The sequence below is a fragment of the Lissotriton helveticus genome, chromosome 3_1 (genome assembly GCF_964261635.1).
Source record: "Lissotriton helveticus chromosome 3_1, aLisHel1.1, whole genome shotgun sequence".
Lineage (NCBI taxonomy): Eukaryota > Metazoa > Chordata > Amphibia > Caudata > Salamandridae > Lissotriton > Lissotriton helveticus.
In genome coordinates, this window is record NC_136061.1 from 92,067,542 (window position 1) to 92,297,643 (window position 230,102).

Here is a 230,102-nt window from a genome sequence, read left to right on the forward strand (position 1 = left end):
TTTTCTTTTTTAGGATACAAGCAGTTACAAATACAGGGATTCAAGTTTTAACTTACTGCAAACTTTTCTTTTATGTTAGCAAAGTCTCTACAAATGCATAAACTCAAACAGAGCACTGAAATTGGGACAAGAGGTTCACAGGGGTTAACAGAAGCAGCTCCTCACAAACAGTAAGCCTGAAGGGTAAGGCGGTCCACAAACATTGAAAAGACAACTCTGCTATTGTTGCAGTTATCAATCTTTACTAAAATGGAGTATTAACAGCATGAAGAGTGCCAGCATGCACTGCACGAGCTGCACATCCCCTTAGTGGGGAACCAACCCATTATGAAGTGGTTTATCCCTAACATTAGTGTTGAAATCTACAGCTAGAGTTCTAGGGGCCTGCCATGATCTTCAGGACTTCAACTTATTTTCCCTAGGAGTCCCTCTGGTAAAATATTGATGCAAAGACAATGAAGGGGTAGAACATAGATATGTTTTTAGCAAATAACACAATCCCAGGCTTTCTTCTGGCCAGGGGCGGAAGAGATGAAATGTACGCAGTGTGTTACGTTCCAGGCATTCGGGGGGCGGGGGCAGCCTAATCTTACCGAAAGCACTTTAAAGGTTCCTTCTTTGATTTGGTGTCTACATTTGCTATTCCAAGACTCCACACTTCTGAAGCATGTACAGTGCCAGGCACATGAGGGGTGTACTAAGCGTGCGCAGCCTAGAAAAAGAAACCCATTAGACCCAACCATTGCACTCTGTGGGAGTGGATGCACGGGTTCTCATGTATCCCAGGAGGAAACCCCAAAAAGTGAAGGCCCCCCAGGCCACCCTCTATATAGGGAGGAGGTTTGTTTGCACAGGAAATGATATGGCAGTGGGCATGTAGCTCCATAGGGCAGCCTGCTTTTGGCCCTCGAAAGGTGGAAGGGGAGGGTCACGAGGAGCACGACAGTCTATAACTCAAGTATCAGAGCGTGGCACAATTAGAAAAATTAAGAATGGCAGTAGGAACACCAGTTACTTGTGTGAAGCTTGCATGTTCTTCTGTGCATGCACCGTTTCAGTTAGCACACAATTAGAACATACTATTTGCTCAAAAGAGAAGTGAACACTTTCTTTCTGCCACTGGCACACGCTGTTCTGATCCAAGGGCACTTCTGCCCTACAATTTGCTCCTTGTTATGTTACTCAAAGCCCATTGAATACTGGCTCAAACCAGTAATCGCCCTCCTCAAGCATACTTTGGCATTCAAAGCATTTACAAATCTGGTGTCTTACTGTGCCCCATTTGTCTCTTTCTCACATTGCCTGGTAAAACACGGGAGACATCTCTTATCTCTCTTTCACTATGAATGGTCCACTTAGACAACAGCGATAGCCAAGCACCCTAAAATGTAATTTCAAGTAACCATGATTGCATTCTGACCCTAATCGAGATGATGCACAGCAGGTGAATCTCAAATAGTTCTTTGCTGCCCAAATGTAGTCTCGAGTCTTCTAACCGTGGCTGGAGTGGGCTCTGGGCAGGTGCTCACTCCTTGCACTTGCATTCCTGTGTACACGACAAGCGTCAAGGACACAAGGGGCAGTGAACCAACACCCAAGGCAACAGACTAGTACTTAGAAGGCAGAAACTGCCCAGAAAGCGTTTAGCGGGCAGCTGAGGAAACTACAATGCAACCTACTTTGGCTGTTTTTCAGCTTTTGTAGTTTAATCAAGTAAATAAATGACATCAAACGTAGGTATTTCTGCTGGATAATGCCTTGGTAGGATTAGGCCCAAATACAAAGATGCTCAGTTGGGCATCACCAACTAATGTCCTGTACTATGCTCATTATTACAGCAGTAGAGAGTATACAACCGATGTGAATATTTTGCAATAGTAAACAATTTTGCACATTCTGGAAGACTGGTTTAAATATTAGTGTTATGCATTCGCAAAACTAGCCAAAGGAGCCCAGTCAAGTCTTTGCAGCTTCAGGGTCTATTCTCCAACAGGTTTTCACAAAATGTCTACTTATGAACGCTGCCTTCAGTTTGTTCGCTTGGAGCTCCCCATTTGAGAGAGGATTGTACGGTGTAGTCCCCTTTGCCCCAATCAATGTCAATAGCAGTCTCCCCTGTGGCGGATCAACATCGAGGTGAACATTGATAGTCGCTGCAAGATTGTTCGAAGGCATCAAAAGGCACCTGTGTTCATGATCTTAATCATTAAAAGCAGTCCCATCAGCAAGGACTTTGGCCAATGGACCAAGTTAATTAGATGGTTCCAGGCACAGGCAGCAGTTACTTTGCTGGCCTCAGAGGTACCACCCCAATGCAGGAGAGGATGCAACTGAATACCAGAAAGCACCAAAAAGACTCGGATTTGGCACAAAGTCTGAAAGCTACCAAAAATCAGCCTTAGTGTTCTAAAACAGATTGTGCATAGGTGATTTCACCTCCTCTAAAATAAAACAGCTCAAGGAAAAAAAAGCCAGTGCCGGTTAGTCTCTATGGGCAGACTGGTGACTGAGTTGTCTGTCATCGTATGTGCTGTATCTCTTCACGTGGATCCGGCGCACCCGGTCTCGCATTTCCAGCCCTTCGTCCTCCTCGCTATGCGATGCCTGGCTTCGACTGCGGCTGGTAGCCTCCAGTAGGGAGTTATCTGGTACTCGAGGACTCTCGTACAGCAGAACGTTCAGTGTTTCCTCATAGATTCGAGCTTCAGGAAACTCCACCTGGGGGTGACAAGACAGCATATTTCATGTTCTATTTATTTTAGATGTTTAATTAAACTCAAACCAAGCCTCAAGTTCATTGGAGCATGTTACAAAAAAAAAAAACAGGAGAAATAAATCCTTTCACCAACAATTTCACAAACAATAAAAAATAATTGATAGTTAAAAAGAATTTTGGAACATTTGTTTTAGAGCGTAGAGTGTAATACTGAGCAGAAACATTGTACACTTTAACTTTCGTTTTAAATATATTTATAAATATTCAATTATTTCAAAGATCTAAGAAAATATGGACCAACAGATACCAGAAATAGTAGGAGCCAATAGTGAAGGCTAAGGTAGAAGAGACACCATTATTCTTACCAGTAAAATGTAAAGCTTTCTAGCACAAACTCTGAAGGGCACAATCTATGTCTACATGGGTCAGGTCTAAAGGGGACATGGAAAATACAGGTAAAGGCAGGAGGCCATTTTGAAAGGTGAGAATAACCAGGGGGCCGGCCACACGCTTGATCCCGTCTTCTCATCCAGCAAGCACATCACCTTCAGCCACTCCACCGGACTCCATTGGACAGACCACAGCTGCGTCCACTTCAGCTTCAGCAGAACCACGACCCACCACCACCCGCAACAGGTTCCTCGCTGGAGCAAGATCACCACCGACCAGCTCACCACCTCCCTCAGCCAGAACCCACCCGCCAGCAAAACGGACCCCAACGAAGCAGCCCGCAACTTCACGCAGTGGCTGACCGCCTGCGCCGACGACCTCGCACCACTGAAGAATCCTCCCAGCAGACCCAGAAGCAAGAAGGCCTCCTGGTTCACCAACGAACTCAAGGACTCCAAGAAGAACTGCCGCACCCTCGAGAAAGCCTGGCTCCTCGACCAGACCACTGACAACATGACCGCCCTCAAACACGCCACCCGCAAGCACCACCAGCTTATCCGCACCACCAAGAAGAAATCACTGAAGGAACGACTGGACAACTACGCCCACGACAGCAAGGAACTCTTCAGCATCGTCAAGGAGTTCTCCAACCCCAGCACCGGCAACAACGACATCACTCCTTCACAAGATCTCTGCAACTCTCTCGCCTCGTTCTTCCACCGCAAGATCGCCGACATCCACAACAGCTTCGGCGCACCACCCACGCACCCAACCATAGAACCAACGGCCCCCACCGCCACCCTCCGAACCTGGACCACGGTGACCACCGAAGACACAGCCTGCACGATGGACACCATCCACTCCGGATCTCCAACCGACCCCTGCCCCCACCACGTCTTCAACAAGGCCGACTCCACCATCGCACCCCAACTCCGGAACATCATCAACACCTCCTTCAACACCGCCACCTTCCCGGACAGCTGGAAGCATGCCGAGCTCAGCGCCCTACTGAAGAAACCAACAGCGGACCCCACCGACCTCAAGAACTTCCGCCCCATCTCGCTCCTCCCTTTTCCTGCCAAAGTCATCGAGAAGATCGTCAACAGACAGCATGCCGCCTTCCTCGAGACGAACTGATCCCTCGACCCCTCACAGTCCGGTTTCAGAGCCAACCACAGCACCGAGACCGCCCTCATCGCAGCCACCGACGACATCCGAGCCCTGCTCGACAATGGGGAAACAGCGGCACTCATCCTCCTGGACCTCTCGGCAGCGTTCGACACTGTCTGCCACCGCACCCTAGTTCAACGCCTCAACAACATCGGCATCCAAGAGAAGGCACTGGAGTGGATCATCTCATTCCTCGCCGGAAGAACACAGAGAGTCCGCCTCCCCCCGTTTCGATCCGAGGCCACCGAAGTCATCTGCGGCGTTCCGCAAGGATCATCACTCAGCCCCACCCTCTTCAACGTCTACATGAGATCTCTTGCAACCATCGCACGCCAACACAACCTCAACTTCATCACCTACGCCGACGACACCCAGCTGATCCTCTCCCTCACTAGAGACCCCAACACCGCCAGAACCAGCCTACACGAAGGGATGAAAGACGTCGCCGAGTGGATGAAGAACAGCCGCCTGAAACTGAACTCGGACAAGACGGAAGTCCTCATCCTGGGACCATCGCCCTCCGCCTGGGACGACTCCTGGTGGCCCCCCGCCCTGGGCAGCGCACCCAAGCCAACAGACCACGCACGCAACCTGGGCTTCATCCTGGATTCCTCCCTCTCGATGACCAGACAAGTCAACGCCGTCTCATCATGCTTTCACACCCTTCGCATGCTCCGCAAGATCTTCCGATGGATCCCGACCGAAACCAGGAAGACGGTCACCCAGGCACTCGTCACCAGCCGACTGGACTACGGAAACACGCTCTACGCCGGAACCACAGCCAAGCTAGAGAAAAGACTCCAACGCATCCAGAACGCCTCCGCCCGACTCATCCTGGACATCCCCCGACGCAGCCACATCTCCGGCCACCTGAGGGACCGGCACTGGCTCCCCTTCAACAAGAGGATCACCTTCAGGCTCCTCACCCACGCACACAAGTCTCTCCACGACCTGGGCCCCAAGAACCTCAACGACCGCCTGACATTCTACACGCCCACCCGCCAGCTACGATTTACTAGCCTCGCCCTCGCCGCCGTGCCACGCATCCGAAGAGCCACCGCCGGAGGCAGATCCTTCTCCTACCTGGCGGCCAAGACATGGAACTCCCTCCCCATCCACCTTCGGCTGACCCAGGACCACCTCGCCTTCAGGAGACAACTCAAGACCTGGCTGTTCGAGCAGTAACGGACCCCCTCCCCCGAGCACCTTGAGACCCTTCCGGGTGAGTAGTGCGCTATACAAGTGTTATGATTGATGATTGATTGATTGGGATTAGGTAAAAAAAGATGTTAGATGCCAAACGATCAGGACAGTTTAAGACCTTATCTGAATCCAGATAGAAAGCATACAGACAGGGAATGTGCTTCAAAATATATCTTGTGCAGACTTTCCACATTTTGAAACTAGTACCCAATCAGGAAAATAAAAATAGGGACGCCCAAGATACAGTGACAGGCTGACATATGGGCTGATACAATCGTAGGCAGATAACTCAATGAAAATCAGGACAACGAACAAGAAGAGATTGTCCCCAGGAAAGGAGGCAATAGCATAAAATACCTACAAATATGCAATTCACAAACGAGGAGCCTCCCTCAGTGTGCCCCTTCGCTTCGGCAGATGTGATGCGACAGCCGTTTGAGAAGAATGAACACTGATTTGGTTTGCCAGCCTTGCGTTGAAAATAGCAATCACCACCCCCATATAAACATTCGTAATCATCATCCTCGTATTAAAAACGGCAACTGCTATCCTCATGTTAAAAATTGCAACCGCCATCTGCATATTAAATATGGCAGTCGCCATCCTCACATTAAATATGGAAATCACCATCCTCATTCAAAAAGAGCATTCCGAATCCAGATAAATGTAACTTAATGCCATGGTGGAATGTTACCATTATAGCAACTAGACACCTACGATCCACCGCCCTCTTCCTTGGAGACACCCTGGAATCCGCCGAGGCAGCAGCGGAGGACACATCTTCTCACACTTGGCAGCCAAAGATGGGAACAACCTTCCCCTGCACATCAAAAACACCTCATCACTCTGGGAATTCAGGAAAGGACTCAAGACCTGGCTGTTTGACTGAACAGAGCGCCACGAAGCACCTAGCAGCACCAGCGCCTTGAGACCATCACGGGTGATTTGCCACGCTTTATAAATGACCGATTGATTGATTAGAAAGTATAGAAAATAGAATTCCAAGATGCACTAATGCCTATTCAAGTACCTGTGCAGCAACAAGTAATGGCAAAGCCAATACCAGCAAGTGGTGGATGGCGGGACATCTTATTTGTTGTGCCCAGGTTCCATTTGGCCGGGTCAAGGGCAAACATTTAGACTTTAAACCCGACAATCCCCATCAGATCTTAAAATTTGCCAAGGCGTAAATCTCATCTCACTGAAAGAGAGCGCAACACAACGCATCTATTTTCTTTCAATAAAGAATGGAGTAGATCACAAATTAAACACACAGATGCAGTTTTCATTTCAGTAACACACAGAGGAGTGTGTCTACTACAGGAGCACTAATAAAGGGCCAATGTATAAATGTAAAGAGGATCTACTGTTTATATCTTTATGATTCAGCTGTAATCGTTTCACATCAAATCACGGCTTCACTCTCTACTATTCATACAAGGATTTTCATACAAAACATGTAGCAGGAACATGCTTTTGAAAAACTAACTGGATGCTTTGCCATTGACAAACTTGTACAAATTTCTTAAATTCAGAAGTTCAGGAGATTGTTTCAGGGGCAAAGATTTTCTCTGTTGGAGAAACATTTCTGGTGAAATTATAATCTTGAATACCTGCACCTTAAATACACACCTATGAAAAAAAGTCTTTTCAAAGATCTTTTGTTACTAGATAGGTTAATACGACGACTCCTGACTATGTTATGTCCTATTCCGTTCATGTACTTCAAATGTTAAATGTAAAATATTCTCCTCCTGATTAACTAGGCCGCATTTTGACAAATAAACTTTGTACTTGTGTGCTTGAAGGCTGCTTCGGTGTATAAAACCATTTGTCTATTTACTCATACAATCCATAACATGCATATGAAATGCAGGAAGCTGGTCAGGTCAGGTGGCTATTTTGAAAAAGAGGCATCCTGTTTTGTTTTTTGTAGAGTTTATAGTTTGCTGATAAGTATTGTGGCATATCGAGATAACACTTATCATCCTCACCTAAAATTACATGGCACAACAGACAGAAAGAGAGTATAAACATTGAAATTTCAATCTGCAAGGGCCAAAATGATCAACACCTGAAAAGGGGCCGGCTCACGTATGCCGGCACTTCTATCTAGACTTACATAAATTGGGTACCTCTGAAAAAGATGCATCCTCGGACCACAGCGTTGGTGTGAAAAGGAAGTGCTACACTGATGCCAAGCACACACATGCTGGCTCATCCCGCTGTCCTGCTGGTAGCCCTTACCTTAGTTTGCTTCTTTTCAGTGGCGTAGACGATGGACGTGCAGCAGACCTCGGCCAGTTTCCTCGCCTGTCCATAGAACGACCAGCAGCAGATCTCATCCCCAATCACATCCTTAATGAACAGAACTCGCCCATTGAAGCGCAAGGAAAGCTTGTCGAAGAGCTCAATGTTCTTTAGCAAATGATCATCAGAGTTGCTTTAACACAAGAAAGAAAAGGAACATCAGGGGTATCGAAGAGCTGCTAGAGTCAATGCAGGCTCACGTGTCAAGGAACCACTGAAAATGGTCAGCCCTTCTGAACGCACCCTTCATACCCACCCACCATGGTGCTGCTTTGTAAGAGGGAAATCAGTTTGGGGGAAAAGTAGAGGAATGCAGACATATCCACAGACTTACAGACTAAATGATCTATGACAAAATGTGGTAAATCGTTTTATTCAATGGTAACTGCACCATAGAAAGGGTCAACAGAGTTTAGGGTGAACAACAGGCCTGGAAAGGTGTTCAGTTGCATCAGGAAAAATACCTGCCCTGTGGTCAGAGATCCCAAAGACATCTGTTAATTCCAAACCTAGCCTCTCACCATCACTTTGCCAGAGTGGACCAAGATATCATTTGTGGATCAACATCTACAGTGTATAAATCTTAAATACCATAACAATGTTGTGACGTCAATGCTCCCATTTTGAGGTTGTGTTTATTTTAACAAAGTACTTTTAGTTGTTAATGGTCAATGCTCCCATTTTGAGGTTGTGTTTATTTTAACAAAGTACTTTTAGTTGTTAATGGTATGTGCAATCTACCTGGTGAGAGAGTGTCAGGCTCAGCGTACTAAAAGTAAAGTTGGACAATGCAAAAAATCAGATTGGCTGCACACTAGTTTAATGTAGAAAGTGCTGTCAGCAACATTAAAAAGACATACGGTTATTCACTGGAGAACAGTGTGGAGTTGGAAACAGGAGAAGACCAGAGAGAGCTGAAGTCAACAAAAGAAGAAAAAGAATGAAACGTTTAGAACTACAGACCACACTCACAATCTCAGTGGTAGGGAAGCAAAAACAACAAATATATATCACTAATGAGAGGAATATCTGAAGGCTATTGGATACAGGAATCCACAGAAGACTTGTTTCACTATGAAGATCAGGAAGAATGTTGGGACGGGGTGAAGGGGCCAGCAGACATCTTGTTGAGGTCCTTCATTACCACTAAAAGATAATGTGCTAAGGGAGAAAGGACATGAAAGGAAACACTGCAGCTGTAACGTAAGGAATGTCTTTATAGAGATAGTATTAAATACGTAGGACTGTCTTCCACCAGTGGTGGGTGCAAACTTAGTTGCAGAAATTAGGACGGGTTTGAACAAACGTGTTCTATCTTTAATTCTTCTCTGAAGAATAGGTTGGTGGCACTGCATTGGTCTGTGGAGTGTGGGATAGAAGAGGAAAGCAGGCTGTTGACGCAGTGCTCAATTGTATCGAAGAGTGGCTACATTTATAGTGTTAGTATAGCACTTTAATTTAGCTACTGTAAGATGCGTTCTGCGTGTTGCGCAGACGGACTTCCTACTGGGAGGTCATGAGGAGTCCTGTATTTATTCCATTTCAATTCCTGTCTGTGGATGGAGTGTTTATTGTCCAAGTGGTGTTCAACGTACCAGAGTGGAGAAGGATTTGGCTTGCACTCCTATGTTTTAGTTGGAGTGTGGATGTTCCTGTAGTGTTCAAATCTAAAGGGTGTTTGAAGTGGAGTTTGTAGGATGAGATATGTATTCATGCCTTATGTTTGGTTTGTCGATGGAGACATTTTTGAAGTGTCTGATGGTATGGTGTTCGCTTGAGTTAACTTCGGTTTGATGATAGAACACTGATCAGGGAGGCAGTGATGGCGAGATCGTCTATTCAGGCTAGGCATTTGAGTGGTTTGCATTTACTTGTGTGTAATGTTGAGAAGACTAGGTCGAGAAGATGGCCTGCTTTCTGTACTTATTGGGTATAGTGCTGTAACACAATGAGTGTTATTGATAAGGTTGAGACGGGTGTCTTTTTTAATCCTGACTCGTCATACAATGTATATCTCGGACAGTCTCTATACTATGCACCTAAGGTATTTCTCTGATGGCTTCTAGTTAGTAAACCATGTTAGTCTCCAGTGGTCGATGCTCAGCATAGAATGAATATCATTGATTGTCTCCTACTGGGAGCATAATACACTACTCTGATGGCCCATATTGTACATACAATTCACATTTCCAGTGGTCTGTACACCACATAAGATATAGTGCATCTCTGATGGCCTATACATGCAATAAAATATACACCATCCACAGACTGAAATATACAATGTACATGTCTAATGGTATACACTGGGCTTACCACTTATGTCACATATGATCTTGACAGGACATAAAATATACATCCTCTCTGATGATCTCGGATTGTGCCCAAGATGCCAATTTTTGATATTTTATGACAGGAATAGTGCACATCGCTGGTGTGTGATAGCATTCCATTTGGCATCAAATACACATTACAAACAATCAATACTAGGCAAACTGGTGATCTATGAAGAGCACTCTACAAAGTTCATGCCTTTACTGTGCACAGAAATAATAGTTCTGAAGTAGCGAGAACAACCCTGGGTTGCTGATTACATGCAACTTTAATATGGGATACATACCTAGTGTAGGAATATTTATTGTTGCTCCTATTATACAGTAACTTAACCACAGGCTGTGAGAGAAAAAAACGAGAAAGTAAGTGAGGACTTTTATAAGGAAAATTATTTGTAGTCAGTTTCAGACTGGTCAACATGTCAGCAGTTCCTGATTCACACAAATTCCTGGATAAATTCTGGCTGGTACTTTATCAGTCCCAGATTATTGTTAGGACCTGGATTTAGATAGGCTTACAACACAAAGGGTTCCAAATGCTAGCTAGAAGCAGAAACTTCAAGGTCTTTCTTTTACTTTATCAAAGACAAGTACTGGCTAATACTGGGCTTCAGTTTGCCTATACTATGCCTCCCACAGCTAACTACTGAGGATTCCTCCCTCCTTTCATGAGTCCAACACCATCCAAGGTAAAAGCTGTAAGGCCTAGAACCCGCCCCTATATGGAGCTGCAAGGCATTTGGATACCTTACATTTTATGCTATATTAAATTGATTTGCCTCTCAGGAAATCAGCTATTAGTACGTCCTTGCAGTGCTGTATGACTTTGGATGCCTGCCTGCCACAATTCCAATGACTAGGTCAGAGGAGTCTTATTTTACTTAAAGAAGTAAACCACCATAGCTAAACTCCCCTCCATTCCTTTGAAGGCTTCTGCTTGAAGAAGTATTGACTTAGGATCTGATGCACGCCAGTTAAGGTCACAATACACCCGATACAGTGGTCAGCTACCTCTTCCTACAGGTCTCAATGCTGAGCTATCAGAGCTTGTTAAACACCAATGCTCCAAAAAAAACACAAATTGTTGTGAAGTGTCATAGCCAAAACATAAAATAAAACAGAACATCATATATACAGGGCAGCCTACTTCACAGTAGGCTGTGGAAAGCCAATATAAGTTGAGACTGCAGGTCTACAAGATGCAAATAACACAGCTAAATAATCAACGTTTTCCAGGTCAGTGTGCATACAAAGAAGTTAACTAACGACAAATCATGTACTCTGGGCTTGCTGTTGCTCAAGTCACCACATGCTAGGAAATTCTGGTAGGTAATGCAGCTAATGCCACAAACCTGCACTAAGGAAGGTATACATCAAAAACAACAGATCCCCTTAAAAATGGTATCAATGTTGCAAGGGATGACAAGTACTCATTGGGCACTCGGTGCACGGCTCACCATCTGTGATCATATCTGTAGAGTACAGCACCCAATGTGCCAGCAGTGTTCACTGAGTATTTGGTCATCAGAGAAACCCAATAGTAACCTATGTGTCTGTTCATCAGGCAACAAAGAAAAAAGATTTCATTTTTACAGGACCTAATTCCATGCTTAGGCTGTGTAAGACACCTCCTTGACCTGAACGCTAAGGAAAATGCTACTTACCAGTATGCATCTGTTCTTGGCATGTAGAGCTGCAGAGTTACACACTGTGCATAGATTGCCACTTAGTGTTGGGCCCGGATGTTTGCAGTTGGTTGTTGTCCTGAAAAGTTCTTTGGAAGTCACGAGATAGAGGACTCCTCCTTTGGACCATATTGCGCATGGGCATCGGCTCCATCCTCAGATTGTTTTTCGCCATTAGGCAAATGATGGAGCTTTGCAAGAAAAGGAAGGATGTCCATGTAATCTATATCTTATTAAATAATACTGGAACAGACAAGGGTAGCCGGGGAGGCGGGTGGGTGTGTGTTACTCTGCAGCTCTACATGCCAAGTACAGATGCATACTGGTAAGTAGCATTTTCCGGACCGTTCAGGCATATGAGCTGCAGATTACACACTGTGCATAGATTGTATAGCAGTACCCACTCTTAGCGGCGACCACCCCTATCTGTTGCAGTAGTTTGAAATAATGTTTTGAGAACAGCCTGGCCCACATTAGCTTGTTGTTTGGTTTGCACATCTACACAATAGTGTTTTGTGAATGTGTGCAGATGTCATCTAGGGGAATGTTCCCTAAAAATGCCACTGAAGCCCCTATTTTTCATGTAGAGTGGGCTTTAGAAGGAACAGATAATGTACGTTTAGCTTTGTGGTAACAAATCTGTATGCTTTTGACAGTCCATCTAGCTATCCCAGATTCTCAAATGAGATTGCCTTTGTGTGGTGGCGAGAAAGACACAAAAAGTTGTTTTGTCTTACGAAAAGGTTGTGTTCTCTCGATAAAATATAGCAATACTCTTTTGATATCTAGGGTATGAAGAGCTCTTTCTGCTTCTGTCTGTGGCTGAAAGAAGAAAATAGGCAGTTCCACAGATTGGTTGAGGTGGAAGGGAGTAATGACTTTGGGCAGGAATTTCAGATTAGTGCGTAGAACAACCTTATTATGATGCATTTGCAAGAAGGGTTCTTGAATGGTTAATGCTTGTAGTTCACTAACTCTTCGCAGAGAAGTTATAGCTACTAGGAACGCAACCTTCCATGTTAAAAATTGTAGTTCACATTTATGTAATGGTTCGAAGGGAGGTCCCATTAGCCGCGTGAGAACAATGTTTAAATTCCACACAGGTGAAGGTGGTACTATGGGAGGAATTATTCTCTTAAGGCCTTCCATAAAGGCTTTAATAGCAGTCACTCTGAACAGAGATAGATGCTGTCTGTTTTGCAGATATGCTGCTATTGCAGCCAGATCCAGTCTAATAGACGTGTAGGCTAAGTTACATCTTTGGAGATGCAGTACGTATCCTATGGTGTGTTGAATAGACACGTCTAGGGGATTAATATTGTTGTGACAATATATTACAAAGCGTTTCCACTTAGCTGCATAACATGCTCTAGTGGTTGGATGTCTAGCTTCTTTTATGACATTCATGCAGTCTGTAGGAATGTTAAGATATCCAAATTCTAGGATTGCAGGAGCCAGTTCGCAAGGTTGAGTGAGCTGGGTCCGGGTGCCCGATCTCTCCACGGTTCTTTGTAAAAAGGTGTGGAGACAGGTATAATTTTTGGTGCGGTACTACAGACAGTTGTAGCAGTGTGGTGTACCACGGCTGTCTGGCCCAAGTTGGAGCAACTAGGATGGGGGTTAGAGAATGCTGCTGTAGATTGTGTACTACTAGTGGCATGAGTGGTAGAGGTGGAGGTGGAGGTGGAAAAGCGTACGCAAATTTGTTTGACCAGTTCATCCATATCGCTTTGCCTTAGGACAGTGGGTGTGGATATCTGGCGTCGAAGCTTGGGCATTTGGCGTTTTCGGGGTTGGTAAATCGGTCTATCCGAGGTTGTCCCCACATCTGAAAGAATGGTTGAAGATCTTGCATATGAAGTTCCCACTCGTAGGTCTGTTGTGTCTGACTACTTAACAGATCCGCTATGGTATTTTGTACTCCTGGAACATGCTGGGCTAAAAGGAACATGTTTTGAGGTATAGCCCACCGCCATATGTCTTATGCTAATTGAGAGAGTTGCAGGGAGTGTATTCCGCCTTGTTTCTGTATGTAATACATGGCTGTCATGTTGTCCGTGCGGTCTAACACAGCTTTGTTTGATATTTGCTTTTGGAAAGCTTTTAGTGCTAGGAATATAGCTAGTAACTCCAGATGATTTTTGTGGAGTAGCTTTTGTTGCGGTGTCCATCTGCCTTGCATGGTGTGTTGCAGTAGCTGCAGCCAGAGAGCGATGCGTCCGCTGTCAAGATTATCTGAGGAACTGGCTCTAGGAATGGTCGTCCCTTGGAAAGGTTTTTGGTGTTCCACCACTGCAGAGAGCGATGAATCCGACCGTCTACCAACACTAGGTCTGTTAATTGACCTTGAGCCTGGTTCAATTGACGTGATAGGCACTCTTGTAGAGGGCGCATTTGAAGTCTCGCATGGGGCACTATGAAAATGCAAGAGGCCATCATCCCTATGAGTTGCATGAACACTCGTGCTGGAAGGGAGTGTTGTGGCTGAAACTTTGAGAGAAGAGTTTGCATGCTGGCTATCCTTACTGGAGTGGGATAAGCTAGCGCTGTTGAGGTGTTTACTGTAGCACCGAGGTACTGTTGTACTTTGGATGGTTGCAGATGAGACTTGGTGTGGTTTATTGTGAACCCCAAGTTGTGGAGCAGTTGGATCATGGCATGAGTGTGTTCCACACACTGGTTGTATGAGCTGGCTTTTATGAGCCAGTCGTCGAGGTACGGGAAGACATGGATGTGCTGTCTTCGTAAATGTGCTGCCACTACTGCTAGGCACTTGGTGAATACTCTTGGTGCTGTTGTGATTCCAAATGGGAGTACTTTGAATTGATAGTGCTGCCCATCTATTACAAATCTGAGATACTTCCTGTGAGCCTTGTGAATGTGGAAGTATGCCTCCTTGAGATCTAGAGTAGCAAGGAAGTCGTTTTGTAACAGGAGAGGAAGGACTTGTTGGTGTCACCATGTGAAAATGGTCTGCCTGTATGTATAGGTTTAGCGGTCTTAGGTCCAGAATAGGCCTTAGTGAGCCGTCCTTCTTTGGGATGAGAAAATATAGGGAGTAAACCCCTTTGTTTTGTTGGTGCAGAGGAACTAGTTCTATTACACTTTTTTTTGCAGAGATATTACTTCTTGCTTTAACAGTGATAGATGTTTTTGTGACATTGGACGCTGTTTGGGTGGTATGTTTGGGGGGGTAGATGTTAGTTCTAGACAGTAACCTGACTGAATAATTTGTCGCACCCACCTGTCTGATGTGATGTTGGTCCAGTCAGGAAGGAATTGCTGCAGTCTTCCCCCCACAGGAGTGGAATGTTGTGGGGGGAAGGGGAGGAAAGTCATTGGGTAGGGGTGGAGGCAGAGCGGGAGTTGTTGGTTTTGCCTCTGCCTTTGTTGTTGTTACCCCTGTAACTCCCTCTCTGGTAGCCCTTAGTGTATGTGGATTGGCTAGGGGTTTTGTAGGAAGTGGAGGGGCTTTCGGAGGAGCAGCCTCTTGTGTTGCCTCTATATGATGAGCGATGAAAAGAACGTCTAGGAGCTTGCTGCTGCAAGGCTCCCATAGATTTTGCTGTGTTTGTGGCTTTTTTCATTTTCTCTAAAGACACATGGACATTAGGGCCAAATAAATGTGTCACCAAATGGCTGCCAGTCAGAATAACTTTATTCGGCTTATTCAAAAGCCATACAAAGAAAGAAAGATAAAATACATTTCACACAAGATAGAATTTTCCTATTTACACAAAAAAACATTTAATGAATGGCGATATAACCAGCAGTTAAAAAGCGTAACATTTGCACATAGGTTTAAATGGCAAAGGACATTTGATCTAAAACTAATCTTGACAGACAGCTTTCACCCTTGAAGCGGCTACCAGAAAGTTAGCAATGCAGAAAGTAACGTGGGGATTAGGTAATAAATGTAGATAGAGCAAAGCCGGTCTCACTTGGGTAAAGCCGGCCTTTTTAAGTATAGGCAACAAATATTTTTTCCTTGGCTCTGAGTACAACCCACAAAACATGACAAAATGCATCATGTCTTGCACTGAAAACTGGTCGCAGCTACAGGGCGGAGCTAATTCTGGCTTCTGCCAATTTTTAAAAGAGCCTAAACAAAAATGTAACAAATTAAATCTAAATTTTATTAAAAGAAACCTATGGAAGGGAATTGTTACAAAGCCAAGATAGGGTGCAAGTGATAACGAGTTAACCAGTAAACAGTGGTCCCTCACTGCCGGTTTTACCAATTCGCGTTCTTCGCGGCATGCTTCCTTCCTTTCCATAAAGGACTTTTTCACAAAATCAATGTCTTGGATCTTAATGTTCTCAGGGGAGGTAAAAAGCTCCGGACGGCCTAGATCTGAAAATGCCCTGGTCAAATAAGCCAACCAGGGGATCTTGTTGGATTTATCCAGGGACAGCACGTCAGACATGATCTTGTGGTTCAGTGGGAGTTCTTCATTAATCCACATTTTCAACCAAAGGATCAAGGGGGCCATACTCAGCTTATCAGAAAGAAACTGCAGGCCCACTTCTTTATGAATAGAATAAGTTGGGGTCGACTGGGGTACAGAAAGTAGAGTTCTGATAAATCTATTCTCCGCTCTCTGAATTGGTTCTACATTTACATATCCCCACAATGCAGAACCATATAGTGCAATAGCCACAGATTTACTGTTATAGATTTTTAGTATAGCTTCCATGGGCCTAGCCCCTAACCTGCCGGCAAAGCCCAGGAGCGCTGATGATGATCTAATAACAGCCAACCTCTTGGCTCTTACCTGCGGACCCCAGGACCCTTTCTGGTCAAACAATACGCCTAAATAGGGGAATGTAGATACCCTAGAGACCATGTCTCCCCTGCATGTAAATGTTTTGTTTCTCTTCTTGCGACACTCTCGACCCACCACCATTGTGTGTGACTTGGTTACGTTTATCTTAAGATCCAGTTGCTCCATAAACGAACCAAAGGCATTCAAAAGGCACTGGAGGCCAACACCCGTGCGGGCAATCAGCACGGCGTCATCCGCATATAGGAGCGCCGGAATCTTGGTTGCTCCTACACGCGGGACGTCGGCTTCCCGCCCCCCCAGATGTGCGCCCAGCTCATTGATATAGATGGTGAAGAGCAAGGGGGCTAAAATGCAGCCCTGGCGCACCCCCCTTAGTGATCTAAAGGAAGTGGTGCACCTACCCTCGTTAGTTACGCGTACACTTGAGAAGAGATGTTGATGCAGGGTAGCTATAAAGGTGACCAATGCCTCGTCAATACCCATTTCCAACAAGATGGACCACAACTTTGTCCGGTTGTCTAGGTCAAAAGCAGAGGAGAGGTCCATGAATGCAAGATACACAGCCCCCTCCTTGGCCACAGTATATTTGGAGATGAGCAGATGTAAATTAGCGCATTGTTCAATAGTCCCCTTTCTTTCCCTAAAGCCGTATTGAATTTCGGACAACCCACCACAGTTGTCAACATTCTCCCTCAACCTGGTTAAAAGAACTCTACCTAGAATTTTTACTGAGGAGTCCAAAAGGGATATAGGCCTATAGCAGCCTGGATCATCCCGCCGGCCTTTTTTTAAAATAGGGACAATGATAGAGGTGTCCCATGAGGCAGGTGCAGAATTACCATTAACAGCGTTGAACACATTTGCCAAAACTTCAGCCCACAATTTTGGTGAGTACATGAAAAAATCGGCGGGAACTCCGTCAGGGCCGGGTGCCTTATGCTTTGTAGTGGCCAAGATAGCTTTCTCCACCTCATTTCGGTTGAAAAAAATGGGGCGGGTAACTGAGGTTTTCAACGGGACGTCATTAGTCGCGTCAACAGTATCCCCGTAGACATTTTTAAAATGTATCAGCCATTTTTCGTCGGAGACAACACAGTCCATAGATTTGTTGCTGTCATCTGAAAAAAAAGGCTGTTTGATGATCTCCCAGAATTTTTTACTATCTTTCAGGACTGCCACTGAAAGAAGGCTATCCCATGCTTCTTGTTTGATAATATCCTTTCGTTTTTTAACAGCTAGCTTATAGATCTTCCTAAGTCTGGTGATCTCACTTTTTACCCTAGGGGTGTTTTTTAGGGCTGCCAGCAATGATCTATGGGCTTTTGAGCAAGCTGAATCAAACCAGCGCTTATTTCCTGGAGTTCCTTTTTTTGTCTTTGCTAGACGATCCTGTGAAACCTGCCCACATATTCCCTCAAATGCCTCAACGATTTCTCGGCCCTGGGCACAGGGATTCTTGCAAGTCTCAACCTGGTCCTTTATTTTTACAAAGTTTTCTGCATAGAATTTTTCCGGTACCACCTTTGCCCATTTCATGCGTCTACCTTGGTCAGAAGTCGTCAAGGGATGGGCAGGCCTTACTATCAGTGGCGATGGTCCCATATGGCCTCCCCACGATACTTCTAATTCTACCGGATTGTGATCGCTAAAGTGTGATTGTACTGTGCGATAAGAGATAACCCGGCTTAAGGTACCCAAGGATATGAATATGTGGCTGATTGTGGATGGAATTTTGTACCTCAGGTTTAAAACCTGATATACGTAGCCAGGCATGTCTCCGCAAAAGGGTACTGGTATTGATTGACCTTGAGGCAGTATCTGCAGCATCTAGGGAACAACGGATGGAAGTATCAGTAATATTTTTACCTTCTTGTATGAGTTCATTGGCCCCATTTTTATATTTGTCTGGTAGATGCTGCATTATGGACTCCAGTTCATCATAATGTGCCCGGTCATATCTTGCCAACAACGCTTGGGTATATGCAATGCGCCAAATGTTAGCTGCCTGCGACGCTGTTCGTTTACCGGAGGAGTCAAGGAGCTTAGATTCTTTATCTGGTGGTGTGGCCTCACCTGATGTTTGTGAATTAGCACGTTTACATGCATTAGACACTACTAAAGACTCTAGTAGTGCTGGACCTCTAATGTAAACTGGGTCTGTAGGGGCAGCTTTATATTTTTTCTCAATGCGAGGGTTGAGGACCCGAGCCCTGATAGGATCTTTAACAACCTCTGTTGCGTGCTTGATTACACCTTTAAGCATTGGCAAAATGACAGTAGACCTTTGTTATCAAAAGTGTCTAATAGGAAATCTTCCTCCACAGTATCGGTGTGCAAGTCAACCCCATGGCACTGGGCAGCTCTCTGGACTAGTAGGTTAAAACCTATAGTGTCCTCTGGTGGGGGGAAGGTCTGGGAGGATATACATTGTCTTGTGGGACAGGGGTGTTATAATCATCCCATGGATTAGGCGATTGAGGGGGACTATTGGTCCCTGCTGGGTCATGTGTACCCCCACCTGTGTCATCAGAGTCTGTATCCGCATCATCATCATCTGGATTAGTGGATGGAGTAGGTGAATGATGTGGTGGAGGAGGTGTAGGAGGAGGAACAGTATGGGGAGGTGGTGGGGAAGGGACCCTTAATGGAGAGGTTGCAATGTCGCTCGTTTGGAGGAGGAGGAGGTGCCAGAGCCTCTAGTGGTCTCTTCTTGAAGCTAAGAGCTAGCTGGCCAGTCTTAGGATCCTTTACAAGAGTTTTTTTATTAGGATCTAGTGTAAAAAGTTGTTCTGTACAGGGCAGATCCTTCGGCGTCGAAGTTTTCTGTTCCGGAGGTTTTTTCGCCACCGAGTCAGTAGCTGGTCTAGGGTCTTTTGGTTTAGAAGTGTGGCCTTTCGAAATGTCTTTTACCAGAACATGTTTTTTCGGTTCCGGGTGTTTCTTCGGCTCCAAAGCTAGTGAATCGGAGCCTTTGGGTGGTTTTGGTTTCAGCATCGATGAGCCGCTGCCAGTATTCGGCGCCGTGTGCTTAGGTGTCGGAGCAGCAGTCAGCGAGGTTGAGGAAGATGGCTTCTTCTTCGGTGTCGGTATAGGATCGGCACCGGGAATAAGCTGACTCGAGCCAGAGCTGCCTGAAGGCTTAGTAGGCTTCTTTGCCGGGCCCGAAGGCGGGGCGTGGGAAGCAGTCTCTCGGTGTGCACCCGGGCCCGAAGGGGAGGGTGTGACTGAAGCCTTTTTTGAGGGTGTCGAGGAAGGGTTGGGTCGACGGTCTTACTTACGACCCATTGAGCTGGAGTGATGTCCTCGACGTCGGAGTCTTCGGCATCAGAGGAGCTGGCACTTTCTTCAGCGTGCTGGTGTTCTGGCGCGTCAACACCCTCTTCAAAGATGTCATCCGGGATCGAAGCTGACGAGCGAGCCATTGTTCTTCGAGATAGTCGGTCCGAATCGTCTTTTTCGAGCGGAAAGAGGCACAAGCGGAACAGTCTTTGGCCTCGTGCTCGGGTGAGAGGCAAAGGTTGCACACCTCATGTAGATAGGTGTGGGGAAACTTCGACCCACACTGAGGACACTTCTTGAATGGCGTCCTTTCCATGAGCCTGAGAGTAAGGCCTGGGTAGGCCCGAAGGCCTTCGTCGACGACCGGAATCGAAGACTTCGAAGTGGTTAAGAAACGTGTCGATGTGGAGCGCGACCGAAACAATATCGTCGAACTGGGTGAGGATTGCGCGCCGAAGGAAATTCGGTTCCAAAGCGGAGCGCAGGAAACACATCCGAAACCCGATGATGGAAAAAACAATCTGAAGATGGAACCGATGCCCATGTGCAATATGGTCCAAACTAGGAATCACCCATCTCGTCCTGAAAAGTTCTATGGAAGTCACAACAACAAACTGCAAACAATCGGGCCCAACACTAGGTGGCGATCTATGCACAGTGTGTAATCTGCAGCTCATATGCCTCGAACTGATATTTTTGCGCACCTCCAGGATTTTTAAGAAAATGGATATGAAGAAACTCCAGATTCAGCTCTTCAGATTTGATTTTATTGCAGGACCCTCAAAGCATAATGGTCAGAAAGTATGTATGAGGAAGAATATAGAATAATCCTCGAAGTAGAAGAACAGTTATTTCACCCGCAGGGCGATGGAATCTGCTAGTGCATACCCTCATCTAAGGTTCAGTGGCAATGTCTTCGATAATAATCGGAAATGTACTAGGAAGTATGAAATTGGAACATCAGGATTATAGTGAGGCCTTTAAGACTCGGAAAGAGCAAAGGTTTAAGTATGGCTGGTGTAGTTGAGTCTTTAGGATAGTGGGAGGTGTTAGGAATACCAAGCAAGGATTCAAGGGAGAAGTAGGATGTTGGCCTGGGCACAGTTCAGTTCATGGTAACAGAGTATTGCCAGGGATGGAATAGGCAGCTCACACAACTCTTTACAGACATTCAGTGATTCTATCTTTGTTCCTACCATTTGCTGTTAATATTTTCCAGTGCTAGAAGTGCCCAGTAGAACATACTGACAGAGTCACAGTGGCACTAAACCTTTACCCAGCAACAACTTTAGAAAGAAGATGGATTATTCAAAGTGTCCCATAGTCGCCTTGGGCTGTCCTACCCAATGTGTGGCACACACGAGATATGCATAACCATGGTGCAGCTTAGTTTTGCTCCTTGGCATAAATAATTAAATGCCAGGAGGCGTTTTCTCAACATCATGGGACTTGGCAGAGAGATGACGGGTATGAAGTGTGCATCCAGCCACAGCCCAAGCAGACATGTCAATGCAGGCTCTCCGCTCACTACCAACCACAACGTAGGTGGTAAGAGTCAGTTCAAGGGACGATGGAGGGGCCTGAATCTTGCAGGCAGAATCCTGGCCCTTTGGCTGCTGGTTCTTGCCCTGTCCTTGGGTAATGCACTCTACAGCTGGCTGCTCCCTCACAGTTTTCTATGCTGGCACTTCTTTGGATAAGCCCCCGAATTCCCAAACAGTCAAGCAGTACAGCGATTGCAAACATAGATCTGAAGGGACAATACCTAGCCAATGTTCAGGAAACTCGGGAGAAGCAAAGGTCCAATAGAGGTCTTCTCCTTGTTCAGAGCTCACAGCCCACCACATCAGATGTTACTCCATACACATCTTGCAAGTGAGAAAACAAATTGAAGCGGACTGTATTTATTGGACATCACAAGTCACACAGTTGCAAAACAGCAGGGGAATCTCCCAGGGAAGCTACCATGGGTTGCAATATGAAAATAATCCCATCTACCGGGACGGACTCCTGAATGGGGAATCACCGTTTTGTGAATGCCACCTTAATATACATGAATACACATATTCCTACCCTAAATTCAGGGGTACAGGACGGTGAATTTGACAGAGAGTGCGTGTGCGTCCTTCTGCAAGTGATGCAAATAAAATGACAGCCATCATCCTTCAACCTCTCCAAAGTCTGGCAAGGAAGAAGTACCCACTGAACTAAGCACAATAGTGGAATAGCTCTGACCCAGTTAAGTCCAGCACTCTGCAGGAGAAGCTACAGAAATGTGAAGCATGTTTGCTAGTGGTTTTGATGGTGCAAGGGCACTGGGGACAGCAATGTAGAGAAATCTATCATTTGGCTAAATCTGAGCAAGGTGGTACAAGCTGCGAGACTTCAAGGCCTACATTAGTAGATTGGCATAATGAAGGATGCTGGTGATCTAAAAATCAATCACAAAGGATAGGTTGACTTAGTTGGAACTGCTGCTGAATCCACCAAAGTGCATGGGACAGTAGGAGAGGTAAAGAATGAACTGGATATTTTCTGAAGTACAGCAGAGAGAGGGTTTACATTTCTGGAAGAGAAAGCTGTGGCTAGGAATTATGCATAGGGTGAGATAGCAGGCTGTAAATTGACCAGCATTATCAGGGGTCTCGACCTCATAACAAGAATGTTAGTATCCGCATGGCAGATGAAACCGTGGTATTTGAAGACGAGGCTATACTTAATAATTTGCTCAATTTTATTCATATTTACAAATTTTAGGTTTACAAAATCACAGAAGCACATTAGTCAATATCTTGAAAGATATTCACTAGTGTGGTTTGATGCTGCTGCTCATTATCTTGACCTATTATTTTACAGCAGATATATAACAATTAAAGGGATTTGTAGGAGGGCAGGCTCCTGTTACTGATGGACTTAATATTGAGGTCCATAAAAAACTCAAGCATTTGACTCCTAACTGCAAGCCTTTATGAAGATTGAGTGTGTTTCTCTTAAATTTACTACTAGAGAAGTGGTTATGACAATCATACTAAACCCAAAAAAAGAGAGCATTTGCTGCTCCAGCTGTAGGCCATTATCACTCGACACAGACAAAGTATCTGCAGAAATCATGGACAACAGATGTACACCCCTCATAATCCTCATTGAACAATCTGGTTTAATACCAGGTAGATTATCTTTGAATAATTTGCTCTTTCTCTTTGCCGTGTGCCATTGAATAAACCCTGAGCATAATACAGAAGTGGTGTTCTTGGATGTCAAGAAGACAACTGATACACTCCAGTGGTCTATTTTGTAAGTGCTCTGGGGAATGGGAGTAGGGGCATAGTTCCTCAGATTCTTCAGCTTACTTTACGACTGTTTCTGCTAGCATGAGTGTTAATGGCAATATCTCAACTGATGTATCAATAACTAGAGGAGTCTGGCAGAGTGTCTTACTACCAAACCTATTGGCTGCTACCGCAATATGAATTAGTGTGCTACCTGCATCAGCATTTGTCTCATGAGGCTGAGGTTTGGTGGCAGGAACTTCCCAAAGTACCAGTTTTGGACAACATTTTATTGTTCGTCACCGGGTGCTAGTGCTTCTCTAGATGTTAGATATATCCTATGAGTGAAATCAGATTTTCCTAAAATATGGAGGGATGCCTCAGTGATATACTGTGGGTGCATTCTACTCGAGGAAATTCTTAAGCTAATTATGGTATGGCAATTCAGATGTCGGAGAATCAAGTTTGCAGAATAGCTTCCAGGTCAGTTGCTGGTTTTGATGCTGTGAATAAAACCTGTCATGCATGGTATAAGCTGGGTGCTACTGCGAATCTGTATAGACCCTAGTTTCTTTACTTGTGGAATAACCTGGTCACACAAATTAGCGCCAAAAGATACCAAGGACGTGCTCTCTCACAATGCAATTCCTGTTGTTTACAGACCTATTCTCTGTAGGCAATTTATTGCTGAGGTAGCTTTTAGGGAAAAGGGTGGCATATCGCCTCCTTGTGCTGCTTTTGTACTTCACACTTAAGAGCGCAATGAAAGCTCTAAGTAAAAATGCCCTCAAGGCCTAACAGACTACTCTCTCCTCAGTAAACTTCTACAGCTAACCGATAGAAAGCATTTTGTTTCCCACAAAGTCCTTCCTTCCAATATGAAGGTTTCATCAGGTGCAAGGGAGGGCTGGAGCCGTAATACATGTCACAAGAGATTGTACGACAATCTATATTTGCCAGTAAATACAATCTATTTTATTTATTATCAGACACAGGCTTGTCCATTTTAGATTCTTACATATGGCTTACTGCAACTGGTACGATTAGGGAAATTCTCGCCTTCCTTATATGGTTTGAGTCATTGCTCTTAAAAAAAAAAACTCAGATTCCTCCATGCGACACAGGTATGCTACGTGATCAATACGTTTCGGTAAGGGTCTTTTTCTAAGTTGTGTAGATGATAGGTCACCGCTTCAAGAGTAAAGCGGAGGTTTGCTGACCTATTTACCATGAATGCTGCCTTACATGCTACTATACAGGTATGAGGACCGACTGCTTATTCACGCAAAAATGTGTGGTTTTGTCATAAGTTTCCATTTTCTTTTATTCTTGCCTGCCTTTCAGTTAATCTACGCCTGTGATTTGTCATTTAATTATATTCTTCCCAAAATGTGGCTGGTTTGTATTATCCATTATCATTCTTTAAAAACGGATACAGTATGAAGGTGTGTCTCATAACTGATGATTTTCATGGCATGCCACTGCTGTATCTATTTAGTGGGCCTCCTAAGTATCCCGAAGTAGATTTGACAAGCAGATGGCTTACCAAATTAAAGTACGCAAAATAATTGAATGTATGTTTTCATTTTGAGCCAAACTTAAAATATTACTTCACTCTTATAATATGTATTGTCTAGTAGTCAGAATCCCCCAAAACTCCCATACTTCTGCCATCAGCCTTGAAAACAACAACAAGCATTGGGCAAGCTGGCAAAATGGTTATTTTTTTTTATTTTTATGTTTTATTACAAGCACATGTGGCTGCCATATGTTTCAAATAAAGAATTTTCAATTGAAAAATTATTCACTGATGTGTCCTATTTACTAGTGACGTTTTTAAAATAAGAAGCATTTCAGTTGTGCCTTGGATTACATTACTGTTTGTGAAGGAGACAAAAGAATGAAAACTTAAACATGCACTTAAATCACTGGCAGATATAATGTGCAATGTCACTCTCCTACTTTATGATAATAACAAAAGAGAGACATAAAATATGCCACCCGATATGCAGGAAAAAATATTAGAAGTTACTGAAAAATAAAAAAATAAAAAGCACATTGTGAACTAGCTTTGTACAGAAAATAAAATAAAATTGGTGGATGTGAACAATGCGCACGGACTTTGTGCAATCGCACAAACTGTGCTGAACCACTGCCCATTATTGCATGCTGTGGATGGTAAAAGCTCTTATATGCATGTACACTATGTATGATTTTCTAGAAAAAAAATTGTCTGGCAAAACATGTAAAGCGGTCTCAATGGCCAGACTTAGGAAAATAACTATTTCTAAAGATGCACATCTTTATTCCAAAGAATTAGACATTCTAGCACTAAAAAATGCACTAAACAAGGGCACAACTGACCCCATCCCCATGGTTTTAATATATGTTAAAGAATAGTCTATAAAACTTGACATATATACAAAACAAATATTAACCGAGGCAAGAGAAAACCAGGTGGCAATATTATAGAGCAATAATAAGCAATAACCTGATAAAAAGTACTAACCTTGGTAGACGATTCTATTAGTTTCTCTTCCTCCTTTGGAGATGTGATTATAGGGATGTTACATACTGGAGTATAAGTTTCTTTCGTGTCCTAAAAAAGTTTTAAACAGTGGGAAAAACATATACATTTAACTGGAGGGAATTAAAGCAAGGAAATTAACAGGAATGCCAGAAGTATAGACAGCAAGAGAAGGAAAGGTATGTGAGGGGTACAAAGAGGCACACATGGAACGAACAAAAACAGCAAGTGAGAAAAAGGAACACAAGAGGGAAAAACAATACTAGTAACATTAAATCAAAAGCGCAAGGAGCTGGGGGACTCAGAAGGGAAAGGTTCAGAAACCAAAAAGCACAAGTCCTGAGTTCCAAAAAGCACGAGGTCAGAACATGAACAGAGTGAGGGCTGGAAACCAAAGAAGGAATGGAAACCGCAAAAAGAGGTATGGAATCCAAAAGGGAAACAAAAAGCTGCTCTAAAATGTGGCCGACGTATGCACTCATAGCACCAGGTCCATAATTCCAATATGGTGTAGACAGCAGACACTGGGAGAAAGCAGGCCTGATTTGCAGTCCTCTAAAAAACATTGCAGCGGGGATTTTCAATTCTGAGACTTAATAAAAAGAACCTTGCTGTCTGGTAAAGGGGTCTCCAGCCCTTCTGTAATATGAGCTACTTATGTTCAATGAAAATCATCCTCAACTACTAATATTTTTAGTGCTGTAATAAGGATTGCATCAGGCTAGATCACATGAGTGGCACCCTATGCATGATTACCAGAAGTGGCGATGTCTGTGCAGGGTTGTCCACAGGGATCACTTCAGTGAGTCAGGCACAGTTGCATGAAGCAACGTATAGAACGTTTTGTCAATTTGGAATGTGTTTACATGGGTAAGTGATAGCAGCAATAGCTGCAATGCCTCAAGCAGCAAGGCAATAATAGTAATACCTGTCCCCCAAAGCCACATGATTCATCACTTAAATATCAGCTTTAAATATATTTTGGAAATTCAACTATTTTTCAAAAAACATCAGCTTAAGAGGTCTGAAAATACGCATATTTTTCCTCTCCAATACACACTTTTCCATTTTGGTTTACATATAATTATTGAGCCAAGCAAAAGTTTATAATTTAGTAGACTGGAATGCACACAGGAGAGCTATTTAAATGAAGCTGGAGAGCTATCAGTGGCTCAAGAGGTAGTCGTTGCAGAACATGGTCTGGTAATATCCGAGCACATTCAGGGAGATCAACCTTGGGTATGTGGCTGTGAACCCTCAAGGATGAGCCATGGGCACAGTGAGGGGCAGTGTGACCCAGTGCGACCCAGTGTGACCCAGGCACATGGTTCTGAATTGTGCACATTAATGAAGCAGCAAATGGACCAAGCATGTGGTTTTGAATTGTGCACTCTCTGTTTCACGGTAGCCTGGGTAACGCATTCAACGCAGACATGGTAGGATCCTGGCGTGCACAGCTAGACAGCATGAATCTTTGAACTCCAGAAACTCGGTTTAGATATGCAGTTAGTGAACTGCATTTCACAAATGAAATTACTTTTACATTTGAAACTGGGTTTGCCATTTTAACACTTGAAGGTTGTAAATTGGATACACTGCAGTGTTTGAAGCATGATTCTCAATGTGACGGTTTAGAACAGGGCTGGTAAAAACAAACGGCAAGAGGAGATTCTTCACTTTCTACCCTTTTGTCGCAACCTTAGCTCAAGCATGAAAGTGATCTGCCCACACAAAAGGGTAATGTTAATGCAGAAACAAAAACATCCCATTATACATAATAAAATAGAGGCTGGGACTATTTATGGACAGGGACACACGATCCCTACACTCTGACTCACCAAAGAAGCATGCTACCTTTTGGCAAAGCAGTCCATTTGACACTCTACTCAAAGTTTCACTTTTTGAGGTAACTACCTCATCCAGAATCAAGAGCCTGCAGTGTGTCTCCAGTGATCTGATCTGAGCATTTTCCGTGTTGCAATACCGGCTTGTAGCATTTGATCAAAGATGCAAATGAAAGACATTCCTACAAGCTAACCTTATTAAAGTCTGACCTCTAGTCTGCAGAAGCATGCAGTATTTTCCCCAGGAGTATTCACTGCTATCCTCTATTGTGCTGTTCACCCCTCCTCCCCTCTGTCCTAGCATCTTACCATCCATCCAGCCCATTCTTCCCTAAGCCTGTGAAATGTTCCTGTACACTGTACTATAAACAACCAATTCCCTTTGGTGCTGCAACAGCAGTTTGATAATGCTATAGAAAAGGATCAAAATATGCACTGATCACTTATATGGACCGAAGAAGATTTATCTAAATATTATTAAAAAAATTGAAAATTAGTAAAAATTACATCACATTTTACTAAATATGTGAAAAATACATTCAATTGTTATTGCTGTATGATTAAGAGCATTTTTTTAATACATTAATCTACATATTAACACAAATTCTCCACATTTAATACAAAATCCACACCCCTTTTTGTCTCATTAAAATCTCTTAATGAGACAATAAAGGGTGTGGATTTTGTATTAAATGTGGAGAATTTGTGTAAATATGTAGATCATTTTTTTTAAAGGATATGTACTAAATCTGACAGCATTAAATAAAAATGTAATGTATTTTTCACATATGTAGTTAAAAAAACTGTAATTTGTACAAATTGTAAATAGTTTGTGGATAAGACCTCTTTCATGGTCCATATAAGTTATTAGTGCATCTTCTGATCCTTTGCTATAGCATTCTCATACTCCAGGTAACTTGCAGCACAAAAGGGATTTGTTGTTAATAGCAGTATACTTACCCTGTCTCTTTTGGCATTTAAAGGTGTCTCTCCCGGTGTTGTGGGTTGTTTGTACCTCTTCACAGTGTACAGTGCACCAAGTTTCAAGGTTCAGCCCTCTGTTAATGTAAGGCCAGTGATCAGACAATGATATACACTTCTTTAGAATAGCTTCGACGGCACCATGCTGCAACAGAGAAACAGGCTCACCTACAGATCTCCTACCTGTAAGGCTGCCTTGCACATCTCCACGAGGCCCTGGATCAGGTAATATTTCGCTTCTGCCATTAGTTCTTTAATCTCCTGTCCAGTGTTTGGAAGTATAATAGTGTCATCTCGCAAGTAGTTCAAAATGGTTCCGAAATGTTTTCCACAGCGATCTATAAGAATCCAACCTACAATAGGAACAATGCGACTGGTTACTTGCACAACTGGGTTTGCATTCCATACTAAGCATCTAGGACATACGTTTATGTTTACATTGATGTATTCAAGCTATTGTTAAAAAAAAACGTAAAAAAGTGAAATGAAAAGTTTGTGTTGTTTCATACCTTGTGGTATTCATAAGTTATGCACTTCTCCCATGCTCCTCGCTAATGAGGACGCTGACATGATAGGTTCTTGGCGTTTCAGTTTACTGAGTTACCTAGAATTTGCAACCCCACAATGCACTCCTTATAAACTCATGTATTATCACTCATGACATGCTAAATTACATCATTGATGACAATACTGAATACATCTCAAAGGCATCACAGATGACATCACTGATAACCACCCCATATCATGTAGAGAATAGAGTTACTAAGCATACACGTTTCGGTCGAAAGCATGGAAATAGTGTAAGCCCTGGAGACGAGTATAAATGTTCATTTTAAAACTAATATTATGCACGGTCTAAAAAAAATTGGGGCGACAAAAGTACTACATTTTAAAGGCTGAGTGCACATAATTTGCATTCCAGAGGTATGTTTGAAAGTAGATTGTAGTTTTAAGCCAAAGTATGTTCTAAAAATTCTGTGAGAAAGGCGAAAGCTGCTATTGACAATACATGAACCACCATTGGATATCTAGGCACGTGCCCATGTTAAATAGTTGTAATACTGTGTTATAGACACATTTTATATTCTGTGCATGTTGATTTCTAAAACATTACTAAATATTTTTCAGCATTACAGTTTGATTAACTAGAAGGGAAGGGTGTCCCACTTAGAGGTGGTTTCTCTCATACTGGTATTGTAAACATGGCTCTAAGGTTGAATGCCAATATGCCCTTCTCAGGAATGTTTGTGGTGTATTTTATTAACAGAAAGTGGCTTTACAGTGGCAAATATACACCGCTCAACCTCTTGACCCCAGACACTGGGGCATGTGAAGTCTTAAAGAGGATCATTTTATTAAGGAGAATAGAAAAATGTCCATAGGTGTAGAGGTTTAATTACTTTAAGCACACAACTATAGGATGGAGTGACATTAACAGTATGATGTCATCAGCGATGTAATTTAACTTGTCGTGAATAATGTAACGTGAGGTTGTCAGCAGTACATGATGGGGCCACAAGTGATAGTTAGCTCAGTAAACTATAACTGATGTATTCCAGTGCTTTTTTGTTTTTTAAAACATTAACTGTTATATTATTACAGAATCTAACTAGAATGTCACTTTAACCTTGGGTTTATTTTCAGTGAATTTCTTTTTTTTTTTTTTTTACACCATGAGTTAATATCTTAAAACCTTACCGAACTAGACTAGAACATCGCTTTAACCTTTCAGTGATTGCTGCGTTTAAAAAAAAAGTACAATAGGATATTATCATGCATACGCAAGTATAACATCACTTAAACCTTGGTCGTCTTCAGTGAATTTTCATATTCACCCAACTCCACTACTGGGCATTCCATTTTACCCTGTGCAGCTTGGTGTTGGCTGCAGGGGCCTGTGCCCAACAACATGCCTTGGCTACCCAAAGACTGAGCACGGCTGCGGTGTGGTGTGGTGGTGGTGGTGGTGGTAGGGGTTGAGGGGAACTGCTGCCCACGGGGTGCATGGCGCACAGATTGGCCACAAGCGTGGCTGTGCACAGCAGGGGATGGCTGACTGCAGGGCTGTAGCTGAACTGCCAACAGCTGTAACACGAGATCACGCTAACTTAACTTATTGAAGCTTGCATTGTGTTGCTGTACTATAAAAACATCTAAAATAAACATCTGTTAATCAGCACCAAGGTACCCTCTTCTGGGTGAATGTGTGCTTTACAAATACATGTTATGTTATGTACTGCATGGGAGAGGCATGCTGGGTCCTGTGCCATGATTTTTATTTTTTTATTCAATCCAACAGGAAAGCGCCAGGAGTTCAGGGCACCCGTTCCATGCCACCTTCTATATTTTATAAACTTATCGTTCAGGGCACGATGACAGAGTCCCCGACTCCTGTAATGGTGGTGCAGGAAAGTGCCCCTTTTTGACATGGTTGCCCCCACTTTTTGCCTCGTACATGATGTGATTTCGACTGAAAGTGCACTGGGTTCCTGCTAATCAGGCTGCCAGTTCCAGAGCTCTTTCACAAAACTGTTTAATTGTTCCCCCAATTTGCAAAACCTTTAGCACCATCTGGTACTCAGGGCATAATGTACTAAAGAGGTCCCTACGGTGTGCAGCACGAATTGTGCCACCCTCAAGGGACCCCTCAAAAAACACATGCAAGGCGGCCATGCAGACTGCGTATCCTGGTGCAGACAAAAGTGAAAACACAACACGTCACACATCCCTGTGTGCAATGTCCCCTACCACTGCATATGATAATTGTAAGTACCCCTACAGCAGGTTTGACAGCCCTAAGGCAGGGTGTTTAATATTCTATCTGAGGACATATCTGCATGAGCAAATATGCCCCTGTGCTGGTCAGCCCTAAAGCTGCCAGTGCAAGTGAACAGGAAAGACATCTTAGACCATGTACTGGACACTGGTGAAAACGAGTTCCCCAGCTCCATGATGGGTTCACTGAAAATATGGGCTGTTTGGAGCCAAACATCTCGTCTTGACAAACACATCCTGAAGTCAATGTTACATTTATGAATACATGCACTCAGAGGGCACCTTAGAGGTGCCCCCTGAAAACCTACCAGCCTCTGGTGTGTTTGCGGATTGGATTCTGCCAGCCTTCAACCAGAGATACAGTTCTGGCCTCCTTAGGTGAGAGTCTTTGCTCTCAGGCCACCCAGAACAAAAGCATGTCTGGATGACCTGTTGATTAGCCTCCTTGGGCTGGCAAGCTTGAAAGGAGCCGCTGCCTTCTGAATGCGAATCTGGCTCCCCTCATAGGAGAGGAAGCCACCCCCGGTCCAAAGCCCACTTGGCCAGGTGGGAAAATTAGCTAGTTAGATAGCCTTGCCACTGCCAGGCTTGCAACACCCCTAAGGTGAGCTAACTGCATTATTATTATTTTATTATTATTATTATTATAGGCTTTTGTAGCGCGCTCGGTTACTAAAAAAATAGTATCCTGGCGCGAAAAAGGTAAGAAACAGGACATAGGAGGATCTTATGCAGTGATGTTAAAAAGGTGGGTCTTCAATCCCTTTTTGAACAGGGCGCTGGATGGAGCTGTTCTTAGCTGCTGCGGGAGGGTGTTCCATGCTCTCGCCGCTCTGACTGAGATAGATTTGCCGCCGAGCCTGCTATATTTGAATTTTGGGACCGTCATCTGGTGCAGATTAGCTGATCTAAGGGGACGGTTGGGAACATATAGGGAGAATCTTTTCCTCAGGTAGGTAGGACCAGTTTGGTGGACGGCTCGATAGGCGAGGACAAGGATTTTAAATAAAATCCTGTGGGCAACCGGGAGCCAATGTAGGGTGCGGAGAGATTGGCGGACACTTGAGCTTTTTGGAATATTGAACAAAAGCCGTGCAGCGGCATTTTGTATAACTTGGAGGCGATGGATCATATAGGCAGTAAGGCCGCAGAAGAGGCCATTTACATAATCCAGTCTGGATAATATAAGGGCACGGATGACGGTCTCTTTTGCCGCTCTCGGGAGGAGTGGAAAGAACCTGCGTAAAGTTTTAAGTGTGGAAAAGCAGATCCCGGTGAGTCTTTTTATATGATCTTCAAATCGGAGGTCATTATTAAACCAGACTCCAAGATTTTTGGCAGGGCCTCCGATGGATGTGGGGCAGGGTAGATCGGCTGGCCAGAGAGAGTTGCCAAAAATATCTGGGAAGGAGCCATAGAGTAGAATTTCAGATTTGCTTTCGTTGCACTTTAATTGGGCGAGGGCAAGCCAACGAAAGACAGATGACAAGCAGGTTTGGGCTCCAGATGTATCCAGATTGTTTTTAGGCCACGTGAACAAAAGTTGAGTGTCGTCAGCGTAGGCCATTATTTTTGCTCCCAGTTGTTCAGCGAGGTAAATGAGCGGGGTTAGATATATATTAAAAAGCAGGGGGCTGAGGGTAGAGCCCTGAGGCACACCCGTTGCAAGTTTCTTAGGGGAGGAGGCGAAAGGGGGCATCCAGACTTGTTGGAATCTATTGTCCAAAAAGGATGTTAGCCATTCAAGGGCAGAGCCTGTGATGCCAATGGCCGCTAGTCTGGTGAGCAGAAGGGAGTGAGGGACAGTATCGAAGGCGGCAGAGAGGTCTAAAAATCAGAGCCGCCCTGCCACCTTCGTCCAAACACTCTCTGATGGCCTCGGAGATTCCCACCAACGCCGTCTCCGTACCGCATAGTGGACACAAATTTTCAGAAGTAACCTTCTTCATGATGGCAAACCTAGGAATTATGAGTTATGCTCACTTCCCACAGGACATGATATAGGGGGCGTAATGATCACAAGGGTCAGTAGCCCATTGACTACTACCCTACACTCACCTAACCATAGTAAAGTCAGTATTTAGGAGAGTCCCTGGTACCAGAGAAGCAGATCCTGATGACCTAAGACGAAAGTGGATACCGAAGAGCCGCAAAACCAGAGAAGACTGAAAAGAGCGCCTGTTTGCAGCACTAGCCGAAAACTGCACCAAAGTCAACCCATCCTGCAGCTGTTGACTCAAAAACCATGGGAGGACTGCCTGTCTTCAATAAAGACCAAGAACTCTCATGAACAGTGGACCAGTTCACAAGAAACTCCAAAGAAGAGACTCCTAGTCCTCCGGAACTGCCAAACCCAGACACCTGAGGCAACCACTGCACCGGTCGCCTCCGGGCCCAGTTGAAGCGGATCAACGATGCCTACAAGGTTTCCCAGCCCACCAGAGCCAGAGGCCATCATGTGTTCACTTGTCCTGGACTTCCCAACATCGCCTGCAGTCTCTGCACGTTGACCCTCTTGACCACTCGGTAAGGAAAGCCAGACACCTCTGCACCCGTCGCCCCTGGGACTTGGAGAAGAGGACCAAAGGTATCCCCCCATACTCGAGCATCGTGAGGTCTGAGCCCCCTTGTTGGTTCAGCCCGACTGTCTTCCTGGCCAGAGCCTGCAGCCTTTTTCCTCAGTGACCGATCTCCATTGAAATACATTGGGCACCCAATACTGTTGCACCATGGACATGCCCACCGTTGTGCCACTGGTGTTGCCTTGGAACTTGCCCACCACTCACCTAAACTCCTGGAGATTGGCCTTGTTAGTCGCTGTACTATACCAGTTTGCAGAACTTGTTCTACCTTCCATAGAACTCAGAAATTGCACTGTGTCCACTTTAATAAAGTATTTACATGAACGATTTTTATCTAATGCCTAAACATATTTAAAGATACTTTCTATTTTTATAAATTGGTTTGGATCTCCTTCTTGAGTCATGTTCTCATTAACGAGGAGTAAGGCAAGGCTGCGTGCTCGCACCCCTGCTATTTATACTTTATATCAATAACCGCAGCTCATATTTAATTGGTCGTATGCAGGATGTACTGAAGGTCATTGGCGTTCTTCTTCCCACGCTACTTTATGCGGATGATGCCATTTTTATGGCTCGTACCCCAAAGGCCATGCGATGCCCGGTTAATTCATTTGTGGATTTTAAGGCCGATTTGGAACTGCGGACTAATTTTACAAAATCATAGATTATGTCTTGTAGCCCGAAAAAGTCATGCTTACCTGGCATTACTGTTGGTACTAAGAGACTTACAAATATTGAGAATTTCACATACTTGGGCATTGCTAATAGTGCTTCTGAATCCTGGGCTCCTCATGCATCCCAAAATAGGCTAAAACTCGTGTGAGCCGTAGGTTCCTTATTGAATTAACCTAGCACTGCGGTTGGAAGGTTCTTGAGCCCCTCTGCTGCAGATCAATAAGGCACAATGCTTACCAATTGCAATTTATGGAGCAGCGATCTGGTGAATCTCAGATTGCTCTGTTTTTCAAAGTGAGGAAAATAGAATTTACAGGAGAATGTTGCCAGTCCCCATTTCAACCCCTCACTATATTTGCCATAGAGGGCTAGAACTGACCTATTTGAGCAATGTTATCTGCACGAGGCCTGTAATGTTGTGGTTGTCTGTTTGACAGTCGGAGGCACTGTCGCTCACAAAAGATATAAACGTCGATTCTTTGGCATGTGATAAAGGCTTACTATAACCTTGGTTAACTTATGTCAAAAAAGCACTGGGAGGAATTGGAATTGGGAATGCCCTTTCAGATCCTACTTTTGGCAAGAAATGTCAGACATTGTGGTACAGCCTATAACTTCCTCAAACAACTTGAGGACAAGAAATCCCACATGTGCATGGGGCTTTTCCTTCATGCAGCCATTCATTCACAGGAATCAATGTTTTTTTTTAATGTTAAGAGATTTATAATGTGGTATGTGGATTTATCAGCTCTATTGCTTGTTCTGTATTTTAATTTGCTAGTTTAATGAAATTGTATGTATTTTTCTGATTGATTCTTGCTGCTTATGTGCTTTTATGGCTGCTCACAGTCGATTAAAGAATTTTAAATAAAGAAAGAAATGTACATTTCCCAAAAAAGTTCTGACTTTCTGCTAAAGTTTGTGTCATTATGTTTCACCTTTCTGTATCGGTTTCCAAATGTTCTTATTGGAACCAAACTCCACACAGCCAAAGAACGTGCACGACTGAGGGGTTGGGCAACTCCCTGCTACACATGGCTGCATGCGATGTGGGGTTTGGGCACAGTTCATGGCACAGGCCTCAAGTTATAGTTCTCAGTAAACTATAACAGGTGAATTTCTAAAACATAAATGTTTGAAATATTTTAATACCCAACAATAACATCACTAACATTTTTTTTGTTGGTGTGTATACACACACACACACACATAGAAATACATACATAGCTACATCGAAGTAATACTTTAGATGGAAGCATCTTACAAGAAAAATGTGTTTGTGGGTCAATTATTCTTTATCCTGCAACATTTAATAGGCATAGCATTTCATTGCTCACGTTGTGGGAAAAACAAAACTTTTAGTTAAGTTCATAGCTAACATTAGAGCAACTGTGTAATGGCAAGCAAAGCGGAGCATATATTTTCTGCTAAACCTCTACTGCGAGGAGCCATGCAGACCTCGAATAAGATTGAGGGCCCGATTCACAGAGTGTCTCCGCACTCTTGGTGGGGGCCCGCACTCCTGGCGGGACCTCCACACTGCGGTTACTCATTGCGGAGATCTCGCCACAAGTGCTGGAGCACCTGTGGTAAATAAATAATTAATTACCGGTACTATTTTTGACTGGATTAACAAGAACAGATAGCTCAATAAATAAGAGGCAGGATCCGATGTGTCCGAGTCAGAAGGATTTATTCAGGCAAAAGGGAAGGGACTGGAACGGGACAGCCTGAAATAAAATAGGAAGGAAGGAAGGCGGCTGCAATGCTTCATCGACAGTGCAGCATATATATAGTACAATACATTACATTGCATACAATAGGCGTAGCAGTAGGCGTAACTCGTAGCAGTCGCGAAAGATAAGAGTAAATGGGTGGAGAAAGAAGGCGTGTACAGGGCGTATACATAGACATGTGGTATGAAACGTCACAGTAGTGTCATGAATGGGGCGGAAACATGGAGGGGGCTACTCGAGCAGCTGGGACCTTTAACCTAGTGGTGCGCGCAAACGGGCAATGACGTGTTACTAGGGAGAACTGGGGCTATGACTTCTGCGCTAGAAGAGGAGACTAAAGTCTGCGGTGTCAGGACGACATGTACCTATATCATATCTGGTATCTGGTGTTTGGAGTACATGTTGATCGAATCCAAAAGTTATCAGGGCAAAGGCTACTTGACACTAAGACTGGTGCATGCATTTATTCTACATGTATTGCGTGTGCTAGGAATATTTTACATGGAGACAGAAAGGCTAGACCCTGGCTGAAACTAGTGATGCGATTCAGTAGCTTAGGAATGCAGAGAAGGAATGCTGGACTGATAACTAGAAGCATAACATACTCTTGGCAGACAGGCAGGCAGAGCCAGGCCGGGCCGGGCACTGTGCTGCGCGAAAGGAAGTGAAGGGTCAGGGATGCAGGTGGGGCTGTATCGCTCCTCGGAGAGGGTTCAGGAGACTGGAGCTTGAATCTGGTGTCCGGGCCCTTTTGAGGCCTAGAAACGGGGACATTTTACTGAATTAACGTGCACACTGTAAAACGTGGCAACATAGGCCGAATACTCGTTGCTTTCACGAGAACTGGAAACCGGCATACTAGAGTTGGACACAACTATAATTGGGTCTTTAATCGATCATGAGGGGGATACATGCATATCGGTCATGCACATATAGCATAGGATGGGGAACACGTAGGCACATTTAACATGGCAAAATGTACTTTTCCACATTCCCTCCTTGTGCCCTACGTTTCCATCAGGAAACATCAATATTCATGATACCATCTATCATTTCATATAGCATCATTTGCTCGTCTCGAATTGTCTTAGAACGGGACCTAGGACTAGGAATACAAGAGGTAGCACACATGCCGCAAATCGCAGGGCCACATTGTAAACAGAGGCAGCAACTGAATATAATCATTACTGCTATACCTAGGAATGACAATACTCTCCATCCCCAGGCAGATATTATACTCCAGAGCCAACCGGATCATGTCCAGGTGCCTGGATTCTGGTGTAACTGATGGGCAATTTTATGAAGTCTGGTTATAGCTGAATAAACAGACGGCGCGTTATTAGGAATGAAAATGCAGCAACTAGATCCGATGACTCTACAAGCTCCTCCTCTATCGGCCAGTATGACGTCAAGAACGAGACGATTTTGGAGCACAACAAATCTCATAGCAGATTGTTCTTCTGTTAAATTACCTAGAGCGGAAGTAGTCTCATTCACTACTGCTTCGAGGGTTCTGGTTAACCTACGTATTAGCTTACTATTCTGGACAGGGCCTATAAAGAAGAAGAAACCTTTATTGAAGTCTTGATATTGTTCTAGAGTAGTTTCAGTTTGATCGACAATTGGGGACTCGATCTCCCTTTTATGTCTAATGTGTACTAGATGTGTGTTTCTGTGATAATCAGACGGGGCTAGAAAAACTGGTGGCAGTAGGAAGGCAATGTAACATGTTCCATCCCAATCGAGGGGCAGACGAACATATGCGGTCTGACCACAAACAAAATAAGAATGACGTGAGGCTTTGAAAATAGATGTCCCACTGTCACTATACTGGACCACAGTAGTACAATCACTATGTCCTACATGTGCGGAACCATTCTTTCTGACACATAATTCGCCTTTGACTGGTAGAACTGAAATAGCAGGCAAATCTGGAGTAGTATCGGACTGGACATTCAAGACCATGAAATTCGAGGAATAATTACCTAAATCATACACTTCATTTTCTAGATCTAACCCTGTTCTATGGGAAAGACCTTGCTTGTCTGGAAAACATGTTCTATTCAGGAAGGACATATCAGTTGAGGATGACGTTAACGTGGACCATGCTCCACACGAACCATTATGTGAAAACGGATAAGGAAAGAGTGGCAGAACTCCCTTCGGTGTCTGGAAAGGGGGGAAGTCGACCACACACCCAACAATTAGTGGCATTGCTGGTCTGGTGTGAATAATGCAACATTCGGATAAAGGTGTTATTTCGCATAGCAAGACGATAGGATAACTCGTGAGGAGGCAGGTCACTAAATGTGTGCTCTACTGTAACATTAGAAAACATATGTACATGTGACATCGGAAAACATAAATGTAACGCATAACTTATGCATGTAACCATAAGACTCAAGAATAATAAAAAGAATAGAACGATAATACATCTCTTAGAGTTTTGACTAACTCTCTCACTGTGTGGGTCTGTCTCATACATGTCAGGAACCTGTCTAACCGTTTCACCCGAGAGGGACTTAGACAATTAAACTGGCTGACTTATTTTACTAGACCGGAGTTTTGCTTTATACTCCTGCTGCGGAGTTTTCTCTAACAGGGGAAGTTTGAATTCAGAGTCTGTGTTTGGGCAGTCCTTAAGAATAGGGCAGTCTTTGATAAATGTCTTTTGTCGTAATCCATGGAATTTCTTGATGTGGCTGGTATGCACCCAGCCCTTGCGTCCCTCAAGCTTGACGGCGGTCCTTGTTGTTAACAACACCAGCTGGGGTTCTTTCCAACGGGGCTCCAACGGACTTGAACGATCAAAGTTGCGCACCAGGACGACATCCCCCGGAACGACTTCATGCGGTTTCACCTCGGTGTTGTCTGGAAATGCAGCGGCAACCTGTGAACGACAAGATTGTAGTGCAGACATCAAGGAGGCAAGGTAATCTGTCAGCATATTACTGGAAACATCTGTAATCTTTCGGGGCATAGGTGTACCCCACATATTTGGAGGGCGGCCGAATACGACCTCGTACGGGGACAGACCTGAACGGGAATGAGCGACCATTCTCATGTAGAACAGGGCAACTGGCAGTGCTATTAACCAATCTACACCTTTTTCTGTACACACTTTAGCAATGCGGATTTTCAAAGTCTGGTTATGTCTCTCTACGAGACCGGCTGCTTCAGGATGGCGTACACAATGGAACTTCCACTGGTACCCTAACAGAAGGGATACTTGTTTCATGAGCTCGGATGAGAATGGCTGGCCGTTATCTGAATACACGACCCTAGGTAATCCATAGCAGGGAAAATACTCACGAACCAACTGCCTGGCAGTGGTCGCAGCTGTGTAATCTGGAACTGGATATGCTTCTGTCCACCTGGACAAAGCGCATACAACTACGAGGACATACTTGAAACCTCGACATCGCTCCATCTGAATGTAATCCATCTGGAGGACTTCAAAAGGGTGGTCAGGGGGATGAAATCCACCTTGTTCCACCGGGATACTTTTACCTGGATTGAACTGACAACATATCATACAGGTACGTACTTTCTGCTTGGCTGCTGCTCGTAAATGCTTGTTGAACCAGAGGTTCTGAATACTGTCTAACATGGCTTTTTCTCCTAAATGTGCAGGACTATGTGCGGTGTTAATAATGATTTGAACCATAGAGTCGGGGAGAAACCATGTGGCTTTTCCCTTCGTCACCCATCCTTGATCTGTCTGGACCCCTCCTTGTTCGGACCATTTCTTGATTTCATCGGGAGTAGCATGTGACTGTATATCTATGACATCTTGTGTAGGGTCCTTAACTGTCATACAAGTAGTCTGTTCTGGAATGTGTGTCAGGGTCGTGTTAACTGGAATGTCTGGAGTCTGAGCTGTAAGCTTGGCTGTTCGATCTGCTAGATCGTTACCTTGGGAAATGATGTCAGTGACTTTCGTATGTGCCTTGCACTTCATGATAGCGATAGCTGTCGGTAAATGTATTGCATCTAACAGAGCTTGAATAAGGAGACCATGCTGAATCTTGGTTCCATGAGAAGTCATGAAACCTCTCTCCTGCCAGAGCACTCCGAAGTCGTGTACGACTCCGAATGCATAACGTGAGTCTGTGTATATATTTACTTTCAGGTTCTTGGCACGTATGCAGGCTTGGGTCAGAGCTCTGCTGCTTGAGCAGACAGAGTGTCAATACGGTGTGTTTCTATAACTTCGGTGTCAGTAGTCACTGCATACGCGGCTACTAGTTCTCCTGTACTTGTTCTCATACATGAACCATCCACATAAAGTGTCAGGTCGGGATCAGGTAATGCAATATCTGTTAGATCTTGTCTTGGCTTTGTCATGGTGTTAACAACTTCCACACAGTCATGTGTGGCAGGATTTGAAGTAACTGACGGTAACAGTGTAGCTGGATTTAAAATGTTGCAGCGTCTGATTTCTATGTGTGGCTGGAACAGTGTCAGTTCATAACCTGTTAAACGTGCAATTGTCAAGTGCTGAGTCTGTGTTCGGTTTAAAAGAACTTCCACGGAGTGTGGAACTTGGACTGTCAGGGAGTGTCCTAACACTATGGAATCACCTTGTCTGATAGCTAGTGCTGTGGCTGCAACTGACTTGAGGCACGCAGGCAGAGCCTGGACCACCGGATCTAATGTGCTAGAAAAATAAGCACAGGGCTTGTATTGTCCTGCTTGATCTTGTGTGAGAACAGATAATGCAGTACCATCACGTTCTGTGACAAAAAGTGTAAAAGGCTTACTGTAGTTCGGTGTTGCTAGGACAGGTGCATTACATAAAGCTTTCTTTAACTCGTTAAAAACAAGTGTATGTTCCTGGGTCCAAGGGAGGACAGTCGATACGGCTGCCTCTTGTGTCGTTAACTGTATCAGTGGCTTGGCTAGAAATGCATACTGAGGAATCCATTGTCGGCAGTAAGAAGTGAGGCCGATAAAAGCTCGTACCTCCTTCTGAGTCTTGGGCTGTGGAAGACGTGCTATTAACTGGATACGGTCAGGTGTCAACTGCCTACCCCTCTTGGACAGTAAGTGTCCTAAGTAGACCACTCGCTGGACACAGAATTGTAATTTGGAAGGGGACACCTTGTGCCCCATCTCGGCCAGAAAATACAGGACTGTAAGTGACGCACGCTCGCAGTCACGTTCAGAACGGGCTGTGATCAGTAGATCATCGACATACTGGAGCAGGGCAGTGTCAGTTGGCATGTGAATATTGTCTAGTTGTCTTTTAAGTGCTTGACTGTAAATGCTAGGACTTTCCGTGAAACCTTGAGGAGCTCGTGTGAATTTATAGCTCCTTCCATTTAAACAGAATCCGAAAAGGAACTGGCTGTCTGGGTGAATGGGGACACTGAAAAATGCGTTCTTGAGATCAATAACTGTAAAGAATGTGGCTTCGAAATCAATGGCTGTCAAGAGGGAAGAAATATCGGGAACCACTGGGTACTGGGGTATGATACATTTATTAAGTTCTCGAAGGTCAATCACTAATCGATAAACTGGAGGTGCATTTGGATCAGTACGTTTCAGAATTGGGATGATAGGAGAATTACATACATTGGAGTCAGTTTCTACAACCACTCCTTGAACAATAAGCTCGTCAATAATTTTGGATAAGGCTGCTACAGCCTCAGGTGGCAATTTGTACTGTCGGATTCGTGGTAATACAACACCTTGTTTCAGAGTCACACGATGGGGTGTGATATGCATACAACCTACATCAGTTGGACCTTGCGCCCATAAATGCTGTGGTACATTCAATAATCTCGGATCAAAATCGCGTAATACATAATGACCTTTAAAATCTCGGAGGAACAGACGTACTCCTTCTGGGGAGCAGCATATGACTGCTCCTAATTCTTTTAACGTCTTAATGCCTAACAAATTTTCTGGACAAGATTTCGTGAGTAACAAATCTGTAGTTCGGGACAATGGACCAACCTCTAGAGTAACTGGTTTCGATATTTCATTAACAATAGGCTTTCCTGAAAAACCAAGGGAAACATTTCTAGAGCCTGAGAGCGGAGCCCCTGGAACCTCGTCATGACTGATGGTAGTCCTACTTGCCCCTGTATCAATCAGAAACTTTCTATCTTTCCCTAATACTTGACTGTGTACATAGGGACCCTCTTGATCTACAGGAATCTCGATGAGAGGCAAGCCTACCTCCCTCTCTAGGCTGTTTCATGAATACGGCTGATAATCTGGATACACTGACTGTGCATACTGGTACATCTGCTGTGTAACGTGTTGTGTGGCAGCGATAGGCTGCGGTACGGTAACTGTCTGTTGTGCATTCTGTGGTGGCTGGGAAGTCTGTGAAACTTGTTCTTGTCTAGGCGGACGTGGTCTTTCTTTAGTCTTACCAGTAGCTATGTTGTGTTTCAGAACTGCACACTCGTTTATAAAATGACCTAGCTGTTTACAGTAATTGCAGGTCCCTTTAACGGGAACTGCAGGATGACTGGCTTGATTCGTACCCCTCTTCTGACTGTCTTGCGGAACAGACTGTGCAACTAGTACTTTCATTTTCGTGTCTTTCATAAGTCTCCTTTCGTGTTCTTGTTCTTCCCCGATTCTGTTCTGGTGGTACTGGAGCATCTGGAGCATCTGTGACGGAGAATTAGCTTGCCAGGTGCTTTCGACTTTCAGTACTCGATTTTTAACTTGTGGACTTGAATTCTCGACTAGTTTGGTAACAAAAAGATGAGGGTACGATTCACTACTTGTTTTCAGACCACTATTAATAATAAAACATTTCTCAAATCTAGAATAAAAATCACTAGTATCTTCGTCTTGTTTCGGTTTACAGGCTGAGATGGCATCCCAATCTTCCTTTTTCGTGGCTAGTAATCTTGGCAAAACTTGTATCAATAACTCGGGCAATTCTTTAGCTTTATCCCCAAGACCGGTACCTGGTACTCGTGTATTATCTTCAGCTTCTAAAGCTGTCCAATCTATCTTTTTCTCTCCCACCTCCCATTCCTTTTCTTTGAGTTTTTCATATATGCCCGCGGGCAACAGGACCTTTAACATTTTAATGATATCTGGATACGTGTATTCTCCCATACGGAGCATGTCCTTTAATTCACGGTGGAACCCTGCTGGATCTTTGTCATGACAGGGAATTAACTTCTTCATTTCTAAGAGTTCCATCTTTGTAATAGGGGTGTAAACAAATACTCGTTCTAGACCACCACCCTCTTTCTTGACTGGATGCACTTCTCGTAACGGGTTCTGTCTGTCTATGTAGAATGATTTACTTTCTGGGGGTGAGACGTGAACAAAATGTGGATTCAGAAACGTTCGGTATTTGTGGCGCTGTTCTAGAATGACACTAATTAAATCGGTACCTAGACCTTTCCATCTGTATTGGAGTAACTCGTTTAATACATCATGTAGTGGACCTGGATCGGAATGCTGATCCTCATACAGTGTGATTAGTTGCTGGATCATATACATACCCACCAGTCGCTGCTCGGCTGGGGGCAGTTTCAGAAACGTTTGAGCCACTATTTCGTCAGGAAACGTGGCAGAATCAGTAGTCCACCGGACTGCTGATCGGGCTAGTTCTTGTTCATGCATGGTACTGAGCTCACTATAACCTATTCGTGATTTCAGGATTTTATCTGTAACCTGGAATACTTGCTCAAGAGAGTACTGTTCTGGTGCTGGAGAGGGAAAAACTTTCTTGTAGTCTAGGCGTGAATATCGGTCGGAAAGTCTAGTTCTACCTACATACGCTATTCTGTCGGGATTCTCGTTGTCTACCTCTTCAGTAGATGAGTCATACTCTTTCTCGGTTCCTTGCTTTGCTTCTCGTTTCTCGTGTATACTTATTATTTCCTTACGAATTTTCTTGTACATACTCTCTATACAACCTTGTGTCTTGTGTTTTCCATCGGCTATATTGTCACTCCACCTAGTCAGGACTTTCATTTCTTCTTGATCTTTTTCTGGAAAATCTTGCTCTCTTATTAAACAGTTAATCAGAAACTTTAAAATCATGAGCTGAGTCTCAACTTTTCTTTGAACCATGGCTTCGTGAATGCTTTCTAGATTCACTCCTGTACGGATAAAACGATATATTCTGTCTAGATGTTCTCCCATATCGGGGAGGGTGTCCAAATAGCTGGCAACCCGTCTTAAACGTAATGAATATATGACCATGTGATCATCACCTGGAACTGGATCATAACGACATTCAGTAAGTGCTCGCTTGATATCTACGTATGTAGTCACTTTTGGCGTACGCTGTAACGCTAGTTCATGTAGCGTCATACGTCTTGGTTGAGGCGGGGTACGAGGAGAACCTCCCCCCACCGCTCCTAAACTAGAATCGTCGGTGTGTACTGTACGTGCTGGTAGCGCGACTGGTAAAACGGGTACATGTACTGTGGACTGGGCCCAGTGTGCTGTAACAGGTGCTGTAACATTAACTGGACCCACAGGACCAGTGACTGGAGGAGCAGGAATTACATTATTAACGGGAGCAGGCGGGATAGGATTTGCATATGCTGGGACTGTGTCGTCCAAATAGGACGAAAGAAAAATATCGGCTGCGGTCGGGTTATGACGTAGCTTAATCGGGACCAATGGCGGTGGCAAATTACTGGATGCTTCCGGGGTTGCTTTTGGCAAGCCCTCAGCAAGAAGAGGATACATACCCTTAATAAGGGCATTTCTCTGTCTGTCTGACTGTTCTGCTCTAACTCGTTCACCTTCTTCGATTAATTCCCTTTCTTGGGCTTTCTCTGAGGATTCTCTACTTGATTCTGTCTTTCTGAATTCTTTTTCGGTTCTTTTATGAGATTCTTTGCGCCATAACTCGATGGCATCTTTCTGGGACTGTCTGGCTTTCTTTTTCCATAATGCTTCTTCTACTCGCATGATGCACTCGGCATCCCATGTACCCGATACAGGCCATCTATATTTCTCTTCGAGATCTTTAGTGTAATCTGACCATAAGTCTAGATATATTATGGCATCTAAGCCATGCTTGTGATACATAAAATGTCCTGGACTGTCCCTAGGAGGGACAGGGACTGCTTCTTCAAGCAACCCTTTTCTGGTCTTTAACTGACGTAGCTTGGAAAACAGAGGCATTGCGGGAATACACTTGAAACACAATATACAATAATCACAGTAATAACATAGCAGACAAAACTCTCATACCACGACATAAAAATACATGAATAACAGTTCAAACAGAAATACTACCTGATACACTGAAAACGGAACACATGAATTTCTTGAGAAAATGAAACTTACTAGAATTACTGGATGCACTGCTAAAACAGTACAGAACATACCGGTCCCATAAAGAGACACGTCAGGACCCGTACCCACCTAGGTGGATACTTCGTGCTGGGTCTGCGTACCCAAACCCACTGGACCAGAAACAAACTAATGCTCCTGTCTAGATACCCCCCCTGTGACGGTACTCACCGGGAAAGCAGAAACTGGAAGGCCTCGGACTGGACTGGACTGGACTGGACTGGACTGGACTGGACTGGACCACTACGACGTCGGACTACGAACTTCGGACTTCAGTTACAGGTGGGCCTCCAGATACTTCGGACCTTGCACTCTCGGCTTGGGCTCTGGTCGGGACTCGCCGCGTTCCTCACCGCCTCGTCTGGATGCTGGACCGCAACCTCCGTCTCCTCCGTGGGCCTGAGGGATACTTGAAGCAGAAATATCTGCACGTGCACGGTATGGTTCCGTCACGGCTGCAGAGGGTCAGGGGGCCTGCGTGGCTTCGCCGGCGCGTGGGGAAAGGGCAAGTCCCTATTCGGGCGCCATTATGTGGTAAATAAATAATTAATTACCGGTACTATTTTTGACTGGATTAACAAGAACAGATAGCTCAATAAATAAGAGGCAGGATCCGATGTGTCCGAGTCAGAAGGATTTATTCAGGCAAAAGGGAAGGGACTGGAACGGGACAGCCTGAAATAAAATAGGAAGGAAGGAAGGCAGCTGCAATGCTTCATCGACAGTGCAGCATATATATAGTACAATACATTACATTACATTGCATACAATAGGCGTAGCAGTAGGCGTAACTCGTAGCAGTCGCGAAAGATAAGAGTAAATGGGTGGAGAAAGAAGGCGTGTACAGGGCGTATACATAGACATGTGGTATGAAACGTCACAGTAGTGTCATGAATGGGGCGGAAACATGGAGGGGGCTACTCGAGCAGCTGGGACCTTTAACCTAGTGGTGCGCGCAAACGGGCAATGACGTGTTACTAGGGAGAACTGGGGCTATGAAGAGGAGACTAAAGTCTGCGGTGTCAGGACGACATGTACCTATATCATATCTGGTATCTGGTGTTTGGAGTACATGTTGATAGAATCCAAAAGTTATCAGGGCAAAGGCTACTTGACACTAAGACTGGTGCATGCATTTATTCTACATGTATTGCGTGTGCTAGGAATATTTTACATGGAGACAGAAAGGCTAGACCCTGGCTGAAACTAGTGATGCGATTCAGTAGCTTAGGAATGCAGAGAGGGAGGGCTGGACTGATCACTAGAAGCATAACATACTCTTGGCAGACAGGCAGGCAGAGCCAGGCCGGGCCGGGCACTGTGCTGCGCGAAAGGAAGTGAAGGGTCAGGGATGCAGGTGGGGGCTGTATCGCTCCTCGGAGAGGGTTCAGGAGACTGGAGCTTGAATCTGGTGTCCGGGCCCTTTTGAGGCCTAGAAACGGGGACATTTTACTGAATTAACGTGCACACTGTAAAACGTGGCAACATAGGCCTAATACTCGTTGCTTTCACGAGAACTGGAAACCGGCATACTAGAGTTGGACACAACTATAATTGCGTCTTTAATCGATCATGAGGGGGATACATGCATATCGGTCATGCACATATAGCATAGGATGGGGAACACGTAGGCACATATAACATGGCAAAATTTACTTTTCCACACACCGCCTGGCCCCCCAAAACGGCAGGACCTCCACCACGAGTGTGGAGGCCCTTCATGAATCAACCCTTCAGTGTCCATTAAGAATAACAAATGCTCCATTAAAACCATCTCTTGAAACTTGGCTCATGTTTGCGTTAGCGCACAAATGTTGAGCGAAGCCTAGTGTACATTTGTGTAATAAGTGCTTAGCACTTCCAAACCGTACTGCTTGCACTGCCAGCATTGTCTAAATGGTTAATGTGGCCCAGCGTATATTTAAAGCAATTAACGAAGAGGGCAAAATCCTACCAGATAGTGCCAGGGGTAATGTGCACATTGATAAGCTTGCCCCAACGATCTCACCTTCTTTGTCGGTCAGCACTTCCATTCTCCCACTGAACATAGCCTTCAGCATAGTGTCATGTCTTGTTAGCACCTGCACAGTGGTGTAGCACAAGTATCCACCGACGTTCAAGCGCACATACTTATTACCGAAGCTTCCAAGCCCTTTCATGCTGCAGGCTTTGGGCTTGGCACCGGTGCTCGGGCACAGGGCACTGAGACATGTGTCTCCGGACATGTCCTTCTGTAAATAGATGACAACTCTGCAAATAGAAGGCTTGATGTATGCCGCCGTGGTGGAGCTCCACAGTGAGCCAGATAACTCGGAGTGGGATCAAATGGGCTGAAGCTCACAGAACACCTTGGAAAAACAGATCATCAAAACAATCAGTTGAGGGCTCACTTCACTGCAAAGGTAAAACAACAATCACCAAATACTTTAATTCAAATTCCTGATACATAGTAAAGATAACATTTTGAAAGCTAGGATACTAACAGTACAAAAAAAATAGAAATGGAGTTACGATGTGCATGCTCTGATACTTGTGGTTCCTCAAATTAGGAACAGGTACAAATGTAGACCAGACAATTTAATGAGGTCCCAGAAAAATGAAACAGGATGGTTTCAATAAAATATGGTTAGCATAAATAGTGAATTTAGTAACTGGGCTCAGACTGAGAATATGCTAAGGAGCAAAAATAAAGCATGTGTCATTCTATACGAGAAAAGGAGTTTATTCCTATAAAAACTTAAAAACAGCACAGGCATTTTAAACAGTTACAATTATTTATAACATAAGAAAAAAAATTGCTTTGCTATTAAAAATTGGTCTTATTTCATCTTACTATTTTCATTATGCCTTCCGAATGTTAGTAACTGTAAGAAACTGGGCTCTTGTTGCAGTTGTCCCCCCACTTTCTGCCGGCCTTTTTAGCTACTAGATGCTGATTTTCTATTCGGACGGTGCACTACGGCCTGCTAACCACACTTCAGTGCCAGTGCCACTTCCCTAAAACAAGGTGAAGTCTAATTGTTCTACAATTGGCTGTGGACTTTATCCCCCTTGTAAGTCCCTAGTAAATGGTACCCCAGTTACCTAGGGCATAGGTACGAAGGAGTGTTCCTAAGGGCTGCAGCATATCTTAGAGACACTTATATACCCACATACAAAATCCACACCAATACCATTGTAGGCTGCATGGCATGGTGCAAACCATGAGGAAAAATATGACACTGCAGGTAATTACAACGTGGTTGTTAAACCGACCGTGTTGTAACCAGGCATACCATTACCCCACAAGTTGGAACTATGACTTGCGGAGGGGAGGCGCCGATGTTGGAATAGTATAATTTAAGATTTCAACTCCAGTCTGTGCGGACAGTAGGGAAGGTGTTCGATTTCAAATCCGCAGGTTGTTGTTCCGACTTGCGGAGTAATGGTATGCGTGCTTACAACACGGTTGTTGTAACGACCGTGTTGTAATTCCCTGCGGGGAAAAGCTTTCATGGTAAACGATATTTACCCTCCTGTATATCATGCCAAAGTCACAGCATCTAATAAATGTAAGACCCCAACCTACAGCAGGCCTTTCAGCCCTTAGGCAGGGTGCATTATATTTTGCGTGAGAACATAGCTGCATGACCAGGTATGCCCCTGTGAGGTCTAGTCTGATTACTAGATAGTATCAAACACCTCGTATTAAGAAACCCACACGGATTCCAGTGATGGATTTGTTAATACATGCACCCAGAGGGCACCAAGGGTTCCCCCTGAAAACCTACCAAATACTGACTTTGCCAGCTTGGCGCCAAAGACGAGTTTCTGCCCACAGGGGTGACACTTTGCTCTCAGGAGGTCAGGAACAAAGCCTGTTAGGGCAGAGGGTGTTTAAACTCCCTCACACAGGATGACCTGAGAATTAGCATTCCAAAGCAGGGAGCTTCAACGAGTCAACTGCCTTTGTTATACGAATCTGTCTTTCCTCAGAGGTGAGGGGGTATTTACCACCCTGTCCAGGGCCCCTGTGGCACCATGTCAGGTGTGAAAATTAGCTATTTAGGAGGCGTGCTGCACTGCCCAGCGTGGCATACCTCTAGGGTATCCAAGCTTGACGTGAATACAATTTTAGAAGTAAACCTTCAACAGTAATGATATAGCATTGTACTGGCCTTTCACCAATACTAGACATTCTAAAATTCATTCAGACAATTCAATTGATTTGCATATGGCTGGGTCCAAACAGTTGTGGTGTGGTGTGCTAAAGAATGATGAATTTGACTCCGAACCTTGTGACTGGGGGTGAATGTTTGCATTGTCCAGCATTCTGTCCATCAATTGTTTCTTTTGCACATGTCGCCCTAAGTGGGAAGGGTATGCCAAGACATGTGTCCCGTGCTCACTACACCACTGGATTCAAGCTAGCCTGGCTGATAAAGGGTGATACCCTGAAACCGGTCCCAGGATGCGCGTTTGCGGTCCAGTGAGGGCCTAGCTAGGCAGTTCGGGCTGGACTTTTCCCACAAGGAACAGGGTCAAGACTGATTTGCATATGGCTGGGTCCAAACTGGGGTGGTGTGGTGAGCAAAAGAATGATGGATGTGACCCAGATCCTTGTTACTGGGGATGAATGGTTGCATTGTCCAGCATTCCGTCCATCATTTGTTTCTTTTGCATATGTCGCCCTAAGTGGGAAGGGTATGCCCAGACGTGGGTCCTGTGCTCACTACACCACTTGATTCAAGCTAACCTGGCTGATGAAGGGTAAAGCCCTGAAACCGGCCCCAGGATGCTAGTTACCGGTCCTCGGCAGACCTGGTTTAGCAGTTCTGGCTGGACTGTTCCCACAAGGAACAGGGTCAAGACTGATTTGCATATGGCTGGGTCCAAACTGGAGTGGTGTGGTGAGCAAAAGAATGAAGAATTTGACACAGATCCTTGCGACTGGGGGTGAATGTTTGCATTGTCCAGCATTCCGTCCATCAATTGATTGTCTTCAAAATATTTCCAGGCATACACCAAACAATGTATGACCTTACCAAATGTATGCACTTGAGGAAAAGACGTGTGGCCAGTTGAATGCTACAGAGCTCTCCAATTGCTCAAATCTTATGAGTTGGTCATCCAGTCCTATTTTTTATGACCATTCTTGTACTTCCAATTCTGAATTTGCAACTAAATATTTACTGTATGCGACACTTGCCCATTAAATAGGGATACTTGGACCTCTGCTGCTATGCAGCAGTCTAAGCAGGAGCTGATTACGGTGCAGCCTCTCTGGTCAGCAAGTCTCCTCTGCCAGCACAGCAGCCAACTGCAGCACTTGCTGTCTCCATAATGCTGCGCCAGTCTCTCCTGCGACCTGCTCCTAAAAGGCGTCTCCCCAGGCACACGCGGAACCCTATCATCCTCTAGCTGTAATCACCTTATTCCAGATTCATAACCACCTTTGAAATTGTGAATCAGGTTTCCATTCCATTTGCCATTTCGCTTTCGTGTATTATCTGATGTATGCCCATAAAGGACACAGTCACAAATCCTGTCCCAAAAGAGCTGAATGCATGTTACCATGTTTTGCATAATAGGTTGTTTCCATTGTTAAAGGCTACATTTGACAGACTAAGTCTTGTCTTATGTCTTTATTATTGTATTTTCTCACTCCACAGCGTCCCAAATGGCAACAAAGCATCGGTATGTGAACATGATCACTCCTGCTTATTATTTGCACCAAGTGAAAATTAATTAATCAAGCAATTACATATTTTCGCCTATGATTCTCATGACCTCTGCTGTACCTAAAAACGTGTATGTGTCTTTATTTACTCTCCTGTTCTTTCCATCTAGTCTTCATTATCATATCAGGAAAACACACATCGTGAAGTTAAAAGAAATGTACACAACTTCTCTACTCTAATGTACACTTGCATACTATTGCTAGATGTTTGCACCCAATTCTAGTTGTGTTTTGTTCGGTACTAACTTTGATACAAAGTAAATGTCCCAAAGTGTAAATACCAAATGCTCATACGTACACCACCTGGACATAGCATCCACCTGGGTATAATCAATAATGCCTCCATAAATTCCTTTGGATACTCTAGGAGACCAGCCACCTTTAAAAAGCAACCACAGAGCTGTTTGCAAAGATAGCAAAGGGATACACTTTTTCCGACAGTAGTTAATAGGTAGGCCTAGAAGTGGCTATTCTGGATTGGATGGCAACAAAACAGGTCGACTTGTGGTCACGGTGTTTTATTATAGTATTTATATAAGATCGAAGGCACTTTAAATCAAAGGTAATCAAGTTTTGACAGTTCCAACAGGTTCAACACTGGTTGGCATACCTTCTGCCTTCCGGCTGGATAGCCAGACATGAGGAGCAAGCACTGGTAAAACCAATAGGCCTCGTCTCCCCTTGGTAATGTGTTTACTGGAGAAAAAACAAATATTATGGTATCTCAAAACTGTACATTAAATTCAACATTTTTAATCTTTATAAATGTCACTGTTTATTTATTAGACATCTATCACGCAGGATACTGAACAGAGTTTAAAACGAATAAGGAAGCGTCAGCTTGCCAGGGCATAATTTACTTTCCAAAGGATCAAGCCATGTGGTACCCTGCAGTAGGCAGGGAGCAGATTAATGGGCCTCCAGTATTGTCATGCCAAGTACACCTTCTGTGTCGGGTGCCAGCTGAGTGAGTACAGCATATGGCCCTAAGCCCAGCGCCATAAAACCAATTGTGTGCCAAAGATTTTGCTTTCAGGCAATATGTGGGATTCAGGAAATAAAACAAAAATATCCCTTAAACTCTGCTCTTCAGCCAGACCCCTGCAAAAATATCTCTATTGCTATGCTTTTACAGAGAAGCTGAGAACAGGGAGGAGCTACTCGGTGTGTGTGGGAGGGGAGAAGCACAAGAGGGAGAGATACTAAAAATGCATACACTCTCACAGAGTGTTAAATGAAAATGTTAAAATACTTCTCTATAGGTGATACAGGTCAGCCAATAAAAGAGGGTGTAAAAGGTGTCTAGGGGAGAGACAAACACAAGCCATTAAATGGTGAGCATGCATAGGTGAGTGACAATAAAGCCAACTAATGGTAGGTAATGGGTGGGCTCCAAACTGCTGTACATTCACAATAGGTCCTTCATATCCAGACAGTGTCAACAAGACCTAAACAATGGGTTTGTCTTAATTCATGACAAAGATGACATTTCTCTGTCACCTTTACAAATGAAAAGATCAGTAAAGAAGATGAGCCCTACTCATTATCTGCTATGGATGCAGTAAGGTTGGCCAATATGTCAGTGTGCCTTCATACTGGAGGTGGGCACTCAAAGTTGCCTTACCACAATTCATAAATGGAAGTGTGGTGGGGTGCAGGGAAAGAAAGATCTGGTACTAATCCATGAAGGGGATCATAATTATATAGAGCAACTGTACATGGAGGGTGAACTTTATGAAACAATGACGACTACCAACTTGCTTCATTTGACAACTAAATTACTTTTCAGGATGACATCCGCCTGTTTTCTTTGTATTTTTTATTTTTTAACTTTTATCATTCTCTTCTTTATTGTGGCACAGTTTTAAAGACACTTTAACCATGATACGAAGTGCTTTCTATCAAGGATTATAGAAAAAACATCAAAGCAGTGTTAGTCAACATAGTGGATCACTATGTTCTCTAACCTGATGGAAATCAAGAATCATTCCCACACCACAAAAATTGTACAATTTGCCTGTCCTGGCACTCTCTTAGAACTTACTGACACATTACTATGCTGGCTTTTGGCATCCCGACTGAGGTAAACTCCCAACTAACTTTCTGACACAAGAAATAGGCCCTAAATTGACAAGTCCTGTATAAGACGTGAATGTCAAACCAAAGACTTTTGACGTGCCTATACTGCACGGTCTGCGTGTGTGTCAATCTGCTAAAGTATATATTATACTCCGTGCTTAATTTGAGCCGATGGTTTTCAGTGCTTAGCCCCAGCACTTTGTTATCAACACCGGCACTTAAGACAGCTTGGCACATGGGGGTGCTGTTTGTCTAATTTTGTGATGAGCCCAACTACGGTTGTTTAATACTTCAATATATATTAAAATGACTAATACCTGCTATACAAATTGCTTTGGATTGCAGATATTGGTCATTTTCGATGTAAATAGATGTATGAAGTGATACACTTGTAGGATCTTGATGGTTAGTTGTGTTGGTAATATCACTGGCAGTGCTGGGAGGGGTTATGGGAGGTGCAAGCTGCAATAGCTTCCAGACAGGGCTCTGGCATTTTTTTTTTTTTTTACAAATTAAGCCCCGATTATACTGGATTCTTCCTAACCCTCACTTTTATTCCCATCTGCTGTACTCAATCTTGCTAGTAGGGAGTACAAAAAAAAACGTTTGTGATTCAATAAAAGTGATGCGCATATTATTAGCATCTGTGTTTGTTTACCTGTTACTACCTAAACCTTATTTTAGGCATTGTTCAGAAGGAACCTTGCACTTCATACTGAAAATAAGTATGGGGAAACAGTTTTTGTTTACCCATATTTGCAAAGCTTAGTTTAACGGCTTCTGAGCAATATGGCCATTGTAAAATAGAAAGGCATAAACTTAGTAGTTCTAACACAAATGGTCCGATATTCGCTCTGCTGTGTTTAGACTCCCACCCCCCACCCCTACCAACACCAACTGAGCACCATGAGATTAGCATGAAAACCAAACCACCCAACAGGAATACTATAGACACCTGAATGAAGCCAGGTTCAATTATTTTAAAATAGTAAGACATTTATCGCACATCTGCCTAGGAAGTAACAATACTGGTTTTCAGTCATTACTATCTTTAACAAAGAAGCCAATCAAGAGGACTTCATTTCCTATCATTGGGCGGACACAAGCAAGTGCATTGCCTGTTCGGGCATGTGATAAAATATAAGCATGTGCTTCACTCAGTGCCCAATGCTACCAATCCCCACAATCACACCCAGATCTAGACCACCTAGACTATTACATAGTATTCATACAACACATATAGCCAACCTCATACACATCTGACTACCTACCACACAACCTCCAACTACAGAACTCACATTCTAACTCATGTTCATCAATGCCTGCTCCACAGTATTCCTTGCATCAAACATCGCAGATTTCATCACTCATCACAAGCTTGACACCCTCTTCATCACAGAAACATAGTGGAACGAAGATATGAGGGTGAACTATCTAAGATGTCTTTCTTCTCAGATGCCAGAGCATCCATTGAGTGAACCACCCACATAATAAGGGTGGTAGCCTCACTGTCAACCATAAATCTTCCTGGTCTCTGCCCAAGGCAAGCCAGTAACACTCCACTCCATGGAGCTGATGACAACCAGTTTCCACTCCTGTTATCTGAAAATTAGACTGACAGCTTCCATCTAACCTACAGACCTCCTAGGCAGAGCAAGGACTTAATTCATTAATTGTCCAATCTTCTCACCATCTCATCCATCCAGCATACCCACAGCACGTTCTTGGGTGACTTTAACCTCCCAGACAACACAACCACGCACAAAATAAAAATACCACCCTAGAGGCACCCTATTCAACTTCGGTGATAGTGACACTGGCACTGTCAACGTAGTACATCATGTCAGACAACCAAGACCCTCCAAGGGTCACATCCTCCACATGGTCTTCTTAACATCACCAACAATTCAAAGCAAACCACTCAAACCACTGGACTGGACCGAATACTTGGTCATCCCCATGTCATAGCTCAGCATCCTCCCAACAAGCCAACCTCAACAAACGATAAAACAAAACTTCAGACCCTTCGTGATATTTCCATAGACAACCAAATGCTTCAACTTACCCTTCACCCTATGACCTCCACATTTAAAACCAACATCCTACTTCAACACTTTTTAGGAACACTTGATAAACATCCACAGCCCAACTACAACATGCACGGGCAAGCCAAAGCCTTTAGCCCCCTGGTACTCTTTAAGACTTGGCTGTCAAATGATCCATCCATAGATAGGAAAGAAAACCGTAAAAAATAGAGCTCCTGATGTTCCTATGAAACTGAAGTCCCTCCGTGCAGCACGCAGACAGCTCGTCACATCAGCCAAAGCAAAGTACTACACTAACACCATCAATGAAAAGCTTTTCAAGACACTCAACCACTGCATCAGCCCTCTGCTGGATTTACCTATTCTTCACTCCACAGAGGTGGTCATCTACATCTTCATCAGTGACAAAATGCAAAAGATCCAACAGCACATCAACACCACCAAGCCTGCGTCATCTCTTACTTCCGACCACCCCTACAATGGTCAGCCTTCAAAGCCCTAACTCTCACAGATTTAATTGACACACAACTCCCTCAAACACACTTGTTATGAAAAGGATGTCTTGCCTCAGTCCATAATCAAAGATCTCTCTTAGAGGATATTCTCTCACCCATATCACCACTGTCAATGCCTTCCTCCCTCAATGCATTTCCCTAGAACATCCAAAGACAGGCCAGATACTGCTTTACTGAAACATTCTAAGTGACACGATTTCACCCGATGGCCGTGTAAATAGGCCAGCGATTGAGTGCGTAATACCCCATACACTCTGATCCCTGAATGGGACAGTGATCACGGATCATTGCACATTGAATAAAAACGTCTTTCAGACTCCGAGATAAAAACATTTAAGAAAGTGCCTATCAATTTGGGCTTACATCATTTTGAATTCCCTTTTTGGATTGTGTGAACTATTTATTTGCCCTGAAGAAGCCCGCAAGGGTGAAACGCGTTGGCTGTTGCATATTTAATAAAGAATAAAAGGATCTACAAAACCATCTAGTGAAAGACTCACCATTTCGACCATCGCTGTCGTTCATCATCTGTAGGATATAAACCCTATGAATTATTGCTCTTGTAACAATGCCTCTCTCAGTTTGTGTTTTCATTTTGTATTTGAAACCATAGTAGGTGGCTGGTTTCGGGAGGTAGGCATCGATTGTTAGACATTACACAGAATATTTTTTGAATTATTTATAACTAACACTGGTAGTTGGTGCAGCAAGATATACCCTGCCGCCGTTCTTGTATGTAGTAGGCCAGATACTTCCACTTGTAAAGAAATTATAACAAGATCTTGATGACCTCTCCAACTACCGTCTCATGCCTCACCTACCATTCATTTGCAAGCATATTGAAAAAACAGTCTACATTCAACTGCAAGATTACTGCCATCTCCTGCATGACTACCAGTCCAGCTTCAGGACACGCTGCAGCAAGAAGACCTTTAACAGAGTATACCATGTCCTTTTGAACACAGATGAAGAAGACCTCTGCCTCCTGATAATGCTAGACCTTATTGACTGTCTTGGACAAAGTCAGCTATCCCACCCTCATACGTAACCCAGAGTGCTGAAAGCGATTCACTGGTAACGTCATTCACTAGCTCTCCTCCTATCTTTCCAACCAACACCAGTTTCTTCACATGGCAACTCCCAGTCCCAAAAATTCCTGATCCGCTTCAGAGTCTCAGATGGTTCCATACTGTCTACAGTCACCTTCAACCTCTACGTGGAGATGCTTGGAGTTCTAGTAACAAATGATTTCATCAACATTTACCAATTTTTACTATGCAGATAATATGCAACTCTACTTGAAAGTCTCCTTTGCTTCAGACAGCCAACACCTCAAACACTGCCTGTGCATGATCCAGACCTGGATGACCAGCACCAACCTGAAGCTCAACCCAACCAAGGCAGAATTCCTTTTATTTGCCAAGAACAAAAACGAGAAACAGTACAAATCTGCCTCAATCACATGAACAATGATGGCTTCCAACTCCAACTTTCACCGAATGCCAAGTCACTTGGATTCACCCTGAACAGCAACCTCACCCTCACGAAACATTAACAAAAAAACTAAGACTGCCTGAGACCAACTTTCTCTTCAAAGGAAAGAGAAACGATTACTTTGAGAAAGGGACTTCAGAACTGCTGTTCAAGCCCTCGTACTCTTACATTTGAACGGTGGTAATACCATGCTCCACAGCATCCCAGACTGCACACCAGCACCCCTTACTGGCATGCTACATACTGAAACATCTCATCCTGGGCCTTAAGAAATATGATCTCATCACCCTCATCCTGATGGAACTCCATTGGAAACTTCATTTACAAAGCCATCATGACTAGCACTCCCGCTCATCTTGCAGACACCCTCACCATCTCTGGTGGTTCACAACACATCTGCACAAAGATCAAGAAGGCTAAGACTGCAGACTAAGAATTTAGGAAAAAGTTGAAGATGGACTTATTTAAAGAGGGCTACATCACAAAGCAATACCATTCCACAACGCAGCCGCCTCTGCTCTCACTCATTGACTTTAGGATTGGCTAGGTTTGCGCTACACGAATACAATATACATACACACAAAGACAATTTCTGCTTATTGCAAATGTATAGATAGAGATCAAGTGTTCTGCCCCTCTTGCCAATACATAATGACTTAATATAATTCACAGGAGTTGTACATCACAAATTAAAATATCGTGTAATGTTATATGCATTTGGAAAGCATGCTACTATATGCAAGGGTATCCTGGTACTGAGCAGATGTGCGTACCTAGCCCTCCCTAAAGAACGCAGGTTAATTAAAAAGCCAAGTCTTCAGCTTCTTGCAGAATACAAAAAGAGAAGAGGAGTGTGTGATGTGGAGTAAGAGGCTGTTCCACGCTTTAGGAGCTGCTGTTCAAGACCTCATACTCTTGCATTTAGAGGGTGGCAACAGCTTTAGTTCTCTGAAGAACGGGCTCTATTTAAACTTATAAAGGTGTTCTGTGAATAAACTGCAAATCATGCAGATGTCTGTTGCCTGAATGCTACTGAACATCCCCAAATTTCTCTCAACAACCTAAGCCTTAAATGCGCTTGACTTGCTTCCCATCAAAATAAGCATCATTTTTAAAGCACTATGTACAATATTCAAAGGCCTAAATGGCACAGCTCCAGACCTTCTAAAGAAAAAACACAAATGGTATACTCCAGCCAGATCTCTATGGTGATCCAGGTATCGGATAAGCTTCCCCCATAAGCGAGGCGCCTGTGGAGGCAAAAGCTTTATAAAATGTACCGCTCAACATTGAAATTGTCTCTCTCATTCTGTAAAGTCTGATACAACATTCTGGGCTTTAGAAAGTCCTTAAAAATATGGCGTTACTGCAACTAACTAGGCCTCTATTTTTGTATTACAGGCAGCACCAAGACTCCTCCGAGCATATGAGCACTCTTCAAAACCTTTCATCATCATGTAAGAGGATGGCTGTCCTCCCGATCTGGTTCTGTTTATGGGTGGGATGTGTGCAAGTAGGGGTCCTGCAGAGCAGAGGTGTCTGGGTGGTTGGTGGAAGAAGATGGGACTGTTGAGGTAGGTGGGGCCAAAGTCATGAAGTGCCCTGAATGTGTGTGTAAGTAGTTTGGAATGAGCAAGTATCAAGAGCCAGCGGAGATCTTTGAGGTGTGGTGTGTTGTAAGGTCTGTGCGGGAGGTAATGTTGAGTCTGGCTAAATTCTGGTGAGCCACTTGGTGATCCTAGCATAGAGGTTGTTCCTGCAATCCAACTTGCTGGTGACTAGGGCATGAGTGACAGTTTTTTTAGTGTTGCTGTGGGGAAATTTGAAGATCTTCCTCTGCATCTTCAGTGTGTGCAAGCCGGATGCAGTGACAGCTTTGACTATTGCAGTCATGTCCAGCTTGTGGTTGATGGTTATTCTGAGGTTCAAGGTGCGAGTGCTGGGTGTGGGTCCAGGTTCAGATGGCCACCAGTTGAAGTCCGATGGTGAGGTATTCTTGCCGAATATCACTACTTCTGTCTTGTCAGTGTTAAGCTTGAGAAAGTTGGCATTCATGCTATTAGCGACGTCTATTATGCATGTTATCCATGAGGGAAGGAATCAATTGGGTGTCCTCTGCATATGAGAGGATGAATTGTGAGAGGACGACGCTGGCTAGTGGGATCATGTATGCATTGAAGAGGGTGGGGCTAGGCCTTAAGGCACTGTGCTGATGAGCATGTCCGCTTCCGAGGAGTAAAGTGCCAGGCTGATAGCTTGTGTTCTATCGGTTAAGAAAGAATGAGCAGATCCAGCAAGGAGTGGGTCCTTGGACGCCAATCTTGTGCAGGTGCCAGATGAGGATGGAGCGTGAGACCGTGTCAAATGCTGGCAAGATGTCCAGGAGAACGAGGACTACCATATCTCCTCTGTCAAAGATCATGCAGATGTCATCCGTGGCAGTAATGAGTGTGGTGTCTATGCTGTCGTTTGGCCTTAACCGAGACTGGGTGGCATCAAGGAGCTGGGGGCTGCTGAGGTGGTCAGTCAGGCGTTGGTTGATTAGTTTCGGTAAGGTCTTTTCTGGATAGAGTAGGAAGGAAAGCAGTCTGTAAATGAAAAGTGTGGCTGTGTCAGCAGATGATTTCTTGAGCAGGAGTGTGATCGTAGTATATTTCCAGATGTCCAGGAATATGGCCAAGTTGATGGAGCATTGAAGATGGGTGTAAGTGCTACACTGATAGGTAGAAGTCCTTTGGTGAAGGCATGGTGGGGTCAAGGTTCAGCTGTGGACCCCGAATGGATGGTCTTCAGGGTAGCAGTGACTTTGACAGTGGTGATGGCAGACCACTAGGTTGGGGTTCATTCTTTGGCCATGATGGTAAGTGTAATGGCGACAGGGTCCAGTTGAGGGACAAAGTAGACATATATGGAAGTGATTTTGTTGCAAAAGAATTCTGAGAACTTCTTGCAAAGGTCTTGTCAGAGGGTGATGTTGCTGGAGACAGTATGAGGCATTGTAAAATATTTGATGATGGTGAAAATGTCCATGCTGCTGCTAGTAAATGTAAGATGTGTGCCCCTCAATGGGGAACGTCCCCTTAGGCACAACAATGCCCCACTGCTGCTAGTGACAGTGTTGATGCGATCTGCTAGAGCAGTGTGTTTGATGTTCCGTATCTGCTGGTGGTAGGTGCTTAGGGTGTATTTGAAGATGTCTTTATCTGCGGTGTCTTGGCCTGTTCTCCATTTCTGCTCAACTGTGGTTGGGCTCTTGCTGTTGGGTTGTGCCTTAGGGTAAGTCAGTGTATCGATGCATGTGGAGATCAGGCGGTTGAGGTTCTTGTTGGCTTTTGGCAAGTTGCTAGTGTGCTTGGTTCGGTGCGTAGAGAGGGTGGAAGCCCACTCCTCTACTGTGTGGCTATTTCTGATGCAGATAAGACTGTTCTGGTGTAGAATAATCAGAGAAACTAGCCACAATATACAAAACCCATACTTGCAACTGTTCAAGAATGTGTTTTTATCTACCTGTGTCAGCTTGCCAAACTGCAATTCCAGCTGTTTGGTCACCTCAGCAGGCAGGCTCTGGAAGTATGGAATTGAACAGAAGAGGCCAGAAAACGGGTTATGGAACTGATCATCATATTTATCGAATAAAACTTCAACCCAGAAACCAGGATACACCAAAAAGTAGGACTGAAAAGCCAAGGAAAAGAAAACTGTTACTTCCCAGAGGACATAAGCTTCACATCCAAAAAGAAAAAGGTCAGTTGCCTCTCAGTCAGGAAACATGGAATGGGATCGTTACACATGTAGATGTTCCAAACATCTCAAGAATGATCACAGGCGTAAAAAAAGTAATTAATATGCTGATAGAAGAGACTATTATGCTGCTCTGGAAAAACCGTAATGTTGTTGGCAGTGGAGGGAGTTCATCCAAGGATACATGAAAATCAGTCCCAGCATTGTCAAAGGCAGGAAAGCACAAGCACTTGCAGGCAACTACCATTTTGAATGGGATGGTAGCTCACCTGCAGGGTTAGTGGATGACAAACTATTTATTGCAATTTCCAATGATAGCCAGGTCAAACTCCTTCTGACTGACTGAAGGAGTGTTTGTGGACAATGCATCCTACTCTATGAACAGCTCAACATCACATACAAAAGCATAATACCTGGGCTGAAACTCACCTGCAGAGAAACAAACCCCATCTAAATGCCAGCTAATTCTTAAAATTACCTGAATAATGAGACCTACCTTTAATGGGAGAGTTTTACTTTTAGTGAGCAGTTACCACCCTCCATTTCTTCGGGTATCAGGTGTCTATTCACTACAAATATAAAACCTATAGAAGCAGAAAAGAATAAAAGGTTTCTGCACTGAAGGGCTTTTCTTTCGATTGTGTGATTCTCTGGTGATGATCACATTCCCTCACTCATCAATGTGTTATGGTGGGCTTCTACCGTGCCGTGAATCGTCCCTAAAAACTCTTTTATATTAAAAAGTTACCAAAATATTAGGAGGTCAAGGATCACTGGCATTTTGGATTCTGGTTGTCAATGGCTTTTAGAGGTTGTATGTGGAAAATAATTAACCCTTTGTGTGCGTCGGACGGCCTCTGGCCGTCCGATGTCACGCTGGGTGTGTGCGACGCCCAGTCATAAATCACCCGCACCGCGGCGGAATTTGCGCCGTGGTCAACGGGTTAAAGGAAGCCAAAATTAAAAGAGAGTGAAGGTGTAATGGAATCGTGGAATCATACTATAGCAAACACTGGTATATCAGGCTACTAGCTAGACCATACAACAAGCACTGGCAAAGCCAATAGGTCTCACATCTGTGAGCGCTGCTGGCTTTTTCAATGTGTTTTAGCCATGTTGTATAGTAGCACAGAAGCTGTGAAGTATGGGTGAATGTAAACAAAAAAAACGCTGTGATGCAGTTAGCAATGGACACATCCTAGCACTTTTAAAAAATAAATTCTTTTTAGCCATGTTACACAGCAACTGTGCTGCTATACAACATGGCTAAAACACATTGACAAAGCCAACGGCCTTGCATAGGCAAGACCCGATGGCTTTCATAATATATATATGTTTTTGCAGACTGATTCCCCTGATCAAGAAATAAAAATAAAGAAGTGATAATTGTGACTGGTATGAACTCGGAAACAGCAGTCAGCGATTCAAGCAAAAAAGTAAAGTTAAGTAGAATTATCTACATATATTTAGTAATATGCCAAATGAATGCCTAAATAAACCACGATCTGGACATGACTAGATGTGTATTGAATACAAACACGACCCTCTCCTACCAACAAATATAACGGGCCCTGGCACATGAAAATAATATTAGAGAGATCCTCCCTAACAAAGCAGGCCCTCTGCACTGCTAAAGCATTAAGTTAAATGTACGGCAGGCCACTGTAATGCTATACAAAATGTGCACGTCTAATCCACCTCTCACACCGACAGAACGTGCATTTCCTTGCCACCCTGTTTAAGGGTTGAAGTCGAGCCAAAGCAGCGCACCTGAAGGAACAAACAAAACCTTTCAAGCTACGAGGAAGCATGCTTGATGAATTTTAATCTTTATAATGGTTTAAAAACAAAAAGAAGAAGGACTGGAGGTTGGAGGGATCGCAAAAAATAAAACAGGAGGTAGGCAGGCGACGACTAGGAGTATGCAAGGACAGGGTAGCAACCAGAAGCAACACAGGAAGAATAAAGAAAATAATGCCCGAGTTACAGCACAAGCAGTGGATGGCAGGCAGGCGGACACTAATCAAACTAAACTAAACTAATCAGTGCTTGGTCCATTCGCCAAAGAAAACAGTACACAACGTCGGTAAGCACTGACTAATTTAGAGACGGCAACCAAGGGTGACAGTGAAGCCAACGTACAGAAAGCAATGGCCCATTTACAAGTCCTTATTGTAAAGAATTTACCACATGAGCTGGCGGCAGGTGAGACCTAATCATAAGTTACTGCTATCTGACGCAAGTCTTGAGGTCACTGCTGTAGGCAAGCTGGACGATAGTGGCAAACCATATTCACCACAACATTGATGTAATTCAGGGTGTACTTTGAAAGTAACCCAAACAGTCCAAATATCCCTGAAATAGATTTAAACGTGGAGAAACAGATATGCGTTCTGTTTAGGTAAAATATTTTTCTGGTGTGTTTGCCGTTTTAAAAGGCGTGCACTCGGCCGGGGTAGTGGAGTGTTTTAAGAACCAGTTACATTACACCATGTCAGATTTTTTTTGATTTTTTAACAGGTCATGGAGTTAATTGCCGGCTGCAGAAATTTATATTGAATTTGCCCGTCACAAGTATTGCAGTCAATTATGCATGACACCGTACTATACTGATAGGGAAAAAAAACAGCGCACCTGTTCCCCCACTAAGTAAACGGCCCTCCATTACGGGTACGTGTGAGTCCATATTTAAGGTGAGAACCGAAAACTACAAATCTCCCAATTCAAAGTGCTCCTCACCTATTGTGTCACACATAACATGGGGTCTCTTGAAAGCAATAACCACACGTTCAACCCCTGCTTGAATTGATTTAGGCATTTATCTTTACTGTTCTACCGAATTATGTAATAATATAACGATGATGAAAAAGCTTTATTCGAGTTGTACACTCATAAAAGCACACACATGTAAATTTACACATTTTAAAAACTCTAGACATACATTGGCAATAAATTACAGATAAAATACACAGTACACACACATAAAATATTTGCCATTAATAATTAATATAAGCTTTCTCATAAAGTGCTGGAGCTAAATGCAAGTTAAAGTACAAAATCACCCGCTTTGTAGACCATAGCCAAATTGATACAGTCAAAAGCTCTTAACGTACATATTAGCAGCAGTTTACAGTTAAAATTCATAAATCTCTCCCGCTAGCAATACTAATTCATACCAGGAAAAAAGTGAGATTCAAAACATGTTAGGAGATAGAGCCCTCCGCCTTATGGACCAAGCCCACCCCAGGTATTTTGCCGTTCCTACTACAATGGGCAATTCAGTGGAGGAACAAATAATTCTCAGCCCCTCAACCCCACTTGAGACACCAAGGTTTCTACAAACAGGTACCAACCAGGATTTTCTCGGTTTTACATAGGCCACACACAATAATATAACCTAAACATCACCAACATGCATTTCTGTGCACTGCAAAGATGGAGTATCATACCTTCCGGGAGAGGTATACATCAGACAAAGCAACTTAGAGAACAAGCATTTGCAATGCAATAGGTCTCGCCTTACTGAAAGTTTCAGCTATTCGTGTAGCAAATGAGGTTTGTTAGATTTTACTTTGTTAAAAAATATCCGAGCAGTAGCAGAAGTAATAAAAGAAAAACCACGCAGCAAGAAAATTGTGCAGTATCACAGGCTGTTACTAGGTGTTTTTGTGGAGTTGTAAAGGGACCTCCATTAGCCATATAAGATAATGCGCTCTTACTTATGCTACTTCGGACATATTTTTTACCATAAAATGCAATCGGTCTCGTATTAGTTTGAGATAGAGCTATTGGCATTTTAAATTACAATGTTTTAACTATGTGTTATGGAGTGTATGTATGGGGTGTAGTGGAATGATGAGGATTGTACTGGATTGGTTAGTTGTGGAATTGTGTGGCGTGGAATTGTGTGGCGTGGATTGGATTTATGTAGTGGAATTATGCATGCAGCATGGCATACTGTGGAATTATGTGGATAGTAATGATCTTGTATTTAGTGTACTGGAATCATGTGGAGAAGGATTCTGTGTTATGGAGTGTAATTATGTAGAATAGTATTTTGTGGAGTGGTATGTAGTGGAGTTTAATTATGTGGTGCGTTGTTGAATTCTGTGGCATGCCGTGAAATTGTGTGGTGTGGATTGGATTTGTGTGATGTGGATTGTATATACTTGGTGTGTTGTGTATCTGTGTTGTTGAGTTATAGTGGAATAGTGGCGTGGAATAATGTGGTGTGGTGTTGAATTATGTGGTGTGGATTGGAAATTTGTAAAGTTGAATTGTGTGGCATGGAACTGTGTGGATAGCGTTGTGTTTTTGGTGACGAAAAATAACAAATAGGTAGGAGCTAAGCTTCAGATGCACGTGTTGGGGTGTTAAAAAAAAAAAAAAAAAAGAGAGAGCTTGAGTTATTGGTGTTGTAAATGTAAATATTTTACCTATGTGTTATGAGTTGGAGTGGATATATGGATGTGTAGTGGGATTTATGTGGGTTGGATTGTAATGGTTAGTTGAGGCACTGTGTGGCGTGGATTTGTGCAGAGGAATTATGTAGCATGGTGTGCAGTTGTATTATGTGAATAGTAATTTGGTGTTTTTTACTGTATTGGAATTGTGTGGAATGGCATTTTATTTTGTGGATTGTTATGTAATGGAGTTTAAATATGTGGTGTGCTGTTGAATTTTGTTATAGGACGTTGAAATCTGTGTTATAAATGTAATATATGTGGTGTGTAGTGGAATTGTGCTGTGGAGTGGAATAATGTGGTTTGGTGTTGAATTATATGGTGTGGAAAGGATTTGTGTGGAGTTGAATGGTGTGGCATGGAACAATGTGGTGTTGAGGGAATATATGTTGAATGGAATTATGTGGCATGAGTGGAGTGTATTTAGGTGGATTGTTATGTGGCATAGAGTGGATTTTTGTGGAGTGCATTTATGTAGTATTAATTAGCATGCAATTATGTGGAGTTGAATTATGTGATGCTGAGTGGAATTATGTAGATTGTAATTATGTTGTGTGGAATCGTGTGGCATTGTGTTGATTTATGTGGCGCCGAATGCTTGTTGTCTACCTACAGCAGTGCTGACTGAGTACATAAAAAAAGCCTTCGCTTTAAAAATGGTGTAAACATCACCCAAAAGCTTTAGAGAAACAGTGATAAGATTCCTACAATTTCTAGAAAGAAAGCTGCCCGGTCTAAAGTTCCTGAGTGAGCAGACTTTTTTTATGCACGTAAAGGAGGTGTTCTTTTGTAGAAACCTGAGGGTTATGGTTGTTTGCTTATTACAAATAGCCCAGATGTATTGGTTACATCTAATATACTCTGTTTACAGTCCTTGAGTTCCCTTGGATTTTGAATTATATTGTAGACGCTTTAGAAAATAAAGAGATTAGAAAAGGAACAGATTTACAAAAGCAGCACGCTATCTCATATTAAAGAAAGAAAAAAGGCCTTTGAAGATATCAAAAATATTTTTTATGATAGGCTGGTAGTGTTGTGATTATTGTGTAAATGTGTGTTTAAAACAATTTATGATTTTGACATAAATTCCACGCTGTATCATATTATAGTAACAGAAAAGCAGCACATTTCACAAAAACAGACATAGCCTTTGATTGCTGATCCATATCTTATTAGGGCTGTCTCCTTCCTGGAGCACCCATAAAAAAAGCTTGCAGTAGCAGTGTGAAAACTTAGCAATAAACACTACTTAAGAATAACAAAAGACTGGCTCCCACAGAGCAGTGACATTTGCATTTTCTAAAGCTTTGTGTTCTAGCAACTAAAATGTGCCCTAAAGAAAAACACTGCGTTTTGCATTAAAGCCAGATAACTGCATTAAGCGACAGTAAATAATGAAAGATTCAAGTGGCTGTTACTGCACATATAAGCATAACAAGATTGTTTATAAAGTGCCCGCCCTCCTCCTATGTCCGCAGGCACAGCACGTTTTGGACACTATGCATCTTTAATGCATTGCTAAACTCTCTCTGCAAGAATGGGGGAGGTCACTTCATACATAATCTGTCAACTAACAGGTAAGATTGTTTCACTGTTTAAGAAAAAATTGAAAATGCTTTGTAAAAATGCATTTCATGTCGGTACATGGAATGCATTTTTACAAAGTTTTTCATTTGTACTTAGAAAGTGAAACAGCAATCCTTCCTGTTAATTTATGTTTAGGAAAAATAAATCCTGTGGGGTGAACATGTATTCTGAAAGCACGCTGAATGTTGCTTTAACAGGATTACATATAAAGTGCCCTCCTTCCTCCTATGTCCGCAGAGACAGCGCACTTTGGACACAATGTGACTTTAATGTACTGCTAAACTGTCTCTGCGGACATAGGAAGATGGAGGGCAATTCATAAATAATCTTGTTCTTTGAAAAAAGTGCCACATTGCACCTTTTGTGGAAGTTGTTTTTAACATCTGAATGGATGCAAAACTCCTTTTTGAGAAAGAAAATGTGACTGTGGGGAAAAGTACATTTAATGTGGTTTTGGCAAAAAAAAGTGCTTTTCCACATTTAATCCTTCTCTGCCCTCATGCATTACTAAACACTCAGTTTACAACTCGCATTTCTACAGGGCAATTTAAACAAGTAGCAAGACGGTGGGATGTTGGTTCTAATTAAAGCTGGGTGGGGGGGGTGTCAATGTAAAACTAGCAGCAGACAGCATCGATTAATGAAGCAGGAGGGAGCCGAAGAGAAGGAGGGAGCCGAAGAGAAGGAGGGAGCCTCTGTCAGTAGTAAATTGTAAACAACCCGTTTCAGATTAAAAGGAAAGCATGTTGTGCGTGTGATAGGAGAAAGCCATTTTTGAAAACAGTGTCCACAGACCGTAAATAAAACATACTGAGTAACACCACAGTAAGAGCGCTAGTCCTCATGGGAGGTTACAAAGAGAGACAAGTAGGTACTAAGGATGGACTAGTAGGCCCAATGACGAATCAAAAGCCATAATTTCTAAAGGAATGGAAGAGGAGCTAATTGTAAAGATGGGTGGAACACAGGCGGAGCTTAATGCACATATACTGAATACTGCATGTCTCGAAGAGACAGCGCAAGCACTGCTCTAACCGACACCCAAACATAGAACAGTCTATTTACGTGGTTAGAGCATGCCTTGCAGCACAGTCCCATTGCACAGAATGGGAAACAGACTCAACTTGGAGACAGTTGTACATGGATCCCACTGGGGACAAGCCACTAACATGGAGGAGACAGAGATCTTAAGGCCCTGTGTGACGCCGTCTCATGGCTCACACAAAACCGGAAGCCATATTTGAAAGGAAGAAATTTGAAGCCGCTCAGCGAGCGTACTACATAGAACCAATGCATTTGTGATTGTACAGACAAATTATTAGGATAGTTTTTCATTTCCATACTAAAATTATGCAAAAGATAACATACATATAAAACGTATGTCTACGTGTTATTTTAGGTTATTAAAAAACTCAGTTTTGGATAAAAATTTGAAATATCGTGTCAATATACATGATATCTTTTAACAGTGTACTCTATTTTCATTATAGTTTTAACTCACTTCTGCTAGCAGTAAACGTAAACAATGTAATTCTATCATTGTTTTCAAAACATGTTCACGGAGTCAAATCACAGATGTTTTAGTGTCTGCGGGAATGATGGATGGTGAGACGAAGGGAAAAAACAAGATGGGAGGTGGGTGGGCGTAAGCAATGAGGAGGAGCAAGCGGGGACAGAATAGCAAACAGAAGCAACAGAGAAAGAGTAAAGAAAGCAGAAGAATTAAAAAATTACCAGATTCACAACACAAGCAGTGGATGAATAGCGGAAGGAAACTAATCGATCAAAATCAATCAGCACTTGGTTCAAGCTCTAAAGGAAAGAACAGGAAGTGACATCAACAAGCACTGGCTAATTAGAAACCAACAAATAAGACAGGCAATGAAGCCAACGAATAGTAAGCAATGGGTGGGCTCCAAGCCCCTATTTGTAAACAATACCCCTTGCAGCAATAGTGCATGTGCTGTCAGCAGGCGTTTCCTATAGAAGCCTCAATCACATTGGGCGGGTGGGGGCAGATTTGTCCGTTTTCTAGTAGAGAGCAAGAGTTCCCCCACTGCAGTTTGGGAAAGGTCGTTTCAAGGTGAGATACATTGTGTAAACTAAACAGGCTACCCTAGTACTAGTCTGCAGATGATTAACTCAGCAACTACAGGAACTCCAATAAAAGTCTGCTGGTGGTCCACCAAGCTGGTTTGGAACCACACAACAAAAGACGAGATACAGAATTAATAATTTCCGCTTAGATTGTTTTGCTAGAGAAATCGTTGTAAAACTAAGTTTCCAGCTCACCATTACTTCGGTGTTGGATTGCCAAAAGCTTCTCTGCAGAAAACTATGCACAATGTCTTCTGTAACGCATGACAGTGAACTGGCAGGAAACGGGTCAAGTCACACAATTCAATCAATTGCAAGAGTTTTCCCAACCAACCCAAAGTCACACAACCGGGATTCTCTGTGCCAAAATGTAAAAGAGCTTTCTTATAGAGCTTATATTCAAGATAGCACATGACTCGCCCGCTTATAACTGTTTTAAATGTATGTTGTTAATACAGGTCTAGAACAAATCTTTAAAAGCATTTGGCAAACAATATTGTAGTATTAGCCTAACAGTTTCTGCTGTTTACACAAAAAGGGAATAGGCGTGTGCATCACCTTTTCTGGAAAAGTGTTCTAATTTCCTTAAGTTTAAAAGACTGCCATGAAAGGAAACGGTTTCATGACAACTATAGGAATGAAAGAAGTAAACCGGCCAAAAACGAGGAGACAAAACCAAACTGCGAACAGGAGTAGCCATGTTCCATGTTTGCAGATATAAGTATAGAGCTTCGCCAAAAGCAATAGAGCAAGTCCAATAATTGTGAAAATCAGTGATGCGGGTCTAGACACGGCCAAAATCAGGAGAAAAGGATTCAGACACTAGTAAAGCCAGGATACAGGACTCGAGTTAGCACTGCCAAACCAAAGCAACTAACATAGGGACTGCCTACCTACACCAAGACAGGCACGCGCCCACACCAAAGACTAGGGGGCATATTATCAAGGGTAGGCGATAAACTTATCGCCGCTTTAGCGGCCGTTTATGGGCAAAAAGTTTATCGTGATATCAGCAAGGCCACGCTAGCGCGTGTTTTGCTGATTTTGCTCCAGTTTCCAGCACGCCTAACTTCACATCGCTAATGAGATGCAAAGTAGGCGTGTCTGTGGAAATAACATGGGTAAATATCGCAAAGGCAGCTTCGCGATATTTACAACACGGGGAAGCGATTATTTTAATCACGCTAAGCATGTCTTAAGCCATACCTAACATGGGAGGTGGATTCATGTGATACGACCACAGGGTCGTATCATCAAGCATATCGCCGTTTTACATGGGACATCGCTGGAAAACCAGCCATGTTCCATGGAAAAGGGTGATATCGCTGTACTATACATCGCCATGGCGCTAAGCGTTGTTAATACATCTCTAGCATGGCGAAATATTCCAGCGATAGAAAAAAATGCGGTACAAAGGTCAGCGATAATTATTGCTGCCTGTTCCCAATATATGCACCTAAGAACTCTAAACAAGAGGGAAAGAGAGACACCGTGATGCTTGCGTTTCTACTTAGGATCAAGGTCAGTGCCACAAATGGGGAGACTGCACATTGTACACCACTTGTGTGTGAAATGCGCAGTACACGGGCAGGAGGGGAGTATCCATCCCTGCTCTAGGAAGAGACACATTAGTGCAGGAAGCGGATTTTCAGAGGACAATCCCGCACAATACACGAGAGGGGGCCACTATTAATCTCTGTACCCTTTCAGCTTCGATGAGCCCCACCTGAGGGCCACCTCCTGGCATCCCATGCTACGGCTCGGACCAGAGTGCCTGCGTAGCCCCTGGACCACACACACACAGATACAGCAGAGAGAATGTTTTCACCTATGTTGAGCCCACTGCTTTTATTTATTTTATTTAATGCGATTTTCTATAGCGCGAACATTACCCGAAGGTGTCAGAGCGCTTTACATAAAAACCAGTTGCGATACATAAGGACATAGGATGACATGAGTTACATAAAACATACAAACGGAAAAAATTGCAAATGTACAAGTTGTAAAGTCACAAAAGGAAGAGATAGAAACAGATTTTTTTTTGCAAATGTATAAATCGTAGAGTCACACAAGGAAGAGATACACGCTTAGAGCCTGGACAAGCGATTACACTCAAAAGAGACTGTACCCGCTGTGCGGGGCCCCCAGAGACTGGCAACATCCACCTCTGGTGAACCCTAAACATATGGGCGGGGAGCACCGGACAACTCGGATGAGTGGCCAGATCCACTTATAGAGCTCAGGTTTCCCCCTCTGCTCTTCACACAGCCCCCCGCGCCTGACTCGATCCGGTGAGGTGGGGGCCCAGGGGAGGGGGGGGGGGTCCTATCTAACTTCGCAGGGGGGCGTAGTACCTGTCGGTCCTTCTCTAGACTCTCATCCCGATCGCATGAGCTCATTTCCTGCTTCTCGCTTCAGCATCAGCTTCAGGCGCCATGGACGTGGAGGGCGGACTACGGGGAAATAGTTATAGAGAGCGGACTATGAATCGTGGAAATAGAGGGCGGACGCGTGCTTCTGACACGGCACCTAAAAACCTGACCATTTTCCGCAATGCCGCCTCCTTAGAGTCCTTTCTCTCTGTTTTTTTTTTGCTTCCGTGTACGTCAGTCAGTTCTTGTGCCTTCGGAAGTGACGTCAGTAAACAAGCTGTCTCCGTGGCAGCGGCCTGAGCCGGACCGAAGTGGGAGCCGAGGAGCCGGCTCGGGAGCAGGTGAGATGAGGGGCAGGGGGGGCAGAGCTAGAGCTGCGGGAAGCGGGGGCACAGCCTTCTTATTAACGTGTACAATCGGACCATGCAAATACCCCACCCTAATGCTGCATTCGAAAGTGTCCGTTAAATCAGACATAGCGGCCACAAATGAGCTGTCATTCGGCGGGTTCCAGCATACCTGTCAGAATGGTGCTCTAAGAAATATAAGAGGGAGAGTGGAGGAAGAATAGTTCACTGGAGAGCCATATTGGTTTTAAAAAATCGTGACCTCATTCAAATGTATGGATGATGAATGTAAAGGAAAACATGTCGACAGCCCCATATGGGAATGAGCTGGCAAGCATGCTGTACAATATCAGGCAGTATGTTACGCTGGTCTCATTATACTCACATTTTTAACAGCTCAAAAAAGTGTATCTAATTTGAGGGCTGTGGAGGCACTCGTTCTAAACGGGTTAAACATGTTAACATTTTATATCTTATCCCTCGGGTACCTTCGCGATAAATAAGGATGAATGGATTAGGGAAAAGATAAGAGTGCAAAGACGGGATCAAGCGAGTGTGCCACTAAACGGGTTAGGCTAACAGTTCGGGTGGCAAGAAGCAGGTAAGCGAAGCATTTTAGGATGGCAACTAACTGAGCAGGGGAAGAGACCAAGCAAAGGTACTATGACAGAGAAGAAGCATCAGGGTTGCAGTGCTTGGGGGGCAAGTACAAGGCTTTCGAAAGGAGGGGTGTGGTACCATGAATGAAGTATTGCAAGGACAAGGAACAGATGAGTGCGGCTAAAAGCAGGATTAGGGAAAGGGGTCAGGGAAGGCATCAGGAAGGCAGCGGTGACGTAAGTAAGGACATCAAGAAGCACACTAGAGTGGCGTGACCTCGGGTAAGGCGAAGACACTAGTGATCGCATAATTTCGGAGGCCTTAACAGTATGATTGTATGGGCAGGGAAGAGCAGAATGAAGCAAGGGACCGTAACAGCTAAATCAGACAATTAGTAGTTTGGGGGCATGGAGTGAATCAAGAGACATAAATCAGATATAGGTTTGTGGAAAGAGGACAAAGAATGACTGTGCAGTGGTGGGGAGGACAAGATCTGGTAAATGAGGTGGCCATTAACTTAGCAAGACAGTTGGGAGCAAATGAGTTACTGGTGGAAAAGTGCTTGTGAGAGGACAATTGGGTTGAGAGTGTTCAGTTCCTACTGCCAATTACTTATTTCAGAGGGCCTAGAGCCTGCTAAGCGCCCATCTCTGATGGACTGTGTGGTCCCCAATTGTGGCTACTTTTGCGAGTGTGTACTGGAAAAGGGCTCTGATTTGTGTGCTCCACAGCGATAGAGAGGTTTTCAGGTGAAAAATGAAATGTTGATACTTTCGCTACCACATCATTTTAAACTGAAATATTGTTAAGAGTCCACTCACACTGTGAAATTGCATCCACCACAGATGGCACAGCCTTCTCTGGACAAGCCACCAACAATTGATCACTGGTCGTCCTGGGCACCCCACAATTCCATCTTATGCCCCCAAGACTCCACACGTTACATCAGAGTTAAAGAGGCAGAGGCAGGTTACAACACATCTCCCCCTCAATCATACACTAACTAGCCAACTGTAATAATGAAAGAAAAGTTTAAGTTACAAAAATATAACAGAAAATATGACCAACAAAACTCATTGGGGTTAGAAGTCAAAGGCTATAATGTTTATGGGAGATAAACGACACATAAAAAGTTAAGAGTTTACTTACAATACTTCATTGGGTTTCATTATTGGAAAATAGAATACACCTAGAGCATAAAAGGTGCATACATGGGGATACAACTTTAAAGCATAATCCTTGAGGTAAGCTGGTAGCTTCTTGAGTTATAGGGTTTCCCATGGACAACTTGAACGCCTATCTTTGTGATGGCTTGGTTCATGACTCCCTTTTACATTGATCATGCCAGTGTTGTGATTGCATTTAGATAATATTGACATCCTCCACACCTCTCCCCCACTTTGCTTGAGTACCATGCACTTTGTTTCTCCCTTTAGAGTCCAAACTGGTCTCTTCACATAAACCATTAAGCTTACCTCACATTTATTTTGCCTCACACTATGTTTTTCATCAAAACTCCTCCTATGTGTCTCTTGATATTTCTTAATCTTATGTGATGACTGCTCTCCAACCCTTGTTACCATTTAACCATGCCACGTTTACTTTGCATCCGGCAATTCTACCTTTAAGTTTCTGGAAAGAAAAAATTCCTGTAATACTATTAGGTATATATCGCGATGTGCCCACAACGTCTCATGCTGGATTCCTCTTAATGGTACCCCGCTTTCTACTGCAGTTTGCTCACAAGCGCTCACCAAACAGTTCGGTGCATATAGTACAGTGCGATGATTCATGATTGACAAATCCTCAAATGGATTTAGAGTTACCGTCGCATGCAAAGACATGCCTCAGGAATTCTAATACATTTTGTGTCACAATAGAACTCTCACAACACGCTGAGACCTATTTAGAAGTGTAGTCCATAAGCACTAATACAAACCTCTCGCATGGTGACAATACCTTAAATGGGCCCACTATGTCTAGTGTCAGCTTGCACCATGGTTCATCAGGAACTTCCACAGTAGATAAAGAAGTTGTTCTGCCCGACCTGGATTTATCATTACCAGCACAAAGTATGCAATCTTTGACCAACTCCTCCACTTGTTTATCCACTGCCAGCCACCAGTAGAATTCTCTTGCTTTGGCTTTGGTTAGGTTCCAGCCTAGATTACCTTCATGGGAAAGATTGATGATTTTGTCTCGTAGCCCCACCGGGGAAACCAACCTCTTTCCTTTATAAAGTTCTTTACGTACAATACTCAATTCATCAAGTACATTCCAAAATACCCCTGCCCTTCAGGTACTTTACTGACGATCGGCCAACCTTTCACAAAAAATTCCAATACTTGCTTATTTGTACCATAGACTGACACCTCAGTTTCGCAATCTGGTTTGTTCAGGGCTGGTTGTTTGATCCACATCACAGAAGGCACAACAATGGAAACCACCTCTTTGTCCAAGGGCATCGTAGACAGATAGTCAGCAGGTATATTTCTTGCACCAGGCTAGTACCCCACCTTAAAATTGAACTCCATGAGTCCCTACACCCACCTTTTAATTCTGGGGGTGGTGTTTCCTACATGCCTGCATGCAAATATCTGGACTAGAGGCCTGTGATCTGTTTTTCCCGTAAATGGTTAACCATATCAAAATAATGTAAACTGGTTTATGACCTAGATGCAGGTTAATGCCTCACGCTCGATCGCTGAGTAGCATTCTTCAGCCTCCTTCAGTGAACGTAAGGCCAACGCTACAACCTTCTCCTCACCTTCAACCATTTGAGACAGTACTACACCTAATCCCTTCATGCTGGTATCTGTGGTCAAGGCCGTTTTCCTAGTCACGTCTAGGGTAGGCATCCAAGCTATTACATTCTTTACTTTGTTAGCTGCCTCCTCACAATTCTGGGGACCATGAAAACTCCACTCCTTTCTTGAGTAACAATCTCCAAGCTTGCACCACACTGGCAAAGTTACAAATACACTTTGTGTAATAGTCTGAGAGACTCAAAAATTATCTAACTTGGTCTTTGTCACCTGGTGCGGGCATCTGTGATATAACATGATATAACATTTGCCAACTCGAACCAGGGGCTAATACCATCACCTGAGATGGTGTGTCTTAGGTATGAGAGTGTTTCTACCCTAAATTTGCACATGTCCCTCTTGAGAGGGAGCCGCTGTTCCTTTAAGCTGGACAGTACCTCCTACAGTATTGCATCGTGACTAGATCTGTCTTTACCATATACCAAGATGTCGTCCTGGAAGTAGATGACCGAGCTGATCCCATTTAAAACTTCCTTCATCAACCTCTGGAAGCAACCCTAATGGCATCCTGAAAAATCTAAATGCTCTCAGAGGTGTAACAAAGGAACTTAATTCCCTGGATTCCTAATACAGCTACACTTGATGATAGGCAGCTGACGGGTCCATTACACTGAAAATGGTTGCCCCAACCAGGATTGTCAATGCCTCATTAATGTTTGATAAGGGTTGGCGGTCAGCCCAAATACATTGGGTGAGGTCTCTTAAGTCTACACACATCCTTATTTTGTTTACGTTGTCTTTAGGGCCTAAAACTAAGGGGACCAACCACCACTCTGAGGACTCTGTTTCCTCTATTACACCTAAGCGTTGTAACACTGTCTAACTCTTCTTGTAGCGGTTTCAGCATACAGGTTAGGTACTCTTCTCAAGCAAAAACAGTTAATTAGGACCAAAGGGAATTTATAAGACCAAGCTCCGATAGGTTCCCTACAAACATTTAACAACAGATGTATCAGAGGGTCTAATAGAAGAACTAAAAAGTGCGCAAAATGTCGCCTAACATGGAGACCTAGATGTCCTGAAGCATGTGTGTATCTATCTAGGGTCATCCCCGTAGTGATCAAACAAGGATGCCCATAAGTCACCACACGGAACCACCCTTCATCATTTGGGATTCCATCAAGACCACCACCAGGAGTGCCACTTGACTTTCACGGTAGGAGGGTCCAGATGTTTGGAAAGGAACCCTCCGCCGGTCAGATAGGTCTTACTGTGGTTTTGCTACTCAATTGAGAGGATCTTGGCACACTTGACAGATGGGGGACTGATGTTGCAGTGCACAAAAAAGTGTGAAGAAAATAAGATAAGAAAGGTGTTATTAAAATTGGATGGGGGTACTAACAATTTTTTTCGGGTGTTACCCACTCTTCCAATATTAAAAAGTAGTCAGTGACAGTCACTATAGTGTGGACTGTCCAGGTGTTTTATAGGGTCGACATGTTTCAGCAATTGGTGACACTATTGTCATTGCTTTCTTCAGGACCGTATCTACTAGTGGCTACTGCAAAAATGGTGATAAATGAAACCTCACCCCACCTGGCCACGGCTCCGGAAAAGGGGAAGCACCGCTCTGTCTGTCGGTACTCCTAAACTCGGCGACCAAGCCTCCCCAATCGGCTTGGACGCCGAGTTTAGGAGTACTGACGGACAGAGCGGTGCTTCCCCTTTTCCTGAGCCGTGACCAGGTGGGGTGAGGTCTTCACCTCTTACAAGTATGTATTCTCACACGACTTAGAAGAGTGAAAGAAATGATGCGAACACCTAGTGATTTCAGGTGATCTCTGTATCTGTTTTGAATTTGAGCACATTTTTGGTTTCATTTATCACCATTTTTGCAGTAGCCACTAGTAGATACGGTCCTGAAGAAAGCAATTTCCAAACATCTGGACCCTCCTACCGTGAAAGTCAAGTGGCACTCCTGGTGGTGGTCTTGATGGAATCCCAAATGATGAAGGGCAGTTCCGTGTGGTGACTGATGGGCATCCTTGTTTGATCACTACGGGGATGACCCTAGATAGATACACACATGCTTAAGGACATCTAGGTCTCCATGTTAGGCGACATTTTGCGCACTTTTTAGTCCTTCTATTAGACCCTCTGATATATCTGTTGTTAAAAAATAGGTACTCTTCTCACCTTGTGTACTACTGGTTTGGCTTTTGCTTTCAAGATGGTCTCATGCTTGAACCCTATAGCGAGTCCAAATCCTCTTTAAAAACGTCATTCCTCCACTATGTCTGAATCATTACGGATGTATGACACTAACAGAACCTGACTAGGTGATTTGGGATTTAAAGTATCCCTAGAGCTCTCTGGTGGTGCCAACCCAGGAGGTTGTCCCCCCTTTTGGCCACATACACCTTACCTATGGTCTCTCGTCCCTTCAAATTTATAGTCAAAATTGTGTAACGAACCAGCTCAATTCCTTGCCCCCTATAACCTATTGGATTGATGTCAGGTGGACATAAGGTAATAGCTTCCTTACCGAAAATGTGATCCCAATTCTTGTCACCTATCAAGGTGAATGAAGACCCTGAGTCAGCTAAGACAGGCACCATCCTATCATCAATGACAATATCGCATGTGGGCATGACTATGCTATCACCATCTATATCCCCCACTTGTTTAGCCATATAATTAGGGTTTGTCACATGTTGATTAATAAACCCGTGCAAAATGCCCTCTTTTTCCACAGTTTCTGCAATTGCCATTTTGGGCATATAAATTTGGGTATCTCGACATGTGGTTGGGCTGCCACATTTGCAACATTTGAGCTTGGCATCTTTTGTCGCTCCCAAATTTGATTTGGACTTCTGTCACTTGTACTGCCATTGGATAAGCTTCAAACTCTTTACATTCCGGTAATATTGTAGTTACTTTCGAAACACGGGGAGTGGAAACAAAAGTAGAGGTATCACACATATCTTTGACCCAGCTTGGTGTGGTCTCCATGCTCTCTACTATGTTGATGGCCTCCTTTAAGGAAAGATTTGTAGCCAGTAGCCTCCCTTGTATCTTAGTATCGTTCGTACATCACATTAGTTGGTCCCTGATGATTTAATCTGTGAGGTCAACAGAATCACATGTTTGGGCAAGGGACTTTAATGCTGCTACGTAATTCCCTACCCTTTGTCCCTTCGCCGGAACCCTCATGAAAAATGTATCTCTTTCCATAACCACATTGATGCGTTGCGCAAAGTGTGCTTACAGCATGAGCACTGACATCTCTTAAAGGTCTCTAAGCTCTCTTTTACCATTTCCGACCATCACATGATCAAAGCTTTTATGGATATTACAACCCTCTATGCCCAGATTATGGAGAAGGATTCCTTGTTTTCTGGCTGGGGAAAACATTTCCCCTCTGATCGCTATTGGGTAAGAGTCAAAAAAGGCGCTTTCAATTTTTCCATGTCAATAAAGGTTCAGCTCATTTTGACAAGAATTAAGGAGTTTGACATATGCTGCCTGCCATTCATGAAGCTCAAATTAAATTAATAAACTAATACAACAATTCAAAATAACAAATCTACAGAACAAGGCAAAATAAGAAATTAAAATTATGAATTCTCCAGTATTAAATCTTCAACTCCTGATCCTCTGTACTCTCATTATATAGGGTGTGGTGGTTGGCTGTGCTATTCTGTACAATGTTTCAACATCCAATATATTGAATGAGGCAACAAAGTCTGCCCCTTACCCCCAAATATTCCTTTATTTCAAAGTTTGCTGGTGCGCCAGGAGAAATCATCAGTTAATCAGAGCTTTAAGAGGGTGTCTCACCCGCGGCTTAGTTTGAGGAGTAAATTCGCTAGCTGCTTCACCCACATCTCAAATGCAGCTCCTTCTGACATCACAGAATGCACTGCTTTGACACGCTTTTTGCTGCGTGAGCACTTCCTGATTTACATGCTTGTGCATATCTTGCCGCCAGTGTCCACTTCAAACAATGCTGGTCACATTTCAGCCTTTCTCCAGTTGTGACGTAACCCCGTAGGTTGCACATGCATACTGCACACACGCTTGGGGCTTGTGTTCTTCACTAGAATATACGCCGCATGCCTGGAATTCCTCGTACGAGTGTCCACCTGTCTAGCGGGTCGCTTCAAATACAGTGCATCTGAATGCTTGCACTCCTAACAGCCTCTGCATGGGGTAAGGACCAAGAAAAATAATGTTACGGCTAATTGCTATAACACCAGGAACACATTATGACACCAGAACAAATTACATTGAAACTAGGCCTGTTGAGTGCCCACAACAATTCACTCCCTGCTTGTTATTCCTTTAAAATATAGACGAAGGCCAGATCCATATATGTCCTCAGTTCCTTTGCTTAAATCTGGATCCTGTTATACTGTGAGCAGGGTTCCTTGGTGGATGCACCAGCTACTCGCCAGTATGAAGGGAGCTCACACACACTGTGAATTTGTACGAGATCTCTTTATTCCATCCAGCATAGATAGCACAACCTCCTCCGGACAAGCAACCAACCAACTGATCACTGGTTGTCTGTTGTAATCAAAGGAAGATCCGACTTCAGGGTAGCTTAAGGTAGTATTTATTAAGATGGTAAGTTCAAGATAAAAGGTACAGAGAGCTTCACCAGGAGCAGCCTTCCTGCTGCTCAGCCCATACTCCAACTTCCAGACTCACTCATCCAACATTCCACAGCATCATCCCGCACCAACATTCAACACCACACTCACACTGGCTGAGCAGCAGGTACAACACTTCTGCCTTCCTCAGAGTGAACAAAAACACAATGCAATGGTCCAAGGATAAAGCACACATTTGTAAAAATAACAAGCGCAGAAATAATAGGAGGATCCATTGCAAAGACCTGAAGATGGTTAGGGGCAAACCAATAAGGATAAAAAGCAAGGAAAACACAGTACAATGGGCTTGCAAGTTAACATCAAAATGCAGCAAAGCACAGGAGAAAGTGACTAAATGCATGAATGTTAACATAAAGCAATACAATAATGAAAAATGACAATGCCCACCCATGTACTAACCATGAAGAAAACAACAAACTGGACAAGGAAAATAAGCATTTATGCAAAAAGACAATACAAACCCACATCCACTCCCTTTCCACACAAAACAAATACCTTCCACCCTTCCACTCAACACCCAACAAACCAGAAAACTACTACACCACGCACAATTAACAAACTCCAAATGCCCCAAACATACCAACTGGCCAGGCTGGAAATGAACGTGAACACACAGGGAACCAAACTGTTGTATTCTGCTTTCCTATTACCTTGTCCTTCCTTTCTTTCAGTCTTTACTTGTCTATGTCATGCCTCTGTGATGTCATACACTGTTCTGCATGTTGATGTTGATGTTGAATGATTTTTGTCAGTTATCTGGAGGCTGAGCAGGAGGATAGCTGCTCCCGGCGGGGTTTCTTACCAAATTACATTTCTACTTGAGTGCTGTGCCTGACCATCTAATCCCAAGAATAAATATACTACTTGAACATTACAACGAGGAGTCATTCATCTTTATTTTACTGAATGCAACACAAACCCCAACCGTGCAGAAGAAAACTCGCCACAGAACAACACAAACACCAGATGAGACCATCCCCCAAGCTGTAAAAGAGAAAGGAAAGGGAGGACAAGCACACAGACAATCCTCGACCACAACGCCAAAGTTGGAGGTGAAACCTAATTTACCTACCAACCACACAAATGTGGTATACACGAGTGACAAAACCAGTCAACTCAAAAACCATGACAACAGGGTGACTTTAACACACCCAATACCAGGGCTGAAACCTCAATCAACCACCAACCCCCACCCAGTCAACTCGAACACAGCGCCCACCAGGGTGACCAACCTATGTCAATGCACAACCACATAAAAGTGGTAGACACGAGTGACCCCAACACAGTCAACTCGAACATAACGCCCACAAGGGTGACAAACCTATTTTTACCCAAAGCCACAAAAATAGTGGTAGGCCAGAGAGTCTCAACACCTAAGAGCCTTCTCGTACACATACCCCCACAGTGAGAGGTACAGAAACTCCCACAACAATGACAAGGGGATAACCTAGAGCAACTTCACGTATAAAAGTCAACTCACAAACACACACTCAGTAGGAGACTCAACTAAGTCTCCCACAACCAGGTGGTAACCCAGAGTGACCCTCACAAACCACAGTCATTCGAATGAACATTTTGCAAGTAAAATTTCAAAACCAACATAAACAGTGGTATAAGGAAAAACATAAACAGTGAAGCACACCATCCAAGACATTTATATCTTTTCTGCTTGGAATACAGAACATGAAATTGGCAAACATAAACAAATTAAGGGAGGTGCCACAGTTCCGAGAGTGAGTTCCTACTCTGCACCTGCACTGAAGCGGTTACCAAACAAAAGGAAGACCTTGCATGTTGTCGCACAAAACGAGGATGGTGATAAGCTGCTGCTGAAAAAGCTTTAAAATTCCACATGTTTAATGCCCAGAATTCTTGGCTGTACAAAATTTCACTTCCAAAACTCTTAGCAGGGGCACATCGACGCCAAGCCTTGAAGGATCACCACAAACGCTGAGGAACAATATCCGACACTCTCCGGCTTCAGCCTTACCGCAATCAAAATGGTGGCATGCTGACAACATGTACACCGAGAGCGTACCGGGTGGCTCCAGGCACGCGCATGCAACAGAGTGTGGAAGCTGCAGAACACTCCACGAGCTGAAGACTGGGCTTGTGCGAAGTCAGGGCTAGGGATCGTGCTAGAGACAACAGACCGGGAGAGTCCGTTGCGGGTAGGTTACAGTTGCCAGTTAAACGTTTGAAAACATCAGGCACAGCAATTTAGGATTTTGCTAGAGAAGAAGTTACAAGTGAAGGGGTAAAAATATTTACTGGAGTTGCACCAACCACTGCACCACTAAGTCGGTCATGGAAAACAAGAAGGCAGGTTCACCTCGCAGCACCTCCCAAGTTGCCCTTCCCACAGAGAGTGAGGGAACTCCTCCACCATAACGCAGTTAGTAACACAGAAGCCGGGGACTCCTTACTAATGTTGCTCATTGACTCAGACACTGGGGACACAAGCCCCTGACACACCTCCTCTTGCTGGGGACAAGGGAAGCTCCGCAGCCCACAAACAAGGACTGCAGGGTTGCTCATACACGTCGGTCTCAGGGGCTTGTAACTCTTCTTGACAAGGACTCTCGGGACACTTGCCAGTGACACTTCCACTTGGAGCTCTGAGGACTTGTTGCTCTACCCCACACTGAGTGAGGGAACTGTTGCTCTTCACGACAGGGACACCTTCTATGTTGAAGCTCTCCAGACGCTCTTCACCACACAGGTTGAGAGAACTGCTCTATGTGAAGACACTTTCCCAAATATGTAGATGGAAAGCTTAACAAGAGTTGGCACGCCCGGGTTGGGGCTGACCGGTCTTGTGGTCACTGGTGGGGCTCAGGGCTGCCAGCTTGCTGTACATGCCAAACTTAGATACAAGAGGAGCTTCTTCAAGTTCTTCTTCTTCAGTTTCCATTTATTTTAGGCTTCATAGTTCTAGTCCATTCAGGTAGCACACGCAGGTTCTTCTTGGTAAAATTGTCGCCAAAATGTTGTAATCAAAGGAAGATCCGACTTTAGGGTAGCTTAAGGTAGTATTTATTAAGATGGTAAGTTCAAGGTAAAAGGTGCAGAGAGCACCACCAGGAGCAGCCTTCCTGTTGCTCAGCCCATACTCCAACTTCCAGACTCACTCATTCCACAGCATCATCACGCACCAACATTCCACACCACATTCACACTGGCTGAGCAGCAGGTACAACATTGTCCAGGACACCCCACAGTTCCATATGATGCCCCCAAGACTACACTTTACATCTGAATTGAAGGGACAGAGACAGGTTACAACAAATATCAAAGAGGCATATTTAACATGTCCATGATTCTTGGGTTTTAAGATGCACCTTGTGACAGCAGCAATTTTGCTCCTCACAACCGCCCGAACTGCTCTGCATTGTTTGCTCAATGTGGGATCCAAGGTGCCATGTGTGGCTCTTAAAAGGGAGCAACATACAGCATGTGCTCTTAACAGGGTGGTCATCAAAGTTTTGGTGGGCAGGCCCCTGGAATGTTTTGTACTAATAATATGATCGTAAGATAACCTGAAGCCAATCACAATATTTCATGTTACCTTGAATACAATAGGTCATGTTAGCCACATGTCCAATAGCAACGTAGAGTCTGCAAAACTACAACTAAGATAACACGTGAGCACGTTCCTCCTGATTGACTCATTTAGTAACAAGCAGCTGGACCAAAGGGTGTGTCTTTTTATCCGTAACCCTGAATTCTACAGTCAGAATACCCCTTGTGCTGGGATATATTACCTCTGTGAAGTTGGGGTGAATGGTACAAGCGCTTCATCAGGATGAGTGGTAGCCAAAGACAGTAGGTGTTAGGCTGCAGAGGGGACATTATTCCACAGGACAGGAATCTCGAGTGTCCATTAGCACACTGACAGTAGTTTCTCTATTCAAACAGAGCAGACTGGTTATTTTGTACATTTTGGCTATGCTTTAAAAACACATGGAATCCTATTTACTGATCGAGTAAGGCCGTTCAGTCCTGCGACTGTTTGCACTGCTCATAGCATTCATAAATCAATCGGGGAGGGCACTCTTGGAAGTCTGGGTTGCTATAGTAGTAAAAGCTTTAGCTCTCCTCCTCCCATGGTGCTCTGCAAATATCTCAAACCTCGTGATAACAAATCAGAAAAGGTGTTTTACTAAGCACAGTAACGATTATTGGCGTTAATTTGCAGTACGAGAGCGGCTTCCCTGTAGGAAGTGAAAGCAGATGAGAAGCCATTGAAGATTAATTTGCTATTTAGTTTCGTAGACTATAAAGCCAGGGATAGTTTTTATTTCTTCGTTGTTTAGCTATTCATCTCTTTATGCACTCCCCGGAGACATGCAGGGCATCCTGTTTACCCTTTTCTTTGGAATGGTTCAGAGTGGGACATGGATTGTGTTTGTGGGCATGTGACTGCACCAGGCCTTCTCTCTTTTAACAATGACACTTTTTCTTTTACTGCTTTTCTCTCTGCGGTGGCAAAGCTATGGCCAAAGACACCCTCGGCGATGCGGGCCTGCACTTCGATGAGTTAAATAAGCTACGAATTTTGGACCCAGAAGTCGCACAGCAAACCACGGAACTGAAGGAGGAGTGCCGAGATTTTGTGGACAGTGAGTGTTTACCTTGTATAGCTTCAGTTTATCAGAGACTCGTGTTTATTTGATTTGACTGTGTGTTGTTTGATATAGTGCCACCATATCTGCTTCTGGCCGCTTCGCAGCACTGAGTTCAGTCTTTGTTGCTGCGCAGTAAGAACGCTGCCATTCACGGGGTTGTGGAGATCTGGTTGGTTTATGACACAGTTGATTCCTAGCAGCTTGTTCAGAATGATGGTGAAGTCTCTGGTAAAGGAAGAATTGTCCTCCCTTAGTGGTGTTTGATAGAATCACCAAAAGTCTGCCTGCTGAAATGCTATGGAAATGAATTGCCCGCGATTCTCCGTGGAGTGCTCCAGTTAACAGCACCCGACTGCCTGAGAAAATAAAGGCAGGAGATTAATCCACCCAGCAGTTTTGAGGATCTAAAGCACTTCTGCGACAATAAGATATGCTAACGTAGTACCAGCCCAGGAAAGACATGCAGTGCACAGCAGAGGCTAACACTGTCCCTAACACTGAGCATTTGTGTATGTGCTTTTTATATAGGTGTTTTCTTCAGCACCAAGCAGCTTTCTATAGAGGGGGGAAACTAACCGAGCTGCGCTGTCACTAAAGACAGGCTGCACAAGAGCCAGGGGTGCCAAGTGAGCATAGATCAGTCTCACATTGTTGAAGCCGTGTATCCTTGAATGATCTGTTCCTCTCCTTTGTGTTTTTAACTTTCTGGCAACTTTTTCTTTAGTACCCAAAAGGTATTGGGGGTGGGTGCCGAACTTCCCTTTCACTGTTTTGGCTAGGTGCCACCATCTGATCCTCCCCAGCTGGCCTACCTCGTTCAAAGTCAAAGTATCCAATGTGGCAGGGCCTGTGACGAACATGCAGTCCTTCTACAGTTGTTTTCTTAATACGAGGGAGGCCAGGTTATGCTCCTTGTTAATGATAACATACCGAGTTAATTATTCACTGACCGAGGAAAAAACGTTGGGGTAATATTAGCCTATGTTAATGGTTCAGGGCAAAAAACACAATTCAGATATGTAACCCACGCTAGTGTTCATGCAATCAGAAATGGAAAGGGATATGCATTCATCTGGATCAAAGCCCAATCTGTAAAAAAAAAAGTTAGTTAGCAAATGACCCCTCTCCTTAGGCAGAGAATTACTTTGAGTTACTCCTATTAGAAAAGACAAAATTTGTGAGAAATGACCTAAGCATATTATGAGTGTCTGAAGACATAAATGTAAAGTCTGAACTGACCTGAACCAAAGTTTTTCAACACCCCAGAAAAATGTGAGTGAGGCAGGGCCGGCCTTAGGCATGTGCAAGGTGTGCACCTGCACAGGGCCGCCAAACCCCAGGGGCCGCCACGACAAGGATCGGATACATGAATCATACATATTTGTGGCGGCCCCTGGCAGGATTTGGCGGCCTCCGACCCCGGCTTCCACTTTTACTAACAGTTCCAAAGCCCTGACAGTGAGTCCTGCCAGAGCTCACTCAGACCCAGCAGTCAATAAATAATAACTTTATTATTGTCTTAAACTAAGTTTACGGAACCACCGATCGTCTTCACAAGAATGACTGTAAAACTCTTCAAAACGTGTCAGCGGCGCCAGAATTCATATCACGTTTTATTTGATATTGTACTCCATGAGAGCCTTTGTTTTTCCTACATGGTGTGTTTCTGTAGCTGTGTCCGTGCCACATATGACTCTTGTAGGATGCACTCTGAACTGAGTCTCCGCTAGGTCCCTGGGGGAGCTCTGGTTCTGGGTGGGTGTGGGATGAGTGGGTTTATAAAGGGCCACGACTGAGAGCTCTGGGCTGGCTGAAGGCAGAGCGAGTGTCTCACCGTGCCTGCCAGTGGGACACAGGTGTACAGTCTCAGACGACTTGCTCATGCAATCCTTGGCCTCTCGGCAGAGCGTGCTGAGCGATGGTTGCGTATATACATTTAAATGTAATTCTAAAGGAACGTTTGAGAAGGAGGTACAGCAAACGAAAATAAAATGCTTTATTTACAGGTGAGGAGGGAGAAGGCATGAAGAGGTCGGTCGTGGCGCACGCGTGACGTGCACAAGAGAGCAGAGCGATGAAGGGGACGGTGTCACACACAGCGAGAGTGCACAAGGCAGTGTTGTGAAGTGGGGAGTGATTGTGTGATGTCTGGACGCACTGGCACAAAACTCTGCTGCTCTGCAGGGGGCCTGCATGCGTCGAGGAACAGGACTTCAGGTCATATATTGTATGTAAGCCATGGCATGAAATGCACAGATCCAGCCTCTTGGGAAGACTTTCTAGTAACGCTTTTTTGGCCTCGGCCGTCTCACGGACACCCTCCCCCCTTTTCAGCCATCTTTAGGCACCGAGTGAGATTGCACCCAGTGGGTGAGCGGGCAGAGGCAGTGAGGGGGGAGACCTCATTTACCACGCAGTCTTTAAAACCACCAGCCTTTACAACAAGGTTACAAATGCAAAGAGAACAATTGATGGACAGCCACACTCTCTGTCCCTTCACACACGTGTACAGCACACACTATGCCCCCTCAAGCTGTCCAGGCTGATGAGGGATGGCCAAGTCTAAACCGGGGTGGCATGGTGAGCAAAAGAATGATGGGCGCCTGCTGAGAGACTGCACAAGATGCTGGACAGCGGCAGCGCAAAAGCAAAGGCAGCGCTCCTTGCAAGTCGCTCATACAGGCCATGATTGTGCCAGTCGAGGGTAAGAGTGACCTACAGCTTTGCCCCGTGAGGTATGGTGTTTCGGCAAAGGGGGGGAGGAAAAGCGTGGCACTGGCAGACATCAAGCACCTGTAGAAATCCCTACAATCACCCGCTAGTAGCAGCACCCATCATGTCCTTTACCGTCCGTCATCTGCATGAGCCTTGCCAGTTGCTGCAGTGCTGAGCCCCGGCCCGACAGTCACTTGTGAGACAACAGGAAAAGTGTATCAGCACGAGCAATTATTAAAACACCTTCCTGAGCCCCGGACCCCCTCTTCCGGGGCCCCCACCTACCCTCCCTGCACAGGGCCACCATGAGCCTAGAGCCGCCCCTGAGTGAGGGTTAACCCACACCAGCTTCTCCCCATTGTAATAATAGTTCAGTAACTACGTTTCTGCTCCCAGATTCCACATCGTCCAATTAGATGATTGTATGTTTGCCTATAACACTGCACAGCTCTCTGCTGCCATTTGTCTAGATTTGCGCTACACAACTAGTGCAAAAACAGAGGCACAAGTAGATCCAACTAGTCTGCTCTCCATCCACATATCCTTTGCTCACATGGTACTTGTGTCTCTCCGCTATTAATTCCTCTAGATGTGCTATGTTTTTTTAATATTTGCTGTTTTTGTCCACAGTATCAATACTTCTATTGTGTAGCTCACCCATGCATTTACTCCTGAATATATGAAATATAAAGAATTAGAATGTTATTTGTCATCCAGCGCCCTCATGTCCACTCTAAGGTTTCATATTGTGATGTCCAGATGTATGATTCCTCTTAGCTGGAAACAGTTTTTTTTTAATTTATTTATTTATTTATTTTGTGTGTGTGTGTGTGTGTGTGTGTGTGTGTGTGTGTGTGTGTGTGTGTGTGTGTGTGTGTGTGTGTGTGTGTGTGTGTGTGTGTGTGTGTGTGTGTGTGTGTGTGTGTGTGTGTGTGTGTGTGTGTGTGTGTGTGTGTGTGTGTGTGTGTGTGTGTGTGTGTGTGTGTGTGTGTGTGTGTGTGTGTGTGTGTGTGTGTGTGTGTGTGTGTGTGTGTGTGTGTGTGTGTGTGTGTGTGTGTGTGTGTGTGTGTGTGTGTGTGTGTGTGTGTGTGTGTGTGTGTGTGTGTGTGTGTGTGTGTGTGTGTGTGTGTGTGTGTGTGTGTGTGTGTGTGTGTGTGTGTGTGTGTGTGTGTGTGTGTGTGTGTGTGTGTGTGTGTGTGTGTGTGTGTGTGTGTGTGTGTGTGTGTGTGTGTGTGTGTGTGTGTGTGTTCGTGTGTGTGTGTGTGTGTGTGTTCGTGTGTTCGTGTTAGATATGTAAATGCCCCTGCCGTATATCAACTCATACATTCTCTCAAGCTGCATGTTTTATTCTTAAAACTATTTTTATTGTTTAGAACCCAGATAAACCAGTACATTTCGACAAGGTGTCCCCTCTCCCACCAACACATGTATTTCTGCTACAACGTGTTTCCAAAATTCTGTTATGATTGGACATGTCCCTGTCGTACGTATGAAATGTTCTCCTCCACTTTGACGTTCATCTGTCTGGAGAGGGATGGATTCTAAGAATGTTCTAAGGGGTGAGATATCCTGATACTGTGTTTACAAGAAGCCAGAATTCCTAGTCACATCATTAGAGGCAAATATTTTATGACTGTCCACGTCAGGAATCCATTCCCCAATATCTTCCGCTCATTTTGCTGTAACCTGAACTGGCATCTGAGAACGATCAGCATAGACTGCTCTGTAAAATTTTGGAATTGCTCTGTCCTCTCAAACAACACGTGAAGTTCATTTAGGGTAGTAGAGTTGGATGGCCTCCCAGGGATTCCTTCCAATGTAGGGTGTGCTCTTAGTTCAGCCTAGCATGCACCTGAAATTCGTCCTTTGCCCTCCAAGTTTAGCTTTAGCCTCCGCAAATGTTGCAAAAGCATCTCTGTTATACGGTTCACCCATTGCTCATCAACCCCCTCTATCCACCTTAAGACTCTCATCTTATAAAAGTGAGGTAATTTGCAGAAAGTGGTCTCAGATGGAAAAGGCACCCGCCTGACTGTTCTGACATGTATACATGCCAACCCTTTCAATTCCTCACCGGAGACTGTCTATTTCAAGGCCAGTCTCCCATCTCTTGTTGCTGCGGGTTTCAGCCGACGGCGACTGGTCTAGTGAGGCTCCTACTATGCCCTGCAGGCCAGTGCACCACGTTATTGGCACGCTCTCTCTGTCTGCCCTAGTGCTTTCTCCATCCTCCTGATAGGTTATAAAAAAACACGTATATCTGTATTTCTGATATCTGATCCTGCAACAGCTCACTTGCAAGCTCCATTCATGCCAATAGCTCCGACGCAGGCTGCAATAGAACTCAACGGGAGAAATATATATATATTTTTTTTAAATATCTCCCACTTTCCTCTTCTACAATGTTGGCTTGTGCGCTCTTTACTGCCATATCCCATACCATGAACATCAAGGATGGTAAATACGGGACCCCCAGCTTACCTATTAGGAAACAAACAGTGACTCCACAGGCTCAGCTTCGTGACATCCAGCTAACAGGGATCTCTTCCAGTGCTCTTCAAAACACATCAGGTGTTGCATCTGTGAGGACAAAAAAGCCCCCAAAGTCTGGCAGAACTAGTCCACCATGTAAGGTTAAGGATGGAGATCTTTATCGCCAGGTGTGTTCTAGTCCACATTAAGGAATTCATCAGTAAATATTGATCTTGCCAGCAAACACTGCTCCCTCCCCTCCCCCATCTCACGCTCTCCTGAAGTACATAGGCATTGTGGCAACATCAATACCTACACTAACAATACTCTTCACATTAAGGGCAAGGGCAGAGCGGAGGGAAAAGTGCACACTCTCCAATATCTTGCCAGCATTTAATCTTCATGTGATACTATCCCACTGATCGTGTGTAATGTATATCTAGGTACTTCAGAGATATGGGTTGCCATTTCATACCCAGCTGCTACAGTTCATCAACTGCACTTTGGTCAAAGCTCCAACAGGAAATAATAGTAATTTAGACCAGTTAGTGCACAGGCTCAGTGTCGTTTTAGTATCTGCAGAGTCCACGGGGATGTTCCCTCAGGGTTTTCTAAGCATACTAATGCTTCATATGCATAGAATGACATTCTACACACCATTTTCAGATAATCTAATAATGTAATTCAAAATGTTTCTGTTAATTAAATACATCTTTATTCTGAAACCTATAGACCCCTCGAGCCACCATTAAGGAGACTTGATTGCACAGCTATTTGTTTGACTACCTTTCATGGGTTTCTTAATACTAAATGCATAATTTCTTCTGTGATAACTTTATGAATGGCATCTGATCACGTTTATGCTGTGTTTTTTTCTTCTAGTAGGTTATGACCGAATTTTGTTGGACTGTAGGCAATCCATTCCCTTATTTATTGTAGTATGGATTTGTGGTCGGTAAGTCAGGTTTGCATAAACAGAGTGTACAACGATAAAAGAGCCGATGATTTTCAAAATAAAGAAGAAATATCGAACTGATTCAGACAGAGAAAGGATGCCTTCAGATCAAAGTGGTTCATGTAAAATAGGACAGCAATTACACAAGATAGTTTTCTGCTTCCCTATGTTTGAATAACTTTTAACAGACCAGAAGATATGATTAAGAATTAAATAAAACGAGACTGTTCTTAAGAGAGCACAAGCAGGATTGCTGAAACAAAGTTTAAAATGTGGACAATAGCATGTTACAGTAAATTGGTTCTTGTGGGTGAGAAGCACAAGATATTCTCTCAGTAATAACATAATATGTGGATAGAACATCCAGGGTCAGCGTCTCACGTGTGAAAAAGTTTATTTTTCAAGTGCCTACATATGCAGTATATTATGCATGGGCATGAATGAGGTTATTGGCTTATCGAAAGGAGGTAGATGAGGGGTATAAATGGAAGCAAAGCATTTATTTTCTTAGTGTAAAATTTTAAATTTTAATTCAAAGGACTTTTTGTGGAAATTAATTGAAAATATGCAATATTCACCAACATAAACACTTCTTTAGTGAACCCAACTGAATTATATTAATTATCTAAAATATCCTGTGATGATAGAAATAAAGACAATGGGTGAAGAATGATTAAACATGGCAACAAAATGTGACATAAGTTACTGCTATTTTTCTTCAGTGATTTGTGTGTGTACCAGATGTAAATCGGGTTTCCCTTGCTAAAATTAATCTTCCCACTTGGAGAAGTGTCTGTGGATCATATCACATTGCACGCGGACTTCTAGTCACACATCTTCATCTTAACAATTTTTATCTGTCAGGACATATTCCATAGCTCTGGCTCAGTATGGAACTGAACTGCTATATAACCTACAGTGTGGTAGTACCTCTGGCTCTTTGAAGGCCTTCTTTGTCCTAAGTCGACATTGTTTTGTGAAGGAGGACGACTACTTCAAGATTTTGTTTCTTGGGCTTTTATGTTTTCTCTAGTTATCGACTGACTTTGATAAATAATTTTTGAGGTGGCTGGGACACATCGCTCCTTGACACCCACTGGATCCAGTAGTACTGAGTAAGAAATTGGGACATGAAATGTAGTTGTCACTTCTTTAAAATGTAATGTCTTTGGATCTGTAAGGGCCAACTAGTGTCTGCCTTCCAGATACCAACCTAAAGATTACGATGAAAGGAGTATATCTCTAGCTCAATTGCGTATGGGTGAGACAGTGGCTAAAATAATGAGAGGGAATGGTACCAGCAAGACTGTGTTTCAGGCTCACCACAATTGCAGTCCTGATATATCTCCAGCAGGTCACCAGTTCTTTTTCAAATCTGATGTCTTCAGTTGGGCTCTGGTTATCACAATAAATTGCAAGGGCCTTAGGCTGCTGAGCAGCTCACTTCTATGAGACACTCTCTAGACTGGTTAATTCAGCTGGTTCGTGCTCTTTATCCTTCTGATCAGAGGGCTGCTCTGCTCCATGCATCAGGCAGTACATATTCCTTTTATTACAAGGCAGATCACAACGGAAGGGATTTACCCAGTATCCTAGCCTTGTTGTATCCCTGGGGGACAAAAAGAGTAACTTCTATTGCCCCGGTTTTAATCAGACAAGACTGTGTGCCGGTGCAGCAGAATGTCTCCAAAGGTCTATAGAAATACCATGTTGGTGGCCAACTTTTATATAAACCTTTGGACGTTGGGCCCAAACAAGTTGGGTTGGTAGGTTTAAAAATTGTAACTCAATCCATGCAAAGTAGAGAAAGTGTAACCCATCCGCTAATGTAGGTGAAGAAAAGGCCCTAAAACTAATGAGGAAAATACAGATTCTCAGGGGGTAGAGATATTCTCTGGCAGGAGGCCATTCATGTCCATAGGATGTTGATTTGACTCCCATGCAAGTCCGATGCCCGAGCGTGGGTTAGCATATGTTTGGATCTGTTTACTGCAGAAATGGTTTGGATCCGTCTTTTGTGTTCAGAAAGAGCTCTGGGTTTGTTGCATATTGTAGGGAGTGTGGCCATGTGAGGCTGGGGATGGTAACTTTTTCCTGAGCTATATGTCACTTAGGCAGAGTAGGAAATCAAACCTCTATCGGTAAGATCGGCAATGAAGCATCACGCCTGACCCTCGCTTAAATGTGCACATTATATCCATGAATGTCTTCCGCAGTGCTGAAGCCATTCTGCAGAGGAGCTAAGTGCTGACTGAACGCAGGGATGCATGGAGCTTGGATAAGCGATGTGGGGAAATGGCGAGTCTAGCACCAAACATTTATTTATTTTAGTTATTTACATTTTTATATAGCATAGCAAGACCAAATGCTGTCTGCAGGCTTTACTCATAACGAATGGTGAGATGTTCTCGCATGCAAAGAATGAGATGCTGTAGTACAGACCGATGCAAAATCATTGTTGGCTTAAGGACAAATAACTAAATGTTGAATTTTTTATAAATATAATTGGTGAATGAGTGCGTTGTAATACAGGCTAGAGCAAGGTAAGGTTGAATAGAGGGATTAGTAGAAAGAGTGCCTAGAAATCCGATAGGTTTTAAAAGTGTGTGGACGTGTTAGTTAGTGAGAAGATTTAGTAGAGAGCAAGGAAGTGGAACTGATTACATGTAATCTAGCGGAGTGCCACGTGTAGGATGACAATAGGATGAAAAAAAAGAGAGCTGTTCAGCTAGAATTTTCTAAGGCATTACACGTTTCTTTGATCATGCAAGTATGTAGTTAAGTTCAGCTGGCAAAGTCATGAAGGTTTAAAGTGTGTACGAAAACTATAAGTAAGGTATGTATCAAAGGTTGGTCCATCACGGGACTATTGAGAAGAAAATGACGTTACAAGTGAATTATAAAGAAAGCAGATGTAATTTAGATAGCGATCGAACAGATGAGTTTTCAGCTTCTTTTGTAAATAAAATCAACAGATTTCTTCTGGTAGTGAGTACCTAAGTGTGTGAGCGACAGTTGAGAAATATTGCTTAGCAGCAGAATGGTGCAAAAATTATTTTGATTCCAGCCAGAAAGTATCTTTGCTCCTCAGAGCTTCCTGACCACCGGATAATTGAGTGTGTTGGTTAGATATTCTGGTTGTTTTTCATGAAGTATCCTGAAAATAATGCAGCACATTTGAATTTAATCTTCACTTCCAATGGGAGCCAGAGCAGTTCTCTTAATATTCGGGTGATTCGACCAAACATTTTTGTACCCGAGACAAACCTGACCGCTGAGTGAACAACTGCTTTTAATGGCTTCAGGTTGCCCTTAGATGCTTCAGCCAGAGTTGAGTTTCCATAATCAGTGTGACACCACAAGGAATTGAACAACTAATGTAAAATCCAAAGGTTGGAGGAAAGACTTTAGCTTTTTAAGAGAGTATAGTGTTGCTCTGGCCGCATGACCTGTGTGTATAATGTGGAAAGGCATTGTGTTATGAATTGTACCGTATCAAGTACAATAGAGTATCATATGTATATGATCAATTATGATGTCACCCCTTTCAAAATAACGTTATAGGTGGCTCCATGTAAATATTAAAAAGGGAAGGGGTTAAGATGAACCTTTGAGGGACACTACGTGATAAAGAACAATGTGAGAGTTTGAGCTGACAATTCGCCCTTTAATGTTTGAATTTAAAAGCTACGATTTTCAGGATGAAACGGTCTAAATTGGGAAAATGTAAGAAGGATCCATACTAGAAATTGACTTGTACTTGGATTGCACCACCGGGAAGTGTTGATTTGTTGCCCTCAAGCTTACTTCAGGCCTAGAGTGCCAATGGAGGAGCGGCGGGCACAACCCACAGAGTTCATGTGAGTCCAGAATGAGCGCTGTACAAAACCTCTCGTGTGTTTGATTTGATAGCCTATAGTGTCGCCTCGTGTGTAATAAGAATCTTGGTCCCATAGAGGGTACACAGGACAACTGACTTTGCTCTTAGTTCACTAATAGCATTGTCATCATGGCGGCAGCAGGAATGCTTCTTAGTTCATGGTTAAAAGCTCGAGTTTAAGAAATACTCTGTATGCAGTGTTAGAATCTGATATACTAAGGTGAAATGCTTCCGCATGTTAAAGAAATACACTTTCTGGAAATTTGAAGACACATTATCGTTCTCTAGGTGAGGCCATATTCGGACATGTTTGTTGCAGGATTTACCTGCCAAATATGTTCAGGATTTGGCTCCTGCACTGGCTTTAAGAGCCAGAGCCAACCCTTGGCTCAGCTCTGACGCACATCTTCTTGTTAATTGGCTGGCTCGCCCACCACTAATAAATAGTCAGTTTTAGCTGGAAGATAAATTGGAAGTATAACATTGATTTATGGATCATGCTCTCTATAGTAAGGATGGTAGAACACAAATGCAAATGATGATAGTATAGGGTGACTGCAGTTCATTAAACATTAATCCGGATACATAATTTAGCTGGCCATATTTTGACACCACAATATGAGAACATGTTGTACAGCTACACGTCATTGTAGGGACACACCTTAGCATATGGCATGTGAATCAGAACTTGGCTGGGGTGATAGCCATCTGTCAAAGCTTGCAGGTCAGTCAATGCCTGACACCTAGAGCTAGCACGTGCTGCTTGTCACCTAGGCCGAGTTAGTCTCATTAGCAGAATGAAAAGTTTTGCATGAATCTATTGATATTGTTTTGCAGAACCCCACGTGTCACAACCAGTACAGAGTAGACTTCTACCTTCTGTTTCATTTTGCTCTCTCCCGAATCATATCTCGTTCCCCTACAAATCGTCTTGTGCTCCTAATCCAAATCATTCTTTGAACATACATATTCCTCTGTATTTGAGAAAGTCATTCTGCTCTTCTTTGCCATTCTATTTGTGTCTAGGCTACCTCATTCGGAACATGTTTACCTCTTTGAATGTCCCTTCCACAGTGCACTTTCTTCTCTGCACAATTTTACGAAACCTTCCGTGACATCTGCATTTGTTGCCAATTATCACTCTTTTTTTAGTTATTGTTTGTATTTACTCTAGAAAACATAAGGCCCCAGCTCTCATTTCACACGAAGAAACATCACCTCCAGGTCGCACAGGAAACCTCCACTGTGTTGCCAAGCCGCACTCCAACCTTGCCAGTGCCATGCACGGCACTGGGACTCCTTTGGTTCAAAGTTAATCTTCAGCGACTGTCCACATCTGAGCCATTCTAAAGATCTGTTGTTCAGATGGTTACACATCCTTACTCTTTGTTAGAGAGACACAATGTTTAACTAGGGACCGCGTTGTGAATGTCATTATGGAGACCCATTTTGATTTTGCTGGTGACACATTGTGACCCAACGTTTTGGACACACCTTGTACAGGTGGTGATATATGGGTGGAATAAGTAGTGTAATAGCTGAATAGAGAACCACTTAGTAATGTGCAACTGTAAATCTGCAGCTGCGCCTGTTGATGTTTTTGTGGACAAGGCTACTAAGTGGCCCCATGTCATTTCAGTCAGATCTGGCTCTTACACCAGAAGCCGTGGCATAGTGGTATTTTTTTGGCCCCTACCTATAACTGTAAAAGTGAAACTTAAGGCCCAGAATGCAAAGTCCATTGTCTTTAAAAACTAAGAGTAGATGTGGTTTCACAGATGGCAAGGGTCGACTTGGCAAACATTGGTGGAGTAAGCCGGGAGAGCTTTGCCTGTGCTACATGATTGGGCTCCCGCCATGCATTGAGGGGGTTTTGTGATGACTCAGACATGGAAGATCGTCCTGTCTTAGACAGCTGGGTTAGAGAGGTTTAAAATGCGCAAGTTCAGCTGGCAGTCGCAAGACGGCCGTCCCCAAAAAATGCACACTCGCTGCTGCCACTCAGCGGCAATGGCCCTGTCCTGACACTAGGTTCGGGATGGCTTGGTGAAAAATAAAATAGTAATAAATAAACTTTATTATCATTTTTATTTTTCAGCTCTGTGGCTTTTCAGGGGGGGGGGGGGCATTTTTAGTGGGGCAACGCGCCTCCGCTCTAATGTATGAGCCTCTCCTGTTTAAACACTGGGCAGCAAGGCCAGCTTGTGAGGGGCGATACCTTTTCATTGCAGTAAAAATTTGAACTGAGACTGCACACACATATTTGATGTGACTAAAATCACCTGAGCTATATGTGCGCCACTGCTGCATTTCCCACAAAAAGTAAGGAACACTCAAACCGGGAGTGTGTGTGTATTGGAGTGAGAACAGGGAGGAAACGCAGCACCGACCTAAGTAGCACCCAGACACACTTGTTTTAGGTTGACAGTTGTGTGGAATGTTGCATTTTAGCTTGTAGTAAAGTACATATAGTAGAAAATATAAGCCCTGGGCTGGACGTTCCTTCATTGAATTTTTGAGCTCTGAGCTAGAACACCTTTACACGGTCTCCCTGAGAAGCCTGTGACTGCTTGCCATCGCTACCACTGTGAATGAAAACTATCTCTCCGAGACTACTTGAAGTCTAAAACATGTTTATTTTGGAAAAATAAGCAACAATACTGTATTGCTACCCAGCAAGACAGACTTTCACCTCACCAACAAATGAGCATCTAATGCAAATCCCACCCCTAATTTCCCCCAACTTCGATACATTTTCAAATAAGCGATTAAAGCAACATGCACTAATCAGAAACTTTAGATAATAATACGAATGGGTGCCTGAGTTCCTAGTGAGAACAATGAAAAAGGACTTTGAAAAGAGATATAGCAATGGATATCTCGGATGCTGGCCTAGCATAATTGGGAATTCTTACTTCATAGTGCCAGGCATTGAAACGAGGCAGAGTTTTCAGAGGCAAGAGAACTCGAGCACATTAGTATAACATAGGTACAGAGAATGGCTGCAGATTATTCAACATGATGGTTGGTCTGTCATTAGAAAACTGCAAAAATACGTTCACATCACTGAGAGTCAAGTGCATAATGTGTTGTATTTGCCAAATTTTGCAGCGTTTAAGTTGTATCCATGGCAGTACTTAATTTGAGCTGGTTGTTTCCGGTGCTCGGCACCGGCACTTAATTTTCAACACTGCACTTATGACAGTCTGCCACATGGTGGTGCCACTCATCTAATTTAGAGATGAGCAGAACAACTGTTGTTTCTGAATACAATAAAAAGAATACTAATACCTGCCTCCCCAGCTATTCCTTTAGCTTTGGGGACATGGAATAATCTCATGTCACCCTAGCAGGAGAGATAGATGGTTAGTAGTTGTTTTGGCAGCGATGACTGGGGTAATGGGTGGTGCAAGCTGCAGTGGCCTCCGGATCCGGGCCCTGGCGCTTTTTATTTTACAATTTAAGCACTGATCCCACAACAGCAGAGGCAAATGACCTCAACCTCCATGATTTAGGCGGAGTTGCCCCTGCTTGACCCATGTTCCAAAATACGCACCCTGTCCCCCTTGATGGGGTTTGACATATGTTTTTGTTAGTTTATTGGTTGTGGGTATGCTTTCAGGGTTTCACACTAAGTAAGTGTTTTCACACTAAGTAATTGTTCATTGCACATTAATAGCTGATTTAACTGGAGTTTCGGTCCTGGGTTTTAAGAGCAAAAAAACGGGTTTGCTTTGATCACACAGTTGTAGTCAGTGTTGCCAATTGTCTGTGCTAAAACAGTTGATGCCATTTTTCTCCAACTACGAGAGTGACGTAAACTTTCTCTTATATCTGGAATTTGATATTGTGCAGCATGTACCACATTGCAGCTGACCAAAATATCAAATATGCCGATTTAATTACAAATTAATTTTTCGGAAATAACATGTACAGCTGTGAGCTAATGTGCAGGATCTCTAAGTGCCCATATGATAAAACACAAATTATCCACAGTCCCCAAAATCAAAACATATTTGAGGACACCATGCAAAAATATTAATTTTCTACACAAATGAAATGCTGCAGGAATCCGTAGTCCTTCAATGGTCATAGATAGATAAGCATTGTAATTACTGATATGTGAAAATGTGATATGAAAATGTGCTTTTTTCTGTTCATTTAATTTAAAAAGGCTTTATTGATTTGCACTAACAAAATATATTTTTCCTTCAGAAATAGGACAGTTTCAAAAAATTGTTGGAGGTTTAATAGAACTTGTGGATCAACTAGCAAAAGAAGCAGAAAATGAAAAGATAAAGGTAACGTGCAGTTCTTGAAAAGTGTGGGTGATTTGTGTCGTATGTAGTAGCACTCTGCTTGGGGTCAGTCTTGTGCTTGCAAAAGATATGTCTGGGACACACTCGATATCTCTAACTCCAGACCTTCTTCGAGGCTTGCCAAAGACATCCCTGTGAAGCGCTGTGGATCCATGCCATACAGTCCATTATTATCCTGAAGATGTCCTGGGAATCCATCTTATACTTTAAAGTGCTGCCCCCCAGGTGCGCAGTGTACACGTCCCCTGTGTGCCCACACTATCCTAGAGGCGTGCTGGGTATTTATGTTGCGTGTACCAACAACATCCTTGAGGTGTATTGCGCACCAACAGTTCATCCCTTGAATAGAGGCTGTATCCTTGCCACATGTAGGGGAGCCGCCTCATCTGCAGGGACATTATCCTTGAATTCTGCTCGTGATCCAGTTCATGCATTCCAATAAAATTACTAAAATCTGCAGCGGCTGCATCTCATGTATACCAGTGATATCCATAGCATATATTTGATATCTGTGTTATGTGTATATGCGATGCCCTTTAAGAGTATCTGGAAGTTCCATGTATTCCAGGGACACTCGTGTATTTATTTTGTGGCCCTGCTTATACATATTAATGATATCTTTGGATTAGGTTTGCATTCACCTGACCCAACCGTGCTCCCAGTGTGATCTGCTGCTCTTACTGACGCCTCCACAACATTGAGCACTGGATGGAGATGAATGGATTGGTCCTTAGCAGAGTAGAAAATTAGCGGTAATATCTGAAATAGTCAGAGGACAGCAGCCAACAGTTTACTGTTACTCATTGGCCAAGCAGTTCTCACCAGAGGACATCACTTTTCTCTTCTAACACATCAAATGTGTGCAACACTGTGACATAAGGGAATCTCATTTGATCTTTTCCCTGGAGCTTTCCAGAAGCATATCAAGGGATTCCAGATACCTATGCAAGCCTTGCAGTTAAACACCAAGGCCCTGATTGCGAGCCAGAGGGAACAAAATTACTATGTTTTTAATGCATTAATTTTGCTCTGTCTGATTCCAAATTTCCTGTGTAGTTTTTCTGCGTGCTGTTTTACCTTGTGGTAAAACCGCGTGAGGAAAAAGCGCCTGTAATTTTAACATGCTGTAAAATTGCATGAGGAAACACAATTCTACTATCACAAGTTATAAGGCAATTAGGTAATCTTTTCCTCATGCGGAAATAGCATCTAAATTAGCCTTTTTCCCAGAGCAGGTGCTTTAATAGTTTCTTACATAAGGTTAGAACTATAACCACATGTTGTAATATTATTATATAAAATATTAATGTTTTGAAAAGAGTTTAAGTTTAAATTCATTATATATTCAATACTACATTGTTACATAAGTTAAATTTTTAATATGCTGTACATGTATTATAATTTAAAATACAATAAATATACAGCTGCAAGAAATAAGTCAAACCTATTTGTAAATGCTTGTAAATTAACCGCATCGCTGCGACGGCTATTCCGCCGCAGCGCTAAGTGGGCGGGCCGGCCGCACGGCGGCCGCATGCTGGTGACGGAACCGCTCCGTCACCAGCCGCGGTTGAGCTGTGCTCGTGACGGAGCGGTTCCGTCATGGCCCCGCCCGCTCAATAGAACGGGCCGCGCAGGCATGAAATCAGCACCGCGCAGGCCCGGCGGCGAGGTCATGACGGAACCGCACCGTCATCGGCACAGCCCAACCGCAGCTGATGACGGAGCGGTTCCGTCATCAGCACGGAAAGGGTTAATAAGCACTTGAAAACATTGATTGATTTGTGTGAAAAATGTATGTACATTTCTAAATAAGGAAATATCACACAAAACGTATATTAAACAATAGGAATGCGCATATCTGTTACTTACATACATAAAAAACGCTTCTAATTAACATTCTATAATTTACTAACTTTTTTTTTTTTTGCAGTAGTATCATGTACTTGTACACTTGCCATGCAGGCAGACCTTCTTCGAGGCCTGTCGGGGAACACCTGTTCTGAAGGTGTTGGGGAGAGGTGGATAGTGGGGATGAATGGCTGGTAAAGATAGTTGTCGGTAGATGAATTTATCTGCTTACCAAAGCTTTAGAGGCTCCCTCCTGAAATTCAAGTAATATAGCACTGTTTTGCACATCCTCCTGCCGCCATGAGTAGCACCCAGAGACTTTATAAAGTACACTCTGTTTTGTTGTTGCAGCAGCTCCGCCATATGTTGTGACATATAGTCTCCATTTTATGGCATAGTTTAATCTCTTCAGTTCTCCTTCCTGAGGTATGCTGCATCTTTTGCTCGAACTGGTATTAAAGAACATTTTCCTTTTAATCCTAAACCTGAAAGATAACTTTTCAAGAATGATTTCCTCTGAAATCCTCTGTCGAAGACAAAGGGCAAACAGCAGTGTCGTAGAGTCACTGCTTTCTTTGCCTTTCACCATAGGCCACTTCTTTCTTTTTACCACCGAACATTCAACCACCTTTGCCAATATTGTATATGTGTGTGCAGTATTTGTATGGAGTAAACTTAGCCAAAATGCAGGGCAGCACTGTGTAGGGTTAAAGGAAAACTAAAGTCAGTGAACAACTGGAAGAGTAGCGAGGAGGTGGACTGTTTCTGCATTGTGATGTAGTTTTCTTTGAGTAGATGTGTCTCTAGCTATTTCCTAAATTGAGTTCAGCTGGCCCTGATGGATACCAGGATGTCTTTCCAGATCCAAGGTGCATGGATGGAGGCCTGTTACCTAGTTCTTTCTTTTTGTGCTTCTTTGCCCCACTCTAATGGCATGAAGCCAACAGGTGTGCAAATAGGCGCCAGAGATGGTGTGTTTATCAGCCATGTAGGCGGGGTTGCCAGTCATGATAGCTTGGTAGGTGATGCAGCTGCTTTTGATGATGGGTTGCTGACTGGTAAAATGCATAGCACAATCTATTGACTGTTGTGATCAGGGTGGTGACCTGATAAAGTATCTAAAAGCATAGTACAATTCTGTTTACATGCACCAAGTTATCCTCACCTCTCTATGTGCTAGTATACAGTCAGTAATCCACCTATCTTTTACAAGCAGTTGAACAATGGTATATTTTGAAGAACCACAGTACAGATGGGTTGATGTGGCGACACATCTAGTAAAAAGCACCATAACTATTATCCATATATTTTACACTGCTTCCTTGATACCAGTGGTGTAGAAGGCTTACTTAGTACATGGTACTCACCTATGTAAGTGTAGCACACTGCACTAATCCAGACAACCCTTATGGTGATTAAGAGGTCTTAGACAACCTTAGAACGCTCTCTAAGTGGTAGCTGTGGAGAGCAGCCTTCAGGCTTAGTCCAGAAGGAGTGTAAAGCAGTTTGTGGTCTTATGGTATGAGTTAAGTGAAAACGAACCACACTGTTTTAGGTATTTATTATCAACACTCACTAACATAATGTATTTCCTAACCAGAGATATAAACACAACACACACAAAACGTTGTCAGTAGAATACGTAAGTAGCACAGAATACATAGTGCTCTTCCGGAGGAGAACAAACCATATGCTAAAACAGTGGAATGCGAACCACGACCTGAGTCGAGAATGGACCTAGAAGACATAGAAACCACCCAAGGTGAGTATCGAGAAACCCCACAGAGGTTGTGTGCTCAATGTTCGTCAATATGTAAATTATGGTTGCAGTTTTGAAAAAAAAAGGACTCTTCCCAGTAGACCCTGAAGTACCCCGTGGACGATGGAAGGTAGGAACCAAGATACCTACACCAGAGAAGCCGGTGCATAGGTTCGAAAAGACGTCAGAAATCACCAAAGACCACAATGTAGGGCTTCCTAAAAGAGGCCGCTGGTGAAAAAGGTGAAAGTGTCCGGTGGAACCAAAAGGTGGATTCAAGATGAGCGGTACCTCAATGCAGAGGGGACAGAGTCTTGCCACTCAGGAGTGACCAGGAGGCACAGGAAACAAATGCCCACTGATTTTGGAGATGCAAGAGTGTTGACACTGCCCTTGAAATTGCAGCTGTGCGGACCAGGCAATGCTGTGGAAGACCAGGATCCATTCACGAGCTGTCCCACATCGGATGTCAAGAGCCAAGGGGTCAGTGTCTGGCAGGGGCACCAACAAGCCTTGGCAACGGCAATTAACAGAGTTGTAAAAAAGGTGCAGTGTCGAGACCAGCAAGGGCCAAGTGACTCACCACGAGCAGGTAAGTCAGAGCAGGCCCTGAGCAAGCAGGGGAGCCCACTGGAGCCAAAGAAGACCCTCAAGAGGACCCACAGGCCGAAAGCACAGGAGTCGCAGAGGACCTAGAGCAGCTCACCAAAAGATGAAGGCCCACGCGGCAAAGGATTCGGAGCAGGCGAAGATCTTGGCTGTAGGAGATGCTTGAGGCTGGAGCTTCTTGGAGCTCAAAGATCTCTGGAGGAGAGAGTCAACAAGCCTTGGCAACGGCAAGTCGACGCAGTGCAAAAGGGTTCTGTTTCAGCGGATCCAACAAGGGATACTGATCTCAAACTCTATGAGAAGATAGTGCAGGCCTCGAGGGAGTTGCAGAACCACCACCTGCATTACTAAGCCTTTTGGAGTCTGCAGGAGCCCAGGATCAGCAGACCGGACAGCTTAGTTCCGGTGCCTGCATATGCAGAGGAGTGGCTCATTCACTACAAGGGAGATTCCTTCAGGTTTCTTGGATGTCCACAGGTCCCGTGCAGAACCTGTATGGAGCACAGGCGTTGCAGCAGATGTGCAGGACAACGAGACCAGGAGCAGCAGGAGTCTTCCCTCTTGCAGTCTTGGTTCCCAAAGAGAAGTCTAGAGTGCCCAGACGGTTGAAGAAGTGGTATTGGATCTGAAGTGCTGCGAAACGGCAAAAAAAACTCTGCGAGCACGCGTAATTCCACAAGCTCACCGAATGCATTTTTTTGACAGGAGCATCGTGCCAGAATGAATCCTGCCCAGCATATATTTATCCAAGAAGATGCCACCGTTTTGTGCAATACCTCTACTGAACTGGAGTACTCCTGGCTAATCAGTAAGTGCTACCTCGTTGGGTAAATGTATAGTGCCTTTCCTACACTACAGCTGCGGGCCAGAAGAGTTGTCTCCATTGACCATGTATGTCTGTAACTTTGCCATTGTGCTGAAAGGCACCGTCCCTTGAGTGAGCTGTCCATTATAGTGGGAAAAGGCCGGGAAGACGTTGTGTACCGCTAGTGTGTTTGGGGCGGAGCTTCTATGCAAGTTCACATGCCTCCTGTTTATAAAGGGTCAGAGACCGATCAGAGCAACAGATGAGGAAAAAAATACTCCTGGTCACAGGAACTACACCGGGATTGCGCTCGAGAAACTCGCATTGGATGCAAAGACCTCATCAAGGATTACAGCTAATTGCTGACGGTAGTTATGGGGAGAAAGCACACCTGCCTAGCCTCGATCAAGCTCACCAGTTTTTTGTGCTGACTAATGTGTTACTGAATTTGAGCTTCAACTCTGCCCGAGCACCTGCTTTATTTATATCTGTATGTGCTTCCTGTTGAGGTTCTATTTTTGTGACAGGGGCATCGTGCCAGAATGAATCCTGCCCTCCAAATTTATCCAAGAAGATGCCAACGTTTTGTGCAATACCTCTACTCAACTGGAGTACTACTGGCTAATCAGTAAGTGCTACCTCGTTGGGTAACTGTATAGTGCCTTACCTACACTACAGCTGCGGGCCAGAAGAGTTGTCTCCAGTGACCATCTATGTCTGTAACTTTGCCATTGCGCAGAAAGACGCCGGAGTCCCTTGAGTGAGCTGTTCATTATAGTGGGGAAGGGCGGGAAGACGTTGCATAGCACTATTGTTTGTGGGATGGGGCTTCTATGCGAATTCACATGCCTCCTGTTTATAAAGGGTCAGAGACCAATCAGAGAAGCAGATGAGGAGTAAGAACCTACTGGTCACAGGAACTACACAGGGATTGCGCTCGAGAAACTCATGGATGCAAAGACCTCCATCAAGGATTACAGCAAATTGTTGACGGTAGATATGGGGAGAAAGCACACCTGCCTAGCCTCAACCGGGCGCACCAATTTTTTGGGCTGATTAATGAGTTACTGAATTTGAGCTTCAACTCGGCCCGGGCACCTGCTTTATTTATATCTGTAAGTGCTTCCTGTGGAGTGTTAATTTTTGTGACCGGAGCATCGTGCCAGAATGAATCCTGCCCTGCATATTTATTCAAGAAGATGCCACCGTTTTGTGCAATACCTCTACTCTCACCATGCTCACAAATTCCGCTGTGCTGCGGATCGTGGAATTTTTGGCAGTTCCGCTCGGAACGCAGAATTGCCGAAATTTTGCAAACTCCGCGAGCGGAGCGGAATTTTCTGCCCTCCCTGAGAATCGAGTGACTCACCCACTTGTAAGCCCTTAAGTACCCTAAGGAAAGGGTAGAAACGATTCAGGGGTCCGACAGTGGGGAGGATACTCCCATGTCCTTTGTCCAGTTTCACGTCAGAGCGGAGGCCAACGGCTCCCCAAACTGGTTTCAACTGGAGTATACAAGGAGGGCACCAAATGTGCTCTTCAAGCAGTCTCGGTGGCGCTGGCAAGCACCCCCATCCTGTCACAATACACCAAGTCCTGTCTGGGAGGTGGTCACACCTCCTGTGACAGTAAACCTATTGTTATGTAAATGTGGGATTCTTGTAAAGCGCACTGTTACTCTACCCAAGTGTCCTGGCGCTGTAGACCGCTGGGGAACCCGTCCTGGTTTTCCCTGTGAGATGGTCCCTTTCTGGGTATCTCCAGGATGAAACCAGGCATCCCCGGCGTCTGTGGGGGGCCGTTGTAGAGATGAGGCAAGCTTAATGCCCAGCGTTGCCGAGTGTGTTCCCTGGTTAGAGTAGGCACTGAGGCGAGAATTATCGAGTCTGTTGACCCTGGCCCAAGACCCTGCCGCGTCGGGACTTGAACCCTGGTACCGGGACGTTCTCTGCTTACAGGTCTTCCGCCTCTAACCAGTGAGCCACACCACTCCACTGTGCCTTCCCCTGCTCGAGCTTGGCTCAGCAGCAGGAGGGCACAATTGTGTCTATGATCGGCAGCAGCTATAGTTTGCTTCCTGGGTCTAAAAGTCTAGTACCGGGAGTACTGAGAGCTTCTTGGAGAAGCTTTACAGTGCATGGAATCATACCTCTCACACCGTTTAAGGTGTGAGGGTATGATTCCAACATGTTTGATACCAAACACAATAGGGTTAGTTACAGCCAGTTTGGAGATAACCATCGCGTAATGACAGATGGCCACTCTATGTATCTTAATGGCTGATGCACTTACAACCTGGGAGAATGGACTCCGAAGGTTGCAGGGGTGTCCTGCTCGTGCAGGGGCACCCTCACATGTAGAACGGAGCACTCCGCCATCAGAATTGAAAGGCCTGCCTTAGGGGTGACTTATAGGTTTTAAGTGCAGTGACCTCAGATATAAAGAAACTTATATCTGTTGTAGGTGGTGCTAGCACCAGCCCACACAGACTGCAATGGCAGGCCTGTAGTCAGAATTTGGGTGGTCTCTCATGGGTGGCATAATACATGCCCATGGGAGACCCCTGGTGTACCTATGCGCTGAGTACCTTACTACCGTATACTAGGGACTTTCAAGAGTACACCAGTAGCCAATCTGAGGGGTACCCAAGAACTCACCATAACCAATTCAGGGTAGAAGCACAGAGACTGTGGTCCTGATTAGTAGGATCCCAGACAGACTAGTCAGAAAAACATAGCAACACCAGACAAAATGTGGGGGTAACCAAGCAGAAGGATCCTACCTTCCTACAAGTGGGCTGTGTGAAATATTCTCATGAATATTATCCATTTATGAGATGGCAAGCTTTTTGTGTAGTTATACCTATAAATAACTGCTTTATCAAGAATATTATTTATTATATAAAATTTAACTGACATGTTCTTCGTCAGTATACGGATGGTATTCAACTATACCTCAATATGTCTTCGTCTAATGAAAGAGCTGGCGCAACAGCATGTATCTGGATAGCTTCTCACTTTGCACTGTGCTTTGCAAAAATCCCCTACTTTTATAATGATTCAAACATTTCTTTCAACAATCATGTGAGACGAGTAGTTAAGTAGCTTTGTTCCAAAGTAGTCCTTTGTACAAAATCAAGCTATTGCACCCTCTTAAACAGCTTATTCTCCACAGTCCGACCCTTGTCCTATTTTACATTGGAAGATCTGTTAATAAGGTATTGTACTCAAACATCACACTAATTCCACTGTTGGGATTTTCTCGGCTTGGCATAGGATCCCAAACATCAGCATTGTAGCACTAAGGCCCTATTGTATCAACACATATCCCCACAAACGTTTGGATAAAGCCTTTTCGTACATCAGGCTCTTACTGCTAGACTTTTGGATAGCATTCATCCCATGGCCAGTGTTATCCTAGGAGGTTGGTGAAGGTTGACCCTGGGGTCTTCTGGAGTTGTTGTGGCCTTAGTTATTAGATAGAGCGTTTCCTTTGCAGAAGTGTCTAAAAGGGTGGCATAGGATGCAGATGAAGGCACTCTGGAACCACCTCTGGTCTGGACCTACCTCAACATGAGACAGGGTAGGGGCGCTCATGCCCATCCTTTGGATATCAGAAGACAGTGGGCAGTTCGCAACCCAAATGATGCTCTTGGTCATTCTTTTTATTTCTGCCAGCTTGGCTGTGTCAACCTTTCTTATAAACAATCTTGGTCTATTGAGAAGTTATTTGGATTGCCTTCTCGTGGATCAGGATGGGATTTCTGGCAGGTGCAGTCTAGCGCCTTTCAGGCAGCTAAGTTAACCTTCTCTCCACCAGTCGCAGCAGTAATGCAACGCTGCAAGCTTCCTAGTCTTAGGCCAAGCCTGGAAGGAGAATTGCAGCCATTCGTAGGTTCCACTTCCCATCTGGTGTCCGTTCTCCTGCACTGGTGTACAGGTGTCCCAGTACCAAGATAACAAAGACAAACACAATACTACTGATGCTCTAATGGTATCCATAGCGGCTGTCCTAGCCCTCTGGAAGTTCTGCAACATTTAAAACATGTAAACGTTGCTATTCTAGTCTGGCATTGACATTCTGTCATCATTGGCTAGATTCTGAGCCCATAGTCCCAAGTCAGACCATCACTGGGTCTGGAACTGAAGTGTTCTGGGCTCAGGCTTAACTGTGCATCTGATCCAGTTACTGTCACATAAGGCCACAACACTGGAAATTGTGCATGGGTGAGACTCATTCAAGGCAAGAGACACCAACCCTGGACATAGGAGTCTCCCACCTACCACATCTCCAAGGTGGGGAACATTCAGTTCATACAGGCCAGTATTTGAGGGATGAACATGGCTAGCTTGCACAAAGTGGAACCCCACATGTACCAGGCCTCAAAATGGGCCCACTATACATTTGTCCACCCGGGAACTTCACATCCCACATAACAACATACATACTTTAACAATGTTATCAGACACGGTTATGTGGGACTTGGCACGCCTTTTATGGGGAACAACTGGTTGGCCTTCTCCCCTCAGGGGTACATGTAAAGAGGCATCTACCTCTCCATTAAAATCAAGCTGCAACCACTGACTACTGGGTACTGCCCCTCAAGTCATAGCCTGAGTTGAGGGGGCAGTAGCCACTTTCACTTAGAAACGTGGTGCACTTTGGGCTTTCATGATTATTCAGAAATATGTTTAGGTGTCTGGTGGAACACTGCTTGGCACCAACTCCCTGGAGTGGTTTACATTATTCCTATCCATTCACAGGGATACACATTCTTTACTCTCACCTGTATCTTAGACTCTTTAGGAGTCCTCAGAACTTAAATGCCTCCTGTCTCTAGGCTGCTGCTAGATCTCTTGGCGGGTCTTCCAGGCCTACACTGATGACATTCAACTGTGTCCCAGTCGCCCAGTAGACTGCTTTGCACAGCTATCGGAATAGCAGCAAGGGTTCCTAGATAGGAGGCTGGTTTTCTAAATACTAATGTGACAGACACACAGGAGGCATTGGTTGTAAAGGGCAAGCAGTGTTTGTGCTTCTGGCCCCTGGAGATAAATCAGGTTGCACATGGACCAAGCTTGGTATGGTTATTTCTGGCTTCTCGATGCATCTATAGCAGAGTAGGTAATGAAACCCTGTCGGAGTATAAAACAGAACACTCTCGAATAAATTACTTTTAATGAGGCCATATGTAGATAAACAAGGATTCTATGGCATGTCTTGGACCAGAATACACATTATCCGTTTTATTTGTTTGCATTGCATGTAATCCAAAACATTTCTAGGCTTCTCATTGATTAAAATGTAAAACTTCTGCAAGTAATTAACATGAATTCTATAACATATTGTACCAGTAGCACGTCACAGCTGTAAATTATACGTTTTGAAATAACAATTATTTGTGTAGCATCAATTACCAAAACATGATATATGCTCTGAAATGATGTTTGGTTAAGGAAGTTATGGTTCTGTATTAATACTAAAGGAGTAATAAAAAAACTAAATGATGCAGGACATGCCTTATCGCGCTGTACACTCCTGTATGAAGCACAAGTCATTTCATGTGTGGACAACATCATTTCCGGTGGTAAGACTCCTCGACATCGATACGCCTTGTCTTTAAACACTGCCCTACGACCTCGTGTGGTCACTGTGATACACTTATCCGTCTCTTCCTTTTCTGTTGGGTACTAGACACTGCACTGCTGGCAACCACCTGTTCTTGACGCACGAGCACTGCGTTGTTTGTATGCTTAAAATGTACAAAATGTTAATAAAAATATTTAAACAAATGTGTGGACAACATCATTTTATGAAAGCTTTAACAAGCAGAAAAAAAAGTCAAGCCAAACTTCCAAGAAAACAAATAAAGCTAGCCCACAGACAGTTGCGGGGAAATCTACTGAGTTAGTACAATGTCTGCAGCAGAAATGTTAGGAGTGGAAATGTTAGGACTTAGGCCGGATGCGAAAGATCCTAAATTGACTTCACATGTATTAGATCAGGGTTCTTCAAAGTCACTCCTGGAGATCGAGATCCATGCCAGATTTTTAAGATAACTACATTTATCTAAATGAGGATATGCAAAAAAAATCTGCCTTTGGAGGACATTGTACTAGATAATGTAAGGATGATCTATCAGATGTGCAACTCTAGCACAGTTAATGCTGAAGTTAGATGTGTTCCGGGAGTGAGTCTTACAGATAACATAACACAGGCTGGTCAATCTGCTGAATCTCCTCCCTTCAGGACTAGGAGGAGAAAATAAGTGGCAGAATTCAGAAGAGCATGGAACCTGCTAAATGGAGTCATCAAGGTTAGAGGGGATACTGAGCTGGGGTGTCTAGTAGAATCTATCATGTCACAAGTGCAAGGAAATTGCCAAAATGTATGGACCAGGTGGTCCTAGTCAGCCATCACGGTCTCTGAAACTGCATCTTATAATGTCCCGTTGGACAGAATCCAGGAAATGTAACTCGTCTCTGATCGCATAAAATTGTTCCATATGTTGTTTCTTTATCCCTTTTATTCTTATTTATGTATTCACCTAGAGTCCTTTCAAAATCCTTCAGAAAAAATATGAAGAAATCCTTTGTGAATGAGGAAACAGTGTTACTTGGAAAGCCACAATCTGGTTCCATTTTGTAATTACTGTTTACTTACCCTTTGGACCGACTATGCGAGTTGTGATTAGTTTTTAGATAAAGGGAAAGCACCTGTGGTTCCAGAAGTACTCAGTCCTATGATATTACTTATCACTGTTTATTTGCCATGTTGATAACCAGAGGCTCCATTTGACTGATACATTTTCTGGTTTTCAATTGTTGTACAAAATACTGAGGTAAGGAAATATGTATATGTTGCAAGAGACCTATCGAAACTGTAACTGTACACCACTGCAAAGGCATGTTATGAAAATGTATTTCTGAACTTGTGTCTAGCTTCTGACTCATTTATGTTTTTGCAGGCAATCGGTGCTAGAAATCTTCTGAAGTCTATAGCAAAACAAAGAGAAGCCCAGCAACAGCAGCTCCAAGCTTTAATAGCAGAAAAGAAAGTGCAGCTAGAAAGGTAGGTTGAGTCCAGAATGTGCAGAGGAACAGAGGTGCTTTGGTAGGATGTTGAACCTGAGTATCTGCTGGTGTCAGAAGGCATCTCTCCCCTGGTCTCCACCAGGGGTAGAGAGTGCAATAAGGGTAGTCTGGATCCTATTTGTACTCCTATAACTGAGGGTCCCCTCCTCCGTACATCTTCTTTGTGAGCGGGTAGAATTTACAATACACAAATAATCCCAGACTCATGGACCGTTGCACCGTGTGGTTTATCAGCCTTTCTTGTCCCAGAGATGAGGGGTGAATAACTGCATCCCACTGTTGCATGTGTTGATGGGATTGTCATATTTTCTCCTTGCATGCTAGGACTGTCAGGAGGCAGACTCTACAGATCTGCAGGGATTGTATACCCTTTTAAATTGCAAAATTTGTATCCAAAAATGTATGAACACAAATATAGCCCTTGAGCTAGTCATTGTTCATTTCTTGGACAACTATCCTCAGAGCTGCACGATGCAATATCCTGAACTCTGTATGTGGCTTACGAACAAGAATCAAAATGAGCTCACCACAGTAAGTCCACAGCTGTGGTGGAGGCACCACCCCCTACATCTCTGCTATATACTTTTGAAATACATGCACCAATCCTCTTTAATCTTGTGACTGAAATATGTGAAAAAGCAAGCACTGCAATTTGTAGTAGAGGAGAAATGTACACACAGCCCGTGAAACTGAGGTTTGAACATAAGCTTTTGTTTTGTTCTCTAGAAAGCAACTTTTAGCATTTGTTTGTCTTAGGAAAAGTTCTAAGTAATGTACAGCAAGGTTTTCCACGTTTGGTCAACACGGGATGGAGCAAGGTAAAATTTTAGGATCAAGACTAGCTGCTAGATTCATCAAAGACCCGTTTTGCGAGTCTTTAATAGCGATTCATAGGGAATCGCTATTAAGGACTTGCAAAACGGGATTCATGTAGGAATTGCAAAAAATATTGCGATTCCTACATGTTCCTTATTTGCGATTAGCAAATTGCTAATCGCAAATAAGGAATAACTCCCCATGCATTTCTATGGGCCTACAGGCCCATAGGAATGAATGGGGAGTTATTCCTTATTTGCGATTAGCAATTTGCTAATCGCAAATAAGGATGCGATTTCAAGGGTGCAGGGGTGTCCAAAGGACACCCTGTAGCACCCCTGAAATGTGAATTTACACTGATGTTGTGCACACACATGTCCAAAGGACATGTGTGTGTGTAACATGCAACTTAGAAAAATGCATTTAAATGCATTTTTATACGTTTTCGCTATTTACCACGAGGTTTGACTTCGTGGTAAATAGCGGTCCTAAATTGTGAATTCGCAATTTTTAAATGTTTCATGAATAGCATTTAAGGAATCTCTAATAGAGATTCCTTAAATGCTAATCCTCGCAAATTTGCGAATTCTTTATTAGGGATTTTTGCATTTGGGATGATGAATCCCAATTGCAAAAATTGCACTTGCAAAGGGCCAGATTCTCAGAATCTGGCCCTTTTGCAAGCGCATTTCGCTTGATGAATCTGGCTGTTAGGGCCTTATTTACGAGGCCCCTAGCGGCACTTCTGCGCCGCCGGAGCATTACACTTTTTGACGTTTCAGTAGCACAAAGTGCTGGCGCATATTTACAAGGCCACACAAAGTGATTTAGCGTGGCTTTTCATGGCGTTGTAAATACGTGCCCCTTTCACGCCGCACACTGCATGAAAGGGGCGTTCCATGGGTGTTGCTGAGGGTGTTCCAACGCAAAACCCATGGAATCGTAAACCTGGGAATGCGTCCGATTCGTTTATTCCAATTTCTATGTGTGCTGCATTGTGCTGTATCTCAGATACGGTGCATTCCTGCCCTTTTCTTTTGATGCAGGGCTGCGCTGCAAAATTCCTTGCGGCACGACTGCCCTGCACCAAAATCTCAAAAATGAGGCCCTTAGTATATAAGTGATTCCCGTTCAGATCCACTGTATGTAAATGCATATTATTTTGGCATCCTCATAGTGAGCTACCCTTGAATCAGGATTATGCCTTCAGACACAGATATCGCTTGCAACGGTCCCCTTTGAGCATGTGTAAAGGTAGACATTCTGCTTCTGCTTTGCCTCTGCAGTGACCACGTACGGTAAAGAGTCGCAGTGTGATGTATGGCGTGTAGTTGTCTTCTGTACTGAAATATGAGTCCCAAATGGGAATCATAGAAACAGCTGTGCCAATACCTCTGGATGGTCTATGTAATGCTATTCTTTCTGGAGATTCAGAGGCATTGACGTTTCTTGAAATTGTGATCTTCCCAAGAAATTCCGTGTGACTGTTAGTTTTGTAAAATGGCTGGCTTTTGTCTCTGGGTGTTGTCCTGATGGGCAACAGGCATCTGTTTTCTTCTCTTACGGATCCTTCTCTCTGTTTTTCAGGTATCGCATCGAGTATGAAGCATTGTGTAAAGTAGAAGCCGAACAGAATGAGTTTATCGACCAGTTCATTCTTCAGAAATAGTAGAATGACATGGACATAGAGGACCGAGAACATTTCCATACAAGACTTCACAGGGATGTGTGGCAGGCCAACTCCCTCTGGATCCTGTGCCCGCACGAGTGGCTCTTTTTACCTGGAGTGCATCCGCTGGACCTGGAATGTCAATTCTGGATCACCAAGCATAGACCTTGAGAAGTGAACATGTCAGTCAGTGGGCTCCATGGCTAGGCACCCATCTTCTAATTTTTGCTAACTAAAATGGCCTTACTGGAAAAAAAGGGAAAATAAAACCATTCCTCTAGGACCAAAAATGAACACAAGTCTAGTAGTTATCTCCATTTAGTAGAACTGGTGCAGCCAGTTTGAATTCCAGTCCGGTACTTGAACGTTACGCCAAGAACCTTAGTGTATTTGGAGTTGCTCTAATTAAACTTCACTCTATCTTGCTAGGTTCTTTATATTCCAGGTGTTCGCAGCTTGAGTGTGCTTTTTATTAAATAACTTTAGAGTACTTTATACTTCGTTTGCATTTTAGATTGTAGCTGCTATTCTGTTGCAGGCGTGATTGTGGATTGCAAGTGTGCTTCGCAGCCTCAAAATGGATGTGTGACAAAACTCATTAAGTTGCCTTTGCTTCCTTTGCTATTCGAATTCTGGCTGGGTTGTGTTGCCAACGCAGGGGGTACATAACATGGTGGCTTTAACTCGGGTGTTGTGCGCAAAGTCAACCACAAATATGTTGGCAACATTTTAAATACAGTTTTATATACAGCTGGGTTCACCTTCAAATGCAGAAAGGCTACAGTAACATTTCAGTCCGGGGTCTGGAGACTGACATCCTGGTGAGGCACAATGCCCACTGCCATCTCCCAGGCTGGAAATACTTCACTCTCTCATTCTTTTCAAAGTCTTTTTCTAAAGTACATTTTTGGGACCAAAGTATGCGGGGCTTCTGGCCTGTACGTTGCTCATAGGCCCCTTCCATCTGTTTGAAGTGTACAGTACTTTTTTGATGCAGTCAGAGAATAAATTATTCTTGTTACTCTAGGTGTGTTGTTTGTGTTCATTTTTTGTAAAGCTTTTTGTGTAAAACCGGTTTAATATTAACTACTGCTGGCTGGCGTTGAGTGGTCACTGGGCATTTATTGAATGTTAAAAAGTCTGTATCATTTGTATGGTGCATCCCGCTGAGTTGACAATTGACAATCCGTTAATTACGTATAATTGCCTTCTGCTTAGGGCATTATGTTATGTTATGTTAAAAGAACTTGTACAGCGCACGGTCACCAGGCGGTTTCATGGCGCTCAAAACGGAAGGGCGAGAAACAGGTGCATGAGTTACTCATAAGCTTGTTGGAAGAGATGAGTCTTGGGCTTAGGGCATTAACAGTGAGGAATGCTCTCTGTTTACGTTTTTAACTCCTCCTGTTAATTGCCTGACCATCAATTAAAACCCATTGTGAGGGTGAATAATGAAGGTTGGGACAATTAACTGCAGCTAACTCCCCACAGCAAGTGGGTGATAACACTTAACACCTGGTGCTCTAAACCCACTAAACTCATGCACATAAACACGCGTACTGGCTGTGTGTGCATTTCATATCACAACCACGCACTCCGAAGGAAGGCGAGCTGTAGTAGTTATTGCCCGCATTCGGACAGAATGATTCAACCTCTGTATTCCATGGACGCTTACAGTAGGTAGGAATGCGTCCTGCAAAGTGCATGTTTCCCACTGATTGTGCACGCATAAGGAAGGGACTAAGGCAAGATGCTGAACAGAAGCTAGGACTGCTTTCCGTACCTCTGCAGGTGCAAGGAGATATTTCTCCACCACAGTTACCTGCATTCTTCACAGCAAAGTGGCTCAGAAAACACTTCTCTCAAAACCCATGCAATGGCCCATCGCCCGCTTCCATGCCTTTAAGGCTGGAGGTGTAGTATCTTTCCACATCTGAGTAATGTCTCTCTTTGCCAATGTAAATCCTAGGAATAGTAGGTGTCTTTCATAGCAGCCCCCTCCGTGCTATGGATAAGAACCATTTTGGGGTGCAGTGGGACCTCCCAAGCCAGCACCTCTGTCAGACACCACGTCACATCACCCTCCTCCCCTTTCCCCCGAAATAGCAGATTTTTCTGACTTTTATTCAGGATCTGACATTGGTACCTCCAATGAATTAGGAATAGAGGTCCTAATCTCTCTCAAAGGCTCTTTTAGAACAAGCAGAAGGGGGGGGAGATAAGGAAACAAGGGAGCCAGGTCAGAACCAGCCCTGCCCTCACTTATAACACTTAACATACCAGAGAAAAATCTGCTGAACAGTGCCAGGTTCTTGGGCCCCTCAGCGGCACTCATTCACTACCACCATTCTTGCCAAGCACACCTACCATTGAATTTGAGCATGTTGGACAGAAAGGCCTATAAACCAAAGAGGACAACTATGTATTGGAAAATTTGGACTGTGTTTTTCTTTCTTCTATTTCTATTCTCTACCACTGCTTCTCTCCATTCTCAAATCTGCGTACTTTTCAATTCTCGCAAAGACCTGGGCTTTGACTTGAGGACTCCGCTTACATGAGAAAGGCTTCCTTTAATTTCTTTTCATTCCAAAATCAGTCTAGGCCCTGACTCTCAGAATTTGTAACAGCACTGTACACCACATACTCAACACCTCAAACAATATAAAAAGTGACCCGGAACTAAATACTTGTAGGAAGCAGGTGTTAGCCCTATAGTTTAATCGTCAAGGAATGGAATTATACCTGCTGAGGAGGGCGACCACTCAAAGCACTGTCTGCCATCTTTGTTTCAACACTGGAGCCGACTTCCAGCCCGGCACCACAATCCAAACAGGTCCCTTTGGCATCAACATCGGCTCCATTGCCACCGCCAGAGGAAGACCCTGCCCCTATCGTCTAATCTGACTTAGCCAAATTCATCTTGGCCACTAACCGAGGTCATGCCACAAACTTGAATCGAAGCACCCAGTCTTTCACACAGAATCATGCCTTTGCCTTGGAGCCACACCCAGACATCCAAGAACTTTATGGATTTGACTCTTATCAGAGTCAACTAGCCTTTGAAGATGCCAATGGAGATGAGAGGGATTATTTTCCCCTCACACCATGATGATGACAGTTTGAAGTTGCACTTGCAGGAGGCCAATTGGATAGACCCTTCCCCAGGAACTAGCTTGTGTTCTCTCCCTGGACCTTCAATGGAAGAGAGCACCTCCTTTGTCACAGCAATGAGATGTGCAGCGAGGTATTTGATTTACAATTACCAACTATGGAAGTCAAAACTAAGGTTTGACAGCTATTTTGTAACGTGGACAGACTTTCTCTGAGCTCTTACTTCCACTCGAAGCACTGACTGGCACACTTATGAGCACCTGGTCTAAGCGCTGTTCCTGTCCACCAGTGAACAGGCATGCCAGGCACCAGCTGGCGCCAGACAACCCAGATTTCTTGGCATGACCCTCTACACCAAAATGTTTGTTGGTTCAGGCTCCCACCAGTAGAGTCCAACCCAATTCTTTCAGTACAACTCCCCTAGACAGAGAGTCAAAAGTAATCAAGGCATTTGTTTTCCTTGGGCAGCCTAGCCCTCCTGTCAGCCATTTCAGCTGTTTGCTGGGGAGATACTTCCATGCTTTATGAGATATGGTTGGCGATATCTTGTGAGTAAGGGATTTGTAAAGTGCTGGAATCACCCCCGTAGGGGTATCTCAGCGATATCGTAGGGAGAGTACAGGAGATGCAAAGATCAGACCCTGAATAATTCTGTGTTCAGGAGTTTCCTGAAGCGCTGAAAACTGGGGCATTTGCGCAAATCCTCTGGCAAGGTTTTCCAGCATTTCGGGGCACGGTAGGTGACAGTTTTGCCGCCTGTTCGTATTTTCCTGAAGCGGGGGACCACTAGCAGCCCTTTACCTTCAGATCTAAGTAGACGGTTCGGGCGGTAGCCTTTAAACTTGTCCACCAGGTAGCTAGGGCTCGTACCATAAAGCGCTTTATGGGCGAGACAGCAGAGCTTGAATTTAATTCTCTGGCGGATAGGCAGCCAGTGGAGTAATTTTAACAGTGGGCCCGAGGAGGTGTGAGGCAGCTTTTTGAGAGCTAAGAGTGCAGCAACATTCTGTACAATCTGTAACCCGCTCAGAAGGGATTCATTAGCAGATTCTAGTAGAGCATTACAGTAGTCCAGGCGCCCAATGATCAAAGCCTGAATCAAAGTTCTACGAACAGAGGCAACCACTGGAACACTCTGCGTAATAGCCTCAGAGTATGGTAGCAAGTCCCTGCAGTAGTCATGATTTGATCCCTCATTGATAGCATGACATCCAAACGGACCCCTAGATTTTTCGCCACAGTAGAAGGAGAAGGTACGGGGCCTAACATAGCAGGCCACTACTTGGGGGACCACGATGCTTGAGCCGCGCCAAACAGCAGGATTTCGGTCTTGGCCGCGTTCAGCTGGAGAAAATGTTCTGTCATCCTCGCCGAAATGGCTAGCATACCCTTTGCAAAGCGCTGATCGATTAACTCTGTGTCCTTATCAAAAGACAGAAGTAGTTGTGTATCATCAGCGTAGGAAAATGGAGTTAAGTCGTACTCACTTATGATCTAGGCCAGGGGCAAGCAAGAGCCCTGGGGTATCCCTTTGGCCAGCTTCAAGATTTGGGAACGGTAGGGACCCAGATTCATAGTCTGGGTTGCTGGTCTAAAAAGCTGACGAGCCAATTAAGTGCCTGTCCCTGCAGACCGGCCTCTCTCAGTTGGAAAAACAATTTCTGAGGAGAGACCCTGTCGAAGGCTGCCGTCAGATCTCATAAGACCAGCAGCACTGCTTTGTTATTATCCAGAGCCATTTTAACCCCTTCAACGCTCTTGACGAGCTCCGCTCGTCATGAGGTACACCTCTCGTATGCTCATGACGAGCTGAGCTCGGATGGGGTTAATATGACCCATAACCCCAATGAGGGTAGTCTCTGTAGAATGATTGGGTCTAAACTCAGACTGGGAGGGGTCAAGGATGCCTTGAGATTCGAGAAAACCCATTAAATGAGTATTGACATAACTCTCCGCCATTTTACTCATAAGAGGCAGAAGTGAGATGGGGCGATAATTAGAGAGCACTTCTGCAGGTAACTGAGCTTTCTTCTTAATTGGTAGCGCTTGAGCGGCTTTCCAATCAAGTGGCATGTCTCCTTCATGTAAAGAAGAGTTGAGAATCTCACAAATGGAGGGGGCCAGGAGAGGTGCAAGTAGAGCGAATATGTGTGCCGCCATCACATCTAGAGGTGATCCAGATTTTGCTACTGGAAGCATAGGCTTCCACCTGAGAGACCTGGATGGCAATGAAATGTATAAGGCCTTCACTCAAATGTCTTAGAGTTGAGGGTCCAAAATTAGAAGGCTCGGAGTGACACAAATTTTTAGGGAATTGATTGTAGATTAAATTAATTTCATAATCAAAATACACAGCTATACTGTCACATATTCCCTGAGAAGGGGGAATCTGCTGAGAGCAAGCTGTGGGATTGGTGAAGGAGTTAAGAATGTTATAAAGGTTTTTAGTTGAGTTTCCTGCCTGGTTGAGTTTAATTATCACATGATCTTTCCGTTCCTTTTTAAGTTCTTATGATAAGCGGTGAGGTCCGCTTTATAGTTAAGCTTCTCAGTTTCCGAATGGGATTTGCACCAGATTTTTTCCAGGTGTTTACATCTGGATTTCTCACCGCGTAACTCGGCAGTATACCAATCTGCACTTTCTTTTAGAGTATTACTCTGTTTATGTTTCATCGAAGCCAAAATGTCTATCATTGAAGTGATGGCATCATTAAAAACCCTAAGCTTCTTTGTACTGTTCATTAAAAACAGGAGGAACAAATATTTTGCTAAAAGAGTCATAGGTGACCTTATGCCATCGCCTACGGAGACTATTCAGAGGACATACGTCAGTTTGGTTTCTAAGGCAACTATTGATCCGAAATGGAATCAGAAAATGATCCGACCATATCAGAGGGCAAGGGGGATCAGAAAGTATGAAGTATCAATTTGTGAGTATGATGTCCAGGGTATGACCTGCCGAGTGTGTAGGACCAGAATTGACCTTCACCAAGCCCAGGGAGGCCATATCGGCCTGGAAGTTAACAGCATCGGTGTTCTCACTATCTTCCCTATGAATATTAAAATCCCTTAGTAGTAAACTATGTTTGGAGGTAATAATTGAAACTTTCAGCAAATCTTTGTATATTATAGCAACACCACCGCCCACTTTCCCTTCTTGGTCAAGTCTGAGCCAGCTAGGAGTTCCAGTGGGTACAGTTAAAGCCTATTTGTTAGTCTTTTTATGTTGCTGACTTTGTTCAAATTACCTGTTGTGTTAAGGTTTCTAAAAGGGTTGACTCGTTTGTTTCCTCGCAAACACTTTGTAATGCCACAATGGGATCTCAATTTGGTGCTTACTTACTACATGGGCATTCCATTTAGAACCAATGCACAGCTGTCCACAAGGTCTCCTGAATCAGAAGACTGTGTTCTTGGTCACATGAACTACATCTCTTCATTTAAGTGACCTCCAAGCTCTCTCGGTGCAGCCTCCATAGACCACTTGTTTTCCAGATAATGTGGTGTTGAGTATCAAGGTAACTTTTATGCCAAAACTTGTGACTATTTTTCACGTTGGCCCATCCATCTCCCAAAGTTCTTTGCTCTGCCTCATTCTTCGAAAGAGGATAAACTCCATCATCTGGACCCTAAAAGAGCTTTAAGCTTTTACACTGGTCACACCAAAGACCATCGGGTGGACAATCAGCTTTGTGTGGGGTTTTTTGGGGGTGAAAAAAGGCAAGACTGTCCAGGTGGATAGTCCTCGGTATTACGAACTGCTACGCAGTTGCCAAGAAGCTGCCTCCAGGAGGACGTATGACTCATTCTGCCAGGGGCAAGGCTGCTACCAGTGCCCTGGCACACAGAGTGCCTGTCCTCGACATCTGTCTGCCTGCGACATGGGTGTCAGTCCACCCATCCACAAAGCACTACTACCTTGACAACCAGGACCAGTGGGAAAGGCATTTCGCCTGTTCGGTCCTGCAGGACGTTTTGGTCTGAGCCGTTCCACAGACCCATCATATTGGGTCCAATTTAAAGTTGAGAAATCTGCAGTTAGAAGTATCCATCGGAAAAACAAGTTACTTACCTTCTGTAAAGCTCTTTCTGGTGAATACTCTATCTAACCGCAGATTCCTCACCGCCCTCCCTCATGCCGATTCTGTGGAATATTCTTTTCTTCCATCCAAAAAGGTCCCAGGCACACTGGCACCTCTGATTATTGTTGGGCTTCGTGTCTGGGGGGCACGGACAGAGTTAAGAAAGAAATTGCAAAGCTGGCTCTCAAATGTGGCTACAGCACAACTTCTGTGGCAGAAGAAAGTCAACACGAAGGTGCACAGCACAATGTTGTTTAAATCTTTCAGGTCCAGTCATTGGGAATAGTCTAAAAGTGATTCATCTGCAGTTAGATTATGCACCAGTAAGAGCGCTACTGAAGGTAAGTAACTTGTTTGCTGTGTATCTGGAACCTCTGAACCAGAACTCCGGAAGGGCCAGGGCAATATCAGGCATTGAGGTGGGTGTAAGCAATGTTTCCGTTAGGAAACCTAAATCTGGAAAATCAAAGCTCACCAGATCACAGAGTTCCATGGCATGTTTAGGTAGCGAGCGTATATTTGCTAAGATCCCCTTCCAAGAACACAACCGGTTAGAAGTATGGGGTCCAACTTGACGGTAGGACACCCTACTCACCCCTGCCAATCTCTCACTACTGTTATTATCATCCTGTGAGACAGGTGAGATACGAGTAGCATCACAACTATGGAAGTGGCAGGAAGGGACCTTCAAGATAAGCAAATGTAGAGGCATATGGGCAAGATGTTACACAGTTTCTCACCTGCAGAAGTTGAGAGGATGTATAAAAGTGCCTAGAGGCACTCTCTGAGGACAAACGGGCAGGGTTCCTGGCTCCTGGCGACGTCCCAGCGCAGACAGGCGCAGATTGGTTTGCCTTAGGTGCGCCTTCGGCGCGCATCCGCTGCGCGTCAGCGCCATCACCAGTTTAAATGCGGAAAGAAGGACAACCCAAGAAAACAACCAGAGCGTCACCTCTCCGTAATGACCGCCGTGAAATTGCCACGAACGTAAGTGCGCTAATGCTTAGCCTAGCCCTCCACACAAACAGCCAGAAATGCTGCGGTGGAACAGGGAGGAGAGGTCCCAGAAAGCAGGTGAGCCAAGCCAGGCTAACTGTTCAAGTTAAAAGCATTTATGAAATTTAAAACAGAAAGTGAACCGCAGCTAAATAAAAATAAAAAATAACAGCTTGGGCAAAAGCCAGTGTGCAAATTGATTAATAAACGATTCCTCACAGCAGAGGTCTGCTCCCAACTACCATGCGGTACCTTCTCTATCTTGCCGGTAGATTCCATGAAATTTAGGCCCAACCTGGCTTTCATACCATCCCCATCGGTCAGGATGCCACAAAATACAGGATCCGCTCTGGGCAGAAACTACTGACTGCTTAGGCACAGGTGCTTCAACAGCACACTTGGAAGAGATTCATAGCTTCTCTGGTGATGTGCAGGCCTCTTTGATGGATATGCCATTAGATGGTACTCGCCGTTTTGATGAGAAAGTAGATTCAGTGTTGGAACGCTTCAAAGAAAGTCACAGCACATTACTTAGGCCTTCCTACCCCCTGAAAGACAGTACCCTCTGCAGTTTTGTGCCTCTTGAGATTACTACAGGGGGTTGGCATACCGGCAACATCAAGGCCCACCTACCCCACAACAGGCACCCAAGTTTGTCAGGAGCAGGGATGAACGAGGCAGCATCCAGGCCTCCTTGAGCAGCACACTTTCCAGTCCCCTACTCCTGTGGTATTAGCTTCCAAGCCACTTTTGTTTTCCCTACATGGCACACAACCACTCGGTGGAAGGCAGGGTGAGTCATTTCTTTCATGGATGGCAAAATATAACATCCAAGAGTTGGGTCCTTCAGTTCGTTCAATTAGGCTACACCCTGGGATTCTTTTTAGACCCACCACCTTCTTCTGCCTACAACATAGCATCTTTCAGAGAGCACCTATCCATCATGCTCCAAGAAGTGCAAGCTCTTTTAGACAAAGGAGCCTTAGAGAGGGTCTCAGACGAAAATTGGAATTGGCTGTTACTCTCGATAATTCCCTATGCCAAACATCGCCACCCTCTGTCTTTCCGCTAGAAGGTGTTCAAACTCAAGATGCTCACATCGGCCGAGGTTCTATCTGACCTTTATCTAGTCAACTGGATGGTGGTTTTGGACCTGCAGGATGCTTTCATGCGCCCGTCCTGCAATCCCACAGACGGTACTTGCAGTTTAAGGTGGGTCAAGGGCACTTTCAGTTTGCCATGCTCAGCCTTCTGCCTCACTGATGTCCCTTTGTGTTTAATAAAAATGTGATTGCAGTGGTCGCAGCACACATTCAGAGGCAGATATACCAGTTTTCCCCTACCTCGACGACAGTCTGTTGAAGGTTGGCTCACCACGGTCAGTCATGGACCACCTCTAGACAACAGCAAACCTCCTGACATCATTTGTGTTCACTATCAATGTGCAGAAGTCACACCTTACACCTCAGAGACCCCCTTTCATTGGACACATCCTGGATATAGTGTAGTTTAAGGCCTTCCCTTCATCACAACAAGTCCAGAACATTTGGGCTATGATTCTGATGTTTCAATCTCAGACGTGGGTTTTGATGAGAGTGGCTTTGAGGCTTCTGGAATTCTTAGCCTCCTTCATCCTGCTCATCGACTATGCTATGTTACAAATGCAGGCTCTCGAGTAGAACCCGGTATCAGTGGGCTCAGCACCAGGGAAACCTGTCGGCATCCATCCACATTTCGGAGGAGACTGTACAAGACCTTAAGTGGTGGCTGCTCAATCGCAATTGGACCAGCATTATACACCTCACCCAACTCCACCTATAGCTGACATTGGTGATGAAGCATCACTGCTGGGCTGATGAGGTCACCTGGGAGAGTTGGAGATCCGAGGTTTACACATCAGCCTGTTCGAGGTGTAGACCATTTGGCGCTTAAAACCTTCCTACTAACCATCCAAGGGAGACTGGTTGAGGTTCTCACAGATAACACCACTGCCATGTGGTATTGCAGCAAGCAGGGCTGAGTGTGCTCCTGGGTTCTGTGCCATTTCTGGAGTTGGCTGGAGCGTCAGGGCATTACCCTGGTCTTAAACCACCAGGCACAATCTTTGAACACTAATGTGGATACAATTAGCTGACAGCACCTGGCAGATCTCAAATGGCCACTACAGGTGTCACAGGGCATCTTCCAACAATTGGAAAAACCCTGGTTAAATCTTTTCACCACTGCAGAGAATGTGCAGTGTCAAAATGTTTGTGCGCTGGAGTTTCAAAGAAGCGGTACGGCTGAAGATGGCTGAAATGCCAGAAACCGGTCCTAGGAAGCTTGCGGCTGAAGACGGCTGAAATGCCAGAAACCGGTCCTAGGAAGCTTGTTTCCGGTCCAGGGAAGGCATGGCTTAGCAGTTCGGGCTGGACTGTTCCCATGAGGCACAGGGTCAGACTGATTTGCATATGGCCATGTCTGAACTGGGGTGGTAGAGTGGGCTAAAGAAAGGTGATGGATTAAACCCAGATCTTTTGACTGGGTGTGAGTGTTTGATTGGTTCAGATGCTCCGTCCATCACCACCCCCTTTTGTACCGCAGAGTTTCAAAGAAGGCACTTCTTTTCAGATAGAGTGGAGCACGGGGCTCCAGTGCCCCTTTCCGCCTCTGACTTCCTTGCCATGAGTTCTGAAGAAGATCAGGCAGAAATGCACTTAAGCCATCCTAGTAGCTCCGGTTTGGGCTAGGGGAGTCTGGTACCTGGAACTTTTGGCCATGAGCATCTCCTACAATAAGGCTTCGAGAGGATCTCCAGTCACAGCAGCAGGACAGACTCCTACACCCAGACGTGCGCAATCTGCACCTCCATGTATGGAGATTGTCTCGCAGCCTGCGTTCAATCTTCCTCCTAAAGTTGTGGATGTCAACCTTGCTGCCAGGCATCTACCTACAAAGTCTGCCTATGCTGGGTACTGGAGTAAGTTTGTAGCCTGGTGAGACACTCACAATACAGACATGTTGCAGGCAAAACTGCTGTATGTTTTATCTCTGAACCAGCTAGGAGTTCCAGTGGGTACAGTTAAAGCTTATTTGTTAGTCTTTTTATGTTGCTTCCTTTGTTCAAATTACCTGTTGTGTTAAGGTTTCTAAAAGGGTTGACTCGTTTGTTTCCTCGCAAACACTTTGTAATGCCACAATGGGATCTCAATTTGGTGCTTGCTTACTTCATGGGCATTCTATTTAGAACCAATGCACAGCTGTCCACAAGGTCTCCTGACACACAGATAGTCTCCATCCTGTTGCTCCCTGCTTTTATGGCATAGTTTAATCTATTCAGTTCTCCTTCCTGAGGTATGCTGCATATTTTGCTCGAACTGGTATTAAAGAACATTTTCCCTTTAATCCTAAACCTGAAAGATAACTTTTCAAGAATTCTTTCCTCTGAAATCCTCTGTCGAAGACAAAGGGCAAACAGAAGTGTCGTAGAGTCACTGCTTTCTTTGCCTTTCACCATAGGCCACTTCTTTCTTTTTGCCACCGAACATTCAACCACCTTTGCCAATATTGTATATGTGTGTGCAGTATTTGTATGGAATAAACTTAGCCAAAATGCAGGGCAGCACTGTGTAGGGTTAAAGGAAAACTAAAGTCAGTGAACAACTGGAAGAGTAGCGAGGAGGTGGACTGTTTCTGCATTGTGATGGAGTTTTCTTTGAGTAGATGTGTCTCTAGCTATTTCCTAAATTGAGTTGAGCTGGCCCTGATGGATACCAGGATGTCTTTCCAGATCCAAGGTGCATGGATGGAGGCCTGCTACCGTGTCGAAAGCTGCCGAGAGATCTAGTAGGATCAGGACAGCATGTTTGCCCTGATCCAAGGCAGCACGAATGGTTTCAGTGGAGGACAGGAGTGCAGATTCAGTGGAGTGATAGGTCCTGAAACCTGCTTGACAAGGATGTAATATGTCATTTTCTTCAAGAAATGCCATTAATTGTTTATTTGCAAAGGATTCTGCAATTTTACAGATGGCAGGAAGAAGAGAGATGGGACGTAGATTAGAGAGTATAGTAGGGTCTTGTGAAACCTTTTTCTGTAATGGTTTCACTATTGCTACCTTCCATTGAGGAGGAATCTCCCCAGATTTGAAGGAAGAGTTTATGATAGCATTGATATAGGGGTTGGCCTCCTGTGATATGGATTTAAGAAATGAGGGGGGACAGGGATCAGAAGGGTATCCTGATTTAAGGGTAGAAATTCGCTGTAGAGTGTCGTCAAGAGTAATGTGATTACATTTTTCCCATCTGGGTTGATGGGGCTTGAGAACAGTTTCACTCTCAGGTTCTATTGTTAGGAATTGGGGAAAGTCGATGGTGAGCCTTTCTATTTTTTGGGTGAAGTAAGAGGCTATGTCGTTACATAAGGTCTGGGACGGGATGATAGCTTGGTAGGTGATGCAGCTGCTTTTGATGATGGGTTGCTGACTGGTAAAATGCATAGCACAATCTATTGACTGCTGTGATCAGGGTGGTGATCTATTTACATGCACCAAAGGTTCCTCACCACTCTATGTGCTAGTATACAGTCAGTAATCCACCTACCTTTTACAAGCATGGAGTTGAACAATGGCATATTTGAAGAACCACAGTCCAGATGGGTTGATGTGGCGACACATCTAGTAAAAAGCACCATAACTATTATCCATATATTTTCCACTGCTTCCTTGATACCAGTGGTATAGAAGGCTTACTTAGTGTATGGTGCTTACCTATGTAAGTGTAGCACACTGCACTAATCCAGACAACCCTTATGGTGATTTAGAGGTCTTAGACAGCCTTAGAAAGCTCTCTAAGTGGTAGCTGTGGAGAGCAGCCTTCAGGCTTAGTCCAGAAGGAGTGTAAAGCAGCTTGTTTTACCAGTACTTAATCTTATGGTATGGGTTAAGTGAAAACGAACCACACCGTTTTAGGTATTTATTATTAACTCTCACTAACACAATGTATCATTTCCTAACCAGAGATATAAACACAACATACACAAAACTTTGTCAATAGAATACGTAAGTAGCACAGAATACATAGTGGTCTTCCGGAGGAGAACAAACCATATGCTAAAACAGTGGAATGCGAACCACGACCTGAGTCGAGAATGGACCTAGAAGACATAGAAACCACCCAAGGTGAGTACCTAGAAACCCCACGGAGGTTGTGTGCTCAATGTTCGTCAATATGTAAATTATGGTTGCAGTTTTGGAAAAAAGGACCCTTCCCAGTAGACCCTGAAGTACCCCGTGGACGATGGAAGGTAGGTTGGAGGGTCACCCCACCCATGGATACCCCAGGAACCAAGATACCTACACCAGAGAAACCGGTGCATAGGTTCGAAAAGACGTCAGAAATCACCAAAGACCACAATGTAAGGCTTCCTAAAACAGGCCGCTGGCGAAGAAGGTGAAAGTGTCCGGTGGAACCAAAAGGTGGAATCAAGATGAGAGGTACCTGAATGCAGAGGGGACAGAGTCTTGCCACTCAGGAGTGACCAGGAGGCACAGGAAACCTATGCCCACTGATGTTGGAGATGCAGGAGAGTTGACAGTGCCCTTGAAATTGCAGCTGTGCAGACCCGGCGATGCTGTGGAAGACCAGGATCCATTCACGAGCTGTCCCACATCGGATGTCAAGAGCCAAGGGGTCAGTGTCTGGTAGGTGCACCAACAAGCTTTGTCAACGGCAATTAACGGAGTTGTAAAAAAGGTGCAGTGTCGGGACCAGCAAGGGCCAAGTGACTCACCACGAGCAGGTAAGTCAGAGCAGGCCCTGAGCAAGCAGGGGAGCCCACTGGAGCCAAAGAATACCCTCAAGAGGACCCACAGGCCGAAAGCACAGGAGTCGCAAGAGGACCTAGAGCAGCTCACCAAAAGATGAAGGCCCACGCGGCAAAGGATTCGGTGCAGGTGAAGATCTTGGCTGTAGGAGATGCTTGAGGCTGGAGCTTCTTGGAGCTCGAAGATCTCTGGAGGAGAGAGTCAACAAGCCTTGGCAACGGCAAGTCGACGCAGTGGAAAGGGGTTCTGTTACAGCGTATCCGTCAAGGGATACTGACCTCAAACTCGATGAGAAGACAGTGCAGGCCTGGAGGGAGTTGCAGAACCACCACCTGCATTACTAAACCTTTTGGAGTCTGCAGGAGCCCAGGATCAGCAGACCGGACAGCTTAGTTCTGGTGCCTGCAGATGAAGAGGAGTGCCTCATTCAGTCCAAGGGAGATTCCTTCAGGTTTCTTGGATGTCCACAGGTCCCCTGAAGAACCTGTATGAAGCACAGGCATTGCAGCAGACTTGCAGGACAACGAGACCAGGGAGCAGCAGGAGTCTTCCCTCTTGCAGTCTTGGTTCCCAAAGAGATGTGTAGAGTGCCCAGACGGTTGAAGAAGTGGTATTGGATCTGAAGTTCTGCGAAACGGCAACAAAAACTCTGTGAGCACGCGTAATTCCACAAGCTCGCCGAATACATTTTTGTGACAGGAGCATCGTGCCAGAATGAATCCTACCCAGCATATATTTATCCAAGTGATGCCACCGTTTTGTGCAATACCTCTACTGAACTGGAGTACTCCTGGCTAATCAGTAAGTGCTACCTCGTTGGTTAAATGTATAGTGCCTTTCCTACACTACAGCTGTGGGTCAGAAGAGTTGTCTCCAGTGACCCTGTGTGTCTGTAACTTTGCCACCGCGCTGAAAGGCACCGTGGTCCTTTGAGTGAGCTGTCCATCATAGTGGGGAAAGGGCAGGAAGACGTTGTATACCACTGGTGTGTTTGGGGCGGGGCTTCTATGCGAGTTCACATGCCTCCTGTTTATAAAGGGTCAGAGACCGATCAGAGCAACAGATGAGGAAAAAGCACCTCCTGGTCACAGGAACTACACAGGGATTGCGCTCAAGAAACTCGCATTGGATGCAAAGACCTCATCAAGGATTACAGCAAATTGTTGACGGTAGTTATGGGGAGAAAGCACACCTGCCTAGCCTCGATCATGCTCACCAGTTTTTTGTGCTGAATTTGAGCTTCAACTCTGCCCGGGCACCTGCTTTATTTATATCTGTAAGTGCTTCCTGTTGAGGTTCGATTTTTGTGACAGGAGCATCGTGCCAAAATGAATCCTGCCCTGAATATTTATCCAAGAAGATGCCAACGTTTTGTGCAATACCTCTACTCAACTGGAGTAATACTGGCTAATCAGTAAGTGCTACCTCGTTGGGTAAATGTATAGTGCCTTACCTACACTACCACTGCGGGCCAGAAGAGTTGTCTCCAGTGACCATGTATGTCTGTAACTTTGCCATTTCGCCGAAAGACGCCGGAGTCCCTTGAGTGAGCTGTCCATTATAGTGGGGAAAGGGCGGGAAGACGTTGCATAGCGCTATTGTTTGTGGGATGGGGCTTCTATGCGAATTCACATGCCTCCTGTTTATAAAGGGTCAGAGACCAATCAGCAGCAGATGAGGAGAAAGAACCTCCTGGTCACAGGAACTACACAGGGATTGCGCTCGAGAAACTCATGGATGCAAATACCTCCATCAAGGATTACAGCAAATTGTTAACTGTAGATATTGGGAGAAAGCACACCTGCCTAGCCTCAACCGTGCGCACCAATTTTTGGGCTGATTAAGGAGCTACTGAATTTGAGCTTCAACTCGGCCCGGGCACCTGCTTTATTTATATCTGTAAGTGCTTCCTGTTGAATGTTAATTTTTGTGACCGGAGCATCATGCCAGAATGAATCCTGCCCTGCATATTTATTCAAGAAGATGCTACCGTTTTGTGCAATACCTCTACTCTCACCATGCTCACAAATTCCGATATGCCGCGGATTGTGGAATTTTTGGCAGTTCCGCTCGGAACGCGGAATTGCTGAAATTTTGCAAATTCCGTGAGCGGAGCGGAATTTTCTGCCCTCCCTTAGAATCGAGTGACTCACCTATTTGTAAGCCCTTAAGTACCCTAAGGAAAGGGTAGGAACGATTCAGGGGCCCCTCCCACAGGAGGGGTCAGACAGTGGGGAGGATACTCCCATGTCCTTTGTCCAGTTTCACGCCAGAGCGGAGGCCAACGGCTCCCCAAACTGGTTTCAACTGGCGTATACAAGGAGGGCACCAAATGTGCTCTTCAAGCAGTCTTGGTGGCGCTGGCAAGCACCCCCATCCTGTCACAATACACTAAGTCCTGTCTGGGAGGTGGTCACACCTCCTTGTGACAGTAAACCTATTGTTATGCCTTCCCCTGCTCGAGCTTGGCTCAGCAGCAGGAGGGCAGACTTGTGTCTCTGATCGGCAGCAGCTATAGTTTGCTTCCCGGGTCTAGAAGTCTAGTACCGGGAGTACTGAGAGCTTCCTGGAGAAGCTTTACAGTGCGTGGAATCATACCTCTCACACCGTTTAAGGTGTGAGGGTATGATTCCAACATGTTTGATACCAAACACAATAGGGTTAGTTACAGCCAGTTTGGAGATAACCATCACGTAATGACAGATGGCCACTCTATGTATCTTAATGACTAATGCACTTACAACCTGGGAGAATGGATTCCGAAGGTTGCAGGGGTGTCCTGCTCATGCAGGGGCACCATCACACATAGAACGGAGCACTCCGCCATCAGGATTGAAAGGCCTGCCATAGGGGTGACTTATAGGTTTTAAGTGCAGTGACCTCAGATATAAGGAAACTTATATCTGTCGTAGGTGGTGCTAGCACCAGCTCACACAGACTGCAATGGCAGGCCTGTAGTCAGAATTTGGGTGGTTTCTCATGGGTGGCATAACACATGCCCATGGGAGACCCCTGGTGTACCTATGCGCTGAGTACCTTCCTACCATATACTAGGGACTTTCAAGAGTACACCAGTAGCCAATCTGAGGGGTACCCAAGTACTCATCATGTCCAATTCAGGGAAGAAGCACAGAGACTGGGTAGTAGGATCCCAGACAGACTAGTCAGAAAAACATAGCAACACCAGACAAAATGTGGGGATAACCATGCAGAAGGATCCTACCTTCCTACAAGTGGGCTGTGTGAAATATTCTCATGAATATTATCCATTTATGAGATGGCAAGCTTTTTGTGTACCTATACCTATAAATAACTGCTTTATCAAGAATATTATTTATTATACAAAATATAACTGACGTGTTCTTCGTCAGTATACGGATGGTATTCAACTATACCTCAACATGTCTTCGTCTAATGAAAGAGCTGGCGCAACAGCATGTATCTGGATAGCTTCTCACTCTGTGCTTTGCAAAAATCCTCTACTTTTATAATGATTCAAACATTTCTTTCAACAATCATGTGAGACAAGAAGTTAAGTAGCTTTGTTCCAAAGTAGTCCTTTGCACAAAATCAAGCTATTGCACCCTCTTAAACAGCTTATTCTCCACAGTCCGACCCTTGTCCTATTTGACATTGGAAGATGTGTTAATAAGGTATCGTACTCAAACATCACACTAATTCCACTGTTGGGATTTTCTCGGCTTGGCATAGGATCCCAAACATCAGCATTGTAGCACTAAGGCCCTATTGTATCAACACATATCCCCACAAATGTTTGGATAAAGCCTTTTCGTACATCAGGCTCTTACTGCTAGACTTTTGGATAGCATTCATCCCATGGCCATTGTTATCCTAGTAGGTTGGTGCAGGTTGACCCTGGGGTCTTCTGAAGCTGTTGTGGCCTTAGTTATTAGATAGAGCTTTTCCTTTGCAGAAGTGTCTAAAAGGGTGGCATAGGATGCAGATGAAGGCACTCTGGAACCACCTCTGGTCTGGACTTACCTCGACATGGGACAGGGTAGGGGCGCTCATGCCCATCCTTTGGATAATAGAAGACAGTTCTCAACCCAAATGCTGCTCTTGGTCATTCTTTTTATTCCTGCCAGCTTGGCTGTGTCAACCTTACTAATAAACAATCTTGGTCTATTGAGAAGTTATTTGGATGGCCTTCTCGTGGATCAGGATGGGATTTTCTGGCAGTTGCAGGATAGCTCCTTTCAGACAGCTAAGTTAACCTTCTCTCCACCAGTCGCAGCAGTAATGCAACGCTGCTAGCTTCCTAGTCGTAGGCCAAGCCTGGAAGGAGAATTGCAGCCATTCATAGGTTCCACTTCCCATCTGGTGTCCGCTCTCCTGCACAGGTGTACAGGTGTCCCAGTACCAAGATAACAAAGACAAACACAATACTACTGATGCTCTAATGGTATCCATAGCGGCTGTCCTAGCCCTCTGGAAGTTCTGCAACATTGTAAACGTTGCTATTCTAGCCTGGCATTGACATTATGTCTTCATTGGCTAGATTCTGAGCCCATAGTCCCAAGTCAGACCATCACTGGGTCTGGAACTGAAGTGTCTGGGCTCAGGCTTAACTGTGCATCTGCTCTAGTTACCGTGACATAAGGCCACAACACTGGAAATTGTGCATGGGTGAGACTCATTCAAGGCAGGAGACATCAACCCGGGACATAGGAGTCTCCCACCTACCACATCTCCAGGGTGGGGAACAGGACGGGAGTTCATACAGGCCAGTATTTGAGGGATGAACATGGCTAGCTTGCACAAAGTGGACCCCCACATGTACCAGGCCTCAAAATGGGCCCACTATACATTTGTCCACCCGTGAACTTCACATAACAACATACATACTTTAAAAATGTTATCAGGCATGACTATGTGGGACTGGGCACACCTTTTATGGGGAACAACTGGTTGGCCTTCTCACCTCAGGGGTACATGTAAAGAGGCATCTCCCTCTCCATTAAAATCAAGATGCAACCACTGACTACTGGGTACTGCCCCTCAAGTCATAGCCTGAGTTGAGTGGGCAGTAGCCACTTTCACTTAGAAACGTGGTGCACTTTGGGCTTTCATTATTATTCAGAAATATGTTTAGGTGTCTGGTGGAACACTGCTTGGCACCAACTCCCTGGAGGGGTTCACATTATTCCTATCCATTCGCGTGTAGTGACAGGGATACACATTCTTTACTCTCACCTGTATCTTAGGCTCTTTAGGAGTCCTCAGAACTTCCCATTGCTGAGGCTGACCTGGCAAGGCTAACTCAGAGTTTTAGCCTTTTATGGATGCAAAATTAAGTACCAATACATTGGGGGCCAGCAAAACGTGTTTATATTCTGCTGAGATATTACAACAAGCATTTGCAATGCAATAGGTCTCGCATTATTAAAGTTTGAGCTATTGGTGTTGCATTATTTAGCAATGCCAATAGCTCAAACTTTAATAATGCAAGACCTATTGCATTGCAAATGCTTGTTGATTGTTATGATGGTTTTTCTTTTGCGCATAATTTCTTTCTCTGGAAATTGTCTTGTATGTCACACATGACGATCTATGCCAAGCAATGACCTTTGTGAGAGGAGCATATGGGTGAACATTTAGACTGCTGCACTGCTTACCTGTTGTGTAACTTGTGGTTCTTTTTTTCATTGTTTGCGGCCTGATGGGCCAACATGTAATGTGATATTGAATATGCAAATATTGAATAAAAACAAAACTCGTGCAAAAACTCAAATTCAGGTTCTAACAGCCCTGTGTAATGAAATTGATGCAGGAAGTCTTTTAAAAGCGTGTTTGTGCTGCAGTGCTTGTTATAAGGGGAGACTACATCTCCTCCCAAGCAACTAGACCACTACCTTCCAAGATGGCATTGTTTATGTGACCAAATGGCTGCTCAAAGTAGAAAGACTTCCCCACAAACACCCAGTTAAAAGCATACTAAAGACGTGCAGATCAAATTCATACCATTAGTAGGTTAAAATCAATTTTAAAAAAATAATCAAAAAACGTGTAAAAATAACTCAAATTCAGGGTCTAACAGCCCAGTGAATGTAAATGGATACATGCAGTCTCGTGCTTTTCCTGCTTGGGTGAGCAAAGAAAAATGTACCCTCTTCTACTTCGAAAAAGAAGGCAATCAATAAAACACTGATTTTCCATCCACATGCTTAAGAGGCACCAGGCAACAGCTGCCTCTGCTTTAAGTTAAATCTGCCAATACTGTTTGGTCAATCCCTTCTCTCCGTTGAGGCTGTATGTACTTCTTTTGAGGTTTAGCTCTGCTGAGGACCGACCTTGAGATTCTCTGTAATTCAATGAAGGAACACAGATGAAAGACCCTGACCCAGAATGAACGTTAAGCTTCTCAAGTGCTTGGGGAAAGCAAGCTTTCCGAGTAACCAGGATCCCTTTTCCTTGCTACGATTTACAAAAATCCATCATCTTTGTTCCTGGTCAGATAGATAGTAGCACATGTCCATAGTGGTCTCATTCCTGGTCCGCCACGAGAAATTCCCCTCCACACGTGAACTCTGAAATGAAATGAAATGAAAAGTAGTTTTATTAAGCGCTAACAGCTGCCCTGAGGCGTCCAGGCGCTAAAACTACCACCGTGCGTTCAGAAAAAAGAGCATGGAAAAAGAGTCCCACTAATTGAACAAAAAAGTCTTGAGCTGTTTGCGGAAGCTCAACAGACTGGGGTCAGCTCTAAGATGTAGAGGTAGAGTGTTCCATAATTTAGGGGCTTTATAAGCAAAGGATCGACCTCCAGCCCTCGCTCTACGGATCCTGGGAACTTGGGCTAGAAAAGCATGTGAGGAGCGAAGGGCTTTAGTGGGTTGGTAGGGTAGTATTAGAGGGTGGTTAATTTCTGGTCCAGATTTCCAGTAAGCCTGATGGGCAATACACATAGCCTTGAACTTGACTCTCTCTCTAATGGGCAACCAGTGCAATACTCTTAAGCCAGATTTTATTGAGGTTCTGCGGGGAATTCCCAGCAAAGTGCGAGCTGCACAATTTTGAGTACGCTGCAGTTTTTGTAAAGTGTACTCCGGTGCCCCCAGGTACAGAGCATTGTTGAAATCAAGGCGAGATTGAATTAAGCCCTGTATTACAATCTGTCTGGCCTCGAAGGGAAGAAGTGGAAGGATTCTTTTAATCATCCTCAAGAGGCCAAAACAGGTAGCTGAAACTTTAGTTGCCTGCATGTCGAAGGTCAACGATTTTTCCATCCACACCCCCAGGCTTTTGATATTGTCTCTGGGGATGGGGGCTGTGCCCATACTCAGAGGCCATAACAGCTCCAAGGTAGAAGGGGCTGAAGGGCCTAGGAGCATGAGCTCTGTTTTGTCATCATTGAGCTTCAAGCAGGACTTCGTCATCCAACTCTTGACCTGTTCCAGGCAAGTTGTTAAATTGGACTGTGGGGGTGGGCTGCTTTCCTGCACAAGGGAGACCACTAGCTGGGTGTTGTCCGCATAGGTAATGATGTTAATGCCATGCGGACCCACAATCCCAGCCAGCGGGCTCATATATGCATTAAAAAGCGTAGGGCTCAATGAAGAGCCCTGCGGCACCCCACAACCCAGTGGCTTGCTAGAGGAGACCGAAGTGCCTTCAAAGACCTGGAACGTACGATCACTTAAAAAGGACCTGAACCAGGACAGGGCTTCTCCCGATATCCCCAAGTCGAGGAGACGGTGTAAAAGAATCTTATGGTTTACCGTATCAAAGGCGGCGCTCAGATCAAGGAGGATCACTGCCACTGACCCTCCCTGATCCAAGATCCGCCTTGTCTCCTCTGTCACAGCCAACAGAGCAGGCTCTGTCCCATGTTTAGGACGATAGCCTGTCTGGGAAACATCGAGCAGATGGTTATGCTCGAGGTACTGAGTTACAATGATGTTAATATGTTTCTCTAGGACCTTAGTTACCCAGGGAAGAAGTGATATTGGACGATAGTTGTTGAAAATCGTCGGATCAAGAGTGGGTTTTTTCAACAGTGCTCGGACCATGGCATGCTTCCACGCCTGTGGCACCATCCCGCTTACTATGGAAGAATTCAACAACTCCATAAGTATGGGGAGAATGACTTTATTGGCTAGGATCAGCGCGCCAGGGGGAGCAGGATCACATGGAGAGCCAGATTTTATTTGGTTTATTAAGGGCTCAAGAGTGTCAAGGTGCAGCAAAGGAAAATGGGTTAGGTAATTTTTCCGAAGGGGGGCCTCTAGCTCTATAGGAAGATCCAACTTTTGGGTGGACATTTCTAAGTCTGGAACTGAAAAGGAAGTATAGATTGTATTTACTTTAAAAAAGAAAGAATTGGCCAGTTCATCACATCGAGAGGATGAATTATCATTACCTGTCGATGGAGACGGCAGCCTAGTCAGCGTCTTTACTATCTGATAGATCTCTTTAGGCTCTGTCACAACCAACACCTTCCCATTCCCAGTCAGCTGAGATGGCTTTCAATATACCTATAAACCCTGCTCCTTGTCTGCCAACAGTGGTTCCTAGATACCCAATATCCTCTCTGCATATATTATCATTTGACTAGGATTCCCCTTTCTGGTCTGATAAAAGATAGCATCCCATTTGCTCTCAACCCTAGTTCAAGATATGTTGAAAGAAAGTTTGATAGACCCCTAATCAAGTAAAATAAATAACCATATTAGACTCTAGTACGCTATAAGATAATCACATGCACCCAGGGCCCTCCTTCATGATCTGCAGATAGATTATTCTCTTCACAGCCAAGAGAGAGGGCTACCCATGCACTGATAACCACTGTTTCTGTCTGCTGAGAGCCGTACTTGGCACTCATGGCCGTCTTCACTCCTCTGTTGAGAACCTGCTATGGGATTGGGGGCCTCATTTAGAGTTTGGTGGAGCAGAAGCCCCGCCATATATCTGTGGAGCTCCAGGCAAAGTTCATCACGCACCAAATAACAACTGCCTTATTCAAAGGTGGGAAAGTAACAAATGTTACTTACAATTCATCTAATGGCAGTGTTTATGTTGATATACTCTGACCTGACGCACGTCGGGGTGGGGGTGCGGAACAATCCACACTGAGCTGTACAGTGGGAGGTGTTTAACCATTTATCCTTGATGCTGTGTCTACTGGAATATAAATTCAGATGGTCGAGGTTATGTCTCTGTGAATAACGTATGGTGCCGGGGGTTGGTGCAGGCCTCTGCAGAGCAATGCTGTAAATGCGTCATTGGTCAGTATTCTAGTGATATTGAGTTTTTCTGGGCCCTATGCAGACTAATGGTGCAGATTTTTTTTGACGTCTGACAGTAATGTTGCAGATTTGTTATTGCATTCAGACAGACGCATTTGTTCTATTAGTGGTCCCTAAAGCAGACTAATGTGATGGATGTGTGCTTCTGCAGACTAAGCCTGATGATTATGTACGCATCTGTATGACCACATCTCACCATCACTCAGAACCCTCAACTGGCTCCCAATCAAAGCTCGGATCCAACTGAAGGTGGCTTGCAGAACACACAAAGCCCTCCATAACTCTAGTCCTCAATACATGGCAAATAGGATCAAGCTCTCAGGAGGCGGAATGGATTCGAGAAGTGCTAAATCTCTAATACTAGAACTACCCAGATTCAAAAATGTCTCCACATTCTGAAGGCCATATCACTGAGCTAACAGTAACGTCCTCGGGCTATTTGGGGAATATTTAAGGCATGGCCTAGGGGAACTTTGTGACGCAAACAAAAAGTAAACAAAAGTATATATGAAGTGTTCATTACCGTAGGATGAGGTCATTCGCTGTTTAACGAACTAGGCGTACATCTTGAGGATGCTACATTTAAAGACAAGACAGCAAATGACCTTTCCGATTTCGGGAACCACAATATCACCCCACCCCCCCCCCATCCACCCCTCCTCATCCCCCAAATATGCCAGCGTTAATTTGTCTGCGCTCGGAATCAGGCGTTGCTGCAGCAAGGTGGTAAAAAACACATACATTGATTAAGTGGTGCTTTCCAAAGATGCTTGAACATAAAATTGATTCTGCCAAAGGATGCCGTGAATGTGAAGGGAAATGGCGCCAAAGTCACCTTACTGGCTGCGTCAGTGGAGAAGTGAGAAAGTCCTCCAGCACCACACAGTAGCATCACAGTGGGCGAGGCTGGATGTGGCAGTGCTCTGCGACGCCTGCAAAAAACCTATCGTGCATCTAAAACCTGTACCAAACACCACCCGGGTGTGTCCGGCACAAAAGAAGACATCATTACTGTCCCGAGAAGGAAGGCAGTTAGAATGAAACAACCAACTGTGCACCTTGGATTTAACATAAGCATGTTTTTTGTTTATAGGAACACTGGGTAAGTGTTGCACTGTTAAACTCGCAGGGCAGAAATATATGTCCAGTGTTTTAACCAGCTACTAAATAAGCCAAACGAGAGGTTTCATTTTTTATTCACAACTATTTTAGGTGTTTTTTGTTTTTAAAGTCCAACAGGCTTACCCATCCGGTGCTTCAGGAACCCATTGAGCTAATTCTCGAAAACTAACAACGCTTAAAAAAACAAGGAACCCCGCTTTCCCCCGCTGGTGGGCGGGGGGGAGGCGGGGTTCGTTGAACCCCTGGCTCTTGCAGACTTTGTTAGGCGATTTAATGCCATGCACTGCTTTGCTAAAAGGTCAGTTTCAAGTGAGCCCGTTTTATTCGCACCACGTCACAGACAGACAGACTTCCCTTGCCCTCAGGGTGCTGCACAACACTGGGGCTGAGCTGCGTGCTGAAGCAGCCCAGAGCTCCTGTACAGCCTGCGCCGAATACTTAAAAAAAAGCAGCGTGGTTCTACGATGGACTACATAACTCCATGGTTAATGCGCCTGCTGCTGTGTGACATTACATGTCGATTACAGCGTTCCGCCTCGGGGAGATGCGCGAGGGATAGGGATACGTGGAGCCTTTCTTGCGTCTGGGCGCCTTATGACCTAAAACAAACGAGTCACGCTTTATGCTGATAAACAAGCTGCGGTTATCTTTCTGAGACACCTCGCTTAGTTCTCGAACTGCCAGCTTTATGTCGTCAGACACCTCCCCTGCCAGGCTGCACAGCAGACTCGTTTCCCACATCACTGTAAACAGTGAAAAGTGGCACCTGCCTCGCGTTACTGCAGGTGTCGCACTCGCATACAAAATAGCTTAAAAAGCCCCCACCAGAAAAACACGGGGCGGCGGGTGATGGACGTGAACTACACAAGCAGAACCGCGCCAAACTGCAGACACGCAGGACAACCATTCAGCATAACAAAATGCATGTGGCTTTGTGGATGGGGGCAGCTTCACCGTGGCGCGCACGTCACGCCTGTGTGCGCACAATCATAGCTCCACCCACGGCCTATTGGTGTCTATTACGCACTTGGTGCGCGTAATAGACACCAATAGGCCATGGGAGGAGCTATGCGCGTGTTTCGGGCCAATTGCGTGCAGTCTTTTACAATAAGACGCACGCAAAGGCAAATGGGGAGAGCTGAAAAGGAAACACACATGCACGAGCTCGTGTGATTCCTAGGGCAGCTCACAATCCCCGTTTTTTGATTACAATAGCTCACGCAACTTGCGTGAGCACTGCTACGCAGTGCACCGCAGGTCGCGAGACCTAAGAACTGTGTTATAAAGCGCCACTTAGAAACATGTGATTATTGTTAAATGTCTCCTGTCTCTAGGCTGCTGCTAGATCTCTTGGCTTGTCTTCCAGACCTACACTGATGACATTCGACTGTGTCCCAGTAGACTGCTTCGCACAGCTATCGGAATAGCAGAAAGGGTTCCTAGATAGGAGGCTGGTATTCTAAATACTAAGGTGACAGACACAGAGGAGGCACTGGCTGTAAAAGGGCAAGCAGTGTTTGTGCTTCTGGCCCCTGGAGATAAATCAGGTTGCAAATGGATTAAGCTTGGCATGGTTATTTCTGGCATCTCGATGCATCTATAGCAGAGTAGGTAATGAAACCCTGTTGGAATATAAAACAGAACACTCTCAAATAAATTACTTTTTAATGAGGCCATATGTAGATGAACAAGGATTCTATGGCCTGTCTTGGACCAGAATACACATTATCCGTTTTATTTGTTTGCATTGCATGTAATCCAAAACATTTCTAGGCTTCTCATTGATTGAAATTTAAAACTTCTGCAAGTAATTAACATGAATTCTATGACATGTTGTACCAGTAGCACGTCATGAAACAATCGCAATGGACCGCACACCGCTAGCCCCTCCTACGGATCGCCCCGAGGGACTCTGGTACATGGAGTTTTTGAGTGGTTCACCCCAGTGGGTGCAAGTAGGTACTTGTTGGACTGATGATCTCTAGACCCGATACATGTCCCGGGTTTTTGGGTATCGCCTGAGACATGGCTCGAGTTTCGGGATAACTTCCCTCATCAGTAGAGAAAATAGTTTGGGGTGGAAGAGAAGGCCGCCAAGCAACCGTCAAAGGCCTCGGTGCCCGAACCGGCACGCAGGTGCGTCGTCCAGGAGCTCGTCAGCTCAAAGCTCACGGGAGCCAATGTGTAGAAACAATCGCAATGGACCGCACACCGCTAGCCCCTCCTCCGGATCGCCCCGAGGGACTCTGGTACATGGAGTTTTTGAGTGGTTTACCCCAGTGGGTGCAAGTAGGTACTTGTTGGACTGATGATCTCTAGACCCGATACATGTCCCGGGTTTTTGGGTATCGCCCGAGACAAGGCTCGAGTTTCGGGATAACTTCCCTCATCAGTAGAGAAAATAGTTTGGGGTGGAAGAGAAGGCCGCCAAGCAACCGTCAAAGGCCTCGATGCCCGAACCGGCACGCAGGTGCGTCGTCCAGGAGCTCGTCAGCTCAAAGCTCACGGGAGCCAATGTGTAGAAACAATCGCAATGGTCCGCACACCGCTAGCCCCTCCTCTGGATCGCCCCGAGGGACTCTGGTACATGGAGTTTTTGAGTGGTTCACCCCAGTGGGTGAAAGTAGGTACTTGTTGGACTGATGATCTCTAGACCCAATACATGTCCCGGGTTTTTGGGTATCGCCCGAGACATGGCCCGAGTTTCGGGATAACTTCCCTCATCAGTAGAGAAAATAGTTTGGGGTGGAAGAGAAGGCCGCCAAGCAACCGTCAAAGGCCTCGATGCCCGAACCGGCACGCAGGTGCGTCGTCCAGGAGCTCGTCAGCTCAAAGCTCACGGGAGCCAATGTGTAGAAACAATCGCAATGGACCGCACACCGCTAGCCCCTCCTCCGGATCGCCCCGAGGGACTCTGGTACATGGAGTTTTTGAGTGGTTCACCCCAGTGGGTGCAAGTAGGTACTTGTTGGACTGATGATCTCTAGACCCGATACATGTCCCGGGTTTTGGGTATCGCACGAGACATGGCTCGAGTTTCGGGATAACTTCCCTCATCAGTAGAGAAAATAGTTTGGGGTGGAAGAGAAGGCCGCCAAGCAACCGTCAAAGGCCTCGATGCCCGAACCGGCACGCAGGTGCGTCGTCCAGGAGCTCGTCAGCTCAAAGCTCACGGGAGCCAATGTGTAGAAACAATCGCAATGGACCGCACACCGCTAGCCCCTCCTCCGGATCGCCCCGAGGGACTCTGGTACATGGAGTTTTTGAGTGTCTCGGGCGATATCCAAAAACCCGGGACATGTATCGGGTCTAGAGATCATCAGTTCTACAAGTACCTACTTGCACCCACTGGGGTGAACCACTCAAGAACTCCATGTACCAGATTCCCGAGGGGCGATCCGGAGGAGGTACTAGCGGTGTGCGCTCCATTGCGATATCTTATACCAGTAGCACGTCATAGCTGTAAATTATACGTTTGGAAATAACTATTATTTGTGTAGCATCAATTACCAAAACATGATATATGCTCTGAAAGGATGTTTGGTTAAGGAAGTTATGGTTCTATATTAGTACTAAAGGATTAAAAAAACCGAAATGAAGCAGGACATGCCTTATCGCGCTGTACGCTCCTGTATGAAGCACAAGTCATTTCATGTGTGGACAACATCATTTCCGGTGGTAAGACTCATCGACATCGATACGCCTTGTCTTTAGACACTGCCCTACAACATCTTGTGGTCACTGTGATACACTCATCCGTCTCATCCTTTGCTGTTTGGTACTAGACACTGTACTGCTGGCAACCACCTTTTCTTGACCTTCGAGCACTGCTTTGTGTGTATGCTGCGTGAAATGTGCAAAATCTTAATAAAAAGATTTAAACAAATGTGTGGACAACATCATTTTATGCAAGCTTTAACAAGCAGAAAAGAAACAGTCAAGCCAAATTTTCAAGAAAACAAATAAATAAATTCTAGCTAGACCACAGACAGTTGCGGGGAAATCTACTGAGTTAGTACAATGTCTGCAGCAGAAATGTTATGAGTGGAAATGCGAAAGATCCTAAATTGGTTGCACATATATTAGATCAGGGTTCTCCAAAGTCACTCCTGGAGATCGAGAACCATGCCAGATTTTTAAGATAACTACATTTATCTAAATGGGGATATGCAAAAAAGTCTGTCATGGATCCTGCCCTCCAAGACTGGCTTTGGAGAACATTGTACTAGATAATGTAAGGATGCTCTATCAGATGTGCAGCTCTAGCACAGTTAATGCTGAAGTCAGATGTGCTGCGGGAGTGAGTCTTACAGATAACATAACACAGGGTGGTCAATGTACTGAATCTCCTCCTTTCAGGACTAGGAGGAGATAGTAAGTGGCAGAATTCAGAAGAGCGTGGAACCTGCTAAATGGAGTTATAGTGTTAGAGGGGATACTGAGCTGGAGTGTCTAGTAGAATCTATAATGTCACAAGTGCAAGGAGATGGCCAAAATGTATCTACCAGGTGGTCCTAGTCAGCCATCACGGTCTCTGAAACTGCATCTTGTAATGTCCCATTGGACAGAATCCAGGAAATGGAACTCGTCTCTGATCGCATAACATTGTTCCATATGTTGTTTCTTTATCCCTTTAAGCCTTTTTATGTATTCGCCTAGAGGCCTTTCGATATCCTTCAGATAAAATATGAAGAAATCATTTGTGAATGAGGAAATAGTGTTACTTGGAAAGCCACACTCTGGTTGCATTTTGTAATTACTGTTTACTTACACTTTGGACTGACTATCCGAGTTGTGATTAGTTTTTAGATAAAGGGAAAGCACCTGTGGTTCCAGAAGTACTCAGTTCTATGATATTACTTATCACTGTTTATTTGCCATGTTGATAACCAGAGGCTCCATTTGACTGATACATTTTCTGGTTTTCAATTTTGTTTACAAAATACTGAGTTAAGGAAATATGCATATGTTGCAAGAGACCTATCGAAACTGTAACTGTACACCACTGCAAAGGCATGTTATGAAAATGTATTTCTGAACTTGTGTCTAGCTTCTGACTCATTTATGTTTTTGCAGGCAATCGGTGCTAGAAATCTTCTGAAGTCTATAGCCAAGCAAAGAGAAGCACAACAACAGCAGCTCCAAGCTTTAATAGCAGAAAAGAAAGTGCAGCTAGAAAGGTAGGTTGAGTCCAGAATGTGCAGAGGAACAGAGGTGCTTTGGTAGGATGTTTAACCCGAGTATCTGCTGGTGTCAGAAGGCATCTCTCCCCTGGTCTCCACCAGGGGTAGAGAGTGCAATTAGGGTTGTCTGGATCCTATTTGTACTCCTATATCTGAGGTTCCCCTCCTCCGTATACCTTCTTTGTGAGCGGGCAGAATTTACAATACACAAATAATCCTAGACTCATGGACCGTTGCACCGTGTGGTTTATCAGCCTTTCTTGTCCCAGAGCCCAGAGATAAGGGGTTAACTGCATCCCACTGTTCCATGTGTTGATGGGATTGTCATATTTTCTCCTTGCATGCTAGGACTGTCAGGTGGCAAGCTCTACAGATCTACAGGGGTTTGATATCTTTTTAAATTGCAAAATTTGTATCCACAAATGTTTGAACACAAATATAGCCCTTGAGCTTATCATTGTTCATTTCTTGGACAACTATCCTCAGAGCTGCACGATGCAATATCCTGAACTCTCTATGTGGCTTATGAACAAGAATCAAAATGGGCCCACCTCTGTAAGTCCACAGCTGTGGTGCAGGCACCACCCCTACATCTCTGCTATATACTTTTGAAATACATGCACCAATCCATTTTAATATTGTGACTGAAATATGTGAAAAAGCAAGCACTGCAATTTGTAGTAGAGGAGAAATGTACACACAGCCCGTGAAACTGAGGTTTGAACATAAGCTTTTGTTTTGTTCTCTAGAAAACAACTTTTAGCATGTGTTTGTCTTAGGAAAAGTTCAGAGTAATGTACAGCAAGGTTTTCCACGTTTGGTCAACACAGGATGGAGCAAGGTACGGAGCGCCGTATTTACGAGGCCCCTACCGGCACTTCTGCGCCGCCGGAGCATCACACTTTTTGACGCTCCAGTAGCACAAAGTGCTGCCACATATTTACAAGGCCACACAAAGCGATTTAGCGTGGCTTTTCATGGCGTAATAAATATGTGCCCCTTTCACGCCGCACACTGCATGAAAGGGGCGTTCCATGGGTGTTGCTGAGGGTGTTCCAACGCAAAACCCATGGAATCGTAAACCTGGGAATGCGTCCAATTCGTTTATTCCAATTTCTATGTGTGCTGCATTGTGCTGTATCTCAGATACGCTGCATTCCTGCCCTTTTCTTTTGATGCAGGGCTGCGCTGCAAGATTCCTTGCGGCACGACTGCCCTGCACCAAAATCTCATAAATGAGGCCTTTGGTATACAAGTGATTCCCATTCAGATCCACTGTATGTAAATGTATATTATGTTGGCATCCTGATAGTGAGCTACCCTTGAATCAGGATTTTGCCTTCAGACACAGATATCTCTTGCAACGGTCCCCTTTGAGCATGTGTAAAGGTGGACATTCTGCTGCTGATTTGCTTCTGCAGTGACCACCCATGGTAAAGAGTCGCAGTGTGATGTATGGCGTGTACGTGTCTTCTGTACTGAAATATGAGTCCCAAATGGGAATCATAGAAACAGCTGTGTCAATCTCTCTGGATGGTCTATGTAATGCTATTCTTTCTGGTGTTTCAGAGGCATTGACGTTTCTTGAAATTGTGATCTTCCCAAGAAATTCTGTGTGACTGTTAGTGTTGTAAAATGGCTGGCTTTTGTCTCTGGGTGTTGTCCTGATGGGCAACAGGCATCTGTTTTCTTCTCTTACGGATCCTTCTCTCTGTTTTTCAGGTATCGCATCGAGTATGAAGCATTGTGTAAAGTAGAAGCCGAGCAGAATGAGTTTATCGACCAGTTCATTCTTCAGAAATAGTAGAATGACATGGACATAGAGGACCGAGAACATTTCCATACAAGACTTCACAGGGATGTGTGGCAGGCCAACTCCCTCTGGATCCTGTGCCCGCACGAGTGGCTCTTTTTACCTTCCGTGCATCCGCTGGGCCTGGAATGTCATTTCTGGATCACCAAGCACAGGCCTTGAGAAGTGAACATGTCAGTCAGTGGGCTCCATGGCTAGGCACCTATCTTCCAATTTTTGCTAAATAATATGGCCTTACTGGAAAAAAAGGGAAAATAAAACCATTCCTCTAGGACCAAAAATGAACACAAGTCTAGTAGTGATCTCCATTTAGTAGAACTGGTGCAGCCAGTTTGAACTCCAGTCCGGTACTTGAACATTACGCAAAGAACATTAGTGTATTTGGAGTTGCTCTAATTAAACTTCACTCTATCTTGCTAGGTTCTTTATATTCCAGGTGTTGTTTGCAGCTTGAGTGTGCTTTTTATTAAATAACTTTAGAGTACTTTATACTTTGTTTGCATTTTAGGTTGTAGCTGCTAATCTGTTGCAGGCGTGATTGTGGATTGCAAGTGTGCTTCGCAGCCTCAAAATGGGGGTGTGACAAAACTCATTAAGTTGCCTTTGCTTCCTTTGCTATTCAGATTCTGGCTGGGTTGTGTTGCCAACGCAGGAGGTACATAACATGGAGGCTTTAACTCGGGTGTTGTGCCCAAAGTCAACCACAAATATGTTGGCAACATTTTAAATACAGTTTTATATACAGCTGGGTTCACCTTCAAATGCAGAAAGGCTACAGTAACATTTCAGTCCGGGGTCTGAAGACTGACATCCTGGTGAGGCACAAGGCCCACTGCCATCTCCCAGGCTGGAAATACTTCACTCTCTCATTCTTTTCAAAGTCTTTTTCAAAAGTACATTTTTGGGACCAAAGTATGCGGGGCTTCTGGCCTGTACGTTGCTCATAGGCCCCTTCCATCTGTTTGAAGTGTACAGTACTTTTTTGATGCAGTCAGAGAATAAATTATTCTTGTTACTCTAGGTGAGTTGTTTGTGTTAATTATTTTGTAAAGCTTTTTGTGTAAAACCGGTTTAATAATAACTACTGCTGGTGGGCGTTGAGTGGTCACTGGGCATTTATTGAATGTTAAAAAGTCTATCATTTGTATGGTGCATCCCGCTGAGTTGACAATCGACAATCCATTAATTACGCATAATTGCCTTCTGCTTAGGGCATTAACAGTGAGGAATGCTCTCTGTTTACGTTTTTAACTCCTGTTAATTGCCTGACCATCAATTATAACCCATTGTGAGGGTGAATAATGAAGGTTGGGACAATTAACTGCAGCTAACTCCCCACAGCAAGTGGGTGATAACACTGTTAACACCTGGTGCTTTAAACCCACTAAACTCATACACATAAGCAGGCGTACTGGCTGTGTGTGCATTTCATATCACAACCACGCACTCCGAAGGAAGGCAAGCTGTAGTAGGTATTACCCGCATTCGGACAGACTGAGTCAACCTCTGCATTCCATGGACGCTTACAGTAGTTAGGAATGCGTCCTGCAAAGTGCATGTTTCCCACTGATTGCGCATGCATAAGGAAGGGACTAAGGCAAGATGCTGACCAGAAGCTAGAACTGCTTTCCGTACCTTTTCAGGTGCAAGTAGATATTTCTCCACCACAGTTACCTGCATTCTTCACAGCAAAGTGGCTTAGAAAACACTTCTCTCAAAACCCATGCAATGGCCCATCGCCCGCTTCCATGCCTTTAAGGTTGGAGGTGTAGTATCTTTCCACATCCGAGTAATGTCTCTCTTTGCCAATGTAAATCCTAGGAATAGTAGGTGTCTTTCATAGCAGTCCCCTCCGTGCTATGGATAAGAACCATTTTGGGGTGCAGTGGGACCTCCCAAGCCAGCACCTCTGTCAGACACCACGTCACATCACCCTCCTCCCCTCCCCCCCCCCCCCCCGAAATAGCAGGTTTTTCTGACTTGTATTCAGGCCCTGACATTGGTACTCCAATGAATTAGGAATAGAGGTCCTAATCTCTCTCAAAGGCTCTTTTAGAACAAGCAGAGGGGGTAGGAGATAAGGAAACAAGGGAGCCAGGTCAGAACCAGCCCTGCCCTCACTTATAACACTTAACATACCAGAGAAAAATCTGCTGAACAGTGCCAGGTTCTTGGGCCCCTCAGCTGCACTCATTCACTACCACCATTCTTGCCAAGCACACCTACCATTGAATTTGAGCATGTTGGACAGAAAGGCCTATAAACCAAAGAGGACAACTATATATTGGAAAATTTGGACTTTGTTGTTTTTTATTTTCTATTTCTATTCTCTACCACTGCTTCTCTCCATTCTCAAATCTGCGTACTTTTCAATTCTCGCAAAGACATGGGCTTTGACTTGAGGACTCCGCTTACATGAGAAAGGCTTCCTTTAATTTCTTTTCATTCCAAAATCTGTCTAGGCCCTGACTCTCAGAATTTGTAACAGCACTGTACACCACATACTCAACACCTCAAACAATATAAAAAGTGACCCGGAACTAAATACTTGTAGGAAGCAGGTATTAGCCCTATAGTTTAATCGTCAAGGAATGGAATTACCCCTGCTGAGGAGGGCGACCACTCAAAGCACTGTATGCCATCTTTGCTTCAACACTGGAGCCGACTTCCAGCCCGGCACCACAATCCAAACAGGTCCTTTAGGCATCAACATCAGCTCCATTGCCACCGCCAGAGGAAGACCCTGCACCTATCGTCTTATCTGACTTAGCCAAATTCATCTTGGCCACTAACCGAGGCCATGCCACAAACTTGGATCGAACCACCGATACCTTCACACAGAATCATGCCTTTGCCTTGGAGCCGCACCCAGACATCCAAGAACTTTTTGGATATGACTCTTATCAGAGTCAACTAGCCTTTGAAGATGCCAATGGAGATGAGAGGGATTATTTTCCCTCACACCATGATGATGACAGTTTGAAGTTGCACTTGCAGGAGGCCAATTGGATGGACACTTCCCCAGGAACTAGCTTGTGTTCTCTCCCTGGACCTTCAATGGAAGAGAGCACCTCCTTTGTCACAGCAATGAGATGTGCAGCAAGGTATTGGATTTACAACTACCAACTATGGAAGTCAAAACTAAGGTTTGACAGCTATTTTGTAACATGGACAGACTTTCTCTGAGCTCTTACTTCCACTCGAAGCACTGACTGGCACACTTATGAGCACCTGGTCTAAGCGCTGTTCCTGTCCACCAGTGAACAGGCAGGTTACCAGGCATGCCAGGCACCAGGTGGCGCCAGACAACCCAGATTTCTTGGCATAGCCCTCTACACCAAAATGTTTGGTGGTTCAGGCTCCCACCAGTAGAGTCAAACCCAATTCTTTCAGTACAACTCCCCTAAACAGAGTCAAAAGTAATCAAGGCATTTGTTTTCCTTGGGCAGCCTAGCCCTCCTGTCAGCCATTTCAGCTGTTTGCTGGGGAGATACTTCCATGCTTTATGAGATATGGTTGGCGATATCTTGTGAGTAAGGGATTTGTAAAGTGCTGGAATCACCCCCGTAGGGGTATCTCAGCGATATCGTAGGGAGGTTACAGGAGGTGCAAAGATCAGACCCTGAATAATTCTGTGTTCAGGAGTTTCCTGAAGCGCTGAAAACTGGGGCATTTGCGCAAATCCTCTGGCAAGGTTTTCCAGCATTTCGGGGCAAGGTAGGTGACAGTTTTGCCGCCTGTTCGTATTTTCCTGAAGCGGGGGACCACTAGCAGCCCTTTACCTTCAGATCTAAGTAGACGGTTCGGGCGGTAGGCTTTAAACTTGTCCACCAGGTAGCTAGGGCTCGTACCATAAATCGCTTTATGGGCGAGACAGCAGAGCTTGAATTTAATTCTCTGGCGGATAGGGAGCCAGTGGAGTAATTTTAACAGTGGGCCCGAGGAGGTGTGAGGCAGCTTTTTGAGAGCTAAGAGTGCAGCAACATTCTGTACAATCTGTAACCTGCTCAGAAGGGATTCATTAGCAGATTCTAGTAGAGCATTACAGTAGTCCAGGTGCCCAATGATCAAAGCCTGAATCAAAGTTCTACGAACAGACAGAGGCAACCACTGGAACACTAGCTTCAGAGTATGGTAGCAAGTCCCTGCAGTAGTCATGATTTGATCCCTCATTGATGGCATAACATCCAAACGGACCCCTAGATTTTTCGCCACAGTAGAAGGAGAAGGTACGGGGCCTAACATAGCAGGCCACCACTTGGGGGACCACGATGCTTGAGCCGCGCCAAACAGCAGGATTTCGGTCTTGGCCGTGTTCAGCTGGAGAAAATGTTTAGTCATCCACGCCGAAATGGCTAGCATACCCTTTGCAAAGCGCTGATCGATTAACTCTGTGTCCCTATCAAAAGAAAGAAGTAGTTGTGTATCATCAGCGTAGGAAAATGGAGTAAAGTTGTACTCCCTTATGATCTAGGCCGGGGGCAAGCAAGAGTCCTGGGGTATCCCTTTGGCCAGCTTCAAGATTTGGGAACGGTAGGGACCCAGATTCATAGTCTGGGTTGCTGGTCTAAAAGGCTGACGAGCCAATTAAGTGCCTGTCCCTACAGACCGGCCTCTCTCAGTTGGAAAAACAATTTCTGAGGAGAGACTGTGTCGAAGGCTGCCATCAGATCTAATAAGACCAGCAGCACTGCTTTGTTACTATCCAGAGCCATTTTAATATGGCCCATATCACCAATGAGGGTAGTCTCTGTAGAATGATTGGGTCTAAACTCAGGCTGGGAGGGGTCAAGGATGGCTTGAGATTCGAGAAAACCCATTAACTGAGTATTGACATAACCCTCCGCCATTTTAATCATAAGAGGCAGAAGTGAGATGGGGCGATAATTAGAGAGCACGTCTGCAGGTAACTGAGATTTCTTCTTAATTGGTAGCGCTTGAGCGGCTTTCCAATCAAGTGGCATGTCTCCTTCATGTAAAGAAGAGTTGAGAATCTCACAAATGGAGGGGGCTAGGAGAGGTGCAAGAAGAGTGAATATGTGTGCCACCATCACATCTAGTGGTGATCCAGATTTTGCTACCGAAGGCATGGCTTCCACCTGAGAGACCTGGATGGCAATGAAATGTATAAGGCCTTCACTCAAATTTCTTAGAGTTGAGGGTTCAAAATTAGAAGGCTCGGAGTGACACAATTTGTTTGGGAATTGATTGTAGATTAAATTAATTTCATAATCAAAATGCACAGCTATACTGTCACATATTCCCTGAGAAGGGGGAATCTGCTGAGAGCAAGCTGTGGGATTGGATTAGTGAAGGAGTTAAGAATTTTATAAAGTTTTTTTAGTTGAGTTTCCTGCCTGGTTGAGTTTAATTATGACATGATCTTTCCGTGCCTTTTTAAAGTTCTTATGATAAGCAGTGAGGGCCTTATAGCTTCTCAGTTTTCGAATGGGATTTGCACCAGATTTTTTCCAGGTGTTTACATCTGGATTTTTCACCACGTAACTGAGCAGTATACCAATCTGCACTTTCTTTTAGAGTGTTACTCTGTTGATGTTTCATCGAAGCCAAAATGTCTATCATTGAAGTGATGGCATCATTAAAAACCCTAAGCTTCTTTGTACTGTCCTTTGTTCATTAAAAACAGGAGGAACAAATATTTTGCTAAAAGAGTCATAGGTGACCTTATGCCATCGCCTACGGAGACTATTCAGAGGACATACGTCAGTTTGGTTTCTAAGGCAACTATTGATCCGAAATGGAATCAGAAAATGATCCGACCATATCAGACGGCAAGGGGGATCAGAAAGTATGAAGGATCAATTTGTGAGTATGATGTCCAGGGTATGACCTGCCGAGTGTGTTGGATCAGAATTGACCTTCACCAAGCCCAGGGAGGCTCTATTGACCAGGAAGTTAACAGCATCTGTGTTCTCACTATCTTCCCTATGAATATTAAAATCCCTTAGTAGTAAACAATGTTTGGAGGTAATAATTAAAACTTTCAGCGAATCTTTGTATATTATAGCAACACCACCGCCCACTTTCCCTTCTTGGTCAAGTCTGAGAATCCGATAATTCTCCGGAAGGGCCAGGGCAATATCGGGCATTGAGGTGGGTTTAAGCAATGTTTCCGTTAGGAAACCTAAATCTGGTAAATCAAAGCTCACCAGATCAGAGTTCCATGGCATATTTAGGTAGCGAGCGTATATTTGCTAAGATCCCCTTCCAAGAACACAACCGGTTAGAAGTATGGGGTCTAAATTGACTGTAGGACACCCTACTCACCCCTGCCAATCTCTCACTACTGTTTTTATCGTCCTGTGAGACAGGTGGGATACGAGTAGCATCACAACTATGGAAGTGGGAGTGTAAGCAGGCAAAGGGACCTTCAAGATTAGCAAATGTAGAGGCATATGGGCAAGATGTTACACAGTTTCTCACCTGCAAAAGTTGAGAGGATGTATAAAAGTGCCTAGAGGCACTCTCTGAGGACAAATGGGCAGGGTTCCTGGCTCCTGGCGACGACCCAGCGCGGACGGGCACTGACGGGCTTGCCTTAGGTGCGCCTTCGGCGCGCGTCCGCTGCGCCACGGCGCCATTACCAGTTTAAATGCGGAAAGAAGGACAACCCAAGAAAACAACCAGAGCGTCACCTCTCCGTAATGGCTGCCGTGAAATGGCCACAAACTGAAGTGCGCTAATGCTTAGCCTAGCCCTCCACACAAGCAGCCAGAAAAGCTGGGTGGAACAGGGAGGAGAGGTCCCAGAAAGCAGGTGAGCCAAGCCAGGCTAACTGTTCAAGTTAAAAGCATTTATGAAATTTAAAACAGAAAGTGAACCGTGGCTAAATAAAAATACAAAATAACAGCTTGTGCAAAAGGCAATGTGCAAATTGATTAATAAACTATTCCCCACAGCAGAGGTCTGCTCCCAACTACCATCCGGTACCTTCTCTATCACGGGCACGTCGGCGCCATCACCAGTTTAACACCTTCGACGCTCATGATGAGCTGAGCTCGTCATGAACCACGGCGCTCCAGTGCTCATGACGAGCTCAGCTCGTCATGGACCGCGGAACGCTCAGGTGCGGGTAGAATTCCCCTGCTGTGCTGAGCGTTCCACGGGAGTCAATACACCTGTGACGAGCTCAGCTCGTCATGAGCACCGGAGCGCCGTAGCTCATGACGAGCTGAGCTCGTCATTAGCATGGGGGCACTGTGCGCTCCCCCTTTCCCCCCAGCGAAGGGGTTAAGTGCGGGAAGAAAGACAGACCAAGAAAACAATTAGAGCGTCCCCTCTCCGTAATGGCCGCAGTGAAAGGGCCACAAATGAAAGTGCACTAATGCTTAGCCTAGCGGGTCTTCCCTCCACACAAACAGCCAGAAAAGCTGCGGTGGAACGGGGCGAAGCGGTTCCAGAAAGCAGGTGAGCAAAGCCGGGCTAACTGTTCAACTTAAAAGCATTTATGAAATTTAAAACAGACAGTGGAACCGTGGCTAAATAAAAATACAAAATAACAGCTTGTGCAAAAGGCAATGTGCAAATTGATTAATAAACTATTTCCCACAGCAGAGGTCTTCTCCCAACTACCATCCGGTACCTTCTCTATCTTGCCGGTAGATCCCATGAAATTTCGGGCCAACCTGGCTTTCATACCATCCCTAATGGTCAGGATGCCACAAAATACAGGATCCGCTCTGGGCAGAAACTACTGACTGCTTAGGCAGAGGTGCTTCAACAGCACACTTGGAAGAGATTCATAGCTTCTCTGGTGATGTGCAGGCCTCTTTGATGGATATGCCATTAGATGATACTCGCCGTTTTGATGAGAAAGTAGATTCAGTGTTGGAACGCTTCAAAGAAAGTCACAGCACATTACTTAGGCCTTCCTACCCCCTGAAAGACAGTACCCTCTGCAGTTGTGTGCCTCTTGAGATTACTACAGGGGGTTGGCATACCGTCAACATCAAGGCCCACCTACCCCGCAACAGGCACCCCAGTTTTTCCGGAGCACGGATGAACGAGGCAGCATCCAGGCCTCCTTGAACAGCACACTTTTCAGTCCCCTACTCCTGTGGCACTAGCTTCCAAGCCACTTTTGTTTGCCCTACATGGCACACAACCACTCGGTGGGAGGCAGGGTGAGTCATTTCCTTCAAGGATGGCAAAATATAACACCTAAGAGTTGGGTCCTTCAGTTCGTTCAATTAGGCTACACCCTGGGATTCTTTTTAGACCCACCACCTTCTTCTGCCTACAACATCGCATCTTTCAGAGAGCACCTATCCATCATGCTCCAAGAAGTGCAAGCTCTTTTAGACAAAGGAGCCTTAGAGAGGGTCTCAGACGAAAATTGGAATTGGCTGTTACTCTCGCTAATTCCCTTTGCCAAACATCTCCACCCTCTGTCTTTCCTCTGGTAGGTGTTCAAACTCAAGATGCTCACATTGGCCGAGGTTCTATCTGACCTTTATCTAGTCAACTGGATGGTGGTTTTGGACCTGCAGGGTGCTTACTTTCATGTGCCCGTCCTGCAATCCCACAGACGGTACTTGCAGTTTATGGTGGGTCAAGGGTACTTTCAGTTTGCCATGCTCACCCTTCTGCCTCACCAATGTCCCTTTGGGTTTAATAAAAATGTGATTGCAGTGGTCGCAGCACACATTCAGAGGCAGATATACCAGTTTTCCCCTACCTCGACGACAGTCTGTTGAAGGCTGGCTCACCACAGTCAGTCATGGGACGCCTCTAGACAACCGCAAACCTCCTGACATCATTTGTGTTCACTATCGATGTGCAGAAGTCACACCTTACACCTCAGAGACCCCCTTTCCTTGGACACATCCTGGATATAGTGCAGTTTAAGGCCTTCCCTTCATCACAACAAGTCCAGAACATTTGGGCTATGATTCTGATGTTTCAAGCTCAGACGTGGGTTTTGGTGAGAGTGGCATTGAGGCTTCTGGATTTCTTAGCCTCCCTTATCCTGCTCATCGACTATGCTATGTTACAAATGCAGGCGCTCTAGTAGAACCTGGTATCAGTGGGCTCAGCACCAGGGGAACCTGTCGGCATCCATCCACATTTCGGAAGAGACTGCACAAGACCTTAAGTGGTGGCTGCTCAACCGCAATTGGACCAGCATTATACACCTAACCCAACTCCACCTATAGCTGACATTGGTGATGAAGCATCACTGCTGGGCTGATGAGGTCATCTGGGAGAGTTGGAGATCCGAGGTTTACACATCAGCCTGTTCGAGGTGTAGACCATTTGGCGCTGAAAGCCTTCCTACTAACCATCCAAGGGAGACTGGTTGAGGTTCTCACAGATAACACCACTGCCATGTGGTATTGCAGCAAGCAGGGCTGAGTGTGCTCCTGGGTTCTGTGCCATTTCTGGAGTTGGCTGGAGCGTCAGGGCATTTCCCTGGTCTTGAACCACCAGGCACAATCTTTGAACACTAATGTGGATTAAATTAGCTGACAGCAGCTAGCAGGTCTCAAATGGCCATTACAGGTGTCACAGGGCATCTTCCAACAATTGGGAAAACCCTGGTTAAATCTTTTCACCACTGCCGAGAATGTGCAGTGTCAAAATGTTTGTGCGCTGGAGTTTCAAAGAAACTGTATGGCTGAAGACGGCTGAAATGCCAGAAACCGGTCCTAGGAAGCTTGCGGCTGAAGACGGCTGAAATGCCAGAAACCGGTCCTAGGAAGCTTGTTTCCGGTCCAGGGAAGGCATGGCTTGGCAGTCCGGGCTGGACTGTTCCCATGGGGCACAGAGTCAGACTGATTTGCATATGGCCATGTCTGAACTGGGGTGGCAGAGTGGACTAAAGAGAGGTGATGGATTAAACCCAGATATTTTGACTGGGTGTGAGTGTTTGATTGGTTCAGATGCTCCGTCCATCACCACCCCCTTTTGTACCGCTTTGTATGCCATAAGTTGGCAGGGTATGCTCAGACGTGGGTCCCTTGCTCACTTTGCCACTGGATTCAGGCAAGCCTGGCTGAAGACAGCTGAAATGCCAGAAACCGGTCTTAGGAAGCTTGTTTCCGGTCCAGGGAAGGCATGGCTTGGCCGTTCGGGCTGGACTTTTCCTTTGAGGCACAGGGTCAGACTGATTTGCATATGGCCATGTCTGAACTGGGGTGGCAGAGTGGGCTAAAGAACGGTGATGGATTAAACCCAGATCTGTTGACTGGGTGCGAGTCTTTGATTGGTTCAGATGCTCCGTCCATCACCACCCCCTTTTGTACTGCGGAATTCCAAAGAAGGCTCTTCTTTTCAGATAGAGTGGAGCACGGGGCTCCAGTGCCCCTTTCCGCCTCTGACTTCCTTGCCCTGAGTTCTGAAGAAGATCAGTCAGAAATGGACTTAAGCCATCCTAGTAGCTCCGGTTTGGGCAAGGGGAGTCTGGTACCTGGAACTTTTGGCCATGAGCATCTCCTCCAATAAGGCTTTGAGAGGATCTCCAGTCACAGCAGCAGGACAGACTCCTACACCCAGACGTGCGCAATCTGCACCTCCGTGTATGGAGATTGTCCTGCAGCCTGCATTCAATCTTCCTCCAAAAGTTGTGGATGTCAACCTTGCTGCCAGGCATCTACCTACAAAGTCTGTCTATGCTGGGTACTGGAGTAAGTTTGTAGCCTGGTGAGACACTCGCAATACAGACATGTTGCAGGCAAAACTGCTGTATGTTTTATCTCTGAGCCAGCTAGGTGTTCCAGTGGGTACAGTTAAAGCGTATTTGTTAGTCTTTTTATGTTGCTGCCTTTGTTCAAATTACCTATTGTGTTAAGGTTTCTAAAAGGGTTGACTCATTTGTTTCCTCGCAAACACTTTGTAATGCCACAATGGGATCTCAATTTGGTGCTTACTTACTTCATGGGCATTCCATTTAGAACCACTGCACAGCTGTCCACAAGGTCTCCTGACTCAGAAGACTGTGTTCTTGGTCACGTGAACTACATCTCTTCATTTAAGTGACCTCCAAGCTCTCTCGGTGCAGCCTCCATAGACCACTTGTTTTCCAGATAACGTGGTGTTGAGTATCAAGGTAACTTTTATGCCAAAACTTGTGACTGTTTTTCACGTTGGCCCATCCATCTCCCAAAGTTCTTTGCTCTGCCTCATTCTTTGAAAGAGGAAAAACTCCATCATTTGGACCCTAAAAGAGCGTTAAGCTTTTACACTGGTCACACCAAAGACCATTGGGTGGACAATCAGCTTTGTGTGGGGTTTTTAGGGGGTGAAAAAAGGCAAGACAGTCCAGGTGGATAGTCCTCGGTATTACGATCTGCTACGCAGTTGCCAAGAAGCTGCCTCCAGGAAGACGTATGGCTCATTCTGCCAGGGGCAAGGCTGCTACCAGTGCCCTGGGACACAGAGTGCCTGTCCTCGACATCTGTCTGCCTTCGACATGGGTGTCAGTCCACCCATCCACAAAGCACTGCTACCTTGACAACCAGGACCAGTGGGAAAGGCTTTTCACCTGTTCGGTCCTGCAGGATGTTTTGGTCTGAGCCGTTCCATAGACCCACCACCTTGGGTCCATTTTAAAGGTGAGAATCTGCAATTAGAAGTATCCATCAGAAAAACAAGTTACTTACCTTCTTGAAAGCTCTTTCTGGTGAATACTCTATCGAAAAGCAGATTCCTCACCGTCCTCCCTCCTGCCCGTTCTGTGGAATAGTCTCTTCTGTTAATGTTAACTAGACTTATATAGCGCACAGCTGCCTCAGCGAAGAGGCGTCCCAGCGCTAGGAGCAGAGAAACAAAGTGGCTAAGAAACAGGCGAATCAGCGCCGCGAGAAGTGCACACTAAGAAGAGGGATTAGGCCAGGGGGAAAAGGAATGTCTTAATGGCTTTATGGAAGGACAACAAGTTATCCAGACTGCGAATCTGAAAGGACAGGGAATTCCATAACTTGGCTTCCAAACAACGAAAGCACCGTCCCCCGGCACGGAGACGGTTCACTCGAGGGACCACAGCCAAGTGTTGTCCCAAAGAGCGCAGCTGGCGTCTAGGAAAGTAAGGCACCAGCAAGTTGACCAGAAGCCCGGAAGACGAAAGCTTTAGAATTTTAAAGGACAAACAGAGAACCTTGAATTTGATCCGCTTAGCCATGGCCAACCAATGTAGCCGCCGGATAGCACCAGCTGTCGAGCAACCACGCGGGAGCCCCAACAGAGCTCTGGCGGCAGCATTTTGAACTCGCTGCAGGCGCACTACCTCAGCCTGATTGGCCCCAAGGAGGAGCGAACTGGCATAATCAAGTCTAGATAAGATGGCCGCTTGAACAATGAGCTGACGGGTAGGTGGATCAAAATACCCCAGCTAGAGTCTGAGTCCACAAAGAAGGCCGAAGCAAGTGCCGGCCACCTTCTTGGTATGATCCTGGAAGCTAAGGGTAGAATCCATCCACAGCCCCAAGTTTTTTACCACTATCTTGGGGATAGGTGCACTTGACCAGAGTGGTGGGCCACATTGCTCGCTCCAATCTCTCCCCACCAGCAACACCTCGGTTTTATTGGCGTTAAACTGGAGGCAGTTGGAGGTCATCCACTCCGCGACTGTAGCCAGACCACTCCTAAACTTGGAAGCGTCCTGCATAGAGTCGTCGGAGAGGGCCACCACCAGCTGTGTATCGTCAGCATAAGAGACCATAGTAAGGCCTTTGTCTCTATCCACCGTAGCAAGGGGTTGCACGTACAAATTGAAAAGAACCGGACTCAGAGCAGAACCCTGCGGCACCCCCTGCCCGATGGACTGGACACGGGAGAGAAACGGGGGGGCAGTCACTTGGAATGTTCTCCCTGACAAGAAGGATCTAAACCATTTCAAAGCTAAGCCTATGACACCCGCTTCCTCCAGACGACGTAAAAGAATCTTATGGGAGACCGTGTCAAATGCGGCACTGAGATCTAGCAGTATCAGTGCCGCAGTGTGCCCTGTGTCGAGAATGGTCCTCAGAGGTTCTGTCACCGCCAAGAGCGCAGTCTCCGTACTGTGACCAGGACGGAAACCGTTCTGGGAGGGGTCCAAGGTGCCGTTAATTTTCAAGAACCCCGTTAAGATGTTATTCACTTGGGCCTCAGTGATCTTAGCTACCCATGGTAGAAGGGATATAGAACGAAAGTTTTCCAGCTTAGTCGGGTCCAGTGAAGGTTTTTTAAGTATTAACAACGTGGCACAGAGTAGCCAGGAGCACTTATAGGGAGTCCCTGAACTGGGCAGGTTTCAAGGGATCGACCGGAGAGCCAGATTTGTCCTTACCACTCAGTAGTGAGAACTCTTCCTGCGAGATGGGAGAGATAACCTCCAAAAGCAGAGGAGGTCTGAGAGAAGCAATGGGAGATGGAGGCACCAGAGGGAAAGACCTTTAGATAGTTTCCACTTTATTCACAAAGAAGGTTGCCAGGTCTTCGCAATGTTGCTCGGACATGATCTTCTTCCATCTAAAAAGGTCCCAGGGGTACCAGGTACACTGGTACCTCTGATTATTGTTGGGCTTAGTGTCTGAGGGCGCGGACAGAGTTAAGAAAGAAATTGACATTGGCATGCAAAGCTGGCTCTTAAATGTGGCTACAGCACCACTTCTGTCGCAGAAGAAAGTCAACACGGAGGTGCACAGCACGATGTTGTTTAAATCTTTCAGATCCAGTCATGGGGAATAGTTGAAAAGTGATTCATCTGCAGTTAGATATATTATGCACCAGTAAGAGCATTACTGAAGGTAAGTAACTTGTTCGTTTGCCGTGTGTCTGGAACCAGAATTAAGATAGATGCAGCAGCTGGGTTCAAGGAAACCGCACAACCAGATTTAGTCACAATCTTATCAACTATATTGCCCACCTCAAATGATCTGCTGCTTGTAGATCATAAAATAGAAACAACAATTTGTGGATGCGAGGCAACATACAAAAGACAGATCAACTGTACAAATTTAGGTCAACGAGATAGTTCTTGTGTTGACAGTTTTCTTTTATTTGCCAGATGTGTTCAGTATGCACAGATTCAACAACAGCCAACGCGTTTCGCCCACAGAACGGGCTTCTTCAGGACAGTAAAGGTTGTACAGAAGATCTATATACCAAAATGTCAGGGACGCACGTTGAAATGGGAATCTGGCCCCGTGTTGAGAGTGTCCCAGGTAAGGGTAAAATCTTGTTGAGGAAAATACAGGGACCTTCACGTTGCTCTGTCCGAGTCAAGAAAATGGAGCCGTGTCCGGTGTACGTAGCGATGCCAATGTTGCTGGTTCGAGGTACCTCGGGACCAGATTGCCACTGAACACATTTGGCAAATAAAAGAAAACTGTCAAAACTGTCAAAACAGGAACTATCTCATCAACCTAAATTTGTACAGTTGATCTGTCTTTTGTATGTTGCCTCTCATCCACAAATTGTTACCTCTGAACCAGAGAATTACATTAAATCTAGAGGTTATTCCGTTCAGTGTTACTAGCAAACCATTCAGAACTATGGCATTAGAGATCACGTATCTATCAACGCCTTACCCAATTAAAACACTGTTGGCTATAGACCAAATCACTGAAGGCGTTGCGGCATCCTCAGGGTGCAGGCTCAACATTTCCAAAATACAAACTACTGCCATGAATTGCCCTTCTTGTACATATATTGGAATTCTTTCGTCAATATTTATTAGCTACAGAGGAAACTCATGAAAAGCAAATAGTAACTTTCAAGATAAACATTAATTAAAAAATCAAATATTTTTTTCCAATAGTTCAACATTTATTAATTAAAAAATACATAAATACATCTAAAATCGTGATATCTTGTACACAAAGAAAGTTGACAAAACACAGGTCCTAGACAATAATCTGGAAGACAATATTCGCAAAGAATACCTATTATATATGTATAAACACACAGCTAAAAATATAACAATTATACTTCATAAATCATAATAAATTAAAAAACTTGAATTAGGACATTAATAATTCAAACATTTGAGTGTTACAAAACATATCAAAGAAAGTGGCATGACATCATATAGTCTCTCGACGCGCGTTTCGGCGTTCCAACAAACGCCTTCCTCAGGAGCCACACAAGTACACTAAAACATACATAGAAAAGAGAAAACACCCAGCACATATTTTGACAAATCTCTCACAGTCCTCCACAGTTAATTATAGCCTGTCTACAATTTTCACCAACTTATTGTTATTGCGTACTTCTACCCTTCTTTCTCGGAATCCAAGAAACAAGAATCATTAACAGTCTATCATATTCATAAATTTAAACATTTAAGCAATTTTATCCTTCTACACAAAGTTTCATGTCCTCTTTAGTGTGTAGCTATCTCTATACGACAACTCATAAAACAGATAAAAACAGGCACAAATTCATGGTTACTAAATAACTTTTGAGCAGTTGCTAGTCGGATTACTATAGGAGGGGTTTATTTGGAAATTAAGATATGGCCAAAACAGAAAGTGTGTAATTTACTACTGTAGTAGAAAGTGTTAAGCAGGTTAATCTTCAGAGATGGAGGATTGATACCTAACCATCAACACTTCTAGGTGATTTCCTATATTAACATCTCTTCTTGATACGGTGATCTAAAGTTGCGTTTGTTAGTTTCCTAGTAGTTAGCGTTTCTCGGAACCAGTCTACTTACTAGGATCATAAATCGTTGGTGTCGATGATGGTAACACCTCGGGTCCCCTTGTCGGATAATCTGCTAATCCTCAAAAGGGACACGTCTAGGCTATTCTCTACGGATTCAAAATATAAGAAAAGCATTCTAATGTTCAATCACGTAAATCGACAATTTCTTTTTAGCAACCAGAAGGGAGAAAAGAAGGGGGGACATAGGTAACCACTCCCTCGAACAAATCTCTAAATACTCTCCACCGTAAAAACGGTAGTTTCCCTATTTTTTATATATATATATCAACTTTTGCATAAAATCGTATTATCGTGTTGTTCACTCTAGACGCATAAACTACGCTGATACGGATTTAAATGTGGCCAGCGCTAGAGGAAATACGTTCAAAAAGCCAAGAAACTAATAAATTAACGTGATTCATAGGTCAAACTACAAATAGGATGAATCACAGGGTAGAAGGCTCTCCTTCCCCTTTGTCAATACTCGATAAAACCTAAACCACATTTCTGGATTAAAGTGCATACCTAATTTATAAATTCCAAGTTAGTTAGAGAGACTTCTTTGGATATATTATTCGTCTCTCGTGTAATGTAGAACAACCAGAGATTTCTTTCGGTATCTTAACTGTTGATAAAATAAATACCATTTTGATTATTTCATAATACCTATATATTTAGACAATCAGCTTGACCTTTGCCAGGGTATTAATTGTACTTACTTTCGTTTAATTAACTGAAACATTGTCTCGCTGCCGGTAGAAGTTAGCCGGTTTTCAGGGACGTTTATGATACAATGTACTCTCCACTATTGATAAAACGAAAGACACCATTTTCACTATTTCGTAATACCTGTCTCATTCAGATCTCGTTTTATACTTTCTGAGGATGTTAATTATACTTACATTTTCTTATTTTACTGGACCGTATTCTGGTTGACGATGGAAGTTAAACGGTTATCAGGGACACTCGTAATACGATGTGTAAACGTGCAGTCACGGATTCTTGCACTTAGCTTTCCTGTTGGGTAAATCCTCGAATATGGATATAAACCACTATTCCCTACAAAGACATACACAACAATCTTATTTAGTATTATTGTCGTTTTAGCCATTCCGGACTACCTACATCTACTCTACACGGTGCTAGAGATTTATTTCGATCCTCTTACCCGAAAAGAGATGAACAAAGGCTCGGCGGGGCTGCCAAATATTCTGAACGGCGTCTCCCGGCCGTTGCGTCTGATACTGTCTGCGCACCAAAGAGCAGTCTCTCTTAAAAAGGTTTCCCGCGCCCAAAAATCAAACAACCCATGTGACGCGATCAACCAATGGGCCATTAGCGGTCATGGTCAGTGTAATTTAAAGCAACAGTACCCTCTGTGTGGTCGCTCCACTGTGGAACCCGTATGTAAGAAATTCAAACAATGAGCCACCAGTGGTCTTCAATAATATTTATCGTGTAGAGCCACATTTCCCTACGTCTAATCTCCTCATCGTTAGAACTGAATATATAGATCTATCGATCTCTTTATTTCTCTATCGTCGTTTAGAAAACAATATTGTATCCAAACCATAACCCTTAATGTGTCATCTACAAATAGGTCAGGTCATAGCGATATACTGCGGAGTTTATGCAAAAATGTAAATGGACCAAAAAAAGATTTCACAATATATATTAACAATAATCATCGTAATAAAAATGGAAAGTATAGATAAACCACCTTTCCAGCCTGGATTTAGCAATATTTTTCATATTTAAAAACTTAGCAATATTTTTCATATTAAGAACTAGCAGATACAGATTCTAGGTTTTACTGTGTCCCTATGTGATGGCATTTTCCCAAGGGATATCACAGTTCAACCCTATCTTGAAAGTGTTAAAAACAAAAATCCAGAAGACTTCCCTTTTCTTCCTAATGGCGCATCCTCCTTCTTATCTTTTCAAGGATGCGCCATTGGAAGTCTTCAGGTTTGTGATTGCTTTCTAAGAAGTGTTTGACTAGAGGAGCTGTGAGTTTCTGAGTTCTCACGGCAGATCTATGTTCTGTCAGACGTGTTTGGATGGACCTACTAGTCTCTCCTACATAGCCTAAGCCACACGTGCATTTAAAAAAATAAACTACATTTGTAGTTTTGCAGTTCCAGATATCATTTGCTCTCGTTGTATACTCATTGTGTGTGAAAGACTCCCCACTGATAATATTGGTACAGGACTTACAAGAGGAGCATTTTCACAGTTCCTCGTACTAAAATGTTAGTCAGCAGAGATCTTTGATTCAGAGTTCTATTTGAAGATTTAGAATTGAATCTGGAGTGAACAATCTTGTCTTTCAGATTTCTGTTTCTTTTATATGCAAACATTGGTTTAGGTAGCTTGCTATGGGAAGTAGGGTTACAGTTTAAGACATGCCAGTTTGCATTAATTATCTGGCGTACACGCTCATTCAATGTTGAGTGTGTAGTTATACAGACCAGTTGATCCTTTGACTTTTTATCTCTAGGGATTAGTAAGGTGTCTCGATCAAAAAACCGAGCTCTCTTGTAGGAGCTTCTGACCAATCTGTGTGGGTAGCCCCGTTCTAAGAATTTCTTACGCATCACTGCTGCCTGTTTGTCGAAATCCGCGAGGTTCGTGCAATTTCTACGCACTCTCAAAAATTGAGAAAATGGAATGCTCTCGCGCTGATTTTTTGGGTGAAAACTATCAAAGTAACTTCTTGTACATATTCCACTATATTCTAAGGAACTATTTTTCTGTGTTTTTGATATCAGCTTTGAAACTCTGTTAAGAGACACTATTCAGCACCTTCCAAATTAGAAAACTTAGCACTGTGTACTAGGCCATGTGAACTTCAATAAAATTAGTACTCATTGCTTTTCTTCACTTCTTCCAATCAATCAATCTTCTTCTATGTTCCTCTCTCACGTTTTTCCTAAAAGTAGCAATCTGTCATTACTGGTAAACTCATATTTTCGCAGCAATCAAAATTTAGCCTTGGATTTTTAATCAGACTCTATGAAATTGGGGACAAGGAAAATGTGGAGAAGAAAACAATCAGACAGTAGAAAACAGGAAGGGAAATGGTGGCACCAAACTATAACAACACTACATCGAGACAAGACTCTTAAACATTAGGAACAGGGGAGACAAAGACCGATCAGAGTTGCATACAATGAGACAAGAAGTAGTCATGGCACAGAACTAGTTCATGAATTAAACATCCAAAAAATCACATCACGTCTTGGACAAGGGGAAAGTCAAATTGCTCTGTACATGATTGTACAAATAAGTGCAGTACTATAAAAGCTTACACCTTTTATTCTTAAGTAACACAGCCTGCATTCCTTCATAACGGCAACAGTCAATATACCGACTATTATAGTTCAGTTATACACCACCTGTTTTTGTTGAAAGGTTTTCAAGAGCGGAAATGTAGAATCGGACCATTAATATGAATAAAGGGCTCCAGTATGCCTAGAAGACCTCTTGATATGGATTCATCTCCTGCAGCACAGAAGAGAAAACACTCATCAGAGGGGGAATCTGGACCAGATCTATCCACTTTGTGCAATCGTGAACTGTCACCAAAGTGGTATTCTGTGCAGGCATCTGGTGTACCCTTGGTGTTGTGTAGCGGTGGATGATGTTGAATAGATACATGTTGGTGTGGTATGATGATAGGTGGTGTGGAGAAGTAGACAATATCTTTTAATGTGTTGTGGATTTGAATTGAGTTATGTAGCATGAGGTGTATAGTAAAAGACAACAGACACTTGGGATACTGCATAGAAGTCTGATACATTTCTGCCCACTTAAGCCACTCTATTATCCTGTTGTTTCCTACTCGGACAACACCATAAGTGTACTTTAGCATATTGCAAACAATTGAAAGCAATACATTCAAATCAAGCAAGCACAATACGGTAAACACGGTTAGACTTCCTCTAAATTTAGTCCAACGTGTTTACATTGTCCGGTTTGATCACCAGCTCCTGCACTGGGCTGTGTTCAATCCCAGTCCCCTTGGAGAAATTACTCCCTTATGTTTGGCACCTGGGGTCGTCGTGTGGGTCCAGTCTAGAGCCTGCCCTGATCACTGAGTGACAACATTGCCCAGCCTACAACGTACCAGTTTCTGTAAAAGGAAACAGGCGCTCAGCTGTAGATCGAAGACATAGAGGGAGCCAATATGGAATCGGGTCTAAAGCAGAGTAGTAGAAAGCCACATGCTATTTCTGGTCCCCCGGTCTTGTATCAACGCCCAAGGGTAAAACCATTGCTTTCATGACAATCCAGAGTAAAGGGCGTGGCATAGTCTGGGCGCCCCAAAGCGGGCGCAAAGACAAGCGCTTGTTTCTTTTGAATACAATCATGTTTGGCTTCCCTAGACCACGACAATCGTTTGGGGGTGCCTTTTCTTACATAATCTTGCAGGAGCTTTAACAACATGGTGGACCCCAGTATCCACCAACTACATTGCCCAGCCACACCCAAGAAAGTGTGGACCTGGGAGAATGCCACTAGACGAGGTGGCTTACTAAAGGTTTCCATCTGTTCTGCCTAGCGGCAGATGAATAGGACACTTTACCCCGCACGCTTTTATAACGCATGGGCTTTATAACGCAATCCATACAACGCATTCCCCATTACTATTCTAACTCCACCTGGCGTTACTTTGTGGAATTTGTTGTAATGGTTTGCCGTGTAAAGCCCGGGGCTGTAAACGATTTTGCGGAGTAAAAAATGTGGGGTAGTGGCATGCGTTGTAACACATGCGTTGTAAAGGAGGTTTACCGCTGCAGATATTTCATAACTAAAATGACGCATTGAGGGAGACAAAACTGCAGTTTCTCTTCGGCAGCCTTATGCCCTTTCTTTGCTATTTCAGTAACGAGATGGTCATGGTCAACTTTTCAGTGATCTAAATTAACATAGGTTAACAATAAATCATCAGTAAACTGCACCGAAGTACAGCCATCCTTTGAAGCTTGGGAAAAGATTGAGATTCCGTAAATGCGAGAGGGAGTCTTCACCTCAAAAGTTGCGATCCGCTGGATAAAAATGCAAAAAGGAATTCGTCTCTTCGTGTATCGGTGTGGGAAAAAAATCAGAGCATAAATCAACTACAGTAAACCTTTGAGCATTTGCAGCTGCAAGAAAAGATAGTGGCTTTATCGGGAACCACAGGGAAACTAGGGATAAATTGATTATCAATGGCGTGCAAATCCTGAACAAAACTGTATGCATTGCTTTTTCCAGCCTCTTTATAGGAGGAATGGGCGTAGGACCTAAACCAGTGCTTGAAATGGAAAAAGAAAAGTGCAGGTACTCTGTACTAGAGTACCTGCCTGTTTCTTAGAAGTGCCGGTACTTCCCCATTAAAAGTATTGCATGTCTCTTGAGAAGTGCCAGTACTCTCCCTATCAAAATAAAAAAGTGCCGGTACTCCGTACCGGACAGTACCGGCCCATTTAAAACACTGACCTAAACCCTCTGCTGAATTAAGACAGCAATGACACGTTGAATCTCTGCCTCAGTTTCGGGCTTTAGAGGGTTCTGAGGGATTCGAGGCAGGTGCTGCAGCGGGCCAATATGTATTTTGACTGGGTGCATAGAAGGGACGTACCCCACATTTTAGGCCCCTGTGGACCATGCCTTGGAGGGCACCAGAAAAAGTAGATCGGTAATACTTCGGTTAGTTACATAGTATATGCACCATGTTGACAGTCGTTTCTCACAGTGTAGCCGGCGTCTTGTTCTCGCTGCGTTGGGGTAGACTCCATTGGGTGTACAGAACACAGTCAAGTTGAGTTTGCACAAAATGCCCCGACCCGGTAGATTGGCTGGTGAGGTAGGGTGTTAGCAAGTATGTTTAGCTGTAATGGGGCCAAAGAATCTGGTGGGAAATCGTTGGTTTGTAATAGCTATCAATCAGGGATTTATAAAGCGCGCTACTCACCCGTGAGGGTCTCAAGGAGCTATGGAGTCTGAGAGAGGTAATGAATGGAATTCAAAGGCAGAGCGGCTGGTGCCGGTGTCACAAGGCAAGTGATGAATTTACCATTGATCATGCATTGGGCATTCAGACCAATCTGATCTACAGGAATCAAAATATTCTGGGCACAGGCGGCACCTCTCGTGCTGTCCTAAAATTAAAGGATAAAGGTTTTGCGTGATCTATTTAAACACGGGCAGATCAGCGAGACCCTGCACTCTAAAAGCAGAGTTAGGGCAATCTCTTGTCGAATGCCCCAACTGCAGGTAAAACATGACCCTTCTGCGCCCGGGGCTTCTCCTCTGTCCCTACCATTGCCCCTCTTTGCTGTCCTCCCCCTTGTCTCCTCTTTTGTTCCTTCATTAGGAGGCTTCCCGCCTTCACAGTCTGTGGAATGTTCTGTAATTTCAAAGGTATCCCTTTAGATTCGATTTCTCTTTCCTGTGAAGCTATGCAATGATTCACAACAGAAACACACGGTTAAAACCTAAATGGCTGATACCTTCCCGGAAGGATTTCAATCATATCTACCTTGGGTGACAAGTCGTCGCTATGTCCTGACCAGATTAAGATTGGGTATTGTACATCAGCTTGTTTCTTTCACCAAATTAATTCAGTGGGATTTAACCACTACCCCGTGCGTGAGTGACTGAAATTCCAAATAACGCGCTTTGCATTTCATGCTTTTCTGTCAGTTTTATGGTGATTTAAGAAATAACTTTTGCTCAGTTTTGCCTCCTTTATCTGCAAAGCAATCCATATCAGGAAAAGGCTGTGCCAGACTGAACAGTATTCATGAAAATGTGGTATATTTTTAAACTTTCTTTTATTGTACTTTTCTCTCCATTACATGGATATAAAGTCGTGATGGCAGGAATGTTTTTAAAGGGTATTCACTTGTTATTTTTAATTGTATGATATTTTATCTGTTTTATGTACTTTTATGGCCTATTGTAATAGTGCAAAAATAAAGTTTCTTTGACTAACGATAGTCACAAACTCAGCCAGTGTCTTCATTTGAATTCCAATATAAATTGACATTAATTTATGACGGGGGAATAGGTCTTCCAGACATCAGAAAATAATTTTGGGCTGCCCACCTAGCCGCGATCAACCATTGCACCTATTGCCTTGGGGACGACCCTGGGTACAGAATGGATAAATGGTTACTGCCGGGTGGCAGATTCAACAGGGCTCTATACTCTAGACCCCGACGGTTTCCCTTAACAGGACCAACTAAGCACTCAGTACAGGTCTGGCACGCATCAAACAGAAGCGTGGGGTAGGACCAGAAACTCACGCTAGCTACTCCCTTGTGGGATACAGAGCAGTTGGGCACCCTGGGATTTGATAAGTGGGACTTAATAGCGATCTCAAAGATTGGGGACCTATGGGTGAAGGGCGAGGTGGTGACATTCACTTAGCTCCAGCAGGAATACGAGCTAGCTGACACCGAGTATTTCAGATATCTGCAAGTCCGGCATGCGCTCACGTCAAATTTACCAAAAGGTACCTCTCCCCCGGAATCCTTACCGTTGGAGGATAGATTGCTTGACGGATACTTGCCAACAAAAATGATATACCTGACCTATAAAAAGTTGATTAATAACACCTCTGATCCACTTAAGTCGACAAGAGAGCGCTGGGAGGGAGATGGGCTGGAGTTCGATGACGAGGAGTGGCAGGAGGCAGTGGCCTCCCTCCGAGAGGTGGCGATCTCTTCCAGATTGCGCCGCGTTCAACTTAAAATCTTACACAGAGTTTACGTCTCCAGGCCCAGCCTAGTTCAAATGGGAAGAGCAGATGAAGGAAAGTGCAGAAGTCTCACAATTCTGCTGTATGTAACCTGCAATGTCGATCTTCTTATGGTTAATAAAAATAATTATTTAAAACAATTGACATTAATTGACTTGATCCAAGGTCCAATGTACCATGTACACAAATGTTTGTCTTCCCATCCTTGTTAGTCAGTCCCAGTCAGTGTTTCAGACATTTCAAAGTTGCCTTTGTGCACTGGTGGAGCAAAGTGTGTGCAGGAGTCCCTTTGAGTGGGAGTTTACTCTGTTTAGATTTCATTGCTCCCTCATTCATGAATAGAAAACAGGGAAGCGCATTTCACTCAAAGCTCATCCCATGGAGGGGAGGGGGAAAGAAATAGGTAATCTTTCTTATATTTCTTTCTGATTCCGTGAAGGGCGGAGGGGTGGAGGCAAAGGTATAGTACACTCACACACAAAGATCCGCTTACATTCGGCTAACCTTCGGTTGGGCTCCCGGGTGGCTGGATCTGAGAGCCTCTTTCTAGCACACACATACCCTGTAAGGATCTGTTACTCTCTTCCCTGGTTCCATGCTATTTCTAGAGCCTGCTCGCTCTAAACTATGAACTGCACACAAACACTGTTTTTGTTATAGGACTCTTCTAATTTCTACCTACCCAACCAGTCTATTATCTCATCAAAAAACATAATACGATAACAATGTTAGACTTCTCCTAAATCTAGTTCAGCATGGGGACACTGTGCAGTCATTAGGGCCAGAATTGGCGACGAGCTCTACCCCAAATTACTTGTTGAAGTCTCTTCCTTACCTCTAGCATTTGGGATCAAGGTGTGGATGCCAGTCTAGCATCTTCCCTGCTAAACGAGTGAAGACGTTTCCCCACACTTAATGCACTAGGTTTTGTAAAAGAAAACAGACACCTGTGATAGCATACAGACTTCTAACTCCTATTTAATGCAAAACTAGCCAGCAAGTATCAAAATAAGCAAAGGTCACAAGCCAAATCAATGGATCAGAGCCTCGCCCGCTAGTCAGTTGTAGCATGTGGAGCACATAATGCTAAAATCCATACATGTTGGTGCTAAATGTATGTACTGTTTGCACGACAAAGCCAATGATTAGGTCCCAAGCTCTTCTTGTGGGAAAATTGCAAGAAGACCATTAGATTTAGCTACAACTTTCTCTGTCCTCGGTTCATTGTGTCAACTTCAAAACGAGGCTACGCTTGCTAGTATAGTTGAGCTAAAATGTGCAATTTACAGCAAGGGACAACAAAAAAGCCACTGCATTTAAAATACATGTAAATGTGCAATAAAATGCTAAGACTTAAATGGGCTTTGAGCAGGTATAAAAATAAAATTGCAATTGTTAACACAACAGTGGGATATATACCGGATGTCCAGTTATCGGTTTGAACCGAATTTAAATGGTAAAAACATTCTGGCTTGAAATCTTCCTTACTCATATTCAACTGTAAACCAATGATTTCCCACTGGAGGGCAGCATTGCCATATTTATCTTACAAGTACTCTCTGAGTTTTTTTAACCACAACTGTAGTTAGGACTTTTTTTATGGTCTCTGGCTATTTGTCTTTGGGGGACGAGGGGTTTGGGGAGGGCAAATAGGATTAGAAGGAGGAAACAATGACATTCATTATATGCAATAAATTACACCATCAACAAGAAGGTGTATACTTGATCTATCACAAGGGTCACAATGAGAAACCAACAGCCTAAATTATTTTCACCCACAGTCGTTTTCCAAAGAATGAATTAGTAGGAGATGTCCCTTCTGCCATTTTCAATTGAGCATTTTCATTTGAGCACCTCCGCAATATTATCCATTATGCACAGAAATGCATATTTCTGATGAATACTTCTAAGTGCAAATTCCTCAACTTCTGAATACCCTCAGGTGCCAGGCTGAATCCAGTGATTTTTCATATCATTACTCCCACACACGGGTATGTGACGTTGTGTAGCTCCGCATCAGCTTTATCCTGCTCCTAAAGCAACATCAGAGCTGCACATAAGCACCACCTCTGCATGCTGATAATAGTTTTTTTCTTTCCATACCTTTGGACATAGATCCGGAGTTTGCTGATCCTCTGACCAATTTCTTCTGCAAAATCTTTTTCACAGTATGTAAGGTAAATGTCCCCACAAAAATCAATAGGTTTAAAACCTTGGCGGTGCTATAAACAGCAGATGTTTGACAGTTTGTAGATGCTGCTCACATTGGCCCTAGTTCCAGCTCTAGATGCAGGAGACTTGATGGTAGCGCTGGAGCTGCAGGATGTCTATTTTCATATTCCTGTCCTGCAGGCCCATAGGCGTTATCAGTGGTCCAATGAAGGCAAAGGACATTTTCAGTTTGCTGTGCTCCTCTTCAGCATCACTGTGCCCCTCGGGTGTTCACAAAACTGATGGAGGTGGTCGCAGCTCACCTTTGGAGGTGAAGTATACTAGCCTTCCCCTATCTTGAGCAGTGGCTGCTAAAGGCGGGCCTCTTAACATCTGTGAAGTTTTTGACAAACGTGCCGAAGTCACACCTGACTCCATCGTAGCGGCTCCCATTCATGGGAGCCATTTTGGATACAGTGCAGTTGCAATCCTTCCCTCAGGTTCAGTGAGTCAAGGGCATCCTGGCTATGATCACATTGTTACAGCATCAACCCTTGATCTCAGTAAGAGAGGCTGTAAGGCTTCTTGAAGTTGGAGGGGCACCAGATTTTATATACTGAGCAGAAAAGATCAAAAAAAGATATAGTCTGGGGAGAAAGCTCCATTTCAGCCCAGATGCCAGACTCAAAAGCAGATAGAGCAGCAGAGAAAGACGTTTGTGAAAGGTTTACTGCAAGTGGACATAAGCAAGCAGTATTGGCCGATAGGAAACCATGGTTAATGAGCAATGGCAAAGCAAATAAAGCTTGGCTTGTATTTGATTCCCGACTAAATCATCAAACTTCCTCCTGCACTGAAAAAAACAAATCAAAACTAAAAATATTTGCATTTTGTATAGATTGCAGCAATGGAATACATAGTTAAATCTGTGATGATTAATAGTACTTTTCAGATCTAAAATAGTGCCTCACACATAGCCATGCAGCACTCTATAGGAGGCGGAATGATACACCTAACAACCACTAGCAAGAGGTGAGAGAAATACTCCTCTAGGTGGAGCTAATGCACAATCTTTGTAGCAGTCAGTGGAAGGTGGAGCTCGAAACCGCCAAGGTATATGGCTTGGAGCCAGGTTTGTACTGCATCTTGTATGTTTTTCTTGGCAAACAAAAGGGATTCTGTCTTGGTTGGGTTGAGCTTCACGTAGGCAGCGTACATCCAGGTGTGGCTGATGTGTAAGCAATGCTTGAGGAGTTGGATGTCTCAAGAGGAGGGAGAAGTTTATATAGACTGAAATACTTGTGGATGAAAATTATTCCTTTTGCCTGTGCACCCCCATCTGTGTGTTAGGAGTGAGTTTTTGTCAAGGGCGGTCTCTTGTGCGGTGGCTGGAGTCTTCTTGGAGTGAATAAAAATTATCGATACCTGGCACTACACTCTGGTTCCAGATTGCAAAAGGTTTTTAAGAGGTGCATTAACAAGTAGAAAAGATATTGAAGGGGAAAAATCTGTAGCAGTGAAACAACCTTCCATCAAGTCAGGCCACTCAGCAGGGGGAGAGATGAAGAAATAGAAGCTAGGATAACCAACGAGTGAGCAACAGGCAAGCAAGAATAATTGCGACACAAGTTGGAACAATTCTGGTCTCCCTTTATAGCTCCCCAAGGAGCAAGTGAACCTGTGGAGTAAGAGGAATTAGTAGCCTGCCATCTTACTTTCGGAGTTTCAATTGACAATGGAAAACCAAACCTTTCCCTAAAAACAACTACTATTGGAATAACCAATATCCTAATTACATGTTACAATATTGCCTGTAGTGTTACTGAGACTGCAGGCATTTTACTACCTGGTGTGCGACATTGCTGAGATGCTGACGCGGAACTAGTCTCCATAATGTCAATTGGTAATCGCATGGCCTCCGAGGAAGATTCCATGCACTCAGCGGAGGAGACTATGCCTGTAAGTCACCCTGGCTTCCAAGATCAGTGGGCAGTGACAGTTTCTCAAACCTAGATGGTCGTACACAGATTTTCTATAGAGAGAATGGCCTTCTCCTGTTGTAGGAAGCACACATGCCTGAGCGTATCCATAATTAGCAGTATCCATCATCTTTCTTAGTCAATGAGGAAAGTCTAACAGGACTACCTGAATGAAGTATGTCTATAGATAGAAAGGAATGTTTATCCCTTTTTCAGAAGTATCTTGATGTGGTTATCATCATAGCAAAGTGAAAGGGGAAATGTCTTCCTCCTTGTCCTCTTAAAGTTTCAGATCTTTCAGCCCTTCTGCCAGTGAAAATTCCTTTAGTAAAAACATAGTAAAACTTTCTGTAGCCTGCATGGTTTCTATCATCAACAAGAAATACGTTTACAGTGGGTACTTTGACAGTAGGTTGGTGGAAGGGGATTTGATTGTCACTGCTAAAAAGATAGTCACAAGATAAGAATTAATTCATGTCGAAACCATAGTTTTAATTAGCAATAGTTGACTCAATGAGAATTTGGTTAAACAAGCTTACAAGCAAGATTCTGATTGACAATGCCAGTTTTGAAGTTCTAGCCCACATCAACAGGGATCTAGTGGACTATCCACTAGGCGCGGGCGGAGAGCTCCGCTCCGCCCGCGGAGTGTCCAGAGATTTGCCTACTCAGCGTTCCGCGGAGAACGTGTAGTAGGCAAATCTCTGCACACTCCGCAGCGCTGCGGAGTTGACCAGTCCCCGCCTCCACCCCCCCTATTAAGAATGAATTAAAAATACATTTAAAGGTAAAAGAAAAAAGACTTACCTTGACTGCGGCGTCCCCGGGCTGCCGTCCTCCTCTTCCTCGCGTCTCAGAGTGATCTGCGCATGCGCCTGCCTTTTTCAACATTTTCCCTACCCTGCGAAAAAACACAATCTACACAGGAAAGAAGATATATATATATATATATATATATATATATATATATATATATATATATATATATATATATATATATATTACAACAATGACCAATACAATCTACTAATTAAGAAACTTCAAGATAATCATGAAATCATTATCAAAAGTTCAGATAAAGGTGGAAATACCGTTTTATGGTCCAAAAAGGATTATTTAAACGAAGCGAATAAACATCTTTCTGATTCTACGTGCTACATGAAGAGCACCAAGATAATTATGTTGAGCAGCGAGGAAACAACACGTAAAAAGATTTACAATTGGCAGAGAAAAGCTTTGTTAACTAAGGACGAATTAAAATTCTTGAGTGTGGAACATCCTATCACACCAATCCTATATTTCCTGCCAAAGGTACATAAATTGGTCTCCCCTGTACCTGGTCACCCGATCATATCAGCTATTGGCAGTATGAATGAGAACTTATCCAAGTACATTGATTATTTTCTCCAACCACATACGAAAGGCTTGCAATCTTATTTAAAAGACACCACAGACTTTTTAACTAAAGTGAGAACTGTTCATTGGAGTTCGGATTTTCTTTTTGTTGTAATGGATATTGAGTCGCTGTATACCAGCATACACCATAAACAAGGGATATCAGCTACTGAATTTTTTCTAGGTAAAAGGGATGTGAGCTTGAGAGATCATACCAAAAGGATTTTAGAAATGATTGACATCTGTCTATGTAACAATTTTTTTCAATTCCAGAATGAAATTTACCAACATCTACGCGGGGAGGCGAAGGGTTCGTGCTTCTCCCCCAGCTACTCATGTTTACATGTGGGCTAGTGGGAGGAGCACGTGCTCGGAGTCACCCACTGCCAGTACTCACCGTCACACCATCAGTACCCACCGTCCACTACTGGCGGTATATTGATGACGTTTGCATTATCTGGAAGGGAACTTGTGAGGAGGCAACTGCCTTTGTTAATGCCATTAATATTAATAATTTGAATCTTAAGTTTACTGCATCTATCACTAGTAACTCGGCAGAGTTTCTTGATGTACAACTATATATAGAAGCAGGCATTTTACACACGAAGTTACATAGAAAGTCCACAGCGGGCAACTCTATCTTACATGCCCGAAGTGCACATCCCAGGCATACCATTAAAAATATCCCTTATGGAGAATTCATTCAAATTCGTAGCGATGAAACAATATCTGATCTACACTTGGCTGAATCCATACAAAGATTTCTACAAAGAGGATACAACATGAAAGTCTTAAATGTAGCTCTGTCCAAAGCTAAGTCCAGAGACAGAGAGGACCTTTTTAAACCAAAGCTGAGGTACCTATTGATCCATCAGGGATCTATTCGGTCCGTCTTATTACCACCTTTTGTGCTCAGGCTAAAACTATGCGCCGGATTATTTATTCGGAATGGCCTATTGTACTGACGGACAATGTTTTAGGTCCTATCTTGCCCAACCAGCCAGCTATCACTTTTCGTCGGGCACCCTCAATGGGGGACGCCCTAGACAGATCTATACCAGAGGCTCAGCCTAAAAAAACTTGGTTATCCAAAATGGGTTTCTTTAAATGTACGTCCTGTCGCGCTTGTACGTTTGCTAAGAACAGTACACACTACAAATCTGCCTTTAGTGAGAAAGAAATTCCAATTCGGGAATATCTCACATGCAAATCCGAATATGTGGTATACAAGCTTAAGTGTACCTGTAATCTATCTTATATTGGCAGTACTAAGCTTCCAGTTAGCAAGCACATCTTACAACATATAAGAGCAATTGTCAATTCTGACAGTAATTACCCAGTTGCCAGACATTTTAAATCTATCCATGATAATAAACTCAAGGATTTTGAATATACGGTACTAGGTTCAGTCCCCAACCCCGGACAGGGTGGGAACCGAGACAAGTTGATGCGACAAAAAGAAACCCATTTCATCCTTTCATTAGATACTAGGGTACCAAATGGACTGAACATAAATGAGGATTTCCATAATTTTCTGTGATGTATTGGTGTTATTGTTCTTTGCCTTTCTTTCCAAACATAGATCATGACAGTTTTCAATAGTAGTCCTTTTCTGTCGTTTTTGAGCTTTTTTTTAGCATATAAAATAGTTTTCATGAGATAAATTTATGTTTTCAAGCATTTGACCTCTATGTCACTGTCTAAATTACTTTGCACGCTTTTTTTCCTAAACGTTACACATTTTTTGCACTGCATTTTCTTTTTGAATACTGTTTAGACTGCAAAATGATAAGATATTATGTCTATAAATTCATTTATGGTAACTATCAGATGTATATATGCACTTGCATTGTATTCTGATATTGGCTATGGATCAGATGTACACAGTTGAAGACCCTGCCGCGTCGGAAATTGAACCCTGGGCCCGGTCCGATCTCTGCTTCAGGGTCTGCCGCTTCTAACCAGTGAGCCACACTTCCCCACTGGGGAACAGGCCAACCAATGAATGGAGCAGTTAGAACGTTGTACGATGTACACCATGACCAGTCAATAGGACCAGGATCCTCCCTTGGTTGAGTTTGCCTACAACAACAGAATGCACTCTGCCACAGGCTACTCCCCTTTCTTTTGTCTTACAGGAATACATCCCAGTGCACTACCTCTAATAAATCGTAGCGGTTTGTCCTTAGTACCATGTGCGTCAGAACATACAGAAAACATACAAAAATTCTCTGTTATAGGACATAACGGTGGACTACAATGGTTGAATGCTGACCTCCTCCGTGGCTAAAAAGAGACAACCAGCTGCAAGAAGTCTTTTCCATGGAGTGCCCAGCTGACCAGTAGCAACTGGATCTGGACTGGACATTACTGTTGGCCTCTATTGGAGTGAGTTCTGGTCCCTAAGTGCTGCCTCTTAAGTCCTGGGATCTTTAGTAGTGACCCAGAGTGGCTGCAGCAGAATCCTGAAAATTTGGGCTTTAAACGACTCCGTCAGAACATAAAATCTTTGACTGGAACCTGGTTGGTGTATCCGAACTGTGCTCGTGGTCAGCCTGAAATTGCACCCAGGTTCTGGTCTACCTCGACAACCTGGTTTGTGTATCCAAAACACACTCCTTTGGGACCAGCTTGAAATTGCACCTAGCAACTGGGACCACAGAATATCAGTTTATATACCCTTGGCACAAGATTTGTATCAAATTTAGCGATTGTGTACACTTTCCTGAAATCAATACAAAATCTTAATGTAACACCTGATTTTGGCACCAAAACTTCCAGTGAACACATCTTGTTCTAAAGCTCTTCTTCTGACTTCGGGTATCCTATCAGGCCACTGACCAAGCACTACCTGTTACTATGTCCGGACAGATCATATAAGCCTTCCCTGGTTTTCCTGAAAAGAATCTGGGTATTCCCGCAACAGATTTATTAATTTGTGTTGTTGTGATTCACTTTAATTTCTCACCCAACACTAGGTCACTAAAGGTCATTATCCTCATCGGAGGTAACGCTATTCCTAATGTATTATTATAAGTTTATTTTCAGCGAAAGGAAGAAGGATTAACATCCTGTCACCCCAGTTTGAGTTCCTGAAGTTTGGTATGTTTATCATAATTTTCCTTCTGCTTCATTTGCCTGTCACTCAAATGTTTGTGTACTTGGTATCATGCATTATTCAGAGTGCTCTTCACACTAAGTGCATATTCCAGAATGTTATGGCTCATCTTCCTGATCTTCCAAGTCTTCCTGAACCATATCCAACAATGCCCTGGGTTCTTGTCCAACAACTAATTGGTATGGAGATAACCTTATTGACTCGAGAATGACAGTGAATGGCATACTTCACCAATGATAACATCCTGTCCCAATCTTTCAGGTTTTGTTATACCATTTTCATCAACAAGGATATAATAGTTTTGTTATATCTTTCAATTAAACCATCTGTTTGAGGATATGCAAATCTGATGGACACCTTATAACTGACATATGTCTCATGAGGCAGGATGTAATTGAGGTGTCCTGATCTGTCAAACTTTCTTGGGAAAACCTTCTCTTGCAAAAAAAGAGCTCATGGGGCCACCATTGGTGCGGTCTTATGCTGGACAAATAATTGCCTCTGGATATCTAGTAGAATAGTCTACTAAGACTAGAAAATATTGGTTGCCTTTGGAGGATGAGGTTAGTGGGCCTACCAGATCCATCCCCACTCATGTAAAATGAGTGTCTATCACTGGTAGGAGCTGAAGGTGAGGTTTTTTCATGATTTAGATTACACCATTGAAATTTACTACATTGTCGAGGGTTTTTCTGATATCTGAAAATACCACAGGTCAGCAAAAGTTTTCCAGTATATAATACTCCGTTTTGGCCAGACTTTAATGCCGTCCCCATACTTGGTTATGGGTTAAACATAATACTTGCTCTCTGAACGGTAGACAAATCATTAGTTACTTCATATCACCCCTATCACTGATTATATATAGCAATTCATTAGTTATTAGGAAATATACTCCTTCCTTCTCAGGATCAACGGTGTCAACCACCTGCTGCAAGGTATGTTTCAGGGAAAAATATTCTCTCTGCTTAACTCTGGAACACCTGTGTGGCTCCCATCTGGTTTCTGTAGATAACAAAGAGCAATTAGTGGGGTCTGATGAGCCTGTAGCAAATACAGGCCCTGCCCGCCCTACTTAGCCTGCCTTTTCTCTTGCTTAGAGCCTCACACAACCAGTCGCATTTCCCCTCTACTTTTAGTTGTTCTTGATGAATTGTCTGTTCTTATTGTTAAATATTCTGGGAGAGTAGAGATCACTCCTACCCTCAATTGGAAACTTTGTTGTTCTATTGACAAAGAAATGACAACTATTTTAATCATCTTGGTATGTATCCCCATGTACACAGGTGATTTGTATTCCTCCCTTTCCTCGATAAACTCTAGTCGTATCCACTTGGATTTCACCGCAGAGAAATTATATCCTGTATCTAGCAGCACCTTTACTAGTAGTCCTCCCAAAAGTTCTACTTGGGTATACCCTGTCGAGGCTTCACCCACACACAATATCCGTGCCTTCGAAATCCCGATGTCCATAGGTTCAAGATTTTGTTCTTTGTGTGGACAGACTCCAGTTATGTGACCCCGTTCTATGCAATTAAAACATTGGGGACCCATTGTCATAAAACATTCTCCTGTCCAGACAGAACGCGAGGTGTCTATGATAAGCAAATGCAAGATCAATAGCATTCCTCAGAGACACCCCCGAGTGTTGTTTGATTCAGGTTTAAGTACCAGGGAGTAAAGTGTCCACACATATATCAAAATAGATGTTTTCCGCTTGCAGCCCCCTCCACCCCCCCCAAGAGTAATGGAGAAATGTATTGGCACTGTTGTTCTAGAGACCATAACACATTTGTGGTTACCCTTTTAAAGCTGACAAAAAAGAAATAAGGGTTTTCCCAAGCATTATATTTTTGTAGCACTGAGCACAGTACATTAGGATGCACCCTGGCACTGGCCATATTATCCATTAATATTAACACCATCAATGCTACAGGGATTAATCCTCCATGCTGATGATCGATGAATCCCATTGTTCATGACGAGCTCAGCTCGTCATGAGCACACAAGCAGTGTACTGCATGACGAGCTGAGCTCGTCATGAGCATGGAAGGGGTTAAGATAGCAGAGTCTTGGAATTGCTGATTGCTAGAAATGAGGACTGCCTGATCTCTCAGAGCTGCCTGGAAGGTTTCCTTGTTCTTCTGGGTAACTTGTGTATTTAGTTCCACTATTTGAAGGTATCTCTAGCCTTCGGATAATTGCGGTGTCCCAAATTTTCAAAATAATTGGCTGGGACAAGTTGCAAAATCCCATTTCTGACACTAAGTGTCACAGCCAATTACCAGATAACGAGAGATCTGAAATAAAGTTGCTTTATTTAGTAACTCCTAGGTTCCTAAAATAGGCCCAGTAGGGTTATCCCCTGTCCTCAATCCCTTCTGGTTGAAGTCTCAACTCTATTCGTTGTCCCACCGGTTAGGGGCAGTCTTTGGGCACTTACTGGTCCTTCTGCTGACCAATGGCCTCCAGCAGCTGGGTGTTTCCCCAATCTTTACCTCTGGAAAAGCAAACAGCACAGTGTACTTTGTGGGATCCTAAATTGCTGCCATCCGCTCCACCGAACCAGAGGGAACCTATCTCCACCCACAATCTAGTTGTTTGTTGCGCGACCCCCTTCCTATTTTTGCCAATCATGCAAGTCTGTCTACGTACGAATACAATTCACCCCTAAGTGCCTCTTCAGGGCCCCTTTGTGCCTGAATCCTCAGTGTGTCCCTGTACTCCGTTTTAGTGCCCTAGCATCCCCTAGCTGCTCACCAGCCACCCAGGACTTGCCTGAGGCTACGGATGTATGTCATTACCACGCATGCTTTCACTACGCATGCCTTTACCACGCAACTTTTACAACGCAAGTCATTACAACGACTTGCGTTGGGGGCTGCTGGATAGTGAATAGTTTAATTTACTATTCCAACTCCAGTCCCCGTGGATAGTAGGGAAGGTTTTGGATAGTAAATTAGCTATTCCCTATCCTAGAGCGCCCCCCAGCGCAAGTCGTTGTAACGACTTTCGTTGTAAAAGTTGCGTGGTAAAGGAACTGCGTTGTAAAAGTTGCGTTGTAAACGCTGTTTACCGAGGCTACAGTTCCGCATTGGGTTCCGTTTAGGGGCCACAGCGCCCCTCTACTCCTGGGGCTGTTCACAGATTTTTCTCCACTTGGCTCCATCTCCTGTGGTTGTACTAATTCTGTTGTAGCAGCTCTTCCACTGCCGAACTTTGTCTCCTGGCGTCCCTGCACTCACTTGCTCTCCCCCACAGTCCTATCTCACTGTAGACGACGTTCTTTGCTTCTTCTACATTCATATCCGTCTGTCGTCACGTCACTTCATTTCCTATATATTTGCAATAGTTGACTGTCCTTTTAATTTACTTTTGCAGTGGATCAGAGCTGTGGAACACATTGTTAATGAAACTGGATATATAATACACATTGCTATCAGTTTCTTAAAAATGTAATCAAAACAACTTTGAAAGATCTTACATTAATGGATATATTACTGGTATTTTCCAGCCTCCAAAAGCCCCCCGGCCTGTGCGCCACGACGAAGCGAAATAGATTTGGCTGTTGTTCACTGATGAAAAAAACCAAGAATAAAAACCTGTTATCACTATAAAACTACCAAAGAAATAATATAAGATTACAAGATTAAGATGTATTACATAAAACATTTTATTGTAAACATCTCCCAAATCCTGAACAACTCTATTATTATTATTATTATTATTACCTAGTTTTGCTGTGAGTGGTGGGGGTCATGCCCTCAGGGGATATGCGTACGCTTTTTAATTATCAACCAATACGGCTCTATTAGAGTACTTGGATCTGAGGATCACGGTTCTTTCATGTCAATCATTAGACACTGAATTAAACAGAAACAGTTTTTTTCTGGGGTGCACTGTTCACAAGCCCAATCTGGTGCTGCATTGTTTTAAAAAAAAAAATTCAAGTCATAGAATGCATGAAAGCAATGCTATACATCAGTAAAGAATAACTGTTCAATGTCTCACCATGCATGCTCAAAGGCACACTGAGCATCCATTTGCATGTACACTCTTTACACACCCTTTTTACACCAGTACTCAATATGATTCGGGTGATTTTTTAACTTACTTCCTAGTGCTTGTCCTTTTGAAAAGAACACTTTTTAAAGGTCTTTCCGTTCAATAACTTTATTGATCGGGTTATGCACACAACAATAAACCACACTGAGACTATTGATATCAAATTACAGATTGCCAACGATTTTGACTGGTGATGTTCTCTAACCTTAATTAGTTAATTTTTGTGATATTTTGTGAAAACTAATATAAATACAATATACAGTATGTATATACATATATATATATTTGCAGTGTTCCCCTGATGAAGGTGCCCACACCGAAATTCATTGGGAAATATTGGATACCTTGTTGAAGAATTGAAAATTGGAACATTGGATTTTGTTTAATATAAACTGCATATACGGTGTTGATGCAATTTCACTGTCAAAAGGAGTCTTTGTAGTTTTCTTTTTTTATGTGTTTTATTGTTTTGCACACATATACAATAAAGTCTGGTGCCGTCAATTCATGTTTAATGGCACAATGTGGTAGATGTAAAAATGGTGAGACATTCAACAGTTATTCTTTATTGATGTATAGCATTGCTTTCATGCATTCTATGAATTGAAAACATTTTTTGAAAACAATTACAGCACCAGATTGGGCTTGTGAACAGTGCACCCCAGCAAAAAACAGTTTCTGTTTAATTCTGTGTATGATATTTTGACCAGACAGGGGCTAGTCAGGTTTGTCTGGGGTTAGCACCATTTGACTGATGTTTGCAAAAAACTGTAAAATATTGTTTGAACCAACCAAGAACTTTTAGAATACTTTATAGGTGCGCAGGTTACCTTCTTATTGGTTTTAATCATCAGACACTGCCAGTAGACCCTTTAACTGGTCAAACATCAGATGCCACCAGTAAACCCTTTAATTGGTCACACATCAGTTGATTACCTGTAAGCTCTTTACTAAGTAGTAATAAAGATGGACTATGTTTCAGTGTAGCTAACAGCTCATGTGATTATTTTGGATCCAATATTTACTGGACAACAATCCTGAGATATTATAAATGGAGTAACACTTTCTGGAAAACTATTTTTTGGCTTTAACATCAGTTAAAGTTTGATCCAAATCCAATGTAGTTTTATACTTTACCACCAGATGGCAATGCTGCATCATCTACCCAGTTGTGATGATTCATTTACCCACTACCTCTTAATTGTTTTAGGTCTCGCCTACGTAGGGCGCATGCGCTGCCTAGGAGACCTTTAGCCGTCGCTCTGCAATTTTTACAAGCACATACTCGTGCTTGTTGTGGCATCCACCTGGCGGGAGTGAGCAGGGGCACGCTACAAGCACGAGTATGTGCTTCTAAAAAGAGCAGGCAGCGTATGCACGCACTCACCACTCCAGGGCATTGTTGACTTTTTTCATCCCAATTAACCCGTTGCGTGCTCGCGCCGGCCGTTGGGGTGCTGCGCACGACCAACGGCCGACCCAGCCCCGCCCACTGCATGGAACGCCCACACCACGGCAGAAGGTCCACAGCGGTAAACAGGTTAAAGCCCTGACCGTGCTACAAAGTAAACGACTTGCTAGGCGTCCACCGGTATCCGCAGTAGCATAACACATCCCTTTGCGACATTCCTACAGTGACAGCAAAACGCGCTCTTATGTGATGAGAGAAAGCGACTTTTCGTATCTCCCTCGTATGACCAAGTTTAGCGGCCACGACTAATAGGACAGTGCCTGCTTGAGAAAGCTGTACGTCTGTATTTGTTTTGCTCAAGCAAAGCAAGTTGCCTCCGCCCCCTTTTTCCGTTTCAGAGCTTCCACCAGTGGCATGTACTTTACTATCGCCAGTTCTCTAATATTTGTAGTTCGGTTTGTTGGTGAAAACTTGTTTTGTTAGGTTAAGTCAATCAGTCCTAACAGTGCAGTGTTGCATTTCACGTTTTTCTCTTTTCACTATTATACGTCAGAGTATCATTATTTGTGCACATGAATCAGTGTCATTCAATTTTTGTACGTGTGTGTAAATGGCGTGTAGGTAAAACGACTTCACTTTTGGGGACAAATGCATTCATTTATACTCCTGGGTCATCCTCAGTCGTTTAACCACCTCTAGGGAGTACTAGCGTTTTACTAAAACCTTGCAATAGCTCTGTGAATCTTGACTATGTTGCTTTATGTTTTCGCAAATCCACCATAGCTGCCTTTGCTGGGTCACTGTCCTCTGAGAGGCCATGTAATGGGATGTATGGGTGGCGTAGTACGTAGCCTTAAATTATGATAAAAACGTGTTGGAGATGTGAAAATGTAAGGTAGTACATTGTACAGGCAGTTATTACACTACACATTTCCTTTTTTGCACCTTTCTTTACAGGGCACATATTTACAATTTGATAAAGCGAGAGAGATAAAGTGCTTCCCCAGAGTCTCACTTTGTTAGGTCAAGTGCCAAAGACGTGACTTGAATCCCGGCCTCCCGATCCCACTTTTAGCTCGGGCCACTCACTTTCAATGGGTCATCACAGCAACCGAGAAACCCTGGACCTGTTTGTATCTGCCTCGCGATTAAGACTTCTCTCTGTACCCCACCCGCAATGGGCGATGCCCGGCTCTTGGACAGATACAGTTCGGAGTTCCACACGCAGGTCTTACTACCCTTCGGTGTCCCATTCTTCAAAAGTTAATTGAGTCCTGTTGCTCTCCGCGTCTTACCTCCAGAGTGAGAATATGCTCATAGGGCTGGATTTATACGGGCTTTGTTCTGATAGTAAACATTTTTTTAGTGTTAAGCCGGTCTAAAGACAGGAAAAGACTATCGTAAATAAATACATCAGTTCTCGTCTTAAGCCAGGAAAAATTTACAGACTTGTTAAAGTGTTTTTCCTGAATTAAGCTGCTTAATGATGGAAGAGTTGTTTGTGAATCAAGTCAATGTCTTTCTGCGTAGAATTGCGGCCCTGCTTTCGTGCCCCAGGGGATCAGCCTCTGGCTACCTTCGAGTCAGTACTCTGAAAATAAACTCTACATATATTATCACTCACAGATCGGAGTGGCCGATGCCCGTGGGCCTAGAATTAAAAGGAAGTGGGTTCACGGCTAGACTGCTGAACTTGGAGCTGGGAAACCAAGGTGCGTGCCTCTGGGTCGACTCCACATCCTGTGATACTGGGCAAATCACTTAATCTCCCCGTGCCTACCAAAGCAAGCATTGGCATAGCCAATAGGTCTCACCTTCTGCCCTTGCGCTGCCTGCAGTTCCCACCCCTGCAATGCCTGTGGTCCCCGCTCCTGCGATGCTTCCGGTCTCCAACCCTGAGCTGCCTACAGGCCCCGACCCTGCACTGCCTACAGTGCCCACCCCCACCGCTGCATTCCCTGTCCCTGCGCTGCCTGCTGCCCCTGTAACTGTGCTCCCTGCTGCCCCTGCGCTGCCTGCAGTCGCTGCCCCTGTGCTGCCCCTGCGCTGCCTGTTCCATGTTCTTGCCCGGCTCCCAGGACTACTAGGACCACTTACCAGGACCTCAAATGGAGGCTGCTGCATGGCCACGCCGTGGATACACGCATCGGGCACTCCGCCAATGTACATCTGCTTCGACCCCTGGCCCTTCAGTCATCCTACGGTACACTGCCAAGGAACTCCTGAACCTGGATGCCGGACGCCAGATGCCAAAACAGCTGCATCTATTCCTCCCCACGATCCACCAAAAGACCCTTCACCTGCGACACGACCACTTCTCCTGTGACACAACCTATGAAAGAACCCTCACCACTCCTACCTACAACACGAAGAATAACCCCGCAACCGCTCAATTGTATCCTGCTCAATGCGTTCTCACTGCAGACACACCACAGAAATCTGGGACACCATCACCACCCTCTCTATGGACGTTGCCTTCATCAGTGAAACGTGGCTTAGCACCTCCTCGAACCCCATCACCATCGCCATTTCCGAAGGCTGCAAGATGATTTCCTGAGACAGCGCCAACAGACAAAGTAGAGGCATTGCCATCATCTTAAAAAAAAAACAATCAGATGCACCATCACCAACGACTACCCCACATTTCTCATGGAACACCTTAACTTCCTACTATAAACTGACGTGAAGACCACAATAAGAGGCACCCTCGAATACAGATCCCAAGCAACATTCTACGACACCACCTCCAACCTCATCGCTCCCTGAGCGATCGATTCTCACCACTACATTGTTCTAGGCATCCGCAACTTCCACAGATGAACCTGACCACCAGCCTCACCCAAATGGTCACTGAACCCACACAGACACCATCCAATTTTCATCTCTAGTGACAGAATCAAATTTAGCCACACCACAGAACTCACCTGGACCGACCACGCCATTGTACACTTCACCATCACCAACTCCCAACATACCATTACCAGGCATCAGATCTCCTCCCACTGCAGCTGGAGCAAGGTCATCGAAACTTAGTGGTCATCGGCCCTCACCACTTCTCAACCCAAGGCCTCAACAGACCTCGACCAAGCTATCCTGAACTTTGCCGCACAGATCATCAATAGCCCCACTGAAACCTAAAAAATCCAACATGACCTCCAAACATGGCAGCTGGTACACCCTGGAAGTAAGGACCACCTTGCGCAACTGCCGCTAACTGGAAAAACAATGGCTCGCCCACCTTGAACCCTGCAGACAGAGCAGCTCACAAAACAACCCACAGCAACTATCACCAGCACGTCAAAGAAGCCAATAAAGCAACCATCACTACGGGCATCGACTGCAAGGCCAACCACACAAAGGATCTCTTCAAATTAGTCCAAGAATTCTCCCACCTGACCACCATAGAGAACACATCCACCCCTCCCACGACCTCTGCGACACACTCTTGGACTAACTCTACAGCAGGATCACCAACATCTACAAACATTTCAACCTCCAGCCAACCACCCCCAAACCCAGCGACCTCAACTAACCAGCGAACACCAGCCAAACGATTACCAACTGGTGACCGCTCACCGCCCTGACCACCTCAGCCATCACGTCTTCCATCCACTCTGGTGGGCCACTGACCTTAACCCCACCATCTCTGCAGCATCAGAAAGACCGTTACTCAGGCCCTCGTGAACAGCCCCCTCGACTATGACGACACCCTCTACAGCTGCATCTCCACCCAGCTTCTCAGAAGACTCCAGACTACACAGAATGTGGCAGCCAGACTCATCCTGGACCTCCCATCTCCCCCCCACCTGAGAGACCGCTGCTGCCTTCCCATCCAGAGAAGATGCCAGGTCAAGATCTGCAAGACTACAAAACCCTCCATGATCTAGGACCAGACTACCTCAACCATCGACTGTACTTCCACCAACCCTCCAGACCCGGCGCTATTTTTCACTTGCATACACACCATGTATATGTCCCAACGGTGGCCGCTCCTTCTCCATTATCGCTGCCAAAACCTGGAACAACCTTCCCCTCCAGCTCCGTACAACCCCCTCACTGGCAGACTTCAGAAAGAGACTCAAGACCTGGTTCTTCGACGGCGACACAGTACCCACATATCCCTAGGGATGACAGTATTGTGCTTTACAAATTTGGTCTGATTTATAGATTACTAACCCCAGTCATTTACGTCAATAAATAATCTTGCCCCCAGCTATGTTGCCGACACTATGACAGTACTCACCATCACTTAACCTCCACTAAACGCAACCACTAAACCACCATACGCTTCATCAAACTTTTGAGACTTTTACCTGCAACACCATGCAATGTGCCTCAATTTCATTCCAGAACTACAAAATCGCACCAAGGAGTGCTTATTACAAAAAATGATGGACACTGGATGAATACCTTCTCATTCTTGCCATTACCACCTTTCTCCTGGTTTGTGCGCCTGCCTTTGTTTTTCCTCTGTCCTCATCTTAGGTAACTAGCTTAGTGAGAAAAAACTAAATTTTGCGTTGCTTCCTATGAATTAAGCTAATTTTACCAGGAGGAAAACAGGCTAAACTACACCCGACAGGATAAAATCAATGCAAGGAAATGCATATTATCAACAGCAATGTACACATTTCTGAAACCTTGTGCACTGTAAATGGCATTTTGTTACAAAATGGCCCTTTATTATGAGTGACAACAACCAACTTAACAAGTATTGCTGATGGAGCAAGGTTTCACATATACAGAAACTTGCTTGTACTCATCCCTCTCTAAATAACCTGTAATCTATTAACCAACATGTTTTGTTCATTAACATCTGCAATACACGACATTTCTAGTATCTATGGGAAGCTTGACAATGTGCTTTTACTAACAATAACTCAAATGTATTAAAATGGCCGCCGAAAACGCGGGAAACCTTCTGGGCATGCGTCTGTCACATCTACGTGGCATGACGTACCTCTCTGCTTTGGTGGGAAATCTTTGCTTCTGCGCACTAGTGCCAGAAATGGCTGCTTAAAATTTCACATGCTAATGCTTATGCTGCAGCTTGTACTAAGTTTGTTAGTTCTGCTTAACTATTAATGCACAAGTTAAAATAAAATAGGGTTAGCGTAGAGATAAGTGGTATACAGTGCATTAATTTATTTTTGTATTCTAATAGGTTTCTTTTTGACTTTGCTACTAGCTCGTACTTTGGGCCTGTACATTGTCACATCCTCCATCTTGGACGAGGCTGCGCACGCGCACGCGCACTCTGACTCTGAAATTGCTGAAGCATTGGCATTGAACCTCGGCCAAGAAGCATCTTACCCACGATGTCTATGAGAAAGTGCCCTTTTGACCTCTTGAGAAACTGAAATTATATAAATTGTATCAAACTTGTTGAACAGTATAGTTGGGCGGAATAAAATCATGGTAAAGTAAATTGTGGGTGGGGATTCAATCAATATGAATCGAACTGAAATTACATCATCTTAGTATGGTGTGATGACGTCTCCTTGTCTTTCCAACCAATCACTGAAGGGGAACACATAGATTTGGAACATTTAGGGATGGTACATTGCCCTCGAAATGGTATAACTAAGGTAGGTTTAGATAGAGAAATTGTCCAACTTTTCCGAATAGCCGACCTGTCACTGACCCCAAAGCATGCTATAGACCGAGAACAGAGCACGGCTGAGCACTCTGTCAGAAGAATCAATTACCCAATCAGGGTACTAATTGGCTTTCCTAGAGAGAGAGGTGTGATGCTGGCATTGCACTTAGCTGAGGTCACCTGTCCTGATCTTCACCTGTCTTGTCCCGTGGGCACCTGATTAGCCGGGAGCCTGGTCCTGGTCGTTTTTGTCCCAGCCCATGGCCAGGATTGGTCATTGCACCATTCTAGGTAAATATAATCCATGTGGCATGTCCTTGTGCTATATTCCTTTTCTCACCCTTCCCAGTTACCAATGTCTAACAGTGTTACTGTGATTTCTTACAAACTTTATGTCCTACTGGTTATATTCTTGTTTGTAAATTTTATGGTCACGAGATTGTGGCCTTTATTCATTTGACTCAGAAAATCGCTCATAGATAAAGGTTTAAAAACTTTCCCTGAGTCTGTGGTTATTATAGAAAACGTAAATGTGTTTAAATACTGCCTGTTTATTCTAACTCTGATTCACTAGACCTATAATAAGGTGACAAGTAAGTCATGGTTTACAGGTATAGGTCCTAAATCGAACCTCTGGGTAAACTGATAGGCTGACTAAATTTAGTAATTGGTTAGGCAGAACTGCTAGTTCAAAGTGTGAATGTTGTATGGGCCCCAGGTGAGTATGGTAAACTGACCTAGTAGGTCCCTGCGTGCTCTGTCAGTCTACTTTTCTTGGTAGGAGAGCTATGGTTAGGGATTAGTTAAAAATAGGTAGTTAGTTGTGTATTGACTATTGATTATTGATTGATTTTATGTGTTAACCAAAACTGCTTGTGTTGTTAAATGTTGTCTGGAATATCCCGGGATAAAGAAAGCAGTTGATAAATTGAAGTCACACTGCAGTGAGGTTACTTGCCTTGAGGAATAGGTGCGTAAAGTTAAGTAAAACTTGAAGCACTAGTTAGGGTTTATTTTTTCCTAGAATAAATGTAGATGTGATTGGTAGCAAAAGAGTTCACTGGTGAAACTTTGGTCGTATATCACCTAGAAAGGGTAATTCTGAAGGAGTAGCAGGTTCTTTTTGCTTAAGTGAAGAGTAAACGGAAGGTTGTTTTACTCGCAGTGCATGGAGAATAGACGGAATTAGGTTTACTCATTATGAAATAAATTGTCTTTCCTTTTTAGTTAATCAGGCACAGTAGCGAATGTTTTATGTTGTTATTTAATGAAATGTAAAGAAATTGAATTGTTGTATTACCTTGCAAAGGAGTTAGTCGGTCGCGGGTGCTGCACGGACATCAGGGAGCCGCGCTGGGATTGGTAGAAACAGCGGGTGTCTAGCCATGAAACAAAATTGTAAAGGAGGGGTGAGTGCAGAGAGTGAGATTCACGTCACAGAAAAACAGCGCAATCATTGGTTAACGCTGTTTGTAAGTCTAAACCTCATTGGTCATTAAAATTAAGAGACGCGTTGGTATTGGAGAAATATTGCTGAAAAATAAACATATCTGAATTTGTTGAATTTATTGACATTTCGTACAAAATTTAAATAGCGGTATATGTGGCATTTAGATCCAGCATTTACAGGAAATCGTCCTGATAGAAAATATTTAGGATTTGCAGGAGAACAACAAAGTAGAGGAAGACCTTATATCATGTACGGAGAAAAGAGAAATATGTCACTTTTCAAATAAATATAGAATTATTTCAAAAAAGACAAAGTTATTAAAACTAGAGAAGAGATTATTATTCCACCACCTAATACGCCCGCATCCAACATGATGGTAGAAAGGGGCTACCACACATGTGTGGTTAGAGAACTGGATAGAATACACTAAGGAAGACGGTATTTTGGCATTTCCAGAACATGGTACCTTCAATGGTAGAATTTTGTATAACTTAAGAAATTGCATGAATAAATTAGATCCCAGACCTAGATTAATGCAGTATGAAGCATTGGAAGAATGGGAGAAAGAGGCATTTGTGAAAGACAGATCAAGAAGTGACAGGAATTGGAGTAAGTTTTATCCCAGATTTCCAAAAGAGACAAGAGATAAGCAAATGAAAAGGTGGAGACAGTCCATGCTATTGGAAGGCTTATATCCTGTTTTTACCACAGAAGAACCCTCAGGAAGTAAAAGTACAGGGAAAACGAGAAATGTAATGACTAGTGGTAATTCGGATGATGATTATTTAGATGACTTGTAATGAAAAATCCACCACCTCACACCAAGAAGAAACTCAGAGTTACTCCTAGTGCCACGTATTTACAACCACCTTTGGTTCCGGAGGTTATACATGAAACCTCATTAGAACCCACCTGCCTTCCCACTTACAGAGGTTTTTCTTTCCCACCGTTGTATAGACAGAAGGGATAGTTAGCTCGCTGGTCATGTTTTCCGACCAGACCCCCTCCCTTATTGCAGATGAAGATAACCGATGCATCATACAGCTAGCAAGGAACGACCCCCTTTCAGGACACATGGCGCCTGCCGACTGCTGAGCTGCGACAACGTCCAGGGACTGCGGTAAGGTGCAGGCTCGCACCGAACCCTCGCTCTCACTAGGCCATGACCGGGATACGCCACACAACTGTCACTGTCCCCCGTCCTTTATTTAGCGACCTCCTATTCACAACACTGGAGAGACGCATACATACCACACTCACGGATATCCTGGTCTCCATACACAACGGCTGCAAGCCAGCCACACCACGCTTAACCGTCTGCTCCTATGCCTCAGTGAGCTATACCACAACACGTTTTACCACATCCGCGTCGGCATTATGCACACCCACCTGACCCACCACCCATCGATAGCTCCCCCACTATTGCCTAACCACACCGGATTCCAGGATCCTCAGTGGGGATTTGAGCGCTGAGCATAACAGTACTAATGCTTGACTAAACCTGCAATGTTTATGTTAATAATTAAAGATAAAATACAGACCTATCGTTTATACAACTGCCTACCAGAATGTTACACATGCATGTCCATGGATATCGCCGCCGGACCCCCGGGTTGCCGGCTAAATGGCTGTGTCATTTAATTAAGGATCAACGAGACTGTATATGGCCTGACCGGCCCTTGCACACCACGAAAATGTACACTGTATGTTAAAAATGTTGTGCACAATAAAGGTCTTCCAAAAACAAAAACAAAAAAAACAAAAAAATGAAACCTCTTTAGAAAAGATACTTCAGGAGAGAGAAAAAGAAGCTTTAAATAAACAACGTAGTGAATTAATACAGAACATTTCCCAATTAAATACAAGTCCTGAAGCCCTGACAATACCTGTATCTATAGGTCCCGTATTTCCTTTGTATGGAGATAAGCAAGCTAGTCCTAAAGCTCCCGTTCTGACCACACCCATAGTTCAGCCACGAAAAGAAACCCTAATAGTTGATGATCAAGCAAGTGAATGCGAGTCAGTAATTTCCTTAATGGATTTACCTATACGAGAACCAGTAAGTGACTTGATCAGAAAAATTACACCCCCATGTTCAAAAGAGGTACAGATGGAGACATCCTCAGGAACAAGGCATGCAACTGTAGTAAGTCCAGAAGATTTAGATAGATGGACTCGAAACATAGAGAAGCCCAAATCACAGTCAAAGGTATTGGGCATATTCAAATTGAGGGTGGAATTAGAAGAAATGGTAGCAGGAAATGTGGGACTGGACAGACTGAACTCATTTGATGAAGACGAATTATTGTTTATATGCAGAAGTATTACTCGCAATACAAAAATATATCATGAAAAGTTAATGAATTTGGCTTTGGAAATGGGAATTGACATTGGCAAATCGAGGGTATTGCGGAAACCGTATAGAGCTGAATTTTCTGACAAAGATTTGGAAAACATGAATGTGTCCGGTCGTAAATTGCTGATAAAGGAATTGTTGTCGTTGTTGCAAAAATGGAGAGATCTAGACAAATGGAAAGTTAGATGGACAAAAAAAAAAGAAGAGGCACTGGCAAATAAAGCGTCTTCCGAGTATTTACTAAAAGAAACAGAAAAGGTCGAAAGGTTGCGTCCAATGAGAGAAGTGCCAGGAGGAGGTTATGTACATGTCCCATGGTCTCGACAGGATATTTTATCATTTACTAATGATTTTCCAAAGCTTAGAGAAAAACCTATAGAATGGTACCGACAAGTTGAAAGGTTTGTGAAAGTGTCGAAAGTACTGTTAAAAGATTTAGATGGTCTATTTGACGTCGTTGTTCCAGCTGATTTGTTGTCTGAGTGTAAAATTACAGTAGATTGGCCCAATGATGAATACCCTAGAGACCCAAAGACAGGAGCCCCTTCTGGGGAAGTTATGAAGAAATATAATCAGGTGATAACTTACTTAAAAGGGAAAATTCCCTCAAAGGAAACTGATTGGACTAAAATCGACAGAACTACCCAAAATAAAGATGTATCTGTACATGCATATTATGAACGCCTCTTGCAGGTATTTAAACAGTACAGTGGTTTAGAAAACATTGATAATAAGGACATGACACATTTTATTTATCGGTTCATGTCTGGACTAAAACCTGAAATCTCCCACACGATTAAAGAGCATAAACTGTGTTGGCAAGAGAAGCCTGTCGACAAAATTCTCAAGTATGCAAAATACTGTGAGGATGAAATTGATAATAAACGAAAGAAATTAGAAGAAAAAGTAACGTGGGCTCAAGTTAAAATGGCAGAACAACAGGAACTTCAATTAAGTCAGCAAGCAAATAATCAGATTATAGGGGAAGGCCAAGGTGAAGGAAGTGGGGGCAAACCCAGAGGGAAAATGAGTAAAAAAGAGGCAAAGAAAAAGTTTCCTTGTCATGGGTGCGGAAAATTAGGGCATTGGAGAAACAAGTGTAAATTAATACAGAATAATAATGTCCAAACTCAAAATTTAAATCCACAAACGCAGAATGAGGTGTCAATGAGACAGCCGCAACAGGTAATACAGAATCAGTTACCTCAAGCCCCTATGCCAGATTATGTGAGTTAACCAAAATACAGTGTGGACACTGGATTTCGGGAGGGAAGTGGTAAGAAAAATACGGTAACTCCACAGTTTCTTTTACAGGAAACATTTTTCGAAGATAACACATACTGACGGTGCCTGAGAGGGCGAGGAAGAGGATTGCGTACTTTGTGCATCCTTACCGGTAGATCAGTCAGGTCCTTACATTGAAGGGAAAGTGGAGGGAAATGATGTTACCTTTTTGTTGGACACTGGTGCTACCAGTTCTACTGTGAGAACAGTAGACATCCCAAACCTATCCCTCTCGGGAGAAGCGGTCCAAGTAGTGGGCGTTCCTATAAACAAATTAGGACCCCTGTCACAGAACCAATGGAAGTTTGTATTGGCAACTTCCGAGAAATGCACAAATTCGTAGTATGCGATTCTAGCCCTGTAAACCTACTAGGAAGGGATCTACTGTGCAAAATGAACTGCACAATCTTTTGTACACCAAATGGTGTTAAAAATCCAGACTCCAGATGAAGATGGTGTGTATAAAATTATGCTAGCCAGACAAGAAGCAGAAATTGAAAAGAGGACTCTAGAATATTTTCCAAGAGAACTAAAAACTTTTGTAAATCCTGATGTGTGGGATTTTACTGGAAAAGAGGTGGGCCTAATGGCAGATGTCGATCCCATCAAAGTGACAGTGAAAGAAGGTGCAGTTTACCCAAATATTCGACAATACAAAATGAGTTCCGAAATAAAAGCAGGAGTTGCACTAGAAATAGGGCGATTGGTTGAACAAGGTATTCTGGAAGAAATAATGAGCAGTCCTTGTAATTCAACTAGAATTGGCATAAAGAAACCAAACGGAAAGTACAGGATGGTCCATGACCTCCGTAAAATTAATAAAATTGTCGTCCCATGTTGTCCAGTAGTACCAAATCCAGCTGTGATTCTGTATCAGATACCATGGGGAGCAGGATGGTTCACTGTAATTGATTTATGCCATGCTTTCTTTTCCATCCCGCTGCATCCAGATAGCAAATTTTTATTTTCATTCAAATTTGATGACCATGTTAACGTTTGGAATCGTGTCCTTCAGGGGTACACGGAAAGTCCATCCATTTTTATTCAGATTCTGAAAAAGTGCCTTGAATCACTGGAAAATCTGTCCTGGTGCAGTATATCGATGATTTTTGGCATTGAGAATAAGAAATGACTGTGTGATCGATTCCATTGCATTACTGAACCATTTAGCAAACGGTGGACATAAAGTATCTCCAGAGAAATTGCAATACTGTACAACCTCAGTAAAGAATCTGGGACACCCAGTGCTTAATTTGTGCCGGTGCTTTCTGGTGCTTAGCACCAGCACTTATTTATCAGGGCCGGGTCTAGAAGTCGGGGCCAAGTTACAACTCATATCAACGGCTGGACAACGTGTGTAGTGTCAACCAATATAAACAACTGTTGAAACTCTGTCTTTTTGGTGAAGAGCTGAACTGGAAATAAATCAATGCCTTCCGTCTGTTTTGCCGGTGGGCGGACCACTATTTGGCTCGATTTGGTCCCTTGCAGCTGCAGGAGCATGTGTAACCTTAGTGACACGGATCCTTATCACTGTGTTAAAACTGCTACGACCTCTTCTAAGATGAATTGGGCCTGCTCCAGTGCACTCGTGTGATTTTTCAAAGGTGCAGCCTTTGCAGAAAGTCAGTGCAGGGTATTGCTTTCATTTTATAAATGTTGTCAGGGGCAAGCAGAGCCAGCGTATTCACACACTTCCCTTACTTTACGGGAAGGTTGATGCCCGGACAATACTATTTCAGCAGAGGCACCTCTTTCTAACAAAAACGCATCAATTACCCGGACTGTTTTTGTGGCATTGAAGGCTTTCTTAATTATACGAAGAAGTTATTTCAACTTGAGCCGCCAAACCTGCTTTCTGTTACAGCTCCCCGGGTCACGGCAGGCCTCACATGCACACACTGTTGCGGAAGAGCCATGGAGGAGCCATCCGGTCGGCGCGCATTCTGAGGCATGGTGTTGAATTTCCTGCCTGGCAGTGGGGCCCCAAAGCACACAGGAAATCAATCCTTGGCCTGCTGCAAGGCCTTGAGTTAAAGCAGGAAGCCGGTGTTTTAAGGATTGACCACCTGCTCACCACTTTCTGACCTGGACCTGTGCTGTTGCTGTGCGTGCCCTGCCAAGGCAGAGCCCGACTTATGCCCTGGACTCACCAGGCCAGCGTGAGTCTCCTACTGGGAGCAGGTGTCACAGGCTGAGGCTGCACTGCAGCATGGCTCGCTGTCTGACTGTGAACAAGAGACTGGTTAGTGATCCACGCAGAGCCACACCTGCATCTCCTCTGGTAGATCATTCTGACAGCTATAAAGAAATTCAGGTAAATCAGATATTCATTTATTAATCTGTTACTGCTCACATTTAAAAGGTTTGTGTTACCAGAATGGAGAGGGGACTCCAGCACGGAATAAGCCTTGAAAATGGGCACACTAACTTGTCAGTCTGTGCTGTAAATAAAGGGCCTTCTAAGGTGGAAGTTTTGCCTCAACTAGCAGATATGCTGAATTATTAGTGAAAAGTGTTTAATATCCGTGCTTGGCAGTGGCACTATGAAGCAGCAACCTTTATTTTCCCAGCGCAGTGAGACTTTCTAAGTTAGAGGTAAGTCAGGTGATTAATGTTACCCCTCGATAGAGGTCAGACTTTTGTCTGCTGACAGTTTTCACTCTGACCATAAAGCAGCGCAGAGGGTTAATATGCCTACTGCAAAGAAAGTCAACCACCATATTGTATTGTATTTACTGCGGTATTGTATGTGGATAACTCAGTGAGTTGCTGCATTTATCACAGAGATCTTTGTTACATATGTTGCAGCCGCTAACTGGAGTGGAGGTTGCGGTGGAGGGTGCTGATTATTTAAAAATTAAATAATAGCTTTAAATGCACCTGCTGCAGAGTTCTATTTTCTTCTTGCTCAAATGAGTGTGATTTCTGATATTTGTCTATTTCCATAGACTTCATTGTATGATTTTGGTTGCAAGAAAATGCCACACAGTTAGTCGTTGAATGACTCTCATAAATCCACTGAATCTATGACAATCTCACACATAGGCAATCTGTACATTAGCAGCTATACTCAAATGGGTGTGATTTTTTTATATATATATATATATATATATGATTCCCTCGTCTTCATTGCTTGATTTTGCTCACAAGAAAGTGCCACTCATATTTGTTGGAATGGCAGCTATGCATGTCGTTTTGAGGCACGAATGCACGCACTACACACTAGGCAGCAGTCCGGCACAATTAACTGAAGTAGCAGCATGCCATGCAGCGTGCAGCAGCAAGCCTGTTGAAAAAGGCAGTAATCAAGAAATAACTAACTCTGCTTTTACCTGAGAGTGCCACATAGGTCATTGAACGGTGGAATCTGCTTGTTCATAAATGTTTTCTGACCGTAGTTTCTTCACGGGCACCTGAAATGTGGCATCTGTTTGTTTTGCAATGTTCAGTGTCTGCCATGTCTGTACAAGTCAATGAAAGGTTTGATTGGTTTGTCCTGAAAGTTTTGGTGTGCAGCTGGCGCTCGGTGATGCAAGTTCGTTTTGCACAGTGTGACTGTCATAAGGGCAAGGCCAATTAGTTGCAAAGACAAAGTATTTAAGTGGTCTAATGCTGGAGCGAGATATTCCATTTATGTGCAAATTAATGGTTTCCGGAAGTCAGGCCTACAAGCCTGATAAAGAGAGATACAAAAAGAGCGATGGAAGTGTAGGATGAGGACAGGTCCTCGCACTTCCCTGGTGCAAGCTCCTCGTGGTACCCTCAGGTGCCAGCTTGTCACACTGCTTATCAATGCCAGACAAGGGATTATCTAGAAAATGAAAATACCTCCCTCTTTGACCATCCCTGTAAAGCGCCGATGAGCCAAGAGGGACCCCACCATTCCTTGAGGTTTTCAGGGCAGTTTGTGCTTAAGAAACCTTTTGTCGTAGTTAATGATAAAATAGGGTTTTAAAGAAATTCTCCAAACAAAAAATGGCTTCTGAATGCTTTCTCATAAAAAAAAATACAAAACGTATTTCCAGTTTGCTGAGGCTGACAGTTGGAGTTTTCTTCCTTTTGTCATCCTTTCTCCACTTTTCCTTTCATTAAGGTTTTTTTCCTTTTCTCACCTCTATACTTTGTGTTTCCTTTTTGAAAATGCCAGCCTTTGTGACCGCAAAACTCTTTCAAAATCAGCCTTATGTGGGTAAATGTAAAGTCTGAAGTGCTAATAAAAACGAATGCTTACAGTATAACACCTGATGTAACGCCAGGGAACATTTCCAGTTCTCAATTCAAATATTCATTTGTTTCAAACACTAAGTGTTAAAAGTTAAATTGTATTATATATTTAATGGCAATCGAACTTTGATACCGAGTAAACAACACATGTCTTGTGTTGGGCTGCACATAATGAACATGGAGGGAGCCAGTAAGTGCATATTTTGTTACATTTGTCATCTCAAACCACCAACCTCCTTGATGCTTTTCAAAAACATAAATGTCACATACACAATGATTAGCATTCAGCCCATTTTAAGTCAGCCACCTTTTAGGCTTGACTTGACGACACTTGCGTCATTCATGGCAGATGTTTCTATATGATATGCATGAATGGACTAGGACACGGGTTTGTAGAATTGCTTGCATTTGTTTGAAAGAGATATGCAATTACTTCATCCAGGTGTTAGATATGTCGAAAAGACAAGCTTGAGGTAACATAGAATGTTGTGACAACTAACTTTCTCAACTAGGATGGCACTGAAGCCTTACTGGACAATCTATGCCACAATACATCACTGTTTTCTGCGAGTTGGTACCAACCAAAACGATAACCGCTAAATTTGGCATTAAATCCACTAAAAATGGTTCCATGTGGTGCCTGCGGACGTAAAACAAACCAGTCTCAACCTGTAATGCAAGTTGTACAAGACTATTTTGACTGAAGATAGTCCCTTTCTAAAAGATACCTGTAAGGCCTCCATAGTGCCATAAGGAGAGCCAAAAAGTCTTAATTTACTAAATTCATCTTTCAAGAACTGTCTCACCCAGATACCCAGAAGAACAACCCCTGCACATCACAACAATATTGTGGCAAAACTCCTGGATTCCTTTTGTTCAAAATTAGCACCATCAGTGACTCCAACATTACTGCCCTCTACCATCTGCCTGGCACTCTCTCTCCTTCACAGTTTTCATCCTTTCTCTGCCTCTGTCTATCTGTGCTATATTGCTATTGCTTCACTTGTAGCACTTAACCTCCCCTGTTAGCTCTGGCATGGCATTTTAATGGCATTTTATTTAGGAGCGTAGGCATAAACAATAGGAAGATGGGAGCCCACGAGGTAATAATTATAGCCTAGGTGTCCCCTTTAAGTGCATTAGTCATTTCAGCCAATTTATTCCAAAATTGTGCTTTAAGTGCACTTTTTGATTTAATTTTTCTCAAAAAGTTCTCGGGCTGGGGGAACCTACTATCAAACCCTTACTTAAGGAAGGCTCAGTTGCTGAAAATTCAGATGTGGTATTACATCTGGCTTTCAGCAGTGGCAGTTGAAGATGTGGGTGGAGACATGCGGGTGGAGCCAGTGGGTGGAGCCGGGGGAAGGGGTGTGGGCTCCTAAAAAATTTGAGCACCTGCACTTAATATTTTACAAATTAAGCACTGGGGACACCAGATAGAAAGAGGGGTCAGGAGAGTGACATCTGAAAGAATCAAAATAATTCAAAACATGAAATTACCCCAAACTCAGAAAGAAATCAGAATGTTTCTCGGAGTTGTAGGTTACTGCAGGCAGTAGATTGTGGGATGTGCAGTGCTTGAAAAGCCATTGATTCAAATGACAAAGAAACAAGCAAAAGACCCAGTCGAGTGGGACGATGAAAGCATGACTGCTTTTTTAAAACTGCTTAACAGTTTATGTGAAGCTCCAGAATTAGGGATGCCTGACTATTTAAAATACTTTGCACTATTTTGTGACAGGAGAGACAATTGTGCTCTTTCAGTTCTAACCCAGACACATGGGTTAGTGAGACGACCTGTGGCGTAATTTTCTGCAATATTGGACCCAGTGGCATCTGCACTGCCAGGTTGTCTAAAAGCAGTAGCTGCAACGTGCCTGAGTCTTGAGCAAAGTGAATCCATTGTTATGGGACATCCTGTAACAATGTATAATCCACATTCAGTTGTGATTCTGCTAACAAGAACACGTACTCAGCACCTAACACCTAAGCGGATGACAAAGTATGAAAGAATTATCCTTGGTTCAGAAAACGTGACAATAGTGAGATGCACTACTCTAAATTCAGCAACCTTATTGCCCAATTCCACTTTGAGGAAGTCAGAGAGGAAGTTGAACATGATTGTATCGACTTAACTGAATTCAGTACTAAGCCTCGTGCAGACATACAGGAAGAACCTTTGAAAGACCCAGAACATGAGTTAGTTGTAGATGGCTCGTGTATGCGCCATGAGGAAGGAGGACTAAGAGCTGCTTTTGCCGTACGCACACTATCGAATATAGTCGAAGCATCCTATTTACGAGGAGTCAAGTCTGCACAAGTAGCCGAATTGATTGCTTTAATAAAAGCGTGCAAAATTGGGAAAAATTGGAGAGTAACCATTTATACTGATAGCCGGCATGGTTGCGGGGTTGTACACGACTTTGGCCAGCTCTGGATGCAAAGGGAGTTCATACCTTCATCAGGAACTCCTATTAAAAATGGACAATATGTAAAAATAATTTCTTGAAGCAATTAAATTACCTAAAGAATTGGCCGTGGCCAAGTGTGCTGCTCGCCAATCTGGAATTGACAGAGTGAGAGCCGGTAACCGATATGCTGACCAAGTGGCTCAACATTGCGCCAAGTATAAAATGGCAATAAACAAGAAAATTGAAGCATGTGGAAATAGCTGCCAACTTATGCTATTGAGTGGTGTGAATACATGGGAAGAAGTGAGAGATTTACAAGGTGAGGCAGAGCCTAAAGAAAAGGAAGACTGGCAGAAAATAGGGTGTCAAGTGAGACCTGAAGATGGCATAATAGCCTACCTAGATGGGAGACCAGTGTTACCTGACTGTATGCTTGCACCAATGGCAAGAATGTACCATGGGGACACACACATAGGGAGAGTTGCTGTGGTGAGATTGTTCAGAAGGGACTGGTTCAATGCAGGGTTCAGGCACATAGCAGAGAGTTTTTGCCAGAGATGTCTTACATGTCAATGATTAAACCCTGGTAAGAAAACTGTAGTGTGCCCTGGGAAAATTGGGAAGGCAGAAGGCCCTTTTATTAGATTACAAATTGACTTCATTCAGTTACTTGCTTGTCTAGGATTAAAATATGTTTTGGTCATTGTCTGCCTATTTTCAAAATGGGTGGAAGAATACCCTCGTAGCAGAAACGATAGCATAACTGTAGCTAAACTTTTATTAAGAGAATTCATCCCAAGGTTCGGTTTTCCAGCAACGATTGAGTCCGACCGAGGACGACACTTTAATAATGAAATTATCGGTCTAATCTGTGAAGCATTCAAAATTGAGCAAAAACTGCACTGTGCCAGAGACTTCTGGAGTGGTAGAACAACTGAATGGCACAATTAAAGCAAGATTGGGAAAGATGTGTGAATCTACCCAATTGGAATGGCCTGCTGCTTTACCTCTTGTTCTGATGGGACTCAGAAGCATTCCACCCAAGAAAACAGGCTTGGATACCCACGAGATACTCATGGGAAGGGCAATGAGGCAAGCATGTGTACCATTTCATCAGCTGTTAACTAAATCTGATGATTTAGTGTTGGAGTACTGCAAAGAGTTGGCTGACCCAGTGCGTTCTATCTCTCACCAGGTTGGGGAAGACACAGAAGCCAGACATTCAACTCCAGCACATGATTTGAATCCTGGAGACTGGGTAGTGATAAAGAATCACACTCCGGAATCTTGCCTAGCACCAAGGTGGGGAGAGCCACAACAAGTGATATTGGTCACCACCACAACTGTAAAGTGCAAGGGAATCCCAAACTGGATCCATGCAAGCCACACCAAACGGATAACAGAACCTGACGAAGTTGAGGTTGAAGGTTGTACAGCTGAAGGAAGGGTCTCAAGAAGTGGATCCTGAAGTAGTTTACGAAGAGCAACCGAGCACCAGTCAGGATGAGTGGATCCCAGTGGTTGACATACCTGAAATCAGAGTGAGAACAAGAAGCCAAACATACTTAGATAGTCAGACTGATAGTGAGGACGAGATAGGTATAGAAGAACGTACTCAGATTACAGAATTCCAAGCAAATGGTAATCCTGAGGAGGACCAGATAAGGAAAGAGAAATATACTCAGACCAACGAAACACCTATCAGAACTGCATTGTCTGAGGAGGGACAGATAGGTACTAGTCAAAACGCACAGGCGGAAGACAATCAAGATTCTGCAAGACCTGTGCAGGACCAGACAGGAATAGTAAAAAGGGTTCAGGACGAAGAAAAAATTCCAGGTCCAACAAAGTCATATCATGAATCAGGTCATCTTAAACAAGAAGAATCCATCCAGGCGGAACAGTCAACAGTTATAAGGTGAGTTAGAGAGGAAACTTGAAGTTGACGAAAATCAAGTTGTGCCACAACTTAAAGAAAACAGAAGAACACTTGAAGAATCAGAAAGCACAGTGCCAGCTAAGACTCAGAAAAGGTGATAAATGGCCTGGTTTTATAAAAAGACTGCAATATCGCCTAGTGACAATAGATGAAGAACCTGAACTGGTGATGAAATAACTAGTCCAACTGAACCACCCTCAAGCAATCAAGGAAGGAGAAGTCCACGCCTGAAAAAGCTGAACAATAAATTCAAAGGCCCTTGACGAACTTACATCATTCTTGAAGATTTCGAGAATCTGGAAATCAGTGATGAAAGTGATGAAAAATTGATTGCTGATCAAGATATTGAAGAAGTGAGGCCAACTTGAGATACATCACAGGTGTATTCTGTGTAAATTCTCAAAGAGGGGTTAAGCCTCCTTAATCAAAATGGCTGATAAAAGAGTTACTGGCAACTCGAAAATAAGTTGTATAAAGACATGCTGTAGGATATGTAGTGTACTCATAGTACTTGTAGTATGGCTAAGACTGACAATAACAATGCCGTACTTGATGGCTGCTAAGCAAAATGACACTAGTATACACGGAAAGATAGCACACCACAAACAAGATAGACTTAGAAGCACCAGATGAGATAGAATTATATCACGTTAGAAAAAGAAACGAAACTGAAATGAATGTATTGGCTAGTCTATTAGCACATTATGTAAAGACTATGCAGATTAGTGATGGTTATGTCTGTATGAAATTACCTACTTCTGTAGCGGAAGGTGTTACCTACCACCATTTACCCTTGACCTATGGCATTTCCTGTAGCATATTAACTAGTTTGTTTTATAAAACTGGAAGGTTGCGGAATTATTATTCTAACATAGATGTTATTTTTCCTGAGATTCCTCTTCGTAGAAGAATGAATCCTGTTTTTAGTGCTAATGTTGCCCAATTCTTTGGTGAATTTTTCCTAACAATGAAGGAAATAGATATAGCTAATGCACACAAAGACAATCTAACATGTAATTTACACAAAGAAGAAAATTTATTTTTAAACTTAGTAGAGAAACAGAGGCAGGATTTCCATAGAAAAGCCACTGAAACGAAACCCCAGATACCCAAATGGGCTGAAAGGGAAGAATGTATGGCAACTGGCAAACCTCATGCTGCTATATCATGGACTTTGTAAAGATGGGGAAAATCTGTCTCCATAGAAAGAAAACGGAGTATAACAATGTATTCATCGAATCCAGTGAATGTGAACACAATTTACTCATAATTGGGGGTTGGGGACTAAAAGGGGGAACTGATCCAGTATTTCCTGGAGTCTATTACATTTGTGGGAATAAAGCTTACTTTAAGCTGCCTGATCATTGGTATGGGAGTTGCTATTTTGGAATAGTATTCCCAAAAGTATACATTGTGAAAGGAATCACTGGAAGCAATGAACACGAAAATGAACTAACACGTTATAAAAGAGCTAGTTTTGCAGAAATTGTAGGCGATATATTTAGTGCATTGATACCTTCAGTGGGAGTGGTTCTGAATACTCAAAGAATTTGCAAATTGTTTACAGCTGTTGATCGCTTATCGACTGACACTGCTGGAGGATTCTTATTGATCAATACCCAATTGGTTGCGATTAGAGCAATGGTTTTACAAAATCGACTTGCTCTTGATATATTATTCATAAAGGGGGTGGTGATGGACAGAGTATCTGAATTAAGCAGAACACTCCTACCCAGTCAAAAGATCAGGGCTTGATCCATCACCGTTTTTTAGCTCACTGCACCATCCCAGCTCAGAACCTGGCTACATGCAAATTAGTCTGACCCTGGCCCAGTGCATCATGGGAACAGGGCAGACCAAACTACCAAGCCAATTCTTTACTGGAAAGGAAACGAGCTTCCGGGGACCGGTTTCTGGCATTACAGCCGTCTTCGGCCCGGCTTGCTTGAATCCTGATGGTGCAGTGAGCAAGGGACTCTTCTGTTCTTCTGTTCATCACCACCCCCTTTTCTGAATCGTTTTTGGCCACTATAGGTGTGGCAGGGTATACTCAGACATGAGTCCCTTTCTCACTGCTCCATCAGGATTCAAGCAAGCCGGGCCGAAGAGGCTGAAATGCCAGAAACCGGTCCCCGGTAGCTTGTCTCCTTTCTGGTGAAGAATTGGCTTGGTAGTTTGGTCTGCCCTGTTCCCATGATGCACTGGGCCAGGGACAGACTAATTTGCATATAGCCAGGTTCTGAGCTGGGATGGGGCAGTGAGATAAATAACGGTGATGGATTTAAGCCCTGATCTTTGGACTGGGTAAGAGTGGTCTGCTTAATTCAGACACTCTGTTCATCACCACCCCCTTTTCTGAATCGTTTTTGGCCACTATAGGTGTGGCAGGGTATACTCAGACATGAGTCCCTTTCTCACTGCTCCATCAGGATTCAAGCAAGCCGGGCCGAAGAGGCTGAAATGCCAGAAACCGGTCCCCGGTAGCTTGTCTCCTTTCTGGTGAAGAATTGGCTTGGTAGTTTGGTCTGCCCTGTTCCCATGATGCACTGGGCCAGGGACAGACTAATTTGCATATAGCCAGGTTCTGAGCTGGGATGGGGCAGTGAGATAAATAACGGTGATGGATCAAGCCCTGATCTTTGGACTGGGTAAGAGTGGTCTGCTTAATTCAGACACTCTGTTCATCACCACCCCCTTTTCTGAATCGTTTTTGGCCACTATAGGTGTGGCAGGGTATACTCAGACATGAGTCCCTTTCTCACTGCTCCATCAGGATTCAAGCAAGCCGGGCCGAAGAGGCTGAAATGCCAGAAACCGGTCCCCGGTAGCTTGTCTCCTTTCTGGTGAAGAATTGGCTTGGTAGTTTGGTCTGCCCTGTTCCCATGATGCACTGGGCCAGGGACAGACTAATTTGCATATAGCCAGGTTCTGAGCTGGGATGGGGCAGTGAGATAAATAATGGTGATGGATCAAGCCCTGATCTTTGGACTGGGTAAGAGTGGTCTGCTTAATTCAGACACTCTGTTCATCACCACCCCCTTTTCTGAATCGTTTTTGGCCACTATAGGTGTGGCAGGGTATACTCAGACATGAGTCCCTTTCTCACTGCTCCATCAGGATTCAAGCAAGCCGGGCCGAAGAGGCTGAAATGCCAGAAACCGGTCCCCGGTAGCTTGTCTCTTTTCTGGTGAAGAATTGGCTTGGTAGTTTGGTCTGCCCTGTTCCCATGATGCACTGGGCCAGGGACAGACTAATTTGCATATAGCCAGGTTCTGAGCTGGGATGGGGCAGTGAGATAAATAACGGTGATGGATCAAGCCCTGATCTGTGGACTGGGTAAGAGTGGTCTGCTTAATTCAGACACTCTGTTCATCACCACCCACTTTTCTGAATCGTTTTTGGCCACTATAGGTGTGGCAGGGTATACTCAGACATGAGTCCCTTTCTCACTGCTCCATCAGGATTCAAGCAAGCCGGGCCGAAGAGGCTGAAATGCCAGAAACCGGTCCCCGGTAGCTTGTCTCCTTTCTGGTGAAGAATTGGCTTGGTAGTTTGGTCTGCCCTGTTCCCATGATGCACTGGGCCAGGGACAGACTAATTTGCATATAGCCAGGTTCTGAGCTGGGATGGGGCAGTGAGATAAATAACGGTGATGGATCAAGCCCTGATCTTTGGACTGGGTAAGAGTGGTCTGCTTAATTCAGACACTCTGTTCATCACCACCCCCTTTTCTGAATCTTGATATATTATTGGCAAAAGAGGGCGGAGTCTGTAAAATGTTGAAAGCATAACATTGTTGCACTTACATGCCTGATGAAAGTGTTGAAATTGGAAGGTATGTACGGAACATTACTCATTTGGAAGAAGAACTGAAACCACTGGATTCGAAAGTGCATGGAAGAGACTTACTGATGGTCTCCCCTCTATTGGTACTTGTATATCTAATGTAGGTAGAAGTATTGTAAGTAAAGTACTGATGCCAATAATGGGAATATCACTAATAATATTGGTGATAATGATTTGGTGCAAATGCTGCAGAAATAGAAAAAGGTACACTATTAATGAGAAAATGAAGAAAAGGAAAATTGACGAGATTCAAATGGAAGAGTTAAAGGGGGACATATATAAGAGAATGAAAGTTTATCAGAATAATGGTAAAAAGAAAACTCCCTAAGTAATTGAAGAAATTGAATTGGGAGAGTGTTAAAGTTGGCATCTGGTTCCTTAATTTGTGATGATATAAAATATCATCAAAGAGGGGATTGATGGAGCAAGGTTTCACATATACAGAAACTTGCTTGTACTCAGTCCTCTCTAAATAACCTGTAATATATTAACCAACATGTTTTGTTCATTAACATCTGCAATACACAACATTTCTAGTATCTAGGGGAAGCTTGACAATGTGCTTTTACTAACAATAACTCGAATGTATTAAAATAGCCGCCAAAAACGCAGGTAACCTTCTGCGCATGCGGCAGTCACATCTACGTGGCATGACGTACCTCTCTGCTTTGGTGGGAAATCTTTGCTTCTGTGCACTAGTGACAGAAATGGCTGCTTAAAATTTCACATGCTAATGCTTATGCTCCAGCTTGTACAAAGTTTGTTCGTTCTGCTCAACTATTAATGCACAAATTAAAATAAAATAATGGGGTTAGAGTAGTGATACGTAGTTACAGTGCATTCATTTATTTTTGTATTCTAATACGTTTCTTTTTGACTTTGCTACTTGCTCGTACTTTGGGCCTGTACACTGTCACATCCTCCATCTCGGACGAGGCTGCGCACCTGCACTCGGACTCTGAAATTGCTGAAGCATTGGCATTGAACCTCGGCCAAGATGTATCTTAACCACGATGTCTATGAGAAAATGCCCTTCTGACCTCTGGAGGAACTGAAATTATATAAATTGTATCAAACTTGTGGAACAGTATTGTTGGGCGGAATAAAATCATGGGAAAGTAAATTGTGGGTGGGGATTCAATCAATATGAATCGAACTGAAATTACATCATCTTAGTATGGTGTGATGACCTCTCCTTGTCTTTCCAACCAATCACTGAAGGTGCACACATAGATTTGCAACATTTAGGGGAGGTACATTGCCCTCAAAATGGTATAACTAAGGTAGGTTTAGATAGAGAAATTGTCCGAATAGCTGACCTGTCACTGACCCAACGCATGCTATAGACCGAGACACACTCTGTCAGAAGAATCAATTACCCAATCGGGGTACTAATTGGCTTTCCTAGAGAGAGAGGTGTGATGTTGGCGTTGCACTTAGCTGAGGTCACCTGTCCTGACCTGCACCTGTCTTGTCCCGTGGGCACCTGATTAGTCGGGAGCCTGGTCCTGGTCGTTTTTGTCCCAGCCCATGGCAAGGATTGGTCATTGCACCATTCTAGGAAAATATAATCCATGTGGCATGTCCTTGTGCTATATTCCCTTTCTTACCCTTCCCAGGTACCAATGTCTAAAGGTGTTACTGTTATTTCTTACAAACTTTATGTCCTACTGGTTATATTCTTGTTTGTAAATTTTATGGTCACGATATTGTGGCCTTTATTCATTTGACTCAGAAAATCTCTCATAGATAAAGGCTTTAAAACTTTCCCTGAGTCTGTGGTTATTATAGAAAACATAAATGTGTTTAAATACTGCCTGTTTAATCTAACTCTCGGATTCACAGGACGTATAATAAGGTGACAAGGATTGATAAGTCATGGTTTACAGGTATAGGTCCTAAATCGAACCTCTGGGTGAACTGATAGGGTGACTAAATTTAGTAATTGGTTAGGCAGGACTGCTAGTTCAAAGTGTGAATGTTGTATGGGCCCCAGGTAAGTATGGTAAACTGAGCTAGTAGGTCCCTGCGCGCTCTATCATTGCCAATGCCGATATGCCCGATTTGCAATTTATGTCCTGACAAAAACATTTTAAAAGAGCCTGCTGCATTGAATAAAATAAAATAAACAATTGTTTTCTGTACCTAAAGCATTTTAGAAATATAAACTTAAATGTGTGATGACTTAGTGTACTCATACATTGCAATGTAAGTGCACCATAGGAGGTAGAATGATAAAACAACAGCATTCAGTGAGGAAGAAACACGCCTGTGGTCGGAGCCAATGTCAACTTTGTGTATATTTTAAAGTATTGGTAAAGCAGCTTCACTGTCAAGCCACCCTGGTGGTTAAAAAGGGTAATTAGAAGTGTTAACTGAGATTGTTTACCTCCACTTATCTCCCATTCTTGGTCATTCACTTATTTAATCTCCTTACCCCCAACCCACTCCCTGTGGGAGTTCACTCTTAAACTAAACAAGCCAGAAAATTCTAATTAATAAAAACACAATTCCACATACTCACACCTATGGTGGCCTATGTGTCACCAACTTCTGGGAATGACTGGTCTAGCTGAAGTTGGGCTAAGAGGGCCAACTTCCAACACAATTCAGAGAAACCTAAAACCTGCATTAGCGCTCAACAATATTGGGATCCTTTCATATATCCCATTATTTCAGATAAAAGCTAAATTAAGAGGCACATTTACTAGAGGAATTGCCATCATCATACAATCACCATGTCAGATTAAATTCCCCTAGTGAATCCACCTCTGGTTTTACTGTTTACTCCAGAAGTCTGAAGATTTTCAATCCCCACCCTACTCTAAATCAAGCGTCATTCGGAGGCTCACAAATGCCCAAATATATGTTCAGTCACTTAATCAAACGTCACTAAATTTGGCATTTTAGCAGCATGAAGTTATGATGTCTATGTACTGGGTATCTAAAATCAGGAGATATACATAAAAATGCTTACATATATGAACACGCGCTCACTTCCAAGGAAGCGGGCAGGGTTCATGTGTAGGCACAGTTCCACAGGCTGCAAACAGATTGTAAGCAATGTTTTTCTGTGTGTACCTGTTGACCATATGCTTTGCTTAGACAAAAAAGTAGAGTAGTACCTCTCCTTATGTGGCTTGCGAACATTTACGTTACACACCTGGCAATATATTTTGAGTACTATTTGCCCCCTAACACCTCTTGTTAGGCACAAAATATCAACATAGTTTTGTTTGGCGACTGTGTGGACACAACTCCATGTGGCAGAATTACAGCTTCCAAGTGGCAGCACCAGCAATGACATAGTGTCACTTTTTTTGCAAGCAGAATATGTACTTGGCAAGAAATATGAAGTATATTTTGCTTTATTACCGCAGACCCGATTACTTTTAATTATCAGTCTAGCCAACCCTGGCTTTGAGATAGCCAATCCCAGGTGTAACTGTTGAAAGGCAACAAAATGTTGCTTTGTTTCCTAATTGACCGCTAATGTAGTATATGATGCCCCTCCAAACATTTGTGTGTAATGATTTTTTTTCTGTGAGAAATGGAGGCTGAGGGGGGAACGGGTATAAATCTATTGACTGCTTCACATGAAAAGGTGACAGAGCTTTTGGTAAAAACAAGAATAAGTAACTTACCTTCGCTGACGATCTTTCTGGTGGATACTCAGTCTACATTCAGATTCCTTAACTGTTCAGCAGTCTCAGGCGTCAATCTGGAGCCAGAAACTTCAAAGTCTGAAGATGCTGGCAGTGGGCACGGACTTCATATCGATGTAGCCAAAATCTTATGGCGCCCACCCTGACACACCAGTGTCAGTTTCCATCAATTTTTTTCCAAGCCTTCTAGGCAAGTATATGGACGGACAGATATCAATAAATCGTAGCGCAGTGCAAAACTCTAATAGGGATTTTATTATTCCTCGCTCTGTATCACATCCATCAAACAGGGAGGTGGGTGGAATCATTGAGGAATCTGCAGGTAGAGAGTGTCCACCAGCATGATTGTTACTAAAGGCAAGTAGTGAGCATCTGATGGATACTGCTACCTGTGGATTCCTCATCTGTTGAATATAATCCTGAGCAATATCTCCTCCAGAGGACGGCTGATGGATGAACAGATGATGAAATCTTGCAACACAGCTAAATTGCCCCTCCCCACACGCCTCTGAATCCAGACAGTAATGCTTGGCAAAGGTGTGAAAGGGTGCCCACATTGCCGAATTGTAGATCTCAGCACTAGAAATGCCTCTTGCGAGGGAAGAAGTTAATGACTTAGCTCTGGTTGAATGAGCTCTGATTACCTCAGGCGGCTCTAGTTGGAGAGAATGTAACACATTTTGATACCAAGGATAATCCCCTGGGATAAAGTCTGCTCTTGGACCCCTTTTCCTTCCCTTGAACACCAGTAACCAACAAAAAGTGAGTCATCCACGCCAATATCCTTAGTGTAGTTAGGGTAAAAAAAAAAATGACCGCCCATCTAGGCTCCTTCTCTTTCGCAGGACGGGGAGTGTGGGGGGGGGGGGGAGGAGTAGAAGGTTGAGAAGGGGATGAGCTGATCTAAATGGAAGGAAGTAGCCTGGTTCACAACACCTTCTTGTTAGGGAAAAATGATGTGAACATTGGGCAGATGCTCGGGGTCTGCAACTCATGAGGCCCACCTCGCCCAGATGATCGCTACCAAGAACACTGTTTTTGTGGATAATAAATGTCACCGACAACAGTGAAGGGGCTCAAAAGGATACCCCATCAAAGAAATGTAAAAAATGTAAAAACAAGGTTGAGGTCTCACTCGGGCATACCAAAAGGAGTTGGCAGATACAAATTGGTAATTGGTCAACCCCTTAAGGAAACTCATCAGCACAGGGATTCAAGCAAAGACGATTGGTCTGGGAGGAAGTTGAATCATTTGTAACCAATGGTTAGTGGAACATCTGTATTGTTTGATAGAATTGAGAAGTTAATCATCTTGATCAATAATTTTTGGAACATTTGTGTTGATTATGGGACTAATCTAAGCTGAAGTAAACAAAATATTTTTCACACTCCCTGAAGTCGGGACTCTTTAACTTCAATAATATTAAACAATGATAGATAAATGTTCCCTTTTTTCAGATTTGCAACAAACAATATTGAGCGTTATTGGGTTTTTGTGTATAGAGGTGTGCTCGACTATTTATGTGTAGTCTAGATTGGGAGACAGAGAAACTCTGACAAATCAGTCGGGTATCCATTTACAGTGCCCACTGTGCACCCGCTCTGGGCTAGAGAGAGATTAAACTGTAGAACCTGAGAATCTGGCTTGCAAATGGACTGCGTTGCCATCTGCACATCATTGAAAAAACTGTCATCTCCAAGAATATACAGATTTTGTAGAGGGGAGACAACCTGACAGGATAATGTCCACCACCTCCGATGCCAGCTGATAAGGCAATAAATGTCTCCAGTAAATCTCCAAACATGATGGTGGAGGCCTTGGATATTGAGATGCAGCACCATACACTCCTATCCCTCTTCCCCAACTGGGAGAGAAGGTCCGCTCTGGATGGCAGTTGGACAAGAGGACATAGAGAGACTTGCAGAAAGTCTGCAAACCACACCCACCTTGGCCCATCAGAGGCAATAAGAGTGACTTGGACCAGGTCTTGGCGAGTCTTGCTAAAAAAGTAAGGAATCAGGGGCATGGGGGGAAAAATGTGTAGTGCAACTGAAAGTTCCACGTCAACTAAAACACATACCCACCTCCCCCTAGGCTCCCAACAACGGATATTGGAGGGTGCAAAACTGCTGACACTGAGCATTTCCTAAGGCAGTAAATAGGTTCACCCGAGGAGTGCCCCACATACCTCCCGTAGAAGACGTCACTCGTGATCAGCAGGATAACTCAAGCTGTCGGCTTGGACAGTCATAGATCCCCGCCAGGTGACTGGCTGTCAAACGCATCCCTTGAATGTGTGTCCCATTGACCAAAGTCTCAACGCCTCTTGACACAGGAATAAAGGTCCTACTCTCCATTGCTTGTTCACGTACCATATTGCATTCAAGATCTGGGGAGACCGACCTTAGATGGAGGGAAAGAAAGGCATTGTGTACAAGCCAAATCACACCTAGCAGGTTGATATGAAGCACCAAGTCTTCTGGAGAACAGAGGCCTCTGAACGCAGATCCTGCAAGGGAGCCTAGAGTGGAAGCATCTCGAACTATCAAGGTCATGATTGGGTTGGGGGGGCCTGAAAGGCGATGGTGATGGTTCCACTTGTTACCCCATCATGCCACGTTTCTAGCTGTGCTCAGGGTGACCACAAAGGTGTCTGACACTTCTCCCCTGTGCTAGAACCATTGCCTGTGGCCGCATGACTGCCAAGCCCGCATTTGCCAATGCGTATGCGTGACCAGTAGGATACTGGAATCCAGCAGGCCTAGTACACATAATATCAGGACTGGCATCCGTCTTAAAAGGATAGAACCATCTTCTGGATGCGGAGGATCCCCCCGAATAAGAGGGAAAGCACAGAGAAGTATAGTTTTCAGAAATGAGCTTATGAATAGGAGAGGGAGGGAGAGGTGAGACTCGAGCTTGTTGAGTGAAATGCCCAGGTCAAACAGAACGGAGACTGTCGAGTGCAGTGCGTCACCATATCGGACGATCCGGCGTTGAGTGGGCAATCTGTCAGATACAGAAAATTGGGATGCCTGACCTTCAGAGATGAGCCGCAACCACTGCCATCTCCTTGGCGAAAACTCGAGGGACCCATGCAAAGCTAAATGGAAGTACCACAAATTGGTAATGGGTAACACCAACCACAGAGTGCAAGTACTTCGGGTGGGATCACAGGACTGGAATGGGAAAATAGGCAACCTGCAGGTCTAGAGACATTGTTCAGTCTTCCACTTCCAACACCAACACCTGAGCCAGGGGGTCAGCATCTTGAACTTCATGTCCCTGAAGTCTAGGTTTGGACGTAAACTGAGGTCCTTCTTGGGAACAAGGAAGTTTTGGAAGTAACATCCATGACCAATCTCTTCTCTTGCATTAACTCCACAGCTACTTTCAGGAGGATTGATCCAACTTCTTGCAGGATGGAAAGGTGATTTTCAGTACAGGAAGGAGGACGGTAGTAAGGTTTGGAGCCCACTGGCCAAATAATTGCCTTCCATGCTAGTAGAAAGTAGGACACTCCTACTCCAACAGGCTCCGGGTGCACTTGCAGAAACAAACTAGGCCTGCTTTCCTGGTGGGACAGAAGAGGAGGCTTGATGAAAGTATTTGCGTACTTTGCCTCTGGCTCAGCCTCTATACTGCATGTCCAGAGAGGCAGTTATGCCGGAGACTGCAAGGACTGGCGCATCCGAAAGACAAGTCCTCTAGAAAAGCCTCAAACGTGACAAAACTGTTTGTAATCCCTTAGGGGCTGGAGGGCTAACGATCTGGCTGTGGACTTGCTCTGCTACAGGACAGTGCTGAGGTCAAACACACGTGCACCATCAAATGGAAGACCTAAACAAGTGGCCTGCACCTCAGAAGAGAAACCCGATGTACAAAACAATCATGGTGGCGGACTGTTAAGGAACCCCATGACACGTGCTACTGAACCCGATTTGATTGTGTGGCAAGAGGCTTTCTGTCCAACCTTGATGACTTCAGCCTAGTGTGCTCTCATGACTGGACATCACATGCAGGATAACTAATCTCAAAGGGTGCGAGTTTATCTCGCCAAGAGGCAGATGGCATTAAGGTACTTGAGTGTCAAGCTGCTTGTAGAAATTACTTTCTGGCCTAAAGCTTCCATATGCTTCAAAACTCACAAACTTTTGCTGAGGCAGGGCCTCAATTGCAGGGAGAGGAGGTGGCACTACCAGCTTCTGTGGCCTCTCTTGTGGTATCTACCATGGAACGGGGAAGGTATATCTCCATACCGGAGTAAATGCAGCCGGGCCAGCAGCCAAGCCCGAGGATGCATGAATAGAGACATTCTCTATGGTCCATGGGGCCTCAAAGGCATACCTGAGAGAGCACAACCCAAGGCAACAATGCTAAACATAGCGTTAAGAAATGCCACAAGGGCCATATGTCGTGTTGTAAGTCTGGATATGCCGGAGGTGAAGCTCCAAGGTTCAGGGGCCAGCCGTGAATGAGGTGAGCAGGTCCAGTGGAAGGAGGTGGATCTGACCGCTTCACTTCTACCAACTCTAGTCCTGAGAAAGACAATCCTGTGTGTCACAGGGCATCGGGGAGACTCACCTTTCTTATTTTTCTTGTGCTTGCTGTGCCTAGTCTATTTGTTGCAGGAATTAGAAAAAGGCAACTTCGAGATGGCCCTTGAATGATGTCCTCTTTTGTTATCGCGGGTCCTAGCCATAAAGAGCTTAGCTTCCCGCTCTTTAATTTACATAGGGAATATACTACAGAACAAGGAACAGGTCCTAGAGTCACGGTCGGATCCCAGGCACCAGAGGCAGGTGGATTGGGGGTTAGTAATAGACATCGCTCCCTCATAATCCCTAGAGGGCTTAAAGCCGAAGAGTTTCGGGGACGACGCACTGCGCTTTTTATAGGAAAATAATTGGATGGTAATCTCACACAGCTCTCTATGAGAGACAGAGAGCTCCAGATGAATGAATGAATTTGTATTTGTATAGCACATGGCTACCCTGAGGCCTCCCAGCACTGTGGACAGGGCAGGAAGAGGGACACCGCATTTAGGGCAACTGATGTTGTTGCGCCAAGGTAGGTGCTATATGACTTTGGTGATATCATCTGCCGTAACTTCCAGCATCAAAACAAAGCCATTGCCCCCTACTGGCATTTTGCAAGCTTCAGAGTACAGATCCAGTCTGACGCCAGTGATTTTTCAACAGGTGAGCAAAATTTAAGTATAAGTAGCAATCAGAACAAGCATTTACAATGCAATAGGGCTCGCAGCATTAAAGTTTGAGTTATTGGCATTGTGTATGACAATGCGTTGCATAAAATGTTTAGCAAACTTTGAATTGGTGAGCAGTGAGTGTGTGTGCAAGAGTATGCTGTTCTTGAAAGCAGTGTGGTAGAGAGTGCAGGAATTTGGGTGACCTGAGCAATGTGGATGATGCACCTCACGCACGGGGCTGATACAGTTATTATTCATACAGCTCTGATGATGTGCACTCACTACTCACTACACTGCACTCACTACTCTGCACTCACTACTCTGCACTCACTACTCTGCACTCACCACTCACTACTCTGCACTCACCACTCACTACTCTGCACTCACCACTCACTACTCTGCACTCAGCACTCACTACTCTGCACTCAGCACTCACTACTCTGCACTCACTGCTCACTACTCTGCACTCACTACTCTGCACTCACTACTCTGCACTCACTACTCTGCACTCACTACTCACTACTCTGCACTCACTACTCACTACTCTGCACTCACTACTCTGCACTCACTACTCACTACTCTGCACTCACTACTCTGCACTCACTACTCACTACTCTGCACTCACTACTCACTACTCTGCACTCACTACTCTGCACTCACTACTCTGCACTCACTACTCACTACTCTGCACTCACTACTCACTACTCTGCACTCACTACTCACTACTCTGCACTCACTACTCACTACTCTGCACTCACTACTCTGCACTCACTTCTCACTACTCTGCACTCACTACTCTGCACTCACTACTCTGCACTCACTCTCACTACTCTGCACTCACTACTCTGCACTCACTACTCTGCACTCTGCACTCACTACTCTGCACTCACTACTCTGCACTCACTACTCGCACTCTGCACTCACTACTCTGCACTCTGCATTCACTACTCTGCACTCTGCACTCACTACTCTGCACTCTGCACTCACTACTCTGCACTCACTACTCTGCACTCACTACTCACTACTCTGCACTCACTACTCTGCACTCACTGCTCTGCACTCACTACGATGGTGGAGGCGACCACCTTACTGGAAGAAATTGTTAAACACTAATAACGGAGGAGTTGGTGCAACAAAAAGAAGTCCCATCTGCCGTAGTGTCTAAAAGTATATCCAACAGCAAATTGGCGGAAAATGGAGCAATGATGCTATAGCAAATATGTGTGCCTGTGCTGCATGGCATACTCTCTATCCTCCTGTGATTAGCATCAGGAACATAAACATTTTAGTTCCCCCTGTTCTTGTGTTAGTAGCACAAATGGACTGCACGACTTGAGCGGTCTTTAGCGCCCCCTGTCGGGTGAAAGTGGCTTCACCAAGTGCTCGGCTGTGACTGAAAACATTGTGCATCCAAAACCCTGCGACCTTTCTCTGACAGACCTGCTGTAAATGTCTTGTGGTCGTTGTTTGCTGTCACCCTCCCCAGACTCCAGTCTGCACTCGCCTCAGAACGAGAGCCCCCTGGGGCACGGCGAGGCATCCCTGCGCCGCTTTAATACTTAGCCTCTCTATCGGCATGGGAATCTCAGACACAAAGCACTTTCCCTCTCCCATTTCCGAAATAACAAATTTCCCCAGCATGCCGGCGCTTCTATCTATCTCTGTTGTGGTGTTTGTAAAATATACAGACCACGCAGTGCAGGGATGAGCAAACACATCATTATGCCTTCATGACAGAAAAGCCTGCTCTGCTCGAGTGTAAACTCATTTTTCTCCAGGTGACTTTTAAGTAGCCTTGCACTATTGTGTGGGGGCTTCAATCAATAATCTTTGTCAAAACAGAATATACTGCCTTGTCATTCTGTCCCTTTAAAAACAAAGCCGCGGCCTGTGAAGGAGTAATGGCCGTCTGCTTCTGCCTCCTCTTAGTATCGAACTCTTAATAACAATAATGACAAGCATTACAGTCCCCGTTCCTTCCGCGCGTTCAGCCGAGCCCTGTGAATGCAGCGAGCGCGTTCGCGTGCGCGTGCTCGTTTCGAATCGCCTCCAAGGCGATGCGCGCGGCCAGGAATGTCTCCTTGAAAGGAGACACGGCCACAATAAGTTCTCGGCGGAGACGCGCTTCCGCGCGTTCAGCCGAGCCCTAAAAATGGCTTGTGCACAGCACAACAGTCTTTGTTAACCTGGAAGAACAGTTCCTCATCTGATAATAGCCTGAAATTCAAGGACTCCACTACAAAAACTATTTTCAAGATAGGAGCTGCAGTGTGCATGAGTACACTTGCTCGAAGAGTGTTCTCAGAAGTCTATTACGAAAAATGTTCAGATCCCAAGCAGGTGTAGCTAGTAGTTCAGGTGGGATTATTTTGTTTGTTATAGGTATGTGTAGTGGGTTTTACAGGTTCTTTCAAGACTTGCATACAATCCTGCGGTACTTACAATCCTGCGGTAGTTGCAAGTGCCCAAATTCTAAACGTTTATGTGCCAAATTGCAAAGGTTGGGGTATTTAAAGTCGGGCAGCTGTTGCTGAGGCGGTCTGAATAAAGGTGTTGTTTTTCATGGGGATCAATGGACATGTTCAGAAGTAATGAGTAGTACAGATGGCTTACCCACAATGGGACAATGAGAATTCGTTTTATTGGCACCTTACCTATTTTACTGAACACAAGAAAGGTCCTAGGGGTAAGTTTATCGACCTCAACTGTTAAACCCCCTACACAGAATCGACACCAACCAAAATTAACAGTAAGTCCAAGAACAGACAATGTACCCAAAAATATAACAACAACTGGGAGTAGTTTCAATATAAACAAGTTCCCATCAGTCCACTATCGAGACCGCCCTTCATCATCTGGGATCTTTTATGTTTATAAATAACACATTAAAGGGTAAAAAAACCTGTGCTGGCAGATGAATAAGCCATGCGCAGGAAAAACCACAGTGTTATTATAGATGTGAAAAATAAAGGCGTGTATACTCGGGGAACTGAATAGCAGTGCAAAGAAAAAGTGTGTGTGTAAAGAAAGAGAAAAGCTCTAAAATTAGGTCGTGATCGGGAAAACAAATTTAATAAACACCCTCACACTCCTAAATCAATAAAAACAGTGCAAAATTAGTGGTATAACAAATGACCGCTAAACAAGATGTAAGGTCGACATGTTTCTGCAGACAGGTGGAGTCTAGTGATCTCCTGCTGCTTCTTCAGGACCATTAGTGCTACTGCTATATTAAAATAACATAAACCATAATCACCTGAAAGTGTATGTATGTTCATCTTCTCATCCTAGGAGAGAAATATGTATATAAGAGGGTACAGTATCATAAATACTTGTAACAAAAAACAACACACACAGTGTGCCATCTTTATGATGTGCTAGTCATAAACAAATATTGAGCAACATCTCGGACCGTCAAAATCAGTCACAATCACCCCTACAAACAATGTGTAGATGTAAATTCACTCACCCACAGTGATGGGAAGGAACAGCCCCACCTCACCTGGCACGAGCTCAGGTAGTGGATGCACCGCACTAAGAAAAAAACAACCAATAAATAGATATATACATCTGTAATCCTTGCCTAATTGGTCTCAACAAACGCCACACACGGCGTCCCACCCTGTCAATGCCAGGACACCCCACCTGGTTGCGTTAGTAGCGTATTTGGAGTTATGACTCATGATTAGTAATCATTGGGTTCACTGAGTTCACATGCCCAAAATAATGCAAAGACCCACGTTGTGACTCATAATTAATAGTCATTTGGTTCACTAGGTTCACATGCCCAAAATAATGCAAAGACCCACGTTTATAACTTTTTTTTAAAAAAAATTATTTACACATAGTCGACTTGTCATTACGTTCCGGTTTCAAAGTTAGTTATCAGCCCCTTATCAACCAGACACATGCGGACTCACCTCTCCGTCGGTGCACCGGTCGTCCCTCTAAGCTCTCTCGTAGGGAGGAACCGACGCGGTGCACCGACGAGGTTTAAATGCCTTCTTCAGCTTCCGCGTTCAATGCCGGGCGTTCCCCGACGCGTGTAGCGCGTCATAGCATGCGCAATCCCTATCCTGCGCTAATAGTAAAGGGAATTGTAGTTCCCAAAGAATGTAGAACTACAGCTTTTGCCGGTTCGAGTCCTCGATTAGGGGGCAAGCGTGACTCCAAAATGCCCTCATTGTTTTAATCAGTTTAGGGACCAGTCAAGGGTAATTATAACTATTATTACAACAAGCAATTGTTACTTAGTGGCCGCGAGCGCGCTAGTGGTCATGGCAAATGTAGTTCCCGGCGGGCATTATCTCCCGCAATATAGGTTCCAAGGCTCATGAGAGGACATGAGTAACGAGGAACTCCTTAAAAGATGAATAAACGTCTTTCTGCAATGTTTTGTCAAAAGTATTAAGTGATCCCAATGTGCATGAGTCAAGGCAACCCTTCAAGACGCAGTATTATATTAAAGACAATTGGACACACGGACCATAGCAATCCAGAGACCATGTATGACAAAAAGTCACTATGCCCATCAAGACCTGATGTGTGCTGAAATTGGAAACATCATATTTCGAATGGGGTAATACCAACCACATGGTGACGCCCGCATCACTTTATTATTACATAACGTGTAGTGTAACAGAAATCCAAATCAGATAGCTGACTTAAACCAGGTTTGCAATTAGAGGGACATCCAGGGGATTTCGTCATTCAGCCCATATTTATCGCTTCGAAGACGATAGACCCACTTCTGTTCACATCTGAACAAAAATTTGGTAGTGTCTGTTACAGACGGAGGAATCCATGGTTGGTCTAATACCGTCCAGAGAATATCAGTAGGTTGATGACCCACCTGCACAAAATGATTCGTCAACTTGGTGGCCTGTTTGCAGCAACGAATCGAACTTTTATGTTCAGAAATTCTGAGCTTGATTTTACGGGTGGTCATCCCCACATAATTCAATTTGCAAGGACAGGTAATCAAATAAATCAGGTTCGAACTATTGCAATTAGTGAACCGTCTCAGTTGCCATGGTCTGTCAGTTCCAATGTCTATGGTGAGAGTTTTGGTCCTCAGACAACCAAAACTCTCACCATAGACATTGGAACTGACAGACCATGGCAACTGTTATGTAATAATAAAGTGATGCGGGCGTCACCATGTGGTTGGTATTACCCCATTCGAAATATGATGTTTCCAATTTCAGCACACATCAGGTCTTGATGGGCATAGTGACTTTTTGTCATACATGGTCTCTGGATTGCTATGGTCCGTGTGTCCAATTGTCTTTAATATAATACTGCGTCTTGAAGGGTTGCCTTGACTCATGCACATTGGGATCACTTAATACTTTTGACAAAACATTGCAGAAAGACGTTTATTCATCTTTTAAGGAGTTCCTCGTTACTCATGTCCTCTCATGAGCCTTGGAACCTATATTGCGGGAGATAATGCCCGCCGGGAACTACATTTCCCATGACCACTAGCGCGCTCGCGGCCACTAAGTAACAATTGCTTGTTGTAATAATAGTTATAATTACCCTTGACTGGTCCCTAAACTGATTAAAACAATGAGGGCATTTTGGAGTCACGCTTGCCCCCTAATCGAGGACTCGAACCGGCAAAAGCTGTAGTTCTACATTCTTTGGGAACTACAATTCCCTTTACTATTAGCGCAGGATAGGGATTGCGCATGCTATGACGCGCTACACGCGTCGGGGAACGCCCGGCATTGAACGCGGAAGCTGAAGAAGGCATTTAAACCTCGTCGGTGCACCGCGTCGGTTCCTCCCTACGAGAGAGCTTAGAGGGACGACCGGTGCACCGACGGAGAGGTGAGTCCGCATGTGTCTGGTTGATAAGGGGCTGATAACTAACTTTGAAACCGGAACGTAATGACAAGTCGACTATGTGTAAATAATTTTTTTTTTAAAAAGTTATAAACGTGGGTCTTTGCATTATTTTGGGCATGTGAACCTAGTGAACCAAATGACTATTAATTATGAGTCACAACGTGGGTCTTTGCATTATTTTGGGCATGTGAACTCAGTGAACCCAATGATTACTAATTATGAGTCATAACTCCAAATACGCTACTAACGCAACCAGGTGTGGTGTCCTGGCATTGACAGGGTGGGACGCCGTGTGTGGCGTTTGTTGAGACCAATTAGGCAAGGATTACAGATGTATATATCTATTTATTGGTTGTTTTTTTCTTAGTGCGGTGCATCCACTACCTGAGCTCGTGCCAGGTGAGGTGGGGCTGTTCCTTCCCATCACTGTGGGTGAGTGAATTTACATCTACACATTGTTTGTAGGGGTGATTGTGACTGATTTTGACGGTCCGAGATGTTGGTCAATATTTGTTTATGACTAGCACATCATAAAGATGGCACACTGTGTGTGTTGTTTTTTGTTACAAGTATTTATGATACTGTACCCTCTTATATACATATTTCTCTCCTAGGATGAGAAGATGAACATACATACACTTTCAGGTGATATGGTTTATGTTATTTTAATATAGCAGTAGCACTAATGGTCCTGAAGAAAAAGCAGGAGATCACTAGACTCCACCTGTCTGCAGAAACATGTCGACCTTACATCTTGTTTAGCGGTCATTTGTTATACCACTAATTTTGCACTGTTTTTATTGATTTAGGAGTGTGAGGGTGTTTATTAAATTTGTTTTCCCGATCACGACCTAATTTTAGAGCTTTTCTCTTTCTTTACACACACACTTTTTCTTTGCACTGCTATTCAGTTCCCCGAGTATACACGCCTTTATTTTTCACATCTATAATAACACTGTGGTTTTTCCTGCGCATGGCTTATTCATCTGCCAGCACAGGTTTTTTTACCCTTTAATGTGTTATTTATAAACATAAAAGATCCCAGATGATGAAGGGCGGTCTCGATAGTGGACTGATGGGAACTTGTTTATATTGAAACTACTCCCAGTTGTTGTTATATTTTTGGGTACATTGTCTGTTCTTGGACTTACCTTACCTATTTTGCCTACTACCTATGGAATCAATGGTATAAGGTGAAAGGCGTAAGCAAATATCCCTGAGCAACTCATCTGTAGAGCATGGTCCAAGGACTATAGGTTCCTGGATACAAAGTTGTTTGCACTTTGCATTTGTGTGCCTTTTGCACATCAATTGTTGGTGTGTCCCAACGTTGAAAGTACTGTTTTATAGTCTGGGGCCGATCTTCCACGCACCGGCTTATTGGTGTTCTGCAGATCGGATCAGCAGAATCATTGTCCACCCCCGGTGATGTTCCGCCAACCATATATAATAGCATTACGACCAATGCCAATTAGTCTTTGCAAGTCTGGATAGTAGTGGAGTCGTTTTTGTAGATAGTGCATTGTGGTCATTATTTGTATGAATTAAGACCAGTTTTTTTTTAATTGTTACTTCAAACACTTAAAGGGCTAACTGCACCGCCATAGGTTTCAAAACATTGATATCCAGGCGCTGTTCCTGCTGGCAGACCATTAGCGCTGTACAGCAAGATGTCCCATGTGTGCACGCTAACCTGTCATGGGTGTAGCTGTGCTGATGATCACCTGTAGCTGACGCCTTAGAAATGACTGGCCCACTAAGACGTTTTTCTCTTTTCAGCATTGCAATATGTGCTGAACATTGGGCCGCACTAACAGTAGATCCTCCTAATTCCCAGCTGTTTGCCACCATTGTTTGGCTTCGCATCCCTGAAGCAGACGCATGTGTAATCCTGTCTATGGGGCCTAGTACAATATGCGAAACCATCATTTTTAGAATTTTCATTACTGTCAAAATACACATTGTCTAGTAAAAGGAAAGGAGCCATTGAATTGCCATCACCCTCTTGATGTTCAGAAAGGCTTTTCTTGTGAGTGAATTCAGTATTGCATCTATGACACTCTGTGTATGGCATTGGCTGTGAATGTGAAATTGTTCAGAATCCCTTGAGTGTGATTGAGGTATTAGGCATGACTAGACCCATTTATCAGCCAGTCATCCTGGTTTGGGAACACACAGATTTTGTCCACTGTACTGCGATTACTATCAGCCATTTGGTAATTAGTCACAGAGCTCTGATTACTCTTAATAGTAGCACTTTGAATGTATTTATTTATTTATTTATTTTTAAAATGTATAAAGCGCAACTTCTACCCGTGGGTGTCTTGGCGCTATGGCTCAACTTATTGTCTCAGTGGGAACATTATCAAAATCCAAAAGTATGAAAGTGGGAAGGGGATCATTGGTCGAACAGCCAGGTCTTCAACAGTTTTCTAAATCGAAACAGTGAAGGGCTAGATCTAATCGCCAACGGAAGAGTATTCCACAGTCTGGCTGCTTTGTTTATAAAGCATCTGTCTCCCCATGTAACGGTTCTCGTCCATGGCACCGTTAATTGGTGTGAATATTCGGATCTAAGTGGTCTTGTTGGGCGATAGAGGGTGAGCTTCTGTTTAAGAAACTCCGGCCCCAGACGATGTAGCGCTTTAAAGGTAAGGCATAAGGTTTTAAATCTGATCCGATTTTTGACCGTTAGCCAGTGGTAATTACTGATTACTTGCTTAATCGGTTTAAATTTGGGAGTGCCAGACAGCAGCCTTGCAGATGCATTTTGAATTAGTTGTAATTTGGCAACCACCCTCGATTGAGCATTTGCAAATAAACCATTGCAGTAATCCAGGGATGAAAGTACCAGGGAGCTTACCACCGTTTCCCCAGCATTCTCTGGAAGAAATGGTAAAATTTTCCTTAAAAGCCTGAATTTAAGGAATGCTGAGGATGCTATCTGATTAGCATGGTTTACGAAATTCAATTTTTCGTCGAAAATTATCCCTAGATTCCTGACCTTCTGAACGGGGGTAGGCAAGGCTCCAAGAGATGGAGGCCACCAAACTGAAGACCATAGAGGAGACAACCTTCCAAAAATAATCACCTCGGTCTTTTCTGAGTTAAGCCTTAAGCAATTCCTGGCCATCCACTCCTTAATTGCCAACATGCCTTCTTGAAACCGAGCCGCCACCTCTTCTCCATCATTATTAATAGCAAGCACCAACTGGGTATCGTCGGCGTATGTGGTAAGGCTCATCCGGTAGTTTTTAATAACCCTAGCTAAGTCCGACACATAGATATTAAAAAGTGTCGGACTTAGGGATGAGCATTGGTGAACCCCACACGGAAGAGCCAAATCGGCTGATTTAAACGATCCCAGTGTTACGGCCTGCGTTCTACCCGACAAAAAAGAGGCAAGCAAAGCCCTGGCCATAGAATGGATGCCCAGCTCTCCGACACGGCCAATCAAGATGGAATGATTGACCGTGTCGAAAGCCGCAGATAAATCCAGCAGGACCAATACCGCTGTACTCCCTTGGTCTCTAATAGTCCTGATGTCATCAGCGGCTTTAATAAGTGCGGTCTCAGTCCCATGCAGTTTCCGAAACCCGAACTGAGAGTCGTTGAGTAATGAGTTTTGTTCAATGTACTCGGACAGTTGATTGTTCATTACTCTCTCCGCTACTTTGGCTAAAAAAGGCAAGCCGGCAATAGGTCTATAGTTTTTCAGCATGTTCTTGTCTAGACCGGGCTTTTTAAGGAGCGGTTTTAGTAGTGTATTTTTTAGCCTATCCGGGAAAACCCCTGATTGAAACATCCCATTGCAGACTTGTGTGATGACTTCACTGATTAAATCAGTTACTGGGGGAAAGATTTTAGGAGGGCAAGGGTCTAGGGATGGGCCCGTTTTTATAAGTCTGATGATGTCAGCTATTTGATCCTCCTTTATCTCTCTAAATTGAGCAAGTGAACAATCACTGTGTTTACTTGGAGAGGTGGATCCGACTTTTGTGGGGTTATCCAACACTGAAAACTCCGAATAGATGTCGTTTACTTTCGAAAAAAAGAAGTTTGCCAGTGCGTCACAAAACTCCTGTGAAAGAGGTGGGCCCAGGTCTGGTGATTTCCCAGCCAGTGATTTTACCACCTCATATAATTGTCTGCTTGAGTTTTTGGCATTATCAATTTGTTCCCCAAAATATTTTTTTTTGCCTTGTGAATCATTTTTTTATAGACAGCCAGTGTTTCTTTATATACCAGTTTACATTTACAATCGTAGGCCTTTCGCCAATTTCTTTCATGGTTCCTACAGACCTGTTTTTGCTTTCTTAGAGTTTCTGAGAACCAAGGGGCAGAGGGCATTTCCCTATTTTTAGAGATAGATTTAAGCGGCGCAAGTGCCTCCACCGCGTTGCCCAACCAGGCGAAAAACTGATCCACCGCTGTGTTAGGGTCTGCCGAAATAGTGGGACGGGATTTAGTTAGCCACGCTCTGAAGGCCCCGTTATCAATGTCCTTCCAGACTCTAAAAAGTTCTCGAGTTAGAGGGACCCCTTTAGAAATAGGAGCCTGGATAATAGGAATATGACACAAGATGGCATAATGATCGGACCAAGTGAGGGGCAATATTCCGCGTATTATTAGTTCTTTGATGTTAGAAAAAATGCCATCTAATATGTGTCCGGCCTCATGAGTAGGTGCATTTACAAACTGAGTTAAACCTAACATTTCACAATCGGCCAATAGGGATAGGGTTTCAGCATCTTCCATTTTTTCCAAGTGGAAGTTTAAATCTCCCAGGACCATAAAAGTGTCATCAATTGCCAGAGGTTCTATAAGTGACACAAAGGAGGACAGGAATTCAGATCGTGCACCAGGGGGTCTGTAGATAAGTACTCCTTTAAGATTGTATGAGGCGGTGAATTTAATGGCAAAGTGTAGGGCTTCACAAGTTGATGTAGATATGGGACATATTCTAACCGGATAGATATTCCGGGTAATAATTGCCAAGCCCCTCCCTTTTTCCCCCTGTCTATCTAGCCTATATGCAGTGAAGCCCTGTGGCACTGCTACCAATAAGGCTGGATCGGACGCTTCATCCATCCACGTCTCTGTAATAACAAGCATTTACAATGCAATAGGTCTCGCATTATTAAAGTTTGAGCTATTGGCATTGTAAATGACAATGCCTTTTCTTCATTTGCATCGTTGCGTAAACAAGCACTTTGCACTTATAGTCCATGCTTATGAGAAGCAAGGCTGGAAGTCTCTTTTACTGCCAGCTTTGCTCATTGTAAGCAAGGAATATACGTTCAAAGTGCGTGTTTATGCACCGATTGCAGGTTTTAAAAACAATGAATAAAAGACATTGTCATTTACAATGCCAATTGCTCCAACTTTAATAATGCGAGACCTATTGCATTGTAAATGCTTGTTAAGGTGTATGTTGTCCGCCAAACTCAAAATAAGCCACTTGGTCTGTACCTTATAGGTCGCTTCACCCCTCTCTCTCCCTGCTCCCAGGGTGGAGCATCAGCGAAGAGCTCTTGGATGACTTTATTGACACACCCGAGTAGACCAGAGACAGCAATGTCAGGAAGCAAGAGCATTGAGGTGCAGGTAGAACATAGATAGATAGAATGAGGGCGATAGATAGAGTGAGGGCGATAGAGTGAGGGCGATAGATAGAGTGAGGGCGATAGATAGAGTGAGGGCGATAGATAGAGTGAGGGCGATAGATAGAGTGAGTGAGGGCGATAGAGTGAGGGGGATAGATAGAGTGAGTGAGGGCAATAAAGTGAGGGCGATAGAGTGAGGGCGGTAGGAGTGTGTGTGTGGGGGGTTGTGTGTTTGGGGGTTGTGTGTGTGGTTGTGTGTGGGGGGTTGTGTGTGGGGTTGTGTGTGTATGGTTGTGAGTGTGGGGGGTTGTGTGTGTATGGTTGTGTGTGTGTGGTTTTGTGTGTGTGGGGGGGGTGTGTGGTTGTGTGTGGGGGGTTGTGTGTGGGGTTGTATGTGTATGGTTATGTGTGGGGTGTGTGTGTGTGGGGTTGTGTGTGTGGGGGGTTGTGTGTGTGTGTGTGTGGCAGTGTGTGTGGGTGTGTGTGGCGGTGGGTGTGTGTGGCGGTGTGTGTGTGGGGCGTTGGGTGTGTGTGTGGGGGTTGTGTGTGTAGGGTTGTGTGTGTGGGTGTGGGTGTCGGGGGTTGTGTGTTTGGGGTGTGTGTGGTTGTGTGTGTGGACTTTGTATGGGGTTTTGTGTGTGCGGGCTTGTGTGTGTGTGGGGGGGGTGAGTGTGGGGGGGGTGAGTGTGGGGGGGTGGGGCGTTGTGTGTGTGTGGGGGGGTGAGTGTGGGGGGTTGTGTGTGGGGGGTGAGTGTGGGGGGTGTGTGTGGGGGGTCTGTGTGTGGGGGGTCTGGGTGTGTGTGTGTGGGGTTGTGTGTGGGGATTTGTGTGTATGTGGGGTTGTGTATGGGGGGTTGTGTGGGTGTGGGGTTGTGCGTATGTGAGGTTGTGTGCATGTGTGTAGGGTTGTGTGTGGGGGTTGTGTGTGTGGGGTTGTGTGTGTGGGGTTGTGCGTGGGGGGTTGTGCGTGGGGGGTTGTACGTGGGGGGTTGCGTGTGTGTGGTTGCGTGTGTGTGGTGTTGTGTGTGTGGGGGAGTTGTGTGTGTGTGGAGTTGTGTGTGTGTGTGGCAGCCGGTCAGCAGCCTGTCTAGGACACAACAAAATAATGTGTATGTGTGACAACAGTTTTGCAGATTAAACAGTTACAAGATAACATCCTTTGCACACAACATATAGTGGGCGATGGAAGACTGAGTAATAAAATGTGCAATCAACAATGGCTGTCTTCAAGTTAAGTTTTTACACCTTACAGTGATTGGAAATTAGCATAATGGGACAACTGTTTAGTGTACCTCCAAGGACGCTAGGTGAGAGGCATTTGAATATGTAACAGTTTACGTTTCCAAGTTATTTTCACAGGCAAAAAACGTTCGTTTTGCATCAATCTTTGGGAACTGTCCCGTGTATATTATGCAGGAAGTCGTGTTCCCTGCCTGCACAAACAGGGTAATCTTCAGAGGTTAACCGGTTTCACTAATGGCTAATCAGTGAAAAACGTTTGGTTTGCATCAATCTTTGGGAACTGTCCCGTGTATATTATGCAGGAAGTCGGGTTCCCTGCCTGCACAAACAGGCTAATCTTCAGAGGTAAACCGGTTTCACTAATGGCTAATCAGTGGGCAGCACAGCCACCGTTTCAAGACAAATCCTACTAAAAACGAGTGAGCAACAAGCCACAACAAGGCCCTGTACACCCTGCTGATGGTGTTAGGGTGCAGGGTGCGAATGTAATATCTGAGGAATGGGGGCTCTCGGATCGGCCCTCCTATTGTTCCCCTCTCCTCCGTCCTGTCCACACCCACCCCCTCCGGACAGGCTGCCAGGCAGGGACAGGTGCTGGGGGTCCGCACAGGAGCTGCGGCAGTGTTCATAGTCAGACCGGGCTGCTGCTGATGGCACGAGCGGGGGCTGCTCCCTGGTCTTGGACACCCCGCTTCTTCCCAAGATAGGACATGCGTACCCCAATCCTTGCATGTGTGCACCAACTCCTGTGCAGTCTGCGCACATACCCTGATCTCCTAGTGTGCCAGCCCTATAGATGGTGTGTGCGCGCTTGGAAGCCCTGTAGAGGCAGTGTGAGCTGCAGGGACCCCGACCTCCTTGTGTGCTATCCCAATACGCGTTGTGTGCTACGAAGCCCTGTAGAGAAATAGTAATGGCGCTTCGTGCAGTCCTGCCGTTTCTAAGCGCTTTAAAAATTAAAATACATGGAGTGAGGACAGGAATTAAAAATAAAGTTTAACATTTTGAAAGAGCGCTTCCGTAGTTGGTCTGACTTATTGAGATGAACGTACCAGAAAAGTAGAAGCTGCATGCTGTTCTGAAGTTAGCCCCTCGCTGTAGTATAAAGGCGTCTTCTCAGTTACCCTCCTGCGCACAGACTTACAATCTTCCAGTAAATTACCGCTGTGAGGGAAGGAGGAGGGGTGTTCAAAGAAACAAGTCACCCACCGCCAGGCGCATTTTCTGCAACATCAGCCATCAGTGCGAGAGACACTAACACCGGTAGAGACAAACGACGGACTACTCCATTATAGCAGCGTGGAAGGAAAAGAAGAAATAAACAAGCCGTGAGCGTGCACGTCCCAAAACCGGAAGTTCGGGAGCGTCACGGCTGTCGCGCGGTGGCTGCAGAAGTCAGGAGGGGCGACTGAGGACGTCGATGGGTGAGTGGGGCTTAGTTGTGGGGGGGGGGGCGGATGTGTATGTGCGTGTCTGTGTGTGTGTTCAGGGGGGGCTGCGTGCGTGAATGAGAGAGGCGCTGTGTGAATGTGGGACAGACAGATGTGCACGGTGCCGGGAGGCTGGGCCTGCGCGTCCACGATGTTAAATCTGCGCGCCAATCCCGGTTAGGTAAGAGAGGGGAGGGGAGAAGGGGTTGCCTGTATGTGTCTGCCTGCGTCTGGGTGCCTGCATGTGTGTGTGTGTAAGTAAGTGCGTGTGCGCGCGTGTGTGTGTCTGTGTGCATGCATGCGCGTTAGGCTGACTTGCTGGGAGTATGGGAGGGAAGTGCACTGCGCGGCGCGGGACGGAACGTGTGCGTTCGCGCACCCAAATCCGGCAGAAAAGCGCGTAACACCCTCTTGTCCGTCCTTCCCCCGCGACAGGCAACTATACGTCTCCAGCTGGACACGCATCCTTCGGATGCAGTTTACCAGCGAGACCTAAAAAGGACATCTATTTTCCTATCCAAAATTAGGTCACCAATCTCCTGCCTATGCCTGGCAAGAGAGCATGCGTTGATAAGTGTTCCACATAGATCACATACCTCAGGTACTGTCAATGCGCCTGATGTACTGAGATGTGAATATATCCAACTTTCAGATCAAGTGTCACCACGTAGTATCCTATGCTACACAAGTACATCTTATAGGGTGACCATCTTGAAATGATCCGATATGATGTAGCAGCTTAGTATTCATAAGTACAGTATTGCTCCGAAATATCTTGTCCTTTGAGGAAATAATATAGCATTGCGCATACAATCCTTTCATTTTTTGACTAACAAGCATTGCCTCAAAAGCTCCTTTTTGTGCGAGTGCTTCGATTAGAAAGTCCCAGTAAGGTTACGGTGGTCCTGTTAAGTTTGTGGACGATGGCTGAAAACAGCCACTTTTGAAAGGTTATTTCTTACCCTATCTCAAGCTATAAACACAGCCTTATCCCCCCCGCAAAGTTGCTGGATGGGTGAAGCATGGAGTAGTAGTCACTGTTTGATAGCTCTGCCGCTTTTACCTATCCCATTTGCGCCAAGTGTCCGCTGCTATACTGTCCTTGTCAAGCTGCATGCAGGACATCTTGGAAGGACTGTTGTTGCCGAGAAGTTTGCCTAGCATTTTTGGTAAGGTGTGTTTGCATTTTATGAAATCTTGGCCTGTATTGGTGATGCTGTAGGACACCTGTAGCCTTGCCTGTGTCCTTCTTGATTTTTTCTAGCAGTGCCTACTGGAGTCTCAAGTAGACGTTTCTGATCAGATAGTAAGTCTATTAGATACTGCTGTACCTCAAGGAAAATGACAGAAATGCACAGCCAGGTAGGTATTCATTTGTCTGCAGCATCTGGCGCACTTCAAATATCTGAATTAGAGATGACCACCCCTTAAAACTATTGGCTTTATTCAAATGGCCTATCAAC

At 44.2% G+C, this 230,102-nt stretch overlaps 2 protein-coding genes across 3 annotated transcripts; one reads left to right on the top strand and one right to left on the bottom strand.

Moving 5' to 3' along the window:
- Positions 1–220: 220 nt before the first annotated feature.
- On the bottom strand, positions 221–71,751 carry TNFAIP1 (TNF alpha induced protein 1). Its single transcript, XM_078679299.1, has 7 exons — positions 71,651–71,751; positions 47,565–47,904; positions 28,675–28,844; positions 25,649–25,738; positions 10,407–10,459; positions 7,727–7,922; positions 221–2,718 (listed from the first exon to the last, which is right to left on the bottom strand). Exons 2-7 carry the CDS (start codon positions 47,779–47,781, stop codon positions 2,482–2,484), a joined length of 963 nt encoding a protein of 320 aa, XP_078535425.1. The 5' UTR covers positions 47,782–47,904; positions 71,651–71,751; the 3' UTR covers positions 221–2,481.
- A 127-nt stretch (positions 71,752–71,878) lies between these two features.
- On the top strand, positions 71,879–146,024 carry IFT20 (intraflagellar transport 20). Of its 2 annotated transcripts, none has more exons than XM_078679301.1 (5): positions 71,879–72,009; positions 84,550–84,678; positions 98,922–99,007; positions 143,085–143,188; positions 144,914–146,024. In XM_078679301.1, exons 2-5 carry the CDS (start codon positions 84,552–84,554, stop codon positions 144,993–144,995), a joined length of 399 nt encoding a protein of 132 aa, XP_078535427.1. In that variant the 5' UTR covers positions 71,879–72,009; positions 84,550–84,551; the 3' UTR covers positions 144,996–146,024. The 2 variants fall into 2 exon arrangements, with proteins under 2 accessions (XP_078535427.1, XP_078535426.1); XM_078679300.1 differs by lacking the exons at positions 143,085–143,188; positions 144,914–146,024 and adding exons at positions 111,017–111,120; positions 113,547–114,654.
- The last annotated feature ends 84,078 nt before the right edge of the window (positions 146,025–230,102 follow it).

What these genes read in the sequence shown, in the direction of transcription:
- TNFAIP1 (XM_078679299.1), bottom strand. Translation starts at nt 47,781, where the DNA reads ATGTCCGGAGACACATGTCTCAGTGCCCTGTGCCCGAGCACCGGTGCC. An exon ending in TAATAGAATCGTCTACCAAG is followed by an intron (nt 10,460 to 25,648) that starts GTTAGTACTTTT and finishes TTTCTCTCACAG; the next exon opens with CCTGTGGTTAAGTTACTGTA. An exon ending in AATAAATATTCCTACACTAG is followed by an intron (nt 7,923 to 10,406) that starts GTATGTATCCCA and finishes CTTGTGTTAAAG; the next exon opens with CAACTCTGATGATCATTTGC.
- IFT20 (XM_078679301.1), top strand. Translation starts at nt 84,552, where the DNA reads ATGGCCAAAGACACCCTCGGCGATGCGGGCCTGCACTTCGATGAGTTA. An exon ending in CAGAAAATGAAAAGATAAAG is followed by an intron (nt 99,008 to 143,084) that starts GTAACGTGCAGT and finishes ATGTTTTTGCAG; the next exon opens with GCAATCGGTGCTAGAAATCT. An exon ending in AAGAAAGTGCAGCTAGAAAG is followed by an intron (nt 143,189 to 144,913) that starts GTAGGTTGAGTC and finishes TCTGTTTTTCAG; the next exon opens with GTATCGCATCGAGTATGAAG.